General features: G+C 41.9%; 1 protein-coding gene across 10 annotated transcripts, besides 9 other annotated features; it reads right to left on the reverse strand.

Moving 5' to 3' along the window:
* Window positions 8850-9410: an enhancer, noted in NCBI's record as "NANOG hESC enhancer chr2:16676974-16677534 (GRCh37/hg19 assembly coordinates)". NCBI's record gives its function as "activates a minimal SCP1, AML or CMV promoter by ChIP-STARR-seq in naive H9 embryonic stem cells {active_cell/tissue: H9 hESC(naive)}" and the evidence as "EXISTENCE:reporter gene assay evidence [ECO:0000049][PMID:30033119]".
* Window positions 21385-21679: a silencer, noted in NCBI's record as "tiled region #232; HepG2 Repressive DNase unmatched - State 4:PromP, and K562 Repressive non-DNase unmatched - State 20:ReprD". NCBI's record gives its function as "represses a minimal TATA promoter and a strong SV40 promoter by Sharpr-MPRA in HepG2 and K562 cells {active_cell/tissue: HepG2 | K562}" and the evidence as "EXISTENCE:reporter gene assay evidence [ECO:0000049][PMID:27701403]".
* CYRIA (CYFIP related Rac1 interactor A) lies at window positions 62603-178978 on the reverse strand. Of its 10 annotated transcripts, none has more exons than XM_047445942.1 (13): window positions 178924-178978; window positions 137008-137160; window positions 136083-136281; window positions 101194-101273; window positions 78790-78911; window positions 77133-77238; window positions 75149-75285; window positions 74600-74677; window positions 74305-74421; window positions 74134-74213; window positions 72604-72730; window positions 68213-68283; window positions 62603-66143 (listed from the first exon to the last, which is right to left on the reverse strand). In XM_047445942.1, exons 4-13 carry the CDS (start codon window positions 101261-101263, stop codon window positions 66080-66082), a joined length of 972 nt encoding a protein of 323 aa, XP_047301898.1. In that variant the 5' UTR covers window positions 101264-101273; window positions 136083-136281; window positions 137008-137160; window positions 178924-178978; the 3' UTR covers window positions 62603-66079. The 10 variants fall into 10 exon arrangements, with proteins under 10 accessions (XP_047301898.1, XP_024308934.1, XP_047301899.1 ...); XM_024453166.2 differs by lacking the exon at window positions 136083-136281 and adding an exon at window positions 130133-130313 and having other exon boundaries at window positions 137008-137163; XM_047445943.1 differs by lacking the exon at window positions 136083-136281 and adding an exon at window positions 128908-130313 and having other exon boundaries at window positions 137008-137163.
* Window positions 121623-122124: an enhancer, noted in NCBI's record as "H3K27ac hESC enhancer chr2:16789747-16790248 (GRCh37/hg19 assembly coordinates)". NCBI's record gives its function as "activates a minimal SCP1, AML or CMV promoter by ChIP-STARR-seq in naive and primed H9 embryonic stem cells {active_cell/tissue: H9 hESC(naive and primed)}" and the evidence as "EXISTENCE:reporter gene assay evidence [ECO:0000049][PMID:30033119]".
* Window positions 122125-122624: an enhancer, noted in NCBI's record as "H3K27ac hESC enhancer chr2:16790249-16790748 (GRCh37/hg19 assembly coordinates)". NCBI's record gives its function as "activates a minimal SCP1, AML or CMV promoter by ChIP-STARR-seq in primed H9 embryonic stem cells {active_cell/tissue: H9 hESC(primed)}" and the evidence as "EXISTENCE:reporter gene assay evidence [ECO:0000049][PMID:30033119]".
* Window positions 122185-122604: a silencer, noted in NCBI's record as "fragment chr2:16790309-16790728 (GRCh37/hg19 assembly coordinates)". NCBI's record gives its function as "represses an EF-1alpha promoter that drives an FKBP-Casp9 reporter gene in an ReSE screen in HepG2 liver carcinoma cells {active_cell/tissue: HepG2}" and the evidence as "EXISTENCE:reporter gene assay evidence [ECO:0000049][PMID:32094911]".
* Window positions 163010-163059: an enhancer, noted in NCBI's record as "active region_15349". NCBI's record gives its function as "activates an Ori minimal core promoter by ATAC-STARR-seq in GM12878 lymphoblastoid cells {active_cell/tissue: GM12878}" and the evidence as "EXISTENCE:reporter gene assay evidence [ECO:0000049][PMID:35858748]".
* Window positions 163100-163249: an enhancer, noted in NCBI's record as "active region_15350". NCBI's record gives its function as "activates an Ori minimal core promoter by ATAC-STARR-seq in GM12878 lymphoblastoid cells {active_cell/tissue: GM12878}" and the evidence as "EXISTENCE:reporter gene assay evidence [ECO:0000049][PMID:35858748]".
* Window positions 178895-178944: a silencer, noted in NCBI's record as "silent region_11186". NCBI's record gives its function as "represses an Ori minimal core promoter by ATAC-STARR-seq in GM12878 lymphoblastoid cells {active_cell/tissue: GM12878}" and the evidence as "EXISTENCE:reporter gene assay evidence [ECO:0000049][PMID:35858748]".
* Window positions 179015-179184: a silencer, noted in NCBI's record as "silent region_11187". NCBI's record gives its function as "represses an Ori minimal core promoter by ATAC-STARR-seq in GM12878 lymphoblastoid cells {active_cell/tissue: GM12878}" and the evidence as "EXISTENCE:reporter gene assay evidence [ECO:0000049][PMID:35858748]".

Genomic DNA, 288358 nt, shown 5'->3' on the forward strand with positions numbered 1-288358 from the left:
TGAAATTAGCTTATTTGATGCTGTTATAAAACACCTCCAACATGTCTTCTTCTACACTTTCATTGAGAAATGCAGTGAGGGACCAATTGTTCTTTTGCTATTCTTATCTAAGTTTTTGGTGTAGAGAGCTTTAACCTACAAAATCTAATTAAATCCCCCTCTTTTTTTGGGTCAGATCTGAGCCTAAGAGAAGAGAGAAAAGAAGAAGGCCTTGAGACATTTGTACACAAATCCAAATGACAATTTTAGGAGGAAATACAATTGTCAGGGAGGCTGCATTCTCAGGGACTTCTGTATGTTGCCATACCTAGAGCAGGCAGCCCAGACCTCCTTAAGTCCTGGGACCTTTAGCACAATTGAAATTACATCTCTGAAGATTCTTTTTCTTTTCTTTTTTTCTTTTCTTTTCTTTTCTTTTTTCTTTTCTCTTCTCTTCTTTTCCTTTCCTTTCCTTTTCTTTCTTTCTTCTTTTTTTTGAGACAGAGTCTCACTCTGTCACCCAGGCTGGAGTGCAGTAGTGCAATCTCAGTTCACTGCAAACTTTGCCTCTTGGGTTCAAGCAATTCTTGTGCCTTAGCTTCTTGAGTAGCAGGAATTATAGATGCACGCCACCACGCCCAGCTAATTTTTGTATTTTTAGTATGGAGTTTTGCATGTTGGCCAGGCTGGTTTCGAACTCCTGACCTCAAGTGATCCACCCACCTCGGCCTCCCAAAGTGCTGGGATTACAGGTGTGAGCCACCATGCCCAGTCTATGATTTTCTATCTATGAGAGAAGATCACCAATTTGGTTCCTTTGTCAATTTGAGACCAGTTATTGCATTATTTTTATTTTGACCTCATGCAACTATGAAATCATTATTTTCTCGGAAGGACAGTCTTTCTTTCTGTTTGACTAAGAAGTTAAATGAACAGTTTGTATTACAATCCTTTCACCTAGGAGGGGATGCTCTGCTCTTGAATTAGAAGCTTGGTAACAAACAGCCTCTTACGTCCTCCTTCCAGATGCCAGGCATTGCACAACTACAAATTATTGGCTGACCGATGCCAAGGGAGACAATGCCCCCAACTGGCCACACAAAAAAAGCAAAATGAAAATAATAATGAAGAAATTAGAGTGAAATTACTGACTTTCCTTTGTAGATGAAGAAACAGGCTCAGAGAAGTGAAGTGGCCCGCCCAAAGTTCCAAAACTAGTAAGTCTAATTCTAAAGCATGTAATTTTCCATGTGTGTGTATATATAACAGATTACATTTAAGAAATACAAAGTCCTAGACATTTGTCTGTTCACATTCATTCATTTCACACACAAAAAAGAAAAGAAAATTGAGGTGACGCACAAAGTGCTCAAAGGCATATATCATATAGAAAGGTTTAGAACTTGAGTCTCTTTAGCTTCAGCACATTGGTTGGTGTGGAGGTCCGCACTGAGGAAGGCTTGCACAGCTGTGGAAAGGGCACATGGCGAGGCTGCCATCAAACCCTGGCTTTAGCACTATCAATTATTGAACAGTGTATCATCTAAATTGTATCAACGAGAAAAAGCAGGCTAAGATAATAATCACGTTGTATGCATTTCATGATGAGTAAGCCAAGATGATGTGTGTATTTCCAGCATATCAGAGGCTCAATAAATGTCATGTCCCTCCTTCCTTGAGCGGGGCCATTTCATATTTTAATATTATTATTATCATTTCAAAACTAACTCATGCACATGATAAAAATTTCAAAAAGATGCAAAGAGTTAACAAAAAAAAAGGTCATTCACTTCCTAATGCCCTTCCCCAGTGGTAATCATTTTTAACCTTTTCTGATTTCTGTTATTCTCATCGTTAGCTCCATAATTCTAAATATTATTATTGTGGTTTTATTCATTTATTTATTCACTTAGTTACTTTAAATAATATACTTCAACTTTTATTTTTTATTCTATCAAATTGTGGTAATTTCTTCTCTCATGTGATAGAATGAGAAAATTATCACCCACCGTCTTTTGTTCATGTAACACTTTCCACAGTCAAATATGGCAGCTCTACAATTACTTTTACCTTGTCCAGGTTCACAATGTAATTACATTTTATCACCTACTATAATGATTTTTTTTTTGTCTATAGGTTGATCTGTACATGGAAACTAATAAACAATTTTTAAAATATTTGAACATATCAATATTAGTAAGTGCTAGACCAAGTATGCTATCTGGACCAAGATGGAAAGAAAATAGAATTATTTGTCACTAATACTTTAATGTTAAAAGAGAATGATCCAAGCAATATATTCAGAGTGATTTTTTTCTTTGCTTTAATACTTTGAAGCATCACACATTTTAGTTTGCTTTATGTTTGACTCTTAAATTTACAATATAGTTTTATATTGATCTTAGTGTTTCTAGTTGCCTTTTTCCTGATTATCAAAGAAACATATCCCTTATTTACAATATCTATAATAATATCTATATTTTAAATTAATCATATTAATTATCTAGTGGTCCTATTTGGACTGATTGCTTTCCCAACTACTACATTGTTGTCTGATTGAGATTAAATAAAAATTAATCCTGGACTTCTTTCTTGAATCTCATGTCTTTCTTTTCAGTGTGTATGTGTTTATGATCTTGCTGCAATACCCTCAAGTATTTTATCACCAGAAAGAGTGGATAAAAAGTAACTTTCTGAGTTCTTATGTAAATGAAAATGTCTTTATTCCACAATGTTTTAGGATTTCTCTCGTTTCTCATGTTGTTGATGAGAAGTCGGTTGTGAAACTGATCACTTTTTGGCTTAATTTTTTCTTTTTGTTTAATTCTCTCTCTCTCTCTCTCTTTCTCAGCATCTAAGCTCGTCCTTTTTGTTCTTAACATGCTGAACTTTCACTAGGATGTGTACATGAGAATGTGGATCATGTTCCATTCATTCTGCTTGAGCTTCAGTGGTCCTTGCAACCTAAAGATAGCTAGTCTTAGGACAGGCGCAGTGTCTCATGCCTGTAATCCCGGCACTTTGGGAGGCCGAGGCGGAAGGTTCGCGAGGTCAGGAGATTGAGACCATCCTGGCGAACATGGTGAAACCCCGTCTCTACTAAAAATACAAAAAAAAAAAAATAGCCGGGCGTGGTGGCGGGCGCCTGTAGTCCCAACTACTCGGGAGGCTGAGGCAGGAGAATGGCGTGAACCCAGAAGGCGGAGCTTGCAGTGAGGGGAGATCACGCCACTGCACTCCAGCCTGGGCGACAGAAATTGCTGGTCTTTGACGCCGAAAATATTTGTTCTATTATTTATTTGATAAATTTCTCTTTTTTATTTTCTGTTCTTCTTTTCTGAAACATCTATTAGCCGTATTGTGGATACCCTGAATTGGTCTTATCTTTTAATTTTTCTCTTTCATTTACCTATTTTTGATGCTTGTTCTACTTTTTGTGAGAAATTCCTGATTTTTATCTTTCATATTTTTTATATTTTTTGGCCAATCATGATTTTAAAATAAATTTCAAATACATTTTTTCTTATTCTCCAAGTGTTCTTTTTTAGTGATTCTCATTTTGGCAAAAATTTTAATGTTATTTAAAATTTATCTAACAATAATTATACTTTTACATTCTCGTTTGCTCTCTGAATTAACTTTATTTCCTCTTCAAGAGATGAGTAATTTTCATTTCTTATCTTGCTTACCACCACCGTCCAGGTGTGGAGCAAATCTTAGGTGCCCATTCATATTTATGAATGAAGAATTCCTTGATTAATACAGATGGCTGCCATGGGTTTCCTTCAATGTTCTGCAGGTTTGTTTGCCCAGCAAGCCTTTCTCCTGAAGGGGGCAACTGATTGTGAACTATGTGTGAGTGTATGTGTGTGCATGTTGACTGGCAAGTATCAGATTGAACTTCGGGAGAAGACTGCCCTGCCTGCACCTTTCCACCTCCCACCAGCCTGTCAAATAAGAGTTTTACTCTGAGGACATCTCTAACACTTGGCCCTCAAGGCTACTCACGGCACCTGTTCCATTTCTATAGCATGTGGTAGGGAGTGCTCTCTGCCCAGAGGCAAGTCACACAGGTTTCTCTGTATAGGTTGAGTAGTTCAGATGGTCCACAAAGAGCCTTTTGATTAAATAATGTAGATAAGACTCCTTCATTCTTGGCTTTTCTTACCCACCAACTTCAAATTTTGAACCTGTTTAGGGATCTGTTAATTAAAGCAGCCCCTGCCTCCCACACATCCTTCTCCTCTCTGTTTTTGTTATCTACTTTCTTCAATATGGATTAGCCACTTACTTGAATTAATCTGTTTTTCAACTTTCAAAAGTTAGTTAAATTTCCCAGTATTTTGGTGTGCCTACTTTGTTTTTTGACATTATTATTTTATGCCCTGGTGTTTATTTTTCTGTATTCCAACAGAGATTGGGAAGAAATTGAAGGTCAATATGCATGTTCAGGTATCCATTATGAACCAGAAACACCCAATCATTTTTTTAAATATTGTAAACTTTTGAAGAGATTATATAAAATCTTTGATATTTTTTCATAGTTCTCTGTCTTAGTCTGCTTAGGCTGCCATAGCAAAATACTACAGGCTGGGTGCCTTAAACAACATAAATTTATTTCTCAAAGTGTGGAGGAAAGTCCAAGGTGCCGGGCAATTTGGTTCCTGGTGAAGACCTCTTCCTTTCCTGGCTTACAGAGGGCTGCCTTCTCAATGTGTACTCACATGAGAGGGGTGGGGGAGAAGCAGAGAGGGAGAGAGAAAGAGGAAGAGAAAGATACCTTCCTGTAACTCCAGAGCCCCGTCCTCAGGACCTAGTTAACCTTAATTACCTCCTAAAGACCCTATCTCCAGACATAGTGACTTTGGGGCCTAGGCTTTTAACATAAGAATTTTGAGGGGACATAATTCAGTCCATAGCAGCCTCTAATCATTTTATTATGAGGAAGGAACATTTTAAAATACAGGTTATAAAAACTATGAAAATCCTGGAAAACAACTTCCTGTTGACAATATCATCCTGGACATAGGAATGGGCAAAGATTTCATGACAAAGACACCAAAAGCAATCACAACAAAGGCAAAAATTGGCAGTGGGGTCTAATTAAACTTAACAGCTTCTGCACAATGAAAGAAACCATTAACAGAGCAAATAGACAACCTACAGAATGGGAGAAAATATTTGCAAACTATGCACCTGACAAAGGTCTAATATCCAGCATCCATAACAAACTTAAACAAATTTACAAGAGAAAAACAACCCCATCAGAGTGGGCAAAGGACATGAACAGACACTTCTCAAAAGAAGACATACATGTGGCCAACAAGCATATGATAAAAACCTCGATATCACTGATCATTAGAGAAATGCAAATCAAAACCACAGTGAGATACCATCTCACACCAGTCAGAATGACTATTTTTAAAAAATCAAAAAATAACAGATTCTGGTGAGGTTGCAGAGTAAAGGGAACACTTACACACTGTTGGTGGGAGTGTAAATTAGTTTAACCATGTAGAAAGCAGTATGGCAGTTCCTCAAAGATTAGAAATATGATTCAACCCTGCAATCCCATTACTGGGTATATACCCAGAGAAATATAAATTATTCTATCATAAAGACACATGGGCATGAGTGTTCATTGCAGCACCATTCACAGTAACAAAGACATGGAGTCAACCCAAATGCCCATCAATGACAGATTGAATAAAGAAAATGTGGTACATGTACACCATGGAATACTATGCAGGCATAAAAAACAAGTTCATGTCTTTTGTGGGAACATGCATGGAGCTGGGGGCCATTATCCTTAGGAAACTAATACAGGGACAGAAAACCAAATACCACATGTTCTCACCCATAAGTGGGAGCTAAATGATAAGAACTTATGAACACACAGAAGGAAACAACAGACACTGGGGTATATTTGAAGGAGGAGGGTGGGAGGAGGGAGAGGAGCAGAAGAGATAACTATTGGGTACTGGGCTTAGTACCTGGGTGATGAAATAATCTGTACAACAAATCCCTGTGGCACGTGTTTACATATGTAACAAACCTTCACATATGCCCCCAAACCTAAAATAAAAACTAAAAAAATACAGCTTATAGTATTTAATCCCAAAGAAATACAACACTTGGATAAGACCTAAACTGTAGTACCGAAATCATTTCTGAGTCCAAACTACTGAGATCAATTTCAACCTTGGATTTTTAAAAATAAAAAATTAAGACCTACAAGACAAAGAGTCCAGCATAGGTAAGTACAGATGGAAGTCAGTCACACACACGTACACACACATGCACACAGGAATTCACTAGTGTGTGCACACACTCACTCTCCTCTCTTCTGATAGATAACATGATCCTCTAAATCATTGCATGCAACTTCAAACCCATTTCTGGGGCTGCACATATTTTCAGTGAGACCTTTCTGGGCCTTATTGTCAAAGGCACATGGCAATTAAAATGGCATTGACAATCTTCTGATCTGTCCTTGCAAAATAGAAAATACAGATTAAGGGAAGATTATGCTAAGGGGGAGAAGATATTAGAGTGGGAAGGGCTGTTTGAAGACAGTTTGTTCAGCATGGTTAAAAGGCCTTTAAGCCTAACCCTGAAATAGCTTTGTGTCCTTCCTAGTCATGCACTCTAGCTGTGTCCTGTACAACATATAGCACAAGTCAAAACCACTGTCATAGGGAAGGGGAATTTGATTTTTTCATGTTTAAAAGGACAGGTAAGAAAGATATTTTTTTCATGTCAGACAGTTGTCACTTCCCTATCTAAAAATGCTTGCATTTCTCAAGCAGGTCTTTTACAAGATACAAGCTTGTTAAATGAAAGCTTTAAAAATAATTCCATTACCCACCTTACAAAGACAGAGTGACAGCTGATCATTAGAAAAAGAAAGTCTTCATGGATGATGCACAAGTTGCAAAAGATGTGGTTTCACCCATTATAAAAAGGGACGAACAGTGACATCCCACCAGGGGAAGTGCCTCCAGAATTTTAATAACTTCTGTTGATAGATGACATTCACTGCAAACGCACACCAAACTGTTAAAGAAAGTCTATGGTCGAAAGAGTTTAAGTGTCTTAAACTGTCACCTCTCTGGCTGCCTGTAAAGAGACTGCTGGAAGGTTCAGAACTGTGGACAGCCCATGCTGTCATTCCTGTTGCAAATGCACACCAAAGGCTGTGTGTCCATCTGAGTGTCCCCTGTCTATCCTAGGGGCATGTCAAAAATGCAGAAGCAAGGTCCCCAGATCATATAGGGCTGGGAGGTGCTTAGAGTCATCACCTCCAGTTCCTTTATCATATAGACAGGAAATTAGATGTCCAGTCAGTCATACAGGAAGTCAGTGACAGAGAAAATACTATAATCTGAGGCTTTGGTTTCCTGGTCCAGAGATGCTTTTCTCTATCCTTGACTCTCTTGTTACAACTTACGGTTCTTCATGACCTGGCCCCCACCTCCGTCTGACCCTCTCCTGGCATTCTCTCCTTGATCATTCTATCCCAGCTACATGGGCATCCTTGCTATTCTTGAGACACACCAAGCAAACTCCCACCTCAAGGCCTTTGCACTTCCCACCTGGCTGCCAGGCACACTCTTCCCTCAAGACCACAAGGACCAATTCTTCACCACATCCAAGTCTCTGTTTAGATGTCATCTCCTCAGGGAGGACTTCCCTGATCGTTTTATCTAAAATAGAACTTCCTATCATTTTCTGTCTTGTTTCCCTTACTCATTTGTCTTCTCAGCATTTACCAATGTGCGGACAATGTAGTGGAAATCAAAATATTTATGTATGTTATGTATGTATGCAAGTACCTCTGTTTCCAAGAAACGTCAGTTCCATGACGACAGGAGCCTTGTGAGTTCATCCACTATTCTATCCCCAGCATCTAATGGGTTCCAATAAATATTTCTAAAGCCATAATTAAACAACACCTTTGAAAGTGTTCACTGCTCTTTATAAGTTTAGATGGCAAAATGTACCACTCCACACCCAGGAGCTCAGAACCTCATCCCACTAAAGACAATATGGCTTCCTTGTCTTTCATTTCCTTTTCCAATACTCAGTTGAACTCAGATATACACTGAGCCTCTACTATCCTGCATTAGTAACTGTTCCAGACTCTGCCTGGCTTACAGATGGCTGCTGTCTCACTGTGTCCTCAAACGAGGGAGAGTGAGGTGGGGAAAGGGGAAGTTAGAATTTAAAGAGACCCATTCTTTGTCTTTTAGCTTAAAGTTCTTATATAAGAAAAGATAACCACAAGTCATTGTGTACGTTCAGAGGTGGAACACGAAAAGTGTATTATGGGATGCAAAAACACTGAGGGGAGAAGCCATGGTCTGGAAACTGACCCCTAGTGAATGAGAAAGGAGAGTCAGCCTAGAGAGATCATCCTAGGAGGGGGATAATGGCATTTGACAATGCCAGAAGCATCTGGAGAAACCAGGCTCAGAGGCGGAAGCAACTCAAAGATGACAGGGAAGGGTGACTGAATCATCAATGCAGACAGTTACCAGTGCCTAGAACACCAGGGGATGCCTTGCTGCTATAGGAGCTGTGGCCAAGCACGTTTCCTTCACACTGTATTGTCAGCAACTTGCAGATAAGGACCTCATCCTTCCATATCCAGCCCACCAGTGTTTGTTAAACTAAGTGATGAATACATTCAATCAAGTTTGTTAAATTGAGTAGTGAATATAGCCACTGATTTAAAAGGCATGTTTTCATAGGGGAATAAGCACAGAGGATTCAGCATCAGGAGATCTAGAATGCTGGTGCCTGGGCTTTGCCACCAGCTGTGTTAGTTCAGGCAAGGCCCATGCTTGATCTGCATCTTCAATTAACCACCAACTCATCAATAAAAAGGACAAAAGAAATCAGTTATAAAAGACCTTCCAACTCTGACATCCTAGAATCCCATAAAATATTATCTAGGCTTTTTTTTTTTGGCACTGGCTAATGTTAATTATTTTAGAAATACCATTGTATTTGCAGGTCTTAAGAAAATTACTCTTTACCACAGTGATGGCCAAGGTCCTTCCAAATAGCTAACATGCAAAAGCACAGTTAGAGGCCATTAATCCACAGGTCCGTTTCCCAGAAACCTGACTCATTCAGGACCTTTTGATCCTGAGCTCATCAAAAGAGTCCCCTGAGTGCCCACATTAGCTGTTGAAAGTTCTAGCATTAATGGCTATGTGCACTGTTGCTCGTGCCCTTTTGCAAAGCCTTATGAAATCTAGATTCTTGTTCTCCAACAATTACTCAAGAATGCTGTTTCTTCCGCTGGAAATTTTATTCCTGTTTGTTCTTCCAGGTGAACTCCTGCATATTCTCAGAGTTTATCTCAAATTTCCTTGCTCCCTGAGCTGCAACTACATCTTCCTACTGCCTACAGTTTGTGGCTCTGTCTTCTAGGTTGTACCTTCCATATGGCCTTTGCCATTCTGTATTGTGGCTATGCCTGTTGAGAGTTTAAGCTTGTTGATGCCTGTGTCATGCTTTATTTATACTATTCCCTGGCATCAAATTGGTGTGCAGGGAGTGTTTTCTGGAGACTTCTAGTGATTTGGTTTCCTGGACCTTAGTAAAAGAAACACAGTAATTAGGAAAAGAATGGTTGAAGAAGACATTCAGGAGAGACAGTTATGTGAGTCCTAAGAAAATCACAGTTGGCATTGCAAGATACCGAGGGAGGAGACAAAGGACCTAAAACCAGATACAGATCTGCATTACTGCTCAGGATGCTAATGGGTGTTTAGAATGACATCTCTGAGTGGTTTTGAAATTACGTAGTTATGTATGGCAGATGGGAATTCAGAATTTCTGGAAATGTCAAATACATTTCAGAAAGATGTCTATTAAAAAGAGCTTACTATACTTGTTTGGTGTTTGACAAGCTCAACTTCAGTTATCTGGAAAAGCCCAAGGTGCCAGATGAATGAGACATTACCTCAAATTATAAACTGACAAGATTTGATTAAATGCTATCATACGCCCAGCATTGTGCAACATGTACTGTGACAAATGAAAGGCTGGACTTTCAAGGAAGTGAAGAGGCAAAGCTGGCACAGCAAAAATGGTCAGAGTACAAGTTAGCACCCAATGGACTGGCACAGATCAGTGAGTGACTGTCCATTAGCAGAGGGAGGAGAGATCAAGCTAGGCTAAAAGAGACAGGGGAGGGAGGCTTTCTACAAGAGGTGGTACTTGGGTGAACTCTTGCAGACTGGGAAGATCGAGATTAGTAAAGGTAAGGGAAGAGAAGATTCTCCACCTGCTGGGGGCCACTCAAGCAAAAGCTTTGAGGTGAGACTGGCAAGAGTAAGTGAGATCAGCAGTTCAGCAGAGTAGCAAGTAGGATAACATATTGCATAATATGTTGGATTTGGGGACTATTGACAGTTAGGCAGAAGTACTTGGATCTAGATGTGGAAGTCAAGAGAGAGAAACAAATGAGCTGACAGGTAAGTAGGGCAATTATCTAGTCTAGTTTCCACTAGATGATCAAGTCACAAGTAGCCTGGTTGCATGGAATCCATCAACATCTCTTTGTCCCATCAACCAACCACAACCTGAGACTCAGGCAGCAGTGTGTACAGACTGCATTGCACAGATTAACAGGCTCTGGTCTTCCTCGGTAGGATCTTGCTTTGAATATTTCATCTCAGAAAGGTTCAACTAATTTATTTCACAGACTGAGAAACTATGTGTTAGAGAAGCAAAGTGATATAGCACTAGTGATGGAGCTGAGATAGAACCCAGATCTCAATACCCTGACTCCAAGTCCAGGATTATCATTATCTTGTACATGCCCTTTCTCCTCTGTATTTGCACATAATCTGTTCCATTAAATATTTTATTTATAGCTTGCTTTATACCAGCAGGCTTTAAAGGCAATAATCACATAAGTACAAGAAGAGTAAAGAGTTTCAGGAAGGAAAGATGGAGCATCCAAGGACCATCAAGATTGGAAAGTTGATACTATCTGTAGGCCTGAAAGCCTAAGAAGAGGAGTGGTTACCCCTGCAATCTGAGCACTGTGGTGATAGGAGAGGGCCCAGGCCAAGAGTAGAGGAACTCAGGCATTGTTAAACCTGCAGCCCAGAGGTGGTGGGGGTGGGGGTGGTGGGCGTGAAGCTGCTCATTAATATCCTGACAAACCCAACTGGAACCTGATGGCAAGGGGGTCAAATAGTGGAGTCCATCCAGATCACTACCCAGGGCACAGAGCAGGGACGAGAAGGGTAAAGAGCTGATCTGGAGGAGCAAATGGAGGTGATTCTTGGAAAGGTTCTGTGATGCTCTTGTCCACCACCTCGCCACCCTCACTCCTTGTTCCTGAGACCATCACAGTCTTTTCCTTACCTTTGTCTTCTGCCACTGCATAAGGGTAGACACAGGAGATGAAAGGCGGCCTTCAGAAAACTCATGAAGACTTGCTGACAAAGGGGAAAACCAGTGGGATACAAATTCAGAATGCATTAATTTCTTCTAGGTCCAAGGACACAGAAGCGGAGAAAGAATATACTAGACTTTCTTTTATTTAAGCTTTTACTTTAAGTTCAGGGATATATGTGCAGGTTTGTTATATAGGTAAATTTGTGTCATGGAGGTTTGTTGTACAGATTATTTCATTACCCAGGTATTAAGCCTAGTACCCATTAGTCATTTTCCCTGATCTCTCCCTCCTCCCACCGTCCACCCTCCAATAGGCCCCATTGTGTGTTGTTCCCTTCTATGTGTCCATGCGTTCTCATCATTTTTAACTGTCACTTATAAGCAAGAATAGGTGGTATTTGGTTTTCTGTTCTTGCATTAGTTTTCTAAGGATAATGGCCTCCAGTTCTGTCTATGTCCCTGCAAAGGACATGATCTTGTTCTTTTTCATGCATGCATAGTATTCCATGGTATATATTACCACATTTTCTTTATCCAGTTTGTTATTGATGAGCATTTAGGTTGATTCCATGTCTTAGCTATTGTGGTAGTGCTACAATGAACATATGTGTGCATGTGTCTTTATAATAGAATGATTTATATTCCTTTGGGTATATACCCAATCATGAGGTTGCTGGGTCAAATGATATTTCTGTCTTTAGGTCTTTGAGGAATCACCACATTGTCTTCCACAATGGTTGAACTAATTTACACTCCCAACAACAGTGTATAAGCATTCTTTTTTTCTCCACAACCTCGCCAGCATCAAGAATACACTAGACTTTCTGGATTAGGCCATGATGTGTTAAAATGCCAGAAAAGGCGTGAATAAGGAAGCTATCTTCCTAGGTGAATAAACAAATAAATAATGCAAAAACAGTGACTCATGAGGACCCAATCCCCCTAAGCAGAACTCCAGGGGCCACTGCACTGGGACAGAAGGTTGATGTCCTCTCATGTCTTCCCCACCTTCACAGTCCTCAGGACACCAAACTTCCCACTGCCTGTATTTCCAAAGTTGACCATGCCCACATTCAGCCCATACTCCGTGGATCAGTGTTTCCCTCCCCACTGGGTTGAAGGATCCTGGAGGAGTCCAGGATCTGCTCAGAAGACTAGGAGCTAAGTGAATGCTGATTAAATGACTCCCTTGACTGATGATGTAATCTAGTTTGTAAAATTTCTGGTAGCTGCCTTCAATAACATTGCAAAACAGAAATGGGTCATTAAATGAGAGTTTTCCCATCACTTCACCTAGTTTGAATACAACACAAATTCCTTGAGCTCACAGTTTTTTACTCCTTTCTAAAAACCTCCTGGTGGCCCAGAAACCTCCCTCTGACCTGCAGAGTGCAAGGTGGGGTTCTCCTCTCATACATTCTAGAAAGCCTCTCATTGGGTCTTTGGGAGACAGTCACTCAAGTGACCTGAGTTTGAAGCTGGCAAAAGCATCCCACAAACAGCATGTACCCATGTTTTTTTATACCAAAGACCATGGTCTGTTGATTGTTGTAGAGCCTTGAGTTCAAGTGTTGACCTCTTCTTTATGGCTAAGTCCTGTCTACCCACTGCTTCTCAGTAACAGTGTTAGTGACAGTCCCTCCTGCTTGTGTCAGCCGGCCCTAGGGAACTGGGTCTTTCATGCCCACACTGAGCCCTGTGCTTGGAGTACAACAGGGAGATGAGAAGCCCTTATTGAAGCAAACTAAAGGCCAAACAGTGGCACCATTGTCCATGCAAAGTGCTATACACCTGTCAGCATTTTCCATAGAAAACACACTCTCAGTGAATATATCTTCAATTATCAGCTTTCACACAAGTTGTGTCTCCAAATGCTGTGTTCTTTTAAGGCAATAATTTTGAGCTCTCTAATTTCAACCTTGGAATTCTACTTTTTTTCTTCTTCCTTTCTCTCCTACTATATTGGCAAATCTTGTCACTTGTATTTTTGAATCATGTATCCAAACCAATCATTCCTTACACCATCCTCCCCCACCATCCTGTACCCAACTCCATTTCTCACCTGAGATTTTACAACAGTCCCCAAATTGCTCACTTTGCTTTCACCCCTGTCCTGGCTCCATGTGGAGTCAGGTGGTCCTTTTGGAATCCCAGGCACACCCTGTTTCTCCTCCTTCTACTGGTTTCCCATCTAACTCAGAGCAAAATGTGTCCCTGTCAAGACCTACAGGATTCACTATGATCTGGCTTTGGTCTCCTTCCATTCTCCTCCCTGCTTAGACTCCAGGGCCTTTGTCCTTGCTTCTTCTTCACCTGGAATTCTTTTCTCCAAAATACCTACATAATTTGTTTCTGTTTTTCATTCTAATTGTGCTAAAATGTCACCTCATCAGACAGGGTTCCTCTAAGCATCCCATGCAAAATAAAACCTCCACAGAACTCTGAATGCCTCTCTTACTCATTCATTTTTTCTTCCTGACACTTATTACCAGCTAATACTTGATATATTTATTTACTTGTATGTCTGTTTGCTGTCCTTCCTTTATCCACCCTCACCAGCCTCTAAAATATTGGCTTTTAAGTGCTGAGTTTCTCATTTTATTGCCATATCCCCAGTGCTGAAAACAGTGACTGGCACATGAAGTAACTCAACAAATATTTTTCAAATGAATGAATGAATTGTGAAGCTATAGGAAGTTTCAGGAGGCCTATGAAATTATATCCTAAGTTGTGCCACATTTTTCCAAATGATTTCTAAAATGATCAGTAGTTTTTTCAAAGGGCCTTTGACTGAGAATTTTAACGAACTGAAGAGGGCCTGAGTAAACATCACGAGTTCTGTGATCACATCCTGGCTACGGAGCATCACCTACCTGAGGTTCAGTTTCTCTCATCCATAAAGTGGGCATGCAGTGCCTATTTCACCTCTATTACATTTGCAAGGGCCGAAGTTGTTGGGGCCTCCCCTATGCATATGATTGTGTCATGTAATGACCAAGATGCCCATCCTTCCAGTCTCAAGAAACTTACAGTTCAATTAAACAATGTAAGGGAGGGTGGTGATAAATTATACCAACTGTAAGATGCTAATGAGAGCCACTGTAGATATTCTTGCTCAAGGCCACACAACTACAAAGAGAGTTTCCATAAAGGAATCTTCTTGCCCATTTCTATCTCACCCCTCCATATTCTAGTGCACATTTTCAGAGTACCAAATAGTGATTAAGACTGCATTTGCCACTGCTGCCTGGCATTTAGCCGAACCTCTGTGAAGAGTGTTTACATGCCGAGAACACACATGACATCTTTCCTTCAACCTTATGGGGCTGTAATCATAATTAAATGAGATAAAGCCTGTACAGCGCTTATTATAGTACCAGAAATGCAATTATTATTGTTAGCACATACCTGCTAAACTTTTGCTAATGCTGAAGATAATGTTTAAGTGATAATAGAAAGAACTTGGAAGGATAGAAGAAAAATGAAAGAGGAGGAGAATTAAAAATACATATTTTGATTATTTCATCTATAAAGCTATATCTTCTTTGTGTATTGTATCAATCAAGTGTTTACTAAACATCTTTGGAAATGATGGAGATGATGTGTAAGACACAGACCCTGACCTTGAGCTCTGCTTTAGGAAGAGTAATTCAGATGTTCATGTAAGATAGATGAGAAACATGGCTTGGGCTAAAGGCAGAAACTTGGCATGCAATGTCTGTAGTAGTTGAGGTGAGAAATTGGGACTAAAGGAGGACAATCACTGGAAGAATGGTGAAGGAAAAAACACAGGGTTGTTTTGAAGAAAAACATTATAGGGGTTTGGTGGCAAATTTTCATTACTTAATAACTTCATTTATTCAGTTTCTTTTCCCGAGTGTTTTCCTCTAGGCTCTTCCACATCCACTGGAAATATAAGGATATGGGCACCATGAAAAGAAACATTGGTTTTGTGTCTCCCAGGAGCCAGTCAGAGTATTAGGAATTCTATATGTATCATTGTGTTTAATATTCAGAATACCCCTGTAATAAGTATTGTCATTCTCATCTCTAGTTATGGAGACTGGAGCTCAGAGGCGAAGGGTAAACAGCTTGCTCAAGCCACACAGCTAGGCTGAGCTGTGGCTAAAACTCCACGTTTGTGGATTCTAAGCCTTTTCTCTTTCTACTACATCAGGGATGACTGGGGCATGGTTTATATCACTGAGGGCATCGGAGTCTAGTGAGCTGCAAGTGGGGACAGACTTGATGGAAGGCTGTAACACTCAGAGCACACTCAGAGCTTCTGGAAATGGAAGGAAGAGGAGAAGGAGGAGGAAAATCTCAAGGTGTTTAAACAGTTGATTCTGAAGAATTTTCTTGCTACCAACACTGTGAAAAGGCATGGAGGCCATTTGGGAAGTGTTCTGAGGATCTGGGTTTTCTCATCTGCCAGGAGTATTAGACTAAGTGTTCCCCAAAGTCCTTTCCATCTCGAATCCAGAGGAAACACATGGGGAAAATGAATTCCAGTGGGCTGATTAACAATGAGAAGTAAATAGGGAGAGATTCAGCTCATTTTTTTGGTCTTTTTTCTTTTCCTCATTAGATGTTTCTTCCATTGCTTTCCTGTTCATTTCTAAAGTACAAGACACAGAATCAAAAGGTTGAGGTCCTAGAAGGATATCTGTGGGGAATCTCAGGGGGAAACCAGATGGGAAGTTGGGACAAGGCCTTCTTCTTTGGGTCCCATGACATCATTCACATTTCCTTAGAGCTTGAGGAATAGGATGCCCCATTATTGAGACAGAGAGAGGCATGGTTGTAGAAGACAGAATGCTCATGTGTATAAGTCTATTTGTGCTGCTATAACAAAATACCAGATACTGGGTAATTTACAAACAATAGACATTTGTTTCTCACAGCTCTGGATGCTGGGAAGTCCAAGGTCAAAGCTCCGGCAGGTGTCTGGAGAAGGTTCGTTTCTCATAGATGGTGCCGTCTAGGTGTCCTCACATGGTGGAAGGGATAGGAGAGCAAAAAGGGCCTAAGAAAGCTTCCTCCAGCCCTTTTCTAAGGCATTAATTTTATTCAAGAGGGTAGAGCTCTCATGGTTTAATTACCTCCCAAAGGACATACCTGTTAATGGTACTGCATTGAGGATTAGGCTTCAAGATAAATTTTGGAGGGGACACAAACATTCAGACCATGGCACCATGGACAAAGGCTGGCAGCCTGGCCCTCTGCTCTCACACTAGGAATGAGAATGAATGAGCCATGATATGGCACTGGGGATGGAGTTGGGTGTGAAGAAGCACGCTTTCTCACAGCTGACACTCTGTGCCTTTCAGCCAGCACTCAGTGTTGGTGAATGGGGAAGCTGAGCGCCGTGCCATAGCCAGAGGCTGAGCTGTTATACACGTCTGGGCAAAAGCAAAATTGGGACATAGAATGGACTTCTGTTGAGGCAGGATTTTCAAAGAGTTCAGTGCCTACACTGGTGGTTTCTGTTGGCACAGATGAGGTCTGCTCAGTTGAAACTGAACATCTCCATCAACTCCCTTTCCTCCTACCTGCTTTCTTGGTCTCTCTCTTTCCTTATACTTTATTGAACAATATCAAGAAATAGTACTTTTTTGACGCAATTTCCAGTGAAAATAACATTAGACTCTTGGCAGTGGTGTGCTAACAGCCAGTTCCCAAGTTGATTTTTAAACTTTTAGAAATTTTCTGAGCTGGTTGTTAAACACGGCCATTACGAAAAATTGAATTATATAACTTATAATGCAATAATAGTGAGATGAACAGTAATAAATATTCAAAATCACCACTTTCTAATTCAAAAGCACCACAGTTTGCTATTATCTAAACTGCAGATGAAATTGAAAAGATAAATGCACACCATGATATAGTATTTTCACCATCCAGATACAGTGATATAAGTAATCTCATGTTCAGTGAAATTACCTTGGTAGCTTTAAATGGTCATTGTTGGAAGTATTTACACCATGAAAATAAGCAAAGCTTACAAATCAGGGCTCAATTTATTGATTTGTTAGTTACTTATATGTAAAAGAGTGATGGATAAAATGTTAATAAAGGCAAATTAAACTTAAAAGTGTGTTATGTTTTTATTGGTTACATTGTGAATAACATAAAACATTTTTGAGAAAATATTGTTTCACTATTCCAAAATAATTCTCTGGGTCAGCAAAAGATTTGCTCATGTCATTGAGGAACACATGAGATTCAAACATACATCTTCATTATTTCACTTTCGTCTTAACTAAAATGAGAATACCAACTAATATTCATGTCTAAACTACATGCATTATCAATAGCCATCACAGATTGGCAACAAATATAAGAGTTTGGCAAAAATCAATGAAAGCAATTGACTTCTATTAGAATAAATTGGTTATATGGAATTTAGAATGAAGAAAATTAGTTTATTATTTTTAAATTATTGTATACATACTTTACTTTAGTAAATTCATATTCAATTTATCTATCTATCTATATGCAAGTTATAAAAATATATGCATATACATTTTTCCTGGAGAGCTGGTGGCATATATTTAGCATACCACCGGCTCTTGGGGTCATAATTTGCCTAATAGGAAATGTGACTTATAATGCAATAATAGTGAAATCCAAAGCAATAAATTATGTACATGGAGGCATGTACATAATGTCACTGTTGGTGACATTGGGCTCAGACAGCTTTGGGCGCAGGGTAGATGCTATAGTTAAGTGATTTAAAGACTGCGTGTCAAGATTCCATAATGTTATAAGGTTATTTTAAAGTACTCATTCTTTTCACCAATGCTGTTTTTTTTTTAAATCACTTCCTAACACAGCTTTCATTCCTTATCTCCAAACAAAAATTACTGACTACTGCCTTTGGCATTGAGGGCTCCTAGCAAGGCAGAAGCATGGCACAAGTTGGCAGTATTGTGCTTAAGCCATGGGGTAGAGCTCAGAAAGGAACAGGCAGGCTGACAGAAGTGCCCTCTATGTCAAGCTCTGACTTTCTCACTTGAAAGTTTGGGTGTCTGAGGCATGAGGCCCTAGGCTAGGACAAGCGGGTGGACATTTTGAAAGGCTAGGATCCTGGCAGCCCACTTACACCAACCTATTTTACTTCTAAGTGGTGCACATTAATCACTCCAGAAATGCAAAGGTGACAATGAGTCAAAGTTTAAGACTGATGGCGCAAAAGTTGCCACTAAGTATTAAGAGAGTGCTCTATGCCTAACACAGTGCTTGGGGCTTCATATACATTAATTTTCACCTTTAAAAAGTCCTCTGCAGCCATTATTGTTTCCTGACTTTATTTTACAGATAAGTAAACTGAGGGGCAAAGGTGTCAAGTGACTTTTGTTTTGTTTTGTTTTTTTGAGTCAGAGTCTTGCTCTGTCTTCTAGGCTGAAGTGCAGTGACCTCAGCTCACTGCAACCTCCACCTCCTGGGTTCAAGTGATTCTCTTGCCTCAGCCACCTGAGTACCTGGGATTTCTGGTGCCCACCACCATGCCCAGTTAATTTTTTGTATGTTTCGTAGAGATGGGGGTTTTACCATGTTGGCCAGGCTGGTCTCGAACGCCTGATCTCAAGTGATCCGCCCACCTCGGCCTCCCAAAGTGCTGGGATTATAGGCATGAGCCATCGCACTGGACCTTAAGTAACTTTTAATAACCAGCGTTTGTCAGATCCAACTGTTAGCTGTCCTTCTTTTAGTAACCTCTGTGATCCTGTCTTTTTGCTACTGTAGCACTGTGCGAGAGGTAGCACCTGAGAACTGGTACCCGAAGAGCGGAGGAGGCGCGTGTGCAACCATTGCCCGGGATCAGTATGTGCATTTAAAGGTGAAGACCAGAGTCAGCACAGCTAGAGGCTCTCCTCAAGCATCAGAATGACACAAAGAGCCTCCAGAAAGATACATTTTCCAGCAGGCCTCCCTGTCAGTACAGAAACAAAATGCATTAGCAAGAAGCTCACATGGCCTGAATTTGCTGAGATTGACAAGGCGGGTGTGCGGTGTTCTGAGGCTGCCCAAACAATGTTCTGCAGCACTGGCTGGAATTCTAGGTGGCTTCCCAGTTTATATATTCAGTGAATTCTTAAGGGACAAGAATAGCAGTAAAAATAATAATAGCAAATATTTATGTAGTGTCAACATGTGGCAGGCACTGTTCTAAGTACTTTACAAATATTAAACTAGTAATGTTATCCTCAAAATAACCCTCTGACATAGGTCACTGTGACAAAGGCTGCTGCCTGGTTTTTGTAGTCCATCGATGTCTTCTTCCTGGGCTCACAGCCAAGGCTCCATATCCCAGCCTACCCCTGGGTTGAGGGAGGGTGTCATGAGACTTGGTGCTGGCCAATGGAATGGGAGTGGAAAGTACAGGTGCCTCCCTGAAGTCACAGGCCTTAAAGCTCCCACGAGCTCCCCTCCATACTCCTCTCCCTCAGGGCCTCTTTAGAAATCAAGTGTTACAGCTGACAACAACTGCCAGCCTGAGTCCCCTGAATTACGGGAACAGAATCCTCTGCTCATCTGAAACTACCCTGGCCTATTTTATGAATAAGACATAAACTTCTTTTATGTTGAGATAATCATGCTTGAATTTTCTTGTAACTACCACCTCGCCCACTCGAGCCAAATTTTATACTATTACTGTTATCATCCTACAGATGAGCAAACTGAGGCACTGGTAACTTGCCCAAGGTCACACCTAGAACGTGATGCAGCTGGAATGTATGCAGGCTCTCCGGCCCCAGAGTACATGTCCTTCACCATTACACTATTTCCCCCTATGGGATGGAACAAAGTGGTCTTCCAGCCTGTCTGTAAGCACATAGGCTGTGGGAGTGGGCTGGAGGGGACACTGGCCTCCAGATGGCCTCATGCCCTTCATGCGTCTAGCTTGCATGGAGGGGTAACCCAATAGCTAAGGAGAAAAGGCTTCTCCCAGACCCTTCTACCAGGTAGTCACATGGGGTGGAAACAGGATCCATATTTCCTGATTCCCAAGTCTCTCTGCTGCATTACTTAGCAACTAAACATAATGTAGCAATACATATTACTACAAATCTCCCTGAAATCTAGCAATATACCTTTTTTTAATCTCCATTTTTACAGATGGGGGAATTCAGCCTTGGGGAAGTGAATTAACCTGCCCAGTGTCTCTCAGTTAGCAAGTGGGGTAGAGCTAAGGTTCGCATCTAGTTTGGCTCAGAGCTTTCTGTTAACCGGCATCCAATCCTGTTTCACCTGAGAGGAGCAATGTGGAGTGAGAGCTGGGAATACCCACCCTGTAGACTCAGTCTCAGAACAAGGGTGAAAAGGGCTTTAAAATCACTCGCCCTCACTTGGCGGAATAACAATGCTCACAGCAGCCGTGTGGTTCTCAGGGCATTTCCCCAAGCTTTCTTTATCCTCCCTGGAGTTTCTCCTCTCACCAGCCGCTCTATCTGGGCACGGGCCTCTGAAGCTCCTGTCTGTCTGGCCGGTCCACTGGGCCCCCTTCAGAGGAAAGGCTGCTCTCATTCCTCAGGGATGTCCCAGAGCCTGGCGCCGCTGCTGGGCATGAGCAGGAGGGCGGGAACGATTTGCTGAGTGAGGAAGTCAACAAGGCGGGGCGGGCATCATCATGCCCACTTTGCAGGTGGGGAGACTGACGCTCTGGGCGCTGGAGGGACCCCTCAGATCGCCACAGCTGCTTCTTCCCCCAGGCGCTGGGCTTGTCCCTTGCAGCACAGAATCTCTGGGTCAGTAATCATGCAAAGGGTGAAAGCCAGAGGAACCTGGGTTAGCAAGTGACACGAAGGGACTTTCCAGGATCCCCCCACCGCGAGGCCTGGCACGAAGGAGGGCTCACAGTCCGGCTCCCAGAGCCCTGCAAGTCGGGCGCGCTCAGCCCACCTGCTCCCTGCATTGGTGGTGGCGGGCGGCCCGCACTCCCCGCGCCCCAGGCCCGCCCGCTCCCGCCCGGCTCGGCGCTCCCTCGGCTGAGCAGCTAGGCTCTGCATTGCAGGGGTCCCACCGGGCCGCAGGGTAGCCTCGCCCCCGCCGCTCCTTCCTTTGTCCCTGCCCCGCCGCTGCGGCGTCTGCGGCTTCTGCGGCCGCCTGGGAGCGGGCATGGGTGGGCGGGGCCCGTGGCGGCGCTGCCCGGTGCACCAGCACCATCTAGGGGCGCTACGACAGCAGGAAGGGCGCTCCGCTGGCATCCGTGGGTCGCCGCCTGGCCCTGGGCAAATTTTCCCAAACTCCGGCCTCGGTTTCCCGGGTTACCGTGGAGGCGACAAGCGGGTCCACTCCTATCAGGTGTCCTCACTGGTACAGTCGTAATCCCTTAATGAAGGGGATTGATCGTCTCCACAGCCGCTAATAGGCAAGGAGGGAAACTGAGGCTCTGAGGGGTTAAGTAACTTGTCCCAGGGGATATAGTTCTGGGGACAGAACCAAGAATCAAAACCAGGTGCATTTGAGCTCCTAATCTGTGCGTGGAACCCCTTGGCTGTGCGGCGTGGAAGAGGGCAGTTTCTCCTGATATGCCACATGCAGTGGGACAGCTTGTCCTGCTCCTTGTCCTCTGCTAGCTACTTTCTGTATGATCAAGTCATGTGACCGCTTTGAAACTCAGCTGTGTCACTCACTTTACCTTAGGGATCATCCCAAGGCCTTCCTTCTTCCCGGCTCTCAGGGAGGCAGGTCTCAACCATGAAAAGGTTTCAGAGGATGGGAGCCACAGTGAGAATCAAGAGGGAAGGGCCTCTGAAGACAGAGCTAGCTCCATAAACCTGTCCAATTATCACCCTTACAAGCGCAGAGCTCCAGAACCCCCAGGCAGAGGCAAATTTCCCTTAGACCCCGGCTTTGAGGCTTGCAGCCCATGTTATTATCTCCATTTTACAGCTGAGAAAATTGAGGCACAAAGAGACTTGGGCACTTTCTCAGAGTTGCAGTCCTGGGTGAAATGTGCTCAGGGCTCCCTCTCCTGGGCTGGGGGGCTCCCTCAGGAGATCCCGGATGGTCTGAAGCACAAGGTTTACTGAGCCCCAGTGGAGGGTGCAGCCCTGAAGAAGAAAGTGGGAGGGTTTGGTCTGGAAAAGAGAAGACCTTGAGAAACTCAAAGGCTATCTCTAAATCACAGGGGCCTAACACATGAATGAGTAGGCAGAAGTACAGGGCAAAGAAGGGATATATGGGGAGAGGGTAGAGTGGTTGGGTTTTAGCAAAAGGAGCAACAGAAACAGACTGTTGAAGAAGCCCTGCTGCCACATGGCATGACAGATAACCTGCTCCCCAAAGCTACCCTGCGTCCATCGTCTTCTGAAGGCTGCCCGGCTGCTCCTGGCATCCCTGGCCTCCTTGTGTGCCTTCCTCTCAAAGATATCCTGATAGTCAACCTGTGGCTGCCAAGACCTGTGGGAATATTTTTGCATCCCTGCCTTGCAAAGCCAGATGATTTTGATGAGCCGTGTAACTCAGGCTTCCTTGGGAAATGCTGGGCCAGTCATGGGTACACCTTTCTGTGACTCTCATCAGCTCTGAATAATCCCCATCACTTCAGGTAAATAAAGGAAGTTCATCTCTTACAACCCAACAGTAATTAATAGAGTCCGCATCCATTTGCTCATCCTAGAACAACTTCCTAGGGATTAGACGTGTTCCTCAGGCACTATAAGCCTCTTGAGATCTCAGATAGTTCTGTCCACTGTCTGTGTTGCAAACCCTACTCCTACCCCAACATACTCCTATCTCAACAAAGAGAGAGTTTCCTAGAAATGCTTTTGAAGTGACAGCAGTGTTTCCATGGGGCATCAAGCCTTCCTTCCATCTATGTCACTTCAGGAGCTTAAGGCCACAAACATTGGCTGATGACATACTATGTGCCAGGTATTCTGCCAGACCCAGATGATACACTGACAAATTGTCTCAACACACCTGTATAGGCAGATTGAATGAATCCTATTATGCATCAGACTGGTAGGGACTATTTCACCTGCTTGGGAATATATGAAAAGGTGTCTAATTTTTCCAGTTAATCATCCAAAGTCCATTCGCCCACTTAGCGGGAAGTTTTTTCTTTCTCAAAATCAACCCCTGTCCCACCTCCAGTTGTCCAACAACCTCTCAAAAACCTTTAGGTCTTGCTCAGGACAAAGGGATTATTAGTTCTGCTTCCAAATGCCAGATGAAAGAGAGAGCTGGAGTCTGGTCAGCACTATAGTGGACTTCTATGGAAAACTGGCTCTGGAGAGACTGACGAGTCCACTGTGTGGTGCTCTTATTGGCCTGGCCCTGCAAGATCACAGTGCTCCCAAGCTTACAGCTTTTGCAGTTTCTACTGATACATTCAGTCATTGAGCTAAACGCTGTCTCCTGGGCCACCAAGGCTGAGTCTGCTGGGGCGCCATCCATCCATCCTCAGCCACAAGTGCTACAAGATCCCACCTTTCCCTCACAATGCACCTGGCCTTCTGCCTGGACCACCAAGATCCTCTGCCCTCCTGATAGTAAGGGCTGTCTCATATCCTCAAAGAGGATCCAGTAACAGTAAACCTTAGAATAGGAGTGAGGAGCCTTTCCTTTAAGAAGGCTGTCTTATCAGAATCCTTTGTGGAAAAGGCTCCTCACTCCTCTTCTGAGGTTTACTATTACTGGAGTTAGGAACTTTTCTTTCCAGAAGGTTGCTTGGCCCTTGTGAAAATGTGTCCACTATTTGTTCTTTTTTTAATTAATCAACTCTTCTCACCAAAGTGTCAGGAAGGGCCAGCTTTGATAGGCCAGAAAAAAAATCCCAAACTTCCTTCTTAGAGAGCAATCGATGACAACTTTCCTATCATTTTACCTAACCAAGGGAAGCCAGTTGGTCAACCTAGCAGAGAAGATCCCTGGGCCATCTAGATAGAGAAAACCTGCCATTCCTCTCACTAAAACAAATAAACAAAGAATGAACCTTGCTTTCCCAGATACTCTGTCACCATAGAGAGGGAAACTGCCAGAGGCCAGGCTAAGAGCCTTGCACAAGGTCACACAACCACCATAGGGTGAAAGAACCGGGATTCCAATCCAGCTCTGCCTCGCTCTAAGATCTGTTTGTCCCATTATTCTTCTTTCTGGTGGGGGTATTTCTCTGTTTCAAGTTTGAGCCGTACTTGCAACCTGTGGGAGATCTGGCATTTTTACTTCCAGTACTGCTTAAAGGACAGCTCCTTTCCCTGCCATATCCCCATCGCCCCTCTCCTCTTCCCCCAACCCCAAATGCCCAAACTCTGGTAAAAGTGTGTTAGAGCCAATGGGTCTGTTTTTGCTCCCTGATCCCCAAGCTAAGTCTGTGGTCTCCGGTGGGCATTACATCACACTATCTGGTTAGGTATACCCATATGGTGCCCTTTGTCAGACCTGGGCCAGTGCCATAGGTTCTCCAGTGAAGGCGATGAGACCCTGGTTTTCTCTGGACTGACAGATTCAATGGGAAAACTTGTCTCATCTCTTCTTCAGAGGACAACCACATCCCTGTGTGATGAATGGGCAAAGTGTGCTGGGCCTTGCCAAAAAGCCAGGACCCAGTAGAGGCCGAGGGCCATCAATTTTCAGAGCTAGATGAACTCCAAAAGGCATTTAGATCATCCTTTCCATTATACAGTTAAAGAGACAGGGCCAGGAAGGGAGGATGATTTTCCATGGCCAGCCAGAAATGTTGATGGAACTAGGACTAGAAAAAAGAGATTATATACATGACAGAGCCTCTTTGATTAAGTATTGCCTTCTCCAGATATTGTCTTTTAAACACGTTATCACCAAGAAGTAGGTAGACCACAAATTGACATCACAAATTTGTAAATAAGGAGACTGGGGCCCAGGTAGTTGAAATATCTTAGTCAGGGTCACTTGGTTGGGAGTGGAGCCAGCATTAGGATCCAGATCTCTTAACAGGGAGTTGTGTATTCCCAGTGATTTTTCTGGCCAGGAGTGAAGTGCTAAAATTTTCAACCTTGCAGGTGAGGCTGCTTTCCAATTCTTTCTTTCTGGGAAAAAAACCATGACATCTGGGTACTACTTCAAAGGAGCTTAGACCTCTGGGCACTGGCTCAGCAAGAACCCAACTTGCCCCACACCTCATACCCACTTGCCTTTTCATGATAAATTATGGCAAGGGAAAAAGGACTCAGGTTTGGTGTTATAAAGACTTCAATTAAAACACTAACTCCATATTTACCACTCACATTGTCTTAGCCATAATTCTTCAAACCACAGTGTTGTTTTCAGTTGACAGTAGGAAAACATGTAAGTCCAAACTTAAGATGGTTCTCAGCAATAAAGGCTGCCACCTTGTCCTGGCTGCAGCTGTTGCCATTGATCCCTGAGGCCCTCCAGACTGTGAGCAACCTGGATGCGATGCCTAAGTGGAGGGGAGAGTACCCACGGGATGCTCGTCTGTCACTCAGAAACACTTTTTTTTTTTAAAGAACAAATAAACGCATTTTTCACACCTTCATCAATACAAGGATTGAATCTGTTCATGAAGAGGAAAGACCTCAGAGAGCTGCTTCAACAGAGTTTTCAGGCTGGGCACAAGGTCAACAGAATTGCTTTCCTTTAGTCCCCAGGTTATTATTACCAATGCAATTGCTTTAAATACTTCCTACTATCTACATGTCATGGAAAAGATCCTCTCTATTCTTAATGCATCAGTTTGTTCACCTGCTATGCAGTTGAAACTGAGGATGTCAGACCTAAGTATAGCTTTAGGGTTCAAGTAGCAAAGCCTCCTCATCTGAGGAGATAATTCAGGAATAGAAAACCAAACATCATATGTTCTCACTCATAAGCGGGAGCTAAGCTACCAGGACGCAAAGGCATAAGTATGATACGATGGACTTTGGAGGCTTGGGGGAAAGGGTGGGAGGGGGTGAAGGATAAGACTACATATTAGGTATAGTGTAGACTGCTCAGGTGAGGAGTGCATCAAAATATCAGAAATCATCGCTAAAGAACTTACGCATGTAACAAAACACCACCTGTTTTCCCAAAACCTATTGAAATAAGAAATAAAAATGAATAAAAATTAAAAAAAGGTGAGCTCAGACCTTTATCTTAAACCATGCACAAAACTTAACTCTAAATGGATCATAGAATTAAAGGTAAGAGCTAAAGCAATAAAAACTTTTAGAAGAAAACATAAAAGAAAATATTTGAGACCTTGGGTTCCATACAGATTTCTTAGATACTACACCAAAAGCACAGTTCATAGAAGAAAAAAACCTGATAAATTAACGCAATCAAAGTTAAACACTTTTGCACTTCAAAAAAAATTCTAAGAAAATGAAAAATAAAAGCAACATACTGGGAGATGTTTGCAAAATATATATCAAATAAAAGACTTATCTAGAATTTACAAAGAACTTTAACAATTTAATAATATAAGACAAATAATATAACTTAAAAAGGGCAAAAGATATGAATAGACATGTCATCAAAGAGGATATGATGAATAGTAAATAAACACAGGAAAAGTACTCAGCATCATTCACCATTTGACGAATGCAGATTAAAACCGCAATGAGACACCACTACACACCCATGAGAATGGCTGCAATAAGTAACATAGGTGATGAGAAGGTGTAAGGCAGATTAGAAGGAAGAACCATACTACTTTAGCTTGGAGAAGAAAACTAGGATGAGGCAAACAAGTGATTGCAAACCAGTGATTAATAACAAAGGAACTACATTGTGCTTATTTTTTTAACCTTGCACTGTAAAGTATCTTCATAAATGAGAAGTTTTAAAAAGTGTTATGCCTAGCTAGTTAAAAATATTCCACTTTTTTGCAGGAAAGATTAGTGTAAATTCTTTTATTCTGATTTAATCTCAAATTAAAGCATGAGCCTTGCAGTTTATAAGGCATATAAGCCAATTAAGATTGGTGGCTGCTTCTCTGTATAGAGCTTGCAAAGATAAGTACCTAATTTAATTACAGAAATGATTTTAATTTATTAAATACCTGAAAGTATGATTTTTTAATAGGAATGGAAGGCAGACTGCACTATATATGAAATATACTAGGCAAGGTCTGCCCTATGCTGAGTTAAACTAATCAGAGAAGAATAATTAGCAAAGTCATTTGTTGAGACTTTATTTATGTTCCTTTGGGAAGGGTCATCCTTTCTTAATTCTACTAGAGCTTTTGATGTCCTGATCCTAGGTGTCAGTACAAGAAAGTCTTGGCTGAGCCTTGGTCCTGTTTGAGCAAGGCAGGATGTGTGAACTTCAAACACACATGTGTCCTGTCATCTTAGTCCCTTCATTGATTGTCCAGAAGTGAGTTTAATGAAGACAGAATGTCTCCTATAAACAAATCATTATCCCTGATCAAGGAAGTGTAAACAGAACCTGGCCTGGGAAACAGGCTCTTTGTCTCTCCCTACCACAGACATGTAAAATGCCTGAGCTCTGGGAATTTGCTAGAATCTGGAGTCAATAATGAAACTTCCTGGAGCATAGGGGGAAGACCCAAAAACCAGAGATGCTGGGAGCTCCAACAGTATCTTTGACATCAGATCTTATTCTAAAAATTGTAAAGATGGAATTAAAACAGCAATAGGCAAGCTTTATTTTCTTAATATGATATATAACTATATTATATATTACAAATTTTATAAGACATATAAGACATATGAGATAAAATTGAAGGTTTATCTTAATTACATAACAAAACATTTTCTACAACAATATTTTAAATAACAAGACCTAGAGATTGCAGAGTAGGATTCAATTTTCTTACCAAAAAAATTTAACATACTTTTCCTATTCCCTTAGACAAATCATCAGAACCACTTGATTCTTCATTTTAGATCTAGTCTCTACTGACTTTATAAGATTTATTTAGTTCCTTTTTTTGACAAAGGTAAAACTTCTTGGACGATTATTAAGGTGCCAGATAAATAGAAGGGGTTATATTTACACAATTGGCAATGTCTAGCATATAGTAGATCCCCAGTAGGAGGTTGCTTTTGTAACTGTTATTATAATGATCACGAACGCCATCATTCTCACCATTTAATTACTTGTGCGTAAAGTGAAGGATGTAAGTATGTTCTAACTAATAATGCAATAACGGATCCCTCTTATTGATTATAAACTATGTGCCAAGTCTCTTTTTAGGTGCTTTACATACAAATTAGCATGTTAGTTTTCCCAAGAACATGGAGAGAACATTATTACCATCATTTTACTGGGGCTCAGAAAAGTCAGGCATCTTGTACACAGTCCAGGGGATCTGTCTGGGAGAGCCTTCAAACCCAGGTCTGTCTGACTCTGTATACCCTGCTTTTTCTATTATCCCAAGCTGCCTGTTTTGGAGAGATGAACAACACATTTTAGAATGATTTCAAATTGTTTCCCCACTCCAAATGTATGTCAGTAACACCAATGGTAAAACCACCTGAAATATTGGACGAACCTTTTTGCTGAAAGATAATGTAAGCCCAGGGAAGCCTTTTGGGAAGCTCACAATCTTCCTTTCCATTTCATCACCCTCATTGTCCTGCTCACAGTCATTCTCACACATTGACTCCAGCAGTATTTCCCTAACACTGATGGGTCCCAGCCTCTCCTGAGCATTTTACATAGTAAACCTTCCTTCCCACCCTAGACCTGCCCATCAATCGCCTGAAAACAGCCTTGTGGATTCAGGCTCTCCCTGAAGTAGTAAATAGCCAGGACCAGGGGCGGGATCTTGCAGCCAAGCTTTCTGTGTGTCCTGCATTTCCCACCCAAACTCAGGGAGTGGCTGCATACAGTTCACATTCAGCAAATCGCCCTTTAGATACACATGAACATCCCCAATAATGAGAAGCTCCCTACCCCCTAAGAAAGCCCATTCCATGACTGAAAAGCTGTGGTGATGGGGAAGCTGGACATGAGCATTCCTATTTTTTAAAAAATTAAGGGAACACAAATTGGTGTACGATTTTTGGAGGACCATTTGTCAATTTGCATCAGGAACTTTAAAATTGTTCTTACGTTTCAATCAGCTAATTCTGCTAGTTCAATAAGCTAATTCTGTTCTTTGAAATTTATGCTACCAAGAGAATCCAAAACAGCGGGGGAAAATGTTATATTTTTGGATGTTAAAATTGCAATAGTATTTATAATAGCTTACATATTACTGAATACATGTATAATTAAATATTTTAGTTGTCCTAATTCTTGCATAGACAACATGTGTATAGACACTGAAAGAAGACTTTCTAAAGTACTGTTTTTTCACCTTAACTCTCCACTAGAATGCCCTGGATAAATTAAATGAAAAACTCAGGATAAAAGGGGTATCAGTATTTGTTCAAACTGCCCAGGTGATTCTGATGTGCAGCCAAGGTTAGGTGCTATTGTTCTAGAAGGAGTTTTACAGTCATCAAAATGGCTCATTTAAATGGATCTAGCTCATATTCTCCAAAAACGGAAGCAAGAGGACAAGCACTCCAGCTTCTTGATATGGGACTGTCTGGAGCAATGATTGTTAGGCACTGCTACTCCCATGGCTAAGAGACTCAGTGCTTGGACCTACCCATGACATGCTGCTCACCCCAGCCCATCCAAGTTCCCTCATACTGCTCACAGAGATGAGGTATGCTGGCCCTGCTGGGAAGCCCAGATAGTTTTGAAGAGAGGAGGTTCAAACGTGACTCACAGACTGGGTCTCTTTAACTTGCCAAGCAATTCTTCGTATGTCGCTTCCAAACTTGGGGCCTCTATTTTCTTTGTAAGATGAAGATATCTCCTGCCTCACCGGAGTGCTGCACGGTTTGGATCAGAATGTAGATGGAACCACTTGTGCCCTGCACACAATAAATTGCCTCTGCGCACTGGAAGTTGGCTGAGTGAGGAGACAGTGCTTGATGTTGCATCAGAGTGTGGGAAGCCGAGAGGACCACTCTGAGGAGCCCAGGATGTGCAAGCTCATCTGAGTGGTCTTTCTGAGACCAGACCCTTCATCCTACTTAACTGTGAGGACCTGAATCTGGTCATTTCCTCCCAATAGTGTTCCTCCCTCTGGTGGTTTCTGTCCCAATCAGCCAGCCTTCTTTGTCCCTCATTGTCACCTGCATTCCCTACAGGTATTGACTTCTCTGTTAAATTACATTCAGGGGATCAAAATTCCCAGTTTTATTCCCTCTGCTTATGTTTCTGGCACAAAGTGAGAAAAGCATCAGAAAATAAATTCAACCAGTTCTCTTTATATGTCTATATTTTTTTCTGGAAACAGCTCTTCTTGTCCCACATCACAGTTGGAGGCATAATTCACAGTTTCTGTTCCTTCAGCTTCTGGGCCTTCAAAGAGGCAGGGTAAAGCCAAAGTGAGATATCTGGGAGTGTGTCTCTGAGAACCAGCATCTAGATCATTCTGGATCTGGTGCATCTGTTTGTTTGTTCACTTATTGAAAATAAAAGCACATTGTTGGTGTACTGTGTGGTTTCTAGTATAGAGCAGCATTCTTGGATGGGCATTTGTCTGGAGGCAGAGCACAGACAATTGGGAAATAGAAGGCAAAATTCATCCAGAATTCAGCCATTCCTCACTACTCCTGCCATGATCTCCCCAGTCCAAGTTGCCATCATTTCTTACCTGGATGACTGTGGTAGCTTCCTAAGGGCTCTCCCCATTTTCCTTCTTTTCCCCTGCCCCACCTCACAGGCTAGTCTCAAATAAGTCAGCATGTTCTTTTGAAAAGGTAATTTATACTATGTCATTCCTCTGTTCAAAACTCTACAGTGACTTACCATTTCACTCAGGGAACTCAGAGTCCCAATCCAGTAAGGCACTGCTGGCTCTGCCATGGCCCAGACCCCACTCCTAGCTCTCCAGTTTCCTGCTCTCTGCCCATCTTATTCCAGCCACACAGCCTCCTTGTTCCAACACTACAGTTGGAGTACTCCTGCCGCAGGGCTTTGGAGGTACCTCTGCTCTCCCTCCACTTCACTTGTTGCTTGCAGTTCTAACCCAAGGCACTTTATTTTGCAGCCCATTTAAGAATGTTGAGTGAGCTGCAGCCTTAGTACAGGAGACAACAGGGAGGTCTGGAAGTTAGACATGTTAAGAAACACTAGTCTGTTCATTAAGGATTTCCTCGTCTGCTTCTACCTGAAGCCGAACATCTGGATGAAATACGCAAAAGCCAGCTTACATATTTGGGTGTTCTTCACATGGCAGTGTTTGCCAGAAGAATGCAGACCATCTGGTGACTGTTGCAGTTTTCACTTTTTATCCTTGGGTTAAGGTTCAGTTACTTTAAATTCAAGAAACATTTGTTTACACCAACATTTTACTAGAGCCTGTGTTGGTGGCAGGGGATACAGAGATTAATGATTCTCACCGTAGAAGAACTTGAAAGCTAGAGGAATGAGTTGCAAGGTCACAGGTAATTCTACCCAAGGCAAAAAGTGCCAGGTGAAGGCTCTAGATCCAGGGGTTGTCTCACAGAGGGGTTCCCAATAGCCAGTCATAGGCAGCTAGGGAGCTGGAGCTTGAGAAGTTGTAGTCTAGTAAGGCAATGGGACAGAATCTAAAGCTCAGTTGATTAGTCTCCAGGGTGGGGGCAAAAATCTTGGGCTATCCAAAGCTAGGGTGGACAGTAAAAAGAATTTGAGGTCCATGATATTGGGGCAATGCTATACTTATCCTCCAATGAGAATATGTGCATGTAAGTAAAAAAAAAATCAGCTTAACCTATGGGCTAATCAAATATAGGACTTTTACCTCTTCTGAAAATGCTTTCTCTACTGGGTAAACATTTGTTGTCCACTCAAGACACAGCTTAACATCTGCCATTGTCCTAGAGAAGCTTTCTCTGACTGTGAGTACATCGACCACTTTGATCCCTCTGCAGCGACCTCTCAGCAACCTGAGCTCTGCCATAGTTTGCATCACCCCATACTCTGATGGTCTATACGCAGGACCTCACACAGACCAGAAGGAAGGGAACACATGCTCCTTTCCCTCCCTGGCCATTTTAAAGCCCACCATCCTTCATACTCCCATCTGGAGCTTTCTTCTGATGCTCTCTAGGGAGCAAGTTCTGAAGGGACAATTGAGAAAAGGACACAAGGACCCTGGATGGTTGGGGTGTGAGTGAGGGGAGAAAGGGGCATTTCCTGGGGGACAAACAGTGCCAAGCCCTTTGGCTTTCTTTTAACAGGGGACATAAGGGACCCAAGAGAGACGTTTTCAGACATGCCACATTCTTCCACGGATATGTCATGAAGCTGGATTTCAGGATATCTAGAAGAGCCTTTTCTCTTGTTGTTCCCCTTCTATTAAACCCATGTTGTTCTCTGCTTTTCTTCTTTTGTCTCCACCTTCTTTATTCCTCATCACTTTAACCCTGCCTTTCTTTTTATCTTCCTTTCTACCTACTCATTTGAATTCCTATGTCTTAAGAAGGCCTAGGTATCGCTTCTCAGCCTTTTGGCTAAGATCAGGTGAAGAAGGCCTAGGCTCCAACAGCCAAAGAGTAATGGAGAAAGAAGAGGGAATAGCATGACTGAGCTTACTACCACTCAGCATCGTGCTAAACGGTTTCCATACATGGTCTGATTTAATGCTTACAACTGTTCAGTCAGGCAGATTTCTTGTTTATACTTTTCAAATGAGAACTCCAAGGCTGAAGAAATTAAAGGATGTTTCCAAAATCACACACCTAGTGCGGAACAGTCATGTCATTCTTTGAGTGTCAACTGCATACTAGGTCCTGTGTAAGCCCAGGGGTACAAAAATAAATATGACATTTACCATCAAGGCCCCCTAACCTAGCAGCAGTGGAGCCCCCTGTGATTCTGCTGAGACTCTACTGTACCTTGCTGCCTGACACAATCAATTCACAATTCAGGGAGAAACATAGCAAGTGAAAGTCTATGGAGAGTTATAGAGGAAGCAAGAATGGGCAAATACTGAAATTGAGTGATTGATACCTGGAGGTTCACCATATTACTTTCCTTACCTAATTAACATCTGGAAAACTTCACATCACAGGCTTGTAATTGTGTCTTTTCTGAAATAGAGACACCCAAGTTTAAAATGGAGCACATCTTCTCAGTAATCAAGACTCCTAAAAACAAAAAATTTCAAAACAGATATGTCCTTATTGGGACTTGTTCTTGCTCTCCGGTTTACATAGGGTTTTACAGGCAAACATGGCCACTCAGAAAGGAGAACATATGCAACGAGCAACCCACACTCCATCTGCCATTAGACACAGAAGACAGGAGAGCCACATGGAATGAGAGACCTCTGTCCAACCGGGACATAATAAGATACTCAATCCTGTTTTTCAAGACTTCTGTGCATATATCACCAAAGACACTAGAAACAACTTACAGTACTCCAAGACACGTAGTCTTATAGGAAACCATTCTCCCTGACATTGGAGTCTCCACTTCTGAGAAGGAAATAGAATAATCAATTTCCTACAAGCTTGCTTTGTGCAGGGAAAATAGCTTGATTGAAAACTCAAACAGATGTTTCTACTTCGCGTCTGCTCTGAGCAGGCTTTTCTTCCTGGTCCTTTGAAATCTTTGGCTATGATGGCTACTGGTAGAATGGATCCATCTCTGCATAGAAGATGGCAACAGGCAGAGTCCTTTGCCGATGCCAGATCCCTTCCCACTCAAAACATTGCCATGTGACAATCTCAGAAAGCAGCTCCTCTGGTTCTGCCTGCACTGAGAATGTGGTTTTAGCTGCTGGCTGACATGGTGCTTCTGCTGCTGCACAATCTGGATGTTGAGACTGGCCTAATCCAGCTATTTAGGTGGGTCATTTATATCAGGCCACAGGGAATGGGGTGATGGTGCCAATCTATCATTCAGTGTTTTTCCCTGAGCACATCCTACATGCTGAGGCTTGTGCTAGGAGACTTCAGGAATCAAAGAGGAGCATGATTTAGTCCATCCACATGGCAGCTGGGGCAACAGAAAATAACATAACTCAAGCTACATGTTCAAAAGCTTGATCTGCTCCTTTTGTCCACAGCTCACTCCTGTTTCAGTGTGTGACCCTCCACTCCACCCACTCATACCAGAGACCTGGGATTCATTCTGGATCTTTTCCTGACTTTTCTCCCCACATATAATCAGTCATTAAGTCCTCCAGAGCTTTCTTCTGCATTCTGTGGGGCTGCCCCCACTCAGCCATTTCCTTCTCCCGCTCCCCTCCCAGGATGTCCCGCGCCATCTTTTCTTCATCTGAGGCTGGAGGAAGGTTCACGGCACTTTCCTTTTCAATGTTTCTCAGTGACTCCCCATGATCCTTCTGATCAAGCCTGTCCAGTCACCTAAAACTCAGATGCCCTCCATGCTGCACTCTCATGAGGCATCTCCCATTTCACGCCCTACTTCTGTCCTTTGGGAGTCAAACCAGGCTCTTGACTCCTTGCAGTATTCAACTCACATTTTCCTGATACCTCCTCTCACTTCCTGACTTTTATTCTGTCTGGAATATATCTTGCTTTGTCCAAATACTACTGCCTGTTCTTCATACCTTGCTCAGATACCACTCCTGTATGAAGCCTTCCTTGACCTGCCAGTCTAAAGGTGTCTTGTTTTTCTTTAAATCCCTTTAAGACTTCTGTTTGTAAAAGCATTGAGGTTAGAGGAGAAGTTTTATATAAAACAGGTTTGGCCTTGAAATTTGATTAAGCCACTAAATAACCAGGTACTCTTGAGTTAACATCTCAAGCCTCAGTTTTTAATTCTGTGAAAGGGAGAATGATCATACCACCTACTTTGTTGTAAAGATCAGAGCTAACGTATGCAAAGCAGTTCCACCATACACACGGTAGGTGCTTGATAGAGTAGGAATTGCTGTTATTATTTATGCCAGTATCCTGTACTGTCTGTGAGTTTGTTGGGTGTTGGCTGAGGCTCCTGCTCTCATCCATTTTACAGGGTGGCTGCCCAGGGCCTGCCTCTGGTGGGTGCTGGGGACAGCTGCATTTCCTGTGCTGGGGGAGAGCAAGGATCTGATCTGGGGCTGCTGAGGGCACAGAGCGGTCACAGAGAACAGCAGGCCCAAAACCCATATTATCAAAGGCCCGAGGCCCTGCAAGGACTGGCATGTTTCGTTCAAACAAAAGGAAGGGTTTCCTTGAAAATCCCACTCTTGCCTCCCCCACATTTCCCTCTTGGCTGCTTCTGTGGCCACACATGTTTCCGATGAATCCACATTCAAATGAATTTCGGCCGACAAATAACTCGATACAGCTCTTTGGTGGGAGAGAATTCCATCAGGATGAGGTCATGGTTTGGCTACAGTAAAATTAAAAATAACCTAGAGCCCCCCACTGCCCAGCCTGGCATCAGCCCAGGACAGTGCATTTGGGAACCATTATCGGGTTTATCGGGGTAACGTATCACAGAAAACCTGCTTCTGTTTATAGACCATTTTATTATTCCGTTTTGACATTTCCCTTTTTTCTTCAACCCCTTTCCCCCTTAAGCAAATATCTATTAGACTGAGTTGAAATGTGATCCAACCAAACATACTCTTTTTCAACTTCAGGCTAAAGCAGGTCTGACTAGAAGCAGAAATGCTTAAGTGAAAAGTTATGATTTACTTTCTTTCTAAAGGGAAACAGTGTCAGAAGGAGAATTTTATATGACAAGAGAACTTATGGCACACAGAGCAGGGGCTGACAGCTGACACAGACCTTTCCTGGGAAAGTGCTAGTGCTTAGAGAGCTGGGCCTCGTCTCTTAGTGTCCCTGTGACAAACTAGGAAAAGCATATCACCACAACCAGAATTAGTTTGAAAATGATCATGTCTCCAGAGTGGATTGTAGGTGTTTGGATGGTTAGAATGGAAAGAGAATGTAGAGATCATGTCCATTCTCACTCCCATTGTCTTACTGTTGGGTAAACTAAGGCCCACACGGCTGCAGTGACTTGCCCAAGGACACTGCCGGGGCTTGAGTGTTGGAGGACTTGAGCCTTAGAGTGTTGAAGATGGGAGTTTGAGAACTAGCTCTGCCATGAGCTGTGACACAGTGGCCATTATCTTGTTGCGCCTTGAGTACATTATCCCTAAAATGGGATAATTGCTCTCCTGCCTGTATTATGTGATTATTGAAGAACTGAGTGAAGAAACAGCTATTCTAGCAAATATTTACTGAGCGCTTATTTTCCAAATGTTCTAATCCTTCACGCAACCCAAACGCTTCTCACAGCAGTCCTGCCGATTAGGTACAATAATGATTTCATTCTCAAGATGAGGGACATTCATGAGGGATATAATTTACAAGAGCAAACTGTGAGTCGGAAGATAATAGAGGCTTGATTTGAACCTAAGTGTTTGATTCTAGAGCCTGTGCTCTTAACCATGGCATGATTCTGTCTCTGTGACCAATTAAATCAGAACCCAGTTGCAAAGGTGAAAGGTGAGATCCAGGCTGAGCCAGAGCAGAGACCCTGTTCATCTCACTCCTGTTTCCAGGTCCTTCTCCAGGACCGTGAATTGCCCTGACTTCTACAAGGGAGGCCGTTGGCTGCTTTCCTGTGCTTTCTTTCTGGCCTGGGCAACAGATTAAACTATGAAAGAGAAAGACGGTTTGAATTCTCCTTGAATGCATCAAAGTCCAGACCTGAAAGGAATGTTGCTGGTGAGGGTTGGGGGCACAAGAGGCAGGCCCTCCTCTGAAGGTTGACACACGTAACGACATTTCACGCACCACTGGGAGGTTGTGAGGTCCCCGCTGCTGAATCAGGCTTCTGCTCTTGCACTTGCTCCCCTCCTGTCTTCCTCCTTTCCCTCCACTTTTGATTGTTCCCAGGCATGGCTACCTCCAGGCTGGTCCCTACACCGGACCCTGGGTTACCGCCCCACCTTCCTCATTATCTCCACATTCTTCTCCCTTTAGCTGCATACTCCAGCTCCACTGCTTTGTGGGTGTGTTTGTGCGTGTGTGTGTGTGTGTGTGTGTGTGTGTGATTGTTGTTGATGTTGTGTTCTGATTCCTTCTTGAATGCACCAAGCTCTTGCCTCCCTTGGGACTGTTGCTTCTGCCCAGAACTCCCCATCTTTGCCCAGCTAACAACTCACTCTTCAGGTCTTGGTTCTAATGTCCTTCCTTAGTCACAATTAATTACTCATTACTTCTCTCATAGAATTATTTCCTTTTGTTTGTGCCTTTCTTACATTCTGCGCTAGCATATGTATTTATTTCGTTATCTATCTCTTCGTCTAGACCGGCAATCAACAAACTATTAGTGCAATAAACTGCTTAGTCGAGACCAAATTGTCATTAGTTAAGAATAGTTTTTACATCTTAAATAGTTATATTTCAAATATCTATATAAGCATCTATGTCATATCCTCAGTTTTGCTTCTTTGCTTCATAAGCCCTAAAATACTAATATTCATGTTTATCTTTTTTTTTTTTTAAACAGAGTCTCACTCTGTTGCCCAGACTGGAGTGCAGTGGTGCAATCTCGGCTCACTGCAGCCTCCGCCTCCCAAGTTCAAGCGATTTTCCTGTTCAGCCTCCCCAGTAGCTGGGATTACAGATGAATGCCACCACACCTGGCTAATTTTTGTATTTTTTGTTAAAGACGGAGTTTCACCACGTCTCAAACTCCTGGCTTGTCTCAAACTCCTAACCTCAGGTGATCCGCCCGCCTATTTGACGATAAAGTTTGCTGATCCTGCCCTAGACTGTAAGCTCCAGGAGAGCAGAGACCGCGTCTCTTTCATCTACTCTGCATCTCAATACCTGACTTGGTGCCTGGCTTGAAGTGGGTGTTTAATATTTGTCTACGGAAAATCAATGTATTCTCTATTCCTTCTAGTCCCCCCAATGAAAGGCAGCGAGTTCAGTAGGAAAAATTCATGTTACATCCAAAAATCTCATTTGAACTCTAACTGTGTTTACCAGGTGTGGGACTCTGAATTAGTAAACACCTTTGACCCTCAATTTCCCCATCCTTTAAATGAAGTTAATAATTGGAGGAATTAAATAAGGTAATAAAAAATGTACAGGCGATATGACAAAACGTAGAACGTTCGTTACTATCATAATAATTAATGCTGTTGTGCAAATAGCAATTTACTGTTTTATAGTTTCGCATCCACCTTTCATTGCTTGCTCTGTGATAATGGAGAGGGACCCTGTAAACGTGTCCGCCTTGCCACTTTGTGCAATATTTAGCTCCTTCAGTAGAGGGCGCTGCAGGAACATGTCAGGAGGGGGCCTTCTCTTCCGGATTCTGGATTCTGGTATACACTTGGAGCGTGGCATTTGGGGGACAGCCACTGGTGCGCAGCCCCATCAAGTTTTGGTGGCATCCCTGTGGACCATATTCTATTAATCTTCAGTGGTACCCCTGTGGCAGATCCCCAGTGATTCTTATGGGCACTCAGGGCTAACTCCCCAGCCTTGCCTGCACTGTGACGGGTTTCCAGCTTACCAGTCATAGTGTGTGTAACTAACTGCCTGCCAGCTTTGGCCCACATGCACCCCAGAGGTGCATTTCTTGCTTTCCAGTTCGTTCTGTGAGTCTCTGGCCACCTGTGTCAGCCTACCTGTATCTGAGGCGGGTATTTTTTTTTTCTGCCGTGTTCAGCCATGGTTCCCTGATCATCAGCCTCAGTCCAGTATCTGTGGACTAGCTCCAACGTGGGGTGACTTAGGGAAATTCCTGGCCATCCAGCAGAGTGCAAACCCCACCTTCCCAATGAAGGGAGTCCAACCTTGGGGAAGAGACCCTTCCTTCCATGTTTGCTTCTTTTTTAAATGTTCTCCATCAATCTTAAGGAATCCTTTCAAGTATTTTTTACTCCTTTACAGGTTAACTGCAACTGTTATAGCTAAAAATCCCTTATGTGAAACTTTCTCTGTTCGAATAACTCTATGGTTTCTATTTCCTGACTGGACCCTGACTGATACAGAATTGCTGTTAGTAGTTGTCTAAGAAGATAGACACAAAGATGGGATTTGGCGATTGGTTTGTTTTATTTTTAACCTTGAGTGTAGTGCTATGCTTTTTATTTTTGCAATAGGAAGTGAGATGGTAATCCATGGCATGTAATGGTATCATGATTGATAGAGCTGTCACCTGTGGCTGAATGTGATGAAATGCCCACTGAGGACATGCCTTGGGAGCTCTAGTGGCTACTGCACTTGATTGCTGTGGCAGTCACAAGGACTCTAGAGACTGTGGTGTGGGATGGATTCTTCTAAATGAGTTCAAGCAACCACAGAAAGAAAATGACAAGTTCTGGTCCTTTGACTCTCAGCTCAAGTCACAGATTGGGAATCAAGGAGCTTTCAAGGTAGCCCTAAAATATGCTCTTACTTCTTGTAGCCAAAGGGCTGATATTGCTAAAATCTGACACAAAATTTGTTGTGCTAGTTGCTGAATTATAATGACAGTTGGATTCAGAGTCTTTACAAGTTTCTCATGTAAAAGGACACTTATTGGGAAAGGTTAGGATACTAAAACTTGAAATGAGAACATCTCGTTCTCGTTGGACCCCGATGAAACCAGTAACACTGAACTTCCAAATTTCTCTGAGTTTCCCTTGACATTGAGATTAGTTGGCCTTGGAGTGTCTTAGTAGACTAGCCTTCCTTTCCTTGATAAACCTTATTATAAACTTACCCAGTGTTGCTGGGTAATCAATCTCTTCAAAACCCACCACAACTACACTTTGTTGCCATTAGACTCATAGCTGGAGCCATATCTCTCTATGTCCATGTAGGAATAGCTTACACAAAAAAGGATTGAAATTGTGCAAATAAATGTTGGCAGAAACCAGAGGGAAAAGAAGTGGATTTTATGGGTGTTAGATTAAGGAGGATAGAATATAAGAATAGACAGGGTCAAGTTTTTTATTACTAGATATTCCAGATAACATGTTTGCTCATGCATCCAGAGGGGGCTTTAAAAGCTTACTTGGTTGGTTGACTGAAACTTGGTCTCAATAGTGGCCTATATTAGGGGTTGATAAACTTCAGTCTGTGGGCCAGCTCCCTGATTTCATAAATAAAGTTTTATTGAAACATGGACACAGAGATACTTCATCATTTGAGTATTGTCTATGGCTGTTTTCATGCTGCAACAAGAGTTGAGTAATTGTGACAGAGATCACGTGGCCTTTAAGCCTGAGAGATTTACTATGTGACTCTTCAGAAAAAGTTTGCTGACTCCTGGGCTACATTTAAGGGGATAAAATTACATAGTTTCCCTGTATTGTTGGGGAGATATTGTGACTGAACTTATTACGTGTAACCTGCACACCATTTCCCAACTATGTTCCATGAGGAGGCTGGGAGTATAATTCCTTCACTAAGACATTGACAAATGCATTACTAAGGGAAGCACATTTATCCTTGAAAAATGGTGGTTCCTGTCATTTACAGATCAGTCATGAACAGAGGGGATGCCACCATTACGATGTGTTTCTTTATTTGAATGAAGACGCAAGACTGTTGTAGAAAAAGAGGCCAAATGACTGCACTTACCTGCTAAGGACAAAGTGGGAGCCTCTATCATGAAGGGCACCAGGGAAGTATCAGGGCTTGGATTGATTTGGGCCACAGAGATCTTTCATATGACAAAGATCTAGTAGGACATGAACTATTGCTAAATGTGTAAGAGGAAATATCCTATTATGTCTGATTGAAAAGAGAGAGAGAGAGAAAACTTGACTTTCATCACCAAAGTGGGCATTCTAGGACTCTTTCCAGAGTTAAGTCAAATCATAGCCCCAGAAACTATGGATTGAAATGAGATCAGGTCTCCTTGAGAAAAGACTCTGAACCATTTCTTCGAGTACATACCATAAATATTCCTCCAAGTATTTCTGAAAGGGAATGTGGCCATTTACAGGAGTGAATGTGCATTTGTGAAGTAGAAATACTCAGACATTTTGCAATTATTAGGTGTTTGTTCTGAATTGATGTTAATTCCTGGGGACCCTAATAGACACTGTGTCCCACCAGTCAAAAAGGGCACTTATGATGGACAGGTGATAGGTAGGGTCTTAGCTTAACTCTAACTCTTAGTGGGCATAATTGGTCCAGGATCCACCCTGTGGTTATTTCCCTTTCTTGAATATACAGTTGGAATAGATATGTTTGGCAACTGGCAGAATCTTCACATTGACTCTCTAACCCAAGGAATGAGGATGATAATGGTAGAGAGGGCTAAGTAGAAGTCCCCGGAACTTCTCTTGCTACCAAGATAGTAAACTAGAAGCGCTACTGCATAATTGCAAAGATTAATGACAACATTAAAGACTTGAAAGAAGAAAAGTGGTGTCACCTACTACATATTCATTTAACTCAACAATTTGGCTTCTGTTGAAATCAAATAGGTCTTAGAGAATAACTGGATCATGTAAACTTAATCAGATGTTAACTGCAATTTTAGCTGCTATCCCAAATGTAGCATCATTATTAGAGCAAATCAATGCAGCTTTTGGCACTTGGTATAACGTTATTGATATGGATAATTCATTTATCTACATCTCAATTTGCAAGGACCATGACAGTAAATTGGTTTTTATCTAGCATGGCTAACAGTATGCCATCACAGTCTTGCCTTTACACTATGTTGATTATTCTGTCCAGAGTCATTTGACATTCCACGAAGTATCACACATGTCCCCTATACTGATGACTTTGTATTGATTAGGTCTTATGGGCGGAAACTGACAAGTATTTTTAGTGCCTTAGTAAGACATGTAAACTAGCGGATAGAGACAAACCCCATAAAAATTCATGGGCCCCCCATCTTAGACTCAGTAAAGTTTCTTTAACTGTTATGAAGCATCAGGAAATATCCCCTCCAGGGTAAAAAGAGAAGTCGATGGACCTCATACTACCTAGGATGACAAAAGAGGTGCAAAATTTAAAAGGGCATTTTGGATTTTGGAGGCAGCACATATCACATTTGAGTGTGCCATATTGACCTATTGTCAGAGTCACCTGTAAGACCACCACATTTGAGAGTAAGAAAACAGTAGAAAATTCATTGGCAAGTTCAGTCTGCAGTAAGAGTTACACTACCACTTGTTCTTTATGATTCAACAGATCCATGGATATTTGAAATGGCCTTGAAAAATATGGGAACTGTATGGAGCATCTGGAAAGCATCTGTGGAAGAATTACAGCAAAAACTTCTACAATTCAAGTACAAATCTTTACCTTCTTCTGCATGCAATTATTGTTCTTTCGAGAAATAGCTTCTGGCTTGCTACTGGGTTTCTTTCTACTTGGTAGAATCTGAATACCTAGCCATGACTATTAGGCAACTGTGAGACTTGAGCTTCCCATATTCAACTAAGTATTGTCTGACATATCACCTTTATCAGCGATAAAGGTGGTCTTGCACAACAGCAATCTAACAACAAATAGCAAACTGTATTTCATACAGAAAGCTTGTACAAGTCTAGAAGGTACAAGTAGGTTGCATGGCCAGGTGGCTCAGACTTTTTCAGAATAGACTCCTGTTGTATCACCTTCTGTCTTTCAATCCATGGCTATGGCCTCTGGGGTGTTTCTTGATCAGGTGACTCAGGAAGAGACAATTCAAGACTGGTTTACAGATGCCAGTACTACTCAGAAATGGATGGCTGAAGCACCACAGTCTTGCTCAGGGCAACCCTAAAGGACAGTGGTGAAGAAAATCCTCCCAGTGGGTAGAACGTAGAACAGTACGTGGTTTCCATGATGCCAGAAATGAGAACTACACTGATTCGTAAACAATTGCTAGTGCTTCGCTGGACAAAACAGGATTGAAAGCAACTGACAAGAAAGTCAGAGGAAAAGCTATGTGAATGGACTTATCAGCATCAGCATGGATTGTAAAGTTGTTTATCTCCAATATGAATGCCCATGTATCCAGTGCAGATGGGGCTTTTAATAATTGAGTATAAAGGAACACAATATTTCAGCAAAAGAAATTTGGTTCCTAGGCTTCAAAGACCCCATTGGCAACCCAGGAGAGTCAAGAGCACCATGGGAAGCCCTAGGAAGGGTAGGCCAGTGACAGATTCAATTCATTTTGCTTTCCTGTAGGCAAGGGGCTCCAGAGTTTCATGTCCCAATTGGTGCATCTGCATTTTTGAGCCCTGTCTTGTGCAGGGCCTCAGCCTGGAAACTGTGAGTTGGCAGGAGATGTGTGGGCTTGGCACAGTGAGGAGACACAGAGAATTATAAGCCTCATTATCCCCATATCCCTAGAAGACTATAACTGCTAGGGAGAAAGACACAGAGATCCATGTAAAAAGTGAATTAAAAAAAGATTCCTCAGGAAGGCAGTTGCCCTGGAACAGTGAGAAAGTAAGCAGCACAGACAGCCAGAACTGTGGCGCTCAGGGGAGAGAAACTCATAGGGGAGGGAGGGGTGAAAGTGTTCCTTGGAAGGGAAGGAAAGGGCTTTGGTTGGAGCTGAAGGGGTGCCAATGTTTGAGGAGGTCAAGACAATGGAGCGGGGGTGGGTGACAGAAGAGGCAGACATTAGATCAAGAGTGAAAGCCAGGCTAGAGATCAGGGTCATGAGATCAGTGGAGCTTGACACAAGCCCCACAGATGCCTAGGGCTGCTCCAGCTCCCGACAGGGCACTGACTATCAACGTGTAAAGCACAACCTGACAGTCTTCAGCCTGAGCCCAGGGCTGTGGTGCCTCCTTTCTGCTCCTAACATGTGATTAGTATCGTATTTGCATTCTACTCCCAGACACCCACCTTTGCCTGTATCAGTGTCTGGATTTAAGAAAACTAAGCCTCAGAAGACTAAGAGTGGCCATAGTTGGAACTGAACAGTTTTCTTGTGAATTCTAGTTTCTTGACAGAGGACCAGACCTCTTGTCTGAAGTGATTATAAATGGGAATGTCTGCCCCTTTCTTGAGAGATGCTACTCCTAATCTTAGGGATGTGGCCAACACTCACACCTATGGCTCAAACTCTCAGTGACAATATTTTGACCAAATACAGGAGTATTTTGACCAGGAATTCTGGCCAAGCCTGTGGCTCAGCCCTTGGACAATCATTTCCCCTTGGGGAGCATGCTGTCCTGCCTGCTGGTGAAAGGCTGGCACTGGACAACCTGCAAGTGTCCTTCCAGCTCCGAGAGTTTAGGACGCTAGTTCCCACATGCTTTAGAGCTCAGTGTGTACAAAGTGCCCTCTTGCAGGATCTGAAAAACAGCAGTCTAGGGAGAGTGGTGCCCAGCTTCCTCAGAAGAGGTTACCCAGGACAAATCAGCATGGGAAGAAAAACTGGGGGCTTTTTTCTTCTTTTCGGACTCTGACTTTCACAGCACCAGCCACATTTTAGGCTTCTGAGCATTGGTAGTAGTTGGTTGGTTACAAATGCCATAAAAAGAACTGCAGCCCTTGCAGGGCAATGTGCTTGGGAAGAGGCGGATTTATGTTGTGTCTGTATCCCAGTTGGGGTATATTCGAATCTGATGCAGTCTGACTCTGGGACCATCCTCTGGAAGCTAAGCTGCTATCCAGCTGGAGAGAGTCAAATTGGCATTATGGGAGAGGGACTCCTTGGGACAGATCAGGGATGAGGAAGCTAGTTGACCATCCACAAGGAGATTGTCCTTTCATTCTTGTCTCGGATGACCAGATTTATATTTTTGTTAATTGTAAAGGTATGTTGTTTTGGAGATAGCAGAAAACAGGCAGGGATCTGACCTTACATAGTAAGCAGGTCGTTGCCACATGCTAAAGGAAAAAGACCAGGATGGAGACAGAGCTGGACAACACGCCATGTGACGGACAACTGAAGACACAGGAAAGAAAAGAAATGTAGACGGGGCTTAGTCACTGTCCTCAGACCTCTGGGAACAGAGGGTGGCCTTGCTTTCTTTGGCCCAGTTTATATCCATTCCAGTGCTTGGAATGTAATGGAGAGTAAATGAATGTTTGAATGAACGAATGAATGGATCAGAGCAGCAGAGTCAGACAAGTATAAGGTAAGAACAAGATGTATTTTGGCTGAATATAAACTCATTAAAAATCAAAGTCACACAGTTAATTAACCAGTGTTCTTTTAGAGGTATAGACTGCCCAGCACTGAGAAGCACAGACATCAGCATAATGACCCTCTCCCAGGAATGTCATAAAAGAGCATTTCTGACCAGCATAGAACCCAGGGAACACATGCCAAGCTGTCACTTTCGAGGTTAATGCTGATTAAGTTGTGAGAGATATATGTGCGGTGGCCTCGTGGGGTGGCGTTAACCTACATATCAAAGCAGGGAAAAGACATTTCCTTTGTGGTTCCATCTCTGAATTTCACAGACATTACAGCTGTGTTCTATCAGTACCTCAAGGTTTTTCCCTAAGTAAAGCACAGACTTGTGAAAGGGAATAAGGGAAGACACAGAAAGCCGGGTGACCACCGCAAGGCTAAATTGGATATGTCATGAATTATAAAATAAAGATGAAATATTCCTTATTATTTGCAAATTCTAACTAAATCTATTAGAACTATTTAATTATAGCTATAAAAGTTGTCATCAAAATGGCCTACTCTAATATGAACATTAAGAGAAGACACATGAAATCTTCATTAGTTAATTAAAATTCTTAATTTAAGGAAGTAAATGTCATTCTGATAGATTAAGTAAATATGGTTTGCCCTGTAGTTTACAAATAAAATCCCCAAAAGAATAAAGGTTTAAAGAAATAACATTTTTTCTTTGTTTTGTTCATTCATTCATTCATTCATTCAGTGTCCTCATTATAGTTTAATATAACAGGCATGCTATTGAATGTCAGAGCTGGAAAGATCCAGGACAAGGGATGGAACTCAGTAAACATCACTACACACATTGATGATCATCTACTTCAATGCTCAGCCATGGCTCAACCCAGGGGAAGAAACACTCTGCCAAACACACTTGCGTTTTACTAAGGATAAAAGACCTCGTCTACAAGGACATTGCCACAATGGTGGCATTATAGACACTATCTGCCATATTTGGATGAGTTGCTCAGTGTAGCTGCCAGTAACTCTGTGTAAAGCTGGGGAGTAAGAATGAGAATGATTTGATGCCTATCTCCCCCGCTACTGTGTATTAATCATTCCTCACAGATTGCAAAGTAAATTTAGAAACATTAGTTCATGCTTGGGTGTGATGGCTCATATCTGTAGTCCCAGCACTTGGGGAGGCTGAGGCAGGAGGATTACTTGAGACTGGGAGTTTGAGACCGCCCCAGGCAACATAGTCTCTACAAAAAATTTTTTAGAAAAATTAGCTGGGAGTGGTGGCACATGCCTGTAGTCCAGCTACTCTGGAGGCTGAGGCTGGAGAATCTCTTGAGCATGGGAGGTTGAGGCTGCCTTGAGCCATGGTTGCACCACTGCACTCCAGCCTGGGTGACAGAAGGAGATCCTGTTTCAGAAAAAAAAAAGGAAAAGAAAAGAAACATTACTTCATGAACGAACAGATAACAGTCCAAGCTCAGGAGTTGCTGCATATGAATGCAATAACATTGGCTCCTGCAGGAAACTGAACCAACCTTAGTAATCCAGCAAGAGGTATTATTCTGATCTTGGGTGGCGTGTCCTGCTAACCTGCCAGGATATCCAGATGCACTTGGTAAAGGATTCTCTTTTCTCCTCTCATGCAAAACTGTACTTTGATTGAGGTGATAGTTTGATACCTCATCTCAGCTGAAATCTCACTTGGCTCCAATCTTCCAATATCAGAGACTGACTGAAGTCCCCATCTCTTAACCCTCTGTTCATATCTCCTCACCACTTCATGAAGCTTTCTCTTTCCCTTACTCTATGACATATCAATCCCTAGCTTGTGAGTGTCCCAAACTTTAAGATACAAGTTTGAGGTTAGTTAGGGCCAAAGCCTAGCACATTGAGAAAAACACCTGGATATGTGTGTTGAGAACCATGCAGAACTGGAGGCTCAGAGAGTGTCTGTCTAACCCAATCCCCCATGCCTCATCAACATCAGGGTGATTTGTCATGGGGCCTGGCTTACTAAGAATACATCTACCTTTAAACCTTTGTACATATTAGTTGTTTAAACACTCGTGTTCAAATTATGACCCCTTTTTCCAAGTCCAGTTTGTGGATTCTGGGCTCTAGAGAGATGGCTCTGATTACTCAAACTTCAGATCATCAATCTTCCCAATCTTTTGGGAATTAGAACCTCAGAGATGCTGGGAAGCCCCTATAAGTTCTGGACCAGTAGTTTTCCAAATGTGAAGTTTAATATCCTTGCGCTTTAGTTTTCAATGGGTATCTGGCAGTGAGTAGTTAGATCTACAGGGCTACCACCACACTACTTCAATCAGTTCCATTTTTTTTGTTGTTTTACCCTACTGTAATTCTAGGTAGGATTTTGTTTGAACAAAAGGGGTTTTAGACAAAAATTTTGAAAATCAAGATCTACACCACTGTTTCTTAAAATAAATTATATAGATGAATATTAAAAATTCAGATTTCTTGGCTTTCTGCAAAGAAATTTTGATCAGCAGGTCTGGAACAGGACTCAGAAATCCACTTTGTGGAAAGCTGTCTAGGGGGTTTTAGAACACACATGTCAAGGCCTGGCGAATATGCAATGTTCTTCAACAGAATTTTCTGCCCTAACAGAAATGTTCTGTTTGTATTGTCTACTATAGTAGCCATGGCATGTGGCTACTAAGCATTTGAAATGTGGCTAGTATGTCTGACTAATCAAATTTAAAATTTTATTTTATTTATCTAACTTAAATTTAAGTAGTCACATGTGCCTAGTGGCTACCATCCTGGATAGCACAAGACCAACATTTTCTCTGTGAAAGAGTCTGCCTGCACTGTAGCATCCTAAGAGGCAGACATGCTTCCTTTTCTTGCTCAAATGCCTTGTGGTCTGTGCTGCACCATTCACAGGTTGAGAAGCATTAATTAATGTGCTCATCTCACATTTAATTTGTATCTGGGAGTATACAGATAAAGAAATCAGGGTCCTTTTCTACAAAAAACTCAGAATCTAGTGAGGGAGTTTCCAATCAAAGAAATGGGCAAGTCCAGTCACCTCAAGAGAAATAGTAGAAAGATTTTGATCATGGCACACTTATTTTTATTCATTCTATATCCTTCAGTTTCTAGCCTCCGTGGTGGCTTTACATCAGGTAAAAGTTCTAGTTTCTGCTTCAGTAGTTAGAACCACTCTGCAATTACAGCAATTGCTTCTTCATGGGCAGCCTTGCACAGCAATTAAAAGCAGGTGCTCTGGAATGAGACAACATGAATCCAAATCCTCATTCTGGATTTGTTGTGAACTCTTGTTCACAAGCTATGTGCCTTTATGAAATGTAAACAATCTTTCTATGCCTTAATTTCTCGTCTGTAAAATTATCTACCTCAAGCCATTGGTGTGAGAAGTCATTGGGATAAAGTGTACTGAGTGCATCATATACTGTCTACACATGGTGGGCGCCCATAAAAATTCCGGTTCTTGGGGCTGGGTGTGGTGGCTTATGCTGTAATCCCAGCACTTTGGGAGACCAAGGCAGGTGGATCACGAGGTCAGGAGTTTGACACCAGCCTGGCCAACATGGTGAAACCCCGTCTCTACTAAAAATACAAAAAATTAGCCAGGAGTGGTAGCCCATGCCTGTAATCCCAGCTGCTTGGGAGGCTGAGGCAGGAGAATCGCTTGAACCCAGGAGGTGGAGGATGCAGTGAGCAGAGATCGTACCATTGCACTCCAGCCTGGGTGACAGGGCAAGACTTTGTCTCAAAAAAAAATAAAAAAGTTTCGGTTCTTACAGCACAATGATTGAGAGCACAAGCTCTGGAGCTCAGTTGCCTGCTTTAGAATCCCAGATCTGCTGCTTTACTTACCATCTTTGTGCTGCTAAAGAAGAATATCCAATGATGCTTGCTGAAGATGATAAGGCCAACTTTCTTCAATGGGTGGAGCAATTATGATAGGCATAAGAGAGATTGGGCTCAACTTCAAACTTGGCATGGACAAGTGGGAATTTATAGTCAAGGAGCAGGGTGGGTGTTGGAAGATAGAAAATTACTGAGAAGAAACATCAGGGTGAGAGGGGATTCTGGTTAAGCCAACCTAATAGAATGCTTGCTGAATGCAGGCCAGGGTGACATCGCCTTGAGGTGAAGGATGAGGAACCTGATTAGATATTGAGGGTGGGGGTCCTGGTTAAACTGACTTAGCAGGATTCTTGCTAAATTTGGGCAATGCAGAGACAAACACAAAAGTCCAAAGTCAGACCTAGCTGAACAGAAAGTTCAGAAGGAGCCCAAGTAGGGTTTGATCAAGGAGAGAATCTTGATCAGTACCTCAGTTTTTCTCCTCTCTAAAAATGGAAGACTGGAAGTTAAAACATACAAAGGGGGAAAGATGAGGCCGCCTGTTTCTGATAGAGGTAGCAGCATGTGCTAAGGCAGGAAGGCATGACCTCAGGGACTTTGCATGACTGAAACATATCATCTTTATTTTATTTTATTTTATTTTATTTTATTTTATTTTATTTTATTTTTCTGAGACAGGATAAATAATGGAAACCCAGTGAGAGGTGAGGCTGTACAATAAACTTACAATAAACTTACTCACTACCATCAGAATAGTATGAGGGACGCTGCCCCCGTGATTCAATTACCTCCCAGGGGGTCCCTCCCACCACATGTGGAGATTATGGGAAGTAAAATTCAAGATGAGATTTGGGTGGGGACACAGGCAAGCCATATCAGATAGTAGTGATCACATAAAGAGGTTAATATATGTAATTCACTCACTGGGCCTAACTCCTGGTAAATACTATGTGAGCATTCACACATATTCTCTTGTTACTAATAACTGGTTTCCTCTCTTCTATCTGTATTTTCCAAATCATCTTCCAACCTAGCAGCCAGAACAATCACTGGAAAGCATACATTTGACCAAATCAGTTTTCAGTTTAAAATCTTTTCATATCTTCCTATCACCCTTGTCTCCTTTTACTTTATTGTATAGCCTCACCTCTCACTGGGTTTCCATTATTTATCCTGTCTCAGAAAAAAAAAAAAAATGATATGTTTCAGTCATACAAAGTCCCTGAGGCCATGCCTTCCTGTCTTAGCACATGCTGCTACGTCTATCAGAAACAGGCGGCCTCATCTTTCCCCCTTTGTATGTTTTAACTTCCAGTCTTCAAAGCTTAGCTCAGCTGCCATATCCTGGGCAGATTTCTTGACTTTCCCCCAACCTGACCCAGGCTAGGTTAGATTTCCCATGTCATTCCTGTTCGATGACTTGTGTTTATCTCTATCATATTGAATCATACTTTTCCAGTTGAATCATACTTTTATGCCCCGCCCCCTGACAACTAGCATGTGAATTGTATGACTTTCATAAACCATATTCTTGGCAATTAACACCTTGTCTTACACTGAGTATAAGTAACTCAGTAACACCACAATGAATGCCTAAGTGCCCGAGTTCAGGAGAAGAAATGAAAGCTGTTTCTACTGAGAGCTTCCTCTCTATCCCGTGTCAATGATATTCATGTACAACAACAGGAATTCAGTGATGCTAAATTGACAACCCTCTGAAAAAAATGGTGCACAGAAAACTGTAATTCCACAGGTAGAGTCCTGCTATCTTGAGGCTGCAAAATGACTTAATAACAGGTAGTTGAAATCAACATGCCATTCACGGCTGCTTCTCAAACAACCCAACTCTGTCTAAGGCTAGAATGGGACATTTATTAAGAACACTAGCAAAGTCTGTCAATGTGAAACCTTTCATATCCATAATTCCTACCATCTGTAACATCTTATGTTACATAAGATTCCCTATTACCAGTAGCAGTGTTAATCCATCATCTGTCTTAAATATTTTTAGATGTTCTTCATATACTCTACTTTGCTCCCCTTCCTGTTCTTCTAAACATATGCTCTTTACTTGCCATAATTAATTTTATATGAACTTTATCATATTAAGGGAGTATCCAAAATTTTTTGGAATGACTTTTCAGTAGAATAGGATGTAATAACAATTTATATTGAAATCAAAGAAAAAATTACAAGTCTGATAATTAGGAGAGGCAATCAAGTTTTCCTCTCTAATAATATAATATTACAAATGTGATTTTCTTACAGGGTTATCATTTCTGTCTAGATAAGAAGTTTCTCTATCAGGTGAGTGTCATTATTTCTAATAACAGGAAAGAAGACAACACATTTTCAGGAAATTACTAATGCTAAGTATTTCAGAATGTATCTGTTCTATCTATTCTTAATTAATACCAAAGTGTTATTTACTCTTCAAGTTCCACTTTTACATAAATAAACTTAGTCAAATAAGTGAGAAAAATTATTCATCATTTGTTAAATAAGAAGACCCAGAATTATACTTCTATTTCTCATAACATGGTTATGCTATTATATGTACCAAAATATAATTGTCTTCCTTGTGATGTATTGAGCTTCCCCTCAGTGCAAGATTAGAAGCAAAGACTGGAAATTATGCCTCAAAAACATCCTTAAAAAACAAAACATTATTATTGGCACACTTCAAAAATGCAAGCAACTTTATGTATAACCTGTCATCTAGGTCTCCAGACTCCCTGAGGCAAACGTGATGTCAGCTGCAGCTGTGGTCGACAGTTCATGTGCATTGTCAGTGTCCTGCTGCTGCAGACAGAATGCGCATGTCCTGTCCAAAAATCTCTTTACTGAAATCCTAACCCTCAGTGTGATGGTGTTAGGAAGTGGAGCCTTTGGGAAGTGATTAGGCCATGAGGGCAGAGCCCTGAGAAATGGGATTAGTGCCCTTATAAAAAAGGACCAAGGGAGCTCTTTCACCTCTTCCCCTCCCAGCACATGATACTAGAGTAAGAAAGCATTGCCTATGAACCAGAAAGTGAGCCCCCGCCCAGACACCAAATCTGCTGATGCCCGGTACCTTGATCCCAGACTTACCAGCTTCCAGAACTGTGAGAAATAAATTTTTGTTGTTTGTGAACTCATCTATGACATACAGTTATAGCAACCTTAACAGCCTATGACACCTACCCAGACATTGAACTACCTGCCTCCGCTTTTCAGTTTCCCAGCTTTCTTTGAAGTTTCTTTGCATTTCCTGAAAGAGATTTCCCATAAACAGAGAAAAAAACATGAAATAGTCCACAAAATAAGTTATAAAAATAAGAAATAAGAAAGTTAATAAGAGTAGAAATGTTTAAGATGGTAGAAAATAAAGATAAAAATTACTACAATAGATACATTGATAATTATAACAAATAATTATTGATTGGTTACTATATACAAGACCCTTATTACATTTTTATAATTAACAGCCCAACAGTCCACATTAACAGTCCATTAAATTGAGGTACAAATAAAGTTGCCCAAGAGTGTACATTTAATAAGTCATGAAACTTAAATAAAAACCTAGGTTGTCTGCATTTAGAACCTCGCTTTCTCTCTCAAACCATTTACTATTGTCCAATAGCTACTTATTACAACACACACACATACAACCATGAGTGCACAAATGCATACACACAAATAGATAAATACTGTATTTGTCTAATCAAGGTAAATAAAACAAAAAACAAAAATTCAAAAAAAATTAGTTCCAAGGAACTGAATATAACTACAAGTAAAAAGAAAATAACTAAAAAGATTGAAAAAAGTGTAAAAGTTTTTACTAAATATTTTTAAACGTGGATAAAATGTATCATTTTCTATAAAAATACAAATAACTAAAAATCAAAAGAAATATGTAGACTACATGAACAAGGGTCACAAATGCAGAAGAAATTGAGAATATTGACTGAGAATTCCTCCCCTAAAAAAATGGGGTTGAGAGGGTTTCTTGTTTCAGATTTTTCAAACAACATATATTCTATAGTTTTTTTATTCTAGAGTGGATAGAAAATAAATCTCTGATTCTTTTAAACTCTGTAACAAAGATTGTGAACCTGCACATGTGCACACATATATAATGTGCTAGTATTAATATTAATACTGATAAAATTACTGAATAAAACTAAACCAAGGGGAACCCAGAAGTATACACCACTATACTATAAAACATTGTACAGTATGACTATATAGAATTAATTTCAGGACATATGAATTGTATATATTAAGAAACTAGAAACTAGTATAATTTTGTTCTTGATTACATTTTATTTCACAGGAAAAAATGATCTTCCCATTAAATACTTAAGAGTGTTTGGTCAAAAAATTATTAATTTACTTAACTATGAAATTTTCCAGCCTTACTATGGGCTGGGTATTATTAGACAATGGTGATTAGGCAGTGAGCAACGCAGAAAAGGACCCTGACTTCATGAAGTTTAAAGTCTGGCAGGGAAAATTAATAATAATAAAGCACTTATAGATGGCATGTGCATTAATGAAAGAAAAAATATAGTGGATCATGGTAACACATACCTAGGAAGGATGTAAAAAAATCTAAGAATTCCTGATGAGATGTCCCAAGAAAGTGATATTTAAGCTAATACAAAATGATTAAGAGTTCAAGTTTAAAAAGTTTGAAGAAGGGTGACTGTTACTCAAATCTTCCAGAAAATTGAAGAGGATGAAAAATTTTCTAACTCATTCTATGAGGCCAGTTCTACTCTGATACCAAAACCAGACCAACATTACAAGATAAGAAACTGCAGACCAATATTCCTTATAAACAGATGCAAAAATTATTAACAGATTTTAAGAAAATCAAATATTAAAATGTATAAAAAAGGTAATAAATTATAACTAAGTAGGGTTAACCTCAGTAATGCAAGTTTGGTTTAACATTCAAAAGTCAATTAATATAATTCACCATATTAATATTAAATAGATTTAAAAAGAAAAAAATAATATGGCCATTTTCATAGATTCATAAAAATATTTGACACAATCCAGGATGCATTCCTGATAAGTACTTAGCAAAATAAAAAGGAAATTTCTCAAGTTGATAAAGCGCATCTACATAAAACCTACAATTAACGTCATTCCTAAGATGAAAGACTGAATGAATCTCCCTAAGATCAGGAACTAGATAGGAATGTCCACTCTTGCAACATCTATTCGACATTGTGCTAAAGATTTTAGTTAGCATTATAAGTTAAAAAGTAAATAAATAAAAGGGATTCTAACTGATGAAGAAAAAGTATTCAAAGATTATCTATGCAGAGCATCTTACAAAATTAAAGACCTAAACAAATGGAGAGATTTACTACTATTTTTTTATGGATCAGAAAACACAATATGGTTTATATGTCTATTTTCCCCAAATTAATATATATATATTCTAAGGATCCTCAATAAAAGTCTCAACGGGATAATTTTTTGGTAGGAATTGACAAGGTAATTCTAAAATTCATAAAGGAATTGAGAGCATCCAGAACAGCCAAAATTAATTTGAAAATGAAAAAAATTGGAGGATTTCCATTATCTGAGTTCAAGATTTATTATCAAGCTACATTAATCAAGACAGTGTAGTATTTACGCTAAGTTATTAAGTTATACAGATCAATGGAACTAACTAGGATCTGGAATTAGATCCACACATATACAGTCAATTTATATTTGACAAAGATGCAAAGGCCATTCAGTGGAGAAAGGACAGTCTTCAGCAGTTACATAAGAACTACTGGAATCCTTATGCAAATAATGAAATTCAAACCATCCCTAACACCATAGACACAAATAGACAAACACTAACACAAATTGATTATGGACCTAAATGTAAAACCTGAAACGTTAAATCTTTTAGAAGAAAACTTAGGAGATTATGTTTGTGACATTGGGTTAGACAGAATTTTTTAGATACAACTCCAAAAGTGCAATAGAAGAGAAAAAGAGTTGATAAATTGGACTTCATCAGAATCAACAAGTACTGATTTTCTAAAGCTACTGTAAAGATAATGAAATGACAACCACAGACTATGAGAAAATATTTGAAAATCTTGTATCTGATAAAGGACTTGTATTCATTACACATAAATAAGTCTCAAAACCCAATAATAAGAAAACAATGAAGACAATAACAAAAGCAGAAGATACGAACAGACTCTTTACCAAACAAACAAACAAGACATATGAATAGCAAATAAAGTACATGAATATACTCTAAACACCATTAGTCTTCAGCGAAATGCAAATTAAAACCACAATAAGATATTACTCCTACTTATTAGAAAGGCTAAATTTAAAAAGGCTGGTTATACCAATTGTTGGTGAGGCTTTGTCGGCAACTGAAGCACTCATACACTGCTTGTGGGAATTTAAAATGATACAGTCATTTTGAAAAGCAATTTTATAGTTTTTCAAGAACTTTAAATATTTTTGCCATATGGTCCAGCCACAGTACTCCTAAGTAAATAGAGCATATGTCCATATAAAACTTACAAATGGATGTTTATAATATCTTAATTTGTGATAGCCAAATAATTTAAATGTATGAATGTGTAAAAAAACTGTGTTACAAGCATGCAATAGAATAACAGTCAACAATAAAAAGGAACAACCTATTGATACATGCAACAACATGGATAAATTTAAAAGCGTTCATATCCGGGTGCAGTGGCTCACGCCTGTAATCCCAGCACTTTGGAAGGCTGAGGCTGGCAGATCACTTGAGGTCAGGAGTTTGAGACCAGCCTGGCCAACATGGTGAAACACCATCTCTACTAAAAATACAAAAATTAGCCAGGCGTAGTGGCGTAGTGTCCCATGCCTGTAATCCCAGCTCAGGAGGCTGAGGCAGGAGAGTTTCTTGAACCCGGGAGGTGGAGGTTGCAATGAGCTGAGATCATGCCACTGCACTCCAGCCTGGGTGATGAGAGCAAAACTCTCAATCTCAAAAAACAAAACAAAACAAAACAAAAACAAACAAACAAACAAAAAAACAGCGTTTATGATGAGTGAACAAAATGAAACAGAAAAGCATAAGTATTATACTATTCTACTTACAACAATTCTAGGAAATAAAAATGTACTTATAATGACATCAAGCAGACCAGTGGTTGTTTGAGAATGGCAGGGGCTGGAATAGGAGAGGAAGATTAAGAAGGGCATAAGGAAACAGGATAATGAACACATTTATTGTAGTGTGTAGTGTGGTTATGGTTTCACATTAAGTGTGAGTGTGCATACATGTCAAAACTCACAAATGTATGCATTCAATAGGTTCAGTCTACTGTTTGTTAATTGAGCCTCAATAAATCTGTTTAAAAAGTAAGTGAAAATAAATTGGATTAATTATATAAAAAACAAATTTTATGTATAATTGTATATATATATGTGCTAATGTATACACCTGCCCCACTCTCATATGCATACACACACTGGCCTAGAAAGGTGTTCATTATATATTTTAAATTAAAAGTCAAGACACATAATTCACATAATTATATACAGTTTGAATCTATTTTCATAAAAATAAGAATTTTTTATTCCATGTAAACAATAATGATAATAAATAAAAGATGTCAAAATATTAAAAGTTTTAAAATAATGGCATATTATGGGAAACCATTATTTGTTTTAAAGATATTTTTCTACACTTCACTTATATCAAGCCTGAAGCTTTTTACTGTAGGCCAGTGGATGGGATCAATCCTGAAAGTGGTTTTAGTTATCACTCCCCTGGTCCAGTGGCTAATCCTCCATCATCTTACTCAGTGCCTAGGCATTCACGGTTGTTGACCCAGGAACTTTGAAGATAGCTGGTTTCACAACTCAGCAAGGAGAGCTATTCTCTAAATAAGTTCACTTTCTGTAGTGGAAGCCTATCATCTTATATACTAGTGTATTTACATTTCTCCACCTTATTGAGGACAATCTCTACCTTCTTAGGCCAACCAGCCCAAATGCTATGTCACCTGGTAATCAGGTCTCTGTCTCCATATTGTATGATTGCATTGGACTACAATTCTGTGATATATCAGGTTCTGTGGTGATGTATCCATTCTGGCACTACAAGAACTTTAGTGTGGCACAGGCAGCTTTCAGCATTAAAGGCAGTTCACCCTTGCCTCCATCTTTAAATTTGACAATTACCATAGAGATCAGTGATGAACATTTGTGATTAGGTTTTGTTATTCTCCCTTGCCCAAATGTGTCATTGAATAATAACCCATATCTGAGACCTGCTCTAGCATGAACATCTTGGGGAAATGTTCCTGTTGGAAAATCCTATCAGCATCTTATTCACAGATCCTGGGGAGATTTATTTAGGTGAGAGTAGCAGAGTACACTGGCAGTACCAAATACACTAACAGGAGTAACAGGGAACCAATAGTTTCTGGATGGCCTGGTGCATGGCTGTCATCATTCATGCATGCTTTGTGAGAACACAAAAAGAAGCTTCTTCTTCCAGGATAGCACAGTCCATGCCAGAATCATGGCTTGGAGAGTAGAGCAAGAGCCAGACTATATCCATTACCATGATATCTATTTTGAATCTTACATAGTGGTTCTGGACCAGTGTCCTTGGCAAAGTGAAGCTCCCACCAGAGGGAGATCAGCAGGCAGAACTGCATTTGTGCAAAAGCACACAAGTTCATCTTGAGTGGTGGGATGGCCTGGACTTCAGCTATAAGCGAGATGAGTGAATTCATTTGAACATGCCCTTAGCAGACATTGAATGCTATGCATTTCATTAGATTATGTGAATAGAGAGGTTAAGAGAGAAATTAGACATAGTCACTGCCTTTAAGGAATCCATTGTTCAGTGAAGAAAGCATAAGTAAACACATAAGTGAAAAATATTATGATGAACATCCATATATAACATGTTTTCATTTATGTTTGTCTCTTTATGTGTTTATTTCTATCTCACTCATCTTTAATATAATATTAAATACCATATTTTATATAGATTATATATAAAACTGCATATATATTAAAGTATATGTATTGTGTATGTGTGTATATAGGCAGATCAAGAGAAAGAGAGAGAGAAAGAGAGAGACAGAGAGAGAAAGAGAGGAGAGGGATGAGAACCACAGAAAAGAGTTCATAATTTTTTTGGGATAGGACACAGAAAGGTCCAAAGAGGGAGAAACATTTGAGCAGTGCCTTGAAGAATGAATATAATTTTATAAGGCAGATGAAAGGAAGTCGAATTTCAGGCAGAAGGGGAAGCATTATTAGCAACATATAACTATGAAAAAATTGATGATATGTTAGAAAACTGTAACCAGTTTTGTAGCATGGGAAAATGGGATGCGTGTTTGATAGAAGGTAAGTGAGATGGGAGAATTAAGCAGTTTATCTCATAGAAGGCCTTGTATCTCAAGCTATTGGGTTTGACTTAGTAATGTTTTTGCAGAATGCTAATGTCCATGAGAAATTATAGATGTTTTGTGAAATACACAAGAGTCTTTAGACAAATAAACTTGAGAATTGATATGTATCATACGGTATACCCTCCCATGGAGATTTGCAATATATAAAAAAAATCCGGTAGTAAAAACAATAATAAAATAATGTCTTTAATCTTGTTTCACAAATATTTGAAAATTGACATCTTCCTCTCACCCCACACATTGAAAACCAATTAACAACTCTGAAAATATATTTCAGGAAACTTTCTAAAGACATCAGCATGGTCAGATACATGTCAACAAAATGAGTGTTGGCTGTGTGGAGAAAAAATTGCAGCAGCAACAGAAAAGGCTGGGTGATCTAGGGAGATGATGATGGTTTGAGAAAATAAAGCAAAACAAACTAGGGAGAAGTTGCTATATTTTGAGAGCTGTTTTGAAAAAATATGTATGACTAAGAGGTGTGGGACTAAAGAAGAAGGAAGAGTCATGCCTGTAAGTTTGGCTTAAATCTGAAAACACCATAAATATGAACACTCAAGGTGATTCCTCGGCATTTCAAACTTCTTTCTGCCCATTTTGTGTGATATTCAGAAGTTCCACAAAGAAGAAGGTGGGTTTCTAGCTACCTGGTAACTTTATTTTTAGAAGGAGCATATTATCTTTGAAAACCGGAGTTCTAGAGACAAAGTTGAACCAACTAATAGGGCTTGTAGAATCCAGTGTAAAGACTATGCTGTTAGGGCACAACACCTAGGTTGCTCTCCAAGGTGCTGAATCAATTTGTCTGGTTATGTGAACTTCTCTGCTTCTGGTGCCTTTCTGCCTCTGAGTGTGTCAAACTCAGCTCTCTTATAAAGTAGCAGCCTTGTCCCAGACTGATGTCCCAAGACATAATTTAACTACTATGTTGGCTTCCTGCCCTTGCCAGGACTAGCTAACTGACTTTTGATCAAGACAACAGCCTGATTTCTCATCTGGACTCCTGGCAGAGCAGCCGCAAACTGTAGGCTGTGTCCACAGAAGTTGAAAACATCCTGACAGGTAGGTAAATATTTCCTCTTGAAATAAAATTGACCAGCCAAGGAAGGAGATAATTTGTTATTGTGGATGGTTGGTGAGCTGTAGAAATTAATTCTCAGGGTTTGATTTTAGTATATCAGGTCTCAGGACACTGAAGTTTCCCCTTGGCAGACAGCCTCTTGGCCACTGGCTTATATTGAGCTCAGCCTTCTAAGGGACACACTGAGGAAATCAAAATCTAGTAGAAAAAACAAATGCTAATTTCAAGTGCTATAAAGTGGCCTGTATTTAGTATCAAATAAATGCATTAGGGACCCAGAAAAGGAAAGTTAGCATGGGCTGGGATAATTAGGGAAAGCTTCACAAAGGAGGTGGAGAATGACCTGGGCTTTGATGTATACAAGTAGACTTCATATAGACCAAAAAAAGAGGGTGTGCATTAATGACAGCACCATAGGTGTGGAAATGCCCATGACACATCTGAGAGATAATAAACACTCACCTGGTTCAGAGTTCACCAGAGCTCCCTAACATTTCTATGCATAGTCTAGCTTATCCTCCCCACTCACATTCACATGGAACCCCACTGCTACTGTACCTTTCCCCACAGTGATTTTATTATTTGTCTCATATAAAAGGAATATTTTTTCAAATATATTGAAATTTGGAAGAAAACAATTTGATAGCCTCACCCAAGTGCTTTGGATATTTTCTAGAGGCATGTTCTTCAAGGTGTAGGGAGCCTCTTAAGACTTCCGTTCCTCAAATCACAGAACTGAAAACTTTACCTCTTGGGTGGCTTAAGAATGGTGAATAAAATATAGCTCCCATCTTGAAACAAAGCATGTCACTGTGCAAACAAGGAACATTTAAAAATACACAGAAAATGCAGGCTGATAAAATAAATAATCTGGCAGTGTGAAATTTGATGGGGGAAAGTAGAAGATGTCATAGAGAAAAGATTTTCTTTTGTTTTGTTTTTCTTTTTCTGTTTCCTTTTTTTTTTTTTTTTTTTTTTTTGAGATGGAGTTTCACTCTTGTCACCCAGATTGGAGTGCAGTGGCGCAATCTCGGCTCACTGCAATCTCTGTCCTCTGAATTCAAGCGATTCTCCTGCCTCAGCCTCCTGAGTAGCTGGGATTTCAGGTGCATGCCACCATGCCCAGCTAATTTTTGCATTTTTAGTAGAGGCGGGATTTCACCATGTTGGCCAGACTGGTCTCGAACTCCTGACCTCAGGTGATCCACCCACCTCAGCCTTCCAAAGTGCTGGGATTACAGGCATAAGCCACTGCGCCCTGCCAAGAAAAGATTTTCTTAAGTCAATTTTCAAAAAGAGTGTCTCCAAAGACACTCTTTTAAAATTAAATTCTGAGATTTACCTAAAATTCTATATAGCACAATTTCAAATGGCAATCTGATGGAGGTATTTTGCAGAACACATTTTCAGAACATCCATTTCCAACAGTTCCAGAATTTTCAGACTTTCATGTAAGAAAAATAGGCAAGGAAAGCACTAGAGCATCAAAGACATAGCCTCAGGAACCTGACGGGACCAGTGCAGGAAACCTCTCTTCTTTAGAGTTTGACTTCTGAGCAGAAGCAGACAGAATGGCCTAGAACTTTATTTATGACGTAAGAGGCACTATGAAGGTGAGGTCAGCATGGTATTAGGCCAGTCTGCACTAGGATTTAGGTATTGGATGGATTATTGTATTTAGTGAATATAAATAGCTTAAATAAACTGATCAATACAATTCAGTATTATTTAATCAGTCACTTAAGTTGTGATGGCCAAATATAATATAGACCTTTCAAGCAGAAAACACCTAGAAATTCTATCTACACATTGATAAGCCAAAAGGTGAAATCAGGTATGAAGAAAGACTGCAAATATTCACCAGGTTTCATGAATGTGGTCAGCTGAGCTCCTCATCCCCATCCTTTCAAGAGAACCCCGAATAACAGTCAACTTTCTGGCTGGTATAAAGACTATTCTGAATTGCACATCCATCAATTCCTCACTATCTGTATTTCTCTTGACAGTTACGCATATTCTCCCTTCCTTATTTTTTCATGTCTTTGACTCTCAACACTCATTTAATTAGGGGCACACACATGCACACTCTTCAAGGCCCCTTTTCCTTCTCTCTCTTTCTAGGTTTTATCTCTTTAAATTTGTCCATTTGTCAATTTACAGAAAAATTCCTTTTTCTATTTCTTTCCCTTTGTGTCACAAATAATCCTAATAATTGTGCTTTTGTCTTTTGCACAGGGCATCATGGAAGGTCTCTCTTGGGACTTCTGAGCCATTGATAGCACACACAATTAGGTCTCAGGTGATCAGCTTCAGAAGTGCAGGGATTAAAAGCAATGCTCTAGGAAAGCCTCAAAGTTGAATAGTTAGAAGAATTATTTCAGGGCTTACATTGTCTGAAAAATATACTTAACATAAAACCGGTTATTTGCTGATCTTGCCAAACCCAAAAAGTAGTACTGCACTCAAAAGAAAGAATAAAAGATCACTTATTAGTGTTTCTTAGCATCTCTCGACAAGTAGGGCTCAGGCATCTCTAGATATCAATCATGTCTCTGTTCATTTTCTGCCTTTTTTTTTTTTTTGGTAATTTCCTGCCTTTGGCTGTTATTCAGGGTTCTCTTGCAAAATGAACAAAAGACAGGTGGTACCACGAGTAGCACATTTTGTGTATGACTTTTTTTTTTTTTTTAAGAAATTCAGGTGTAGAGAGGTGAAGGGCTGCTGGTGTGATTTTCTCAGAGTACGTGTCTAGCAAGTATCTATGTAGACGAATCATCACGTGCTTATCACCCACTCAACCCTAAGCATCATATAAAATAGAGGTGCATTTTTAAATATATGTACCAAACTTTAATTTTCATTTCACACTCAAAACTCCTGTAGAAAAAAAGGCAAAGCAGGCAAAAAAAATTACAATGACTTCAGCAAACAACATATGAAAACTGCAAAACAGCCTTGGGTCTGTAATGGCCTTTATAGACGTAGTGAGAAAACTGGGTTCCAAGGTTTTGAACTCTTTAAGACAAAATTCCAATGTTTATTACTAACATTTAAAAAATATTTGTAGCTGCATAGGATACAAGATTGAATGAGAAGTCTCTGAATTCTACTGCACAATTGGATCCTAAGATTGGGAGGCTTAATTTTTCTTTGGGGAAAACATGAAATTATTTTTACTTAAATGTGATGATGCATCAGTAACCTCAGTTTACCATTAAGGTCTTAATTTAATGGTGATAACTAGGAGCAAATGTTGATCAAGCATGATGTTAACTAGTAGTTAAAAGGTAATATCCAAACTTTCTTTCTGGTTGTTAATACTCCACCCCTAATGTGAAGACATCCATTTCCAGTTGTTTTTTTTTTTTGTTATTGTTTTTTTTTTTCTACTACTAATTCCTAGTGGTGCACAACGAGTTTCTGAGAACACAGTAATAACGCCAAAGTAGCAGTGCATCTGAGAAACATAATTTTTACCTCGTTGCTTTCCCAAAAATAAATATCTCAGTCATGGAAAACACTGTTTATTTGAAAACAATGAGACCTCAAATATGAAATATAGTTAACAATGACATTGACACTGTTGCTAGCACTTTCCCCTAAACCACCCGTAAGTCTTGGACGCATGTGCATGCAGCACACACACACACACACAAAAACCAAAAACAAAGCCAAAAAAAAAAAAATCCCAAACACAACAATCCATGATTGTTCAATGACTCCTGATGCCGGGAGGACAGGCTGTTAAAAGAATTTGTCTCCCACAATATCTCTGGAGTGGGCACAAAGCCCATCACCTGTTAGTGATCACAGACATTCAGTTAACCTGTCCTTCCAGTAATCAGAGACAACAATTCAGACCCTGGACTTCTCAGAATCCATGTACTGCTGAGTCTTGGCTTTGAGACAAGACAAGTCTTGGCTAAATTGAGGCAGGACAGCAGCCCCTTCCATATGTTTGGTCCCATTTGATAGAAAGTCTAATTTAGAGTTATAAATGTGCTCATCTATTTACTCTGAGCTCAATCTAATTTGACAGGTAATTCCTCACATTTTCTCCATTAGCCAGCTGAGAGTCAGCTGTGGTAGAGACACACGACATGGGTTCAAGCCCCTCATGAGCCCTGTGGTGGCTGGCAAGTCCTTTCCTTTCTTTAAGCCTTAATCTCCTCACTTGATAGAGGGGGAGAAATTGACCCAATGATGATAAATATTGTGTGGTTCTATATTTCTAGCCTAGACAATTGTTGCTCAAGTGTAACATGTGACTGCCAAATAGGATATCTCTTAAGATGAATATCTCCTAACTTTCCTCACCTGGTATGATCACATATTCTGGCTTCCTCTAAGGTTTAGAATCTGTAGGTTCAAAAAGGTCTTGAAGACCACCTAGCATATTTCTATTCTGATGAGAGAAACTCCATCCAAGCAGCTGTACTTTTTCAACTTGAAAATCTCCAAGGAAAAGAGCCTTTTCCTTCTGTTGACTAATGTTTAGATGCAGACCAGGGAATCTTTCCTGTCACTTGGCTGAACTCCCTTGCTAAAACAACATAAGACAAGTATTTTTTCCCCTTTATTGGAGGATCCAAGGGAAGATCAGCTGGTCACTAAAGTCCAGAAAGCAATGGAGTCTTATAGCTCATTCCTGGGATGTTGCAAATAATGCCAAACTCTGATGTACTCAGACTCAACTTCTAGGATTATCATTCACTAAATGCCTGGGTGACTCCTTCTAGTGGAAACAGGCAAGTAACAATATAGACCAGACTGAGGATTTACTTAGAAGGGTTGAATCCCATCCCATAGTATGTATTCACAGCCACATGGTATAAAAGGAAGAGCATGGAGTCAAGAGTGAAGCATCCTGGGTTCTAGGCCCACATGGGAGCCATCCTGTATGACCACATCCTCTGGGTTTCATTTTTCCTTAGGAGGTCAGAATCAGAGATTTTCATGATTCCATTCGAACTAAGCTCTGATGTACAGAGAGAATGACTGCAGGCTTCATAATATTGTTCATCAACAAGACAAGGTGGGGCAAATGCTTGCTGGATACTACGTACTAAGGAAGAAGGGCGGAGTCAGTCATTTTATCGGCATTAACCTTACAGGGCTCTTGAAGATTGTTTTAATTGCCCATTTTAGAGACAAGGAGGTTAAGACTCAGAAAGCTTAAACACATTTCTCAAGATCACATTATGAATCATTAGTAAGGCCAGGAGTAAATTCAGGTGCACCAGGGCTTTTATATTGCAACAAGCTAGCAACGGGGTTGGGGAAGAGCTACTTTTTAAAAACCTGGGAAATAGAAAACATGGATTTTTTTTCCCTCTAAATTCCCCTAGTTTTCTGGTAACTAATGCAGTATCCTAGACCTTTGTTCTCATATGAATGGTCTTCAGAGAACAGGGCTCTTATGAGGGGTGGCTGTGCACCCAGAACTCTGCAGGTAACTGGAAGGTTGCTAAACTCACAAATAACTTCAAAGCCAGAGCTCCATTTCCCTAATCCCTGTAGGCAGAGGGCTGAAGCAGAGAGATGGCTGTCCTGTTGCCTGAGTGCACCTCTGAGGACCTGTCTCCCAGTTCCAAGACAGCCACCTTCATCAGTCCAGTGGCAACAGCACATCTATCTATTTCTGCTGCTCTCCCACTAACTGAAAAAAATACAGGAGATTTTTTTTTCATGTGAAATTAAAGGAGAACATTAGAGGGATATAAATCCAAACAGAAAAGGAGTATGCTGATTAATAAAACACGTGCAAACAGAAAAGTTGCACGTGTGGACTGCAGTCTGAGGACAGAGAGGGGGTGTGCTGAATTCGAAACACTTGGGTTTAATTCTCCACATGCATTTTTCTTGGATTCCTCTCTTCCTCTGTCAAGATAACAGTTGTGTTTCTTGTAGCTGAGCCGACACAGGAAATCAAATATTTTGTGTTTCTATAAACTATACTTCCCAGAGAGATAACACATCTAGAATTAAAATACTACCACAAACAATTAGGAATTTTTTATCGTTATAGATGTTGTTAAAGGACTCCAGTAGCAAAGATCAAAGTCTCCGAATTTTGCCTTTGGAGAAGGGGGTTTCATTTCAGACATCAAAGGTAAGGCTCTCAAGTCAATTTATGCTCTGCTGGGTTGAGTCAGTCAGGATACAAATTAAGGTCCATATATTTCAGTGACAAGAAGGAAACGGTTATGTAAATACACAAGTATTAACATCAATCTGTATTAAATTATGTAAACATATACATCTTCTGAGGTCAGCACATAGATCCTCTTCTTTGAGCAGAGCTCTACTGAAGCATTGCTCGAATCTGTTTGGAAGTTGATTCATCGTTCAAGTGCTTTGTAGTGAACCTGGATGGAGAGAGAATGGTAGAGGTTAGCGGCAAACAGTGCTCTGTGTAAGCTTCAGCCCATCTTTACCTTCGGAAACACAATTGATATTTGGGCTTATTTCTTTAGACAAAAATCCACACTTCAATGCTCACAGTCATCTCAGATTTAATATTTGATTCTTCCTTCCAAAGGAATTTTGTATTATGGTTATTAAACCAAGTAGATATTTTACATAATCAAATAATTACACAGAGGAGATATGAGCGGTCTCATTTTCTAGGGAGGTGGATTTCACAGGATTGAGTGCAGAATCCTGACCACTGAGGCTGCCCCTGCTAACTCACAAATTTCAGAATAGAGATTTGCATAGCAACATTGCCCAGAACTGGAATGTTTATGGTTCTCCACTTTCCTGGCAATGCTTAATTAACCTCATTGCCACCACAAGGGGGCACAAATGCTGGTAAGCAAACCCACAAAAATGGTGCAATCTGCAGCCTCCCAATAGCCGGGTGTAGAAATCATTTATGCAAAAGAAGGAAAAGAGAATTAACATGTAATAAAACTTTGGCCAGGTCATGGGCGCTCCATGTTAAGTTTCGTGTTACAATAACTTTGTAAAGGTGAGGTCATTGCCTTCATTTTATAGAAAAGAAAACTAAGATTCAGAGAGGTTAAATGATCTATTCCAGATCACAAGGTTACTGAATTGAGATTTGTGATTTCTGATTCAAACCTATATTTTGCTATCTGGAAAGCCTGTGCTCCTCTGACATCATCACAGTGCCTCCAGGAGGTACAAATTCTAACAAATCAGATGGGACTCAGGGCCTAGCACAGAGTTTTGCTTGATTGAATGATGCTGGAAAGCTCAACACACTCAGAAGTTAAAGCCTTATTCATGTGTATAGAAAGTCATCCTGGGTGTGAAATGGACACCAGGAGAAAACCTTAGTTTTTCCCACAGACTCTGGAAGGCTCTTACATTAATACTAAGTCTCTTCTAAAGGATGATGACTTAGCAACACAGCAAAACAGCATCAACCTCAGGGTCTATTTTGTTCATTTTGTGTGTGTCTCAGTTTCTTCATTTATTAAGTGGGGGTAACAGATCACCCTTACCTCTCTGACTTGTGATGATTAAATGAGACAATATGATTAGAAGTGGAGTATAAAACATGAGCATTGTACATAGGTAGAGCATTATTGATCCATCCCACTTAGACTTATTGAACACTTACTGCATGTACAACACTGAGTGGAACTCAGGGGACTCAAAGATGAATAAGACAACAGGGACCATAAACCTTCTGGACTGCAATCTAGTATCAGAATGATTTACATAGCAGTGTGATTCAACCAATTCTTGTAGATGTGTCAGAGCTAAAAAAAGCATCCCCTCTCTGAAATGGATTAAGCACATGCATCCCTGGGAAGAAAGCAGCTGCCTAGGCATCACTTGTTAGCAGTGAGAAGCTGAAACATGCCACAGCTGGCCAAATATTTAGGCATCTAGACAGTGGGTTCTCAATTCTGGTAGCTGCACATGTGAACCACCTGGGGAGCTTTAGAATAAACAAAGAAACACAAAATGGATACCTGAGACCCTAGCCCAGAGATTCCGATTCATTTGGTCTTGAGTCACATGCAGTCAGAATCACACAGAGTGTTTTCAAAAGGTACCCACATAATCCTCAAGTGCAGCCAGGTTTGGGAACCACTGGTAAAGTGGAAAGTGAGAGCCTGGAAGCCTCTTGTTCTGAGGAGTCTCTTTAAGCCCCAAAGCAGTGTGGCTGAGAATCAGGTCCATGACCCGTGGGGTCACCCACACCTGGGTTCAGGTCCTAGCTTGGCCATTTACTGTGTGACTTTTGGCAAGTTATTTGACTTCCTTAAATCTCATTTTTTTTCCATCTTTAAAAATGGGAATGATAAAAATGGTGCTGACCTCAAAAGATTGTTAGGAAGATTCAATGTGTTAAAATATGCAAGGGTTAAGTTTGGTGCTATCCACAACAGTATTTAAATTTGCAATGGCCCTGAAAGGCTGGCTGTTCCCTGTGAGCTGACACAGGGTTGAAGCTCACCTGAGGGCATTTAGCAGCCCCTCCACACTGTCTGGGGCCTGCTCCTTCAAAACTTTTATGCAGCCTTTCATCTAGGAGGAGAAAGCACAATGTTTGTTAATATCTTAGTAATACTGTCTATGCCAATATCTACCCATAATAACATGTGCCCATAATGTCACATTATATCTTCCCATAGAAATCCAACGCAGAAATGACCAACAGGTTTTCCTACCCCCTCAGGCTGGTGAGCTGTTCCTCTGGGCTTCTAGAGGATTCTGTATGACTGCAATCATTATCAATTTTCATACTATTTGCAATTGTACATTTCACTTGCCTGGCTTTAGGGACAAAGACTTGAGACTTTGATCTTGCCTTGTACTATGGAGCCAAATGCAGGGCCTTCCATCCACTCAGTGCTCAGTTTCCATGTCTATGTCTATGTTGGACATGTCTATGTCCAAGTCTATGTCTCAGTTGAGATTTACTGAATAAAATCTGAATAATTTTATGCCATTCTTCTGCCCTGAATGTTTTCTGTCCTTCACCTGTTTGACTGGCAAACCCTTAACACTTATTTTAGACCCAGCTGAAGATCATTACCTCCTGGAATCCTATTCTGACCTCACTACCTTCATTAGGTAGAAGCAACCAACACCTTTCTGTGCTCCCAATACGACTCTGTCATTTATCAGAGAAACTTGGAGAATTTAGTGCCCATATTAACTTCTTTCTTCACTAGACCAGGAGCTCCTGGAGGTCCAAGTCTATGTCTCAGCCATCTTTGAGAGGACTGATGAAGGGCCACTGTTCAGAATGTGAACTTCACAGATGCTAAATGCCTGAGTTTCCTTCATGCTTGTTTCTTTAGTATCTTCACAAACCTAGGCAAGTGTCTTAGCTTTTTGTGTCTGTATAATATAGTTGACCCGTAATTTGGGAAGTGCATGGAAACTGAATTTATATAGATCACATTACATTATGCATATCCTGGAGTGTTTTTTGGCAAAGCAAGAATCTTTCTGCAAAGCTATTCATATGCTGTTATATATTGGATTTGGTTATACTTAGGGCCCCTTTTGTAACAGCCCTTAGAAACATTTTCTGTCATTGTGCTTCTTGCATGTCAAAAGTTTTATCTTACGGCCTGATAGACCCTGATAGACTGATGGAGGCTGCCAGAAAACAGGGTTGGGAATCATGTGAGGATCACTACAGGTGCATCAAAAAAGAATGTCATGGCAAACGAGAGGTGTCTGTCATGCATACCGGATTGGGAGAAGCTACAAGCATGCCAGGTATATGCCACCCCAGACCTGGGATGGCATCAGGCCCAGGGATGCAGAGATTCTGTCCCTCTCCCATAGTTGATTATCACAGTGTGGAAGTGTTCTTATGAACCAGGCCTAAGAAGCAGTGACAATGCAGATGTGGAAGGGGTGGAAGAGCAGGGAATGCTGTTTGGGAATCCGGAGTTCCACTTAGGGTGATTTAAGCTGTAGGTATGAATAACAAGATGCTGTCAAGGATGCAGTTGGGGCCAGATGCAGTGTGAATTCGACAGCATGTTCAGGAGCTGGGGGCTTTACCTGTGGAAAACATCCTTGATAGGTGTTAAATAATCTAGTGATGTGGTTAATATGGAAAAGGACCAGAAGGAAGCAAGAACAGAGAGAGAAGGGGCAGTGAGAGCCCCTGAGGGTGTGAGGTGTGGGAGCAGCAGTGGGCATGGAGGAGCAAGTAGAGACAGGGACTAATCTGAGGTCAACTCCATAGGATTTGGTGACTGATGAGATATGGGGTGAAGAAGCCATTCCTCATTCTCAGGGACAATTTTAGCCTCTGGCTTAGACACTGGTTGGAGGACGATGAAATACCTGAGACGGGAACCCAGGAGAAGGAACAGGTTTGTGGGGGGAGGGGAATCTCTGTTTTGGGGATGGCCATATTTCAGGTGTCCATGGGAAATGGGGTCTGGAATTCTGGATAAAATCTGAGATGGAGACAGGGGTTAAGAGGTGATTACTTATTGGGTCATTTCAAAAGATTCTAAGGAAATCAATTGAAAACACCATCTCCCCAAACCCTCCTTTCCTGGCATTCACAATTAGCATTTCTTTAATAAATGGCTTGTGCCGCCTTGGTAGCCACTTGGATGATTCCCCCTGCCTGGAGGACTCTGCTTTCCCTCTGTCCTTTTGGGATAATCCTACATCTTCTTCAAGGTCCACCTCAAACATCACCCTCTGTCTCTGCTCTTCGGCAAAACGAGTTTCTCCCTCCCCCTAGGTTTCCAGAGCTCACTGCATGTCTATTCTGCACTCCAAAGCATGCCCTTTGTAAGTACACACACAGTGCCTGCCTCTCTCAGGCCCTCACGAAGAGATCCTGGGGTTTTCACAGTTGATGCTGATGCCCTAATGATTTACGAGCCCAGTGACTATAACTGCTGGCTTAGAAACAGACTAGTATCTGAATGGAGACCCTATATGTCGTAAAAAAAAAATGGCCCATCTCAAATGGTTTACCGTGCTTATTAAGCCTGAAACTTTCTTAGAGGTACACGCAAACATCCATATGAACAAACCTTACGTAGTGCTTTTGACCTCCACGGACAAAAGCAAACTTCATCAAGACTATGCGTGAAGACTTAACATGATATACTGTTTACAGCCTCAACTGAAAGACTCAGTAAATAACATATAAAGCCAAGCTTTTTAAAGATTAGGGCTACAAGGCATAATTTTACCCAGTGTATTTTTAATTGTTGACTCTGTGACAAGTTAACAAATGGCTATGGTAATGAGAATATCTTATGAGTCTCAGGTAATGAACTCAACCCATAGTCAAATAATATTTACAGAGTTATTTATACTCAATCTATAGTATGAAAATGTTAAAGCCTCACAAAGGATACAGTAAAAATATTTATTGGTATAAAAATGCCCATGATACACTTTTATGTAAATGAAATATGTTTCAAAATAGCACGTAAAGCAGGGTACTAATTTGTTAAGGACATCCACACACATGTCCACACAAGCATCTATACTAAAAGAAGGTACACATGCATGCTGCTGTATGAACGGTGATCCTCTGCCTATGGTGAGGTTATTACAGGATATATTTAATTTACTATGTCTTGATTTTCTAAGTGTCAAAATTTTTTTCACATAAATATTTATTTTCTTGGTACATAGAAATAATTACATTAAAAATAATAAAGAGTCTATGAAGAAACATGACTAACTATACTACGAACTCAGAACCTTAAAATAAGTAATCCAAGTTACATTTTTTATTGATACATTATCTTGCATTCTTCAGACCTATGGCCCTCCTGGGCATGTAGACTTTCTCTTGCATAGGGCCAGAGCATCAGGACACTGTTCTCTGCAGATGAGTGAACACAGTGTGTCACCCAGACTCGGCTATACTGGAGTAAGTAAGTTACTACCAAGAGATGCTATTCTGCACTTTAAAGGCTTTAAATGAGTACATGGAATACACTATTGGGTTGGTGCTAGAGGCAAGTGCTGGATGAAGAGGAGGTGTGCTTTATGCCACAATCAACAGCAAAGCAACTGTGCACCAAAATCATGTGTTTTCAATTATCTTCATTCATTCATTCATTCATCCATCAAAACACCTACAGCGTGTCTGTTGAGTTCCACCCACTATGTGCCAGGTACTGTGTGAGGCAATAGAGCAGACATGAGGTATATAGATTATGGTCCCTGTCCTTGTCAAGAAATTGTCTGTGAGGGAGTCAGAAAATACAGAACGGTGAGTGCTCTGGCGACCAGAGAAGCAAGAAGGCTTGTCCTATGCAGAAAATGTGTTCTTAGATGAGGCGATGTTTGAAACATGTCTGAAAGGAACCCACCCATCAGAGAGGAAGAGGAAGGGCTCTCTCGGCAAGAGAAAGGACTCACACATATCACGTATATCCAAATGATGAGGAAAGGCATGGGACATGAGTGGAGCAACAGGTAGTGGTGGGAGAGGAAGTGAAAGGTAATTTGGGATTTGACCATAGTGTCTTGTAATGTAGTATCTCCCAACTCTTCACAATAGGACACACATAGAATAGAAACCATCTATTTGTACAGCACACTGGGTAAATGAAGGGACTGCATGCAACTAAGTGACTGTTCATTTGCTCAGCTCCATTAGAGACTGAGGGGATCAGCATCATAACATTGCTGCTGTGCTTTTGAGGTTGAGTGTTTTTTCCTAAGCACAAGAAAAAGCCTGGACATCTTGCTGTGAGGACAGCTGCCAGGATGGGCTGTGCATCTTAGAAAGATCACTCTCAGTGGAGAGGTCCTGAGGTGCCTGAGGAAGAAAAACAAGGTCTGGCAACATTCATGGGCCCTTATTTGGAAAGCACATTTCACAACTATTCTTACATCGATCTTGGATGTCTTGCAGAAAGCTCCCACAGGGTGGACATGGTCATAGAGGATGATGACTCCCACCATCACCCTCATGCAGAACATCAGGGTCTCTTCACTCGTAAACCTACTTCTGTACTCCCTGCAAGAGAAGAAACAGCAGTGGCGTCACTTCCTTGTCAGAACATGTGCGTTCTTTGGCCCCACAACTGGATACTTTAGATGCCTCCAATCCTCTCTTGGGAACAATCCCAGACCTGCAACAACCAGTTAATATGCTTCTGAGGAAATCCATGATGATAATTCTCCTTGAATCTATTCAACCAGCAATTCAGTGTGAAAATGAAGTAAATTAAAGGGCAGTAAATTCCCTTCTCATCTGCCCTTCAGCGGGCTAGCTCATCATGTACCTCACTCCTCCACCTATCAATCTTGAATATTTTATAGCAGGTCCCTCTGGCTGTCCAAGATTATAGAGAGTAATGGCTTCATTACAGAGAAAAAGAATTAGGCTCATTTCTACGGAGCAGCTATCATGTCTCCAGTCGGAGTAACTTCCTTTGTTAAAACACAGGCTGCAGATTGTATTGGATTGGCAAAAATACCTTAAAAAACTATGTATCATTCATTGAGCATCCAAGAGTATTTGTAGAGTTTGAATTTTGTTCACTTACCTTGACAGGGTCACTGATGATTCAGATAATTCAGGCCAATTCTAGAGGCTTTTTTCCTAGAGGCTTTCTTAGCATCTATTTCATTATGAATTGGCTCTGCAATGAAGATGATTACTATTTCTGCCTTGGAATAAATCTTAACTTTGGTACAAGTGAAATATTTGAAATTAATGCCATCTTACATTTGAACAGGCTATCAGATTTTATAAGGTACTCTTGATGGCTTTGGTCTTCCTAAAGACTCTGCAAAGTAGATGGCCTTATGGGAACTTCATTAGATGAGGAACCCGAGGCTCAGGAAGTCAGGCCAGTTATTTACAGGCATAGTAGGGGCTACAGCCATAAATGGAACTCAGAATTTTGAGCACAGATTACCATGCTGCTTCATCCTCAATATTCTCAATCATTTTTAAATCTAACAAGTAGCAACTAGTTTAGGTACAAAAAGAGACAGAGAGAGAGAGAAAGAGAGAGACCTCCATTTTCACTCTTGAAACAGTCTTATCATGTCAACTCCTGGTTTTATATCTTCTCTACAATATATTTATCATGATGTCCCATCATTTAACACACCCTCCATTTGGTTCTTACAGATCTTCTACAGCATCTGTGATCTGAGCCTTGGTTCTGCCACCTGACAAGCTATGCAGTTGTTGGGAAGTCAGTCAACCACTTTGGGCCTCAGCTTCTTCAGCTATGCAGTAGTGATAGTGACACCTACCACTCAGAGTTCTTAGTGAAATTAAAGCAGATAATATACATGAAAACTTTAGGGTGTTGACCCAAATGTTACATATCATTAACATCATCATCTTAACAGACACTGGCTGGGTGAAGTCTCAACCACGAATACATCTCTGATTTAACTTACGGAGTTTCCAGCATGACTTTACAGACACTTGTCATTGTGCTGAGGCAGTCTGTGGTGTTCTCTATTGGCAGAGTTTTGTTCTAAATGGGAGACACAAATGTACATTAGTCCTGCTTGCAGCTCTTGTGTGGAATTAAGGAAAAAAGCACCTCGTTGCTCAACTTCACTTACTTCAGAGACAAAGTGCATTGTGGCATTGCTAAGGGTTTTCAGCATTGGCGTGGCTTCTGCATAGAAGAGGGACATTCGATTGGCCATCTCATTATTGACTTCATTCTCAATGTCTAGCTGATGAAAATAAGAAGAGAAGATGGATTTATAAAGAGAAAGTCCAAATCCTCCAAATACTTTTCTCTGGAACTGAATTACAGACAAGGACATTGTCTTCTGTCTGTGCTCTGCCTGATGCAGAAATCAAAAGAGTCATGGAGAAGGGTGCAAAGGTCAAGGCGACCCAGGGACTCACGTGCATGTTGTTGATGCGGTTGCGACTGATTGTTCTTCTGTAGTAGCTGAAGTCATTCTGAATAGCCGGGTTCCTCATCTGAAATTCAGAGGACAAGAGCGAAGGTCATCTCTCAGTATCAGATGGGGTATATGCATTAGGAGGAGCCCAGACACTAGATTTTATAAATACTCCAGGACTTCTCTTTGTTACATAAGAGTCAAAGCAACTTCTGGTTAGAAATAAGGACCCACAACTTCATTATTTTAAAATATGCCCTGTGGGCTAGATTTCAGGGAAAGTATATTTGGTCTCAATGTGGAACAGATACTTGAAAAGGTTTTCTCTGATTTCATTTGGCAGATTTAAAATTTCCATATACAAATCATCATCTTAAATTACTTTTACCACATGGAATGCAAATTCTCACCACATTATATGTCTCTCTAGGGAAGGAATTACATCTTACTCATTTCTCTACCCACCCACCCCACAGCACTAACAGAACAGCTGTAAACAGTAGGTACTCAGTACAAGTTTATTAAATTTTCACAGCACATTTGGCCTAACCTTCAGCTCATCGAATCGAAGGGTAAAATGTAAAATTTCGGCAAACTCCTTTGCCAGGGCCTGTTCCCTTTCCAGGTGTTGGGTTGGTGTGTAGGGTGGACAAGTCAGAGATTCCAATAAACTCTGAAGAGCTTTTTCTGAAAATCAAAGGGATAAATAGATATGTTGGAGGTGGCCCACAGAGGTCCTTCAAAGAACACAATTCCCAGCCTCAGTTGACAATCTCGGAGATCACCTGCTTGAGTCTCTCCCGATAACTACGTGAGGTGTGCTGCATGTGGACGAGGAAGAGAAGGAATCCCACATGGCTGGGCAGGCAGCCTCCCCTGAGGAAACCCCCCATGGCCACAGTGTTTTGTAAATTTCTTTCTAAGCTCAGCTGGACCTGGACATATTTAGTAATCTCAATTTCTGACACTGTTAGAAAACCACAGATATGTGTTTTTGGGTCATGTGCATGAGACAGCCATTCATGATTCAGGATGAGATGAGACGGTGCCCTAAACACATGGGTTAGATGACCGGCTTTGCAGGGAAAGACCTCTGCCCCTATTGGACTTTTCTCTGCATCTACATTCTAACCTAATCCCAAGAATATTTTTCTATGAACCCATTGCCCTATCTACCTCCATTATTTTTCTTGCAACAGTTTCACCACTCCCACTTGTCTGTTTCTCTAAACAGTCCCTTATAGCTTGTTCTTCAATATATTTCTAATAGCACAGAGTCATTTAACCAATCCTCTAAAGCAGGGATTGGCAAGGTATGACCCATCAGCCAAATCCGGTCCATTACTTGTGTTTTGTAAATAAACACAAGTTTTATTAAAACACAGACGTGCTCATTCTGTTATGTAATGACTAGGGCTGCCTTTACATGAGAGTGGCAGAGGCGAGTAGTTGCAAAAAAGACAGGACGGCCCACAACTCTAAAATATTTATGATTTGGCCCTTTACAGAAAAGTTTGCAGACATCTGCTCTATGTAGTTCTTACATAACTTTTATAGCATTTCTACCGGGATATCTCTGGCCTTTTTGAGATATTTCCATCTGTAAGAACACACTCTCTTTTGAGGCAGCCAGTTCTACCTTGGCCTGCTCTCGTAAGGAATTGTTTTCCTTCTGTTGAGCAAAAATTTGGCTCCTCAGAATTTCCATTCACTGGGTCAACCCTTTGAGGAAACATAGAAAGAAGTCTATGTTCTCTTTTACTCTCTTCTATCTGAGAGTCATCAGAAACCCTCTCTTCTTGGAAAACGGGTTTGGTTCATTCAAGTACTTCCCTTCGTCTCAGCTTCTAGTCCTCTTAACATCACGGTCATTACTCCCCCAAGGTATTTCAAGTTCTCTGTTTTCCTCTTAATCTGTGGCACTCATTTTATGGCAAAAGTAGAGTAGAACATGCCTTCTTCATTCAAGATATACTGTATTAACCAATGAAGCATCCTCCCTGGGGAGTGATTTTGTCATATTGCTGGTCACATTGATCCTATTTCCAACCAGATTTGGCATTACTCAACATCTACAAAGCCATCCTGTACTTGCACAGTTTTTTAAAGCTTAAGGAAATAATGTTACATTGTTTTTCTTGCATTTTACTCTATTAAATTTATCATATGACTCCAGACAAGCAAGTTATTTGTTGGGTGAGCAGGTAACCTGTTATCTTTTAACTTCTCTGTTATTCAGAAATGTGATCAGCCCACAGTAAAACTATTAAGAATTGGACACAGATGAGAACAGGACCAAGAAGATACTCACTAGTAGAGACACACTAAATGGGCCAATAACTTCAGGGGAAGAACTTTGTGGTGGATTGAAAGAAATGAAAATGACAAGAGTTGTTGCTCATAAATGGCCTCTCATTTGATACAGTGGATGGATGTGGGACATTTTCCAATATGCCACGCTGTTCCCACTACCTACTCAAACATCAAAACAGAACTCCGTATGTGGGCCATGAAAACTACAAATACATACTCACCTAGTCTAATGGAAAACTCGTAAAATCTCTTTAGCCTCACAACAAGAGGGCACACCGCATTCCAAGCTTTTTCTTGAAGCTGAATGTCATTGGGATTTTGAATTGCCTGCAAAAACACAGTAGAGCTGACTGTTTAAAAAGAAGTGGTAAGCTCCACATCAAAATGCCCTAAGATTTAGTTTAAAATACAATCCTTGCTATACTTTGCTGATGTATACTACTTAAATCAACACCGGTTCATCGGATGGTCCTCCAACATGCTCAATATGAATGGAAATTTTAACACTTGAACATACAGCAAATGGCTCTACAATTACATCCTGTGTCATCTTACTTGTTTCTATTATCTTGAATACAAAAAATTCACATCTAAATTGGAAGAAACTCAGCCCTCTCCATCACCATTAGACTCCTCTAAAGTGGAATTCTGCTCATTATAAAGTGCAAATTCTGTAGACATTTTGTTTATCTTTAATAGGTATTGCATTCCTGCCAGTTTGTCATGTTACCTAAATTGTATAAATTAAATGGTGACCCCTAAGTAGAAAAACCACCTCTTACTAGACTGTTACTTTTTTAGAAACTCCGCCTTGTCTGAGTTTCAGCAACTTGAGGATTATGACGGTGGTGGTGTTCTTTTCAGAAGGATGGGAGCAGTGGCAGTACTGTGTGCATGTGTGCGTATGTGTGTGTGTGTATGTGTGTATTGGCATGCGTATATGTATGTGTTGGTATTGCCACAAAACTAATGCTTTCACATAAAAAGAGTGTGAAGTTTCTTGCTTTTAAGGTATTGCGAAGTTGCAAAAGTCAAAGTGGTGATTTTCTTTTTTGTTTTTGTTGTTGTTTTGTTTTCTGTTAATTTTAGAAAATCTCATAAGACATTTGAGATGACAAACTGAAAGCAAGATGGTTTTGGCTGTTGTGTATCACACTGGTGGAACCTGCCTGAGTAATTACCAAATGCCAGAAAGTACATGTCCACCCAGACTTCATGGTTCATATTTCAACTGTTGTTCACAGACTTTACATTGTTTCCCTTAAATGAAATAACATATTGATACATTATTGTTTAAATGTGAGTCCTGCAATATCACTTGTGTGTTTGAGAAGAGAATGGGTAATATTAATCTATAGCACTGTGTGCTCAGATTAATGCACTAGAATAAAAGGGGCGATTCATGCTCTTTTTTTTTTTTTTTTTGAGACAGAGTTTCACTCTTGTTGCCCAGGCTGGAGTGCAATGGTGCGATGTGCAACCTCAGCTCACTGAAACCTCTGCTTCCCAGGTTCAAGTGATTCTCCTGCTTCAGCCTCCCAAAGTAGCAGGGATTAAAGGCACCTGCCACCATGCCCAGCTAATTTTTTTGTATTTTTAGTTGAGTCTGGGTTTCACCATGTTGGCCAGCCTGGTCTTGAACTCCTGACCTCAGGTGATCCACCTGCCTCAGCCTCCCAAAGTACTGGGATTATAGGCGTGAGCCACCGCAGCCGGCCCATGCATTTTGTTTTTAAGGACACATTACCCTCCTTGTTCTTCCTGGTACTCTAGGAAATACTGTAGCTATTACTTAATCTTGCTGTGTGTGTCTGTGTGCATGTGTGGTTTTCCTTCCCCTCCTCGGGTGTTGTCAGTTCAGCGTGATCATTGACATACATCTCGGATCTCTGGGCCTGCGCCTTTGTAAGCCTGCAGGTCTGCAAGGATGCTCTCAGAATCCTGAAGGACGGCGCTGATCTGGTTCCAGATTTCTCTCTCTCCTTCTGTAGGCTGAGCATCTAAGAAACAGGGAAACCGAGAGACAGAGTGCTGGTGTTTACAAATAGCTTGGGAGGAGGATGGATATTCAGTTTTACCTGCTTGACAATCCTATCATATTCCTGCTGCTCTGGTATTTACTCTTTAACCTAATAAGCTGCTAGGATGCTAGGAAGGGAAAACTGATGAAACTTCTGCCCATTACTCAGTTTAAAATAGTCAATGATCTTTTTATAGTCATAAAACAAGCACACAGGAGTCATCATAGGCACTTATTTATGTGGAACAATTTTTTTGCACACCTGCTACGTAAAACAGGGCACTGAGTGATAGAAAAAATAAGCATTGTCTTTTTGAGTCCACATGTTTTGGTCTTTTTATTATTTTATTACTTTTTCAATTACTATTTTTATTGTGGTTAAATACACATAACATAAAGTTCACCATCTTAGCCACTTTTAAGTGTACTGTTCATTGATATTAAACACATTCATAATGTTGTACAACCATCGCCACACTCCATCTCCATGACTCCTTTCATCTTGTAAAACTGAAATTCTGTATTGGGTCTGCTTTTTAAAGGAGAAGCAACTGAATATTTCTGCTTTGATTGAAAATCTGTGAATCTGAGTGTAGATGGGAAAAACAGTCTGCCTTGTATTTCTATATTTAAAAATATGCTTAAAAACTGGATAACTAAAATCCTTCAAACCACGACAGAGGCATATCATTCCTGAACACATGGGTATGTAGAGAGCACTTCTCATTGAACCTGATCTCATGTTCAGGAGGTTTGGCAAAGACGTGCAGGGAGTTCATGTTAAAGACAAATGTTCTGTTTATCTTTGGTCTTGACCATAACTGTTACCCACAAAAACAAGTGACACACTGAAGCTTCCATAATGAAAACAGTATTCTAACAGTCACAGAAGCACCCTTGAGCTCTTCAGTGAATTCTCACTTGATTACCTTCCCGGAGCTAGCATGTATTCTTGTTCCCGTGAGCATTTCATGGGAGCTGGTGGGTGGTGGTGGAGAGGTAGTAAAGATTGGGTTTTATTTATCTTGCAATTCCTATGCAATAGGTTATCTCCCTGGCCTAGTAGGGAAGTTCATCTCTCCATCTAAAACAAAGGCACTGCTCATGGAGAGGGGACAGATGTTATCTTATCAAACTCTGTTTTCAAATATCCAGATCCTGAGGCACAGCATGCTTGCAGCAGACCTCACTAACAGAGGGTGAAGGCCGAGTTTACACCTGGTCTAACCCTCACCAGATCAAATCTCAGTTTTAACTAATCTTCGTGGGAGTACAAGGGGCTGATCCTGCAAGAGGGTTGTTTACCAGTGTTTCTCTGGGGATAAAAAAAAGACAGGGCTGGGTGCAGTGGCTCACACTTGTAATCCCAGCATTTTGGGAGGCTGAGCCAGGCAGATCACTAGGTCAGGAGATCGAGGCCAACCTGGCCAACATGGTGAAACCCCGTCTCTACTAAAAATACAAAAATTAGCTGGGCATGGTGGTGCATGCCTGTAGTCTCAGCTACTTGGGAGGCTGAGGCAGGAGAATTGCTTGAATCCTGGAGGCAGAGGTTGCAATGAACTGAGATCATGTCACTGCACTCCAGCCTGGCAACAGGGTGAGACACCATCTCAAAAAACAACAACAACAACAACAATGAAACAAAACAAAAAAACAAAAGACAGAATTCACAAGATAAGTGACGGCGAAGTGGGGCACTGGCTATGCTGACTTGGTGTTCAGAAATGCTGAGATCGGTGAGGAACTGAGGCGGGGTGGCTGCTCCTGCTTCAGTTACCTAAACTCTCCATGACCGGAGCCCATGGAGATTTTTAGACTAGGTGACTCACCAGGTCCTGCTGCCTAAGACCTGAGAAACTGGTAGAGTTTCCTAAGAAATGAAGAGTGAAAATCATCAGTGCCATGGCAATTCTCTTTGAAGAAAAGATCATAGGTCCTCATAGGTTATCCAGAAACTTTGCAAACTATACATTCAAAGAATGAGACCATTTCAACTAGGAAGTAAGGAGGTACTGGAATGTCTGTACACAAGGACTCAGAGAAAGAGAAGATGAATGTGGTCTGGAAAGAGTGGAAACAGTTACATGTAAGGGATATAACTTGAGCTGGGGCAATGGAAGGTGAAATGGAGTATATTCATGAAGAGAGCACAGCTTGGACAAAGGCTTGGCAGCTGGAGAAAGCAAGGCTGGGGAAACAAACAAACAAACAAACCTGCTAGGTTAGAAAACAATCTACTGGAGACAGTAAGGGAAAAAGACATTTATTACAGGTTGAGCTTCCCATATCCAAAAATCTGAAATGCTCCAACATCTGAAATGTTTTTAAATGCCCACATGGTGCAACAAAGAAAATTCTCACTGGAGTATTTTGCATTTCAGCTTATTGGATTTGGGATGCTCAGCTGGTAAGTATAATGCAACTATTTCAAAATCAGAAAAAAAAAAAAAAAAAAAAAACCCAAATCTGAAACACTTCTGGTCCTAAGCGTTTTTGGATAAGGGGTATTCAACCTGAACTTTTTCAGGTTTTATGGCCTATCAGTGTTTCCCAAAAACATTTGGTAAGTTTTCTCAGATATGATGTTACTCACAATATTAATCACTTTGTATTTTACCTTTTTCTGCTTTCTCAAACTTTTCTCAAAGTGATGCAAGTGTCTTAAACACAAACCTAAAAATCCACAAGCTAGGAGGCCCGTAACTGGAGAAAGTGTTCTGGTAGAATAGAATTCCAGGGTAAGCCTGGCAGTTTCTGAGTAAGGAAAGTGTCAGGGAAGAAAACATAAGAAAAAATGCAAAGCAACGAGCCTAGAAAACAAATAAAAATAAAACACTGACTATTCAAATCCTGTCTCCTTTTGAAAAATCATAAGCTAAACAAAGACAGTTTCCTAGAGATGTATGTATTTGGAGAAGAAGAAAAGCAAGATAGTCAGTGACCAAGATTCTCAGGGCTAAGACTATTTGAGTATATTTATAAAATAGTATGGGAAAGAAGAAGGCACTCTGAGGCCAGAACAGAAAGCCTTCTAATCTCAGCGGTCACCTGGCTCCACCCTAGCAAATCACCGCTTGATAAGTTTTAGACAAAACAGAATTAAAACTAAGTGGGCCAGAGAGGAGAGCTGGAAATTTTTTTTAAAAAAATCCTGTTGATGATTACTTAAACAGAAAAAAAGAAAGATTTCAAGTCAGTCTTTAAAAATAGAGGCCTCTCTTAACTGTTTCAAAAATAAGACTGTTTCTGATAGGGTGGCCTGAAAAAGGTACTGGCACTAGAGACAAACAAGCTGCGCTCTCCATCCCAGGTGAAGGGACCTTTCAACAAATCAGCACTGACATTTATATGACCACAGAGTTGCATGAGTAACCAGGGGGCTGGTACCACTTCTCTCCCAGAGGAGGCGGACTTCAGGGGCTGTGGTAAACAAATACCTTCCATCCTACAGTAATTCTCTCCTGGCAGCTGGGGTGATCTATAAGACAGGACCCTCAGTCCTCAGCCTCCCTAAGAAACTGTTTCTTTTGGCAGATTTCCTGGTGTCCTATTAGAAATATTTCTCATGTGGTTTAGCAGTGGTGGGATGCGGTAGGAGAAAGCCACTCCATCATTTCCATCTTTCCTCCAGGCTTAGAAATATGTTGCCTCATTTTCATCCAAAATTTTGTTGGTTTTATTGGATGTCCAATTTCTTCCTTCTTTCCTGTCATGAAACTGAAGTCACCTCTTCCAGCTATAATTAGACGGGCAGCACAGTTCCTGCCTTCTGGGCCAGAGTGCCATAAGATTCTCAGGGGACTCAAATCACAAGTGGTGTCAGCTTTCAAGGAAGAGAGTGACAACTGGGAGAAGCTCTAGTCTGTCTGTCTGTCTCTCTTTTCAAATGGGAAAAGAACTGTGTGACCCACAGTGACATGTGACATTGGCCTAAATCCCTATGGAAGTCCATGATTCATTCTATTTTCATCCCCCAGCTAAATAATCATACAGTCAGAACTAATTAATGAAAATCTTATCCATTAGACTGTAGGACTCTGGTCATATCTGTTTCACTTGACATTATATTTCTAGGATCTGGCACAGGGCCTGGCACATAGTAGATGCTCAAGAAAAATTTGCTGAACAAACAGTTGAACAATTTAAATATACTACTCACACTGTTTTGTGATTTTTCTTCTGCTTGTCTTTGAATTCTGAGATCTTTTGAGAAGGCCATTGGAGACAGGCAATAAAAGTGTGATGAATCAATGAATACACGAAGAAATTGGTAAGATGGGATAGAATGCTGGGTACTTGAAAGCAGTGTAGTAAGTAAAGGTCCTATTACGTTTAGATCCTCTCCTCTGTCTCTACTCCCAAAATGACTTTATTTTATTTTTTTAAATGACAAGGTCTGGCTCTGTCACCCAGGCTGGAGTGCAGTGGTATCATCATAGCTCACTGCACTCAAATGGCTTTTGTATAGTTATATCTCTCCTGGTTACCATTAAGATGTAGGTATTTACCTACAGTCAAATTGGCCATCCACTCTTTCATTAACATCCATGTTCTCAAATCATCCATTATTGATCTACGGCCTGAATGTCTCACCAGTGTGGTTAACACACTAATAGGGTATTTGTTGAGTCTGACACAGTGAAAAACTGCACTTAGGTTTACGTTTCTAATCTGAAAGCTGTTATCATTTTGCCATCTGGAAAATCCCTTTGAGAGGCTTTGGAGTCTTACACTTGGCCTTCTCGATATTCAGATTCAAGTGGTGAACATGTTTTTGAAATTTATTGTGTTTTCAGATGTCGTGGAAAGACATCTTGAAAGGAACCCTGAAGAATTAGTGATTGAAAAGGTTACTAAATTTAAGCTATCAGCAACCCCTTAAAGCATCTGCTGAGTGAAGAGGAGCTGTGAACTGTGTGCTTGGCTTTTCTATTTTTAACACAAAGACTGAACTTTAGTCAAAGAAAGGTACAAACAGTCCCCACCACACACACACCAACAATGTTACTGGTGAAAATGGGTCCTTATTTCTAGTTGCAGCCAGTGTTTTCTTTGGTAATGTTCCTTCTAAGAACCATATTCTAAGCTTCTAACCATTGCCAATTATTTCACGGAAATTGAGGAGAATGGTTACATAAAGCTGGAGTTACTCCTGTCTAACAATAAAGCTATTAAAAATCTCTGTGATTTACATGGGCAGTTTCAGAAACCAATACTTCCAGGAGCCCTGGAACAAGTGTATCCAGGACATTATGTGGGGGGATGATTTAAAGTCCTGTTCTGGACTTGCTACTGTGGAAAGTTTGAAAATGTATCAAGTGCCCTGCGACCTTGCACACATATACATTTGTTGTCAAGAACTCACTAAATTCAAAGTGTCTAGAATTTGCAATAGCATAAGTACCTTATACATTAAGATAGTTAAACAGGATTAGTTTTGTTTGCAGGGGCTCAATTTGTTAATGCTGGTGAATATTAACTGTGAATACTTTGCTGTCACCTGAGGCAGGGTGGAAGATTTCATTGTGGAGAAGAGTGATATTTATTTAAACCAATGCACGGCACTCCTTGATGCTAATGGAGAAGAAGGTGGCTATGTGCTTTGTTTTTGGGGAAGGTCTTCGGTGAACCTGCCACAGGGCACGACAGCAGGGCTTGCACTGGAGAAGGGCTATCAAATCCATGTATTCTAATTTTTATAGATCGGCCAAGGACTTACACTGTCTTCAAATGCACCAGTAACATATACACATTTTCCTAACAACCCGTTTAGGACTGTATGGACAATTTGACAGAGAATCAAACTAAACTAAGATAATGTGAGTAGAAAACACCATTTACATAGAGATGTCTTTGGTTTTGAAAGATGCCCTGGCATTTCATCAATAGGATATATAGCTATCTCTGTGCCCCATGACTGTTGTATAAACACTGAAAAAAAGTACAGCAAAATGGATTCGCCAAAGCTGTAAATTAAATTCTGCCCTTCTTTCCCACCCACTTCCTCTCTCCTCCAATCTCTTTCCCCTTCAGGCTAAACTAAGAAGCATAAATAATTATCTATTATTAATATGTGGGGATGTAAAATGGAAGTGATTTATAGCACAATACTAACTGTTTATGAAAACAGAATAAAATGGAAAAGGTCTGCCAGCAAATATGTGTGACAGGGCCGGCATATTTACTCTTAGAGGACATTAGTCATCTTACACCAGGGCCCGAAGCCCTTTTCTATAGAACAATCACATTAGGACTGAAAAGAGTAGGAGGGTCAAAGTTCCTGCAGGCTGTCTATTTTCTTCACATGCAGTGGGACCCTGTGATGGGAGCAGTCCAAGGATGGCATTTTTGAGACCAGGTTTCACTGCCACTCAATATTAGACCTCAGGGCAAGCCAAGTAATCTCTCTGGGTCCAGATTCATTCTTGTTAAAAGAGAGGGAAGCTAAGAATAGCCTGTCTCCTCCCTACCTGCAGGGTCATAATGAAGATGATGGAATAGATTTAAAGCACTTAAAAAGCAAAAGTGCCAAAAAATGAATTTTTTTTTTTTTGTCACGGAATCTTTGTATTGCCATCAAAAAACTGCTTCCCAGGTATGTTCTGTTTTTGTTTGTTTGTTTTCTTTTGTAAAATGAGGATACTAGACAAAAAGACATCTGATACTTCCCCTCTTCTTCCAAGATTATCAAGCCTCCTCTGAACAGCTTAGCAGATGGGAGGGCAGCAGAGAAGAACAGATGAAAGAAGAAACCAATAGTGGCAGGGAGTGGTCTGAGTTAGCAACAACAGCAACGATCCCAGATGATAGGCTGATCTGACTCAACACCCTTGTTTTAAAGAGTAGGAGTCTATATTCTGAATAGGTCAACATAGTCAGAGTATTTTTAAGAGTACAATGATTTGAAGACTTTAGAATTTCTTTCTTTACACCCCAGCCCCCACCACATCCATTACTGATCTTGGCATTCCTATTATGTTAATTAATGTGAGTTTGTCTTGCAAGAAAACCATTTTTTTCAGCCACTGTCTTCAAGAAACATTTCTTTAGTCAAATCCAGAACTTGTACTTCTGGCTAGCATATCACTTACTCTCTGCTCTGTTACAGACTTCTTCCCTACTACCTGCACTACTGTCTCTTCCATGTGCTTACATCTTATCTCCTCAACAAAATTATAAGCTTCTTGAACAAGAGATCATGTTCTTCCAATGTCCCTATATTTATGTGCTATATTTCATCCCTCCAGGCCCCCTGACACACTAAGAACCCACACCCCACTACTGCCGTTTCTGCCCGAGGAATGCAAGAGATGTTCTGCATATAGTTTCTTCATTGGTGACTGTCAATCAAAGCCAGTGTTCCTCAGCTTACATTTCATGCCCAGCCCTAGGCTGGACACTGGATAAGACACAGAATAATATAAGCATAAGATGCCATCTAAATTCTCCCTTCAGGGATGTGTACAACAATGAGGAGACAAACATACATTTGCAGAAGAAAACTACCAAGGCTTGATCCCTGACAGTGTCTCAGACAGTTGGTGATTAACCACCGGACGACTGATTCTTGGCACTAACAGACTGACTTCTCCCTGCAGTTAATTCTAACACATTGATCAAATATTCTACATTTCCAAAGTAGTACCCAGCCAAGGTATGAGAGAAAGATAAAATCCAGAATTGAAGACAGAGAGTAGAATGTTATGAGATAATAGGAAAATCAATGAAGCACATTTATCAAGCACCTATGATATGGTTTGGCTGTGTCCCCACCCAAATCTCATTTTGATTTCCCACGTGTTGTGGGAGGGACCCAGTGGGAGATAATCGAATCATGGGAGCAAGTCTTTCCCATGCTATTCTTGTGATAATGAATAAGTCTCATGAGATCTGATGGTTTTATAAAGAGGAGTTCCCCTGCACAACTCTCTCTCTTTGTCTGCTGCCATCCACGTAAGAAGTGACTTGCTCCTCTTTGCCTTCTGCCATAATTGTGAGGCCTCTCTAGCCATGTGGAACTGTAAGTCCATTAAACCTCTTTCTTTTGTAAATTGCCCAGTCTCAGGTATGCCTTTATCAGTAGCTCGTGAAAATGAACTAATACGGTAAATTGGTACCAGTACAGTGCAGTGCAGATGAAAAGATAACTGAAAATGTGGAAGCAACTTTGGAACTTGATAACAGACAGAGGTTGGAACAGTTTGGAGGACTCAGAAGACAGGAAAATGTGGAAAAGTTTAGAACTCCCTAGAGACTTGCTGAATAGCTTTGACCAAAATGCTGATAATGATATGCACAATGAAATCCAGGCTGAGGTGGTCTCAGGTGGAGATGAAAAACTTGTTGGGAACTGGAGGAAAGGTGACTCTTGTTATGTTTTAGCAAAAAGGCTGGCAGCATTTTGCCCCTGCCCCAGAGATTTATGGAATTTTGAACTTGAGAGAGATGATTTAGGGTATCTGGTGGAAGAAATTTCTAAGCAGCAAAGCATTCAAGATGTGATTTGGGAGCTGCTAAAGACATTCAGTTTTAAATGGAAAACAGAGCATAAAAGTTTGGAAAATGTGCAGCCTGACAACGTGATAGAAAAGAAAATCCCATTGTCTGAGGAGAAATTCAAGAGGGCTGCAGAAATATGCATAAGTTACTAAGAGCCAAATGTTAATTGCCAAGACAACAATGGGGAAAATGTCTCCAGGGTATGTCAGAGAACTTTCCCATTACAGGCCTGGAAGCCTAGGAGGAAAAAATGGTTTTGCGGGCCAGGCCCATGGTCCCTCTGCTGTGTGCAGTCTAGGGACTTGGTTCCCTGCATCCCAGTTTCTCTAGCTGTGACTAAAAGGTACCAAGGTACAGTTCAGGCTGTGGCTTCAGAGGGTGCAAGTCCCAAGCCATGGTGGCTCACATGTGGTGCTGAGTCTGCAGGTACACAGAAATCAAAAACTGAGGTTTGGGAATCTCCAGATTTCAGAAGATGTATGAAAATGCCTGGATGTCCAGGCAGAAATCTGCTGCAGGGGTGGGGCACTCATGGAGAACCTCTGCTAGGGCAGTGCAGAAGTGAAATGTGGGACGGGTACCCCCACACAGAGTCCCCACTGGGGTGCTGCCTAGTGAAGCTGTGAGAAGAGGGCCACCATCCTCCAGACCCCAGAATGGTAGATCCACCAAGAGTTTACACTGTGTGCCTGGAAAACCACAGACACTCAACACCAGCCTGTGAAAGTAGCCAGGAAGGGTGCTATACCCTGCAAAGCTAAAGGCGCAGAGATGCCCAAGGCCTTGGGAGCCCACCTCTTGCATCAGTGTGACCTGGATGTGAGACATGGAGTCAAAAGAGATCATGTTGTAGCCCCTCTGTTTTGGCCAATTTCTCCCATTTGGAACTGTATTTACCCAATGCCTGTACCCCTGTTGTATCTAGGAAGTAACTAACTTGCTTTTGATTTTACAGGCTCATAGGTGGAAGGGACTTGCCTTATCCCAGATGAGACTTTGGTCTTTGGACTTTTGAGTTAATGCTGAAATGAGTTAAGACTTTGGGGGACTGTTGGTAAGGCATGACTGATTTTGAAATGTGAGGACATGAGATTTGGGAAGGGCCAGAGGCAGAATAATATGATTTGGCTGTGTCCCCACCCAAATCTCATCTTGAATTCCCACATGTTGTGGGAGGGACCTAGCGGGAGGTAACTAAATCATGGGGGTAAGTCTTTCCTAGGCTGTTCTTGTGATAGTGAAAAAGTCTCACAAGATCTGATGGTTTTATAAAGAGCAGTTCCCGGCCGGGCGCGGTGGCTCATGCTTGTAATCCCAGCACTTTGGGAGGCCGAGGCGGGCGGATCACGAGGTCAGGAGATTGAGACCATCCTGGCTAACACGGTGAAACCCCGTCTCTACTAAAAATACAAAAAAATTAGCCGGGCGTGATGGCGGGCGCCTGTAGTCCCAGCTACTCGGGAGGCTGACGCAGGAGAATGGCGTGAACCCAGGAGGCGGAGCTTGCAGTGAGCCGAGATTGCGCCACTGCACTCCCACCTGGGCCACAGAGCGAGACTCCATCTCAAAAAAATAAAAATAAATAAATAAAATAAATAAATAAATAAATAAATAAATAAAGAGCAGTTCCCCTGCACAAGCTCTCTCTCTTTGCCTGCTGCCATCCAGGTAAGAGACATGACTTGCTCCTCCTTGCCCTCTGTCATAATTGTGAGGCCTCCCTAGCCAAATGGAACTGTAAGTCCATTAAACTTTTTTCTTTTGTAAATTGCCCAATCTCGGGTATGTCTTTATAAGCAGCATGAAAGTAGACTAATACAGCCTATTAAGTGCCAATGATGCCAGACACTTTTGGGAGATATGGATTCAACGATATAGTTCCTGTCCTCAAGGACCTTAGGAGGGTGAGGACAGGATCATTAGATTCAGAAAGCATTTATTGGGTACTTGTTATATGCCTACCACAGTGACAGGTGATGCGGAGGATGAAGTAATTAATAAAATAAGACTGACATCCTAAAGTGAAAGTTACGAACTATCAGTAACAATTTAGTAAAACAGTATAATAAAAGTCATCATGCAGTGAGAGCTAAATGGCATTGAATATAGAGACTTTTTTCAGGAACAACGTAAGTGGAAGCTAAGAAAGTTTCTCAGAAAGGAAGATGTAAAATATGGCATCGTCGAAGCTATTATTTCACCCTGTCTTGGAAATCTTCCCAGGATTGTCCTCCTGCAACTGTCTCTTCTATCTTTTCTCAGATCAAATTAGTTATTCTCTCCTATGAATCCTGGAGCACAGGTCGTGTCCCTGCTACAGCATTTACCAATATTGCATTATTGATGTTGGTCATTATGTCTGCCTCCTCCAGTAGAGTGTAAACTTGCAGCTATTCACACCACGACTAGCAGAAGCTTAGCACGTAGAATACCCCTTTTATGATAATGTGAAAAATTGAACCAAAAGTATTGAGTTGTTTCCATTTAAAATAAACAGATAAAGGAAATGTAGACTATACATACAATGGAATATTATTCAGTCTTAAAAAAAGAAGGAAATCCTGCCATATGCAACAACGTGAATGAACCTTGAGGATATTATGCTAAGCAAAATAAACAAGTAACAGCAAAACACAAACTGCATGATTCCACTTACATGAGGTACTTCAAGGAGTCAAAGTCATAGAAACAGAGAGTGGAATGGTGGTTTCCTGGGCATGGGGAAGGGAAAATGAGTAGTTGCTAATCAATGGGTATAAAGTTTCCATTATGCAAGATAAATAAGTTCTAGAGATCTATGCTACAACAACTTGCCTACAGTTAAAAATACTGTATTATACACTTAAAATCTGATCAGAGGGTAGATCTCATGGTAAGTCTTCTTACCATAATAAAAAAGAAAAGAAACATAATCCAATATATTTTGTGAATTCATTTCAATTCTTATTAAGGTAAAAAAACCTATTAAATGCCATTTGAGAAAATCAGAGAAATATCTATACATACTATATATTAGATGATACAAAATAATGTTAATTTAGATATATATCTGTAACACATTTAGATATAAATATGTAACACATTTTCATATTTTTTAAAAAGAAGTAAAATTCACAAAGAATATTGCGCTCACCCTAACAAGAAAACAAGTTAGATACTCTACAAAATCCTTGTTATTTTTGACTATAAGAAAGTTGAGGTTGCAAAAGTCTTTAATGAATTATAATCCATAAGGTGACAAGACTTTCCTAGGAGATATGACACCACAGGTGATTTCAAGTTTGACAGAGAAATGGTAAAAGGAGAAAGCTGCCATAAATGCAGGTAACAAGAAAATAGCTGACATCTTCACACACTGTAAAAAGAAGAGTGTGAAGTGTCATGAAAGCTGAGAGGCCCTGGGAGCTCCAGGCAGAAGGACAGTCTATGTCAGCCTGCAAAGTCTCTTCCATGAACCTTCACCAAGTGCTAACAAAAGAAGTTGAGAACAAGAAAGGAAAAAAGATTTTAAGACAGAAACCCTCTGGGTCAGGGGAAGATACACAAGAGAAATGCTCCTACACTCTCAGTCTTATCTAAGGGTGAAGTGTGGCCATCTATGACTGCGGGAGGGGAGGAGCATTGGGAAGGTGCCCTCTAGGGCCCACCATGCCAGGCCTGCTGTGGTAGACAGAGCAGAAAAATGAAGAGAAAGCCACCAGCCACTCTCCAGTAAGTAAAGAACAACTGTCTGCCTGGTGAGGCCAAGGAGGTTGAGAAACGCCATCCTGAGAATCAGGTGTTCTGGAGGGCCTTCTGAAGCCTGAAGATGTGACAGGAAAACTGAGACAAACTCTTCAGATCCCCAGCTCTGGTAAAGGGCCTGCTTTGATCCTTCCCTCAAATCTGAAATTTACAGTGAACCACGTATAACAAGCAACAGTGTAGCCCAGATCCAGATTGGATGGACTCAACCCCACTAGTGGACTGACAGAAGAAAAGGCATGTGATTTTCTGAGTGCACGTATTATTCACATCAGTCATCACTGTTCTGCTGCCTGGCATTTGTTCAAAAAAAGCAAAGGAAAAAAATTAACAAACACAAAGCAAGAAAATATCACCAGAAAAGTAAAGATTAATAATAGAGTCTAGAGATAGTCCAGAGGTTGAAATGTACAGACGAGGATCCTAAAATAACTATAAAAATATGTTAAAGAATCTATAATGTTGAATAATGTATGGTAAAAATGGAAAATTTCAGAAAATCCTTTGAGACTATTTATTAGGTTGGTGCAAAAGTAATTGCTGTTTTTGCCATTGAAAAGGGAAATGCTAAAAATGAAAAATTCCACATTAGATGGTTTCTACTAATGATAAGCTCCTTGATACATTTATCATTAGTAGAAAGTATCAGTAAACTTGAAGACAGACCAATAAAAATTATACAAACTGTATACAAAGAAAAAAAGAATTTAAAAAATAGAACAGAGTATCTGAGATCTGTGAAGCAATGTCAAATCACCTTACTTATATAATTGGTGTCCCAGAAGAAGAAGAAGAAGAAGAAAACAGAAAAAGACATTTGAAAAGATAATAAGCAAGAATGTTCAAAATTAATGACAGGTATTAATTCATAGATCCAGGAAACTTAGAGAACCATAAACAGGATAATTACAAAGAAAACATACCCAGGCACATCATAGTGAAACTACTACAAAACAAAAATAAAGATAAATTATTGACAGCAGCCAGAGAAAAGCATATTACATCTAGGGGAGCAATGATAAAAATGGCTTCTCATCAGAAACAATGAAAGCCAGAAGACAATGGGATCACTTCTTTCAAGTGCTTTAAGAAAAACAAAGCAAACAATAACTGCAACTCCAAAATCCCCCAAACCTGTGGATCTAGAACTCTATGTAAGTATCCTTTAAAAATGAAAGTTAGATAGCAATATATTTAGACAGATAAAAGCTCAAAGAATTTGTTTCTAATAGACTTGAACTAAAAGAAACATTAAAATAAGTTTTTTAGACTTGGATAAAATGACACCAGAGAGACCTTGTTATGTGAGAAGGAATGAAGAACACCAGAACAAGTAAATACATATGCAAGTAAATATGAAGGCCTTATTAAAATCACATGCACATGCACACACACACACACACACACACACACTCGCTCTCTCTCTCTCTTAAATGATAATTGACAATTTAAAATAAAAAAACACATTTCATTGAGAAGCTTATGGCATATATAGAAGCAAAATACATAACAAAAGCACAAAGTGAAAAGGTGTTAATTTGCAGGTATACTGTGATAAGTTCTTAATTTCTTTACTATGTAAAGAATAGATTTTGAAGGCAGATCACAATCGTCTATATTATAATCTCTAAAGCAAGCAAAAAGTGACACAACTAAAAAGTCAACAGAAAAGACAAAATACAGTACCAAAATAGAGTATCCCAAACAGTTTGATTTATCAGAAAAACATGAAGAAAAAAAGAAGGCAAATATGACAAATAGACATAACACCAAGATAGACTCAAATATAAACATTGATTAATGCAATACAATAATTAATTGTATTGACTCAAATACTAAGCTCAAATACAAACATTAATTAAACATATATGTAAACATTAATTAAATGTAAATGGACTAAGTATTCAATTAAAAGGAAGTTTTTTTTTTTTTGAGACAGGGTCTCACTCTAGCATCCAGACTGAACTGCAGTGGTGTGATCTCAGATCACTGCAGCCTCCACCTCCTGGCCTCGAGCAATCCTCCTGCCTCAGCCTCCTGAGTAGCTGGGACTACAGGTGCATGCCACCATGCCTAATTAATTTTTGTATTTTTTGTAGAGATGAGGTCTCGCTTTGTTGCCCAGACTGGCCTTGAACTCCTGAGCTCAAGCAATCTGCCAGCCTCAGCCTCCCAAAGGTATGGTGGTATGAGCCACTGTGCTCAGCCTAAAAGGCAGATATTATCAGCCTGGATGAAAAAGCTAGGACCAGCTATATGTTGTTTACAAGAAACACACTATATTGATAAAGACATAAACGGATGAAAGCAAAAGAATGGGAAAATATATACCATGTTAAACACTAACCATAAAAAAGCTGGTATAATCAAAATATAAAATGCTTAGGGGTATATTTGACAAAAGATGGGCAGCACTTTTATATTAAAAACTGTAAACTATTAATGAGTAAAATTAAATGATATATAAATAAAAGGAAAGATGTGCTATATTCACAGATAGGAAAAATCAATATTACACACATGGCAATTCTCCCCTAATTGTTCCATAGATTTGATGCAATTATAATCAATATCCCAGTAGAATTTTTTATTGTAGAAACTAAGGACTAATTAGAAAATTTACTTAGAAAAGTAAAGGAGTTAGAATAGCCAAAACAGTCTTCCAAAAGAGTTAAAAGACTTACTCTTTCTTGACTCTAAGACCTATTGTTTGTTATATTTGGTATTAATTGGTGAGAAGGTAGATCAATAGAGTAATCAGAGAAAACAGAGAGTCCTGAAGTAGCCCATATCACACATATTACAATTAGCAAATTTACAAAATGGACATTAAAGCAATCCACCTGTGCTACTACAATATTATGGACTATGAAAAAATAATAAACCTAATACCTTTCTCACAACATATGCAAAAATTAGTTGAAGATCAGTCACTGATCTAAATGTAAAGCTTAAAACAATACAGCTTTCAGAAGAAAACAAAGCAAAATATCTTTGTGACCTTGGTATAGGTCATAATTTCTTAGAATACAGAAAGTGCTTAGCATAAAATTTAAAAATTATAAACTGTACTTCATCAAAATTTGAAACTTCCATTCATGAAAAGATATCAATAAGAAAATAAGTAGGTAAGCCTACTAGGTAAAAATATTTGCAAGATATAGCTTACAAAACACATGTATACAAAGTACAATAAAGAATTCCTACAATTTACCAATACAAAGACGAACAACCTAATTAAAACTAGGCAAAAGACATGACAAGATATTTTCTTAAATAGATAAGCAACTATACAATAAGCACATGAAAAAGAGCTCAACACTGTCAGTTATTATGGAAATGCAAATTAAAAACACCATGGGATGCTACCCCACCACTGCTAGAACAGCTAACAGGAAAATGACTGACAATACCAAATGTTGGAGAAGATGTGGAACACTTGGAGTTGCTTAGTTATTGGCAGGAATGTAAAATAGCACATCTCATTTGGAAAGCTGTTTCACAGTTTCTTTTTTTTTTGTATGTATAAGCATGTTTATTATTATTTTAATTTTTATTTTAGATCCAGTGGGTACATATGCTATGTATAAGTTTTTTACAAGGGTATATTGTGTTGCTTTGGTTTCTTGAAAAGTTACATAGAACTACTCTATCACCGAGGAATTCCACTCCTAGGTATTTACCCAAGGAATATAATGCCCACAAATATTCTACAAGAATGTTTATAGCACAATTACTAATTATAGCCCCAAACGGGAAATAGCCCATATGATCATCAACAGGAAAATGAAAACGAATTGTCATACAACAGAAGAGTATTCAATAACAAAAAGGAAATAAACTATTGATACATGTAATGACATGGCTGGATGTCAAAAACATTATATTGAGTGAAAAACATACAAAAAAGCATATTCTGTATGATTCTATTTATATGAACTTAAAAAACTTATAGATTAGCTAAATTAGACTTTTACAATGTAAGTCAGACCTGATCAGTAGCTGTTTTTGGGGTCTGGTAGGTAGACTGCCTGGGAAGGGGCTTGATGGAACTTTCTGGAGTGACATGAATATCCTGTGTCTTGATAGAGTGTGGCATTTGTCAAAACCAACTAAAATGTGAACTTAAGATCAGTGCATCTTAGTGCATGTAAATTATGTCCCAATGAAAATACAATTTAAAAAGTGGAGTTACCAGGAAAAGAAGAGAAATAATATATTCTGTGATGACGGAATAATGTCAGCATTAGGCAGAAGAAAAGAATTGGATCTTCCAAAAGAATCCTTTTTTAAAAACAAAAAAAATTTACAACTTTGTTGAGATTTAATTCACGTGCCATACGATTTGCCCATTTAAAGTGCATAATTAAACAGTTTAAAATATATTCTTAGTGTTGTGCAACCATCATTACAATCAGTTTTAGAACATTTTCATTAACACCCCAAAAAGACGTTGTGCCCATTAGCAGCCACTCCTCATTTCTCTCCAACCCTCTCCCCACCTCCGGGCCTAGACAATTAATCTTTCTGTCTCGACAAATTTGCCTATTCTAGACATTTCATATAGATGAAATCAACAGTGTGTGGTCTTTGTAACTAGCTTCTTTCACTTAGCACAATGATTTCAAGGTTCATCCATGTCATATCACCTATCAGTACTTCATTTTTTTAATTGATCAATAATATTGCATTGAATTGATATAACATTTCATTTGCCCATTCGTCAGCTGATGGGCATTTGGGTTGTTCCCACTTTTCAGCTATTATAAATAATGCTGCTATGAACATTAATGTACAAATTCTTGTGTGGACATATATTTTCACTTTTCTTGCATATACATCTAGGAGTGGAATAGCTGGATCATATGGTAGCTTTATGTTTAAACTTTTGAAGAATTTCCAGACTGTTTTCCAAAGCAGATGTACTATTTTACATTCCTACCAGTGGTGTATGATAATCCCATTTTTTTCACATCCTCACTAACACCTTATTATCTCTCTTTTTGATTAGAACAGTCCTAGTGGGTGTGAAATTCAATCTCACTGTCATTTTGATTTGCATTTCCTTCATGACTAATGATAGTGAACATCTTTTCATGTGCTTATTGGCCATTTGTTTATTTTCTTTGGAGAAATGTCCACTCAGATCCCAAAGAAATCTTTGATAGATCAAGTTATTTGCTGATTAAAATAAATAGTTTACTTGAAGTGAGAATGCAGAGATTTGAATCTACCTGAACCTCTACCTAACTTGGAGATCTTCCACTCCAAACTTTGGATCTTGGAGCTCAAAAAGTTGCATGGGTTAGCTTCCCTGTTGTAAACACTAACTATGTATCCTCACCTGGATGCATGAATTAAAGGTGGTTCACAAAGCAGCTTATCATCAGAAGCACCTGGAAATGTGGGAAAAATGGATTCTTGGGAATAAACAACTGAATCTGATTTTTTAGGTGAGTCTCAGGTAACCATATAAAAAGAAGGTTCACCAGATGTTTCTAATGATCATTTCAGCCTTGGAATTACTGAAACTACTTCATTGAAAGGTTAATGCCTACTGCCCAAGTTGGGTGCCATAATGGTGGGTCTGGTTGCACAATCTTGAGTAGAACTTCAGACATACTTCTTCCTGTAAACTGAAGCCATCACTCGTGAAAGATTAGTTTGCTACATTAATCTTTCATTTCTCCCTGTCTCCCAGACTTCAAAGAGGACATGGAGACATGGGAAGGAAGTAGAGAGGGAAGAAAAAGAAGTAGAGGGATGAAAAACAACAACAAAGATGTTAAGTGTTTGTAGAGAAATGTGAATACAAAGTATATAGAATGCACTGTAAAGGTCAGATGAGAATTTAAATCAGATCTATGCAACAGGAATACCTAAGGACAGATGTGTCTAATTTTGTATTGTTTTGACCCAGCTTAATTATATCTGTCTGACCCAGTTCAATTATATTCTACCACTAACTTCAAAAAGAATATTTAACACTCAAAGTAGAGGTGCCAAATTCATTAAAGTTGTTACAACATGCTGTTCAGCCTTCCTCCTTCCCACCATCTCTTCCTCCTTAACTCTTTACAATCCAGCCTCTATATTCAAAGCAACAAATTCGGAATCTGCTCCCCTAGGGGCCACTAGTGACTGGACAGCTCACTGCCTAATTCATCAGTCCCTTTTCAAGCTTCATTCTTCTTGACAGCTCTGCAGCACTGAATCCATTTACACTCCCTCCTTCTTGATCACATGTGCTCTTGTGACTGCCTGGATAGAGCCCGCTTCACTCTGTTCCCTCATGGGATCAGCATCTGTTACTGAGGTTCATTCATGGGTTAAGTGCTGAGTCACAAAACTGAGGGGGCCCAGACCCTGCCTCCAGGAATCTCAGTTTAGTAAGATGTCCTCCTTCTTCTACAGTCTGACCTCTCTCATGGATCCTTGGACTGCTCAAGCCCCCTTTAAACATAAGCATGCCTAATGTTCCCATCTGCTCAGCTCTCTGGTTTTCTCTCAGGGATGTCTGCTATTCTCTTTGGAGGTAAGCCCCAGTGCTGGACATCTAGCCCTAAGCTCCCAGGCTTGGCAGCCTTACTTTGCATGGTCTAACCCAAGCCAGCCTTCCATTTCATCCGCCGTTTCTCTCCAGCAAGCATTTGGTGTTTCATCTAAATCGGACCTCTTGCTGTTCTTCAAACATGCCCTTCCTATTCCAGTTTCCATGCCTTTAATCATACTGTTTCCATCTGCTAAAAAACTCTCCCTATCTGTGCCTGTAGAAAAACCACTCATTCTTTAAGGCCCATTCCAAATGCCACCTCTTGCAAGAAGACTTCTCCAATTCCTTCCATGGCCTTCTGTTTCCCAAAACTAGATGTATGCTCTTTTTCCTTCCTTACTGTCATGCCACACTGTGCTCTTGTAAGTCCTTTATTTATTTCATCTTAAACTGAGTGACTATTGTCCTTCACTCTAGCCTGAGACTTCATTGGGCAATGACTGCTCTTGTTTACTTCTGTGTCCCTAACACTGAGTGGCTTACAAGTACACTCACAACCATATTCAACATGCCCTTAGTGGACTGAATTGAAATCCAGAGACTCAAGGAGAAATCACGATAGCAGCCCACCTTCCCTACCCCTCCAGCCCATCATCATTTCTTGAAAATCATCTTTAGGAAATAGGATTTTCAGGATAAAAAAATTTTTTTTCCATGGAATGTCTTAGTTTGCAGACAACTAAGATGTCCCTCTCTGGTCAGGGACAGAACGATTGCTGTAGCTCTTCTAGGAAGCTACTGGTGGTGAGCACTTAGGGGAAGTAAAACCAGGGGAGGAGGAGAGCCACAGAGATCTTTGTTCCCATCTTGATTTCCTAGTCATTTCCTGTGTGACTTCACCCTAGTTATTTATCTTCTCAAAATTTCAGTGGAATAAAGTTAGTCTTATCCATAGGACTGATGAGAAAATAAGCAGGATTTTATATATGTTTACAAATTTATAGTTCTATATCTTCCTTAAATACTATAGCTCTAGCCCCAGTAATAAGCTACCAGATATGGGAATCCAGTCCACACTTCTTCCCCTTGAGGAAATTAAATTGACAAATGGAGTTTTAGTACTATAAACTATCATCAAAATTTGAGACTTCTAAATGCTCTGTTTAGCTACCATGACCTTTCTTTACATAAAACATTAAGAAAATATTCAAAGTACCAGACTGGGCAAAGCAGAGTACTCTGGTAGTAGTGGGTGGGGGCGCACAGAAGCACCTCTCAACGTCCCCCTATGTGCTATGGTGGGGGGATGGAATTTTCTAACATAGACTCAGAAATCTGATGCTCAGGAGAATACCAGTTGAAAACCAGTTTTAAATCCCTGCAAATTCTACTTGGATCAATAATACTGCATTTATTTTAAATCCCTGCAAATTCTACTTGGATCACTTTAAAGGCTTTTGAGATTAGACTTGACCAAGAACTCAACACTGGTCTTTCTGGAAGCATGGAAATCTGAGACTCCAAGAACAGCTAAACAGGCAAGTGAGGCCACTGAATTCTGGGAGGTACATATGAGCATGCACAGAAGCATACGGAATTTAGGGTTTCCAAAACAAACAAGCACGTTAGTCTCCTACTCCCAGGCCTTTATACACCCCCACAGTTGTGAATAAATGGGACACGTTACCACTATTTTGGCCTTTGTACACATTGAATGCAACAATGTAAAATGCATCTGATAAGAAATGGATGGGAACAATTAAACATGTAAATAGTAAAAGAAGGGTGGCAAGATATAGATAATTTGTTTTGCACATTTAAAAAAATTAATAAACCATTCTTTGAACAACATATATGTGTGTGTGTGGTTTTTTTTAGAGGAATATCAAAAGTTAAACCAGTAAAAAGGCCCATTTTATATATCAACTCGCTCTGCCTCTAGCTAAACCCCTTACCAAACCAAACCAAGCCAAACAATAACAACAACATAGCACGCTGATTTAAATCAGAAGCAAGGCATCTTTCATTGACTATAAACTAGATTAAATGTATTTTCAGAACATACAAGCTTTGGGGACACTTTTCCTTTTCAAGTAGCTATTTAAAACCTGCCAAAGACACCAAAAAAAAAAAAAATACACCTACGGAGCTTACACTTTTGGTTTAGTGCACCTTAGAAGGGTATTATAGCATTTCCTTAGCAAACTTCTTTTAGAAGGTTTAATCTATATGCAAGGAAGTTCCAATTATTATTTTTAATGGCGATAAAATATTTGAAAAATTAAAGTTTAAAGTACATTAGAGTGTGCAGCAGATGGTGATTAGTGGGAAAAAAGACAGTTAACTGTGCTTGCTATTGTGAAATTGGAATTTTGAAAAGGGGTGAACATGAGAGTTAAGGAAGAAACATGAGCTTAGTTTGAGCAAACATAAATGTTCCTCATTCATATACTCATTCTCATTTGTCAATATATTCAATCAAAAAATAAGAAAAAATCCCTGTCTTTTTTCAGTCATGATTCTTAAGCCATTTCACCTGAAGAAAACGTAGTTTTTGATAAGAGAAACATAACCTTTTGGGTAAAAGGGATATATGTCAAAATCCTGAAGTGGTTTGTATAATCAAATAATACATAAAGAATAAAGGAAATGACTAAAAATATTCTGTAAGCCTTATTTCTGGTATTGATCACAATTTTCTTTCACATTTAGCAATATTTGTTTTATATGAATCTTTGTAAATTACTGTCCTTAGTACTTTCTTTGGAATGTGATACAGTAATTCATAAACATTTTTAGGAAAAATACATGATGGTTTTCTTCACATCTTTTTTCCTTTGTATGTGCTCAATAAATGTGGGCTTACGACCTTCAAAAGGAAAGCAAAGACTAAAATGATCCTCTATTTATGCTAGGGCTACAAAAGTTGATCACTTCTAAAATCAAAGAAAACCATGGGTACATTAAACACATTTTCCATTGGATTTCTTAAAAATTAGGGAAAAAGGAAGGAAAATGACATTAGAAATGATTTCAGAAAAAAAAATGCATAGTGACTGATATGATTTGGCTGTGTCCCCACTCAAATCTCATCTTGAATTGTAGCTTCCATAATTCCCACTTGTTGTGGGAGGGACCAGATGGGAGGTAACTGAATCATGGGGACGGGTCTTCCCCATACTGTTCTCATGACAGTGAATAGGAGTTTCACGAGATCTGATGGTTTTATAAAGGGGAGTTCCCCTACACAAGCTCTCTCTTGCCTGCCACCATGTAAGACGTCCCTTACTGTTCCACTATGATTGTGAGGCCTCCTGAGCCATGTGGAACCGTGAGTCAAACCTCTTTCCTTTATAAATTACTCAGTCTCATGTATGTCTTTATTAGCAGCATGAGAACAGACTAATACAGTGACCTTTGGATTTGATTCAACTATGATATAAATATTTATGTTATAACTTCCTTATCAACAATCTATAAGGAATGTAAAAAAGTTTCCATTATTATAATTTTTGGAACTTACTTTCAAAATCCAGGAAAAAGTGTGGATAGTTTTCAATTTCCCTGGTAAGGACTTTGAGCAGGTTTCCCATCCCAGCAAACCTAGGAAAGGCAACACAAAACCAAATACCATTAGCAACATAAAAAAAATAGACTTGCGTGAATATCCCTGGGCCCCCCATAGCTACCTTTGAAGACCAGAAAGAGAGCATCTCCAACCCAGGGGTTGAGCAATAATGTAGCAACTCATTTCTAAATTGGTGACAGATAAATATCTCTGAGGTGCTGGGTCTCTAAAACTTGGGGACATGTGGCCTAAGCCATAAAAATTATGACAATGATAGAAGTGTTACAATCTCTCTCGAGAGAATACACCTGCAGTCCATATCTCGTTCACCATATAAAAAAAAAAAAACATAAAGAACAGCCTATGAAAAGAATCAGGTATTTTCATTATAGGAGACAAAGTTTAGGAATGTTCTCCGAAGTGCTTCCCTTCCACTTTTCCTAATCCCCTGGATCCTTACAGCAAATGTTTCGGCTTTGCTTTGTTTCCTTTAGATAGATGTGGAACATGTCACATCAGTGGAAAGACAACAAAGACGGCATTTTAAAAATACCTGTCCAAAAAAGTAAGTTCCTGAAAGCTCACGAGGAATAGAGTTTAGAAAACATATATTTACACTGCCAGGAACTCCTCTTAACATGTATAAGAGGCCAGATTTCTCAGAGGAGTGGCTCCCAGGCAAGTTAGAGGATCTTGTGATCTGACATTCCAATGGTAATGAGATTGGATACTTCTGGAAGCTTAACAATGAAAAGGCATAATGCCCAAAAAGTTACTCTCAGTAAAACTGCAGCCTAAGACATCTGCAAAGGTGAGTCAAATCAACAGAAAATTACAAACCTCTTACATATCAGCAGTCTCAACCTAATAAAAAGAATAGCTAAAATGTAGGGCTTTTTTTAATAAACAGAAAAATTTCTACTGCTCTCAGCTCTAGACATTAAACTATCTTTTTAGGGAAGTCATCAATCCACTCATTCATTCAACACATATTTACGGAGGAGCGATTAGATGCTGGGCACTGTGTTCTTGGAAAGACATTCCTCTAACTCTGCTGTAAGTGAACTCTTGTGCCTCAGATATTTCAGTTTGTGAAGGATCAGTTTGAAAAATTACTGAACTGGTGCAAGGAAACTGCTGGGCTTCAATTTTCTATGGCTATAGTTTCCAACAATATTTATGTTGATACAAGGAATTTTAAAAAACACACCATTCTAAGCAAGATGTGGCGAGAGAAGAATGCACTGAAAGGATGACTCTGCGCATGAGAATATGTAGCAAGTGGTGGGATCTGGTCTCCATAATCCTCCGCTGGGAAAACACACATTTGCAGACATACTCCCCGATATAAATCACTAACATGAAATCAGAAGACAGACTTTTTAAGTAGTCTATCTTTGTTAGATGGCCGGTGTCTAATTCCAGCTGTTTTCTACTACCTCTGTTATCCAGGGCAAGAGATTTCATCTCCATAAGCCTCAGTTTCCTCATCTGTAAAATTAACTTTTGAAAAGGATCTATTTCATCAAGTTGTGAGAATTAATCAGATAAAAGTATAAAATGCTTAGCACAGCACTTACAGGAAGTGCTCAAGAAAAATTACGTGCTTTTACTATTGATGATGATAGTCACCATCATCATCATCATCATGATTATGCTAACAGCCTTCAAATGCTTGTTTAGGATTAGCCTATGAAAGATGGATTATAATAGGCCGTATGCTGTGCTAGGAAAGAGAAGACTAACAGAGAAATGATGAGAAAAAATTTCTAAACATTATAGTTATCTGAATATTAAGTCACTTGCCTAGTGAAATAGTGAGTTTTCTCTCATTGGCGATATTTAAGTAGAAAAATGCTATAACAGCCCTCAACAGCGTTGGAAAAATGAATTATGTGTGGGGCAGAAGGCTGGGCTAGACGCATCCTAGACATCTCTCACCTTGAGGTGTAGGAATATATTTGGGCATGCATGCACACACACACACACACACACACACACAGGAAAGCAAACACCATATTTCTCTCTTCTCAAAGATTATTCTTTGTCTTTTCTGTCATTCTTCCATTCCTTCCCTGCCTTTATGCCCATTTCCTTTTAAGATATTTTTGAGCAAAATCCTGTGTGCGGTAGGTTCTGCCAAATTAAAGGTTGGGCTGGTAGAGTCCATCCCTGCCACTGGGCAGCATTCACTATTCACTAACCTCCTGGGTCTCTAGGAAATGATCTGTCTCCAGATTAAGGAACAATTTCAGATTAGGTCTGGAGTCACTTCTTGTAGGAAGATGATTTTACTGTTTGTAGGAGTACTGACTTTCATACAAAGTGCTTTGATGGAAGCTAAATATTCTTAGGTGTCTTAGTTTTGTGCTATGAATGTATCATAAGAGACTTGCATGGATTGGGCTTCCTCCTAAAATTCTGTCCTGTATGTGATTTTACTGTCAGAGTACCTAAGTAGAAGATATGCCAAGCCTTTGAAACTCATAACAGATAGAAACAAACACAAGTAAAAGTATGTCCAAATATTGGCTGTGGAATTCTGTCTCTTCAAAAGGTTATCTCAGTGGATTGGCTGATATCATCAGATATTTTTGAACATCATTCTAACATCAACCAAGGTTAATTACTTGAAACTCTCAGGATTCCAGAAGTGTCACCTCTCAAGCAAGGACCTCTAGAACAATGACTGTGGACACTGTGTAGAAAGTCTAGTCCCATGGAACCTAGAAAACAAGTGTTTCATCTCATTATGGCCAAATGATTTGATGCTTACTGCCCCACTCCAAGGTTGATAAGAATTCATGGGAGTGTCTTCTGGTTTAGGGGGATCTGCAAAGTGAATTGGTCCATCATCACACAGATGGTCACCTAGTAGACTCCACAGTTATTTTTAATTGGACCCAGAGTTTCACTTGGAAAGGCCTCTCATCCATATTCTGCATGACAGATTACTCTCCAATTTTTTCAAGCAGCTCATCAGTGAATACAAAATATACGTTGCTATTACCATAGTACTCATGAAATAGCTTAATTAATTCATATAGAGCTTATTTTTTTATTATTTTATCTCATTCAATAAAATAACTTTGGTTATTATGCACTATTAGAGAATGCAAATAAATAATGGAAGTAGGGAGAGTAGGAGAGTAAAAGTGAAGTAGTAAGATAAAGCTAGAGGCAAGAAATAGATGAATTATAAGCCATCCCATCCAGAACATTTGTTGGAGATGGCTTATCGTCTGCTCCTGGATAGCCAAAGCAAAGAAGTGTCCCCTTCAATATTTGGTGTTCAGAAAATACAAACAGGTTATACTAGAGAAGTACAGTTTTTTTAACTGAAAAAAGGAAAAAGAGACAAGACAATGAGAAATCTCCTCTGGTTTCTAAAAGAAGAGGCTGTTTCACAGAGGAAGTCATATTTGAGGATGAGCTGAGTCTCAGAGCTCCCATGGGCAGAGCTGTGGTTACACAGCCAAATGGGTGGCAGAGTAGCTTGGTTAGGGTGTACTCTGAAGGGCTGGGAACTCCGGTTTCTACATTCTATTTGGTGTTTCCATGGATACCCTCTTAATGTGACCTGCTGCTGGGTCTATCCCAAGGGACGTCAGTTTACCATTTTTCCCTATGGTGTGAGAGCTTATATCAGAGGGAATACGGCAATCCAGCAGGCACTCTGAGCTCCCTAGGAGGACTTTAATCTGAGTATCTGAGTTTATTACTTAAATATAGTATGTTGTGTATACTGTAAAGTTTAGGCTTACTTTAGACACACACACATATACACACATGTACATGCACACACTCACACACACACAATGACTCCCTTGGCATCTTCAGAAATCATTTCTAAGTTGAAGTCCTACTTATGTAGGACATAATGTAGCTACACTGGTGCACATAGAAGTTTTCAGATCTAAATTCATTCCTGTGGGGAGGGTCTGGTAGAGGTAGAACAAGGACAGAGAGTACAGGTTGAGTATTCCAATTTCAAAAACCTGAAATCTGAAACGCTCCAAAATCTAAAACTTTTTGAGCACTGACATGACACTCAAAGGAAATACTCACTGGACTCCAGATTTTTGTATCTGGAAGGTTCAACCAAGAGGTATGATATAAATATTCCAAAATTTAAAAATATCTGAAATTCAAAACACTTCTGACCCCAAGCATTTTGGATAAAGGATACTCAAACTGGTATAAGGTCTTGGCTACCAGAGGAAGAGACGGGAGAGGATATACCAGTTGTGTAAGCACTCATGAAGGGATGGGGTCCTGAAAATCAACATCCTTTATTTGGATGTTTCCTGCTTTGGAGAGTGGCATTGGAAGGTGGTCCTCCTTTCATCCATGTCCTCTCTGGGAGGCCTTTTACTCTTAGAGGCGCAAGTCTTCCCTGCCTAGATTTTCCAGGACTCTGCCCCTTCTCTGCTGAAGTGAAGGTGTCTGGGCATCTGGGTCACTGGTCCTTGGCATTGGCTGGGTCTATTTTCCCATGCATCGTAAGCTGGGACTAACTTGCAGGGATTAAGACACAGTCTTGAGAATCTGAAGCAGAGTAGGCCAAAGTAACAATATGATGTGTTGACTCAGCTCATTCTCAAATATGACTTCTACTGTGAAACAGACTCTTCTCTTAGAAAACAGAGGTTTCTCTTTGTCTTGACTCTCTCTTAGCTATGACTTTTTCCTTGTTTTTCAATCAAAAAAAAAGAAAAAAACAAAAAGCTGTACTTCTCTAGTTTAACCTGTTTGTATTTTCTGAACACCAAATCTTACCCAGAAAGGTGTGTACTGTAAGTAATACATGAATAGGATCATAGAAAAGAGTGCTTGAAAGAGCCTCAAGAATATAAAGCACCATCTAACTGCCTGTTACTCCAGAGCAAATCATTGTAGCTGTGAGCCTTGGGTTCTTCATTTGCACAACAGTACGATAATAGTATCTCCTGCATGGAACTCTTGTCAGGACTAAATGAACTGAGTGTGAAAGCACCATGTATACTGTAAAGGGCTGGGCAAATATTACCTATAATTGTTCAATATTACAACTCCTCTTATAGTGTAAGATATTCAGGGAATCCAATAAATGGATTAATGTCCCCAGCATCATATGATTCCATATGATTTCCATTTTTCTTTATTTTTCAAGATTGGTGTCCTAAGATTCATGGTCCTTTATGTATATCTTTTCCACATTAAACTATAACCAGGTAAATGCTTATAGGCATTAATAGCTGAAAGAGACTTTTCTACATGCAAGTCATGGTATTTTAAATACATTTTCTTGTTTCATATTCAAAATATACATGGGGCAGATATATATTATTAGAGATTGGAAAACTAAGAATTATTAAAATTCAGTGTAGAAGCTGATTAAAAAATATAAATTATTATGGAAGACAACTAAATTTTCAAAAGAACAATTTTTATGTAAGTTTGTGATAGAGGCCTCAGGTAATTCTACAAAAATTAAAACCCATTTTCAATGCAAAATTCCCGAACATAAACAAATGCTTTTAAAAATATGGATGGTGTGGTTACTCTTTTAGTAATACTTGGATTATCATCAAAGATTTAACTTTATTTTTTTGTGTGTGTGTGTTTTTTTTTGTGTGTGTGTGTTTTTTTTTTTTTTTTTTTTATTATACTCTAAGTTTTAGGGTACATGTGCACATTGTGCAGGTTAGTTACATATGTATACATGTGCCATGCTGGTGCGCTGCACCCACTAATGTGTCATCTAGCATTAGGTATATCTCCCAATGCTATCCCTCCCCCCGACCCCCGACCCCACCACAGTCCCCAGAGTGTGATATTCCCCTTCCTGTGTCCATGTGATCTCATTGTTCAATTCCCACCTATGAGTGAGAATATGCGGTGTTTGGTTTTTTGTTCTTGCGATAGTTTACTGAGAATGATGGTTTCCAATTTCATCCATGTCCCTACAAAGGATATGAACTCATCATTTTTTATGGCTGCATAGTATTCCATGGTGTATATGTGCCACATTTTCTTAATCCAGTCTATCATTGTTGGACATTTGGGTTGGTTCCAAGTCTTTGCTATTGTGAATAGTGCCGCAATAAACATACGTGTGCATGTGTCTTTATAGCAGCATGATTTATAGTCCTTTGGGTATATACCCAGTAATGGGATGGCTGGGTCAAATGGTATTTCTAGTTCTAGATCCCTGAGGAATCGCCACACTGACTTCCACAATGGTTGAACTAGTTTACAGTCCCACCAACAGTGTAAAAGTGTTCCTATTTCTCCACATCCTCTCCAGCACCTGTTGTTTCCTGACTTTTTAATGATTGCCATTCTAACTGGTGTGAGATGATATCTCATAGTGGTTTTGATTTGCATTTCTCTGATGGCCAGTGATGATGAGCATTTCTTCATGTGTTTTTTGGCTGCATAAATGTCTTCTTTTGAGAAGTGTCTGTTCATGTCCTTCACCCACTTTTTGATGGGGTTGTTTGTTTTTTTCTTGTAAATTTGTTTGAGTTCATTGTAGATTCTGGATATTAGCCCTTTGTCAGATGAGTAGGTTGCGAAAATTTTCTCCCATGTTGTAGGTTGCCTGTTCACTCTGATGGTAGTTTCTTTTGCTGTGCAGAAGCTCTTTAGTTTAATTAGATCCCATTTGTCAATTTTGGCTTTTGTTGCCATTGCTTTTGGTGTTTTGGACATGAAGTCCTTGCCCACGCCTATGTCCTGAATGGTAATGCCTAGGTTTTCTTCTAGGGTTTTTATGGTTTTAGGTTTAACGTTTAAATCTTTAATCCATCTTGAATTGATTTTTGTATAAGGTGTAAGGAAGGGATCCAGTTTCAGCTTTCTACATATGGCTAGCCAGTTTTCCCAGCACCATTTATTAAATAGGGAATCCTTTCCCCATTGCTTGTTTTTCTCAGGTTTGTCAAAGATCAGATAGTTGTAGATATGCGGCATTATTTCTGAGGGCTCTGTTCTGTTCCATTGATCTATATCTCTGTTTTGGTACCAGTACCATGCTGTTTTGGTTACTGTAGCCTTGTAGTATAGTTTGAAGTCAGGTAGTGTGATGCCTCCAGCTTTGTTCTTTTGGCTTAGGATTGACTTGGCGATGCGGGCTCTTTTTTGGTTCCATATGAACTTTAAAGTAGTTTTTTCCAATTCTGTGAAGAAAGTCATTGGTAGCTTGATGGGGATGGCATTGAATCTGTAAATTACCTTGGGCAGTATGGCCATTTTCACGATATTGATTCTTCCTACCCATGAGCATGGAATGTTCTTCCATTTGTTTGTGTCCTCTTTTATTTCCTTGAGCAGTGGTTTGTAGTTCTCCTTGAAGAGGTCCTTCACATCCCTTGTAAGTTGGATTCCTAGGTATTTTATTCTCTTTGAAGCAATTGTGAATGGGAGTTCACCCATGATTTGGCTCTCTGTTTGTCTGTTGTTGGTGTATAAGAATGCTTGTGATTTTTGTACATTGATTTTGTATCCTGAGACTTTGCTGAAGTTGCTTATCAGCTTAAGGAGATTTTGAGCTGAGACGATGGGGTTTTCTAGATAAACAATCATGTCGTCTGCAAACAGGGACAATTTGACTTCCTCTTTTCCTAATTGAATACCCTTTATTTCCTTCTCCTGCCTGATTGCCCTGGCCAGAACTTCCAACACTATGTTGAATAGGAGCGGTGAGAGAGGGCATCCCTGTCTTGTGCCAGTTTTCAAAGGGAATGCTTCCAGTTTTTGCCCATTCAGTATGATATTGGCTGTGGGTTTGTCATAGATAGCTCTTATTATTTTGAAATACGTCCCATCAATACCTAATTTATTGAGAGTTTTTAGCATGAAGGGTTGTTGAATTTTGTCAAAGGCTTTTTCTGCATCTATTGAGATAATCATGTGGTTTTTGTCTTTGGCTCTGTTTATATGCTGGATTACATTTATTGATTTGCGTATATTGAACCAGCCTTGCATCCCAGGGATGAAGCCCACTTGATCATGGTGGATAAGCTTTTTGATGTGCTGCTGGATTCGGTTTGCCAGTATTTTATTGAGGATTTTTGCATCAATGTTCATCAAGGATATTGGTCTAAAATTCTCTTTTTTGGTTGTGTCTCTGCCCGGCTTTGGTGTCAGAATGATGCTGGCCTCATAAAATGAGTTAGGGAGGATTCCCTCTTTTTCTATTGATTGGAATAGTTTCAGAAGGAATGGTACCAGTTCCTCCTTGTACCTCTGGTAGAATTCGGCTGTGAATCCATCTGGTCCTGGACTCTTTTTGGTTGGTAAACTATTGATTATTGCCACAATTTCAGAGCCTGTTATTGGTCTATTCAGAGATTCAACTTCTTCCTGGTTTAGTCTTGGGAGAGTGTATGTGTCGAGGAATGTATCCATTTCTTCTAGATTTTCTAGTTTATTTGCGTAGAGGTGTTTGTAGTATTCTCTGATGGTAGTTTGTATTTCTGTGGGATCGGTGGTGATATCCCCTTTATCATTTTTTATTGTGTCTATTTGATTCTTCTCTCTTTTTTTCTTTATTAGTCTTGCTAGCGGTCTATCAATTTTGTTGATCCTTTCAAAAAACCAGCTCCTGGATTCATTGATTTTTTGAAGGGTTTTTTGTGTCTCTATTTCCTTCAGTTCTGCTCTGATTTTAGTTATTTCTTGCCTTCTGCTAGCTTTTGAATGTGTTTGCTCTTGCTTTTCTAGTTCTTTTAATTGTGATGTTAGGGTGTCAATTTTGGATCTTTCCTGCTTTCTCTTGTAGGCATTTAGTGCTATAAATTTCCCTCTACACACTGCTTTGAATGCGTCCCAGAGATTCTGGTATGTGGTGTCTTTGTTCTCGTTGGTTTCAAAGAACATCTTTATTTCTGCCTTCATTTCGTTATGTACCCAGTAGTCATTCAGGAGCAGGTTGTTCAGTTTCCATGTAGTTGAGCGGCTTTGAGTGAGATTCTTAATCCTGAGTTCTAGTTTGATTGCACTGTGGTCTGAGAGATAGTTTGTTATAATTTCTGTTCTTTTACATTTGCTGAGGAGAGCTTTACTTCCAACTGTGTGGTCAATTTTGGAATAGGTGTGGTGTGGTGCTGAAAAAAATGTATATTCTGTTGATTTGGGGTTGAGAGTTCTGTAGATGTCTATTAGGTCTGCTTGGTGCAGAGCTGAGTTCAATTCCTGGGTATCCTTGTTGACTTTCTGTCTCGTTGATCTGTCTAATGTTGACAGTGGGGTGTTAAAGTCTCCCATTATTAATGTGTGGGAGTCTAAGTCTCTTTGTAGGTCACTGAGGACTTGCTTTATGAATCTGGGTGCTCCTGTATTGGGTGCATAAATATTTAGGATAGTTAGCTCCTCTTGTTGAATTGATCCCTTTACCATTATGTAATGGCCTTCTTTGTCTCTTTTGATCTTTGTTGGTTTAAAGTCTGTTTTATCAGAGACTAGGATTGCAACCCCTGCCTTTTTTTGTTTTCCATTTGCTTGGTAGATCTTCCTCCATCCTTTTATTTTGAGCCTATGTGTGTCTCTGCACGTGAGATGGGTTTCCTGAATACAGCACACTGATGGGTCTTGACTCTTTATCCAATTTGCCAGTCTGTGTCTTTTAATTGCAGAATTTAGTCCATTTATATTTAAAGTTAATATTGTTATGTGTGAATTTGATCCTGTCATTATGATGTTAGCTGGTGATTTTGCTCATTAGTTGATGCAGTTTCTTCCTAGTCTCGATGGTCTTTACATTTTGGCATGATTTTGCAGCGGCTGGTACCGGTTGTTCCTTTCCATGTTTAGCGCTTCCTTCAGGAGCTCTTTTAGGGCAGGCCTGGTGGTGACAAAATCTCTCAGCATTTGCTTGTCTATAAAGTATTTTATTTCTCCTTCACTTATGAAGCTTAGTTTGGCTGGATATGAAATTCTGGGTTGAAAATTCTTTTCTTTAAGAATGTTGAATATTGGCCCCCACTCTCTTCTGGCTTGTAGAGTTTCTGCCGAGAGATCCGCTGTTAGTCTGATGGGCTTTCCTTTGAGGGTAACCCGACCTTTCTCTCTGGCTGCCCTTAACATTTTTTCCTTCATTTCAACTTTGGTGAATCTGACAATTATGTGTCTTGGAGTTGCTCTTCTCGAGGAGTATCTTTGTGGCGTTCTCTGTATTTCCTGAATCTGGACGTTGGCCTGCCTTGCTAGATTGGGGAAGTTCTCCTGGATAATATCCTGCAGAGTGTTTTCCAACTTGGTTCCATTCTCCACATCACTTTCAGGTACACCAATCAGACGTAGATTTGGTCTTTTCATATAGTCCCATATTTCTTGGAGGCTTTGCTCATTTCTTTTTATTCTTTTTTCTCTAAACTTCCCTTCTCGCTTCATTTCATTCATTTCATCTTCCATTGCTGATACCCTTTCTTCCAGTTGATCGCATCGGCTCCTGAGGCTTCTGCATTCTTCACGTAGTTCTCGAGCCTTGGTTTTCAGCTCCATCAGCTCCTTTAAGCACTTCTCTGTATTGGTTATTCTAGTTATACATTCTTCTAAATTTTTTTCAAAGTTTTCAACTTCTTTGCCTTTGGTTTGAATGTCCTCCCGTAGCTCAGAGTAATTTGATTGTCTGAAGACTTCTTCTCTCAGCTCGTCAAAATCATTCTCCATCCAGCTTTGTTCTGTTGCTGGTGAGGAACTGCGTTCCTTTGGAGGAGGAGAGGTGCTCTGCGTTTTAGAGTTTCCAGTTTTTCTGTTCTGTTTTTTCCCCATCTTTGTGGTTATATCTACTTTTGGTCTTTGATGATGGTGATGTACAGATGGGTTTTCAGTGTAGATGTCCTTTCTGGTTGTTAGTTTTCCTTCTAACAGACAGGACCCTCAGCTGCAGGTCTGTTGGAATACCCTGCCGTGTGAGGTGTCAGTGTGCCCCTGCTGGGGGGTGCCTCCCAGTTAGGCTGCTCGGGGGTCAGGGGTCAGGGACCCACTTGAGGAGGCAGTCTGCCCGTTCTCAGATCTCCAGCTGCGTGCTGGGAGAACCACTGCTCTCTTCAAAGCTGTCAGACAGGGACACTTAAGTCTGCAGAGGTTACTGCTGTCTTTTTGTTTGTCTGTGCCCTGCCCCCAGAGGTGGAGCCTACAGAGGCAGGCAGGCCTCCTTGAGCTGTGGTGGGCTCCACCCAGTTCGAGCTTCCCGGCTGCTTTGTTTACCTAAGCAAGCCTGGGCAATGGCGGGCGCCCCTCCCCCAGCCTCGTTGCCGCCTTGCAGTTTGATCTCAGACTGCTGTGCTAGCAATCAGCGAGATTCCGTGGGCGTAGGACCCTCTGAGCCAGGTGTGGGATATAGTCTCGTGGTGCGCCGTTTCTTAAGCCGGTCTGAAAAGCGCAATATTCGGGTGGGAGTGACCCGGTTTTCCAGGTGCGTCCGTCACCCCTTTCTTTGACTCGGAAAGGGAACTCCCTGACCCCTTGCGCTTCCCAGGTGAGGCAATGCCTCGCCCTGCTTCGGCTCGCGCACGGTGCGCACACACACTGGCCTGCGCCCACTGTCTGGCACTCCCTAGTGAGATGAACCCGGTACCTCAGATGGAAATGCAGAAATCACCCGTCTTCTGCGTCACTCACGCTGGGAGCTGTAGACCGGAGCTGTTCCTATTCGGCCATCTTGGCTCCTCCTCCAACTTTATTTTTTTTTGAGACAGAGTCTCATTCTGTTGCCCAGGCTGGAGTGCAGTAGCGCAATCTCAGCTCACTGCAACCTCTGCCTCCCGTGTTCAATCAATTCTCCTGCCTTAGTTTCCCAAGAAGCTGGGATTACAGGCACCCGCCACCACACCCAGCTAATTTTTGTATTTTGAGTAGAGACGGGTTTCACCATGTTGGCCAGGATAGTCTCGAACTCCTGACCTCAGGTGATCCACCCGCCTCGGTCTCCCAAAGTGCTGGGATTACAGGCGTGAGCCATCGTGCCTGGCCAGATTTTACTTTTTAACCAAACAGTTGTGTCTATGTGTACCCCATGTCATATAGCACAAAGTCTAAGGAAAACAAATGTCTAATAAAGAAAACCCAACCAAAGTGGTTCATAAATACTTCTACTGAAAAGAAATGAAATGCCAAAGCATAAAAAGTTAACACGTAGATTTTCTAGCAATCTGAAGTCGGGGACTTGGGGTGGCTGCCCACTCCAGTCCTAGGAGATCTGCTTTATCTTCCTCAACACTGACTCTCTTGGTGACAGCAAAATAAAAGGAAAAAGCAATGCCTATCCCACGAAAAGGCAATCTGATAACAGTTTGGGTGGCAAGTTTCTTCTTCCTCCTTTGGTTTTCTAATGAAAATGCTACCTTTAACAATTACTCTGAGAGAATTACTCAATCCCCAGGGCACTTACAGGTGGGGTATGCACTGAGAGAAGACATGGCTTCCGCATTCAGGTGATGCACATTCTATTTAGGGAAACAGCACTAGTTAAATTAAACAATTTAATCTATCTAGAAGCACGTATCACATTCCTGATAAATCATAAGTACTCAAATATATTAATTGAATGTGAAAATAATAGTATGTCCCCGCTACATATTAAGTAACAGAGTAATTATAGTTATTACTACTATAATTTATGAGAGAAACTGGAACATCAGCATTTTATTGAGTGCCCACTGTGTGTGTGGCACTATACTTGAAGCTTTCACACACTTTATCTCATTCAAACCTTACAGCAAACATCAGGTAGCTATAATTATCATCACATTGATTGGGGGGATAAAAAGGAGGTTCGAATGGCTAAACAATTTTTCAAATACTACAAGAAAATAAAAGATAGAGTCACATTTGACATTGAAACTCTGTGAATCTGAAGACTATGCTCTTTTCTGCACAGTAGAAGTCCTGGGGCTCCACATCCCTAGGAGGCCCCTGCCTGGGGACTTCAGAGAGTGTGGTCAGCTGAAGGTATGTGTAGGGTGCTGTATTGTTGAATGAACACGCTCATTTTTTCTGGGGAGACAGCCCATAGCTTCCATTAGATTCCAAAGGGGTTGGCTCTACACTAGTGCTACTCAATAGCATGTACAGGAAGGGAGGTGTTTCTTTAGGAAATGAAGGAAAAGAGAAAATTATGTGGGGTGAAGTCTTCTGGAAGAGTTTGCTCGATAGAAGAAGCAAGCTGCCACCCAACGTGAAGAATACTGGGAATCCGGGTTGGCTGAGAGAAGCCCTCCAGCTGAGGGGGTTGGGGGGGATTCTGAGTGTGAAGGGAACACAGAATACACATTGGGTGACCCCTCAATCCTCCAAAAACAGAGAATTTCTTCCTCAAGATTCATTTACTGTGCTAGTATTTTGAAATAGGTTATTCAATTTTTTTCCCCCAAATAGTCTAGAATATGGGTGTTTCTCTAGTCATTTTAGGAGTGGTAGCAATGCCTCTAAAGCCTGCCTGCACGCCCTTGCCAAGGGAGGCACTCATCTTTAAGGGGTGACAATTTTGGATGTACTCATGGTATTTTCTATGACCGCTTTCTTGGCTCTCAGTTCAAAACCACTTCTATGAGAGTTGGCTTTAAGGCTATTCAGTGGAAAACCATGACTCTCTTTAAGAAATAATTCTCTAGTCACATTTCCAGTTTCAAAAAAAAAAAAAAAGAGAGAATTCATATATGCAGACACTGTTTTTCACTATTTGCAACTCTATTTTTGTTTAGAAGAAAAATAAGTTGATAGCATTAGCTGCACTCCCAGAGTATAAAACCAAATGAAATCAAGCAGGGTTTATTTTAAAAAGAAGTGACTGTGGTTTATGGAGAAATTCATTTGTTTTCTATAAATAAGACATATCAAAGGAAGCAGGCCCAGGGAACAGGGCAGTGTGAATGATGACCTCTGCCTGTGTATACCAAAATTTCAATGCTCAACCTTCATGAGTAGATCACAAGCTCCTAGGAGATTTCTTTCTTTGGTTATGACTATTTGAAAGGAGAATTCCTAAGCCAATGCTACTTTTTATCAATAATGAACAGAAGGTGAGAAAACAAATCAATACAACAGCAGCCCTACCAGGGTTTATTTTCTAACATTTTTTTAAAATCTAAGACAATAATACTCATCTCTAACAGATAAGAAGACCTCTATCAGAAGGGATAGATTTTCTTATCATTTTGAATGACCCAATACCTTCCAGAATCTATAATCTTTAGCCTCTCTGGTGCAAAGACTTGAAGAAATCGAAGACTCAGATTGCCTATAACAACATTTTGGGAATAAGGAAGTCCTGACTCATCCAATTTTTTTTTTGGCAACATAGCATTTAAACTACAGACTGACCATGAATACACCAATAACATATATTTATATAATTTCACATCTTTGTCAAAGATGTGTCTGATTGCATTTATCTTCAGTATGAACATATGTCAAAGGGAGAAAAGTTATCATTGGACCCATTTTACGGGTATAAGAACTCCATGACCAGGTATAGTAAGTGTCCTTCCCAAGGTCCTCCAGATGGGTCCTGGACTTCATAATATACAGGCCCCCTACATCCCCAAATTTAATCTGAATACACTCCATATTAGAACTGGGGTCATCTTTTTAAAGCTCTCATTTTACAAAAAAAGAATGGGTCCAAGAATCCACAGCACATTAGGGTCAAAGAAGGGACTAGAAGAGAGATGTTGTGGCTCTCAATCTCATGCTCTCTCCATTAATACAAAGAGTAAATGGGGCATCAAGTTCATTTTCTAAGACATGATGAACTCAGAATGCTCTTTGCTCCCTAATAAGGACACCCTCGCTGGTGGTCCAGAATAATTTTTTTTTTTGCACACTTTCCTTCCTTCTCAATTTGATTTTCCTGATTCATACCCTTGGCAGAGCTTGCCAGTATCCTGCAAATAGTCTCCAACTTGATCTTCCTGACACCAGTCTTGTCTCCCTTCTACTCATTTCCATGCTGCCGGCAGAGCCATTTTCCTAATCACAAATCTGAGATACTACTTCCTTGCTTAACATGCTTCTGTGGCTCCCCAGTGCCTGTCGGACAGAATGCATTCAAATGAATGCACTGGGCACAGAACGCCTGGACCCCGCCCCCTCCACTCCAGCCTTGCCCTGCACATCCCATCCCTAGAGTGGCTCTGCTCTTGACTGCCTCAGGGCCCTTGCACATGCTGCTCTGTCTGCTTAACATTCTTAATGATCTGCAGGCCAGAGTGAGGAGGGTGCTTTATGTATTGCCATATTTTAATTTTTACAACAACCATATGAAATAGTTACTGCTATTATCCCAGTTTCAGAGATAAATAATCTTAAAGACTTAGAAACTTACTGCATCTCACCAGTGACAGATCAGGGTCACTGGAATCCCCTTCTATCTGACATCTAAGCACCAGCTCTTGGCAATTGCTTCCCCCACACTTCCTTTGAAGTAGGAGGGTGAAGATCAGGACCCTTGGAAGGACCCCCTGAGCCCTCCCTCCCCCTCTATTCTACACCAGTAAAAACAAAAGCCACTCTTCTGAGTGAGCTCCTCGTCTCTGCTCACCTAACATGTCTTGTGGGCCATGCAACAGTGCCTATCGCAGCAAACCATAATTACATACGCTTTCTCCTGTATCTCCCTGTCTTCTAGGGCAGGGCTGCTTTTACACCACCTTGTATTCCCAGCACTTAAGGACAGGACTAGCATGTAGTAAGCACTGAAAAATAAATCCTTAGGATTGTTCTGACTAGTGGTTCCCAAGCCCTCCAAGGCAAAATGAGAAAAACAAAGCCTACGTCATGAGCCTTTCAGAAAGTTATTCAAACACTTCTATGTTACACGGTTTTTATTTATGTTGGAAAATGATGTTGTAATTATATCCTAAATATGCCAGGTTTATTTGGAAATGTTACTGGTTTTTGAAATCCTGAAGTCTAGGAACACGCACCTGGGCTATGCCTTGTGTGGGGCTGGGAGCAGAGCTACAAGCGTGACCTGGCCTCTCACGTCGTCAGGCCAGCGCCTTCATCTGCACCTGCTACCTCGCTTTGTTTTATCGTTAAGTCTGACCTTCTAGCTACTATGGGGCCCCAAGATTTCCCCAGCAGGGTAGAAGAAAACAGAGTAGAGGAAAACAGTCCAGTTTTGGCTTTAGGAATGTTTCTGGAGACTGGATGTGATTTTAGGAGGGCAATTAAGACAATCTACCTTTCAAGCTTATCAGCAAGGTTCAGAGTTGGAGAAATCCTGATGGGCAGCCAGGGCGGCCACTGTTGTCAGTGACATCAAAGGCTTGCAGATGTCCCACAGTGCTCTGCAAAGCCAGCAGCACTTCTGGCTCCTCCCAGCCATCGTCTGGCATCCAGTGGGTGTCCCAGGAGGAAGGGGCCCAGCCCTGACATGTCTAGTATTCAGATGACTCAGACACGCTTTCTCCTGGTCACCACAGAACCCCGTTTACAACATGTACACCATCTGACTGTTTTGAATTACAAGCAAAACAAACTACCCACTTCCATTTAATCATCAGCTTACAATATATCAATAGGTGGTGTTAAAAAATACTTCTCATCTAAAGGTACATTTCTTAAATGATATAAGCAGCTGTTTTTCTGGGGAAAAATATGCACCACTGGAATGAAGTAGCTCAGTTGATACATTCTGGGAGCCTGTATTTGCTAAGCCAGGTTAGCCATTTTAGATGGCGGGGCTGGGCTTGCACATCCCTGCTCCATCTGCCATTTTTTGCAATGAAGTCATGAGGTTTTCTGTTCCATTGTCAAATGTATTGCCAAGAATCCAACAGACGATTTCATTCCGAGATGAAGGAAGAAAACTGAAGTGGAGTGAGTCTATTAAGCACTTTCATCTGACAATAAAAATGAGTTAATGGCTAAAGTGTGTTTTCAAAACGTTTTAACACTACAAGTAATGGCACTCAAATGAGAAAATGCCTTGAATATTCTCATCGATCATTAATACCATGGTGTCCCTCAAAAGGGCTTGGCATTCCCCATGGAATACAAGCTGCTAGAGTCCAGTTGTAAGGCAATTCACGGGAATTCTAAAAAAAAAAAACCACGAAACCATTATGGAATTGAACAATTAAGTGCAGGTTTAAAATAGTTCTTTCAATATCTGAGTTCAGTTTTCTAAAATAGACTATTACCTCATCATAGCTAATTTTTCCATAAACATCAATAGTACAGCAGCAAAAAGTACCCAAGAAATGAGGGCAAAATTAGATTCTTTTTTAGGGAATGAAAGTCAATGTGTCCCCCACTTTCAAATGCTAGTGACATGGAAGCAATCAAACTGGGCTCAGCTCCGGCCCAGGCCACCGCTGGGAAGTCACTAGTGAATCTGTCCCCTTTCTCTTGGGAAATCAAGAACATGCTTATGAGGAAACTGCTTGAGACACCTGCTTCTTACCTAGGCAGGTGGACACTCTCAGCCTACCCAGGCCCGTTCTGCCTAATTTCAAATGGAAAGGTACCCCATGCAGGGCAAGGGGCCCCAGAGACCCAAGCACTCATCTTGGAGACACCATTCACTTAGTGTCATGTTGGGCAAGTTGCTCTTCCTCTCTTGGTTGGTTTCAACTCCAGTCTAGAAAGTAAAAGGGAACACCTAGAAGTTATCTCAAATTTGGGCTGTTCTGATAGTGAATTCGCTTAAACAGGCTGTCAGTTTTTTGGATTACAAACCTCCTTTCTTCAGAATTCATTCTCAAGTATTTAAATAAACAACAGCCAAGACCCTCTAACCCTCTGAGAGCAGAGCTGTAGGTGAAGGCTTGTCATGGGCACCGCTGAGCAACTTCTCCTTGCTGAGATACTTGGGACCCATCTCCTTCCTCATCTCTCACCTCTCTGGAAGTTCCTCCTCAAGTTTCTACTTTGTCCATCTGGCCTTTAAGTCTTGGTCTCCATGTTCTTTCTTCAGCCTTTTCTCATTCTCCCTGGTGTGACCCTTCTGACTCCAATTTCCACCCATAGGCAGATGACTCTCAACCTCTGGCTCTATATTAGACTTCTGTCCCCAGCTCCAGGCCCATCAATCCAAGTGAATGTCCCACAAGCATAGCCATTCGGGGAAGGCCATAGAAACCTCACTTTCCACTCTTTCCAAAATCTTCTCCTCTTCCCTCACCCAACAAAAAGCATTATTATCCTCCCAGTGTCATAACCAGAGCCCTGGGCACCACCTGAGATTTCTCTACCTGCTGTACCCCTTGATCCACTCTCCCACCAAACTCTCTCCATGTCTCCCTTAGATCCATTCCTCTTCCCGATGCCCTTCTCTTGGGTGTCCTCCTCCTTTCTCTCTCTCCAGTCTCTCTCTCTCCTCCTCCCACTCTTATATTGGATACTTGAGACCCCTGGGATCATTCACCAGTCTCTGAACATGTTACAGGGAATGTCACATATACAACTAATTCTGGGGAATTAAATCTCTTCCATTCCTGTTGTCTTACAATATAACTAAAAAAAAAAAAAAACAAAATGAAAAAGAGGCCTTCTCCTTTTCCCTGCCCAGCTTTCATTCCACAGGCAACTGTGTCACACATTTGTTCTTGAAGTTTATCTGCCTCCATAGTTCTCTGGCAGGTGGTAAAATACAACCTATCAGGTCAAGGGACCAGGAGGCGAGTCCTGATGAAAATGGTCCTTCTGGGAAGCAAAAGGCCCTGCAGAATTCGATGGCCCCAGGACCTTGGGATGACTCGACATCTAAGAAGGTTTTCAGATGTTGAGTTTTCTTAAACTGGAGCTCATCTGGGTACCAAAGGAGGCTTTGGATGTGACATGTCAAAGCAAAGGAGCAAAGGAAATTTGCTCCCAGGTCAAATTTATTTTGGGAAGTGCAGGGGGATATAAAAAATTATGTTGGTACCGAAACAAAAAAAAATCCAATAAAAGCCATCACATACAAAAAACCTGAAGAATATGAGGCCAAGAGAGATTAGCATGCTCCGTGAAATCTCAAGCATCAAGAATGTCCAAAGTGTTGAAACTTCACTTGAAATCTCAGAGACAGGTGCGGCTCTGCCTTTGTTTCCAGCTTCTGAAAGGAGCAATTGCCCTTGTTTCAACGTACTCATCATTGCAAACAAAACTAACATGTTAAAATAAAAGCCCTGGCTTGGTACCCGAGCAAGCTGTGCAGACGGTCAACCTAAGGCTGGGACAGGAAAGGTGGATGAGGTGAGAGTCTGCAGAGTGGTGGGAGGTGGGCCTGTCAGGCAGGGAGGGGCGGGTGGGGGGTGCTACTTCCTGAGACAGAATCCAGGGAGCAAATAGAATACAGAGTTAGCTGAGTCGACGAAGTTAGCCATGGTTAGCATAAACGCCTGCTAAGCTGGCTGTCAAATAAAGCTGGGTAAATTTTTTACTTGGTATGCAAGGCTATAAGCCTGGCTTAGAGCTCTCTTTCAAGATTCCGCCCCTCTGCTGAAGCTACTCTGATCACTCTGTACATAAGCCACACCAGAATATGACAGTGGAAGGGCTCCTGCCTCCTTGCTTCTGCCTTTTTTCTTTTTTTTAGATGGAGTCTGCTCTGTCATCTAGGCTGGAGTGCAATGGCACTATCTTGGCTCACTGCAACCTCTGCCTCCCAGGTTCCCGGGTTCAAGCGATTCTCCTGCCTTAGCCTCCCAAGCAGGTGGGATTACAGGTGTGTGCCACCACACCTGGCTAATTTTCGTATTTTTAGTAGAGACAGGGTTTCACCATCTTGGTCAGGCTGGTCTTGCACTCTTGGCCTCAAGTAATCCACCTGCCTAGGCCTCCCAAAGTGCTGGGATTACAGGTGTGAGCCAGAGTGCCCGGTCCTTGCCTCTGTTTTCTTGCTCATACTGTTCCTTTTGCCTTGAACGCCTAAAGACGGCCTATCGTTTCTCCCAGTAACCTCCTCCCCAAACCCCAGGCATAAGTAAGCACCTTTGCTGTTGTGGATTCTTGCAGGGGCTATCTCTGACTGGCTGTCAGTGTTTTAGCCATTTCAACCACTCCTCCTCACTCCTCCCCGCCCAACCACCAAGCAGGGTCCCACACATCGCATTATTCATTTATGGCCACTGAGATGGATGGGAAGGACTGGATAAGTAGTCACTACCCAGCAACAACAACAAAGACATCACCCACACAGACTGAGCAGAGAAAACAGTCATTGGTGAGAGAAACGGGTCTGAGAAAAATAAGCATTTCCCCAAATATAAACACTTTTGGGTGATTAGCCCTTTTGTTTTAGGACCAGAGACTACTTTGAAAATCTAATGAAAACTGGCTTTCTCAGAAAAATGCACACATGCAGACTGATACACTTTCAGGAGGTAAAATAAATACACGGAAGCCCAGAAACGAGGGAATCCCTCATCTATTTTAAGATCGCAAATTTCAGTTTATAGATGGCCAAGTGGAATGAGGACGGCGTTTTGTAGTGTGGACCACGGACTAAGCTACTCTAAAAAGGAAAGGGAATCATTTCATGGAAACAGCATGAGCTTTGGAGACGTTGGGAGAGTCATTGGACTCTTTTGAATCTGAGTTTCCCTTGTTAGTAAAATGCAAATCAAAATATTCCCTTTTTAGTATTGTTACTAAGTAAGTAAGATAATGCAGGTAGAAGTTCTTAGTGTAGCATCTGGCATGCAGTAGGTCCTAACAAATAAGTATCTGCGCCCCCTGCCTTGCATTTCAAAAATTGCAACCACAGCGCAAACAAGTCATTGCCCTTTTAGCAATAAATCCTGCACTGTTGCTTTGGAGCTGGAGAAGAAAGCCGACTCAGACCACCACGTCAGTGAAGAGGTGAAGCTGGGTCCTGAACTGCTGCTGCGATGGGATCATTCACATGGCTATTAATCATACAAGAGCCCATTTATGACAAACGCAGGTCACTCCCTTTGCATGACAAGGCACATGGGTCCACAGAGCCCCATTATCCAAAAAAAAACACAGAGCATTGTGGGCGATGCAGGCGAAGGCGAGTGCACACACACAAGCGGACATTGTAAGGCTGTTTGCACAACCCCGCCGTGCTCCTCGCGGATTTCCTGCCAAGGAGACATTTAGATCTCACAGAGGCGGCTGCAGACATTTGCTCATTCAACATGGCTTCAGGCAGTGGCTGCGGAAACCCGGTGCATGGTACCCTCTGCTGGTCATCTCTGGAACTGCGGGCCAGGGATACCGGGGATAAAGCACACAAGGGGGACCCCTGGGGCCCCAGGCTCTTCTCTCCCTCCCTTGTCTAAAGAGTACAGTACAATAGGCATGAGCTTTTTTGTCTGAAAAGTCTGACATTAAATATCAACATCTCAATTGTAACATGGATTAGCCAGAAGACCCTGGGCATGTCATCTCACCCCTCCTCAGACCTCAGCTTCTAGCTGGAGACCACATGTTTCTACCACGGGACCCTTGCACTTGCTAGTCCTTCTGCCTGGAATGTTTTTCCACAATCTGCATAGATTTTCTTTGTATATTCATTCGGGATTTATTTTTCAGTGGAGTTCAACCTAACAGTTTTGTCCAAAATACTATTTTACTCCCACTCCCCAGTAACTCTGCTTTTCTTTTAAGTATATATCATCATTTATTTATGTGCCCTCAACTCCTAGAATAGGGCCTGACACATAGAAGGAATGCCATACATATATGTGGAATAAATAAGGACATCTTCCATGACTCCCCTGTCACTTCTCCTCCTAAAACAAAACGTATGCTTCTTCCTCCATATTACAGGGGAAAAGAGGTTCTCAGATCAACCTGATATTTTATTCACACACTCTTACTGGTCAGAGAATCTACTACTGTGTAGTATCCAGAACGGTTTCCAGGCCTCTGAGTGTGGTCTGCCCAGAAGGACTGCATCTCGCTTCCATCTGGACACTAAACCTCTACTGAGGTAACCCAAGATGGTACTCAGGGATTTTGGCAGACAGAGCATATTGCCAATATGTACTGATTTACAGCCAACAAAAAATGCAATTGAGTACTTACTGCTTACTTAGTAAGATGAATAATAATAATAACTTCCACAGACTGTGCATATATTCTGTGCTAGGCATTGTGCTAAATACATATAGTGTCATCTTTAATGCCAAAAGCAAACTCAAGATTCTGTGCTACTACCATCTCCCTTTTAGAAACGAGAACACTGAAGCAAGTGAGTAACTTGCCTAGGGTAACTCAGTTAATCACCAGCAGAACTGGAATTTAAACACAGCCCATCATACCAGAAAACTCACAGTCTAAGCCACTATGTTATTTTGTCGAATACTCCTGCACTATTATTAGATGTTTTTGGGAAACAGAAAATGGCTTAAGACATGGCCTGTGGCCTCTGGTCAGGGCAAGAGGGCTGTGGAAACTCATAGCAAATTGTGTCTCATTTCTAATTAACTTATTAGCACATGGTTTGGCATTAGGTTGCCTGAATACATTTTTGTGAATTGTTGACATTCTCATTGTATAAAATCCTAGAATGCTGGAACAGGGAGAAGTGTCCCTGATCCAGCCCAGTGGCCCAGTCCTGTTCAGGTACAGATGATAAAGTTGAGACTCAAAAATCCCAAGGCTTCGGCAGCCTATGTGTACTGCCCCATGTAGTTGGAACACATGATAAACTTCTGTAAAGTTCCTAGAAATTACAAGCATAACCAAAATTTCTGTAGAGTTGGCAAAACTGTATAGGCTCTGCTTAGTTACCTAACTACCCACATTTCACTTCCCATTTTATTCAATTCTGCTGATCCTCCCTCTATCCATCACCCCTCATCATCCTTGGCACTTGCCTCAAAAATAGGATTGACTTCTTTTAGTCCCAACATATATATATATATATATATATATATATATATATATATATCCTGTATATCTTGCATATATTTCTATCAAAAATGTAATATTTACACCTATCTGTTGAACTTCTTGAGGACAGGTGTTAATCATCAATCCATCCCCTGTATCTAGCACAGTTCTTAATACAGCATTGAAATCTGGTGACTAGGCCGGGGGCCGTGGCTCACGCCTGTAATCCCAGCACTTTGGGAGGCTGAGGCGGGCAGATCACAAGGTTAAGAGATCAAGACCATCCTTCACAACATGGTGAAACCCTGTCTCTACTAAAAATACAAAAAAAAAAAAATAGCTGGGTGTGGTGGCATGTGCCTGTAGTCCCAGCTACTTGGGAGGCTGAGGCAGGAGAATTGCCTGAACCCAGGAGGTGGAGGTTGCAGTGAGCCGAGATTGCACCACTGCACTCCAGCCTGGTGACAGAGAGAGACGCCATCTCAAAAAATAAATAAATAAATCTGGTAACCAGTCAAAGAAATAAATACATGAGCATTGCTCTTTTTAGAGAATAGGGCTAAATAAAACATGGCTCTTGCAGTAAGGACCAGTAAGGATGAGAATCTGCATTCAAAGACAACTATAATGGGGAGGAAGACTCTAGTGAGGACTGTGATCTGGGTAAAGGCAAAGTGTTTGGGGAAAGGAGTCTAAAAGAGGAGGTGCCTCATCTGGACTAGAATAGTCTGGGAGGGTTTCCTGCAGAAAGGGGCTGTAGCTCGAGGTGGAGGAGAGGGAGAAACTCCCAGTGAACATCCCACTGCCAAGACGCCTGTGAGGTGTGAAGAAAGGAGCCCAACGTCCTTCACTTTGGGATCTGCTGAGATCACACGTACTGGGCGGAGGGGCGGAGGTGGGGGGGTGGTGGTGGAGGTTGGACATGAGGGGTCTCTGGAGTGGCAGCTGTCACAGGGTTGGCTTTAAGATCTGTGAAAGCCAAGCCATTGCCAGCTCCCAGTCTTCTGGTTATGTTGAAGTAGTGGGACCAGATTTCCTGGGTGGCTCTTAAGCCTGCTCTGAAAGTAGTTTCCTGCCAGGCCACGATGCCTGTCCCAGTCCTGCAGGGGGGACTCCTTGCCCTCTGCACCTTGTGCCACAGCCCCCTGTGTCCTCTCTCCCACCACATTTCCACATTCCTGGTCACTCCTGCTTACCTGCCTGTCTCTCCTCCTAGGAGGTGAAGACCCCCTGGATGGGAACTGGAACTTACTTGTGATTGAATCCACAGCAAGCCACCCAGGGAATGTGTGTGGCTGAATGCATGAAAGAATGAGTGAAGAATGATAGTGTGAAGGCCACAATCAGAATCCAAGTTCTTCCAGCCTGAGGTCCTTCCAGGCAACTACTTAGAAAGAAAGAGGGAAGGAAAGGAGGGCATGTGGATGGGAGGGGGGAAAAGGGTGAGAGGATAGGAAGAAGGAAGGAAGGAAGGAAATAAGGAAGAAAGAGAAAAGGAGGAAAAAAGAGGGTGGGATGAAGGGAGGGGAGGAATAAAAATGGTTCCACCATGGTGACACTCATTTTAATAAAGATATAGCTAAAGATCTCATGCTATGCTTGAAAGTTAAAAGAAAGATAATTTGAGTCAACAAGAAAAGTGAAATATGTCCTCAATGATGCACAAATTAACTTCTAAAAAAGACAGCAGGATTTGAGAAGAGCCTGCCACCCACTGCTAGGATGTGATGGCCAGAGACTTACTTTCATGATGACAAGCCTGCAGAACCATCTCTGCTCTGGCCTCTGAAGCAGCCAATCAGCTGCAGGAGGCTGAGCTGCGTGAGAAGTCCAACTTCAAGGATAGATGCTGCAAAATAGCAATGTCTCCCCACCAAGCGGAGGTGGATGCTCATTTTATGGAACTTCTTGATATGGTCTGACTCTGTCCCCACCCAAAATCTCATCTGGAATTGTAGGTCCCATAATCCCGACATGTCGTGGGAGGGACCTGGTGGGAGGTAATTGAATCATGGTGGCACTTCCCCCCCATACTGTTCTCATGGTAGTGAATGTGTCTCATGAGATCTGATGGTTTTATAAATGGGAGTTCCCCCGCACAAGCTTTCTTGCCTGCTACCGTGTAAGATGTGACTTTGCTCCTCATTCGTCTTCCTCCTTGACTGTGAGGCCTCCACAGCCATGTGGAACTGTGAGTCAATTAAACCTCTTTCCTTTGTAAATTACCCAGTCTTGGGTATGTCTTTCTAGCAGCGTGAGAATGAACTAGTACACTCCTTTAAGTCAAAATTCCAGCTGAAGGAATTTCGAAGAATGCTGAAGGCTGGGAGACTTCCATGCATTTTCAGGAGTGCATTTTCAGGTATTTACTGCCTCCACCTCTGGGCAGGAGAGCCAGCGGGTAGTGCTGTCCCAGGGGAGGACATGATTCTCTTCAGTCCCTTTTCATAATGCATACCTGAGCAGACACAGAGGACCCTGACACTGAAATCCCAAGGACACTCATTCCCCTGCTTTCAAAAGGCCTTCATCTAAATCAAATTCTCATGATCCGATAACTACACTAACAGCAGCCATTCGCTGAGTGTCAGCCCTGCACTCGATGCTATGCTAAGCGCTACATGCAAATGCCCTCATTTAATTCTCACAATTACCCTCCAGTAGGTTAGTTTGAAGAGTTACTATATTGTATATTTCTGCTAAATTGGAGAGCTTTTCTCTGGGCAAATGCAAGAGCTTGCAGTTAAGTACCTTATCCACTAAGGGGCATTATCATCTCACATTAAAAATACCAGACCTGGTCAGGTAGGTACCGAACACAAATGCAGAAATTTGTGAAAAAAGGACAAAGCAGAAGTATCAAGTTCAACATCCTGAATATTTTCTAAACGTGATTCCACTCATTTGTAAAAAGTGTTTAAACTCACAGTTGTAGTAGCCAACGCTTACTTAATGTAGTAACTCAATTGCTGCTTCAAGGTCATTTCAAAAGCATCTGTCTTGACCACTTTGCCAGAAAACGGGGCTATGACATTTGAGAAGGAAACGTGAATAGACTTAGCCATTTGGCTTAGTAATTATCCTCTCCAGCCCCTTCAACTAGTTTCTTAAGTCACGTTTTCCACTGAGGAAAACATCTGTGTTGTGGCTGAATCAACTTCACTCAAGTTAAGGGTAAAAAGAAAGGTTGGAATCCTACCACAAGCTTATCAGAATGAGTTTCTATAACTCATTTAAACAAAACCCCCACTTAAAATTATATTTTGAGTCAGAAAATACTCTGGAAATGGAAATGCACATAGTTGAAGACCCTCAATTCATGATCTGTACCCCCGAGCCTGCTTTTATGGACAGATGGGAGATGGACAAAGGTACAAGTTGCTCCCATGGAGGATGTCCCTGCAGGAAATCTGCAATCCACAAGAGAAGGCAGCAAAGTCCTCATGGAACTTCCCTGTTTAGATTGATAAGCCAAGACCACAATTAAACCAAACAAACAAACGCACAAAGTTTATCTCTGAATTTCTGTGTAAGCCCAGCCTGGCTCCTGATGACTCAGCGATGCTCTATCCTGATTTAAACTTTCCCCTGTCGTCGGGGTTCCCAGGCTGCTGTCTGTGGCCACACAGTCCTCTACATTCGAACGCTTTGCCTTTCACCCTCTGGAGAGCCTGCAAGCCTCCCAGACAGATCAAGCACTGTTTGGGCTATTTCTTCATTCCACTTGAAGACAGCAAATTGTGATTCCAACATGAGGTCTGAGTTGCTCCCCAGCTCATATCATCTGACAACCCAGCTCAGCTACACAAAATAATCTCAGGTCCTCTGGTACTCAGTGGAAGATGGAAAATACACTGAGACGGAGCGTAGAGACACCCGGTCACCTGCCACGTAGCAGCTGTATGGCCTTGGCAAGGTGCCACATCCCTCTCCACAGCTGCCTTTTCTTGAATGCCTACTGGATGCCAAGCTCTTTGCTGGCTCTTACTCATCTTCAAAATCTCTCTGCAGAGTAGTGCCTTTAGATAAGGAAACTGCGGCACAGCAAGATTCTGGAACTCATGAAGACCATTCCCTTCTGTGTGACTCCATTAGATGGACTGGATCAGGCTCCAAACAGGAGCCAGTAGTTCTTGTCCATAAAGGAGCTCTGGCAATGAATTCTGCATAAATTGCTTCTAACCATGAAATACAAAATGGCTTATTGTTTTTTCTTTGAGTTTTCTAGGCTCTTACTGCTCTGAGCATGGTCTGGAGACTGGCACCCACCTGGGAGCTTATTACAAATGCAGTCTCTCAAGCCCCACCTCAGAACTGCTGAACGCAAGTCTATGTTTTAATCGAATCCTCAGTGTCCTCAAGTTTGAGAACCACTGCACTTGACTAAAGATCTGAAGTCCCAGTGTCATATCCCCTTCTCTTCTGCCTCCCCCAAGTAACCAGTGGTCGTTTTAGGATTGGTCCCGAAATCCGGAGTTCCTCTCCTACTGGTTTAGTATGCATTTGGTTTTACAAGTGGGCCCCTTGATTAGTTCCACTTGCACAAATGAAAGTTTACATTGTAACCAGGGATAGGACCCACTGAGCCCCCACTGCAGGCTGGGCTTTGTACTAAGTGCTTCACATACAATATCTCAGTCCTTGAGCTGGACTAGATGGCTATGAAGTCTTCACTCTTTCTACAACCAACACTGCCTCCACTCTCCCAGCCTGTTTCTTCACCTGCAAATGAGATCACACAGAGGTAGACCCAATGATCCCTCAGATCCCTCCAAAAATAAGATTTATGAAATTTCCAAGGTTCAACTCTCCACAAAAATATCTGTTATAATAGAAAATCTAGATCGCTAAATGCAATGCAAAAGCAGAGAACAGTCAACCTACCTATTGCAGCTATTACTGAACGTTACTGTAACATTCGGTGGCTCAGTGACGAGGCAGCTGGCCTTTCTGAACCGATACCAGCAGCTCTACCACTGGGATATCCCTGGTGCAAACTGGGAGGTGCAGACAGGACACAGGGCAGGCGCCCTCCACAGGCCCAGGGTTGGCATGGCGACGCCTGGGACCATCTTCACTCCATTCTTCTCTTCTGTTTCGCTCGATTATCGCTGTGTGAGATCCTGCCCCAGAAGGACAGAGCAATCCTGAGGGTGAGGCCTGATGTCGGGGGAGAACAAGCCAGTCTTTGTCAGGTCCCTCAAGGGGACGAGGCCAGCCTGCCTCAGGCTGCACACAGAAGAGGCCTGTGCTCACTTGGCCGTAGAGTGGTGGCCTGCTCTGTCCTTCACGGTGGGAACCCGCCACTTGAACATTCTACATCTCCCTCCTCCTGACTCCAGGGCTGGGCAAAGTGGAGGGATCTGCTCCTGGGGCCTGCAGGCATTTGCACTGAAAAGGCTTCAAGTAGAACTTACTGCTCACACTAGCACCAAAAACTCTTTGTTGAACAATTCCTCTCTCCCCTTGGCTGGTTTCCCACTATCCCATTCACAATGACATCCTTCCCTACGTCACCCTTTGTCAACTCTCCAGCCTTCCCTGGCTCCCCCGGGCTCCTGCTTCCACACTGACTCCAGGCCTCTCACTCCCTCTGAGAGGACTCCTCGCTCAGAGGACCTTCCTGCCTCTGGAATCCTAAGACCTTTCCTTGGTTGTCTGAAGGGCACAGATGGTGTCACACACTAGGGATGTCTGCCGGGTGTTCATCCTGATATCCGTCAGGATGCTGGCCTCGGCTTTGCAACTCAATCATCCAGGAGATGCTTCATAAATGGTCAGCAAGTGTTTGAACCTACGTTGTATGGCAGACACTTGCTTCTAATAGAAAATTCAACCGAGGCTTTAAGTCAAAATAAAAATTGCTAACAATCACAGAGTCCTTACAGTGCCCCAGGCACTTTTCCAAATGCTTGCCTGTATTAACTCAGGTAGTGATCCCAGAACCCTTACAAGGTTGGTGCTATTAGTCTTCTCATTTTAGAGATGAGGAAACTGTCCTATGAAGAGGTTTGAAAACTTGCCCAAGAGCATCTGGCTCCAGAGCCTGGGCTCTTAACTGCAGCACTACAAAGGATTATATCAAGACCACAATTAAAGCAAATCTTACCTGAAGCCCACTCACATGTACAGTATTTGTTTTATGGGGGTCCTGAAACTAGCTACATGTGCCTCTGCAAATGTCATCAAGTTTCTAGGCTCCTTGTATTACACATTACAGCAACTGAAGACAGTTGATAGATGGCTGTTCCCCTTCTTCCTTGATTTGCAGCATAGTCAAGCCTTCGGGTCTGGAGACAGGAAAGAGCTGAGGTAAGAGAAATGAGGCCCTAAGAGGAGCACAGATGACCAAGTGGGGTCCTTAGAGGAAACACTGGCCAAGTTGGTTTCAGCAGTCACGATTCTTCATAACTCCTCTGCCAGTGTGCACCTGGCCCCAACCCCCGGACTCTGCCTACTACCGGGTCAGTGCAGTCTCCATCCTGGGGCCAGTGTGCTGCCAGCTTACAGCTCCAAACAGAGAAAGGTAGGCTTGCCATCAGGCCTAGGCCAAAACCCCCTGCCAAGCCGGTTCTCCTAGATTCCAACCCAAAGCAGGAACAAAGACAGGGTTGGAAGAAGGAGAGAGAACTGAAACCAAGGAACTGAACATTGTAGCTGTGCCAGAGCTCTCAGCACAGGGCTGGTAGCTGCCTCATTAAGGCCTGCAGCCAGGAGGGTAGGGTACACACTGAGCCCCTTTCACTCTGTGAGCCAGATCAGCTGTTGTCTGTTGAGGGCTGACAGAGGCCTTGCCTGCTACGAAGAGGTGAGAGGTAATTTATCTCCCTCCAGCGGGGCTTCCTGTTGGTGGTGATTTAAGTGCAAACTCCACACCAGGGTCCTGCCAGGCCATGTGGGATTCAACAGCCCTCAAGGACTCTTTTGGGAGTTGGGTATCTTAAAGACAAGTTCAGAGATGGAAGAAGCTGCATGATCAAGCCCAATTCCCTCATAGTTACGATGAAGGGAGGAGGGCTGACCAAGGTTAACTGGTGACTCAGTGGCAGTTTGGATTAGAATCCAAGTTAACCCCAGATATCATGGTCACTTTCTGGTTTTCTCCCTCTCTCCCTCTTTATTTATTTTTAAATCTGCATCCTTGTTGTACCAAGAAAGTGCCACAGAGGGGCAGCACTGTGGGGTTTTGAAGGAGAAAGGAACTCTTTCCAGCTGGGCTATCAAGTCAGGCTTCCTTGGCGAGGTAGTCTTTGGTGTGGATTCTGAGGACAAGGAGGACTACAGAGCCCAGGCCAGGATGAGAGTGTGCTCGAAACTGCCTCAGTGCAGGAGCAGGGGCAAGAGGATGCTGCCTCTAAAAAGAACATTGCCCCTTTCTCTCTTCACTCCCTCTTCCCAGCATCTTCTCTTTCTTTCTCTTTTTAAACAATCCTTTTGAATTTCTCCTGATATAAAAGGGAATGCTCACTCCCCCTGGGTGCAGCCAGGGTTTTGGAGAGAATGGGGTCAGAGAAAGCACTTGTTGAGGTCTACTTCTCCTTAGAGGAAGAAGAGAAGAACCCCAGGTCATATGTCTTGTCCCCAGCCCAGCCCATTAGGAAGAACAAATAGGGCCCCTAAGAACAAGAAACCAGACAGCCCTGGCTGTAAGGAGGGCAAGTGATTCTAAATGCATTTTGGTAAAGAGCATGTGACAGAGCTGCCCTTGTCTCCAAAAGACTCCATCAGAGCAAAGCACCCACCCCAAAGCCCCTCGCTGTTGAGATGTTTATGCCAACTAGAACTGAGGCATGGTTAGGTTTAGAGATGATTCTGTAAGGAGGGATGGCTGCCCAGTCTCTAGAAGTAGAACCAGCTTCCTTATAAGGTGGTGAGTTCACCATCCCTGAAAGCATGTGAGCGGACCCCCGAAGGGAAAGATGTAGCTTTCCGAGGGCTTCTAGACATATGCTGCTCTGACCTCACTGCTTGCCCGGTCCTGCATTTTGGAGTCCAGGTGAGATTCAAGTCCAAACACAATGCTTAGTTTCATAATTTCCTCCTTGGTCTGCCTGAAGCCCCATAGGCTTGTGGAGAGGGTGATACACAGCATGAACAGTGAAAGAGGGGACAATTAGACAAGAGTTTGGATCCTGATGTCCTCACAGCTGTGGGCTTTGGCCAAGCCATTTCCTCCCTGAGCTTCAGTCTCATCTTCTGTACCTGGTCCCAGGCTACCTCCTGGAGCTTGTGAACATCCAGTACCACGAAGTGCAGAGATCTTGGCACAACTGGGGAAGTGTGCAGGTGAAAGATTAAGTCTAGCCCATCCATTCATCTTGCAGCCAGCAGGGGTGATAGGAGGTCAACTGCACCATGCTCTGAGCTAGGTTCTAGAATAAATTCTACATAATGTACACATATATACATACACACATATATACCCATATATACACACACGTAGGTACATGCATATGTACATACACACGTACATAAAACCCTCTGTGTGTGTGTGCATATATAGATATATATATATATACACACACACATATACATATTCTACCCCAAGAGTTCCACCCCAAGAGTTCCAAAGGGAAGGTAGCAGGGGAAATACAGTTTTCACTTAGAAGAAGCAGACTCAGGTCTCTGTAAAGCTGCATTTTACCACCAGAGAGCTATGGTGTAATCCATGCTGTTAAATCAGCGTTTCTGGATGATGAAGATGAATTCCTCCTCCTTTCTACTTCTTTTCTTGGTCCCCTTACCCTATTCTGCTCACTAACACCTCCATAGGGTCAGAGAAAAGATCAATTCAAATTAGTCAATTTGCTTCTTTTTAGTCGCTGTTGGGAACAAAGTGGGAGGATGAGGAGGTGGCTACTAATGGATTTTTGAAAAGCAGAGTTGAGGCATTATCTGAGCATGATGAGCAGGCTGGCTATTTCCTCCTCACCCATGACAGAGAAATGAATGTTGGCCCTTATTTATAGAGTGCAGTTCTGTACCTGAGCATCTCTCTTCCAGCTCGCAACTCCTACTCATCCTTCAATGCCCAAATCATATGGCTCCTTTTGGAGCCTTCCCTGACTTTCCTGGGCAGAGAACACATTTCATCCTCTGCATCCACATCACTTTGTTCATGTCTGGGTTCTTGTCTGCCATCTGCTTCTCTGTTGGCTGCTTTTGTCTTTGTCACGTGATTAGAAACTCCTTGAGGTGCTGACCTTGTCTGATTTGTCCTGATGTTCACGGCCCAACACAGGGTGTGACCATTGGTAGATACTCAGATATTACCTGTTTAATGAGTGCGTAATTTCTAAAAGAACACTCTGACTTTAGTATTCAGTGGAGAGAGGGTTAAGGAATGGATATTACTCATTCATTTTCTGATGGGAAGAAAATGTAACAAGACCTAAATCCCATCATTTCTACTAGAATAGTTTAAGTTTTTGCCAGCCAGTTCTAAGAGAAACAAAACTTATGTTCTAACCATTTCACAGCTATCTGTGTACTAAGACTGGGCATGAAATGACAAGTTTAGCATTCACTGCAGCATCAATGGTGGGAAGGGACATTGTATGCATCTGCTACCCACAGCCATCTCATTCAGTTGATCTGTGTGAACTTATTTTACAGCCAAGGAAACTATAATCTTATAATAATATATGAAAGAGGTATAAAATAAGCATTTTAAGGAACCAGGGTTTCAAATAAAATTAGGCTCTTTGCCTCTTAAAACTCCAATCCTAATAACTCATCCATTTTTGCTTAAAAACTGTGAGCAGTTCTAAGCTGTCCTCAAAACAGACTCAAACCACTTAGCTTGGTCTGAAAAATCCCTGATTCATACCCTCACCTCCCTCTCTAAGTGAGTCCCTTGGTCTCTCAGACTCACCTCTCCACATTCCACAGTCTCAGGAGGGAGGTGAAGGTGCACAGGATTCCCCGAGGCACAGTCCTTGCCTATGTGTCTCCATCTCCCGGCCTGGAAATTCCTAACACCCTTCCCTGAAGCATCTTAACCTCCTTGCTTGGTTCCTGCCTGGCTACATCTCATCTCCAGGACTGAGTGCAGACAACCTGCTCCCAAGAAGCTTCCATGGTTCCACCCCTCAATCTGGGTCAGGGACTCCTCCTCTGAGCTCCCCAAGCACCCATTCCTAATGCAACACTGATCAAAGTGTGTTGTCTAGCCATTAGTGCGTCTCCTGGTAAAACCAGAAGCAACTCAACTGCAGGGGCTGACCTAGTCCTCATTTATACCCAGTGCCTGGTACAGCACTCACATAGAAGAGGCACTCATATATCTGCTGAATGAATGATCCTCCTTCTACCCTGAAGGCGAGAAAGACCAATAGTCTATCATGTAAGTAAATTCCAAGAGAACAGGTAAAAGTGACCTGTGGGAGGTTCCAGTGGAAAATTCCTACTCTAGCAAATTGACTCTATGATGATCAAATTAAGACAACTGTTTACATCAACCTACTTTATCGATGCAACTTCCCCAAGAAACCTTGATAGCACCAGGCCATGGAGTCCTAAGAATGGGGCCCAGACTCATTAATCTACAGAGTCCCAGTAGCTAGGGCCCAGTAAAGATTTTTGAATGAATGACTAACACTGCATTGGGAAAGAGCTCTGGGGAAGAGAAAGGAAGGGTAGAAGAATCTCCAGAAAAGCCAGCCAGAACATAAACACCCAAGTCCTTTCTGCCCTCGCTTCATTCCACAGGCTCCTCATTCCTTCTGCTCCAATCCTACTGGTCACTCGAGACTGGGTAAAGCCCAAGTGCATTCCCCGATCAGAGATTTAGTTCTGGCTCTTCCTTCTAGCCTTGCTCCCTCACTTTCTCCAGATGCTGCCCAAATAATGCCTTATCCAGAGGTGTTCCCTGGCACTGTATATAAAACAGTAATGTCCATTTCCCTCAACTCTCTAGCTCTCTGACTTAGCTTTATTTTTTTCTGCTTTATTTTTTTCATAGCACCTAATACTACCAGATGTAATACATACATGTTTGCTACTTGTTGATGATCCCTTGATCCTACTTGAATGCAAGCTCCTTGAGAACAGGAACTTGGTTTTGTTCTGTCCTGTATCCCTAGCACCAAGATAGTGCGAGCCACCCACTGCATGGTTCATGTTCCATGAACATCTACTGACTGAATGGATGACTGGGTGAATGACTGCCTTAGAAAAGCTAACAGGCAAGGAAGAAAGCCCTGAATGAGCATGTGCTTGGACCCTGACTGTCTTGCTGAGTGCCAGGCCAGGATACCGGCCCCAAATCAATTGACCCTTACTCTTGGTCTTGGATGTAGGCTAGTCTGAAGGGAAAAAGCCACCGGGAGGGAATTAGTTTTCAGCTAATACCTCATGGGACAAAGGGCTAGGAAAGTAGTAGTTCTAACTTTGGGTATGGCAGAGAAAACCTTCCAATGGCCAGGCTGGAGAGGCAATCTGGCTAAAGTCCGGGTGAGAAAAGGCTTCTATGGATGAAGAGCTCTGAAATAAAAAGGCTGTTAACAGTTTCTCTCCTTTTTAAATCGTTGGGGCTTAACAGTATTTGTGGACAAGGCCTGTCCTAGATTTTAGGCACAAGGCTCAAATGAAATCCAGATATGGGATCAAAGCTATATTCAAGTAGCTCTAAAAAAGGGTAGGTAGGGAAAGGAGCTGGTATTTGCTGAGGTCTCCTGTAACAAGAAACCATGCTCATGCGTGATCTCACTTAATCCTCAACACCAGCTTATAACATGGAGTGTACTATCCCTACCTTACAGGTGGGGAAACAGAAGCTTGGGGATTTAAAATGGTGATTTAAGCAAAATCACTGAGCCAACACAGAGCACAGCTGAGATCTGAAGTCATGTGTGTCTAAGTCGCAAAACTGTTCTCCTTCCTCTGAATTATGCTATAGCTCAGAAACCACTCTAGAGAAAGAAACCACAAGAGGAAGAAAGGAAGCAGGCATGAGATAAACATGTTCCCCAAAGAATAAGAGTCTGGCATAAGAAACAAGTCTGGGATAAGACAATCCTGGGAATGCAAAACAAGCTTTAGATATCACCTGGTCTTACCTTCTGTCCTGTGCTTAGCTTCGTGAAATGCTTCTGGTTTTAGTTTTTCAGAAAAGTCAAGGTATCTAGCTGAAAAAGAGCTTCAAGACAGGATAGCAGAAGATAACACCAAAAACTAGTGCAAGAGTGAAGATGTGTGGCCATCTCAGTGTGTTGGCATTTTTTTCATGACTCCTGACCATGATTCCTTACACTGGGCCTGCGTAAGAGAGATGTGTTAATATACCACAATCCAGGCAGCTGAACGCTTGACCAAACTTTAGTCATCTAGGAGGAATGTCAGCCTACATCAGGTGCAACTCCAATGAAGACATTCTAGTAGATGTGGCCACATTCCTTGCACATAAGAAGGAAAGGATCCATAAGTGACTGGGAGGAGGGGAGAGAGACGAGCAATAAGCAGACAGAGACATTGCGTTGGTGGTCAGGAAAGCGGGTGATGAGAATGGTTAGCTGCAGCCTGTCTGCTGTAAGCGCCCTTGGATGAAACTTCATGAACTGAATTTGTTTCTAAAGATGTTGTAGCAGGTGGGATGCAAGTCCGTTCTCTGACATGGGATCTAAATTCCATCTCAGATTGGCTACCAAAGGACCTCTCCTCCTACTGTCTAAATCTAGTTGGCTAGCATGGGCAGAAAGGAACACTAAATGATTCTGCAAGGAAAAAGGAACCTAGATCTACAGCTCGACTCTGTTCTTCCCCTGCATGTAATTCTCAGCTACCCTCTTTCATTCCTTAACCCTCAAAAGCCTCAAGATAGCACAGATCCCACTCAGAATACAGCTATAGAACCCAGAGCCTTGAACCTTTTCCTTAATAGTTTCATGTCTTTCATAACATAAGCATGCATACGACATACTTCCTGCAGTATAATGATGGTTATCAGTGTGCTACACGTTATAACGAAAGTCAATTGTTTCTTACCTGGAAATATCTCCTGTGATTCAGTTTCACCAATCCAGGCTGATGGGATGAACCAGCTTAGCTGCTGTCTGGCCAAAGTAAGTTGGACTTCCCAAATCAGGACGGTGGCCTCCTAGAGTCCTGTAGCTTTTCTGTCCTTAAGATGGTGGTACCCTGCTAAAAAGGGAATGCAAGTCATGTTACTGTGAGAAGCAATTTCCTATTCTCCACTAGTCACAATGTATTTTTTAAGGAGAGCAGAGAGTCACAAGATCACAGATTATCAGGCCTGAAGGACATCTAAGAGATAGTCTTGTCTAATTCTTTCATTTTATAATTAGGGGATTGAGGCTCACAGAAGAAAGCAGCCTCACTCAGGGACTCAGCAGTTTGGGAGTTGAATCCACATTGGAACATGTCTCTGACTCTCTGGCCTTTGACATATTTTTTAAATGCAGCCACATGGTCAGGCTGACTTCTCAAACAAGTGGTCATTGACCTTGAATGGGAAGTCTTTTTATTTTTTATTTTTTGTTTAACACATTTTGAAAAAGGGAGGTGGCACTTTTTCCAGATTGCTGTTTTTGTAGTTTCACCCCTGGGAGCTAAATTAGTAAAACAGCCCACCTCAGGCATGTGGTTGGGATGGTTCTCCCTGTTTCTCATTAGAAAAATATTGTTATAAAATACCATGACCCATGAACACAGTGACACAGTGGGGAGTGAGCACTGCTCTTCAGTGAGAAGCATATGTGGGCCCAGGTCTCTCTCTCTCTCTCTCTTTCTGTCCACGTTTCAGAGAAACACAGCAACAGACATGAACTCTTTTTCCATGAGTATCATTTATTGCAGGGTTTTTTTCCTGGCTCCTGTGCATTTGAATGGCCACTCCTTTGTGCAGAAAACCAAATCATAGAAAATAGAGGGGAGCTTTCACTTATTAAGCAAATATCTGTCAGGCATACCATGAGAATTGTATAAATATACTTTCTTATTAATTTGTCCTCAAAAAATCCCAGTGAGATACCATTAATTCCATTTTTCCAAAGAGGTAGGAAACCAATCTTTCAAGAGCTAGGATGATCTACAGAGTCAAAAAGAGATACAATGCAGAAGCAGAAATAAACTCATGTCTCCTAAATCTACTTTTTGCTATCTAAACTGAACTATATAGTTTGTTACTAGGGCAAACACTAGAGTTGTCTGTTTTTTCCAATGTTTCAGCTCAAATGCATGAGACAGTTCTTTAAAGCTGAAACTGTGGTAAGGGCATGAAAGATTATTTTTATTAGATTCTCTTTCTGATGGGGGTGGGGGATGGTGGTGGGCTTGTGGGGGAAGTAGGGGTCTAAAGTCCAAGACTTCCTGCCAGGCTCCCAGCTGGGGCTCCCAGGCCCCCAGAGGCTGGGCTGGTTCTGGCTCTCAGCAGCAGGGGCAGCAGCAAGAGGGCACCTCAGGAAGTCACAATTATCAACGCTCCCTGGCTCAAGGCTTTGTTCCTGTTCTCAGACAACAAGGGACATGCCAGGAGAGATGGGGTGGGGGTGGAGAAAGAGGAAGAAAAAACAGGAAGTGAAGTGGGGGAGGAGGGAAGGAAATGATAGAGAAAACACAGCAACTCTGAAATGTCCTTGGCTTGATGAGAAAGTGATTTCTGAGTGGACGTTAGTGGAGCTGGGCCCTGCATTTTAGGAAACCGGATTGTGATGGTAACAGGGCAGGGCAAAGACGTTTACTTCCTCCAAACTCAGGGTTGGGGTCCACAAATTCCACTTCCCACCACCAAGCACCGCCTGGCACAGGGATGTTTTCCACACCTCAGGTGTAGACATGGAAGGTGGTGAATTTCCAAAGAAGGATTCTGGGGTAAGGCCCTGTTCCTCACCTTTTGACTGTGGCTGAGGGGCCAGGCGTGTCACAAAAGGATCTGGAAACAAGAGAAAAGCTCTCAAAGTGATCAGGTATCAGGGAGAGCTATCCCATCCTCACTGCTTTTTTTTTTTTTCTCAAATGTCCTCAGAATTGAACCCATTTTCAGTGTGCATGACTGGGATGGATTCACTCAGCTGGGTTCAGCACAAATGCTGCTATTTTCCACCACAAAACCAAGAGGGTCAGTCAGGCGGAACACCGGGTTTCCTCCTGATCATCATTCTAAGACACCTCCTGCTTGTCTTCCTGTCCATTTTGTTGACTCCATTTACTTACTGAGGCTTACAGAAATTCCCCAACTCCAAATGCACATTGTAAAGAATGACAGTCACCTGGTAACTTGAACAACCACACACAGAGATGACCCTAATAATAACTTAATAACCGAATACCACTTCTACTAATGCTAATACTATTCATAGACCCCTGATGGGCACCAAGGGGTAGAGAATGCAGAGCCCGTAAGCCATCACATACTGGTTCCCCTACTCCAGCGGGCCCCCTGTACTGGCTACGCATCTAAGAAGCTCACAAAAAATACAGACCCAATCCAGAGCAGCGGTCAGGAAACTTGTACGGTTAAAAATCTTCTGAGAGGGTTTTAGTGCCACCAACTTGGCTCTGATCCATGGACTAGCATTCAGTTAACACGGACCCCCACTCAGCTCTCACCCTCACCCCACCTTCTCCCACCTTACAGATGCAACCACAAAGGCTCGCCAAGGGCAGGGGCTCACTCCAGGTCCCACAGCTAATGGCCTCCCAGGGATCTGCCCCACTACTCCAAACCAAACATAGAACAACAAAAAGTCAGCATATGTTTGAGAGGACTCCAAGCCTTCTGAAGCAATTGCTGATGGTTTACTGTGTGAGTCACCCCGGGGCCAAGTGTCCATTAGGGAGAACAGAGAGCAAGGGGGGAAAGAAACTGAAAACTCTCATCTCGCATCTCCACAGGCAGCACAACCTCACATATCACCAGCAACACCAGCATGCATTTGCTCCCATCCAAGCAGCCACAGGCGGCCCAGGCTACTTCCACAGTGCTATGCCCTGTGCCTGGCCTGGTGGGGCTTCACACCACACAACACAATCAGGAGTTTGCCCTTCTGTAGCACCTGGCAGCCAGTGAAATGCTTTTCCATATCTTTTCATCTTTGCTCATTTTGAGAGCGGTACAAAGCTGAGGGGTAATCACCCCAGTTTATAAATGGAGAAGCCGAAATCAGAGACAGGAGGTGCCTTATCCAGAGTCTCAAAACAGAACTAGGGCCCGAAATAGGCATCTCCTGTCTTCCAGTCTAGCGACCTTTCCCCATGTCCTGTCCCACCCCACCCCATTCAGGGGAGGGCTAGGGAAGAGCTTCAAACGGCTGCTGCCTTCCCCTTCTGAATGGCTCTGGAAATAGAAAAGCAAGGCACAACAACTGAAGGGAAGGCAATATCCACTACGGGAGGCCGAAAGGGCCCCAAAGACTGTGTCCCCACCCTCCGGGGTGGGCAATCAAGGGACCCAAAGCCCAGGGTGGGGCATGCTTGTGCCCACAGTTCACCAGCAGCAGAGCTTAGACTGAGTCCCTCAATGCCAGAAGCACAGAGCAACACTGAGAAACCAGAAGGGGCAGGTGTTTGGATAATAAAAATAGCTAACACTGATCAAGTACTTACTGTGTGTTGGGCTTTGTTTAGCACTGTACATGTAGTGACTCCCTGAAACCTCATGGCAACCAAACTAGGTAGGCATTATTATTGTCCCCTTTTACAGAAGAGGTAACTGAGGCACAAAATGATTAAGTCACTTGTCCATGGGATTTAGCTTTTGAGTGATAGAGTCAAGGTGTGAACTTAAGCAGTCTGGCTCAAATTCTGCAAAGCCAAATAGTGGAAAGAAAGAGAATAAAGCAAATACACTAGGAACAGATGACACCTTCCTTCAAAAGGAGAGAAGGAAGATAGGAGACTCTCCAGGCAGGAAAGACTGACAGCTGCTGTGCAGGCAGAATTAGGAATTTGGTACCTAGTGCCCTCTGGGTAGCAGCCGACCAATGTCAGGCAACACCAGTAAATGACATCCTGGTGTTGGTGTTTATACAGCATGGCTGGGCCAGGGAGGGGATGAAGGCAGGGCCTGAGATGGGTGGAGGGGATGATGCCTTGGAAAGCCAATTCCTATGTCCCAGAGAGATGGAGCAGCTGGGCGGGCAGGCAGGCGGTTCCCTTTCTGCATCCCCAGCACCAGCAGTGCACACATGCCCGGGACACCAGGCTTCGGGGATGCCACTGGGTTTCAGCCTCATGATGCCTGGGAAGCCAGGAAAGACAGGGGTCATCTCTCACCATTTCTACAATGAAGAGCTAAAGCCAAAAACAGTCACAGCCCTAGAATAATAACAACAACAACAGCCACCATTTGTTGGCAGGTTATGATTTGTCAGGAAATATTCTAGATGTGTATATAGATTATGTAAAAATGATACCAACTCTGAGAGGTCCATATGATTATTCTTAATTTGCAGTTGAGGAAAGCTAAGTAATTCTATAAAGGTCAAAGCTAGCAGGCTATGAGAAAGGATCTGAACCACCATTTATCGGACTGTGAGGCCCCTGATCTCACCTCAAAGCCGTGTGTGCTGTGAAATGGTTAAGTGACTTACCCACAACTGTGCAGCTGTGCTAACCCACAGCCAGCTTCTGGGCTGTCAGAGCACATGGGCACAGGCGTTTACTTCCACATACTCCCTACGCTACACATCCACACTAAGTGCTGCTAACCACTTTTATATACACAGTCATACAGTTGGGGTGATTTAATGGTTTATCATCCAAACGAGGATACCTCTGAGAGTGAAAGGGGGCCCTTTTAATAATATTGCTGGGACAACAGGCAGACACCAGGACTGTCCTAGGCATGTAAGAACATGCAGTCACCCGAATACAATCCACACTCCCACAGGCTGGTTATTTTTATGTCCAGTTGTGTTGGTAGAGGACCCTTCTGGGCAATGCCTTGCTTCCCAATCCACACAAATACTCTTTCCAAATAATCCACTCTCCCTGTGTTCACCTGCCTGTCTTCTGAATTCACGGAGCTTGTTGGCCTTATAGATAAACAGGCTGATGCCACTTGGTTATAAAGCAGTCATGTTATGGTTTGAGAAGGCAGGGTGTCACTAATTCAAACAGTGTATTTTAAAAGACTGGTGGGTTCCTTGTGCCCTGGAAGCCCCGGAACCCTAATACCCAGCTGTTCTGATAAGCAGCCTGTCCCTCAAGAGTGAGGACTCTGTGGCTGTCCCATTGAGGACAGCCTGAGACAAGCAGATGGGAAACCAGCACGGGAATACAGCTGCCACCACTACTGGACCTGCTGGAGAAACCGCAGTCTACTGGGAGGACACAGACCTGGGGTCCTCAGGGGACAGGCGCATCTCTAAGACAAGGCCTGGCCTTTTTCTGCTGCCAGCAGGCACCCATCATGCGTGGGAGTGAGCAGCTCTAACCTGGTGAGAGATCCTCCCTTTTCCCCTGACTGGGCCTAGTGGGGAAGGAGGTGGTGTTTAAAGCTCGTTTTTGTTTTACTCTTTCCCTAAGAATCTGCCTTCTTAGGAATCTCTGACAAGAGGAAGGAAGAATCTGCTGTTCTTTTGAAGCCAGGAAATCACTCTTAACAAACTCTCCCATCAATACAGGTAAAGTGCAGAGCTAATGAGAAAGCAGAGGGCATTTGTCTGTTCTCTGAAGAGACCGTTTCTGGCGTATGTTTAATCATGGAGCATCATAGGACCTCGAGGCCAGGGATTTTCAGAGGCCCCAGAGAAGCCTGCCAGCTCCTAGCAGCCCTAGAAACTGGCAGGGCTCTTGGAGGCACTGACGTGCAGGGCTCTGGGCCCTCATCCTGTGATAAAAGGAATAGAGATATTTTTTACCTGTTTTGTGTAGGGGCTTCTGCAAGTGATGATTTTTTGGTAAATAGACCTTTTTGCAAATTAGGCCATGTGCACAGGTTGTGGGAATTAGGGAATGCACTTATCTTCTTACGGGTTACCATTCAACACACAACAGCTGTGATTATGACTATATGTTATAATGTTATTCTGGGGGATGCTTAAGACCTAGAAAAGGAAAGGATTTGTCTGATGCCACCCAGCATGCAGCCTTCCCATGGTGGGAAGCCGAGCATGGAAGAAGCCCAGAGACCAGATAGTGACTAACTGGGAGTGGCCGTGGCTCAGGCAGTCCTAGACAGTCAGAGGCCAACACGCCGGTGATGATGGTGATGGGGCAGAAGATACCAACCCTTATTCACTGAGCATTGACTGTGTGCCAGGCATGGTCTAGACATCACCTGGATGTTCTACCAGCCCTCGCCCCACTCTTGCTGGAAATGGCAGTGCTCCTATTATCCACATCTTACAGATAAGGAGCTGGACAGTCACTCAGAGAGGCTGAGTGATGAGCTCTGGGTTAATGGCGAGTAGATAACGAAGTGCGCATTTGGACTCACATCTGAGGGACCCCCACCTGGGCCCTGACCACTGTACTCTACAGCAAAGGAGAGGACCCAGGCCACCCTCAGAGGTGGTGTTTATGAGTCATGGGGCAGAGAAGGCAATTGCAAGTGGCAAATGGTAGCAGAACCAGAACAAGAGCCCAGATCTCTACTCCTGGGCTCACATTAGTCCCATTTCCCAAGGCTGTAGTTTAACATCTCTCTGTGGTCTTTGTAACACCTGAATGGCCATTAAGGTGAGTGCACCCATGTTCAGGGCAGGAAAACACCTGCCAAACTGGCTGCAGCATTCAGGAAACTCCACCAAGCTTTTCGATGAGTTCACATTGCACTGCCTGAACACAACCGCTGGGGTGGGTTCCTTCTCCTTGAGACTGCATTTTAGAATGTCAGTTACACCAGGTCTCCTTTGAGTGAGGAAGTGGGAGACACATTAGAAACCCAAGGAGACCAGCTTCCTCTTCTCAGACAACCCCAAGCAACAGCACAATTGGATGTCAGACAAAGGGTCATTTTTACCTCCCCTCTTCCCATCCACGGCTCCAACTACAGGAGCATCACCATTAGGGAGGGGTAAGGGGCACACCTTAAGCAGGTTTGAGATGTCAGCGGCTGACAGCCTGCCTTGTCTCCATCAGGAAGGCAGCAATAAGACAAAAACCAACAATCTGGGCTGTGGAGTCTGAGCCTGACCACCCCCAGGTGATGCAAGCCAGGAGGTTGCCTTGACTTGGTCTTGACCCGGGTCTACCCCTAACTTGGCCTTGGCTGGGCTGTGTGACCTTTAGTCAGTCACTACTGTCAGATCCTCAGATACAACACCTGTTAAATGCAGATCATATGGAGATATATACCAGCAAGCCTCTTTGGACTACTTTGAAAACCAAATGAGCTATTATATTTGTGTTCGTGTTTTATCTCCACCATTGAGTGGAAAGTTACTTAATAGGAGAGGTCATGTCTCATTCATCTTTACAAATGATTGTAACTAGCCCAGAGCCCTGCACAAATGAGAAGAGGTGATGGTTGAATTGTAAACTTCAGCTTCTCTGAGGGCAGTGAATAGCCCAGCGTAGCTGGGGAGGAAGGAAAGAGGTGGCAGAGATACAGTGAGTAGATGAGTGGAAAAAGAGGCTGTTGTCAGGCTGTGGAGGACTTTACACATACTGATGCTTCTAAATTTCATCTGTAGCTGGATGGTAAGCTGATATCCCAAATGCTTTAGTAAGCATTAGTGGAGGATGGGGCTGTAGAAAGAGCCTGGGGACTCAAGCCCAACAATCATAAACCTCAGTCTCAGGTCTTTGGAGCTAAGCCTTAGTTGCCTTATCTGCAAAATGAGAATAACAACTTCATTCCAGGGTCATTAGGGATACCTAGCATTTAAAGTGACCAGTGCAGTATTTAGTATCTATTTGAATTTCAGCAAATACTACTGCCCTAAATGAGTGAGGCCAAGCTGACCTTGACTATCAGATGTAACGGTATGTTACAGAGGTTCTAGGCCAACGCTGCCTTGGAGTGAGAAACTAAGCAATGGTACCATGGCCACGCTGCAGTGAGGACAATCTAGAGTCAGTCTGGCTACAGTCATGTGTTGTCCAAGTTTCCAGCAATCCTGGTATGCTCTGGTATATCCTGTGAACACCTACAGCCCTCATGTACCCAAAGGCCACATGGTGTCACATGGCGAACACCCCCTGAGTCCCACAGACCACCTCAAAGCTTCCCAGTGCCCCAGCCTGCAGCACTATCTACAAGGGACACTGTCAGGTGGCTTCTGTTGGGTGTTCCGTAGAGACCACTTATGCCATAAGGCCGGCTAGGAGGCACAGCACTCTGGGCTGAGAAGCAGGAGATCTGGGTTCCAGTTCCACATGGCAAGTGACTTGCCCCATGCACAGTGGCTGAACAGTCTTGGGACTCTCAATGCCTGGAAGTGCCCTTCAGCGGAGTGTTTCTATAAGAGCTTAACCTAGGAGACACACTGACATTTGAGAAAGTCATGTTCTTATCAGGCAAACCTCTGCTAAAACTACCCTGACAATGAAGCCTCTTCTATAGAATGCTCCTGTTCAAACCCAACAGGAATATGCTGAAGTTCAGAGGGTGCCTGGTTTCTAGTTTCCACCTTACCAATTCCTGTCTGTGCCACCTCAGGGGAGTCATTACACACTCATGAGCCTCAATTTCCTCATGTGAGCCTCAGAGGCAATGATATATCGCTCATACTATTTTCTAGCAAACTGTTTCCTAACACTTCACAGAAAGTACAGATCTCATTTTATTTGGATACTCTGAGGTTGGTCATCCTTCATCTTTGTGGGAAGAGCCAGACACACTTTCACAAAGCAGGCACGGGGGAAAATGAAAAACTTCCATCATTCTTGGGAAGCGGGAGAGAGTCAGAGTCCATAGGATGAGGAATGATTGAGAATGCACCCATGACAGCTGGGAGCCGGCTTATCTATGATGCTGGCAAGGGTCATCCCTGGCCTCGGCAGACAAACACTGGCAATTGCGCTCCAGACAATAGCACAGCTGCTCTTGTTCCTAGGCTCCCTGCTGTGAGGCAAAGCAGGGGTCATATGATCAGTATTCAGCATTGCATTCGTCCCCAAGATGCAAAGGGATTCTGCCTTCCCCAATAGCACAGGGCTGCAGGAGGGGGGTGCACACCCTCCACCCCAATGAGGGGAGCAGCGGATAGAAGAATAGATAATGATAAGATTCCCCACAGAAACTGACTACAGGAAAATGCAGTTTCCATGTGAGAACCACCACTTCTAATAAAATCCATATTCCTAAGCTGAGGGTACAAGTTCTTCCATAAATGACTGCATACTAATTAGAGCCATCCTTTATGTTAACTCCCAGCTTAAGCCCAAATGTGATTTACTGCAGCTTTGTACCCTCTTGCCCTGCCTTGCAGCCTAGACTTTCACCCCCCACCCTGTCTACCATCCTTCAAGGCCAGCAGCAGAGTTTTACTTCCTCCCTGAAGTGTTCTCTGATACCCACCTAAGACCACAATCCATACTGACCTCTCCCTTTGCTGAACTCTCATAGAACTTTCTGTCTGTGCCACTCAGCATTTAGTGCCTATGAGTTGTCTCATGACTTTTATTTATTTATTTATTTATTTTTGAGACAGGGTCTCGTTCTGTCACCCAGGCTGGAGTTCAGTGGCGTGATCTTGGCTCACTGCAATGTCCACCTCGAATAGTTGGGATTACAAGTGCAGGTCACTATCCCTGGCTTTTTTTTTTTTTTTTTTTTTTTTTTTTTCTGTAGAGAAGGGGTTTCACCATGTTGCCAAGGGCTGGTCTCAAACTATCTGCCAGTCTCAGCCTCCCACGGTGCTGGGATTACAGGCATGAGCCACCGCACCCAGCTACCTCATCACTTTCTGACGGGACTGTTACATCAATCTCCTAACTGGTTTGATCCTGCTTGGGCTGTGGCCCTGTCCTCTGCAGAAAAAAGTTTTCAAAACACACATTTGATGATGTGTCATCCCTGCTTAAAACCCTTCAAGTATTTCCTACCACCTTCATGATAAAGTCCAAATGCCCTACCATGCTCCTACCCTTCCCCTGGGAGTATCCACATTCCAGTCACACCAAAGTGTTTCCCAAGGTTATATAATGAGGTGATATCAAAGGCAGGAGGAGAACCTGGATCGCTGAATAACTAGCTGAGGGTTCTTCCCTCAGTCCCAGGTGCTTCCCAGGCTAACGTTGGACCACAGACAGAATGACTAGGAGCACATGACACTGAGTCATGGTCGAGGTGAAAAAGTCAAGACCAACTAAGTATTTAGGCTTGATAAGCTTACACTGTTGACAGCCAGCCGATCCACTAAGCAACCAAGTGGGCAGCAGGCATCTGAGACTCAGGCAGAGGTTCATCTACTCTTTACACCAACACTAGGAAGGGGATCACTATTTCTCCTTTTGCAGGTGTGGAAAATGAGGCTCCCAGTGGTCACAGCTGCTATCTGGACTAAAACACCAGCCACACCCCTTCTCTTATATTCCAGAATGGTAAAATCCAACAGCCCCCCACTGTCACCACTTTGATGCCTCCCAAGCATCTTACAGTAGACACATCTGATGGTAAGTAACAGCATCTAGTCCCTGCCCAAGAGACCATTCTGTCCAGGACCCCCTTCTGGGGAACTTCATTTCTGCTCTAAGACCAGAGGTATCCCATGACTTTTCTAATTCCTTCAATGGAAAGACTGTGAAAAGAAACTTTCATTTAACAGAAGAGGGGGATAACTCCACTCTAACTGCTTTATGTTTATCCAGAGAAGTTATCAAAAACTCTTACCAGGTGACTGCTTTCCCCACAGCACATCACAGTGATAAGGGCATGTGTCTGGGGGGTGGCAGAACAAGGTCCAGAGGAGAGCAAGACTAATATGTGATCAGCAGCACACATGGACTTGGGGGCATTCTGAGCTGGCTGGCACCAGCTCACCAGATCCAACTGTACAGATCCCTTCCCAACTTCACATTCAGTGACGCCATGGAAGTAGCTTGAAACCAGCCATGGTGGAAGTATTTACACCATGGAAATTGTCCCACGCTCCCAGCAAGTTTGTTTGGCTTTCGTTTATCCCAGATAATTGGTTATTAAGCATTTAGGAGCAAACCACTGAATGGATCCATAAGATGGACACTGGGTTGGGAAGACAAGACTTAAATTGTAGCTAAAGCTCTACCGCCAACTCACTGTTTGACTTGAGCAAGTTTCTTCCTGGTCCTAAGTTTCCTTAACTGTAAAGGACATAAAGAGCACTTTGGTAAATGTAAAATAGGGAGGAGACATTTGACAATGTCTGCAGACATTTTTGGTTGTCACAACTGAGGTAGATGTGGTGCTACTGGACAGGGATGCTGCCAAGCATCCTATCACGCACAGGAAAGCCCCTCTTCCTCCCTTAACAGAGACCTACTTTTCCCAACATGTTCCTAGTGCCAAGGTTGAGAGATCCTGATGGGGAGATAGTCTCACAGTAGCCCACTGAAATACCTTGAACACATCAGCATGCACAAGGAAAATAAAAGGAGTCAGCTTGCAGGAACCCTGGGAGGGCAGTGGTGTAAAACATTGCCACGGATGCTACAGGTTTACAATGCAAGGATGAGGTAGATCTCTTGCCCTAACATGGTACCGGGCACACCATAGGTGCTCAGTAATCATTTGCGGGAAAAGTAAACGTGTCTAGTTGAAATAGCAATGCAGTCTCTCTTTAGCAAGCCTATACTCCAGTGTGTGTGCATCCCCCCACAGTGACACCAGGCAGAAGAATCTGACAAGTGTCTATTCACCTCCTCTCACCTCCTCTGGGAGGGTAGTGAAAAGACACGGTGTGAAGTTCTAGCCCTGGAGACTCAGATTAGACAAATAATCACTAGCCTGGCATCCAGAGCCGCGATGGTCAGAAGAGCAATTTTATTTAAGTCACTTTCTAATAGGAGTTGAAGCGTCTTGAAAAGTGAGGTTTTCAAAGGCTCCTCTGGGGAGGCAATTGTCAAAAACACACAGCAGGCAACCTTGCTTTCGACACATTCAAAGCCACTTTTTAAAGACAATCCTTTTCTTCTCTGTACCACTTGGGATTGAAAATGCATTTAGCACAAACCACCAGAAGCAGAAACAGCGTTGGATAAGAAACGCGACCGACATTGTGGCAAGCACGGGGAACTGCAACAGAATCTGATCAGGCTGGCACCACTCAGACATGCACAAGGAAAGAGGCAATGGCAGGCAGCATATCTACTGTCCCTCAGCCTCTGGGGTCTGGAGTCAGCGAAAGTAGGGGGTGAGGTGTAACCACAGCCGTTGCTGGAAGTCCCTTGCAAGACTCCGGATTCTGAGTTCTCACACTGAGAGTGGCAGCTGATTTCTAAACAAGCAGATGACAGAACACAGGACCTCCCTCTGTGTCTCCCTGAAGATCTGAATCTGACCATAAACCATCCGACTCACAAAGCCCTTTAATTAAAAGCCCAAGGGCCCAGAGCTAATTCGAGATGTGGCAAGACCCAGTGGCTTCTCAAGCACCAGAACTGTGAGCAGATTAATGGGGATAATTTCGCCCTTCCTGGTCTATAAATGACAACTCACTCAGATGCACTGAATGCCAGAGCTGGAAGCCACCTGGGCAACTCTCTGCCCAGCCCCTTGCTTTGTGAATGAGGAGCTCATGGTCCAGGATAGGAGGCCAACTGCCCCAGGCCCGGTCCCGAGTTTCTTACTGACTTTCAGCTAAATGCAGCTTTCTTGGTGTCCAGTGCTGAGTCACCTATCTATTCAGAGAAAATGTTTTTGTTGAGGTCTCTACACTCCCTCTGCAAGGCTTACTCAGAACTCCGGACAAGCTGGTTACAATCCATCTGGGACCTAGGGCCACAGGTTGGAAGTAGGACAACTTCAGGGAAAGAAATTACCCCTGCCTGGGCAACGTAGTAAGATCCTATCTCTCCCCCAACCCCTTGCCAAAAAAAAAAATAAGAAAGAAATACAAAACATTAGCTGGGCATGGTGGCATGCGCCTGTAGTTCCAGCTACTAGGAAGGCTGAGGTGGCAGAATCACCTGAGCCTGGGAAGTTGAGGCTGCAGTGAGCCATGATCATGCCTCTGTACTCCAGCCTGGGTGACAGAGCAAGACCCCATTTCAAACAACAAAAAATAGAAAAGAAATTTCCAAAACCCCCACACACCAGGAGCTGGCTATCTCCTGGGCTGAGTTTGGCCCCTTTCATCACTCCTCTGTCATTCATTCCTCACATCCACATCCCAGCACAGTGGATCTTGTGATGCCCAGGCTGAGTGAGATAAAGAAATCTGTTTGGCCAAACAGCTAATGGATTTCTTTGATTGCAGTGCTCATCAAACTCTTTTCTTTTTAACTTAAAAGTTGTAATATCTAAAGCAGCAACAAGATGACTTCTAGGGACTGAGTGTTTGTATCCCCCTAAATTCATAGGTTGGAGCCTAAATTCCCAATGTAATGGTATTTGGAGGTGAGGGAAGATTCTTTGGGAAGAATCAGGTCATGAGGATGGAGCTTTGTGAATAAGATTAGTGGCCTTCTCAAAAGAGACACAACAGAGATGATGTTTTTCTCTCTTCACCATATGAGGATGCAATGAGGAAACAGCCATCTGCAAGCCAGGAAGCCAGCCCTCACCAGACACCAGGTCTGCCCACATCTTGATCTTGGACTTCACAGCCTCCAGAACCGTGAGAAATGTATTTCTGTTATTTAAGTACTCCAGTCTATGTAATCTGTTACAGTATCCTGAACTGACTAAGCCAATGACTTCTTCAGTAATGACAAAATAATTTTGCCACATATTATTAATTAACAAACCCCTAATATATTGGATTGCAAACTTGAATTTTTTTATGCTAATAATGGCAAATACTTATGCATATGATTTATGTACCTTTCATTATACAAAATAATCTCTCATTAACAAAATAGCTTCAAGTAGCATCTACCACTCTCATTTTACTGATGCAGAGACAAAGGTCCAGAGTGCTCAGGTGAATTTTCTGACATCACACAGCCAGTCAATGGCAGAAGGGTGTCTGATCCTGAACTCTGTGTCCTTCACCAGGGACTGTGTCCACTTAGGGACCAATCAGATGCCACAGACCCTGGAAATCAGTATGTTTCATTAACATGTCTGCTAAGTGTGGTGCTGAGGGCCTGGGTAACGGGGGGTGATGGGTGGGGTGGCAGTTGTGACCTCATCTTGGGGTTTGGAAGGAGCCACACACCTGAATAGCACACAGTTACCGAAGCCTACCTGTTAGGTAAAGCCTTTGAGGTTCATTCAGACAGAGGAGCAGTAAGAAGGAGAAGGAATCTCACTGGAGCCCACCCTGCAGGCTGTTACTGGTTTCCTGAATTTCTTCCACCCCTGGGGATGAAGATTCAGAGAACAAGGTATGGTACCTCCATCTTGTTTGCTAACAGCCCGTAAGCTTCCAGGAAATATAAACACAGGAAATGACGATTAAGTACAGTGTGGCAGTTGCACAGGCTGGTGTGGAAGCATCCGTGGTGGGCACCGGACTCCACCTGTGTGATGGGATCTGGCCGGGAAAAGCTTCCTGGAGGGGCTGGGGCCTAATCAGAGTGTGAATTCCATGCACCACTAAGGGATGCTGTGAGGATGTGAAGTAGGAATAGGGTGTTCAGGCACAGAGCACGGGCCTTGAAAATGAACAAGTGACAAACCTCCTCATGTGAGGAACTCTGCATGAAGGGGTGTGGCTGGAGCATAAGAAATTGATGGGTTGGACTGGGAGGGAGGCTTGCACCGCACATGAGGCAGGGGCTGGGCGGACCACAGAGGGCCTAGCAAATACTTGTAAAGGAATCTGCATTTTGAACGTAGGGTTTTACCTTTTATTATTTTGCAGAGACAGGGTGCTATTGTCAGGTTTGTATTTTATATCGTGTGAGTGTGGAGTGTTGTGTGTGTAGATCTATATCTGTATCTATGTAATATCACTACTCTGGCAGTAGTGCCCTTACTCAAGTGACTTCACCAAGCCTTCAATTATTTTCTCTCTAAAATGGGAAAAACATGATGTGCCCTCCATATCTCAAAAGTGTTATAAGAATAAAGTGAGATAATTAATAAATAATTATTAAAGATTAAGAAAACGACAAACTTACATAAATAATTATATCTGGATTCTCTCAAGGCTGCATACAGAAAATCTCAGAACTTTAAAATATCCACTTCAAAAGAATAAATTGGGAGGGAGAGTATGAAGCATGGAGCGGAGAAAGCCACTTCCTGCAGCTGTCGCTGTTACTGTCTGGAAGGCCCTGCCCAGCAATGCACTCTGGTAATCGCTCGTCCTCGTCTCCCATGTTCTGGGCTAACTTTCTGATCCATCCAATAGCGGTAAGGAAGCAAAATACCAAGACCCTCAAACCCACCTTTCTTATTTCGCCAATGAATGTATGTTTCCAATTTTAGATAAAAGAATGACTTTCACAAAGCTCTTCCTGAATCTTAGAGAATAATAAATAGATAGGCAAAGAATATCTGATATTCAGATGAAATGGCAAGGTCTTTGTCTTACACGATGGGCACAGAAATGCCCAGTTGATTTCAGTTTCCCTCTTTCAATCTGCCCTCACCCTGGATGTATTTGACTCCAGCTAAAAGAAGGCAAGACCAGTGGAAGCAGCCTGCTGCCTAAGTACCTGCAGTGTGGGGCAGTCTGTGGAGGATAAAAGCCTCTTTCAGGAAGGAATGGTTTCCAACCACTGCACAATTACCTTTATTAGCATAACGTCCCATTGTGCATTTTGCAAAACACTTTCCCATTCCATCTCAGGAAGACTGCAGTGACAGAAATTGCTGCCACTGGGGGGAAGAGCGTGTCTGTAAAATTTAAACCATTGGGCATTTGTTCAAGACTCCTGGGAAATGATATCCCTTGATATATAATTCATAATAGCCTTAAAGCTTGCCCTACTTCTGACACATAGATGATATATTTTGGATAAGTCAGAGAGGGAGGAGGGAGAAAAATTACTTTCGAATGGCTCTGCTGTTCTTTGCCTTTTGAGTAAAGCCTGACAATATTTTGGACCACTCTTTTCCACCATAAGGGCTTCCCTTTAAGAGCTTTTTTATTTTATTTTTTATCTTTTAAATTGAAGAGGCAGCATATCATCCAGTTTCAGTTTTATCTTCTGTAACACCGGATAAAAGATGAGGCTGAATCCATCTGTTAGCACATACAGGCTGCAAACTGTGTGAATGCAGGCACACCCGCATGCATGCGCCTGCACGCACACACACACATCCTTGCAAAAAGGGGGAAAAATCCACACTTTTAAAAAATTTATCATCAGCAATCCTACCAATGCCGACTAGATAGCAGCACTTTTATCCTTTTATGGGCAGATTCAGGAGGAAGCCAGCCTCGCCCCCACAGAGGCTCTTCCCCCTGCACTGCCATAGGAATTGGGATGCTGGGACTGGCAGCAGGCCAGCCCCTCCCCCACAGCGCTAGGGTTCTAGCCTCCTGAAATCAGTGATGATACCATTGGGGGCCATAGCCTGCCATGCCCCAGCTGGCCCTGGCTGGGGACTGGGAGAACCACAAGGCATTGAGAGGGCTTCCATCTTCTGGCACAATTGGCCAAGCGACTAGGCTGGTTTTCTAGGGAAAATGGGCAGGCAGCCTGCCTAGATTTATGGAGGCAGAGTGGAGAGCCCCATCTGGTTGCTTGGCCTTTCCTCTGGTGCTGCTGGTTGGGTGGCACTGTGTATCGCCCTCTCTGGGCCTCCAGAGCTGCTTTTGCTCAAAATTACTGGTGATGCTGCAGGCACTGGATCAGATCAGGTGCAACAGAAGATCAGAGATTGGAGGCCAGAGATGACCTGGATGCGTCAGCTCTCACCTTTTTAGGTGGACACAGTGCAGGTAGAGAGTCCTGAAATGCACAGGGTTCTTTTGTTTCCTAAACACAGAAACTATGTTAATCACAGAGTTCCAAAAATAAGCAGCTTCATTTCATTAACGAGGTGAAGCTTGAGCACACATGGGCTTGGAAGAGGATGGGGTGGGGGTGGGGATGACAAGCACAAGGGACAGCCGAGGCCACTGACCTCAAAAGGCTGACGAGTTTCTCAGGGAGGGCCCAGGGACCCAGATCCACACCATGTGCCTATCCCTCTGGAGTGCTGAGCCCGTGAACTCTGATCCTACAGTGCCTCACATCCGCCCCCTCCTCTGCTCCCACTTCTGTTGCCCTAATTTAGGCCCTTATTATCTTTCTCCTGGACAGTTCTGCACACACAGCCAGATGACTCTTCCCAAAGCAGCACGGCTATTATTGCATCACTCTATGGCTCAAAAACCTTTAATGATTCCTCCACTGACTAAGAAATAAAGCCCAGCTTCTATTTTCTAAGGCCCTCTTCATTGAGTCCCTGGCCCAAATCCTAGCCTCATTCTCCGCTCTTCCTTCTCCTCCGTATGCCACGCCTTCAGCCCAGGGTCCCCTTTCCAGCCTTCCCACCTGCATGCCCTTACTCCTATATGCCCCTTTTTCTAAAATATTCTTCTTTCTCCTCCATTTGTTTAATTCTAAATCCTATCCAGCATTCAAGGCCGAATTTAAAGGCCACTTCAGCCATGGACTCAACCTTGACTCCCAGAGAAAATTTCTTTGTCCTCTGAACTCTCATAATTTTACTATCCCTCAATCCCTTTCTTTTGCTGTAACAGATTCTAGACACCTTGCTTTTCTCCTTAGGCTGTAAGACATCTGAGGGTAGAAAAATACCAAGTTTAACTTTGCATACTCATTCCATCTAGCACATGGGAGGTGCTCACCAATGTTGCATAAGCACACAAGTGAGCGTGCCTGCAGGATGGCAGACAGAAAAATGTTTTGCAGGAGATGCAGCAACATAAGCAGATCATGCCATGATGGCATGCAAAGGAGGCAGGCTGGGTGGGCTGGGGGTGAGAGCAGAGGACATGGTGATCTCCACGATGCTGAAGCCAATGGTCAACTCTCTCTTCATCTTTATTAAACCCATTAGCAATAATTGACACAATTGAGTTATCATCCCTTTTAGAAAGACTTTATTTACTTGATCTCTAGGAGGTCAGGGTCTCTTAATTTTCCTTCTAGTCAATGTGTGCTCCTTTTCAGTCTCTTTGGTTGCCTCTTTCTCTTTTTCTAAATTCTTAATATTGGCACTTCCCAGGACTTGGCCCTTCAGCCTCTCTACTTTATCAGGACTCACTCCTTTGGTGATCTTGCCTTAGTTTCACACCTTCAAATATCATCTCTATTTTGATAAATACCATATTTATATTTCCAGCTTTGACCTCTCCCTTGCCAGCAATAACCAGCAGTCTACTCAGAAGCTACACTCCAATGCCTAACTCAAACTCAGCGTGGCCCAAAACAGAACTCTTCCTCTTTCCTCCCAATCCTGCTCTACCCACATTATTTCTCATGTCAGCTAATGACAATTCCATCCTTCTAGTTGCTAGGACAAAAACAGTGAGTCATCTGAGCCTCCTCTTTATTTCACGCCCCAAATTCAATCTTTCAGAAAATTCTTTTGCCTTTACCTTGAAAATATATCCAGCGTCCCTGCATACCTTCCATACTAGTCCATCAAGAACACGCTGCCGCCAGGGTCCCCCAGTTCCACCCCTGACACCCTGTTGTTTTCTTGCCATAGAGTGGCCAGAGTGATGCCACTAAAATGTGAGTCCCACTGGGACCCTCCGCTAGAACACGCTCTCCAGCAGCACCCTTCATCAGACTCAGGGTGGACCCCCAGGACCTTGCCGACCTCATCCACAGCTACTCTTCTTCCTTTGTTCTATCAGGTCCATCACATTGGCCTCCTAGCTTGTCCTCAAATCTGTCAGTTCCACTGCCCTTTCTCTTTGCCTAGAATACATTTCTCCCAGATATATGTGTGCTCACTCCTTCACCTTTTAATAGTTTTTGCTCAAATGTCATTTTCTCAATGAGAACCATCCTGACCGCCCTTTTCAACTGCAATGGCCTTCCCTGCAACAGCCATAATCTCCTTGGTTCGGCTCCATTTTTCCCATTGACCTTTTGACCTTCTAATATACTAGAAGGCAATAAATATTCCTTTATTACCTTACCTTAAAGTTATTATTATTATTTATAATAGTATACTATATATAATAATATAATTATTACCTAAATAAGATAAATACATTACTTTAGTACTTTTTTCTTAATGTTATTACCATAATAAAATATTATTATTGTTACTTTAACATTATTAAAGTTATTATTTAGTATCTACATTTTTTCCTTAACTGATATGTCTTATCCTTACTGCCTAGAGCTATGCCTGGCATGAAGTAGGCATTCAATAAATATCTGTCAAATACAGGAATGAATCACTTTAGTCGTTCATCCTTGAACCGTAGCTTAAACAATGAATGGCATTGAGCCACAGAGAAAGGCAGCTGAAAGGCTCCTGTAGGCAGGGGGAGCTTGAGGAGCCAGGGCCTGGAGATACAGTCTTCTTCAATACTTCAAGATGGGACAGTGTTGCACAAGCCTGCCTAAATTAAAGGATGCCACTAGAGAAGCACTGCTGAGCCCAGACCTGCCATGGACAGTTTTGAGAGACTTCAATATGCAGCAATGCTTTTTACATAAACTTTTAAGACACACAGTCACGATGTAAATGAAACACACTAAAGTTGGTTAATAATTGTGTACACGTTCCCTCTTCAATTTTGTTTGCATTACACATATATTCACACCTTTAAAATGATTACAAAGATCATATCCCCAGTTCTATCTGTATTCGCCCACAATCAGACACTCTGCAGGCTTCCAGGGCCAGGCTCACATCAGTGTTGCCCACTGTTATGTTCCTAGAGCCCACCCAGACATAGTGTTTTAGAGCCTTTGTACAATGAATGAAGAGATGAATGAATGCCTTCTGAGCATCTCCTGCTAGGACAAGTTCCATGATCAAAGAATATATTTTGAGAAACAGCATTCCACTAGGCTTCACCTATGGGCAGAAAATGCATTAACCATCATTAGCCCCAGTGCCAAGCACAGTGCCTGCAGACATTCCGTAAGTATCTGATGACTGAAGATCAAGCTCATCTACCTGCAGGCCTCGGCATAATAAAGGCCACTCCTCAACTCTCTGTGCCAACATCTCAGGGCTCTCTACCCTGCTGCCAAGCCAGAGGTTCAGCTTCAACTCAGTCTGGAACTAGGTACCTCCCCTCTTTGAGCATCGGTTTCCTTATATAATAAAACGAAGCTGATATGCACCTTATATAGCTGCTGTGGAGTTTAAACGAGCTCCTGCAATGACACAGCTAGTGCAGTATTGGATATGTAACAGACATTTTAAAATGCAAAGTTAGAATTGAATGCCTGGTTTGACCCCAGGTAGAGAGCCGATGTGAGTGAATCACACATCCCAATTAGTTGCTGTGTCTGTCCCACCACACAGGGAGGTTAAGACTGAAACTCTTAAGATCAGTCCCTTTGGTGGATGGGCTGAGTCATGAAAACTTCAGTGCCTAGTCATACTGGAAGACTGCCCTTGTTGTGTTCCAGCCTCAGGTGACCATTTCTCCTCTGGACAGTCCTTGCCATGTCCACCCATGAGCAGGAGCCTATCACACTGTCCAGCTGGCATCTGTCACACTGTTGCTGGGGCTTAACTACTGTTGTCTGTCAAAGCTTCCTCTAAGCTTGTTTTCTTCCTAGATGTTTGCAAAGACACTTGTCATTACCAAATTCAGAAGCATGATTGGGGCTTCCGGGCTCTGATTAAGTCAGAAATTAACTGGGCTCTAGAAGTAACTTCCTTGGAGGCCACACTTAGATAACCACATGGAAGATGATTCCAGCATCACTGCGCATGCCTTCCTTCTTCTACCTTTGCGGGAGTCTTTAACATGCAAGGGGGTCAATTATTGCTAAGGGAAATAAGAAGAAAATAGAGCAGAAAAATAAAGACAGCCCTGCCCCACCAACCCCCCACACACGGAGCCACAACCACTCAGTCTCATAGCAGACGGCAGCTGATTGAATTTACCTCTTAAAGACAAGACTTATTAAGGAAACCGATTACCATTAAAATGAAAAAGTATAAACTTCTACTTTGATGTTGGTACAAATCAGGAAAGAAAGCCTTGGGACAGTGATAGCATTCTTTCATCTGAAAGTCATATTTCAATTGAACTTGCAGATGTTTCAGGGACAATCCATAGGCGAGCAGAAGTGATCCATGAGAATCAACGTTCTTTTCATTTTTTACAGTATAAAGGTATTTTCACAACAATTTCCAAAAGCCACAAATGACTTATGTTCAGCATTTGCTAGCCTTCAAATGAATTAACTCACCTATTCTTGGCTTGCATATTTATTCCACAAACATTTGCTAAGATAAGCAGGCAACGATCCTGGGCTAAAACAAAGGTATGGCATTTGGAACCAGAAGTTTGGCTTCAACTCAGTCTGGAACTAGGTACCTCCCCTCTTTGAGCATCAGCTTCCTTATATAATAAAAACGAAGCGGATATGCACCTTATATAGCCGCTGTGGAGTTTAAATGAGCTCCTGCAATGACACGGCTAGTGCAGTATCTGATATGTAATAGACATTTTAAAATGCGGAGTTAGAATTGAATGCCTGTGAAGTAAACACCACTGTATTACACGAGCCACATGTATTCTACCTTCAAGGTGATCACGTCATTGGAAAAGGAGATGGGATATTTCTACCTATGACTCTAATATAAGGTGGAAAGCAGTAAAAGCTCTACGATGTCACAAAGAAAATGCTTTGGAAGGTGAGACAAACCAGAGATCATTGACAGCTAGGTATCAGCAAATACTTTCTGGAAGAAAAGACATTTGAAGTAGGAGGATGCTACAGTTTATTTTAAAGGCTAATGATGGATGATTATTCATTTATACTTTAATACATAGAAAAGTATGACCTGATATGCCTGGTAATTTGGAGGGTATAAGAAAAGAAAGAGAACACGAAAAAGACCCTGTCCCCAGATGATTTATTATCTAATTGGGAAAAGATCATATGTGCTTATACACGCACACACCCACACAAGTCAGCTGTCCCTGACAGTTTGTGACAAATGCCCAATGAATAATTCAGAAATGAGGAGGCAGAAAAGGATCAGACAGGCAATGCAGTATGACCAGAACTGCACAGGCAGGTCCCAGGAGAAAAGGAGGTGGCTCTAGCTCTAGTCTTTCCCTCTCTGGGCCTCAGTATTCCCACCTATAAGATGGATGGCTTGATTTCAATCAGATTTTTCCAACCATGTAGCAAAGGTACACTTGTGGTCTAAGGAGACAGTTGGTAGAATCAAGATGTCTAGAGTTCATCCTCCCCCACCAGGCCACTACCCTGTGGCTACAAGCAGCTTCATCCATTTCTTCTGTGTGCTGTACAAATATGACCATTTTCCATGCAGCCATGACATAGCACATTTTGAAAATCCCTTATCAAGATTATCTTAAAGAATGCTGCCTGTTTAGTTGTCCTATGAGGCAGAGCTTTTGAAAATGGAGAGAACTTGTATAGGCAAAAGAAGTCTCAGGAATCTAGAGAAGCTGATCAGTGCAAGGAAAAATGGGGCTCTGGGGCAGGCAAGCTCAGGCCTCCCTGCAAGACCAGAGAAGCCACGTGCAGTGTGGGAGCCTCCTTGTTGCGACTTGACATTTTCTTTAATTGTACTTACATTCATAAAAAATGGTATTTGTGATGGTTAATTTTATGTATCAACTTGACTGGAGCATGGGGTACCCAGATATTTGGTTAAACATTATTCTGTTTGTTGCTGTGACGGTATCTGTGGAAGAAATTAACATTTAAATCAGTAGAAAGAGTAAAGTGGGTGGCACTCTTTAATATGGATGGGCCTCAACAGATCCCTTGAAGGCCTGAATAGAACAAAAGGTGAATTAAAGGGGGGGGATTTTCTCTCTTTGCTTCTGTGTCTTTAAGCTAGAAGATGAGTCCTCTCCTGCATTTGGATTCAGACTTGAACCAGACTTATACCATCAGCTCTCCTGGTTCTCAGCCCTTCTGACTTAGGCTGGAACTATATGATCAGCTCTCCTGGGTCTCCAGCTTGCCAGATGCAGATCTTGGGACATCTGAGCCCCTATAACCATGTTGGTTAATTACTTAAATAAATCTCTTTCTATCTGTAGCCATATCCGTATCCGTATCTATCTCCTATTGGTTCTATTTATCTGAAGAACCCAGATTAATGCATACCAGGTAACAGGGGATGTGTTAATTTGCTCAAGCAATGAAACCATATCTGGTACAATCTTCCTTCCAAAAAGATTTTTTACAGTCATTAATTGTGTTCATGCAAATTAGCGAGTTGAAATTTAGCTTTCCTGTATCATCTCAGTTGACTTGAAGCAAAGAAATAAACAAGTATATTCAAATACTAGATAATTAACAAATGTCTAAATTTGAAGCAGGTCTGGAGTATGCTCTGAAATCCAAAAGACCTTGTCTAAATTCTGGTTTTGCCATGTGTGAGCCACCTGATTGATTATACGCAAGAATGTAAGCTCCTCTTTCTCATCTGTACCAGCTGCTCTTGCAGAATTATTAAAAAGATTAGACCCAGCCCAGAGCTTAGCACACGATGTGTCCTCAGCAAGTGCCAGTTTCCTTTCTCCTTGATCAAAACCCATACTACAAGGCCCTGCAGGTCCAGTCTCCCTCTGAACCATATCACTGCTGTCTTCATTTACTCCTAGCCATACATACTGACCTCTTGCTTTTCTTTGAATTAGCAAAGCACACTCTCATCTTGGGCTCTCCCCACTTTCTTTCTCCTCTGCCTTGTACAGTCCACATTTTTCCTTCAGATTCTGGCATGGCTCACACAGCCCCCACAACCCCGCAGTTCAAACACTTCTTCCAGGTGTCTGCTAATCAGACTGCCTTCCCTGACCCACTCATATCAAGGTGAATGACAGTGTCCCTGTGAATGGCCTTTGTGCTTCCAATGAGCAATACTCTGAGAGGCTCCTGTTGGAGCCACCACTACAGTAGTTTGAGGCCCACGGCCCTGTCCAACCAGGATGCTCATCTCATCCCCCTGACCTCCCGGGCTGTAAACACTTTACATGTATCACCTCATTAAATCCTCACAGCACCCCTAAGAGAAAATGCTACTATTACTATCTTCATTCCATTAATCTGACTAATGAGACACAGAAAGGTTAAGTAATTTGCCTAAAGTCACACAGCTAGTGAGTGGAGAAGTGTCCCAGGTGGTTTTATCTATCTCAGAGAAACTCAGCCAGGGGGGTGGAGTCTCTGCCACACCCACTGCATAGCCTGGCCCTGCCCTCACATCTTGTTGCCTTGGTTCGGTTGTTTGTAAATTTAAGAGGCTACCATTGCTCCCAGGAAGACAGGGTAGGAACAACAATGACAACAGCAAAAAAAAAAAAAAAGAATGTAATGAATAGTAAGCATTTGGGACAGCCCCAAAGAAAGACACAACAATGGTCAAAAGCACTATGTCAATACTGTCCCTGTCAAGGCCACTGCCCATCAACAATGCTGGGGACCTTGAGTTAAGTCTGTGCCACTAGAGTTATTTGATGTGATGACACGAGTTTCATCAAAAGGGGAATTTCAGCAAAAGGCTTTGTGGATGTGATTACACTTGAATTTAAGAAATAAATTGATAAACCTGTTTATCTCTCTAGCATGCAGCTGAAAATTTGGCTTTGCTGTTTTCTAATCTTAAATAGACTTCAGAGACTTGGCTTATATTTTACTGTCTTGGGTTCCCAGATTATTGGAGCAGCTGTGATCTCATGAATTTACTCAGAACAACTAGTATGTACTGAATATCTACTATATATCAAGAAGAGGGTCTAGGCCTTGCTTTTAAAATGTAGGGGTGGGTGACACAAAATTTCCTCCATCATAGACCACTACATTCTAGTGTGATATTTCCCAATAAATATTGATACCAGACATAAGCTCCATTCTTAGTATCCAGTCAAATATTATTTTACTAAGAACATAATGTTCACACCGTGTTTAATAAGCTTACAATGTACTTGTTACACTGCATTATTTCCTCAATTGTAAAAGATTTTATAGTCAGCCTTTCATATTCACAGTTCCACATCCTTGGAATTCAACCGACCAGGTTGGAAAATACTCAGAAAAAAAAATAAAAAAATAACAACAATAAAGCATAATGAAAATTTAAAAAACAACATAGTATAACAACTATTCACTTAGCATTTACATTGTATTAGGTATTGTAATCTAGAGATTATTGAAAGTATATAGGAGGAGATACATAGGTTATATGCAAATACTATGTCATTTTATATAAGGGACTTGATCTTCTGCAGATTTTGATATCTTGGGAGAGGGATGGTCTCTCTCCCAGGGACGATTACAGTACAGAGGAAGGATGTACAGCACAGGGGATGGTTGCACAGTACAGGGGACGGTTGTACACTACAGGGGACAGTTGTACAGTACAGGGGATGGTTGTATAGTACAGGGCATGGTTATACAGTATGGGGGACAGTTGTACAGTACAGGGCATGGTTATACAGTATGGGGGACAGTTGTACAGTACAGGGCATGGCTGTACAGTACACAGGGCATGGCTGTACAGTACAGAGGACAGTTAGTTGTGTAATACAGGGCATGTTTATACAGTACAGTGGATGGTTGTACAGTACAGGGCATGGTTGTACAGTACAGGAGACAGTTGTACAGTACAGGGCATGATTGTACAGCACAGGGAACAGTTACAGTACAGGACACAGTTGTACAGTACAGGACACAGTTGTACAGTACAGGGGATGGCTATACAGCACAGGGCACGGTTGTACAGTACAGGGCATGGTTATACAGTACAGGGGACAGTTATACAGTACAGAGCACGGTTGTACAGTACCATCCTGCTGGTTGCCAGATGACTTGGATGTACCACTTCCCCTCCCTGGGAGGAGGTTACAATTGGTATAGGACTTGGACATTTGCCTTGTTTACCAAATGGAGTGAAAATAGAATAAAGAAAGCCACATCCCAGTAGAAGTTTCAACAAGAGTCTCAAGTTTCTGCCACCTTGCTCGATCGCTTCTGTCATGAGCATGACACATTCCAAGAAGCACACACCCCCTCAGCCCAGGTTCCAGAATGAGAAGAAATGTACACCAGTGCCACAGAAGCCAACCTGCAGCCCCTGACACGTGGCACAGCAAGACAGTCGTCGCCATCAGCCACTGAGATTTGGGGGTTATTTCTGACTGCAGCAAAAGTGACATACTCCACATTTTTCCAGATTAAATAATTTTATATTCACAGGTATTATGTTGGGGTCTGCTGAGACGAAATTATGTCAATTTTATGGATGACATCCCTAAGACGTAAGAGTGGTTAAGCAATGGCCCAGAAATCAACCAAAAAGAGGAGCAAAGCTATATACTCAGCTGAATGAGTATATAGTATAAAACAAGACTGACTCACTTCAATATAAAAATCTCTGCAAACTGCAGATCGATTAAAACACTAGCAAATCATAAAGGTTTCATTGGTCTCTGGGCCAGTTCCTGATATCAGGGATGATGCAACAACAGACCAAGAGGCCTACAATAGAACAAATGCAGAACCTTCTCCGTTAAGCTTCATGGGCTGGCAGCCCCAGCTCTCACACTCAGAGGCTCCACAAAGCAACCCTAAACATCTCAGAGAGACTGGATGCTCCTCTCTGGCCATGGAAAGGCCTTCTGAGCTCAACAGACAAGCTCTGTAGTGGCTCTGTGACAAGTATCTCAGAATGCCCATTACATGCCTGCAACCGGCACCGGGAATGGCAACAATCAGAGGGTGTGTTATTTCACCAGGAAATTCAAACAGAAAGACCGTGACCTTAAGGCAAGTCAAGGAGGAAGGTAGCAATTCAGGACAGAGGCTCACAGGCTTTGACATGAGTGACTAATTCAATTTTTTGCTCCTGTTGTTTTAAATTCAAACCTTATTGTTCTTTTTCTTTGCTTTATTATCTTCTTTCTCTCTTACTTTCACTTTAAAAAAACATTCCATTCAACGGGGGCGAGTGAGTCACCATAATCATTTATTTAGACGCATTTCAGGCTCGCTCTATGCTATCCGGCCCCACTTGCTGACATGTATGGAAGGCGTTCTGCAGCAGCTGATCTTTTTACCAGAAAGCCCAATTTTCAACAGCTATTTCTGGGGGGTCTGGGAGGGTTGGCACCTTGCATGTGGCTTTTCATGACAATTCACACCTTTGGTTTCCTACCCTGACCCAAGCTAGGCTGACTTCTAACACCTCCCACTCCTGTATACCCACAGATGCTGTTTTCAAGCCTCCTCGTACCTGGAGCAACAATCCTGGCCTTTGCCTTCTTATACTGTCATATCAACTACATTAAATTATCATCCTAGAAAAATTAGGTAAACATATACGTGTGCATGTTTGTAAAGCACCGCACTGCAGTGCAGAAGCCAAATACTAATATAAAATCAGGAAAAGTATTTCTGACAGCTGGAAAAAATCCCTAAACAGTTGCAGACAAACCTGGAGAAGTAAAGTTGATAAAAATTGATCTGTGAACAGACTCTATCCTTCATCCAAAACCTCTCACCAGGTAGCACCTTGTGAACATGGGTCCCGCACAGGCATGTGAGTCACGCCCTGCAATTTATACAGAGCTTTCAACTTGTTTTCAAAGCTTGTTGTCTTCAAAATATTCCTGAAAAGGAGGCAGGAAGGAAGATTAGCTCCACTGGAGGATGAGGAGATGAAGACCCAGGGAGGCTGTCCACTCACTTTGAGCAGGTCATTGGCAGACCAAGAATTAACTTTTTATTATTTTAATATCAGGTGCCGTGAATTTTTTTTTTAATTTCCCCATTTTAAAAACTTGTAATATGCAGTTGAATGCAGGAAATTCCAGTCATCTTATGTCAAGTACCTTCAGATAAGGTTCTTCAAGGAGGCTGCTTGGAATGGGTTCCATGAGGAAGGGGTTTATCTGTCAGAACAACCCCAGCACCTAAGCACAGTCAGTTCTCAAAAAACAGTTTTTGAATAAGGAAAAGGCAAGTCTTTGCTTTTTCCCTTTTTAATATTTTTAAGCAAACCTACTACCTGATCCAGCAGCTGAAAGCAATCTTCCCTCCCCAGCTCTCGTTAATGAACACTCCACAACTTTGTAACTATGGGGTCCATCCTTTGACACCCACACATACTTCTGGTTGGAAATCCATTTCTATCATTCCTTTGTGAAAATTCCCTAACATCTTCCCACAGCTTCAGGATGTCCTCTAGCTTCCGTCTTCAGTGAGCTCTTACCTACCCCCCTCACACTCTAACCCTATGAGCTACTTGTCCCACCTGCTCTAAGTTGCTACAAGTTGCTATAAGCCACTTTTTGTCCTGAGGAGCAGGATTCAGATGGGCAGAGGATACGAGGTGGGAGCTGGCAGCCTCCAGAGGTCCCTGAGCCTCACTGGGGCCAAATGCTTTTCTTAGCCATCCTCTCTCCCCTTGCCGTATACCCTATTATATTTGCTAGGATTTTTCCCTGCATTTGAAGAAATTCAAGCTCCTCTGAGATGAGCATTTTGCTCTGTAAAGGGAAAGGCCCTGCCAGGGGAGGTTCTTTTCCTTCTGGAAAGGTCTCCAGAGATGAAGTCTTCCGGGTCCCACAGACTCCCCCTGCTACCCCCTGCCACCCTCTGCGTCAGCAAAGTGGAGAGTGGAAAGTCTTGGCTGAAATCCTGACACACTTTGAGGGTTTCTCGAGAGCTTCCCTGTTCCAGCCTTCGGTCAGTTTTTATAAACACCAGTCCCCAGCAGGGATCGGATGAGCAGTTAATCCCCGGGGATTCTGAAGAAGCCCTCTTCCTCTGGACTCCAATTAACACTCTCCTCTCCACAGCTTTCACTTCCAGCTTTCTCCTGGCACCTTATCCTTTCCTTAGCAATCCTGCCCATGTGATGCTTGTCCAGCTGGTTAATGGGGATTTACAGCCAGCATTTCTTCAAAGTTCCAATGTTTATTTAAAAAAATCACAAATAATATTTAACTAGGACTCTTGGACTTAAAAAAATAAATAGGAGCAGAAGTCTTCATAAAAGCTGGGCTCTCTTTCTATCCCAGACCCTTTGCTATGTGCTGGGGATGTGAAGATTGAAGACAAGCCTGGGCCTGTCCTGCATGGTGCACAGGCCAGCATGAGAACAGGCCAGTGAACTGCAGACAGCAAAAACATCCTGGGTCAGAGGGAGTGCCAGGAGGGCCTTGAAATCACAGGCTGGCCTGTGATGTCTCCATGACCCCATGGCCTGCAACCGGTCACTTGTCCACTCAGCTCTGGCCCTGGCCTCCCTGCAGTTTCTTCATCTGGCCAGACACACTCCACTCTGGTTTGGCCCTCGCTGAGGCTCAGACTGGAACAGTTTCCCCCAATTATCCACAATGATTATTTTACGTCCTTCAGGCCTTCACTCAATCCTCACCTTCTCTGACAACCCTATTTAAAATAGCAACTCTTTCCCCAAACTTGCTGTCATCCACCCATCCTTCTGTATACCCATCTCTGCTTCATTTTCCTTCATGGAACTTACCACCATCTAACATGATATACATTTTACTTGTTTATATGTTTATGGTCCATCTTTCCCCAACAAAATATAAGCTCCATGGGTTAGGGAGTTTGTGTGTTTGGTTTACTGCTGAATCCCCAGAAACAGACCCAGAGAAGTGCACAACTCATTGTAGGTGCTCAATAAGTATCTGTTGAATAAGTAGATGGACAGATGGACGGATGAATTTGACGGGGACCTGGGGAAGGTTTATGGCGAATGTTACACCAGAAGCGAATCTCAAAGGGTCTGTCCAGGCAAAGAAAGGGCATTTTGAAAACAGGATGTAGCTCATGTGTGATCCTGCGTAAATCACATTACCATTTTCTCTTCTGTAATACGAAGCTAACGCATAGTATTTGCAAGTCTATGATGAGCCATGAAACTGAAAATGGACTTTGGGTGAGCTAAACTGAGCCAGTAGTGGGGCAGGCTGAAACAACATGGGAAGAGACAAGAGGAAGTTGCCTTTCTCCACAGCCAGCAGATTGAGTTATGACCAGCAGACAGATACTGGGGAAGCCCAGCCCTGTGAGGTGGGAGCTGGTGGGTCAGCTTGATCTCCTGGTTCAACAAGGAGTGTTTCTGTTCCAGGGCAAGGCAAAACCCCAAGCGCTCTATAAAACTGCAGCCTGTGAATCACTGATTCACCAAGCAAGCCAAAATGTTTGCATCTCTCCGAGTCTTGGTTTTGCTCTCTATAAAATAAAAAGCACAACTTCTTCTTCCATCGAATGACACATCTGGAAGTATCCAGAAAACTGTCTGGCACTTTGGGAATACATGGTCAAAGTTTGTTAAGTAGAAATACCATATACTATTTGCATGAAATTTACATTAAGGTAGGGCGTGCCATGGGACTCCATTCTGGAAAAAGGCAAAGAAATCAAGCTATGATCATATTTTCTGAGGCTTAAGAGACTCCAGTCATGGCAGGAAAAAGGATTTTATTTTCTTTAAAAAAAAATAAAATTGTGGCCTGGAAGCAGTGCGAGCTGTGTGGTATGGAAACGTGTAGAAGTTTTAGAGCCAGGCCGACTTCAACCAAATCCTGGTGCCCCATTTTCAGCCCTTTTCAGTCCTATGTCTTAAAGCAAATTTTAAAAAAAACCTTCTTAGCTTCATTGTCTTTATCTTTAAAAAAGAAATGAAAATATCACCTTAGAAGGTGTCTGTGGGATGAAAAAATGTATACAAAAATACTATCCAAATAGTTAGAATTAATAGGTGCTAAATGTATACTGAATAGCATAATTCACTGTTGTTAACATAATTAAAAATTTGGGAATACTATGAAAAATTAAGGGTCATGACTGGACTGGGCAAGCTATAAGTCACTGGTTAGAAAAAAATAACTCACATTCATATACCACAAATAGTGATCACACTGTAGCTATTTTAGTTTCTATGAGCTACTCAATCTATTTCCTGAATCTGAGGTTTAACAGATAAATTTACACAACCTATGACCTTACTAGCAGGTTGAGCATGTAGTGTGAAAGGGAGAAAGAGGGACGAGGCCTTGACACACAGATGTTTTAAAGGGAGAAAAAACAGGAGATATGCACTTAGCACTCCATCCACACCCGTACAAGCTCACTCGCTCGCCCCAAGTGATGAAAGAGGAAACCCCAATTCAGACCCATGGGGAAGAGGGCTCTTTGCTTCAGTAATTGCAGGCCAGAGCTGAACAATCTCCTCTTCCATCTTGAGAATGCCTCTGGGCTTGGGGTGTGGGGCCTAGTGTGTGGGCTTGCCTCACCAACCCAGGAATGGCTTTAGACTTCATCTAGTCAAACATACTTGTTAAAAATGGAGGAACTGAGGCTCAGGGAGGGGAGGAGGCTTACAACAAGTTAGGCAGAAGGTCAGTGGCAGAGCTAGGCTTATACCCAGGGGACTCCTTGGACAGTGCTCACTCCACTGCCCACATGGTCTTCCTGATCCTCCGCAGTTTGGTAAGCAAAACTGCAACAATATTTCACATTCTCTTCTGTTCGTTCTCCCTCACATCCAGTGTCTCAACTCTGCTAAGCCCTGCTTGGGCTTGACCCTAAAGAACTTGAACCTGAAGGAGTTGTAAATGTGCGGCAACTGGAGCACGGCCTGATCACGCAGGGGCTCAGACAGCTGCAGCACAGCTTCTCCTGCTCCCTCCCTTTCTTTTCTCTTTCATAATCTTTTTCCTACTTTCCCCAACTGACTATTACATAAAATTGAATGCATTCTTGGTCTTTTTTTTTTAAACCTGAATTGGGTTTTTCTTTCACTTATTTTTATTTCTAAAGTCGCATATGCAAATGATTTGGGTGTTTTAAAAATGTGTAGCATAAGATTTACAGGGTTCTATGTTTCTGAAGCAGCAGAATTGGATATTTCTCCCTAAGAAATGTAATTCAGTTGCTTTCTGCCAGTTAATGTCAGAATTGCCTTTCTTGGTGGTTACCGGTCCTTGAAAGACAAAAGGTCCCTTGGCTTGCAGGGGCATCTGAGTAGTCAGTTCCACCTGTGAGCTACACAAAGGCCAGGGCAGAGCCTTGTCCAGAGAGTGCCTGGCAGATTCCTGCCCTCTGCAGCTCTTCCTTGGAATGAAAAGGATTCCCCCAATGCACATGTACACGCTTACACATACACCTGTACACATCCACATATTCACCCCCACACACCCACTCACAAACTGCACACACACATACCCACACTCACACATACCTATACACACACAGCTATACACATCCACATATCCACACCCACACACCCACTCACAAGCCACACATAAACACACATATATTCCAACCACACACATCCATTCAAACCACACACATCATACTTATACACTCACAAGTCCAGGCCTCTCTAGTTTCTAAGGGCCAGCCATCCCCAGAGGCACCCTATTCTCCATGTGCGCTGATGTGAACCATATTTACAGCTCCCTAGTGGCTCCAATAGTCTATGCAAACCAAAGGCCTTCAGGATCCTGGAAGTTAAGGTCACTCCTCCGTGGTGGAAGCTACATGGCTATCACTGGTTGTGAGTGGGTGAGACCCTCCTCCAGAAGGACACAGTGGGTCCTCAGAGAGGAGGAGCTGCTGATTTTTAAACATCATCAGATTCTGAAAGAAATGTTAATCTTTTGATCTGGAAAATGTCAGAATTATGATGCATTAATAATAAACTCAAAAGACAAAGACATAAAGAAAGAGAAAACAGGAGAGAAATGCAGAGCAATTGCTGGAATGGCCGTTGCCATTAGGGCCACTGCCAATGGCCATGCTTGGTCAAGCAGCCAGTGAGACCTCGTGAGCGTCAGTGGCGTGAATGGCAGTCGAGTCACCAGGGCCAAAATACATCTGAGGCAACCAGCCAAAGGCACAGAAACACTAGAGCTGTGGAAGAAGTAAAGGAAGACCCGAGAGGGAACCCAGCAGAGAGCACAGGGAAACTTTCTACATCCCTCCAGAGGTCAGCCTGGGGCTGGCAGAAGTTACCAGTACAGCCAGACAGACAGCTCAGTGCTTCCCACTCTCCTCCTCTTTTGACGTCCTAGCCTCCATGTCTTAATTCTCAGAGAGACAAAGGAAGAAGTCATTTACTTAGAAACTCAGTTCCTAGGGGCCAAGGAAGAGAAGTGACAAGCTCAAGCTCACTTTACAACCAAAGAACAGACCCAAAATAAGAACCAAAATGTTCTCACGCTCGGCTGAGGCTTTTCACTTCCCCATGCTCACTCTTTCAGCCCTGGCTCTTCCTCACATGGGCAAAATGATGAGTAAGATTTAAAAATTCCCTCTGCCATCCCCCTCCAAGGCCAAAACCAAAACTTAATTATAAGCCACACTCAATAAAAAATTCCCAGCTTATTTTTACTTCTCAGGAAATTTTTTTTAAAATGACTTTGTCCCAGTGAAATTTGAGAGCCCATGTTTTTTGATGTTTTTTGTTGTTTTTTTTTTTTTGGCTGTTGTTTTGTTTTTGTGCCAAGCATGGTCATTTAATTCAGTTAATTGAGAAAATATAAAAATGGCCACTAATGCTTTTGATAAGCATGAGATGGGCCATGTCACCATACCCTCTAATATCCAAAGGTAGGATATTCACTTGTGTCATCTGGACTTTGCCGACACAGTCAGTTCTTTTAGGCTTTCTGCAAGATCCACAAAACCTTCTTTGAGACTCTTTGCTCAGATGTGCTTCCAAATTCAGAAATGTCTTTTAGAAAGGTAAAGAGTGCATAAGCCATGTATTACATACATGCCCAGCAGGGTCTGGGACACTTATCTTTCTGCTGAAAACCTCATTCATCTTGAGTGTAATACATAAAAGTTATAGAGTCTCTGGGCCAGCTTTTGCTTTCAAATGCATGATGAAATAAACTTCCCATTTTCAGAGCTTTTTGGATTTTGGACTTAAAAATAAGCGAATGTGTATGTGTCAAAAAATAGCTTATGACCCCATTTATTAATTCTGAAGGTATTCAAGGACCTGGATTTAAAACTGCAAGACTCCAGAAAAAAAATACATGTTTAAAAAATAAGAAAAAGACTTAGGATAAGGAGATTGATCATATAGTGCATGTACAGTGCTTGATGCTGATGAGAATCATTATCCTTGTTACAATCTAGGAAATAATGTGGCTAGGTTCACTTCAGGCATAAATTGAAAGCTCGAAAGCTAGAAACAGAAGTCTAGAGGGGTTGACTATGTGGGGCTTTTTCAGGGACAATTCAGGAATGTGTTGTCAGAGAAAGGACAAGTTTCACGTCATTTCCCACCCAGAGAAACAAATAAAGAGGAACCTAGAGGACGTAGCAAAAACTTTACAAACAAATTTTATTCAAAGGTCAGGCCAGAAGGAAGATGGATGTATATTTAATTCACATATTCCTCACAATATTCCTGAGACACAAACATTATTAACTTTAGTTCACAAACTGGAAAACTTAGCAAGCTTAAGGAATTTGCCCAAGGAAAGGGCCAAGATTCCATCCAACCCAGGTCTGTTTGCTTCCAAACACTTGCTCCAGAACTTCAAGGAGCAGATGTCACTTGTCTGGATTTCAGAGAGCTGTGGTAGCTGAGTTCTTGTCTCAGCCTTGGAAAAGCCACTGGTCTCAGTTTCTCTTTCTTCCTCTTTTCCTGTCTTTCCCTTTCTTTCCTTTCCTTTTTTTCTTTTCTTTTCCTTCCACCCTTCCTTTTCTCTTCCTTTTCTTTTCTCTTCATTCCATCCATCTACCTAGCTATCTAATCCCCCAGTTTCTGTGGAATAGAGGAGAAAGAGCAGGGGTGTTCATCAGCATGCATGCCTGTCACTCTGTAAGCTGAGAACATAGTTATCTTGTGTTCCTTCCCATGACTGCAAGCTGTACCAAGGAAGGGCCTGAGAAGTAAGTTGGATACCACCTGCCTCAACTGGGAGCGATCCACAGCTCAACAAGGCCATATACTGCACTCAGTGCAGGCTCAGCTCATTATTTCTGTGTGGCATCCTCCGTGGAGGTGGGCTGAGCAAAGGACACCCTGAAGGACGTCAGCCAAACACAGACACACCAGTCACAGGGAAGCACTTGAAACACAAGCTATATTTCATTCAGTTCTAAGGTATGGAGGCTCCTCTGGCTAGCAGAAACTCACCAGCTCTTTGAGATGAGTGTTCTACCCAAGACACATGCTAATTAACTCCATGCTCCTCACATATGCACAGCTCTTGTTTATAGTGTGGGTGATACAGAGAGATCAGGCTTTGAAGGCACACAGATGTGGTTTCAGATACCAGCTATGCCACTTTTCTAATGAGGTGACATTCTGCAAATTCCTTAACACCTCTGGACTTCCATTCGCCCATCCATAAAATGGGGATAATATCTGTTTCAAACGTTCTTCAGAAGATTGCTAAAAGTGGGTACAAAATGTTTATCATTGTCCTGCTGACAATACCCTACATGGCTCAGTAGGAACACAAGACTCAGGAGATCGACAGCTTGTCAAAGCCCAGGCTGCTTGTAAGTGGGCAGCGTGACTACAAGACCCCGGGTCTTCTTGGACTCTCCACTTGCTCTTGCCCCAACCACAGCATGAAGCTTCTCACATGAGGTGACTGGGAGCCAGCCTCATCACCGTGGCTGGAAAGGCCTGCATCTGGTTGCCAATGCGAATGAGAGAACTTGAAGAGTGTTGGGATAAGAGCTTGTCACTCATTGTTCCTCATGATCGAAAAATGATTGTGCATTTAATTTTGAAACTCAGGAATCATCAAACCAAATAATGATTTTTAAAAAGCAACATTAACTTAAAACAGAAGAGCACATTGCAGTAACCAAGGCATCTGTGAGGTCAACCTTCTTCTGCATTCACTGTGGTGAAGGCTCTGGAATATGGGAGTAAGCTGGTCCCTCTGTGCCACTCCTGTGTCTCTGCTTGTCTCTTCCCACTGTCATCAGCCTTTTATCAGGATGCTCAGCCAGAAAGTGGCTCCCTTTCTGGGAAGGAAAACAGGGCTTCTCGCCTCCTTGAGAGGATTCCTTGAAAACACACTTGGTTCTCTGCATCCCAGCTCTCTCTTGGCAACCCTGCTAACTAAAACGGCTAGGTTTTGCCTCTTCACCTGTCACTAGAGGAAATGAGTCCAAGAGCTTATTAGAATCATCAGGCTAGATGTGGAAAGGCACTTTCAAGTCATCAAATCCAGTCTTCCCATTTCACCAACAGTGAAACTGAAGCACAGAGATCTGCTCTTCCCTTACGAGGAAGTAAGGACTGCAGCTGACAGCTGAGCTTAGGTGGGCAGCCTTCCAGGACAAGCGTGTTTCTGTTTCGTGCTCCCTCTCTATGCAACATCAGGTGTAATTCAGGTGGTCCACAGAGAGCGCCCATGTGGAGGGAAATTGACTCTATTGAAGTAAGAGTCAAAACAATACTTCCCTCTTCCCTCAGCACACTGCACTTTGTAAAACACTGGCCAGGCTCCACTGGGCCATGTGTTTCCTCCCCTGATTCTCCCATGGAGGGAGAGCTACTTGAGGGCAGGGGTAATGTCATATTGATCACTGTATCCTAGCACAACACAGAGCAAGAACCCACCCCGTACATATTTGTCAAATGAATAATCTCATTTTTATGCTTGATCCATCGTAAAACTGCAATTAAACCCTTTGGGGCACTCCATTTCCCCAGTTTCATTTAAAAAATCTAATTATCTATGCCATACAGAATTTTTATTAGAAAGTGAAGTCATTAAATAAGCAGACACCAGACTCAGGCCCTGAGATAATTGCAAATAGAAACACATCTGTCTGCAGCGCTAAGCTGGACCTGGTAAACACACTGCTGGGAAACATGGCACCCATTCTCAGCACCTGGATTCGTGGGGGAAATGGGATTCTTAGGCCAGGGAAATTAGGCTTCCAAATTACCCAAGAAAGGCTAATGAGCAATTCTGTAACTGCTTTTCAATACCTCCAGCTTCCTAGGTGATAGCTGTACTGACAGACTGAATCCCAGCACTTTGGGAGGCCAAAGCGGAAGGACTGCTTGAGCCCAGGAGTTCAAGACCAGCCTGGGCAACATGGCGAAACCCCACCTCTACAAAAAGTGAAAAGATCTTGGTGGTGCACACCTGTGGTCCCAGCTACTCAGGAGGCTGGGGTGGGAGGATTACTTGAGCTGAGGAGGTTGAGGCTGCAGTGAGCCATGATGGCACCCCTGCACTGTAGCCTGGGTGACAGAGCAAGACCCTGTCTCAAAAAAAGAAAAAATAAATAAACTGAATCCAAGTCACCTTTGTATCTGAAGAGCCATCCATCCATATGTTCTGACCTTGTTTCTCCTGTCTCTGTATCCCTGGAAAGCAACTGTTATGCTTTCCATTCATAAGTTCAATCATAAAATCTTGGCCTGCTTAAAGGTTCAGTTTATTTCAGTGACAAATCAGCAATCCATTCTTGTGCAAAGGAAGCTACTTCTAGCATCATCAAACATTTTCCTTTAACTCAGATGTGTCAAACTCCTCTTCTATTCATCACTTATAGAAATAACATCCCAGCCAACTGCAGAAGCAATTCTTAAGGCTGTGGTGACAGCAAAATCCTAATAAACTCTCTAAATATTTACTAAGAGACTGAGTTACAACACTGACTGGTTCCACCCCTGTTAAAATCTGCCTGCATTCTCCAAACACAATTATTTTAGGTCACTGACACGCCAGCCAAGGAAACGACAATGCTGTGTACTACGGCACAAAGAGCAAGCAGAACCTAGCTTTAAATTCTGGTCCTGCCACTTCCTAGCTTCTAGACACGAGGCAAGGGACTTTACCTTTCCCCATTTTCTTAACTGTAAAATGGGGACAATAATACTAATGTCATAGAATTGTACTGATAATTGAGAAAAATGTATATTAATGTTTATAGTAACTTAAAAAAAAGAAGTTCAACATGCTCAGAATAAAAAATACGAGGCATTCATTTTAAAGTATTCTCACAGATAGAATATGTTTCTAAAACTCAGGGTGTTTGCTGCCACTTCAAATTTGTTCTCCTTTGAAAAAAAGAGTGTTGGTGATTCGTGCATTGTTGTGGTATTGTAGAACATAGCTTATCTAGTGAGCAATAATTTGAAAATTAACCAGCAGTGCTAGGAGCCTGAGCATGGGCAATTTTTAACCTTCTCAGATAATGAATGGATCTCCAAAGGCTAGAATTCATCCAAAGAGCTTTGTACCATGGTTTTAAGGGGACCCAGAGGTCCAGTAACTGAGAACGCTTTTCTAATCAATATAACTAAATAACAGCAAGTCTACTGTGAAGTGGGCACCATGCCAGACCCTTTAAATACATAAGATCATTTAAATCTTAGAAGGCAAGTATAATTACTGCAATTTCTCAGATGTAAGAATTGAGACCCAGAGAGGTTAGATGCACCTTCAACCACAGTTAAGACAAAGCAGTAGTGGAGTTTGAACTCATGCCTGACTCTTAAGACCACTTTCTTTCTAATCACCATGATGTCTTGTCAGGTAATTCATGCAGCTCCTGAGACAAGATTCTAACCATGATGAAGTTGGAACCGGAGACTTCTACGAGAGGATGAGTCAAAACTCAGTAAGAAAGGCAGTCCTGGCTCCCTGCCATGCTTCTCTCCCCTACCCTGCTCACAAGGGCTGATGTGTGGCTCTCCAACCATCACTCCATTGCTCCTCAAGTGGACAGTGGAAGGACAAATGTATTTCAGCCCCAAAGCACAAATCACCTGATTCAACCCTCATGGGTGACCTAGTCAAGTGGCCACCTCTGGGCCCTACATCAGCCTGCCCTTCCTTTTATCATACCACCTGTCTAACTGTATTATAAGGATCTTTTTCCATGACTAAATTTTTTTTTGAAAACAGAAATGCTGCTCATTTTTCGAACCCCTAGTTCCCAAAACTGTATTTGGTACAAAGCAGATACTCAATAAATGTAAGATACATAAATAAGTTAGAGGATTCAACATCAAGGCTGGGCAAAATGCCCCTGGAGGATGCCTCTAACCCTGAGATTTTATAGCTTAATTATGCCTAAATTAGTTTTCAATCTCTGGACAGTGGTCCAGGGCTGTCTTTAAGATTGAGATCTCCCAATAGAACTAGGACATTATGGGTCCTTCAGCCTTTCAAAGTGTTCAAAGCATTCCCGGTAGGCTATTCTATGCCATCCTAAAAGAACAAGAAAATGTGGCCAGTAGGATAGATGCTGTCAACCCCATTTTAAAGATGGAGAAACTGAGGCTATATGAGTGAACTGACTTTCTCAGGACCAACATTTGACACTGAGGCTGCTGATTCTCTGGTCTTTTTGTGCTACCATAATACGTGCTCAGCTTATTTTTAACAAACCTAGAGCATGGCAATGTGAAGGGACTGGCAGGGAATGGAAAAGAAGAGCGTGTACTGAAGAAAAAAACACCAGGGAAGGGAAGGAACAGCCTCACTGGAGAGGGTCACTGACAGCTGACAGTGGGTGCCCCTATGGCCCTGGGGAGCTATGAACTCCTTGCCCAGGGCTGGCTTGGGAGGGTCTACTTGACTCTGGGTCCCTGACTTATCTAGTTGCATCTAGGCCTGGGAGCAAATGCAAACTGAATTCTTCTTGGTGCTGAGTAAAAACAGGAAGTCACAAGTGGCTTTGCTCTGCTCTCAGCTGGGGTCCTCAACAGTTCAGGTCAAGGGTACACTTGGGACACTCCAGACAGCTTCCTGGCAGCTCCCTCCACAGTAGTCCAGCAGGGACAGGAAAAGTGGAGACACCTTCTAAAGAGCCTCCTATAGTGTGGGTTTAGGCAGCTGGACTAAGGAAGTCCCTGTGATCCCTCGGACAGGACCAGGGAGCCCAACAGAGATGCGTGTATGTCAGCTTCATCACTTTTCCATTCATTGAACCAAAACTGAGGGCTGACTGTGTGCTCAAATCAATGTGACCTTAGGGAAATAACTCACTTGCTCTGAGCTTAGTTTCCTCATCTGCAAAGTGGAAAGAGCCCCTGCCCCATGGGGCTATTGTGAAGATGAAAGGAAATAACACCAGTGAGGTCCTTTGCCACATTTGGTATCTATTTTTAGCACTGAGGCAGTATGCGCCCACTATGTGCCCAAGCCCGTGATGCTGCTGCTGCCCCCTTCCCAGAGCCAGAGCCCAGAGGCAGGAGGGAATGTGGGCAGGTCTGTTTCCACCTCGCTTTCCCACTCTCCCCTCACAGGAACCCAGGGCCAGCAGGAGGTGAAGTTCTGCCAGCCCCCAGCCTGGGCCCAGCGCCCATGTTTATGACTGTTTATTTCAGAGCAAGTAGAAAGGAGAAATTAGAGCCATGAAAGACAGGACAACGGACCAATAAAAACCAGCTCCCAGAAGAGTCAGAAGGAGGAAGACAGGCAAAACTGTCACCATAGCAACACAAGACAGTCAGAAGCACGCAGGAAAAACAGCCCCTGCTCTGCCTCCTGTCTCCACTGCAAAGCAAGCCCTCGAACCCCAACCAGAGATCAGTGAAAGCCGACAATGATCCACCCAAAGAACTCTGGTACCCAAGCCCAGACCTGGCTAGCAGCCACTCTCCTCCTGCTGCCCCAGCACAAGTCCCAGCCTTCCAGGGTCCCAGATCAGCATTCTGTGCCCTGGGGACTCGACACTGTGCAGATGGCCCAGGTCCCATCCAGAGGAGATAGTGACTGGTGACAGAGAGGAAAGTTTCTAACAGGGAGAAAAGGAGGGTCACAGAGCTTCAGGGGAGATCAGGGCCCTAAACTCCAGCCCCATGACCCTGTCTTGGGTTCCCTGGGGAGCAGGCGGGTAAACAAGGGTGTGGGAGAGGACATCAGGCCCTGGACACAGAAAGATTGCTCCATCAGTTCTGGACCTGGCACCCCCAAAACAGTGGCTGGGGGAATTCTGGGGATGCGTGGGGAAATAGCTTTGGAGGCCTTAAATGACAAAGATCTTGGCCCTGGTCTCTGGGGACACTGGCTAGCGAGTAGGAGCAGCTTGGAGGAGGACCCAGGGACGGGCTGGCCCATTTTGACAGAGAATGTCTCCTGGCAGACAAGACAGGTGTCTCCACCAAAAAGCATGGCTGGCCTGGGACCAGCATTTTGGGAAGTGGGTCAAATTGTTCCCAAAGCTCAGTATTGGAAAAGTGCCTTTTGCCAAACTGGGGTTCTGGGTTCTGGGGGAGGAGAGAGGGTGACGGCAAGGTGTGCTGGGTCCTAGGCACAGCAGCTTTCTGGCTGGCTAAGAACGTCTGTGGCAGGTGGCAACAGAAGGGTCCAGGTGTGCAGGGGCTGGGGAGGGGGCCATCCCTCCCTTTGGGGCTGTAGAGAGTACCCAGGACCCCGGGGCCTCGGGTGGTGGGAAGGGGAGTGTTAGGGGTCCCCTGCAAGAATGGAGCTTATGATACCTGGGGTGGGGGGTAAGTGAGTGAGGGACGAGGGAGGGTGGTCTGGGAAAGGAACACAATCAGGAGGCAGCCCTCTCAGAAAGAGGGCAACGGGGCACAAAGCCGGACCTCTGTCCGGCGATCGCTAGAGAAGGGCTCCCGGACGGTGTCCTCCGCTCTCCCTCCCTCCCAAAGGCTGCAGGGGCGTCCGGGAGGAGAAGGATGGCAGGGAGGCGCCCGCCCCGCCTCGCGGTGCCCCGCGGTGCCCCGTGCAGGCCGAGCCCCGCGCCCGCAGACCCCCGCCCGCGCCCCTGCCGCGCCCCCAGCCGCGCCGCGCTCACCGAGTCGCCGCCGCCCTGCTCTGCCGCCCGCTCCGCCGCCGCCGAGTACGCCTCTCCCGCGGCCGCCGCAGCCTGCGAGACGGCCTCGGAGCCCCGCCCCGCCCCTCCCCGTCCCTCCCCGCCCCGCCCCGCCCCCAGCCCGGCTCGCGGCAGCCGCCCCGCCCCGGCCCCGGGGGATCCCCACCCGCGCTGTCACCGGCCGCGTCCTCACCCTAGCCTGGACAACCCCATCTCTTTGCCCGGCTCTGCTCTCTGCTCCCAGGAGCTGGTGCGGACCCGCCCCAGCACGGTCGCCCCTGCCCCTTCTCAGCCTTGGCCACTTGGCCTTGCCTTCCCAGAGGAAGCCCGAACCAGACCTTTCTGTTTCTGCACACCAAATTCCTCCACACCCACGGTTGCCCTCCAAGAAAAAGAAATCCCCGCAATCTCTAGACGCATATTCACCTTCAAATTAATGCCCAGCCAAATCATCCCAATCCCTAGGCACACTCCAAATTACTTGAGATTCTGAACCCAGTCTCGCTCCCAGTCCCTTTCTGCCCACCCTATTAACAGATCTCCAGCCTTGGGGCCCGCAGTTATCCGATAGGACCACTGTAAAGTCTTCCCAAAGGCTCAATCCAAAACATGTAATTAACCTTAAAGAGTAAGTCTGCAAAAACACTTAAAAAATTCTATGATGCAAAAAGAAAGTAGTGGGTTACAGCGTCATTGACGTGATCATTGTTCTAAAACATCTGCCATGGAGGCTTTTTGCATTAGAGAGAGGGAGATTCAGGAAACCGGAGAGGACTCAGCAGTGCCAAACAGGTTGTGAGTCAGAGCTCCTGTTGAGGGGAGGGAGAGCTCCTGGGGACCCCGGCTTCGGGTGCTTCCTTTCCCAGTCCATCAGCCAGAACATCATGAAACATGTGTTAAATCCCCATAGTGTGCCAAGGTACGTGCCCGAAGCTGCATGGGTTGGGGCCCTGTGTGGGCTGGGATCAGAGGAGGCGGGAAGCATCAGGAGAAGGTGTTCAGGCCCCTCTCCTTTCTGAGATCCAGGGTGTTTCCCCTGGGAGGACTTGTTGCCCAAGCTTCCTTTGCACTCTGAAAGGCTCTCCTGAACTGCCCACAGAGGCTCTTGGTCTGTTTTTTGGCAAAAATTCACAGAGGGCAGGAAGGCACTGTCTAGTTAGAGTGAAATATTTTCCCACTTGGAAGGGGTCCTTAGGACCAGAAGAAACACTTTCCCGTTCTCTTTTTGAGTTTTCCCCATGCCCTAGACCAGCCTCTGTTGTCAATTCCTGCAAAGGTGTTTTTTTTGTTTTTGTTTTTTGAGACAGAGTCTCACTCTGTAGCTCAGGCTGGAGTGGAGTGGTGTGATCTCGGCTCACTGCAACCTCCATCCCCCGGGGTTCAAGCAATTCTCCTGCCTCAGCCTCCAGAGTAGCTGGGACTACAGGCGCCTGCCACCACATCCGGCTAATTTTTGTATTTTTAGTAGAGACGGGGTTTCACCATCTTGGTCAGGCTAGTCTTGAACTCTTGACCTCGTGATCCACCCACTTTGGCCTCCCAAAGTGCTGGGATTACAAGCGTGAACCACCGCAGCCGTCTGGCAAAGGTGTTTTATCTGTGAGTGGCTCTATGAGAAAAGCCTTCTTGCCATGAGGTAAACCATGTCTACTACACACACACACACACACACACACACACACACACACACATACACACACCCCTAAAATTTTCTGGCTTAATCTGTCCACCTTGAGTTTGGCCAGGTTTTGGGAAGAGTGAGGACTAATCAGCCACAAACACCATTCATCCCCATAAAACACTATCATTTCAGACCATGAGAGGACTTTTCACTTTACACCCATCTGTCTCTACTAATACAGCTCAAGTTTGTGAGTAGACTATTTGATGCATGAGATTTCACTTCCACACACTTAGAGATGGCTTCTGTTTCAATAATCGAGGGATACCTGCATGGTATTGCCCAGCCCATTATGAAATAATAGGGTTTTCTAATGATCAGTGTGGAATTTAATAATTGAATGTTTCCTAAGACAAAATTACCAGATGAAAGTCTTTTAACTTTATCAGTAATACTAATAACAAGTTTAAAGGTTATTATCATAAAGATTATAGTGAAATTAAACTGCCATTTAGGAGGCAGGTAAGTTGAGACTGAATTTCAGATGGTTGTCACTCACAATATGTGTGCTAAGATGAACCTTAATATCTTAATTAAAGTAAATGTATACTGAGCTGTGCTAGTTTCAAGGACATCTTTTTCATGTATTTCTTTTTTAAAAGAGATTGATGAAGCATGGACAAAGTGCCAGGCACTGTGCTAAGTAATGGAATAAGGACACAGTTCCCTGGTCTTGAGGAGGACACAGGCAGGCTGCCTGTGGAAAAAGACTAACAGAGATATTTGCTGTGTGGACCCAGGAAAAGAAAGAATTCTTTGTGATTGGGGGAAACTGAGAGCAGATTCTTGAAAAGCGCATTTTTAAGCTAAAATATGACGTGGGAAGTTAGACTTCAATAGGCAGGAAATGCGGACAAAGACACTCCAAGTAGAGAGACAAAGTGGAGGCCTGGGTGAAAAGTGGTCCGGGGTGGCCAGCGTACCAGGGGGATCCCACAACGTGGGACAGAGAGTGGAGAGCTAGAACAACAGCCTGAGAATCTGCACTTGATCCTGGGAGCTCCTGGGGACTGAGTGGCCTTAACCAGAGCCCCGAATAAGGAGCCTGACGATAGGTTAAGGTCCTTAGCAACAGTGAATGGAGAAAGAAGAGAAGGCAGCAGTGAAAATGGTAAGCCCCAGAAGGTTGATTCTATCCAGGGCTCCTCTCCACCCACTGAGACGTATCCAAGGGCATGTGAAACATTCTCTCTAAATCCCTCAGCAACTTCCCTTTACCACCTGACTCCCTTGTCTCTTCAAAGGATCCTTTCTGCTTCTGGACTTTTGCTGACATACCTACCTCTGCCATCTCAGCTACCAAAAATTATTTCTTCCGATGCTAGTGATGCGCCTTGGAGACAGTGTGATACTTTGGGCTCAAACTTCTGTCCTCTGAATATTTCTATAAAATTGACAGTCTGAGCCACTTACTCCTCTGACACATCACTTGTGACAGCTGTTTCTCAGGAGTGGCATGCAGGACTTTTCACATGCACAAGCTTCTCAAGGACAGGGACTTTTTTTTTTTTTTCCCGAGACACAGATGAAACCATAGATTTGAAGTCAAAGCCAAACATAAATCCTAATTCTGCCACTCACTGGATACTTTATCATTTGGTGTTTTTGTTTCCTCTTCCATAAAATTGGAGTAATAAAATCTACCTAAGAAGGGTGATGTGAAGGCTATTATAAACTGCTTTGTAGCTGTGAAAGAAAAAATATGTGAAGTGTTGTGTGTGTGTGTGTGTGTTTGTGGCCTCGTGGTGCCTTGAATTGGACTGAGCATGTAGGAAGTGCTCATTACAAACTGTGTTAAAGTGCTTATTAACCCACTGGCTAGTGGGTTAATTCATAGATAAGGACATGGCAGGGAGACGGAGGGATCCTGTGTCATGAGGCCCTGTAGTGCTCTCTGCTTACTGCTCTGCAAGGAATGAATCTTTATTTTTGCCCTCCAAGCCCACTAATCTCCAGCAGAAATTATATAATGTTTTCTCCCTGGCATTACTATAATGTCTTACAAAGGTGGTGGGTTTTCTTGCCAATTGCTGGCCGGGGCCCCTTTATGTAACTAGGGGTTTCTACGGAAACATGGACTAGGCTTCAGAGGGAGCATAATAGATTTGATTATGAACATTGAGCCAATTTTCACAGCTGACATGAAGCACACTTCCTTGTTGCAAAAATCACAGCCCAAACTGTGTAGAGAAACTTTGTAATGGCTGGAAACCCTTGCCTGTGGCTGAGTTGGAGCACACGACTTAAGCACTCTGACTTTACTTGCTTTTTAATCACTGAGCATGTCAGGCTCTTTCAGACCTTCCTTCCTCTGCACACGATTCGCCACTGTCTTGAATGACCTTTCCACTTGGTCCATTCTTTGAGTTTCTACTCATTATTTTGAAACCTGATTCAAAAGCAACCCCTCTATAATGACTCCTTCAACTCTCCAAGACCAAGTCGATTGATCTTTCCTGTGCGCTTCCAAAGAATAGCACTCACACGTCTACAGGAGCACTCACCAAGCTGTGATGATTGGATAAGTTTCTAAACAGTTGATTCTTTTTATGTGCAGTAGCTATATTCTATAAAGTCATCTTAAACACTGAATAAATGCTGAGCGATAGCTTCTTGGGGAAATGTAGGGTTAAGTTCCTGCAAGGCTTTGGTCACATATTTGTCAACTAATCAACACATAACCTTGCTTTATGTGTGTTTCTGTTTAAAGATACTTTATTTAATGTACAATATTGACTCATTAATATTGAACTCATGGTCAACAGCCCTATAACTCATGCCTGAACGAAGTTTATTTAACACATGTATTTTCTCTGTAAGGAACTTCACAGCCTTCTTGTGCTTAGAAACACTAGATGACACTTCAGCACTGTGCTCAGAGGTCTTTTTTTTTAAGATGGAGTCTCACTCTGTTGCCAGGCTGGAGTGCAGTGGTGTGATCTCGGCTCACTGCAATCTCTGCCTCCCAGGTTCAAGCGATTCTACTGCCTCAGGCTCCAGAGTAACTGGGACTACAGGTGTGCACCACCATGCCCAGCTAACTTTTTTCTATTTCTAGTAGAGACGCGGTTTCACCATGTTGGCCAGGATGGTCTCGATCTCTTGACGTTGTGATCCGCCCACCTCGGCGTCCCAAAGTGCTGGGATTACAGGCGTGCACCACCATGCCTTGCCCCCAGAGGTCATTTTAAATGGTGAAATCACTGTCAACAAGTACAAAAATGTGAAAGAAGTGTAGCACTAAATAGATCACAAAAAGGACACTGTATGAAAGCTGAAACAGGAAGGCAGAACACGGTCTTGTTGGACCTCAGCTTGGAACATGCATGTCTGGGTGCCTCAAGTGTTTCATGCTTGGTGCATGTCTAGAGATCACAAAATCAATAAGAGTATAGATTTTGGGGTTATGAATAAATTTTAACGAGTAGGCAATATCACAAATATAGAATCTTCTAAGAGTGAACAGCAACTCTATGTGCCTCCCAAATAGACTATGAGCTCTTTGAGGCCAGGATTTATGCTTTATTATTGGTCTTTGTATCTCTTCAACACCTGGAAGAGCACCTGATACATTAAAAAATTAATATTTAACAAATGCCAATTGACTGAGTGAATCATTTAATCTGGCCTTGCATTTCTTTAGGTTTTTACCAACAATTTATAAACTTACATTAATAAAGCAGAAAGAATGTTGTGGGTTCTTCCCCCATATGAATGTCAAAGACCTGACTTGGTTCCTGCCAGTTGTTTGACAAGAGCCCCCAATGCTGGATGTAAAGAGCATTCTATTTAGAGTAGATTTCTGATATGTATCAAATCTGGATAATACATATGTTGACTTCCAAGGTGGGGAAGAGTATAAACAGCACCATCCACCTTTCTCCCCCAAAAAGAGAAGTGGGGGATGAATTCTCAGGATCTGGAAAAACAGAGTCAAATGACAGCCAACAATGAAGAAAAATTACATAGCCCAGGAACTGTAAGGGTCGCTGGTGACACAGTGATAATAGGGAAGGAAAGTGGAGGCAGGGAAGTTAGAGGAACCATGTAGGAACTTGGCATTGTGGTCCAGATGTAAATCTGGGCCCCTCCTCACACCTAACAGCAGTTGACTTTGAGCAGGTTATTTAATTGCCCTCAGTCTTGTTTCTCACATTCATAAATAAAATGATTGTAACAGGACTTGCCACAAGGAGTTGTTTATGCAACTAATGTTTATTGAGGGCCTACTCTGTGCTAGATAGAAATATTACTAAGATCATGAATGTGCAGACAATTAATGAGTAGCTAGCCCAGTGCCTGATGTAACCCAGCGTATTAGTTGTTTTCACATTGCTACACAGAAATACCTGAGACTGGGTAATTTATAAAGAAAAGAGGTTTAACTGGCTCACAGTTCTGCAGGCTGTACAGGAAGCATGATGTTGGCCATCTGCCCAGCTTCTGGGGAGGCCTCAGCAAACTTACAACCATGGCTGAAGGTGAAAGGGAGGCAGGCATGTCTTACATGGACAGAGAAAAAGTAAGAGAGAAAGTGAAGGAGGTGTTACCCATTTTTAAAACATCCAGATCTCCTGAGAAGTTACTCACTCACTATCATGGGAGCAGCACAGAGGGGATGGGGCTAAACCATTCATGAGAGCCCTGCCCTCATGATCTAATCACCTCTCACCAGTCCCCACCTCCAACACTGGAGATTACAATTAGACATGAGATTTGGTGGGGACACAGATTCAAATCGTATTACCCAGCTACCAAGTTTAAAAAGTGATTATAGTTATTTTCACCCACAAATTTTTTTCTTTTCTTTCTGTCTCTTTTTTCTTTCTCTCTGATTTGCAGACTCTCAGCATGTTTCTTCTTTTTCTTATAAGTCCAAATCTTCTGATATTTTTTTGTAGGTCAGTTGATCTCATTCTTTGGCTGGCCAGGTAAACCCAAGAAATTGCTGACTGCATCTATTGTTGGCACCTTTGACAAAATGAGTCTGCCCCTTTAGGGGACTCAAACTCACCACTTTCAAAGCTCACAGTCTCCAAAATCACCGCCAATGAAGTAATGACACCTATATGGGAGCCTTTGAGCAGAGGCTTAGAGCATTTAACAGGCATATCCTAGTCATCTATTCAGCTACACAAACAGGTAAGTAGGGGTCACTTATGACTATACCCATTTATAGCCTGGAAATTAAGGCTTGATGTGACTTGTTCAAGTCATCAACTGAGTTACAGCCACAGCCAATAACTTAAAATACAGGTGTCATGACTCATAGTTTAGGACCAATTCTTGAATTATTTGGACAATCAATCTTCTTCTTTTCCTTTGCAAATACTTTCTTTGCTTTTCAGAAAATATTAGCAAGCAAGTGGGAAGGTTTGATTCAGACATAGGCCAGGTTTCTTTCGTATTATCCACTCTGTCTCTATCTCTCTTTCTTTCTCTCTTATTTGAAAAGTTTCAACAAGTGACTTCTGTTTCAAGTCCAGATCCACTGATACTTTTTCATAGGTCAGTTGATCCTAATCTTTGGCAGCTGAAAAATACAATTTCAGTAATAACACAGTGTTAAAATTATCATCAAACAGAATGGTTGACTCTGTAGAGTTTCTTCGTAAGTTATGCTAATATTATATTAATATTTTATGTTTAAATGCTCATTACTACATGCGACAGCCACATAAATGGCTATATTCATGGTTTGCAGCCTATTGTGTTTGCCTTTTAACCCTGTAACTACTTGAGAAATGCCTTAGAATAGTGATACTTGGAGGAAACTTGCTATCTTTAGAATTCATATTTATTATATCTTCTTTATTATCCCCCCTTCAGCCACTGCCCAGATCAACCCCTTATCAGTTTTCAGCACAGTTATTTCAACAGGTTTCTGGCTGATCTCCCTGCCTTCATATCTAGCCTATCTAATTCGCTGTCCATCCTGCAGCCCAAGTGACCTTTCCAAAAGACAACTATGATCACGGAATCCCTTTATTGAAACTCTTCAGTGGCTCCCCATTACACTAGACCAGAGTCTTACATTCTCTGCAGAACTCATATGGCCAAATTATAATCTGCTTTTACTTGTTCTTTCTGCTGCATTTCTCTCTGCTCTTTAACTTGAGATATTTTATCACTTCTATCTGCTTTTATACCTGCTATTTCCTCTTCCTAGAATGTATCTCACAGTGTTTTAATTCTGCCTATTACTTCCTGGGCTCCTGAAAATTATAAATTATATATACACGCAAAAACACACAATGTTTGTGTTCTCAATGTTTGACATCTAAATATCTAATATAAACTTAATTTAAACTTAATATTGACATCTAATCCAAACTTAATTCATATCCGCTGAGTTGATCTGAATTACACCGATCCTGAATCTTCAAGATCCAGAGATTAGAAAAATTGCCCTTTCAAATTATTTCTGGAAAAGTACAATCAAGCCCAGAAGGGCAATGTAATAACTTTTTCATAAATAGAGCTGTTTGGCTGCTTTTGTGTGTGTATGAATAAAGCAAAACTCCACACTGTTGTGTGATCTTAAAATAAAATCCACATTAGTGATTATTAATCAAATCCAACAAATAGTTCTTGGCTTCTGATGTTGAAACACTTCCTTTTCTCACATGCCAACACCTCTACATTTTCTTTGTTTTAATTATACTAAGCGTCCTTTTGTTCTTCCTGGGACATTTGCCTGGAGGCTGGGGCAAGCTCTAAATAATAGTCATCATCATTATAAAAAATAGTATTTACACAGTCTATTTTTAGAGCAGAAGACAAACCTACAGGCAAGCCCACTATGACCCTGCCAGAGCTGCAGTAGTTTCTTGAAGACAGTCTTGGGCTCTTGAATATTTCACCTGTCTCATTAGTGTCACTCATGTAGGATGGCAGCTGCTTCCTCTGATAAACTCCATCAAACTGCTTCCCATCTGTTAGTGGGAGAGAAAATGGAAAATTTTAGAAAATCTGGTGTTTTTTATGTTTATATATATAAATGCTGTTAATTTTCTGATTTCTATGTTTCATCTATACGGTGAATCCACTTAATGTGGGTTTTCTTCTAGAAAGGAAAAAGGAATATTAACTTTTACTATACATAGTTAATCATTTCCAGCTCTTAGAATCTCAGAGGAGAAGGGGCTTTAGACATAATCTAAACCTATTTATTCATTTGACAGACAGAGAAACTGAGGCCCAGAGAGGGAAGATGATTTCCCAAAGTCATAAGGCAAGTAAGTGGCAGAGCTGGGATTCAAAACCACAGCAATCATGTGCTGCATCCAGGCTGGTGTTTTTGGGTCTCCCTGATACTGAACATTCACCCCACCTTCTGATATGAACACCAAAGTTTGCAGTGTGTTGCCTATCTAGGATGCTCGTCTTCTGTTTGAAAATTATCAAGTTCCTCCACAATTTCTCATGGATTCCATTGGCTTCCATTAAGTCTTGTCTCCAAGAAGGATGAGTGTATATGGTGTAAGGCCCTGGCCAAATATGTGGACAAGAATCAGAAACTGCCCTTCTAAACAGGCAGAGTGATCTAATGGGAAGAGCTCGTAGTCTTCAGCCCTGGGTGGTGGGAACAGCTCTACTTTGAATTCCTTGTATGATTTTGAGTGGGTCAGCAAACTTCTCTTGTCTCAATATCTTTATTTGTTCACTCTGGATAATAAATGCCTGCCCCGTCAACCTCATAAGAATGTTGAAAAAATCATATAAAGTGACAGAAGTGAAAGGACTGCGAAAAGCAAAACAAAAAATCATTATTACACCTAGCAGAAGAAACACAGCAGAATATGTTGGTTTTGTTTATTGCCAAAGTGACACGCGTACTAATTTGATGCTCATTTCCTGCAGGTGGTCAAGGGTTTTTTTTTGTTTTGTTTTGTTTTGCTTTTATTTTTTTCCAACCAAGTGTCACTGATGTTTGGAATACATTTTATGTTTTTACATATTTAGGTTGAGTAGAATTGACCCAGAGGGAAAAAGGGAGAAAGTTAGAAATAACAACAAATGTACCCAGATGTGAGTTTACTCAGGACATTATGAATACTTCAGTTTGACTGAAGTAATGGGAGATTTAGAGAGTGGCCATTATAGATAAATTTTCTAACTTTCTAAGGAGATTCTACTAGTTATTGAAGGTGATGGGGGAGTGTGTCAGTAACTAAAGTGTGATTTCAGCATGCATCTATTTCTTTTTTATTTTTTGTCTTGATCCAAGCACTGATAATCTAATTCACACTAAGGAGTAATGACTGAGAGGTGCTTACCTCATTCTAAGGGATACATTGACAAACATTAATGTAACAAACATCTATGTTCTTGTCACCCAGAATATTAACATTTTGTTATTTGTGCTTCAATGTTTCCTCTTAGGTAATAAGATTAATGTTCAACTGAAAATTGAAAATCAGTGCCAAGTCATTTCGGGCTCTTCTCTTTTTAGGGGCATCGAGAGGACTACATTTCCCTGCCACCTTTGCAGGGTCATGTGATCAGTTCTGACCATTGGTTTGTGGGCAGTCGTAAGTCACTGTTGGGTTGGAAGCCTTAATTGGCAATGTGGGCAATGTGAGCAATGTGAGATGCTTCAACAACTTGTACCCCTCCTGTAGCATGTTGGAGTTGTTATAACCATACTTAACCCAACTGACACATCTTCCAGCCCCATTGCCATTCTTCTCCTTATGGACACAACAACTATCATAAATTTCTTGGGAATCTTTCCATTCACACTATCTGCACATTCCTTAAACAGCTATATACACTTAATATATTGCATGGTTTTAAAGTTGATGTAAATGCTATCATATAATATTATGGTTCTTTTGTTTCTTCAACTCAATAGTTTGGGTTTTTAGAATGTTCCTTCATGATTACTACATGATTCTGTAGACTATGTACATATTCAGTTTTACCAGATATTGACAAATTCCTCTTTAAAATGGTTCTACCATTTTATTGCTCACAGTAACAATGCATCAGCTTATTGATGTCTCCACGTATTTTCCAATATTTCTGTTGTCAAATTTTCTGGTATTTTTTATTTGTGAGATGTAATTTTATTGTTTTCATTGACATTTTCTTAATTACTAATGAAAGACTGAAAACTGAGCATCTTTTCATATGTTTACTGATTTTTCAGTTTTTCTTTTCTGAAAAATATTTAAACCTATCCTTTGTAATTATGGCTATTGTATCTTTTATAATTTATAATTGAATAGTTTATTATTGTTTATGAAAGTCAGATATTATTTTCTGAATATTAATTAATCACTTACTATATGTGTTGCTAATTTATCTAATCTGTGGCTTTCTTTTTCACTTTGTGGCATCTTTTATCATATAGAAGGGCTTAATTTTGTTAAAGCCAATTTAAATCATTTTATAATTTCGGGTTTTTTTGTTTGTTTCTTCTTTAAGGAAGCTTTTTCTCACCAAAAGTCAAAAACATATTTTTTCAATGTTTACATCTAATGTTAAAGTTTATTTTTCACTTTGATACGTATAAAATATATTTGGGAAAATAGTATAAGAAAGGGATCTAATTATTTTCTTTTAGAAAAAGCCATTTGTGCCAACACCATCTTTTCCATTTTGTTTTCTAATACCTCTTCTAATGTAAACCAAGTTCACATCTATCCCTGTTTGCATACTACGTTGTTCTGATTAATCTATTTTTATAATACATCTTCATCTCTGATATTTAATGTGTCAACTTTTTTTTCCTGATTTTTATACTTAATCTTAGCCAAAAGGCTGAGAAGCGATTTTTTCCTGATTTTTATACAAATTTATTGGCTTTCTTTGGCATTTTCTCTTTGATATGGACTTTGATGTATATATATATATATATATTCTAAAGTCTGAATATATAATATATATATATTCACATGCAGTCATACATATATATTAATGTGTGTGTATATATAGACACTTCACATGAATACATACTGGCTTTTTGATGAGAATGTTTTAGTATTTTTGCAATTAACATAGGGTGAACCAACCTAGTTATGATATCTTATAGTTCCTTCTATGAACATAGTATTAATATATATTCTCATTTATTGTTTTTCTTTTAAATAATAATTTTTAGTAATTTTGTTTGTAACAGTATTGCTTATAATCTTTAGATTTATTTTAGGTACTCTGTAATTTTTATTGCTATTGTGAATGGATCATTTTGATATTGTGAATAAGAGAGTTTTAATTAGTTATTGCCAACATGTAAGAAGTTATTGATTTATATATTGTGATTTTATTTGCAGCAATCCTGATGAAATCTTTTATTGATTTTCAATATTTGTCTTTTTATTCTGTATAAATCAGAAGTTTGCAAATTATGACATTTGGATCAAATGTAGCCCACAACCTGTTTTTATAAATAAAGTTATATTGGAGCATAGCTAAATTAATTCACTTGTGTATGATCTATGGCTGTTTTTATGCTTCAGTGGCAGAGCTGAGTAGTTGTGATAGAGAATGTATGTCCTAAAAAGTCAAACATATTTACTTCTGGTTTTTCACAGATACAGTTTTTCAACCCTTGATATAGACCGTCACATTAATTACAGTTAAGTGTAGCTGTTACTTTGTCTTTCAAATTCTTATTCCTCTTAATTTATTTTTCTTATCTTATTACACAGGCTTAGATCTTCAGTACAGTGTTGAACAATGGTGCATATATCAATCACCCTTGCCTCATTTCTGAGTTTACTCAGAATATCTTTAGAATTTTACCTTTAGTTGTGGTAGTTCAATAAGTTTTTGGTAGCCACTCTTTATAAAATTAAGAACATCTTCTTTTATTTTGCGTTTTCTAAGGGTCCTTATCACAGATGATGGCAAATTTTATCTAACATTTTCTCTATATTTCCTATGGCTTTTCTCCTTTAATTTGTTTAATGTGATAAAATATACTGGTAGCATTTCTGCTGCTGAATTATTCTTGAAATCCTAAGAGAAACCCTAATTGAAGCTACTGATTTGAATTACTTTTACTTTTATTTAAGTTTTTGCAATCTCCAGGATTATTTATTGTTTCTCTTAATTGTTCTTCTGTGTCATCCATTTTCTTATATGGTTTATAATTTTGGCTATGAGGATATTTTCTATTAGAAACCCATGTGATTTGCTTTGGGTGACAGTTTCTCATTTGCATCACTGATGCTTTATGAGCTTAAGTGTACTGGACTAATCTTTATGTTAATTTATTTCTTTGGTGTCCTGGAAAACTCAACTAGCTTAGATTTGGAACCCTTCCTGTGTTTTGATTTTTTGCAGGTGTGTTTATTTTTATTCCCTGACCTAGGTGGATAAGAAGCTTCATTACAGCTTTCTTGGGTTAGATGGACAGTGATTTTCTACTTCTTTCCATTTTTTTTTTCTTTTTGAGACAGAGTCTCACTCTGTCTGTCACCCAGGCTGGAGTACAGTGGCACAATCTTGACTCACTGCAACCTCTGTCTCCTCGGTTCAGGTAATTCTCCTGCCTCAGCCTTCCGAGTAGCTGTGATTACAGGCGCATACCACCATACTCAGCTATTTTTTTTTTTAATTAGAGACGAGGTTTCACCATGTTGGAAGTCTGGTCTCTAACTCCTGGCCTTGAGTGATCCACTCACCTCAGCCTCCCAAAGTGCTGGGATTACAGGTGTGAGTCACTGCGCCCAGCTGGTGGGCAGTGATTTTTTTACAAACAACAATACCAGTGGCTGCAGAATCAATTCAGATCACTCAGTTTCAGCTGCCCACACACATGGGGCTCCTGGCTGAATTCCCCTCTCTGGGTGGCATTAATCCTTAGTGCCAGCTGTTAAGGCCTGTACCAGGTTCCAATTTCCCTGTAACACTTTTCAGTTTTAAATCTCACTTACCATTTTGAGATCCCCTCTAATTTTTTTCTCAATGTGGAATTTTCCTTTCTTGGTCTCAAATTAGGCTATGGATTTACAATTCCTAGCTGATTACTTTTTCCATTTTTAAGACGGCATGTCTACAGTGTTTTGAGTAAGGGGAGTGTTTTCCACATCAGCTCAGTTTGAATTACTTTTCAGAGGACATAAGGACGTATATATTCTGAAAGGAACACACAAAACCTTAGTAGAAAGGAAGATTCTTCTGCAGGCAGGCCAGACACTTTGTAGGTAAGTGCACAGGAAACACGGGGGTGAAGCTGGCTTATTTTTGACTCTCAAATAATTCCACATATTTAGCAAAGTGCCAACCCTTCCTGGTTACACAACTAACCCTTCCACTGCATCTTCTCTCCTTTCACTTCTGAAGTCACTAAAGGCTGTGACAAACTCTCCAGGATCAGCCCAGCTAATGCCTGCTTTGAGTGGTGCCCAGTTTGATTCCTAGGTACTGCCTCAGCCGGTAGTGTGTGCTTTGTGAAGTTCTCTGTCCATCCCTACAGGAAAACAGGATGTCTCCTCTTTGAGCTGTGGCTACAATTATTGTCCCAAATGTTCATGTCTTTAGAATTGATGTCCTCTTTTTCTCAATCTAGGTCAGTGCTTGGGCTTAATGACTTTAGCTAGAATATGCGATTGAAGTTAAAGACAGCTAAAGCTGTAAAAGACTGTTTTTCTGTCTCAAAATTTATAAACTTGAAAAAAGTTATCACTCTACTTTGACAACTTCAGGCTTTTAAGGATTTGGATTCCTTAGTCCACATTTAAAAAATTCGTTTAAGAAAATTATTCATATCCTGAGGTTACTAAGTGATGAAAATAACACTATATGAGTTCATTAGTCTCTAATATGATTTTTCCTCTCGTTTTATTACCCAATAAAGGAAGTTTTTTCAAATGATGTATTTGGGAGGCAGAAGAGAAGGAGTTATGATTGGTTTCTTCATGGCTATTATCAACCATAAGAGAAAAATTCAGCTAGTTTGCAATTTTCAAAGAAGTAGAGAGATTACTTTGTTAATGTCTATTCAGTTCATTTTCTATTTGAGGAATTGAAAATTTGAGTGTGGTTGCAGAGAAATGACTGAAGAAAGCTTAAATTGCAATATAGTGGCATTGCTTCATCTGCAGAGTTTCTTTGAAGTTGCTTGTAGTGAACGTGGGAATGTGAGTAGGAACAGTAGCCTTGCTTCCTGCAGTTGCACACTTATCCTAAATGAAGGCTTTTGGTAAAAATCACTATTATCATCAAAAAAGCATTTATGGTCTGTACATAGTTCTTTACAAAGGCTTAAAAAAGGCTCAATTAGAGATTATGCATGAATTTGTTGATGTTATTTAAGATAGACAAGAGTGATCATGTTAATCAGAGGACATACAGACACCTGAATAGGCAAGTAATTCACGAAAGAATTGTTGTATTAAAATTCTATAGGCCAAGGGGACATATTTGGGAAAAAAATCAGCACTGGAATGGGAGTCAGGAGACCTGGGTTTCAGTCCTGCTTTGATAGCACTCAGCCGAAGGAACTTGGGACTCAGCAACCTCCATGGGCTTCACTTTCCTCATACGACGTTAGACACAATTAGGAAGTCAGAAGGCAGTCGCTGAAGAAAAATTCCAGTGTGGTTTCTTTACATATGGGCAATAAAACAAACATGAGTCCCTGCCTTCCAGAAGCTCTGTTTGAGAAAAACAAGCCCATGGAAATGGTAGAAAGACTTCTGGTCAACTTTGCTAAACTGCTGCAGAATTAAGCAGAAGTTGAAGACAGGTTATCAGATATGGCTTCCAAAGGGAGGTACAGAAAAATGTATCTAGAAAGAAAGGCTGAATATGAACCGTAGAAAAAGTAATCCAGGTTGGATGATGGCATGTATAAAAGCCTGGGAGGCACTGACCCTGAGGAAGAGAAGTTTCCAGAAACCCATGAGAGTAGTTGTGCAAAGTCCCCTGTGGCCCCAGAGGACAGCAATAAGACTAGAGGTGGACACTACGGGGGGCCAGAGCCCAGCTAGACCCAAGGGAGACTGCACATGGCGTGCTCTTTGACTGGAAGGCAGTGTAGCTTTTTAAACCCTGAACTTGCCCTGACATGTCTTTGTAGCTTTCTGGCCCTGTTTTATTCTTTTTTTTTTTTTTTTTAATTATTATTATACTTCAAGTTTTAGGGTACATGTGCACCATGTGCAGGTTTGTTACATATGTATACGTGTGCCATATTGGTGTGCTGCACCCATTAACTAGTCATTTAGCATTAGGTATATCTCCTAATGCAATCTCTCCCCCCTCCCCCCACCCCACAACAGCCCCCAGTGTGTGATGTTCCCCTTCCTGTGTCCATGTGTTCTCGTTATTCATTTCCCACCTATGACTGAGAACATGTGGTGTTTGATTTTTTGTCCTTGCGATAGTTTGCTGAGAATGATGGTTTCCAGCTTCATCCATGTCCCTACAAAGAACATGAACTCATCATTTTTTATGGCTGCATAGTATTCCATGGTGTATATGTGCCACATTTTCTTAATCCAGTCTATCATTGTTGGACATTTGGGTTGGTTCCAAGTCTTTGCTATTGTGAGTAGTACTGCAATAAACATACGTGTGCATGTGTCTTTATAGCAGCATGATTTATAATCCTTTGGGTATATACCCAGTAATGGGATGGCTGGGTCAAATGGTATTTCTAGTTCTAGATCCCTGAGGAATCACCACACTGACTTCCACAATGATTGAACTTGTTTACAGTCCCACAAACAGTGTGAAAGTGTTCCTATTTCTCCACATCCTCTCCAGCACCTGTTGTTTCCTGACTTTTTAATGATCGCTATTCTAACTGGTGTGAGATGGTATCTCATTGTGGTTTTGATTTGCATTTCTTTGATGGACTGGCCCTGTTTCATTCTTGCACCATGATAGATTTGTATTCCGAGAACTTTACAAGGCCCTTTTTGGTTTTCTCTGATTTTGAGGAAAACTTTCTGTTAGAGCTACACAAATTGCTACACAATAGAGCTACAAAATAGAGCTACACAAATTTTGTTAGTGCCACACACTAACTACACAAATAGTGTGGCAGGGTGTCTGCTGTCACTGGACACACTCAAGCAGGGTTTCTTGGCAGCCTTGCAATGCTGTAGAAGGAGATAATTTCTACGCTGGGTCAGCTCCTTTCATGTCAAGGTTCTGTGGTTTTTTTAGTAAGCGGCAGAAAGAGTGGGCAGGTTGAGGAGGGCTGGCACAGAAAGGATCATCTTGAATGCAGGTCTGGAAATACACTGTTGGCAGCAGCACAAGGATCCAAGAAGTCAAAGGTATTGGGGAGAAAGCTGCAGCTGCCTGAGCTAGTAAGGATGAGGGAAGGCGGATCCTGGTGAGTCTAGGGTGGAAGAGCAGAGCCAACTGGCTGAGAACTCACTTATACAGGGAAAAGGAGAGGATGACGGGGCCATTCTGGGAATGGGAGGAGAGATTCATGTGGGCGAACACAACACAAGGAAGATGAACACTTCTGTCTTTGCCAAGTTCACTGGGCGGCTGGATGGAACTTCTGGTTTATGATTCAATTTCACACATCTTTGCAGAAGCTGTAAAAGCTGTTCAGGGCATCACTGTGAGAGCAAAGACAAAACCCGCCCAGTCCTGACACACAGTGCTCAGTCTTAGAAGGGGAGATGGCCCATATACTCCGAGCCAGAACACAAGGCAGTCGGGGACCAGGCCCCAAGATCCCAAAGCAGTCACCCAGTCCAAGCCCGTACAGAAGGGAAAAGCAGGATATTTTGATGCGGCCAACTTGGTACAGTCCTTAGACCTGGAAGCCCCAAATTCAGCACCTTGATTCTGATGCCAACCCTCAAAGTTTCCCTACAGGCTCAGTTTGTTCTGCCACTACTTGGTAAGGAAAACAACTTAAATTTTAATGGTTTTCAAAATAGCTGTTGAAGCAACCAATTAATATTCTCCAAAATCTCAAGAATTGCTTTGTAATCCTCATGACAAAATACTACAGACCAGTAAAGAAATGAACATAGTTCTATGGGGGCACAGAAGAGAGACAGGATTGGGAGTGGAAGGGTTTAAGCAGAGTGAGCATGCACAGTATTAGCTCATGTAGACTTGTTTTGATAATAATTCAGAAGAAGTGTCATGGAAACAGAGCACTGAGCTAAGAGTCTGCAGTACCACCAGCAGCATCCGTGCTATTGCTGGTTGATCCTGATATGTGAATATAAATATATCCCACTCCACTGGGCACACTCATTGGCACAGGGGACTTCTGAAGAAACCCCCTTCTCCCTGATTCTCCTAGCACAGGGCCAGGCACTCAGCAGAAAACAACCAATGGGGGTTTCTTGAGTCATTTTAATAATGAAACTGGCTTTATTACGAGATTTCTTCTCCCCTTCACAGGCACCTGTTGCTGAGATCCCAGCCCATGCTGGCCTGAAGCTTGATACCTGGAAAGAGAGAAAGCTGAGAAGCAAACAAGACCAGAGGCCACTGCTAGGATTCGCAAAAATGGCCCAGCCAGGCTGCTTCCTCAACTCCTAGCAGTGCCTCTTCCACACAAAGGCCATTTTTGTGTCACTTGTAGAGAGCCCCTTCTCTTTGTATCTGCTCCCTAGTTCTTATCTGATCCCATGCCTTTGGCAGACGGGTGATCCAGTTTCTCTTCATCTCCACTTTCAGCTCTTATTCTTTGTGTCCACTGAGGCTCAGCCCTGGATACCCAGAGTCCATGAACTTAGAACAAAGAGAGGAAGAAAACGAGCTTCAGAGAAGCATTGAGACAGGTGGGAGCAGGAGGAGGCCCCTGCCACAAGCATGAGAACAATTTTCTAATTAGGAAGCTGTAGCTCATTTTCAGAGAGACTCTGAATTTGGAAGAAATGATCCTTGGAAAGGGATTGGGTAGATTAAAGGAATAAATGAAAAATAATATTTGAAGGTAGGTCAGGATAGATCATAGAGTCAGTTAGATATCAGGTTAAATCAATTCTTGGGATTGTATTCCAGTTTTCTTCTCTTCCTATTCATCTTTCTCCTCACTACAATGGATTGGAAGGCTACGCAGAGGAAGGCAAAAAGCCAACTCTCACAACAACTTGGATTTGCAGAGAAAATGGTAGTTGTTTTTAAAAATTTGTGTATAATCAAATGGCCTTCTCAAAAATCTCTCTATGCTGGTTAGCCAGAATGCAATAAAACATTCACTCACACACCAAACACACACACACACACACGCACACACACTCACATCAAATAAAACAAAAACTACTAAAATCTCAATTATTTCAGTCTGGTATAGAGTTTAGTCTCATATTAAAACTGAAGAACTCTCTCAAGGCATTATTCAGGCTCAGAATTGATACAAAGTGTTTCATTGGCTGCACACAGTGGCGCATGCCTGTAGTCCCAGCTACTCGGGATGCTGGGGTGGGAGGATTGCTTGAGTCCAGGAAGCTGAGCCTGCAGTGAGCCGTGTTCGTGCCACTGCACTCCCACCTGGGCAACAGAGCGAAATGCTGTCTCAAAAAAAATTGTTTCATTATTTAGGGGGCCCCTTCCCCCACAACCCCACTCCTTTGCCTAAGATAGAGTCTGAGTATATGGGAAGGGAAGTTAAAATGGCCTCCTGGCCTTGGAAAGGCAGAGGACCCTGTGATTCTTTGGATCCTCAGAATTGCACCAGGTTGCACATTTTGTTGTTTACATGGCTACCTGGCTGCAGGGAACTCTGGTGATCATCATGTTGCAGCTATTACTGATGGACTGTCCACATACCTTTGGCTTCAGCAATTCTCCCTAGGGGGAAAAAGTCACTCATCTCTGCAGATTTAGCCTCCCTCAGCTCTCACAGGTAGCAGACCCATGCATCTCCGCCTTCCTCTGTCAAGGCCCCATCCCGTTGCCCCTCTCACCAAGTTCTTTCTAAGATTTATTTTTTTCTATAATAAGTGCTGGAATCTGAAGCCATTTCCCCAGAATGGAGAACAGCCTGGAAAAGTTGCAATGGGTTGAACATTTCTTCTCCCTGTGTGTCAGAGGCTCCTTATTTCTGACTGCAGTAAATCTTAGGGGTAGAGAAGAATGTTTTCCTCTGCACTTTGGGAAAGATCTAAGAATATAGCTATCCAAATTTGGTTCTAAATATGCCAGTGTGAAAAAAAAAATGCACTCAGTAAATTTCTCTGAAAACAATAGTCTGGCTTGGGGATTATTGTCTTGCTACATAATTCCCTTCCTTCCTTCCTTCCTTCCTTCCTTCCTTCCTTCCTTCCTTCCTGCCTTTTCTTTCTTTCTTTCTTTCTTTCTTTCTTTCTTTCTTTCTTTCTTTCTTTCTTTCTTTCTTTCTTCTTTCTTTCTTTTCTTCTTTCTTTCTGTATGTCAAAACCCTGTTCTTCAACCTGGCCACACAAACACACACACCACACAAATCTCTGGAGCATATTAAAGATCTAGTGCTTGGAGAGGCCAAAGAAAAAGCACATTAGTAACATCCAAAATCTGACTTTTTCCAATTCCTTGTGCCTGGCACCATATTAAACTGGTCTCGAGTCTCATCGCATCCCTGTAATATGCAAGAAAGACGTTATGTCCATCTTGCTGGGCTGAAAGGGCTAGGGTAACACCAGAAGCACAGAGACAGTGGAGTTCAGTCATTCAGCCCATGTGCACAGACAGTCAGAGGACAAGCCTGGGGGACAAGAGGCCAGGGCGGAGCCTGCGGCAATAACTGAGGCCCCTCAGAACCCTCAGAGAGGTTCAGGCAGTCCTAGGTCTGGGAGAGGAGATGTTGCTGGGGTTGGGGGTGGGAAGGAAACTTAACCGAGGCGCAAGTACTGAACCTTCATGATTGGTGTCTCTCAGAGGACAGGGAGAAAAGAACGGAAGTAGGAGAGGGAAAGGAGGTGCTAAAGATGAACCCAAAGCCTTGAGTCTGTGTGACTGAGGGATTGTAGAAGGGATGGTTGAAGAGGGAACAGGTTGGGGAAGCAGATGAGTTTTGTTTCTGCATGAGTTCTGTTTAGGATGCAGGGAAAAAACATCATAGATCTTTGAGGAGACTACATACAAACAAGTGAGACTTTAACAACAATGCAACAAAGAGGTAGCATTCAGTGATGGTACAATAGGACACAAAGCAGTGTATCATTAATAATTAGGCAAGTGTTATTCACAAATGGGCAGTCATAAGAAGGGTGATAGGAACAATACTCATAGCAGCTTTTGGCATTTCTGCAGCACAAGCTGGTTTCTCTTTCTGGAATTCTTCCTCTCTTGGTCTTTACTACTTTATGACAATTCAGATTTGGAACTCATCTGTCCTTAGAATCTCTCCTATCTCCTCCTCCGATTCCCCTGGGCTATGTGAAGGATGTCTGCCCTGTGAAGTCAGCCCCCTGCTTGCCTCAACCTCTCTCATCATAAATTCCATGGGTTGGTCTCCAGTGTTAGACCACGAACTCTGAGAATAACAGTGCTGGCATTCCTCAGACTCCTAATTCCTGGGATATCATGGATGTACAGTAAATGATGCATCTGAAGCACATGAATAAATGAGTACAGTATATAGGAGTTTCCACATCCCTAGCACAAAATTCCTTATGTGCACTTCTCACTTTTGAGAAGTGGGCTTTTAACATTCCCATTTAACCAATGCAGGGAACTAGAGAGGCCTCAGTCAATGCACACGGCCTCCAGAGGCTTCATATGTAATGATATGCTTATTTTGAAAAGATGATACATTTTTGATGCAAAGTTACAGTACTTTTAAAATAACTCTTCTGTTATTTAAAATGGGATGTTTCCATTTTTAATAATATTCTAGGTGAAGGAATCCAGATCAAGAGAACAGCAAAGGGACAGTTGAGCTTGCCCCCCTTACTCAGGCACCCAGACACAGCCAGTAGCCACTCACTGCCTGGCTCTCCTGGTCACTGCCCCTGGCAGTCCAGACATCACACTCATTGAGAGAGCTTCATGGTCCAGACCAGCCACCAGCCTGCCAAGGAGGGGCAAAGTACCATGTGCACAGTGCACAGCCGATAACAAGCAAAGTACTTATGAACATAAGAGGAGGAGACTGTTTAAGTCACCTTGAAATGCATTGAGAGCACTGCTTTAGCTTGAGTTCAGTATCACATAAGACAATGGATGGTATTTGATGCTTGCAGGCTATTTAGGAGGTGAAATGTATCACAGAGCAATATGTAATGCATATTTTCTTCCCATTCAATTGCTCATTTACTCAATAATCCATCATTGGTTACAGAATTAATTTATTTATTCACTTATTTATTTATTTAATAATATTCTTTAAACAACTACTTTATTTGTCGGACTATTTATTAATACTAAATTCTAGAGATACAGAGTAGACCTCCGTCCTCACTGAGACCCTGCCTCAGGGACTTAGGAAGAGCCTCCTAAAAGTGGAACTTAAGCTACTTTGGGGATGAATGATTGCCTGTCACCAGGCAAATAGACAAGTAGAAGAAAGATATTAGAGGAAAAGGGTGTAGGAATCCTGAGGCAGAAAGGAATGGCAGTGTATAAGGTGTCCCAGGACATTCATAGAAGGAAATAGTTCTGGAAAGGTGGGTAGAGGCAAGATCGCAGCAGGCATTGTATGGCAGATACAACTAGTTTGGATAAAATTGGGTGATGTGCTGCCTCACGTCACGGGGAAGTGAAAATGACCACAGTCAAGTGTTTCTTAACTGGGGTGCTATTGGCATTTAGGGCAAGACAGTTTTTCATTGTGTGAACTGACCCATGAATTGTAGGAACAGTACACTTCAATGGTTGAGCACCCCTCAGTTACTGTGACAACTAAAAAAAGACATGCGTATATTTTCAAATGTCTTCTCCTCCTACTTCAGAAGGGAATGGAGTATGGTCTTAGAATAAGAGGCAAATGTCTAGATGGAGGAGCTGGCTCCTTGAGGAGAAAGTAAAGGAGATGGATGGATGTAATATTTAGCTTTAGGGCCACTGGTGGGCCTGGGGGCGATTCCCGTAGGCTTCCATATTGGTGTTTAAGAGGCAGTGGGAGTCAGCTGTGAAGTTCAATCTAAGCAGGACTAGATGGAGATCTTAAGTGAAGGAGCTGGTAGGATCCAGGCAGGGTCAGGTCCCCGTCTAGGAGTCTAGGGCTCAGAAAAGAGCTGTCCCAACCTTTGAACTGGAGTGTTAGGTATGAATGAACTAATGCTCAGAGTTTGGGAAAAGAGACAAGTTTTGTTTTAAACCCCAGCCCGACTGTGACTATGTGGCTCAGAGCAAGTCACTTCATCTTATGAGCTATGATTTCCTAATTTTAAACAAGAGAAGTAATATCCACCTAAGAAGGATATGTCTTTGACCTAGTTTGAATCAATATAAGGAAATTGATCACTTTCTCCAACTTAAAAGGGCCTGGCCAGGCGCAGTGGCTCACGCCTGTAATCCCAGCAATTTGGGAGGCCGAGGTGGACAGAGCACGAGGTCAGGAGATTGAGACCATCCTGGATAACACGGTGAAACCCCATCTCTACTAAAAATACAAAAAATTAGCCGGGCACAGTGGCAGGTGCCTGTAGTCCCAGCTACTCGGGAGGCTGAGGCAGGAGAATGGCATGAACCCTAGAGGCGAAGCTTGCAGTGAGCCGAGATAGTGCCACTGCATTCCAGCCTGGGTGACAGAGCAAGACTCTGTTTCAAAAAAAAAGAAAGGGTTTGCAAGGGCCTTGACTGTATGACATTAGTTACAAAATGTGCAATTTTCTCTTCTGAGATCTTCCATTTATTATACTGTCACCATTTACTTAGCTTTCCTACCCAAATATTTCCCATCCTCAAAGCCCAAGAGTAAGAAGCAGGGATTTATTTCCCACTTGAAAAAGGTTTCCACTGCTGCACAACAATTATCACAAGTTTAACAGCTTACAGCAGCACCTATTTATTATCTCGCAGTTCTATGGATTAGAAGTCTGGGTAGGCATGACTGGGTTCTCTTCTTAGGACCTTACAGTAGAGGCAAAATTAAAGTGTTGACTGGTTGGGTTCTTATCAGGAGGCTCTGGGAAAAATCCACTTCCAACGACTTTCAGGTTTTTGACAAAATCCAGTTTCTTGGAGTTATAGGTCTAAGGTAGCAATTTTTTCCCTCACTGTTGGCCTGGATTGCCTTCAGCTCCTCTAGGCTCTCATATCCCTTATTCCGTATTCTCTGAATATGGCCTCCTCCGTTTCAAAGCAGTAATGATATATTGAGTCTTCTATGTTTCCAGTGTTTCTAAGTTCCCCTTCTGCTTGAGAGAAAGCACACTGCTGTCAAGAATTCATGAGACTGGGCCAGGCCCAGTTAGATAATTTCCACATCTTAAGGTCAACTGTACCATATAATGTAACAAAATCATGGCAGGAATGCCTCAACATACTCACAGGTTCTGGGAATTAGTATGGGATATCTATGAAGGGCCATTCTGCCTACCACACCTTCTAAGTCTCAGCTTCCTACCCAGCAACCTGCCCTCTCCATAGGTAACTAACAGCAGGAATACCTATTTTTTGAGGACAGATTACAGCTTACTCTTCAGAAGAAAGTAAGTGGTTTGAGATAGAGTTCTCAAACCTAAAGACCCAAAAAGTGCTACTTGGGATTAATTTTAATTGTTAAATAAACCAACATTTACATCTAGATATGTGCTAATAAAAGTGCAGAATAAAATAGAGAAATTCTTCTAAGTTTGCAGAAAAAGAAAAGAAGAAATTAGTAAAGATTAGATTATCACCTAAATTCTTTTTGGCAATGTTGGATGCTAAGAATAATGGAGGAAGTTTTTTCAGAGGTATGAGATAAAATCATTTTGAAAGAAGAGTTCTAGAATTGACACACAAACTACCACTCAGATGAGAGGAAAATATAAAGATGTTCTTGGTAATGCAAGGGCTCTTAAACTCACAACTCAGAGAATCTTCCAAAAGACTTGTTTGAGCATAGATTGTATCAAAATAAATAATAAATTCAAGACAGGGAAGATATATGCTTTGTTTTGTTTTTTTAAATAGCCTTGCAAAAAACTTAAAACAAAACCGTAACAAAGAAAGCCACATCACCAAACCCCAGCAACCGATAGAGCTTATAGTTGAAATAATTATTTTTGCATAATTAAAAAATATTTTAACATCAATCTGTACCTTAATATACAAGGAGGCTAGGGTTAGAGAGATGGGGGAAATGAAATTTTCGTAAAGCTTTTATCTTGTTGAAATAAAAGATATAGATACTGGCTGGCTCTAGAGATTCATATGTGATCCAATGATTTAAGAGTTTTCACCAGCAAAATTTATATAGGATGTATAAACATGAAAATACTAGAGGAATAACATGAACAAAGAAAACTCAATTACTTAAAACAAAAACAGGACAGAGAAATAGAAATAAACGCTGAAAAAGCCCATCAAGTCGAAAATATCAGTGCAAAAATAAGTCCAAAGGAAATAATGAAAATGAATATGAAGGAAAGAGATCCTCAGGTTGGGTAATGGCTCTGTACTGTTTACAAGTGGCACACCTAAAACAGAATGAAACGTAAAAGGCAAAATGTATGTTTCATTCTGTTTTAGGTGTACCATTTGTAAGTAACGTAAATTGACTCTTTCATTTGTCCCAGGTACACTGTTATAGTACAAACCCCAAAATAGCAATATTAATTTTAGGCAAGAGTGAATTTAAAGTGAGGATTTCTAAGTAAGACAATGGAGAGATAAAATATTGATAAATAATATAATCCTTAAAAATCATGGAATCCATATGAATCATAGATTTTTAGATCTCTAACAATGTTAATCCAAAATTTGTAAAGAAAAAACTAACAAAGTAAAAGGGAAACAGACAAATCCACATTCATGTAGCTCATTTTAATGCACAGTTTTCTGAAATCAGCAGATTAAGTAAACAATAACAAAGGCTTGAGAGCCGAGCTTCCCAGCCCTTCCCACAGCGATGCGCCGCAGATGGGTCGCTGAAGTGCTGAGATCTTGATCCACGTGGCCATGGAGTGGCCTGGTGGGACCTGAGGCAGCCACAGCCTAAAACCAATTACCTCAGGCTTCAAGCAGCTTTGTTCATTTTCTGAGTGTGCCATACAAATAAATTTCTTTGTGAGCTGTGCTCTGACCCGAACAAATTTTAGAACAACTAAGGATAATTAAATATCATTAGATACATTATATGATGAAAATGTGTGAATGATATCATTATATGTATTTATATGTCTATTTTCTATGAAACTTAGTACCAACAAACAGAAATAATATAGTTTTTATAAAACATGAGTATTCAAAAAAGACACTGTATTAGATCTTAAAGAAAATCTTAATAAAACACAAAAAAAACCATTGAATTATTGCTGTAATGTAATAAAATCAGAAAATACATCAAAGGATGACTTACACCAAAAATTATTTATTTCATACTAAAAAATTTTTGAAACACACAATCCTGTTACTGCTTGTGCACTTTTCTGTATGTATGTTAGACTTTAATAAAAATGGCCATATAAAAGATTTTAAATAAATTTTGAATTAAAGAGAAAATTAAAATGTCTATTTAGAAATAAACTGCAATGAATGCACTTCATTTTGGAAGCTGTAAACTGTTGGCTTAGCAGTCCTTAGATAGTCTTACTTTCATATAAAAGAAAAAAGGAAAATTGAGGATAAAATAAGTAAGCATACAATTAAAGTAAGAAAATAAATCAAAATAAATCCCCTCAGAAAAGAAGACTGCTTTGACAAAGATAAAAGCAAAAAATATGGAAATTTTTAAAGGTTATAAAAAATCCTGAATAATAAAATGAAGAAAGGGGGTTTATTTTGGAAAAAAATTGATAAGATAGGAAATCCATAACAAATTAACCCAAATTTAAAAAACAGAAAAATGAAAAAGAAAAAACATGGAGATTAGAAAATGATAATTAAAAATTATTTAAAATGATAGAGGAATAAAACATTCATTATCAGGGCAAAAATTGAAAAACTAAAAAATGTGAGTGATTTTTCTGGTAACATATAATTTAGTAAAATCACATCAATAAAAGGTAGCACACTGATCTAATAACATGGAAAAACTTTTAAAAGTAGTCAAGATCTAGCCCTATAAAAACATCCCTGTTCAGTTTGCTTTTCAAAAATAAGGTAATTCCCGTGTTGTACTGACTGACCTGGAGCACAGAAAAATAACACTTCACAGCCAATTTAATGCTATTTTGATACTAAACCCTAAAAAAGGCTAACATACATGTGCACGTACACACACACACACACACACACACACACACCACACACATAATTTTGGCCAACCTCACAAACATATATGCAAAACTCAGACATAGGACACTTATAAAATAATATTTTGCATTGAATTGAAAACATAATGCACTATGAATATCTAAGGTTTCTCCCTTCCTATTATAGTTATTGCCATATAATAACAGTTCCTCATCAGGAAAACAATTAATGAAATTCACTATTAACATATCAAAGGATAAGAGCCATGGGATCACCTTAACTGATATCAGAAGATACTCCTGACTGGCCACATGTACACATACACATACACTCCTCAGTCAGCTGATATAACAAAATAGCCTCACTCTGATAATGTGAATTGATGTAGTTGCATAAAATCCATGAAATTCATTAAATAAAATTAAAAGAAGCATAAATATTAGTAAAGAAAAAATGATATTTGCAGGCCATTTAATTATTTAGACAATAAAAACAACAAATAAGCATAAAGAACTTTGTTAGGTTGTTGGACTAAAGACCCACAAAAGTGTACAATAAATTCCAATATATAGTGATGATTACATGGAAATTGTAGGACAAAAAGTGGAAATTATAAGGGAAATTATAATGGAAAAGCACTTCTTATTGCTATACAAATGAATTAAAACTACTTAGGGACAATCTTAACAAAAATATGCATAGCCTATGTGAAGTAAATTAGAAAACTGGCAGAGGATATAAAAAGAACACTCTAGTGGAAAACACCTAGCATTATAAAAATGTAACTTTACCACAGATCAATGTATAAATTAAATGCAGTTCTACTCAGAATCTTAACAGGATTTTTTTTTTAGTTACTTGACAAGCTGATTCAAATGTTCATATGGGACTGAAAGTAAATGTAACCAGTACAATTAGCTACGCAAGACTGACAACATAATAAAAACTCCAATCCTTTTCAATGTCTTAGTGGAGGTAATTTTCCTTTGGTCTTGGATGAAAACTCCAGCAGACACATAGTTTTTCTCCTTACTCTTAGATAACAGTCTAAAATTTAAGTTTCAAACAATCTCAATCCAAAAATTGGAATATGAAGTCCAAGATATTAAGGAGAACTCCAAAGTTGATTTAGGATTAAGTCTTCTCCCCTCCCAGAATGAATATGTCTCAGGCAAGAAGACTTCCACGGCCACTGTTTTTTATTTCTCCACCAATGCTATCCCTTCTCCTGCACTCCTGCTTGGTAAGCAGTTTCTAACCCATCAAGTTTGGAGATTGGGAGTGAGGAGTGTTAAAGAGATAAGAAAGCTCTTCCTTAAACTGGTCCCTTGCCAGCTGGCTTCACACTCTGGTGCTGGGAGATATTCACTGCACATCCCTTGAATGCTATCTTGCAGGAGATGCTCATGGTCTAAGGACCTCACCTGCGGTTCCCAAGTCAATGACATGTAGGAGAGCATTCTAACTCTAATCTGAAAAGATGTTTCGTTTTATTTAGAAATTGATATTAATTTTACCAAATGCCTGCTTGCTGTCTATAGAGGTTATCTCACAGTTTTTCCGTCATTTTGTGAATATATTAAGTTACCTTGAGTTCCCAAAGGTGAATTACTTTTGAATAACGAAAATGAGTCTTACTTTTTCTATTTGCTGAGATTGTTCACTGACATCCATTCTGCCTTGAGTAACCTTATGGAGAATTCTCATTTTTAAATCTTGAAATACAGGGTCTGATTTGCTATTATTTATCTATCTAATATACACATATTTCCAATATATGTTTTTATTCCTGAGTATCATTGTAACATTTTGATATCAGCATTAAGCTATAAAAATAACTGAATTTTTTTTATCTCTTTGTGTGTTCTAAAAACATTTAAATAGCATAGGAATCCCAGAGGTCTATTTTATAAAATATTTTGCACTGGTGCCATTTTATGGGACTAGTTTTAGTGACAGAGTTTTAAGTGTTTTTCAAAGTTATTGGTTCATTCAGATTTTGTTTTTCTTCATAAGCCAGTTTTGGCAATTTACATTTTCATTAAAATGTCAGAGATTTTCAAATGTATTAGCAGTCAATTATACGCAAAATTATCTTATAATTTGTAAATCCCCTTTGAAAATGTACTTTTGGTTCCTTTTGAATTCTATTTTATCTCTTCTTTCCCTGCTATAATTTACTAGAGAATTGTCATTGTTCTTTTTTTTAAATCAATTCTCCTTTTAAAAAAATTTTAAAAAATGATTGTTGTTTTATTTTTTTCTTATTTCAATAGCTTTTGGGGTACAAGTTTTTTTTTGGTTTCGTGGATGAATTATACAGTGATAAAATCTGAGATTTTAGTGCTTTCATCATCTGAGTAGTGTACATTGTACCCAACAAGTAGTTCTTTTAATCCCTCATCCCCCTTCCACCCTTTCACTTATGAGTCTCCAAGGTTCATTATACCACTCTGTATGCCTTTGTATACCCATGGCTTAGCTCCCACTTGTAAGTGAGAACATAGGGTATTTGGTGTCTTCTTCCTGAGCTACTTCACTTAGAATAATGGCCTCTAGTTCTATGCCAGTTGTGGCAAAATACATTATTTTGTTCTTTATGGCTGAGTAGTATTCTATGGTGTATATATACCACATTTTCTATTTATCCACTCATCGGTTTATTTGCACTTAGGTTGGTTCCACATCTTTGCAATTGTGAATGGTGCTGTGATAAACATACACATGTAGAATTTTTTTTTATATAATGACTTCTTTTCCTTTGGGTAGATAGCCAGTAGTGGGATTGCTGGATGAAATGGTAGATCTACTTTCAGTTCTTTGAGAAATCCCCATTTGTTTTCCAAAGAGGTTATACTAATTTACATTCCCACCAGCAGTGTATAAGCATTCACTTTCACCACATCCATGCCAATATCTATTGTTTTCTGATTTTTTAATAATTGCCATTGTGGCTGGGGTAAGGTGGTACTTCAGTGTGGTTTTAATTTGCATTTCCCTGATGATTAATGACGTTGAATATTTTTTCATATGCTTGTTGGCCATCTGTATATCTTCTTTTGAGAAGTGCCAGCTCATGTCATTTGCTCACTTTTTGATGGGTTTATTTGTTCTTTCTTATACTGTTTTGGGCTCCCTGTAGATTCTGGATATTAGTCCTTTGTCAGATGCATAGTTTGCAAACATTTTCTCCCATTCTGTGAGTTGTCCGATTACTCTGATGATTATTTCTTTTGCATTGCAGAAGATTTTTAGTTTAATTAGGTTCCATTTATTTATTTTTGTTTTTGTTTTTGTTGCTTTTGCTTTTAGGTTCTGATATGGTTTGGCTGTGTCCCCACCAAAATCTCAACTTGAATTGTATCTCCCAGAATTCCTATGTGTTGCAGGAGGGACTCAGGGGGAGGAAACTGAATTATGGGGGCTAGTCTTTCCCATACTATTCTCGTGATAGTGAATAAGCCTCAATAGATCTGATGGCCTTATCAGTCGTTTCCACTTTTGCTTCTTTCTTATTATGTCTTGCCACTGCCATGTAAGAAGTGCCTTTCACCTCCCACCATGATTATGAGGCCTCCCCAGCCATATGGAACTGCAAGTTCAATTAAACCTCTTTTTCTTCCCAGTCTCGAGTATGTCTTTATCAGCAGCGTGAAAACAGACTAATATAGGGTCTTAGTTATAAATTATTTGCTCTTCCAGTGTCGAGAAGAGTTTTTCCTAGGTTTTCTTCTAGAATTTTTGTGGTTTCAGTTCTTAGATTTAAGTCTTTAATCCATCTTGAGTTGATTTTTGTACGTTGTGAAAAATAGAGATCTAGTTTCATTGTTCTACATGTGGCTATTCAGTTTTCCCAACACCATTTATTGAATAAATGGTATCCTTTACCCCAATTTATGTTTTTGTATGCTTTGTCAAAGATCAGTTGGTTGGGCTTTATTTTTAGAATCTCTATTTCTAGATTAGAATACATTATTTCTAGATGCGTTATTTCTAGATTCTATATTCTGTTCCATTGATCCATGTATCTACTTTTATCCCAGTACTGATATGGTTTGGCTGTGTCCCCACCTAAATCCCACCTTGAATTGTAGTAATCCCCAGATGTCAAGGGCAGGGGCAAGTGGAGATAATTGAATCATGGATGTTGTTCCCCCATACTGTTCTCTTGGTAGTGAATAAGTCTCACGAGGTCTGATGGTTTTATAAATGGGAGTTCCCCTGTGCTAGCTCTCTTGCCTGCCACCATGTAAGATGTGACTTTGCTCTTCCTTCACCTTCTGCCAATGATTGCGAGGACTCCCCAGCCATATGGAACTGTGAGTTCATTAAATCTCTTTCCTTTATAAATTACTCAGTCTTGGGTATGTATTTGTTAGCATCATGAAAACAGACTAATACAAGTACCATGCTGTTTTGGTTACTATAGTCTTGTAGTATAATTTGAAGTCAAGTAATGTCATGCCTCTAGATTTAACCTTTTCACTTAGGATTGCTTTGGCTATTTGGACTCTTTTTTGGTTCAATATGAATTTTAGACATTTTTTTCTGTGTGAAAAATGATGTTGGTATTTTGATAGGAATTACTTTGAATCTATAGATTGCTTTGGGGAATATGGTCATTTTCGCAATATCGATTCTTCAAATTCATGAGTATGGGATGTATTTCCACTTGTTTGTGTCATCTATGATGTCTTTCAGCAGTGTTTTGTAGTTCTTGTAGAGATCTTTCACCTCCTTCATCAAGTATATTCTGAGGATTTTTTTTTTTGCAGCTATTGTAAAAGGGACCGACTTTTTGTTTTGATTCTGAGCTTGAGCACTGTTGGTGTATAGCAGTGCTACTGATTTGTGTACATTGACTTTGTAACCTGAGACTTTATTAAATTCATGTATCAATTTAATAGTGTTTTGGAGTCTTTAGGGTTTTCTAGGTATGCAATCATATCATCAGCAAACAGATAGTTTGACATTCTGTTTTCCAGTGTGTATGCCCTTTATTTCTTTCTCTTTCCTGATTGTTCTGGCTAGCACTTCCAGTACTATGTTGAATACAAGTGACAAAAGTAGGCATCCTTGCCTTGTTCCAGTTCTTAGGAGGAATGCTTTCAACTTTTCCCCATTCACTGTGATGATGTTGGCTGTGGGTTTGTCATATATGGCTTTTATCATTTTGAGGTATGTTCCTTCTATGCCTAGCCTGTTGAGGGTTTTTAACATAAAGGGATTTTACTGAATGCTTCTTCTGTGTCTACTGAGATGATCATATGGTTTTTGTTTTTAATTCTGTTTATGTGGTGAATCACATTTATTGACTTGTATATGTTGAAACATCCTTGCATTCCTGGGGTGAAACTTGCCTGATAATGATGAATTATCTTTTTGATGTGCTGCTGGATTTGCTTTGCTTTCTAATTCACAATATATGATGGTTTTACCTTTATGGATCTATTATAAGTTTTTGTTTTCCTTCAGTTAACTTATTGAGCTTAATTATTATTTAATTTATTATCAGTCTTTCTTATTTAGTAATGAAAAACCTTTAAGATTATGGAGTTCTCAAACAAATGAACAAGAAAAAAACAAATAATCCCATCAAAAAGTAGGGAAAAGACATAAACAGACATTTCTCAAAAGAAGATATGCAAATGGCAAAATAACAGATGAAAAAATGCTCAATATCACTAATCATCGGGGGAATGCAAATAAAAACCACAATGAGATATCACCTTAGTCCTGCAAGAATTGCCATTATTCAAAAGTTAAAAAACAATAGATGTTGGCATGGATACAGGGAGAAGGGAACACCTATACTATACACTGCTGTTAGGAATGTAAACTAGTACAACCTCTATGGAAAACAGTATGGGGATTCTTTAAAGAGCTAAAAGTAGTTCTGCCATTCGATACAGCAATTTCACTACTGGGTATCTACCCAAAGAAAAAGAAGTCATTATATGAAAAGGACATTGCACATTTATGTTTGTAGCAGCACAATTCGCAATTGCAAAGATATGGAACCAACCTAAGTGTCCATCAAATAATGAGTAAAGAAAATGTGATATATATATATATATATATATATATATATATATATATATATATCAATTTTACATATATCAATTACATGTATCAATTATATAATTTTGTTATATATATATATATAATGGAATACTACTCAGCCACATAAAAGGAATAAAATAATGTCTTTTGTAGCAACTTGGATAAAGCCGGAGGCCATTATTCTAAGTAAAGTAACGTAGGAGTGGAAAATCAAAAACTGCATATTTGCACTTATAAGTGAGAACTAAGCTATGAATATGCAAAGGGATTCAGGGTGGTATAATAAACTTTAAAGACTCAGAAGTGGGAGGGTAGGAGGAGGGCTAGGGATAAAAAAAAACCTACCAATTGAGCACAATGTACATTACTTGGGTGATGAGTGCACCAAAATCTCAGACTTCACCACCATGTAATTCATCCATGTAACAAAAAACCACTTGTACCCCAAAAGCTATTGAAATAAAAATGTTTAAAAAACATTATGGAGTTCCTTTAGATATGTAAATAACATCTTTTTTAATGTTGTGCTTTTGAGTTAATTCATTGATAATGCGTGATGTTAATTTTAATTTTCTCATTTAACAGAGCAATGTTTTAATTTTTTTAAGTTTGTTAACTTTTTGCTAGTAATTTCCTGTTTTATTACAGTGTGATCAGCACAGAAACAGTACAAGGGACCTGAGGAGATATGGGGGGAGCACCAGCAGTGTCTGCTGTAAGGAAAACTGTTTTGATTTTATCTTCTTAAATCCTTGCTTCACTGGGTGTCATTTGTTCTTTCAATGTGTCCAATTGACAACTTTGAGGCATTATTTTCCTTTTCTTTTTTTTTGATACGAAGTCTTGCACTGTCACCCAGGCTGGAGTGCAACGGCTTGATCTCGGCTCACTGCAACCTCCGCCTCCCGGGTTCACGCGATTCTGCTGCCTCAGCCTCCCGAATAGCTGGGATTACAGGCGCACACCACCACACCCGGCTAATTTTTTTGTATTTTTAGAGATGGGGTTTCACTATGTTGGTCAGACTGGTCTGGAACTCCTGACCTCGTGATCCGCCCGCCTTGCCCTCCCAAAGTGCTGGGATTACAGGCGTGAGCCACCGCCCCCAGCCTCCCTTTTCTATAAACAGAGACAAAAGCGTTCATTTCAGCAACTACCCACATTTCTGTTACTGGTGGATGCTGGGTCAAGTACAGCAAAGGCTCACATGTGAGTTTTTTCTTCTGGAAAATCTCCTGGAATCTCCTGATGGCCACCTGCCATCGTCAGTAAATCATGGAGATTTCTATACTAGCTGGTAATCAGACTCGTGTACAGAGTAGTCCCAGGCCTGGAACTTTATTTCATCAGCATCTTCCTGTCTCTTCTCTTCTGGGGCCTTTGGATATTCTTGCCTGAATTAGGACATGGAATTGGAAATTGGGTGATTTAATCTGTTAAAATAAACAAAAGCAAAGTGTGTGGTCTTTAAAATATATCATGTAATGTAATTAAGAAAATAGCTAATAATTTTTATTCATTTTTACTCAATTCCACCGATTGTAATAGAATCTCTATTATATGTCAGGCACAGTGTTAGGCAAAGGGAGTAAAATAGTTGAAAAGGTCCATCCATTTCACTTGTGAGAGAGAATTTGGTGGGGCAGGGCTGGGAAAGGTTTGTGTAGAAGCGGGTGGAAACTGAATGCTCTGTGGATGGCGGTGCTTTCCCATCCTGGCACAACTGATGATCTGGGGTGATTAATGGGGAGAGGAGACAGGGAGATGTAAGAACAAATCATGGAAGTCTTTATGAGCCATGATTAGAAAATTGAATTTAAAGCGTTACAAAGTCATTAACATTTTAAATGAGGAAGTATCATGACCAATGTGTATTAATGTGCTTGGGCTGCCACAACTAAATACTACAGATTGGGTGACTTAACAGCAGAAATGTATTTTCTCATCCTTCCGAAAGGAGGAAGTCCAATATCAGAGTGCCACCACTGTCGGTTCCTGGTGAAGACTCTCTTCCTGGCTTGCAGATGGCGAAGTTTTCTCTGCACCCTCACACGGTGGAGAGAAAGCGAGCTCTCTGGTGTCTGTTACGAGGACACCGATCCTATCAGATCAGGGACCCACTCTTCTGACCTCATGTAACCTAATTACATCCAAAAAGCCTTGTTCCAATATAGAGTCATATTGGTGGTTAGGGTTTCAACATACGAATTTTAAGGGGACAAAATTCAGTGGACAGCAAACTGTGGACTTAGTTGTAAATTGTTAACGGCATTGTGGACAATAAATATTTAAAAAGCAGCAGTTGACAGGAAGATTAATGATTATTGCAGCAATCTGGGTGGAAATGACAGATAACTTTACAATAGTGGCAGCAGGAATGGAAACAGAAAAAGGACAGAACTAATAGAATTTTGAAAAATAGACTAAAAAATTCAAGGCCAATGTGGGCTGGTGTAAAACGGGGGAAAGCTGGAGAGGTGGAAGATTGATTATTCCCAAGTTTCTGATTTGATTGATTCAATGTATGAATTTTTAAAGCAAGATTTCCCATACATTTTAATTATGGAAAGTCATTATTTTATGACAAGCACAATTCAAAATAACCTTTCCCAAAATATAATGATACAAATTTATAAAAGTAGCTATTAAAAGAAAATTAAATAAAATAAGAATTCAAATAAAGATATTAGAAAAAGAAGAGGACAGATTTACATAAAGAAAATAAAATAGTAAACACAAAACAGGATACTGAGAATTGAAGAACAAAACCAAGAAGATTTGATGAATAAAACCAAGAGATAATTTTTAAAAATCAGTAAAATAGATAAATAGATGATGATCCAATTAAAGAGAGAACACAAGCAAAAATACAACTATAAATGAGGGTGCAATAATAGATATAGATGAGATTAAAAATTATAATAAAATAATTTTTTACTTTCTTATGATATATCAATGTTATTTTTCTTAAAAATATAAATATACAAAATTGAATCAAGAAACAGAAAATCTATATAGAACAATAAACATGATAGATATTAAAGATTTATTACATATATCTTTAATAAAAGCTCTAGGACAAATTGGTTTTACAAGTGATTTATTTCAAACTTTAAAAACACTCAATTGATAAACTGCTCTGAAGCATAGATGAATATGGAAAGTCTCTAAATTAATTTATAAAACTATTATAATCCTGATTTTAAGGAAAAGAAAATTGTTAGAGATAATACCCAAACAATAAATCATAGATGTCTCTCACTTTTAAGTTACAGATATAAAATTCTCAGATATAATACCAGCAAACCAAAATTAATAGTGCATTTAAAAATGCACAATGGCCTTGACCGTATTCTTAGTGAGTTTGTTTTTATCACATATGTTTCTAAAAGGTTTTCTATTTTATTTAAGTTCAAACTTACTGGTACATAGTTATTCCTATTCTCTTACAGTATCTACAGCACATTCTAGTTTTTGGTAATATGTTCAGCATTTAATTTTTTATTCCTGGTGAGTTTTTTTATATTTTATTAGGCTTTGGAAAGAATAACTGTTACTAATACTTGGGTTCTTGCTTTATATTACTGTTTTGTTTGTTTATTGAAAATTATTGTTTACTTTGACTTTCCTGAGTTGTTATTTCACTTTTCTTCATTAGTAGCTCATTTGTTGTCAGTTTTTTAAAATTTTTTACCTTATGCATTTGGCCTTGTATTTTAAAATACTATTTTAATTACATCTCACAATTTTAAGCTGTAGTGATATATTCTGTTCATTTAAAAATATTCTTTCCATTTTTATTTTCTCTTTAACATATGAGTTATTAAAATGAGTTAATATCAAATCTCATATACTTTTAACATTTATGTTTTAATATTTATACTCAATAAAATTTAGTCTTTATGAAAATATTTTATCTTCTTAACTCACTGTTGCTTTTATTCTGACAGTCATTTAGCTGAATAACATCCTTTAGTATATGTATTATTGAATGTATGTTATCATTTAGGAACTGTGTTGTTTTAACTTTCAAGTTGAGTTAAGCAATTTAACTGAAATTAATGTTTGTACGTGATGTACATAATGTGAAGTAGGTGTCAATATTCACATTTTCTAACATAAAATTCCATTTGACCTAGAACCATTTATTGAAAAGGCTGCCTTTTCCCTATGGCTATGCAGAGCCACTTTATTATAAATAAATTCTCATATATATGAGAGTCTATTTCTGAATCTCAATTGGCTCCACTAGGTTCTTTGTCTATCCTAAAGCCAGTGCTGCAGCACTGTAGCTACATACTGTAGCTTTCTAATAATTCTTTCTGTCTGGTTATACCATTTCTCCAATTTTGTTTATTCTTCAAAATTACCATAACTTTTTCTCTTTTGCAGTTCCATTTTAATGTTAATATTAGCTTGTCAATTTTCTCTGAAGAACAATACAAAATAAAGAATCAAAAATAATCTCTCCTATCATGATTTTGATTGCAATGAATCTTTCAATGGATATGGGGAGAATTGATATCTTTATAATGTTGGGCCTTCCAATCAATGATATGGTATATCCCCTTATTTATATATCTTCTTTTGTTTATCTCTATAATGTTTCACAGCTTTCTGTATATAATCCTTATATACCTCTTATATACTTATGTGTTTGATATTTTTCATGCTATTCTAATGGAATACATTTTTAAATTTCATTAACAAATTTTTATTGTTCATATATGAAAATACAGTTTTTGTATATTGATCTACTCAGAGACCTCACTAAAATCATTTACTACTTCTATAGCTTATTGGTAGAGCCTGAGTTTTTTCATCTACAAAAATCATGTAAATTGCAAATAATAAAAAATTTATTTTTATTAAAACTTTTATCAGTTATTTATTTATTTTTTTTGTCTAAATGTATTGCCTAGGACCTCCAATACAATATTAAATAAATAGTGACAGTAGGCATCTCGATCTCATTTTCACTCTCTTGGGAAATTGTTCTGTTTTTTACATTGAATGTGACACTTACTGACATATTTTAGTAGAATACCTTTAACAGGTTAAGGTTATCTATTTCAGATTCTAGATTACTAAGATTTTTTAAAAATATAAATGAGTATTTGATTTTATCAAATGTACATTCAAAAATGAGTTAGTCAGTTTAATGCCAATGACTGAACTGTATACATTTTAAAGCAAATTATAAACATGAAAATTGACTCAAGAAGAAATAAAAATCCTCAAATGTTACCATCGAATAACTTTATAGTTAAAATGTTCAGTCACCAACAACCCCACTCCACACATTCCCCAGGCCTATTTTACCTCCTACCAAGGAACAATAACTATTAAATAATAGAAAATATTACAGAGACTAGGAAAAGAGGGAAACTGACCGGCACTTTTGATAAGACTATTACAGTCTTGAAACCAAAGCTGGTCACAGCTCATTCAAGTTAGGAAACACAAGGCAAGTCCCTTTGAACACCTATCTGATTGTGTTGGAATTTATGTCTTAAGCCTCATATCTCTTGGATTCTATTTTCCATTTTGCACAGCTCTCCTGCATTCTGGATGGTTCTTTTGATTTTTGTATTGGTTAATCAATTGTTAAGCCAAGATGCTGAATTCCCTGCCCCTCAGTTTTAGCCCCTTTATTTTTATTTTTAGATTTGCCTATTATGTTTTTATTCTATTATATTCTTACATTGTACCTTTCCTTTCTTAATTTGCTTTTTGAAACACTTTAAATATTCCTAATTAAAGTATCTTCTTTGGGTACAAATTCCCATGTCTTTTGCCATTGCTGATGATACCACATGGCAGTTTTTTTCTGTGGTTTCTAATATCCAGTGGAGTTCGTTTTTGTGGGAATCCTGAGTGTAGAATGATTTGTAGAAGCAGTCATCTGGAGATCCATGAGATTAATCAGGACCAGGTCCTTTCTGACAATAGTTTCCCAATCAGGAATTTTTACATCTTCTGAAAAGTATTCATAAGAGCTACATGGTAGTGTTCTTTACAGTTTTAGAGGTTTAATCTCTGCCTCTGTCTCCTCCTTGGTTAAGCCATCCTGCTCCTTGTCCAACAGGTGGAACATTTCTAGCCTCAGTACACAGGTAGCGTAGCTTCTGTTATGCTGGGCTTTGTGCAGTGAGGCCACTTCAGACTGCCTCGGAATACGTGGCCATATTTTTTTCATTTCTCCCACAGATATTTAAACCTCAGCTCCTGAACCATGTATTCGATATAAGTACTCACAGGAATTTTTCTTGGCTTAAACTTTCACTCACAGCTGTAAAAATTTGAGTTCACTTGTCTTTTTTTTCTCTTATTGGGAGAAGTGTGGAAGCGAGATGGAGCTAATTCTCAGCCTATCATCTTGCCTGATGTCTGGAGTATGAATTAATAAATACAATTTAAAAACAATATGCTTCTCTCATTTGTAAAACGTCCTTTGTTTATTTTGCAAATAGGTGAATTAACTAATGGATATCTGTGTCCCTGAACAAGATAATGAAATTGTTCACGATTCAGTTTACAGTTTATTAGGTACTTAGTGCATTTAGCACGTCAGATGCACCACATTAAAAGAAATAACAGCAAATTCACAACCACAAATGCCTTCCTAATCCACTTGTCCCACTAGAGCTCATAGAAAAGGCCTTTGAAGTAAAAATTAATGGTGACTTTGTTTAGTTGTGGATGTCTAAAATCAATGCCCCAAGAAAAGTTTCCTAAGTTGAAGGAATGAAAGGAGCTTTTCTTCACTTAGCTTCTCCTTCTGAAATGCATTTTGCACCTGCTCTGGTTAGAATATCCTGGGCCCCAAATCTTTGTTCTCTATGGAATACTCACATGCTTCCTCCATTATTTAGGGGTGGGGGCCTGTCTTCCTGATAATTGGTGGGTCTGATCAGCATCTGGGGAGCTATCCAGACGGCCTACAACCCAGAAAGAGTTGTCTGGAGTATAAAGTATTGGCTTTTAATGTGGATAAACCAAAATCAATAAGTAAACCAGTCTTTTTTCTTTCTTGTGTGTGTATGTGTGTATGCATTCATGTACTCATGCACGGCAGTCCTGCAGTATTAAAGGAATTGGCATCTGTAATAAAGTTAGAGCTTTCCGATCTAACTGGGACTTCTGTCTCACTATACTCAAGGCTAAGCCTGTCTCTAAATGCTTCAGTTGGTCATCACGGGCTCTGCAAATTGGATAAGACCTTAGAGATCAACTCATTTATCAATCTCTCTGTATAGACGGAGAAACTGAGGACCAGTGAGGGGAAAGTTCTACAGGTCCCAGAGGATCAAAGTTTAAATGTGGTTGTTCTGAAAGGAAAGAAAGGAGCGTGCCTTCTTGAGCATTTAGATCACACATTGGATGCGTGACTAGGAAAACAGCTACTGGGAAGATGCTTTGTTGACTTCTTTCTTTGTGTGTCAGTCAGTTACCTCTTCTTTTCACCAGAGAAAGAAAAGCAAATCCTAATTATGACTCCTTTGCCTTGCAATGAGACCAGATTAATAATAACAGCCACCTTAGTGTATTGGTTTTTTCTCACACTGCTGCAAGAACTACCTGAGACTGCGTAATTTATGAAGAAAAGAGATTTAATTGACTCATATTTCTGCAAGTTGTACAGGAAGCATAGCTGGGAGGCCTCAGGAAACTTACAGTCATGGAGGGAAGGTGAAGGGGAAGAAAGTGCCACACACTTTTAAACCATCAGATCTTGTGAGAACTCTATTAGGAGATAGCACTAGGGAGATGGTTCTAAATCATTAGAAATCACTTCCATGATCCAATCACCTCCCATTAGGTCCCTCCCCCAACACTGGGGATTTCAATTCAACATGGGATTTGGGTGGGGACACAGAACCAAACCGTATCACTTGAGCTGGCATTGATTGTGCTCTAGGGATGTGGATTCAGGGTTTTCCAGGTCACCTGCAAATGCTACTTAAGGTCTCAATATTTTATTCCCATAGGACAAAATATTCCATATTCCTAGGAAAGTCCAGCAAGTTCAAAGAGTAAATGCTGACTTCTAGGTGACAGATGAGACAATTTTCAGAAAGCTGGTTTAGATCAAGGGCAAAGGGAGAGAGTCTTCGAGCTCTGAGTGCCAATCAGTGTGCTCCATGGCAGAGTGGATCAACATAGACTGACCCTCACACCTAGCTCTAATTGTCCGGTACCTGTTCCTTACACCAGCCAGTGTCTTAAACATCTTGATATTTATTTGTTTTCCTGACCAGCTATTGAAAACTATACTCTTGATTTGTTTTAATCAGATAACGATAAGGCATGTAGGCACATAAATGACTGTCATGAGGGGTTTTCTCACAATTCTCTAGAAACAGGAGGCCTGGGCCACATGGGGAAGAACCAGGGCGGGGGGCGGGAGTCTCAGGCAGAGAAAGTCAAGGAAAGCAGAGTTCAGAGCCTTTGTTGTGGTTTCTGTGGGAAAGGCAAGGCATGCAGATTTAGAATGGGCTAGTTTGAATAATTTCAGTGGGCTCTGGGGCATAGGAGCTGACCCTAATTGTCCAGTACCTGTTTCTGGGATAAGTAGGGCAGAAGAATACCACCTCCTGGAGTGTAAGAGCCAGATAGAGAAGGTGGTTGTGAGTACGGGCTCTGGATTGGTTGGTATACAGATGAAAGGTGCTCTCCTCAGCGAGTCTTCTGCTATCTCTAAGAATTAGCAAGCCCTGGGTGGGGCAGCCTCTTTCCAGTCAGTGAAACTCCAGATACCAGATTATCACTCATATAGAAAATAAAAAAATATAATTAATACCTCAACACTGCTACTTCTGACCTTGTTCAGCCATCACTCATCCCTTACTCCCCTGCTCTCCCAGCCCTCATACCTCGTTCTAGCTTCTTCCCATCTTGGTTTTAAGCAAACTGTTCTATTTCTGGCATTTGCTTCAGCTAACTTGTTTTCTGAGAGTGAGCACCCCTGGATCTCCCACTATGCATACCTCTTGGCCCTTCTCTCTCTGATAAAAGTGCCTAGAGAGTGGGGCCCCTGAGTATATTGAGAGGAAGGAAGGACTCAGGATTGCCTGGGGCCGCAAAGCCATGCCTCACTTCAACAGTTGCACATGGCAGAAAGAGGGTAGCATGATAAGAGACAAAAGGCATGAGGTAGAAGATATTAATTAGTATCAGGTAAGATGGTGGGGGGTGTAGTGTACATCTTACTTTTTCCCAAGAGAATAGCCTGCTTTGTTAAAAGATCTCAGAATTACTCCAATTAAGCCAACTTTCTTAGCCTTAGTTTCCCTTTTGTAAAATTAGGACAATAATATCAAATTTGCACAGTTTTATGAACATTCAATGGATGCAATGGACTGTTTATGTACATTTTGTAGCATACATCCTGGCTCATAGTTTGTAGTTGGTAATTTTTTTTCAAATTTAGAGAATTAAATTTTTAAGACAATCTGTCTCTATTCCTTGTCTTGGGAGGCATCCAAAATGGAAACAACTATTCTAGCCACTGCAGCAACCTTATACCCCATATTCCCAGGCAGAAGTATGGACGCTTCCAAACCTAACAATCTGGGCTCTGGTAATTCAGTCCACTAATGAAATTTCCATCAAATTCTGCTGTCCCAGCATTTTCATCCAAGCTGAGGCATTCAAGACCTAATCTGTGCTTCCCACAGAGCTGAAGGGTGTTAGAGGCTGCTGGATCAGAGAATCTTCTGCGGCAGTCTTGGTCTACAACAAGCTGGACCTGGAAAAACAGGAAATTGGTATTATAATGGGTTAATTAAGATATGATGAGTTAATTAAGGAATCAACTTTATTTTTGCATTACTAATACAGGAATGCATAGCCAGTGTAAAAATGTCAACAATTTAGAAGTATACAGAGTTCAAAGTAAAAGACCAACACACTCATAGCTGTATGGAACCCACTCTATTCCCCAGAGTAAACACAATGAAATATTTGGTGTTATACTTCTAGAACTACCACTGTGCATTTATATACAATACATACACAGATATAGATATGCTGATATTGAAAACATGTATATGTCATTATGCTATAAGTAATGTTTTGTAACCTTTTTTTTTTGTTTCTTATTTATTTATTTATTTTGAGATGGAGTCTTTCTCTCTCACCCAGGCTGGAGTGCAATGGCCCCATCTTGGCTCACTGCAAACTCCACTTCCCAGGTTCAAGTGATTCTCCTGCCTCAGCCTCCTGAGTAGCTGGGATTACAGGCACACACCACCGTGCCTGGCTAATTTTTGTATTTTTAGTAGAGACGGGGTTTCACTATGTTGGTCAGGCTGGCCTCGAACCCCTAACCACACTTAATCTACCTGCCTCCACCTCCCAAACTGCTGGGATTACAGGTGGGAGCCACTGTGCCCCGCCGTTCTTTAAAATTTAATAAGTTGCATTTTTTATATTAGTATAAACAGATACATGGTACCTAAATATTTTTAAATGTTAACCTTTTATTTTGTGATAGAGATGTATCATTCACAGTTTAATTCTCTTTTGAGGAAAAATTAGTTCTGCTTTCATATGTCTCCTATGCAAAACAAATGCTCCAAAGAACATATACATTTCTTTGGGCAATTGTGTTTTTTTATTTTTTATTTTTTTACCTAGGATACTGCTTGCACTATTTTCTAGGGCTGCCATGATAAAATACCACAGACTTGCTGGCTTAACCGAAAATTTATTTTCTCACAGTTCTGGAGCCAAGAAGTCCAAGATCAAGGTTACGGCAGGGTTGGTTTTTGATAAGGATTCTCTCCTTGGCTTGCAGACAACCACCTTCTAGTCATATATGTATCTTTATATGGGCTTTCCTTTATGTGTGTCTGTGTCCCAGTCTCCTCTTCTTATGAGGACGTAGTCATATTGGGTTATAACCTACCCTAAAGACCTCATTTTAACTTAATTACCTCTTTGAAGACCCTATCTCCAAATATAACACATTGTGAGGCACTGGGGATTAGGATTTCAATTTCAACATATGAAGATTTTGGAGGTGGGCACAATTCAGCCCATCACAATATTCTAGTTCCATTGTTGATTAATGAATTACCACAAAAATCAATAGCTTAAAACATTTATTTACTTCAGCTCACTGATTGCTGAGTGCATGTCCCTTTTCTATGAGGTCTGGGGCTGGAGGCTGAAATCAGTTGAAAACTCCGATTGTAGTCATTTCCCATGTGGTCTTCTAGAAGAAACACAACCTGTTTCATCACCTCACGAAGCTGGCCAGGATTTTGTGACTTCCTCTACAGAACAGAATATGGCCAAAGTGATATTGTGTAACTTTTGATGATAGCTCAGAAAAGGCAGTATGATGTCTCCCTTTCTCTCCCTTTCTTGTTCTCTCTCAGGACACTCATCCTTAGAACTCAGTTAATACTCACCTTGTAGTAACTGCACTAGGAAGTGCAAGGTAGCCCAAATTGAGGGGAACTGAGGCCCCCAACCAACAGCCAGTATCAGCCTCCAGACACTTGAGTGAACAAGCTTCAGATCACTCCAGTCCCAGGTCTGCTGGGCCATGTCTGCATTCATGACCCATAAAATCTATGATCATAGTAAATGGTTGTTTTATACCATTAATTTTTGGAGTACTTTGTTACAAATTGAGAGTATTTGGCTTGAGACCTGAAAGATAAAAAATAGTCATCCATGTGAAAATTAGGGTGAGGGGTCTTGCAAACAAAAGGCCCAGCAAGTAAAAATACCTTGGAGTGTTGCAGGAAGAGACAAAGGTGTGTGTGGCTGGAGACTGATGGGTGACATAGGAAGTGATATAGAATTAGACTAGAGGAAAACAAGGGAGAAATCCTGAGATAGAGGGAAGAGTTTGAATTTTATTCTAAATTCAGCTGGAAACCACTGGAGTTTTAAAAAGAATGAAATGACCTCGTTTGATTTACATTGTAGGAAAATCACTATGTTTGCTCTGAAGAGCAAGAGTAGAAAGAAGAATGATGGGTCTTTGAAGTTATTTGGGCAACTCATTGTCATGGCTTGGGCCCAGGTGGTAGTAGCATCAGTGGGGAAAAGTGGAGAGATTCAAGATGTGTTTCAGGGGATGAACCATAGGACTAGCTGAGAGACTGGATTTGGGGACTAAGAAGAAGAATGGAATCCAGGGTCATGTGTAGGTTTTGCCATTGAATGGATGCAGGATCCTGTTTGGGGAGGACTGTGATGGAATGACAGGGGGTTTTGAGGAAGATAAGAATCATAGGGCTCATTTATTTGTTACGTTTTAAACATTTATTAGAGATTTAAGTGAAGATGTTGAATAAATAGTTAGATAAGGGAGTCCTAGGGTCAGATTTAGCAATATAAATTTGTGAACCAACATTTAGATATTAAATACACAGAGCACTGAGACTAGAAGAGATTAACCAGGGAGAAAATGTGACTAGAGAAGGAAATATGCCCCATAGAGAGCACGGGGCACATTAATATTTGGAAAACAGAGAGAAGGTAGGAGACCAGGAAAATATATGCCAAGGTAGTAAGAGGAGGACTTTCCTGTGTGACAACACAGGGAGAAAATGTTTTCAGAAGGAAGTTAAATAACTGTAGAAATTCTTTCCCACAGCTAAACTTAAATCTCACTCCATATTACTTCTACATACTGGTATCAGGTCTTAATTCTAGAAAACATACAAAAAGAAATTTTATAAAAATGTTTCCTAGTACTAATGGAAAGATAATACATTTTGTAGGTGTTGTGCTCTTGATTTGAATCCTGGGGCTACCGCTTCTTATCTGTGTGACTTTGGACAAATGACTTGGCCTCTGTGAACTTCACTTTCTTCATTACTGGGACAAGATGGTGATAACTTGCTTTGCAGGGTTATTGAGAAGCTTAGTAAAAATACACGTTACACATCTGGCCAATAATATGTGCTCAATAAATTGAAATAATGATTAAGTTGATCTTCTATCCCCTACAATAGCCCTAGGAAGGGTTGACAATTACTGCCATATTTCTTTTTGAAATCAAGATTTTCTACATTACCATCTTTCTCCCATTCTCCTCTTTTCTTCTTCCTTTTGCTTCCTCTTCCTACACCTGGCCAATTTATTTCGATCTCAAAGAACTCTAAAGTAAACAAAGGATATTACCCATCTAGGTAATACCTTTCCATACTACAATGGCATAGGCTGTTTTGTGAAGTAGGGAGCTACTTTAAGAAAGTGGCATGCTGTGGTCAAGAGCTTAGGTTCTTGGGTAATACTATATGGGATTTAATTCCATTTCTACCACTTAGAAGCTATGTGGACTTGAACAATTTACTTAAACTTTCTATGTGTATTTTTCTTCATTTGTGAAATAGGGGTGATGGTACCTATGTCATTGGGTTATTACAAGGATCACACAAATTAAAATGGGTAAAGTGCTTAGATGGGTGCCTCGTACTCAATATTGAGTTAGCACTCAACAAATGTGAGCTACTGTTTACATACAGGCTTTCAAGCAGATGGCTGATGGCCTTCCTTCCAGGATGTGGTACCAGGGATTTTGTGTCTCCAGGAGGTGGGTGGGGTAATTTCTGAGGCCCCTTCTGACTCTGACATTTTAGGATTTTATAACTAGTGGGACTTAATGATTTTGGGGGTTGTTATCTCCAGAGGTGAAGGGGAAACAGAAGTACTTGTTCTTGATTCACAGGAAGCTGAGGCATGTTTAGGAAAATAAATAAAATTGGGTTAAAAAGTAAAAAACACTTCAATTTTGAATAATCTCTTTTTTTAAACACCAAAACTTCTGATTTTCTGGCTCAGGTTTCCTATTCAGATTTTAATTTTTTAGAGAATTCATCTTTGGTTATACAAGCAGCATGATATAGAAAAAAGAGCACGTTTTCAGAGTTAATTCTAAATTTAACCTTCTACCTTTCTATTACCACAGAGTGGCTGAATGTCTCTAAGCCTCAGTTTCCTCAATTTAAAGAGAGAAATAATAATTCTACCTTGCGGTGTTATGTGAGAATTAAGTAAAATAATCTACATAAAAGTCTCAGCCAGGTGAAAGGATGTTATCCTTCTGTACCTGTCCTGCTGAACTGCAATTGCTAGCTCTGCTTGCTCCCATTTCCTCCCAGATTCCAAAAATATCAATGCAGATGGCTCTTTTTGAACCTGGGGAAAGTATATTATATATTTGCAGTAGTAGGTCCTGCTATTAGATGATATTTATAACTCTGCTGAAACCAGACTTATTACTTGAATTAACAAAAAAAAGTACAGTAGTTTCTACAGGTTCTAAAAATATTACTCAGAAATAATGCTCTTTCCAGACCCCTAATGCTGAGTAAGGTAAACCTAACCTCTCAGTTTAATAGGCTGCTGATAATCCCTCTATGCCAATGGGAAAATTAGCTAGTGCCAGGGTATTTTTAACTGGTCTGAACAAACACATCTTCATTTGCATCTAGCAAGATGTAACCTTAGCAACAGTGTGTATTTTTGGACTGCTTTTCATTTAATGCAAATGAAGCACCACCGATACACCCGGAATCTGATGACAGAATTCAACGTGACCAATTCATGTGTCTGAGGGCTCCAAGTGCCTTGCCGGCCCCATCAAATTCTGATTTCCTGTCACCGGTATGAATCAGTATGGCCCAAACTAAAATTATTTTAGAGTATCGATTTTTCATGTTTACTTTCTTTCATGTTTTACTGTCACTCGTATTATAAATGACCTGGAGTGTGGGAGAAGCTGTTTATTGTGTAGTGGGCTTAAGTTTCACATTGTGACAGATTATTAAAAATGTGGTTATCTCCTTCTGAACTGTTACCTGAGGGCAGTTACCTGCCATGTCTGAACCACAATGCCTTCTCTTAATACAAAACAGAGGCGATCATTAATTTGACAGTTTTCCTCCCTTGTAACATTGCATTAAATACCATATTTGAAACTGATTTTTTGAGTTTATCATTATTACTTTTTAATTGTATGTATTATGTACTTATTGGAGATGATGTGATACTGTGATATATGTTTATATTATGAAATGATTACCTCAAGCTGATTAACAAAGCCATTATCTCACATACTCATTATTTTCTTTGAAAGTGAAAACATTTAAATTCTACTCTTTTAGTATTGCTAAAGAAGCAGGAGGGACATTAGTTTAAGGGCATGCTTCATCTTGCCTGCCATGATGACTGTTAGATAAAATCACTGGTACTTTGAACCGAACCAGTTTCTTTTGTAGGGCTGGAAATGGAGATGAAGAAAATTGGTCTTCCTGAAGACTGCTCTCTGCAGCCCTTTGTAGTTGACAGTTGGTTTGTACTCCTATGTTTGAGCAATTTAAAGATGGACATACAATAATTCTCATTTCCACCTAAAGGAGAGGAACAAAACAACCTGAGTAACAGAGGGCTTTGGCAGTCCTGTTGGAAAAATGGAAGCTTCCCTAGCACTGGTTTCTCAGTCTTTTGCCTACCACTGCCATAGCCAGCTCTTCTTCAATCTTGTTTAACTACTGTATGTTAGAATAAGTGAATACACGAATGTATGATAAGCAATTTGTCATCATGACTCCCTAGTCAAAGAATCACACTTGGTTATACTGTCCCACCAACCATGAATTGGAACAGAGGGCTCAGGAGTAAAAATTTGAGAATGTGTAAGTATCTGTGTGTGTGTATGCACGTGTGTGTGTGGCTCTTATGTATGTGCTTGTGTGTCTAGGTTCATGAGTCTGTGCATGTGACCCTGTGACCTAGGGCTGGTAGGCATGTATGGGACTCTGTGAGTTTATATCTGTATATGAGTGTGCCAATAAATTTAGGTATATGTAGCTTTTACTTGTTTGTTGTTATATAGGAGGAAGGGAGTAGCTGAGGATTGAGAAGTTCATTTATTCATTCACTCAGGAAATATTCACTTAGAGGATAAGAGGGTCAGACTGAGTGGGTGAGGTCATTGGTGCAGCCAATGGAGGAATCATGCCAAATAGTGATGGAGAAATGCTGGTCTCTCTTGTGTGCTTTGAATAGCACTTTGCAAACGCCTCTATAGAGGCTCAGGTGACAGCTGTGGGAATCAACGAAGCCCTTTAATGATCTTCAAGGCCATACATATTAAGCTGTAAAAAACAGAGAGCTCTGTCTTTTTCTTCCTGTCTTCTACTCTATTCCCCTTCCTTGCATACCCAAGCCCCTTCTGGTACATCCTACTTCACCCTAAGGAGACAGACACTAACCTGATGTACTCCTTCTAATGCAGCTCAAGAGGACAAGTTCCTGTCCAACTGGTGAAGTTTCTGTTGCTCACAGTGAAGGCCCTAGGACATCGTCAGGGGCTTAGGATGCAGTCTAACTCATTTCACATTGTGTTATTAAAGTCAGGAAAGTCAGTTAGGGAGATTGGTATTATCCCAATTGTCACCAGAGGAGCATTTTTGAGTGTTCTAGAGAGCAAAAAGAAAGTTCATCATTTTTACTTGCATCAGGAACGATGGCAGGAATTATGTGTCAGTTGTGTTTCTGGAAAGGAGAAATGAGGGCAGCACTTCCCAGAAAGAAGACATGCCCTGCTCAAGGCCTGGCCAGGGTGAGCTGTGATGGGAACCCGAAGCTCCCAGTTCAAGATCTTCTAAAACCCCTATTCCCGTGTGAATGCTGTCTAATTTCTCTTTTCCCAAAAGATTTCTAGCAGAATAAATGTCTCCGGACCTGCCTCTGTGTTTAACTATTGTGTGCCAGAATAAGTCCTCCTGGAGCATTTCAGGCTCTGCTCCACAGCACATCCTGCAGGCATTTACAGCCCATAGGCACTTGGACCAGTGTCTACTCTTTTATGTGATTTTCTCATGTCCCAGGTGAGGCAGGTGATTACAACTATTCTAAAGGTAGAGAAACTGAGGCTCTGAGGGGTAGATAGTAAGATGCAAAACCAGAACTGAAGGCTCAAACCCAGGTTTTTACTGACTGGAGCACAGTTATTTTTTTACACACCCGCCTCCCCCACACACTAGGGGTTCCTGAAGAGTAGAAGCTCCATCTTGCTCCTTGGTGCACCTTTGCCCTTGAGCTTGGGGCCTGGCTTGGTGTGTAGGGTTAATTTCCCCAAGAGCCAGACTCTGGAACTGGAAGAGGAAGCTCATTGGAGAATCTCCTTAGGATCAGTCAATGCCTGTGGAGGAAAGAAAGCAGCAGGACTGGGCAGAGGGAAAACGACAAGAAAGGTATCAGCCGATCCCACGGGCAGTGCTGGAGCTGGGATGGCCCTTCAGAGTTGTGTTCAATACAGGGGAGGGCTCTAGGCCTTTCTAGCCTGTTATTGACCAGTCACTGGATGCGAGCTGCCTCCAGGAAAGGGTGTGACATTGGGCGAGGTGATTCTCTTTAAGGAATTCAGGGACTCAGGGAGAGGAACTCAATTAAGTTCAGAGGAACTCAGAGTCGCCTGCTGCCAACACTCCCAGCAGCTGGGGAATGAGTGACTCAGCCCCATGGGGGTATCTGGGTGGTACACTACAGAACAAGTGGGAAAGGGCTGTGACATCACCTCTTCTCCACAACTTGCTTCCCCGTTCTCTTACCACCATGCAATCCTGGTGTATGGTTCGTTTTTCCTGCATGAGGCAACCCAGCTCTTTGGATATTGCTGTCTTCCATGCTCCACTTCTTACTGTGACTGTGTTCTGAACACTGCTTCTGCATGTGCACGTGTGTGTGTGTGCGTGTATGTGTTCATGAGTGTGGGGGCTGTGTGTGGAGGGGGTGTATGTGCGCATGTGTGTGTGCAGACATGGCTGTATGAACATGTGTTTGTTTCTCACCAGCATCAAGGCTCATTTTTATATGTCTTTCAGGCAGGGACCTCAGTTTTCCCAGCCACCCTGCCTTCCAGGTACAGCTCCGGGGGTGAGAAGAGCATCAGAGCCCTGACTCTGCTTTGCTTCTGTGCTCAGGGTATCTTTGGACCCCAAACTCATGACGCTGGGAACCTACCCAACACTTATGAGAACAAAGACTACACCCAGTGGGAGAATGACTCCAGGTTCAGCAGGGCTGAGGTCCCTGGCATCCATCTGGGAACTCTTGGACTCCTTGCCAGGGAGGGGCCCCACTGTAGGGGTCAGTGGAGACAGCTTTGGCAGCAAGGGGTTCAGAGGACAGATGCTGAGGCTGAGGCTTGTTCTGGAACAGAGGCTCCATTCTCCATGGAGGGGTCATCGGTCAAGCTGTGGCAAGCTCTCCGACCCCCCTGAATGCAGACTCTGTGAGATGTGATAAACCAGGCCACGGGACATGATGCCCCTCCCTGAATAGTTCTGTGACTGGACAGATTTCTCCCACATTCCAGAGGCCACACCAGGGGCCTGGTGTGAAAAGTCTTCCCCACAGGGGGTCATCCTTGACCACTGCCCACACTTCACATTTTCTAATCAGAGAGCTGGGTTCCACCATCCAGCTGGTCCACAGCCTGTGGAATTCCGTCACTCTCCAGGCTGCCTTCCAGGCTGATGGGCCACAGGGTGGAGGAGGTTGCTACATATTTGGGCAATTTCAGGGAGTCCAGAAAGAACTTCTGGCTCCCCCAAGTCCTGTTTCTTGGCTTTTGCCATGAGATTCCTGCTGCTTGATACCAGAATTCCCTTTTAGCAGACGACAACATTTTTTGAAGATAGCTCAGACATGGAGAGCACCTTTGAGGGTAGGTAGGAGTGGGGCACAGTGTTAGAGATAGGCCCCTTCCTGGGAGCTGGATATTTTGGTGAAGAGTGAGGAGAGGAACGAGACCCTGAAATGGGGAAGGCTATGGAATGCAATGGAACCCAGAGGCTGGAAATGGCATCAAGACTAAGGCTACCGAATTTGCCAAGTTGTCAACACTGTCTCAATCTGCCTGGCAGGGGACCTTGATAAGGTCAGAGAGAGTATTGACATAATTTCACAGACAGGCTCAAGCGTGGGCTCACAGTGCTGTGTGTTACATCATGCTGTGAAGTGGGTGTGTCCCCAAGGTTCCTCATGAGGAAGCTGGCTCAGAAACACAAATTGGGTGCTCATTTGTAAAATAGATCACTTCTCTTGGAGTCAAGCAAAGTTTTCCAGAGGAGGCAACATCTGAGATGGGGCTTAAGAAGCAGGTTAGGAGTTCTACAAACAGGCCTTTGTCCCAGGCTCGCTTTGCACTGAGGGAGTTCTCAGAAGGAGAGGGCACTGCCTGTAATTTTAGGGTCCCCTGGAGACGTAGCTGAAAGCCATAGTCCTCATCACTGGATAGATCGATAACTGGTAGGAACTTACAGAAGCAAGAGCAGTCAGAGAAACAAAGATGCTTTGAAAGTTACAAAAGAGAAGAGAATGACTAAGGCAGAGAGAGAATTTATACAAAAGTTGAACATGAAGTTACCATGTTCTTTGAAAATAAAAGATGATTTTGTCTCATAGACTTCATTTTTTTTTTCTGTCTGGAATCAGAAGCCTCATAGGAAGAGATTAAGGGAGAAGGCAGCCTGGAGTGGTTGCATATCTGCAACAGAAGTACTTATGTGTCTTTAACAAAGAAAACTGAGAGGTGACTATAGCTCACTGGAAAGGGCCCTGGGCGAGGCTGCTGGTTCCTGCCCCTCCCAGATGCTCTGTGAGCTCTCCGTGTGTCCTTGGGCAAGCCCCTTGCCTTCTCTGGCTCTCCCATGGCAAAATCATTAACTGAAAGGTGCCTTTAAATTCTCACCCTCTATGGATCTATTTTTAACCAAAAAAAAAAAAAAAAAAAAAAAATCACACTTACTCCCACACTGTGAGCTTGCCATAACAACATTTGTAGCTACACAAACTTCCCAGAATCAGAAAGAAATAGCATTTGTGAAGTGTCAGCTCATCAAAAATTACTGGCAACCAGAGGGTTCCAAGCCCATCCCCAAAACCTGCTCCATGATGTGAACATAGGCCAGGCAGGCGCCTTCCCCGCACGATGCCTCTCGGGCCATGTTCTTGCTGACTACGCCACATGTTCTCACAACAGAAATAGAATCCGTCTGTCACACAGCAAGTGCACTCCTGGGAGAGTGAAGTGTGTGAGTATGTGTGTGCGTGTATGTATTTTTTTATTTAATTTTTTTTCTAGATAATTCTCTGTCAAAGAAAGTTATTTCGGAAGCAGGGGGCATGAGGCCCTGGAAAGCTGTTAGCTCCCTGCTAGACAAGTCACTTATCACAGCATCTTGGCATCCTCAACTAGAGACAGTGCCAAGAATGCTCAGCACATGCCCTGCAGGGGTGTCATGCGGCCCATGTTGGGGACTCATAGACTTTTTGGGTGTGAAACTCCACTGCAAAGCAAAGTATCCCCAGATGATTGGGACACATTAGTTGCCTTCTCCTAATCCTAGATTCAGGACTCCCATGAGCTAAACTAAGCTGGTAGCTCTGAGCTCATGCCATCCTTAGATCAGAGACCAGCTCCTCTGAGATCACTCTTTCCACTATCCACTTGGTACAGCCTCTCTGACAAGGGGCATCCAGCTGCCTAATCATCCATCTGAGGTCTACACAGTGGCCAGTGGGGTTTCTTTTATCCTAATATGATCTCACTGTTGAAACTATCAGCAACTCGAGAAACTCTTCATAGGAGGAAGAATCTGGAGATTGGGCTCAAGCCCAAACACCCCCCACCAATAAGTTGCATAACCTTAGGCAGACTTTTTAGATCTCTCTGTGCATCAGTGTCATCTGTAAATTGGGGATCATGAAAGCATTTGTCTTACCATCTTGTGGGTTCTCGTAAATATGACCTATGCCACTGGGCATCAGATAATGTTAAGCACAGTCTGAGCTGGGCAAGGGCCCCTGGGTGCTGTGTACATGGTACACTGCCAGACACCTGCAGCTAAGAAGGTGGGATAAAAATAGCGCCCAGATGACAACTGCCAGGCAGAAAGCTAGAATTTAGAGTGCAGGACCTCTGGAATGTGAGAGATCAGAGGAGGTAAAGTCATCGGCAAGTTTTTGTTTTTTTTTTTCTTTTCAACTTTTATTTTAGAATCAGGGTCCATGTGCAGGTTTGTACAAAGGCATATTGCCCGATGCTGAGGTTTGGGGTATGATCGAAACTGTCACCCAGGTAGTGAGTATAGTATCCAATAGGTAGTTTTTCAGTCCCTCCTCTGCACCCTCTAGTATTCCCCAGTGTCTATTGTTCTCATCTTTATGTCCGTGTGTACCCAGTGTTTTGCTTCCTGTTAGAAGTGAGAGCATTCTGTATTTGATTTTCTGTTTCTACATTAGTTAGCTTAGGATAATGGTCTCCAGCTGCATTCATGTTGCTGCAAAGAGCATGATTTCATTATTTTACATGACTGCGTAGTATTTAATGGTATATAAGTATCGTATGTTCTTTATTCAATCCACCCTTGAAAGGCACCTGAGTTAATTCTATGGTTTTGCAATTGTGAAGAGCACTGTGACAAACCTACGCATGCATTTGTCCTTTTGATAGAATGATTTATTTTCCTGTGGGTATATACCCAGCAACGGGATGGCTAGGTCGAATGGCAGTTCAACTCTTGGTTCTTTGAGAAATCTCTAAACTGCTTTCCACACTGGCTGGACTAATTTACATTCCCATCGACAATGTATAAGCGTTCCCTTTTTCTCTGCAGCCTCGTTAACATCTGTTATTTTTTGATTTTCTAACAGAAATCATTCTGACTGGTGTGAGATGGTATCTCATTGTCTTTCTTTGATGATTAGCGATGATAAGCATTTTTTCATATGTTTGTTGGCTGCTTGTATGTTTTCTTTTGAGAAGTGTCTGTTCCTGTCCTTTGTCCACTTTTTAACGGGGTTATTTGTTTTTTGCTTGTTGATTTGTTTAAGCTTCTTATAGGTTATGGAAATTAGATCTCGTTTCTTGAAGGAGACCCACATCTAGGCAGTTCTCCCTGCCCGTGCCAGAATGTGTCTGTATCAGTCCATTCTCACACTGCTAAAAAGAACTACCTGAGACTGGGTAATTTATGAAGAAAAAAGGTTTAATTGACTCACAGTTCTGCAGGCTTAACAGGAAGCATTACTGGGAAGCCTCAGGAAACTTACAATCATTGCCCAAGGTGAAGGGGAAGCAAGGACCTTCTTCACATGGTGGCAGAAGACAGTGAAGAGGGAAGTGCCACACACTTTCAAACTACCAGATCTCACGAGAACTCACTCACTATCATGAGAACAGCAAGGGGGAAATCTGTCCCCATGATCCAGTCACCTCCCACCAGACCCCTCCTCCAATTTGACATGAGATTTGGGCAGGAACACAAATCCAAACCATATCAATTTTCCTTCGGACACCCCCTCAGCCCAAGGGATCATTGGTCTCCCCACGTATGTGAGCCTTGCCCGCCAGCTTTGTGACAGGTCCCTGAGAGAGAATAGAGATACTGGTTTCCTGTTGTTCCCCAGACCTGTCTAGCTGGGTAGGCTCATTCTAGGTGCTCAGGGTCCCTTTTAGGGCCATTCCTTAGCCTGTCACCCCACTGGGCACAGCTTGGCTATTCTCCTGGGCTGCTCTACTCAGCCAGTTCTCAGCACACAGATGTCTCCCTGCACTGTCCTCTCCCTGTGACCCTCTAGTGGGGCCAAGCCTCTGCCTGTTGCCAGACTCACTCATTCATTCATTCATGTCTGTCATCTTTTCCTCATTTAACAATAGTCTGTACATTTTAGACTCCAGGTGGACACTGGAGATGAAGAGATGAGTGGGCATGGTCCCTGCTCATGTGGATTTTGGAAAGTTCCTTAATGAATGACTCCCCTACCAGCCCTAAGGAGTCCTGACTAGCTTGTGGCTGAGCTGAGGAATGGACAGCTATATTTAAATTGGGCCCATCAGCAATGAGCATGCAGAACAACTAGTTATTTCCTTTCATCCACACAGCAGCCTCTGTGAGAATTTTTATACCCATTTTCCTGATAAGGCAACTGAGGCTAGGAGGAGACTAGTAAGAGGTAGAGCCAGGATTAGAAATAAAGCCTTCTGGCCAGGCACGGTGGTTTATGCCTGTAATCCCAGCACTGTGGGAGGCTGAGGTGGGCAGATCACGAGGTCAAGAGATCGAGACCATCCTGGCCAACATGGTGAAATCCTGTCTCTACTAAAAATACAAAAATTAGCTGGTCGTGGTGGTGTGCACCTGTAGTCCCAGCTACTCAGGAGGCTGAGGCAGGAGAATTGGTTGAACCCGTCAGGCGGAGGTTGCAGTGAGCTGAGATTGTGTCACTGCACTCCAGCCTGGCGACAGAGCGAGACTCCATCTAAAAAAAAAAAAAAAGAGAGAAATAAAGTCTTCTGGCCCCCGGTAATGTATGTTCATAATAAACCAAGATGCTTGGGTTCCTTAAGAGGCCCAAGATAAATTTGGGGATGAAAATGGTGGAAAGAGTGCTAAAATGGTCCTTCTGCCTGGGATAAATAAACATGAGTCAGTGGGGAGGCAGCATTTTCTCCTTGGAAAACATGTGTGTAATTCTGCAATTAGAAGTGCCAGTAAAAGTGGGTGGGCAGTTCTCTGGGATATAAATCACTACCAATAGTCAAAGATGAACAGCTGTGGCTACAACGGGCTGGGGCCAGGGAAGTTCAGGCACTCCATGCTTTATGTCATGACCACCTTGGAACCTTCCCCTGACTTTGGCTATGGATCTCTGAGATTCCTTTTTCTCTGTTGCCTCTCAATCCTTCCTCATCTTAGTCATCTTGGTGATATTTATTTTAAAAATGTGTATATTGTATATGTGTGTGCCGGTAACCAGGTCACTTCCCTAATTAAAACCCTTCATTGGTTTTCTAGATCCACAGGTAGAATTTAAACTCTTGAGTATGGCTTATGGAGATGTCTCAGTTGGAGTTATCCCCAAGGCAAAGAATTAGGTGCAAGAATTGCCCACTGAGCAGTACAACGGCAGAGGCATTTATCCACCAATGCTTGTTTCTCTTTGGTGAAGGCTTGTTTCGGGGGATATTAACTTCCCACCATGTCTGTTCTGCTCCTCACAGAGCCAGCTCACTCCTGGGAGTAACAAGGGCTTTCAGATGGAGATGTGCAGGCGCTCAAGGTAGAAGTCATTTGCCTGTCGGGGAACTGTCCACCCACGCTGCTGGCGCCCTCCTAAGGTGAGCCAAAAGGATGCGGGGGTCAGTGTGCTGTCTACTGCAAGGACTCTGAAAGGGATTTCTTCTTGGCCTCATCGTCTGCTCCTGAACCCGCTCCAAGAGTTCACAGAGATGTCACTCCATGAGTAAGAAAAACATGTAGATCATGTACACAGTTATGGCACATTTGTAAGAATCTGTTTATCTGAAGAAGCAGGCAATTAATCTTTTTTTAGTCAATTGACCAGGCTGTGAGCTTTTCACTGTTTTCTTTTTAGTATAAGGTCTCATATCCTTACTAACAGGCAGGAGAAGGAATCAAATGGCAATATAAACAACTCGTAGCTATCAAAAAACACAAATCCCTGTGTGATAGGCATGAGGTAAGGCTATGTTCAACTCTCTTCCTGAGCCTGGACAGAAATACCCTGTAAAACTCCTTAAGCAATGGAGGATTCTATAATAAAAAGGAACAATTTAGTTGCATTCTTTAGACTCTCCTTAGTAAGGCAAAACAAAGAATATGACCAGGTATGTGGAGATTTAACTCGAGTTTCTGATTAAATAAGGTTTGAAATCTGTTCCTGAATAGACAATTTTCCCCAGTCTCCCATATTTTGCCCATGCTGTTCCCTCTGCTGAGACTTCCCTTCCCATGTTTGTCCATCACTGCTTCTGTGAAATCTCCGACCAGTGCATACATCCTTGTCGCTACAGAATACCTGAAAATACTTTATCATGCCCATTGAAACTATTAACCCCTTTCTAAAATTAATTTTATTTATCTGTCAAAGTGCCCACAATAATGAACTTTGAGGCCAAACATTTTTGAATATAATATAATCTTTATTATTTTAATAGCATACGCACCTAATTTGTAGAGCACTATGTATGTTTTTCTTTGTCTTAAAAACATCTATTTCAGATTGGCTATAAAAAGAAATTCCTTGATTTGAAGGCAATTGCTAAATATTTTCTGTGGGCCAGTCTTAGTGGGACACACCTATAATTTATTATCCCTATCCTATCCTAAGGAAATTTATTATCCTGCTAAGAAGCTGATGTATAAATCCAGGAAATAGCTAAGAATTAATTCCAGCCACTTGGCAAACCAGAAGGAATTCATGCCATGGAGAAATCCAGTGCAAGTTGGGGCAACATTTTAAGGTTATGAGGCTCCAATTGAGCTTTGGAGGAAGGATGGGATATGGCGCTTCTGACGATAGAAGGACATCCTGAAACAGTACAGTCCAGGTGGCACAGAACCTCAGTGGGAATAAGCAGGATGTGTTGTTGAAGGAGAGTAGGACCATGATGGATTTTCCTGAAATAGCCTCTTTGTGCTGGTTGGAAGGGTGTATTCATTGAAAGGTGTAACTGGAAGAGCGCAGACTGGGGAGAACCAGGATGCCAGCCAATGGGATTTAACATTCAGCCAACATATAACCAGTAATCTTTTTAAGAAAAAGGTGGGCACTAAGATGCTCGTGCTTGAGGAAAGTCAATGTGGCCACTGTATGAAAGATGGATTGAGTGAAGATGAGAAGCAGGCTGAGATGGGACAAAGGGAGGATGGCAAGTCAGGAGATTGTCCTACTGAGACCTTCAGGAGAACAATGCTTGAGGTGAGGAAAGGAGAATAGATGCATGTTTGGTGGGACATTTGTCTGCAAGGCAAGAAAGAAGGATGTAATAATAACAACTGCAATGTTTGGCTCTTGTCCAGGAGAATAGAATAGTGTTGATGGGGGTGGATGGGTAGGAGAAATTCACCCAAAGAGGTAAGACTTGTTGAAGCCACACTAATGGAGTGCATTTGTGTGTGTATGTGTGTGTATGTGTATGTGTGTGTTTAGGGGGCACAGAGAGAGTTTTGCTGTGAGAAGAGGAGCAGAAGTGGGAAGAAAATAGAGGCAGTCAGAGGTAGGATTAATTGGGTTAAAGCCAGTTAGGATTGAATAGGGCTAAAGACCATCTTTGAATATAGCTTAGTTTCAGTCATACCCGTTACTTGAGCCATTCTTTGGAGCACACAGGGGCTCTGCCTTCCCTGAGCATCAATAATGCAGCAGGGAAATTGCAGGTCTGTTCCTGAATAATGACACAGATTAGGAACATAAGCCATTTGAAAAGCTCTTCCTTTATCACTGTAATTACAAACATAGCTCATGTTTGGGACCTGGTATGGAATTTGATGCTTGACTTTTCAATATGTGTCCATGCAGTTTCCATACAGTTTCTTTTTGGCTGATGACACTACTGAAGTTTGTATGTAGATACAAATGCAGCCATTCATAGCCTATACAAAAACACATCCACAGATGTTTTGCACAAGAATCACGCTCAGTGACTCTCAAAATACCTTCACCACCTCCACACTCCTAAGGGGTATAACACACTCAGATCAATAACAGAGAGTTAATTTGTATGTCTTCCATTTCAGTGGGAGAATTGGAAGGCATACATCCCTGAGAGCTTGAGTCAGAATCTAGGGTAGGGAGAGTGGGAAGCCCTTCAGGAAGCAGGTCCCTCCCAGGGGACTCACTGTTTTCTAGTTCAAGAGCAGCCTGGACTTATGTTTCTGCCAAAGCTGTGTTTTCTGCCCTGCCTTCTGCCCTTCAAATCCTAAACGTATCCTCAACCCTTAAACACTCTTCAAGAGCCAGTTGTAGTTTTCTCTTCAGCCGAGAGATAACCCCTGACTCACATAGCCGAGGCCATCTCTTCAATATGCCATCCTGGCCCTTGCATTTCGCATTTGATTATCTCTTTGAGTGTCTGTCTCCTCCTCTAGACTGTGAACTCGTTGAGAGTAGGTGTCATGTCCCAGTCATCTCTGAAGCTCTGCATCTAGCATAGTGCTTGGCAGAGGGAAGACAGTGAAAGCTTACAGATGGAACGAATGAACGAGGTGGTTGATGATTCAGTGACACACGAGTCGTTGCATGCTATGTTAGTTTTTCTATAACCCCTCATGTGTTTGCAGCCTTTCAGAATACCTGACCTTTGCATTCTTTAACTTATCGTTACCATAGTGCTTCCCTAGAAGGCTAACAGTGACAGTATAATTATTCTCCTGTTATACACAAAAAACTCAAGTACTTGAGAGTAAAGTGGCATGACTGAGGTTGACATCAGCAGATGGAGGAGTTAGGACCAGTACCTAGGTAGTTTGACTCCAGAATGGGTTTTTTCCACTTCATCACATTTTATCTTTTCCAGCCAGTATGCATTCCCTTTCTGCCTTTGGGGATTGGTTCAATATTTCTTCTGTTGGAGCTGGGTGGGGGACACTCCAACAAATACCTAGCCCTTGCCTCTTCTGATTCTTCTGGAAGGAGTCCACTTTCCATGAGTGGAAAATCCAAAAGAAACTATTATTCTGGAGAGGCCCAGTGCCTGATCTCTCATGCTCTACATTTCCCAACTCTCTTCCGGAAGTTACACTCACCCCAGATGACTTCAGAGACTCTTTCCGAGGCTTAGAGCAATAGTAATTGGCAAGCACTGTAATTGCCAACAGTCATTGGCAAGATACTGTTTGGTATCCACCTTCTTAAAATGGAATATGAGAACATATATTATTCTATTTTTTTAAAGTCTTTTTCCTCTTCTCTTCCTCCTCCTTCTCATTCTCCTCTTCCTCCTTTTCCTCCTCTTCACCTTTCTACTCCGTCTTTATTCCTGTCTATTCCTTGCAGCATTTTAAAGCTCTTCACACACATATGGGCAATTCAATTTTTTTCGCTAAGTCACTTTTGCTTCATTATCATTAAAACTAATGTGTATTTTTTTCTGCAAAACTTTGCTAAAGTCCCTAGCTAGGATACAAAAAACCTGGGTTCTAGTCATTTTTTCTTAGTCACTGGCCTTGTGACTTCAGAAGAGTCACATAATCTTTCAGTTCTCTTATTAATCATGTTTCGTTTTCAATTATTTATTTTCACGATTGCCTTCCCTACTGGACAGTGAACAAGTAGAAGGTAAGGCCAATATTCTGTTCAAATATGTATTCTTAAGGCCTAACACAGTTTCCAGCAGATATTGGTTGAACTCAATGGCGCATTGAATGTCAGAGAGAGGATAGGAGGCAATTAACTGCAGAAAAGGTACACTGAGAAGCCCTTCTCACCTGTTGGGTGCTTTCCTTGATATTTGAGGAGGAAAGTAACAGGGTCAAAGGGGTGGGAGGTGTGGAGATGATGACAATGATGATGATGACAATGTGTGTGTGTGTGTGTGCAAGCACTCTCCTGTGCACACATATGTGATGTTTGTTCAGAATGGAGGACATAGAGTTGCTGGCAGCAAGGGAAGGAAGGGAGCCACGAGTGACAAAAACCCAGATAGTGGATCACTGAATATCGGGATTTGATGTAACCAGAGAAAATGGAGTCAAAATTCCCTGGCCCAATACCCAACAGAAACCTAGTCAAATACCCATGATCTTAGCACCACTGTGTGGCAAGAGCTGGGAGTCAAGAGTTCTTCTAACTCATTGGGTGACACAGGGAAAGCTGCCTCTACTTTAAGGTGACCTTTCAATTTCCAAGACAGCAGAAGACAATGAAGGTTGTCAGCTGAACTTTCGAGGATGCAAAAACACCCACGAGTTGTTGAGTGTGCCATGCTATTTTCTGGGAAAACAGAGGCTTACTAGGATTTGCTTGTTTTGGAATTGCTTCATATCAACATTGCCAAGGAAAAGGCCACACGCTGCCAGAAAGCCGAACTATGATTAGGATTGTTGGGCTAGGGATAAGAATTGCCCAGAAGATAGGATTTTTTTTTTCCAAAAGAAAGACTGTGAAATATATATGAAGGTGAAAATAGAGTGACCACATATGATTAGTGTGATTGGGACCAAGACATTATGGAGAAAGCAATTCTGCTTAAATATCTAAAAGCACAAGAGATACCACAAATAAATCCTAGGAGAGAACACAAGTCAGGAGATTGACATGGGTATGAGGAATATAGGAAAGTATTTTTACCAACATAAAGAGGAGTGTGGAATATATTTCCTAAGAATGCTTCATACATCCTATCCTCCTGATATGGTTTGGCTCTGTGTCTAAATCTCATCTCAAACTGCAATTCCCACATGTCAAGGGAGGGACCTGGTGGGAGGTGATTGAATTATGGGGGTGGTTTCTCTCATGCTGTTCTCGTGATAGTGAGTGAGTTCTCATGAGATCTGGTTGTTTGATAAGTGTCTGGTGCTTCTCCCCCTCACTTACTCTCCTGCCGCCTTGTGAAGAAGGTGCCTGCTTTCTCTTCTGCCATAACTGTAAGTTTCCTGAGGCCTCCCCAGCCATGCAGAACTGTGAGTCAATTAAACCTCCTTTGTTTATACATTACCCAGTCCCAGGTAGTATTTTTACAGAAGTGTGAAAATGGACTAACACACCTTCTTAGGAATAATTTTAACATTAAATTAATGTTCAAGATAATACAAATAGTAGTGTTTATATAAGAAAATATTTTGTGTAAAAAGACCCAGAATCTCAGCTTTGTGTATTCTGTAGCTGTCCCAATAACAATTTTCTTGTAATTAAGCAGCCAGCTGTTCACTGACTCTCAAATGCTTTTCCCATTACAATGGCCAGCATGAGAGGCTGAGACATACATCTCCATCCTTATGTAAGAATTTGGGGGCATTTCAACAACTCAGCTGACTGTGTTTCATCTTCTCAAAGTACTTCTGTTTTGATCATTTTTTCTTATGAAATAGGGAAAATAAAACAAGAAAAACCAAAACCACAATTCCTATGAGTTTCATACCTTGTAAGTGTGTAATAACACTGCCAATACTCTCTGTGAGCATCAAGGTAACTTTTCCATAAAACATCAGGTTTTGTTTGTTTTTCTTAAACTTAAGAAAACAGGTTAAGAAGCATGTTTTCTCCTGTCATGATTTTGCAACGTTAAAGGCAACAGAGGGGTCTGTTTCCTGCATGTTTACTTACTGCAGAGCACGGGATTGTTCTGCACGTAGTACTCCGCCAGTTGTCTGGGCATCATTTCATCCTTCTTGACTATGTCTCATCAGGTTTCTCTCTGAGTTGATGATCTATTTTAAGAGTCACTGTTTCACTCTGCTACATCTGAGGAAACACTGTAGAACAATGCAAAACTAAATACTGGTTCTACATTATTGCAGGGGAGAGACTTTTGGCATATGTAGCCACCTTTCTCATAACATAAAAGAGCTATAAACATCAAAGCCCAAATAGATCTGAGACCACCTGTAGCCCAAACTAAGGAGAGAAATTTAGCCCAGAGCATCTTTAGTTTGAACACAAGTGAATATGATTCCTGGGCAGAATGTCTAGAAGAAAAATAAATGGGCACTGCATCTTTCTTTGTCTATAGAATGAGGTAATAAGATGTCAGATGAGAAGTGATCATGGTTTGGGACAACTGGTAAATTGGAGAAATTTGCTTTCAAAGGCACTAGCCTGCATATTCCCTGCACAGTGTCTCAGGCTCTCTGAAAGGCAGTTGATGACTTAGACGCTTGAAGAAATTAGTGTTAGTCATTTTCCACTAGAAAGACTATGTCATGGCGTGCTCTCTCCTCATCTTCCTTTCTCATTGGACCCATTTCTTCTTCCTTCTTGAAGTCATCATATGACGTGGACTCCATATCTGACAAGCACCAGTGATCACAGAATGAAAGTTCTGCCTCTCTGCCTGCAACTTCACAGTGCAGAGAGGGTCAACCCGAATGTTTGTACTCAACAGTTCTTGACTTTCATTTTCTAAGTTCATCATCACTTTTTAAGCTTTCGGGAGTCCTGGGTTTTAACTGTTTGCAGGAATTCTGGTTTCTAATTACTGTGAATGATACCTGACAATTTCCTTGGCCACAATTTCTCTGTCTGAATTTTAAACATCAAAAAATATACTGCACTTAATAGCCAAAAACACATTTTAAGTAAAAAAGTTTAATATACTCATGATGATGATAATTTTCCAACCATAGAGAAAATGGTTTCATACACTTGTTTTTGCTGAAATGCTGGCAGTGTGTGTCTATTGAGGCATTCATCTCCTTCCTACCCAAGAGACTCTTCCCATTGCCTCTAGGTTGAGGCTCACATCCCATCCTCCAGCAAGAGAGTGCTGCAAGGCCGTTCAGAATAGAGATTTATGTGTGCTTCACTTAAAATGAATCTCATCCCTGTCACCCACATAAAATATGATATCTCAGGCCATCACCGAGAGGAAATTCCAAGTCAGCTAAATGCCTTCCTGATCGTGACATGAGCATGAACAAGGCTCTAAACCAGCTCCGGCGCCTGCCTCACTTTCTAGCCTTGCCTCTGCCAGGCCCCCAGTGTACCCCACGCCTCAGACAGACACAGTCACTTGTGCTTTTCCACTGTCCATGCTCTGAATTGCCTCTGAGCAGGCATCCCCTTGATCTAGAGATCTTCCATTCATTCTTCAAAAAAAAGGCATCTTGTCCTCTGGGAAACTGAAACACTACTTTGCTGCTGTAAGGATGAGATTACCATCATTTTTTTTTTTTTTTGGCACTACTGGCATTCATTTTTCTCCTATTCTCTCTATTATTTTTTAGAAGCATTTAAAAACTTACAAATGAGTGTGCGTAATATAGCCATATACTTTAATGAATAATAATAAAATGAACACCCAGATACCTACCACCTGGCTTGATTGTCAACTTTTTGAAAACATTGTGTGCCTTTCTCTGACCCATTCCCTTCCCCTCCCTAGGGAAAAAATTCAGATCACCACGTTCCTGAATTTTTGAATTATCTTTTTTATTTCTGTAGAATTTGACCACATTTGCAATCATATGTAAACAACACATTACAGTTTTACCTATATTTAAACTTTCTGTACATTGAATCAAATGACTTACAATTCGTATTCTTCTGATTTGCTTTTTTCACTCAACGTTATATCTTCGAGATCCATCCATGATGATGCGTAAGACCAATGTCCATGAGTTCCTTCGTTGTTATATAGGGTTCCACTGTATAAATCATCACAATTTATGTATCCATTCTCCTGATGATAGAGTATTATTTTTTGTTCTTGTAAGAAATTCTCATAAACATTTTTGAACATTTCTCTTAGTGTAGATTGCAAGTTAAAAATATAGTTTTTAAACTATATACTTAGAAATGACAGTGTTGTGTCAAAAATGCAAATTTCATTCCTTTAGGCAATGCAAAATTGTTTTCAAAAGCCATTATACCAATTTATCCTTCCTTTACTACCATTTGTAGTTTCCAAGTTTTTTGTCTTTCCTTTATTCTTTCATTCTTCTTCTTTTCTTTTTTTTTTAGATGGAGTCTCTCTCTGTCACCTAGGCTGGAGTACAGTGGCATGACCTCAGCTCACTGCAACCTGCACCTCCCCAGTTCAAGTGATTCTCCTGCCTCAGCCTCCTGAGTAGCTGGGATTACAGGTGCCCACCACCATGCCCAGCTAATTTTTGTATTTTTAGTAGAGACAGGGTTTTGCCACGTTGGCCATGCTGGTCTCGAACTCCTGGCCTCAAGCAATCCACCCTCCTTGGCATTCCAAAGTGTTGGGATTACAGGTGTGAGCCACCACGCCCTATCTTTTTTCTTTCTTGACTTCTTTTGGATTGATTTATATCTCTCTTTCATACTTTAATTTTCTTCAACTATTGTGGAAGTTACATACACACACACACACACACACACACACACACACACACGCACAAGTTAAATTCTGAACTTGGTCAGTATCTTTAACTTCTTCTAAACAGTATGAAAATTTTATGACACATTAACTCTGATCATCTCAATTCTAAATAATTTGCTAATGTTGTCCTGAATTTTGGCTCTTTCTTGTTTATTTAGGTGTATGAATTTACTAAACATATTATAATAGTTTAATGCAATAGATATTTTTACATTTACTCACATTTTTAACATTTTCTTTGTTTACTATTCCATTTGTAGTCTTCAACTTTCCTTCTGAAATTATTGTACCTCTTCCTTTTTTCTTAAAGCAGTGATTTGACTTCAGTCTTTCTTCTTTCTCCTCTGGTGATTCTAATTAGACATATTAATACCTTCTCAGTTTATTGTTCATGTCTCTTTACTTGTGTCTTTCTATTTTTTGGTGGGGGGGTACATTCTGGATAATTTTTTTCAGATGAATCCTCCAGGTCATAAATTTTATCTCCAATAAAATTGGTAATTAAATGTAGCCATTTTTAAAACACATATACACTTTTACTTTAGCTCTGGAATTTATATTTGTTTATTTTTTCTATTTTACATCTGTCAGATCAATTTTAGCATCTTATTTCTTCATTATACTTTTGATTCCATTTTATATTTCTAGAAACATTATAGATATTTGCTTCATATTCTCTTCCTTATAATTGAAATACCTGCAGCCTTTTCCCTTGTAATCCTATATGATTTACACCACCTCTGCTAGGGACATTTCTCCTTTTCTGTTGAGTGAGTTTTAATTGTGAGCTCATGCTCTTTAGTTCTTTATCTGTGGGAATTCTTTGAAGCCTTGGTTTAAAATACATTTCTGCTGAGAGGATTTGCCCTTGGTGTCTTTGGAGCAGTAGCAATCTAGGCCTATTAAGAACTAAAGCCTAGAGGGTATTTTTGGTTTTGGATTTTTTTTCTTTTTTGCTACATAGGTAAGTTTAATTTTGATCACAGACCTACAGGAGTATACACACAAGTTTAAAAATTATGAAAGAATTTGGTTTTTATTTCTTTCTTGTTTAATTAAAACATAGCCTCACTGTGTGCTTTTGTAGGGTAGGTTTTATCCCCTTGTTTCAGGAGCAACATTCGAATGTTGCTCCTCAAAGCGGCCTGGCTTTTGTGGGTATCCTTGATTCAGTCAATCCTGCTAAAGGCCAAGGTTTTTCTTTGGTCTTATTTGATACTCATTAAGACCCAGGTTCTAAGCACCCAGATATCAGCATACAGCCTCAAAGTACCTGGCTCCTGTACTAGTTTCACCTGCGGATTAGTGCTTGTAACTTCCTTGTCATTTCTGGCTTCTGAGGAATTTCCTTTCCACCTACCTTAGCTATGGGTCAAACATATATATTTTTAATTTAGCTAGCATTTAAACTGTGCTTAAGTGATTTTCCTGTGTATCTAATCTATCATGTTGTCATAAATAGAATCCCTATCCTGAAAATTATTCAGTCTTAACACTTATCACAATTGCCACAAATATCTGGTTTACTTATCTGACTCTCCCCAAGAGCTTCTTAGAAGCAAGAACTGTGATTTCTTCATCTTTTAATTCCAGTGCCTGATACAAAGTAGGGACTCAATCAAAGTTGCATGAACAAAATAGCACATTTTGAAAACCAATAATCCAGCAACTGGAGATTTCCTCTGTACCAAACAGAACCAATTTATTAAAGTTGGTTACCCTCACATTCCAGGTTGATTACTATAAATTGGATATTTGAATAAATGAAGGTCTTCTTTCAAAAATTCTGAATTTGCTGGAGGATTTATAGGATTGGAAAACCGTGCTGAGAGTTAATTGGCTTGGATATTGCATACCCTGAGGGACTACAGAGAATGTGTGGGAAGGGGTGAGTCCAACAGGCAGCAAGGTGAAGAGGCAGGATCCGATAAGCAGGTGCTTTTAATCTTCTGGGGTAGCACTAAAGGGGTCCAGGAGCCTCCCGTGAGACCGCATGCACATCTGAGCCTGGAGTGAAGGGGGAGCCCTGGCTGGATCCTGCCTACCCTGCTGGTGTTATCTCAAGGTGAGGGATGTAACTGCTTCTGGTCCTAGCCTTTTCTTCTCCACAGTCCCATCAGAGGACTCTAGGCTAGCCTACTGATCTGCAGACTGTAGAGCAGGCCTGGCTGAGACTCTCCTGGCTGCATTAATTCACGAACTATTGGACATAAAGTGACCCCAGTGAAGCTGTGAGCCCGTTCATTTGATCTCACATTGTAATAATCAGAAAGAGCTCTCTATGCTCCCACAGCTACCTCTTGCCCACAACCAAAGAATTCTAAGTAGCTCTGAACTTCAAAAGGAAAACGAACATTTGCATGATCCCTTCTCTTATTCCAGTGGAATGGTGTTGCAGCATGGCAAGGTGATGTTAGCACTGGAACTCAGGAATTGAGGCCACACTCACTCTCGGCTTTGTCACTGCTGGGTACCTTGCTTAGTAACCTTGGGCCAGTTGCTCCCCATTGGAGACCTCAGTTTCCTCATCTATTCAGTGAGGTAGGGCACAGAATGTTCTCTAAGGTGTTTGCTAGTTTAACAAGTCTAGGATTCTGTGACTGACAATGTTTTACTTCCCGATTGTACTATAGGCTGTGATTTATCTTCTTTGGAAACTGACAAAATAATTTCCAGTAAGGCGTTCCATCGTCCTCTAAAAATAATGTACATGCATCTTTTGAATCTGTTACTAAGTAGTTTGCCTATAGACATTAGGTGAGTATTATTTCAGGAGCCATACATTTAAAAATCACACCAAAATAAAAATATATCACCCATTACTCATTTTTCCTGTGGATGTAGAGGCTCACCTACTTTTTTCAGTCTGCTAGAATTGTCTCGAGAATCATGCATTTTCAAATGATTATTTTTGAAGACTTGGCCAGAACTAATTCTTCCATATAATTACAATGTAGAACCATTCAATTGACTCTGATATCTTGGAACAGACTAGGTCTGGATGGCTGCTTTATGTAGACTTCCTTCGATATTTCAAATTGTCCTCAGCTCCCTTCCCTCAGCTCTTACAAATAGAGCTTTAGGGTTATAGTCATTGATTTCCTAGGACTTCATGCCCTGTTCCCTTGTGGAGACACTGACAGCAGCCTTCCCTTCTTTCTCTACCCAAGATGATCCACTTCCTTCAACACACCTCTAGTGAGCACACGCCCAGGTGCTGAGCTGGGCACTGGGAGAAAGGGAGCTACCAGAGAAGGGTCCCAAAGACCTCATGAGCTGGTTTAGTGGGGGAGACAAGACAGGGCTACTTTATGAATTCCAAGGGCTTAGGCACTCTTGCCTTCATGGGCTCCTTCTGCTGTTAAAATAAAAAATTTAAAAATTGAAAATCATCATATATTTTATGACTACATTGGCATAAAGATGAACACAATCTGGGCATGAGTCATTATTACATGTTCGTTAATGTTACTATGTTCAGTTTGTCTTTTGATCTTAAAGGAGATTAAAACATTTTTATTAGTTTCTAAAAGTATCATGGGTCCCAGGCACTGTACCTAATGGAAAAGTCAGCCCTGGGCAGGTGGAGAGGGGTTATACCTATGGAAACCGGCAAGTGAGCCTTCAAAGGAGCTCTGTGGGAGCACAGTGCTCTCTGGGACCCCAGAGCAGGGATTCTCAACTCAATGAGGCATGCAGTGAGAAGTGCTACCCTGCCCAGGGAAGAGACTTCATGGTGAAGCTTAAGCCAAGTGTTGAAGCTGAGTAGGTATGGAACAGGCAAAGAGAGGTAGGCCCCTGTGGAAGAGAAAACAACTTGAGAAATGAAGAAGCAAGAAATGAAAGCCTGTGTGCAGAAAACCAGAAGCTGCTGGATGTGGGTGCAAAAAGTACCGAGCAGGAATGGTCCGAGATAGAGCTGGAGAGGTGGATGGGTCCAGACAGTGACGAGTCTCATGAGTCACTTGACTGGCATGGACTTTGTCCTGGATGGACAGTAGGGATCTATGGACTTTAAAATGAGAAGAGGATGATCAGATTTCAGATTAGGAAGACTGGAAAATACATGTATTCATCAAATCAGGCAAGGAGTAAGAGTGAGTGAGTGTGTGTGTGTGTGCTTGTGTGCACACAAGTATATTCTGGGCATGTTTTGCTCCATCAGGGCCTCTTTGGAAGCCAGTGAACTTTCTTCCATGGATGTGCCATGGGACTGCAAGGCACAGCCTCTGACAAAGTCAGCTTTAGGAGCAGAGGCTGCACAGTACGGTCTCTCAAAACTCCTGTGAAAATAAACACTTGAAAAACTTTTGTCCTGTGATATCATATGTGGCAATGTTTGGTACTGTTCTCAAGAAAGCAGAGAGAGAACAATCTCTTAGAGAAGTCCCATTTTCCCCATCCTACTAAATATCACAGTTCCCCAAAGTGACTTTGCTGTCTTCTGTCCCCCCAGTGCCTTCCTGCATGCTGTTCCCTTTGCCCGGAATACATTTCCTTTCTTGTCTTGTGTGTTGAACACCTGCGTGTGTTGTAAGATGCAACCCAAGTGGCTCCAATGAATGTTTGCTTGATTATTCTCTCTGGCCATTACTCACTCCCTCCTTGGATCACAGCTGTGGCAAGGCATGGTTCTCTCTATTAGAGCCCCTTCACTGGGGCCCCCACTGTGAGAACGACTGAGACCCTATGGAAGAGCAGGTCCTTGAGGGCACAGACTCTGTTTAAGTGTATCCTCAGGATCCAGGCCACTACCAGCACGTGGGATCCAGGATAACCTTGAATCAATAAATGAGTTACTCCTGAGCTCATTTCACTTCAACAGGATGGACTCATCACTCCTGGTTTTAAGCAAAGCGCCTCACATCTAAAAAACACCAATGAAGCGGGGTTTTTGAACTTTAAACTGTATTTCAATGTTTTTCACAAAACTGTGTATGCTTTAATATCTCATTTTCCCAGCATTATCTCACTTCTTCAGAGGTTGTATAAATCTCATATTACAGGGGCCAAAGTCGTCAGCACAGTGTGGGTTTTTTTTTTCTTTGCGTGTGAAAGAGTTTCAGGCACACAATTCATGTCAATACATTCTACTCCAGAGTCTTTTCTAATAGAATAAAATGAGACCATGCATGTGTTTAATTAGAGTTCAGTTTTCCGGCTTGATTTGTCTGCCTTACACAGAGGAGGGCATTTAGGAATGAGCTGAATGCTTGTGATTCACATGGTGAATCTGGGTGATGTATGTCCAGGGCCCTCAGAGGAAGTAGAGATGATGGAATACACTCTAGGCCTCTCAAGATCAAGGCCCTTCTGTTTGCTAAGGATGGAAGAAGAGTGAAAAGCCTTGAAAATTCTTAATTATGTGCCTGAGTCTGCACACAGGCAGGTGCCCAGAGGCTCAGTGCTCTTCTCTGGTTAGCTATGTCCTCTGGCCCCTGAGCAGAAATATACAGGCTGGGATCAATGGAACAGGCTAGAAGAGGCCACTCAGAATAACTGCTACTATTTACTGAGTAAGCCAGGCACCGTGCGGGGACTCTACGGACGCAATCTTATTCAATACTCACAGTTCATCCATTCAAGAAATACTCACTAAACAGCTTCCAGTCACCATTGTGGGCAATGAGATCCAGAGATTGTTAAAATACTTAAAACACAAAGCCCTAGTTTCCCACAGAGTCTACTTTATGTTTTGGAAGGTACACAGACAATAATGAAGCACGTAAACAACAAACAGATAACTGTTGAGTGTTGATAAATACGACAAAGAAAGTAAACAGGGCAAGAAGATAGAGTGAGATAATGGAGTGTATGCTATTTTATATAAAATGATAAAGAGAGGCCTCACTGATCCGATGACATTTTGGCCAAGACGCTACTGAGATAAGACAGTGAGCTACACAGATAAATGGAGGAACCTTGTGTTCAGCAGGGGTGACAGCAACTGCCAAGGTCTTGAGGCAGGACTGCAAGGAGTATGTTTGAAAATAGTAATCATCCTGCAAAGTAATTGCTATTATCCTCATTTTACAGATAAAAAATCGGAGGCACTGTACAGCAAAGCAACTCATCTAAGGTCACAGGACTGGTGAATGTACAGCTGTAATTTCAGCCTGAGTCTCTCTGACTCCAAAGCCTTTGTTCTTTCCTTCACATTGCCATGTTCAAAGGCAGTGCTGGTGGTATGAAAAGAGAGAGTGGAATGCCCCCTGAATTTATCATCCCACCTCACTCTTCCAGGGAAGTTTCCTGGATCCTTCCTCCATCTATACATCAAGCAGTTTATCTTGACTGAGCAACCACTATGTGCCCACTTGTGTTGGGCACCAAGGGAAAGCCAGTGTTCATGACCACCTGATGATCTCACACAGGAGAGAGCTCACAGAGGGGTCAAAGTCCACCTGGAGTAGGTCAGAGAATGAGAGCTGGACTGGGAATGCTTGTTGGGGGAGATAGAATATGAGCTGGGTATGAAAGAATGAGGAGTAGATAAGCTTCTGGCTTGGTGACTACTCGGCTTCCCCATCACCCCCACCTGTAGTAGGTAGTATTATTTGTTGACCCATATTTCTTTCTCTACTTCTATTGCCAAGTCCTCCCTGTGGGTAGAATGTTGTCTGTTTCATTGACTTTGGCTTTGGCCATATGATGTGCATGGGTTAATGCAATGTGGGTGAGAGTGACAGTTACTGCTTTGATCTGAAACTTGGAGAGTCATGGCAAAGCTCTGCTGGTCTTTTACTCTTCACTTTACCACAAGAATAAAGCATCCCAGGTAGTTGCTGGTCCAGAATGAGTAGATATACGGGGTGGAACTAAATCCAGCCCATTTTCTAAAGTCAAGCTCAGCCAACCCAGCAGGTGCCAATAGTATCACTGTTGGCCTGTCCACCTGTAAATGTGACATAAACATTTGTTTTAATAAGCCAGTGAGATTTTTGTGATTGTGTATTACCTGGCACTCTTACAGCAGTATTTAAATAATAAATAATACACCTTTGCTTTCAGTCATAGGTAAACTCAGGTAAGCACCTTAACTGTTCTGGCGGATGGGGCACATTATGAAAACAAGCCAGAAAATGTATTAGTCACTCAGGTTCATGAACTCTGCAGCTCAAGATTCTGTCTCTGACTTTATAGATATCCCAATAATTGTGTTTTTGTTCCCACCCTCCTCACCCTTATCATCTAGCCTACAGATTGTCCATAGCACAGAGTATGAAAAATTCTTTAAAAGTTGGTTCCTGTATTAGTCCACTTTGCATCACTGTAAAGGAATACCTGAGATGGGGCAATTTACAAAGCAAAGGGGTTTGTTTGTCTCATGGTTCTGTAGGCTGTACAAGAAGCATAGCAGCAGCATCTGCTTGTGGTGAGGCCTCAGGATACCTTTACTCATGGCAGAAGGCAAGGGAAGCTGGTACGTCACACAGTGGGAAAGGAATCAAGAGAAGAGGGGAGGGAGGTGCCAGACTCTTTAACAACCGGATCTTGCACAAACTAATGAAGTGAAGACTTACTCATTACTTGGGGAGGACACTAAGTCATTCACGAGGGATCCACTCCCCTGACCCAAACATCTCCCACCAGATCCCACCTCCAACACTGGGGTCACATTTCAACGTGAGATTCAGAGGGAACAAATATTCAAACTCTATCAGCTCCTGTGTCCCAATAATTTCTAGTTATTTACAGTAGAGAATATTAACTTTGCTCCATGAAATCTTGGAGCACTAGAGGGACTACTGAAGGGCCAGCCATGGTAAGAGAAGGACAACAAGACCAGGGATTCCAGACTCCCATCTGGGCTGCAACTCAAAAATTTCTACTTTTATTTGTTGTATACAATCAGATTCCTTATAAAACTTTGTCTGAAGCTGAAATCCACTACTGAAGAATGTTTGGAATCACTAGTGTACATGGAAAGCCCCACTTCCACACCCTGATATCTCAGGGCTTCCATAACCTTTCCCCACTTTTTAGTCTAATGGTCCCGTTTCTCCCTTGGCTCTAGTCCCCTTTCCCAATAGTCTGTGCACTCCAGTTACTGTTCCCATGCATGCTCAGATTTCTTTTGCCTCCCTTCTCTCTGTTTGCAAAGCCCTTCCCACTTCTATCTGCCAAAGCCACCATTTGTCTCCCAGGACCTAGCATCAGAGACAGAGAAAGTTCCCCAGAGAATGTTTAGTCCAACCCCTCTACTTTGTAATGTTGTAATGTTGATTTGTAAATTCCAACATCTATTGAGTATTTATTAAAGACAGGCACTGATAAGCATTTTACGTAAATCAGTTCAGTGAATCCTTCAATACTTTGAACTGTGTACTATTATTCTTTCCATTTTATGCAGGAAGAAACTGAAGCCCAGAGAGGTTAAGTAACTTGCTCAAGGTCACACAGCAGTTTAGTACATAGTCAGTGTCTGAATTTACACAGGCTCCAGAGTCTGCATTTTAACCCTTTCAAAATATTGCCTTCCTCATTTTATAGATGAAGAAACTGTGCCATTCAGTTGAAAGAGATTTGCTTAAGGTTACACAGCTGGTTTATGACCAATCAGGTCAGTGCCCAGGCCTCTCGGTGCCAGTCTGGGCTTCATTCAACCTTGGTTGTGCCCACGCTGGAGGTGCCCAGCTGGTGACACAGCCAGGAGGAATCCTTGCAGTGGTGCCTCCTGCCAACTGGCCATACCTGTGTGCAGTCCACGCTGGGCATGTTCTCATTTGCTTGCAGAGCTGGAAGGGACCTTGGAGCATGTCCAGGTCATTGACTTTTACCTGACTACCCATTAAACTTACCTGGGAAAGTTTTAAAAATACTGCTAAGCTGCACTCTCAGGGTGTCTGATTTAATGGTACAGGGGGTGTGCCAGGACATTGGTATTTTGGACACACTCCCAGGTGGTTCTGAAGTGCAGCCAAGGTTGAGATACTCTGTTGTAATCCAACATACTGCTGTGCCACCCCATTTCATAGAACAAGAAATGACCTGTGTCAGTCCCCAAGTAGTCAGAAGCAAAGCCTAGCCTAGAGGAGACTCCCTGATGATATTAAACCCCATACTCGATTCTACTAAACAGGAGTTCCCCGCTGATCATATCAGGCATCTACACCTTCCTGTGGCACATGAGCCCAGAGCAAAGCAAATAAAATCCCATCTGGTTGGAGAAAAATAAAATGAAGACTACTGGGCACCGTCACCATAAGCATGGGTTGCTATCACAAAGTATTATAGACCAGGGAGCTTATAAACAGCAAATTTATTTCTCACAGTTCTGGAGGCTGGAAGTCTGAGATCCAGGTGCCAGCATGGTTGGGTTCTGGTGAGGACCCTCTTCTGGTTGCAGAGAGCTGACTTCTCACCACATTCTCACATGGTGAAAAGAGAGTGACTTTGCTGTCTGGCCTATTCTTATAAAGGCACTAACCCCACTCACGAGAGCACCACTCTCATCACCTAATCACCTCCCAAAGGCCCCCCCTGCTAACAAGATCACATCAATCCCGATGCCACGCTGTTAGGAGGTGGGGCCTTTGGGAGGCGATTGGGATTAACTAAATGTTTGTGGGGAACACAAACATTCAGTCTGTTGCAGCCACAGGACCTGGGATGTCATTGAGGCGATTTGTGATGGCACAACCCAATGGTTGGGGATCAGGAAATGTAAGCTTCGAAGGCTTATTCCATTGTCCTTTGTATGAAATTCAGTAACTCCTGTATTAATTTCAGTAACCCTGGACTGTCATGGGTCTGCCCCCTTTCGTGGGGTATGGGCTGAGATCTGGCCACCACCTTCCTACCTTCCACACCGTTAACCCCAGTACTTCATATGGAACACACCCTAAATTTGATTTTTTTAAAAAAATAGTCATAACCAAACACCTCATATTTTATCTTTTTTTCTGAAAAAGAATTTTAAAATCTGACATGCCACTTAAAAAAAAAAAGAAATCGCATGAGTATAGGCATGCCAGTTTAACTGGGGGTTAAAAAATCCTCACTTTCACAGCCTCTTGCTATGTAGTTGTCCCTGGTTACTGTTCTGCCTCTGTCTCCACAGAGACCACTCTGGGCCAGTAACCATGGCGATAGGAGAAGACGTGAGCAGATGGGAGCACTATGTGCAGAACTTAAACATCCTTGTGTTGGGGGGAGGTAAGTGGGGAATGAGGGAAGGAGAGGAAAGAAACCTAAGAGAGACAGAAAGAAGTTACAAAATCCTTAACCTAGGAATAGATTGCAATGTTGGGGACAAACCACAAGGCATGTTTTTTTATTTTTCTTTTTTGCTGCTGAGCCAAGCTCTTCTTTTTGATTTCAATAATGATTTATCCCTAGGGAAATGGAGACAAAAGCTTTCAACATACAGAGCTGGAGGCATTTTTTAACCATAAATGTATTGCATTAATATATGTTTAACGCATTATTCAACTTGGGAAAGCAAGAGTCTGAAACCCTGTCAATTTAGGTACAATGTAATTGTGGCATATTGGGAAGACCATAGCCTGTGCAGGAGGAATGACATTGGGACACAGACCCTGCCTCAACCAGTCTCCTCCTGGGAGCCACAGGCCAGGCCCTGCTTCCAGAGACTTGGCTTATAAGATTCTCTGAAAGGGAGCCAACAGATAGTTGGCTTTGAAATTATGCAAAAAGAAAATCTTAAAGGATGCTAAACTGAGATTTTCTGTATTAGTTTTTGCTGAGGTTCCGAAGAATGACACCAAAAAACTAGGTGGCAAGCAACCATGCATGGCATATGAAGAAATTGCAAATTCAGTTTTTCAGTTCTTAGCCTAAAAGTAATAGGGAAGTGGCCAGGGGCAATTTCTTTGCAGAGATATTTGGCTGAATATCACTCCCAGCTCATGGGAGAGAGAAAGGGGCCATTTTCCCACCACTTACCTAAAACCAAGGAAGGAATTATCAAGAAACCCACTAGGAGCTTGATCCATGACCCTCTGGAATTTGAGGGAACCATACGAACTTGCACCTGACTCAGAATAGAGATCATGGCTGATACTGCAGCCTGTAGGGTGGGTGGATGGGGCAGGGGCTGAGGGAGAGGCTGGGAGGAGAAAGAACATAGAGAGGAGGGGAAAAGCTGTAAATTCCACAAAGAGTCCATGAGCTTTTGTTTTAGACTTAAATAAGCTTTTATTTGGTTTATTTATTGAAGAACACTGGAAAAGTTGAAGCTAGCCTGAGACTTTATGCAGGGTGGTGATAGGAGGAGAAATGCACAGATGCTGAAAGCTGCGTCTCCTAGTCTTAAAGAGAAATGATGAGAAAGGATGAAGTGGCTTTCTGTTTGTACCGTACAGGTGCCAGCCCATTCAATAAACTGGTTACAGGGTGTTAGGGAATGAATTGTGTCCTGTCAAAATTTAGATATTAAAGTTCTAACCCCCAGTGCCTCAGAGTATGACTGTGTTTGGAGATACAGTATTTAAATAGACAATTAAGGTAAAATGAGGCCATGTGGGTGAGTCTTAATTCAGTATGATTTGTATCCTTATAAGAAAAGAGAATTAGGGGCTGGGCACGGTGGCTCACACCTGTAATCCCAGCACTTTAGGAGGCTGAGGCAGGCAGATCACAAGGTCAGGAGATCAAGACCATCCTAGCCAACATGATGAACCCACATCTCTACTAAAAATGAAAAAAAAAATAATAACTGGGTGTGGTGACACATGCCTGTAGTCCCAGCTACTCAAGAGACTGAGGCAGGAGAATCGCTTGAACCCAGGAGGCAGAGATTGCAGTGAGCCAAGATTGCGCCACTGCATTCCAGCCTGGAGACAGAGTGAGACTCTGTCTCAATAAAACAAAACAAACAAACAAACAAAACAAGGGGGTTAGGACACTGACACACACAGAGGGAAGACTATGTAGCTTTGGTCCTCAGTGCCTCAATGGACTTCACAAAACCTGCTCAGAGACAAGACTGGACTGGAAGATACTGTGAAGTCCAGGAGGACCAAAACTGTGAAGATACCAAAAGATGACCATCTATAAGCCAAGAAGAAAGACCTCAGGAGAAATCAATCCTGCTGACACCTTGGTCTTGGACTTGTAGCCTTCAGAATTGTAATAAAATTTCTGTTAAGTCACCCAGTCTGCAGTACTTTGTCATGGCAGCCCTAGCAAACTAATATATGGCTATGACTATTTTGGGACTCTAGCTGCCTGTATCTTTGGCCTGAAGAGAGGTGGAGTCTCTCCAAGGATCTCTGCAAAATAACATTTCTAGGGTCTTTTAAGAGACTTGAGGTTTTGCTGCTTCTCTATATCCTCCACAACTCACTCCTTGTCATCCATTCTTGAGTGAAAGCCATTTACAGTCATCACTCATTTATCTGCATTGAGGCTATTGGATCCTGGTTGCTCTGGTACTTTGGGTTCAGATACATAGAAATTTATGCCATTTCCCCTGGATCTCAGGACTGGAAGTCAATGCCCAGGCAGGTCATGGTGGCAGGTGAAGTAGGGGGCTGCCTGTGGTGTGGTAGTTTAGGACAGATGGACAAGCCTACAGCCACCAAGTCACCAACTCAAACCAAACTGAACCTAAAACAAAGTCCTTACCCACTTGCTCGCTGATTCTGATAATGCTTTCCCTGGAGTTTCTTCACTCCTTTCCACAATGTCCAGAGCTAGAAGGAGCCACAGAGCCTACTCCATCCATCACAATGACACCTGATACACAATCTCCATTCATTCATCTACTCACTTACCTAACAAATGCAAATAAACCAATAAAACAGGGATGAGATATGCAAACAAACAGAATTTGTATTTTTCCATGAGTTCTTCCAAACAATTTCTTTCTAGGCCCAAAGAGTGCTTCTAAGGGGAAAGAAGTTTCCAGAAAAAATAATCTGCATTTCCAAGTGGCTGACGAGGAGGCTTGGTCTGGTTGATTTCAAGGGTGTCTCACAAGCTTGTTCTGCTCAGAGACCAGGCTGAACTGGAGCCAGTACTGTGAAGTCCAGTGAGGACCAAAGCCACAGCCACACATGCAGCAGAAGAGCAAAATTCTGTCCTCTACTGGTGCCTCCAGCCATGATGCCAGGATGCAAAGGCATCCAGCTTTCCAGGATCCCTTCAGGGTTGCAGTCATGAGCAGGCACATTGCCTAAGCACCTGGTATTGCTAGGACCTATGCCAGGAAGATTTTCTTGTTGCCCTTAATTCAATGCAAGAGCCCTGGAAGGTTGGTAGCAGTATCCCTCACCATATAAATGAGGAACATGGTATCCAGAGAGGGTAAAGAATTTATTCAAAGCCACCTCATTAGTTTTAAATAGCACAAGCCAAGCCAATGTACCCTACTGTTTTGAGGCCAAGAACAGTGCCCGTTCTTTAACCCAACACTGAGGGATCCTGGAGCTGTGGATGATTTAGGAATCGCTCGCTCACAAATTTTAGTGACAGGTTCATATGCTGAGAAAAGAAAAAGTATAACAAACCTCTAAACACCTGTGCCTCTTCACATGCCTGGCTGGGCTCCACGGGCATGACTCTCACTGGGTTGGCACATCTAATGGCACTTTTGTCATTTGGTGCACTGTGGGCTCCTCAGGATGACTTCTTGCCACCTCTGGTTGCCTGACTAGAACACAAATCTTCAGCTGTCTAAATTGACCCCAAGAAGATAGACCTTGCTCAAGCTCAGCCAGAGAGAGGGGTTGGAAAGTTGGCAGGTGGAGTTGGAGCCACAGTTTTCTTTCTGTGGCCTGAGACATCTGTGACTCCCTCCAGAGGACCTGCCTCCAGGCATTAGGTGGGTGTTGGCTGGTGGGGATGTTGGGGGTGTGGAGTGTTAGGCTCGGCAGTCGTTCCTAGGAATGAAATATCATGGGCAGCAGTCCTGGAACCAATCCATTGATTCATTTTCCTGCTCGCCAGGATGACAGCCCCCTCTGAGCATGGTCCCTCAAGAGCAGACCGACGTCTTCACAGCACAGAGGTGCAGTCCTCTTCTGCTACCAGGCCTGGCTGGGGAAAATTCAGCTAGACGCCTGGCACCATGCAAACCACAGGCTCTTCTTATGCAAGCTCAGAGCCTCTGAGTCACCTGTCCTCTCTCAAATGTCTCTGCTATTTCGTGGTTCTCTTACCAGAATAAGACACCTTCTCAACACCTCACTGCTTCCTCTCCTACTGAACCATGACTCTCTCCCCTCTGTATTTGCTGACCTGTGGGAAACAATTTCCCAGACCCATTGGATTCTTTATGGAATATTCTATCTCCTGAAGTGGTCAAGCCTGATTATCCCTGAAGACACAACTTCCAGCTGCTTCTTTTGTGGCATCTGCTGACTCTCCCTGAACCCACCTGTGTCAGATTAGGGGTGGGTTGCATCTGTGGTAGATGCTGGTGGTGTCTTCCTTAGATCCGTTTTCCACACTGGGTGACAATCCCAAAGTGCTGTAAGTGTGGGCCAGCAACTACTCACAGCTGGCCCTTTTTCTCCAGAACTTCCCTTGACCACACAGGGCCAGCTTGTGGCAGTGACTGACAGAGGGCTGACGTGGGGCTGCAAAAGGCTTGTCCCTGCCTCAGAGCCAACTGTGCCCATTTCATAGCACAATTTGGGCTCCGGAACTGAAGTTTGGGTCCAGGCAAAGCCCCATCCTGCTTGATTCACTACCCTGAGAGCACTCCCTCAATAATCACTTTCCTAGGAGTCCTGGTCTCAGGCTGTGCTTCTAGGGAAACCAACTAAGACAGCATCCTCCTTGCCCCTCAGGGTCACAGTTAGTCTCACTTGGATATTGCCATCAATTGGAGCTTCTGTCCTTCAAGTTCTCAATTCGAACACACAACTCTTAGCCCATAGCCTTCTGCATTTCACACATCTCATTTCTTCCTTCACCCCTCATCGTTGGGTGCAGCAAAACTGTGCCTTGACCCTGCTACCCTTATGAAACCCATTCTGCCATCCTTCCCTCCCTCCTGCCCTGCCCCTCCCCTCCCTCCCTCCCTTTCTTCCTTCCTTCCTTCCTTCTTTTTTTCTTTCCTTCCCTTTTCCCTCCCTCCCTCCCTCCGTCCCGTCTTCCCTCCCCACCTCCCTCCCTCCTTCTTTCCTTCTTTCTTCCTTTTTCAACCTGGGCTTTAGGGTCCATCCATTCAAGCATCTCTGTCATGTCCTTAAGTTTTTCTCTTGCTAATTTTTTTGTTGCATTTTCCTCAGCCTGAACTCTGCATTGATGCAACTGTCTCTGAGATTCACTAGGACCTCTGGAGAAATTCATACCACTATGCGGATTGCTGCCTGAGAACATTCATGGTCTCAACTTGAAGCTGTCGAGCAATCTTTCTGTTTCTGGAGTCAACTTTCTTACCCATAGTAGCTATTTAAAACCTTCCTGACAATTCTCAAAGTTCCCACCCACCACTTCCCACTCCTTCCCTGCAGATAACCTTATCTTCTACTTACAGAGAAAATAAGTAGCAGCAGATATCATCTTTCTCTACTTCCTGCCTTCATACCTATGAGCTTCTGATATCCATTCCGATCCTTTGAAAATTCCCTCCCTACAGCCAAAAAAAAAAAAAAAACAAACAAACAAAAACAAAAACAAAAACAATAAAAACCTTTTTCTCCCTGTGCTGTCAGTCTAAAACCTCTGCCTAAGATTCCATTCCATCTCTCTTGCACTTTCTCGAAGCCTCGCCCATTGATCCTGCTCCCTTTGGCTTGCCTTTGAATCTTTCCTTTTCCTGGAGCATCCCCTTTAGCTCAAGTCAATTCCATTCTTTATCTACTCTGAGTACAGCCCCATCTCTCTTTCTCCTATGTCTATGCCATCTGGGTTTCACCCACAACTAACCTGAAACTGCGTTCACTAGGCCCCAAACATCTCAATGAAGCTAAACCCTGCAGCCACTGCTCAGGACCTGCTGGCTGCACTGTGGCTTTCATCACTGCATGCAATCCCTTCGTCCTTGACCCCTCTCTTCTTTTGCGTTACTCCCCAGATTAGTCTCAAGACACTTTGGCCCTTTCTTTTGAGGCTTTTTTTTTAGGAACTCATTTTTTGTACCTAAATTTTGTGTCCCTGATCTTCTTCACTTTGTCCCAAGATGTGTTTGGGGGCATGTCCTCCACCCCATGAGGCACTTCCTCCACCCCCTTATGGAAGATTTTAGATTTCCCAGCATTGATGGCTCACACACGGCTTTAGATTACTACATTAATCACCTACTGGATATTTCTACTCAGAAATCTCACAAACACATCAATCACAGCATACTAAAAATGGAACTCATTGTGGTTTACCTAGGACATCTTTCTCCTTCTGTGTTCTCAACCTTGGTGGGTGTAGTGAATTGAATGGTGTATTAGTCAGGGTTCTCTAGAGGGACAGAACTAATACATTCATATATATAAAGGAGAGTTTATTAAGTATTAAGTCACACGATCACAAGGTCCCATAATAGGCTATCTGCAGGCTAAAGAGCAAGAAGAGTCAGTCCAAATTCCAAAACTGAAGAACTTGGAGTCCGATGTTCAAGGGCAGGAAGCATCCAGCACTGGAGAAATATGTAGGCTGGGAGGCTAGGCCAGTCTCTCTCTTCGCATTTTTCTGCCAGCTTATATTCCAGCCATGCTGGCAACTGATTAGATTGTGCCCAACCAGATGAAGGTTGGGTCTGCCTTTCCCAGCCCACTGACTCAAATGTTAATCTCCTTTGGTAACACCCTCACAGACACACCCAAGATCAATACTTTGTATCCTTCAATCCAAGTAAGTTGACAGTATTAACCATCAGAAGTCCACCCCTTGTCAACTTGAACTCATACACATCTCTTGAGATCATACATAATCTTCAAGTAAAGACAGTAATGGGGTCATAATTATGCCTAACATAAGACAACTATCCTTTGTACAACTGGAAATGCACCAATTCCCAACCCAAATACCACTACATAAAGTTAACAATACTTCAATGCTGTTGTGAAGTCAATAAATCTTATATCACATAATAAAGGAGAAAGAAAATAAAATGAAGATATTTTCTTAGTACAAGTGTATACATTCACAAACATGTTTTTAACAAAAAAGGAGGAAATACTCATGACTTTCTGCAGCTAGTCACGTGGTCATAGCTGGTACTGATGACCATCTTCTTCTACTACCCATTCTGTATTCCCTTTGCACTCAGCAAGCACCACTGCAAGTCATGGTTTTTTTCCTGGTGGACTGACCCAAACCTTCATTCCTGAAGGGTCTGGGTCATTTGTAGTCCTGCCTGGATTGGGCTGTTGTAGTTTCCCACTGACCTTAATCAAAGGGCATGGTAATACTAAGAGATGCCCTAATAGATCTCCTGTATTCCACACATACTCTTCCTTACCTCCTTTGTGGTGTAGTAGACTGATTTCATCTTGATAGTTCAGGTTAATCACCCCAGCCAACACTGTAACTCCCTTCTTAGCCTGTTGACTTAAAGATTGGAGGAGCCCAAAGTGTCCAGGTGGCAATCTTAACTTCCAGTTTAATGGAATTGTTGTTGTGTCTCCTGGTGGCAGTGTTCCTCCCTCTGGAACTAATACCTCTAGGCCAGCAGAATGCAATGTCACAGGAACAGGAAGGAAAAATTTTGCTAGTGGATTGCTAGGGGTGAGGGTGAGGGGTGCTACTTCCACTTCCACTTCTTGATTCCTGGAAATCCTGGCTATGGGAGAAACAGTACCATATATTGGATGCTCATTCAGAGCGTACATAGCCTTCTGGAGAACTTTGCCTCAGCCCTGCAAAGTATTGTCACCTAGTTGGCATTGAAATTGTGACTTCAAAAGGCCATTCCACCGTTCTATCAATCCAGCTGCTTCAGGATGATGGGGAACATGGTAAGACCAGTGAATTCCACGAGTAAAAACCCACTTCCACACTTCTTTAGCTGTAAAGTGAGCTCCTTGGTCACAGGCAATGGTGTATGTAATACCATGACGGTGGATAAGGCATCCCTGAGTCCATGGATGGTAGTCTTGGCAGAAGCATTGCATGCAGGATAGGTAAGCCCATATCTGGAGTAAGTGTCTATTCCAGTGAGGACAAACCTCTGCCCTTTCCATGATGGAAGAGGTCCAATATAACCAACCTGCCACCAGGTGCCATATCCAGGACTCAATATTGGTGTCTGCTGCTGGCAACTTGGACACTCAGCAGTGGCCGTAGCCAGGTCAGCCTTAATGAGTGGAAGTCAATGTGGCTGAGCCCATGCATAACCTTCATTCCTGCCAGCATGGCCACTTTGTTCATGGGCCCATTGGGTGATGACAGGGGTGGCTGGAGAAAGTGGCTGAGTGGTGTCCACAGAAAAGGTCATCCTATCCACTTGATTAGAAAAGTCTTCCTCTCCTGAGGTCACTCACTGGTGAGCACTCACATGGGATACAAATATGTTCAGTTTTCAATCACTCACAGAGGTTCATTCACATACCTCTTTCCCAAATTTCTTTGTCACCAATTTTTCAATCATGCTTCTTTCAAGACCCTGACCATCCAGACAAACCACTGGCTACAGCCCGTGAATCAGTACGTAATCGCACCTCTGGCCATTTCTCCTTCCATGCAAAGTGCACAACCAGGTGCACTGCTTGAAGTTCTGCCCATGTGGAAGAGTTCCCTTCACGACTGTCCTTCAGGGATGTCCTAGAAAAGGGTTGTAGTGCTGCAGCTGTCCTCTTTTGGGTGGTGCCTCCACATCGTGCAGAACCATCTGTGAACCACACCCTAATCTTCTCTTCTTTTGTCAACTGATCATAGGGAACACCCCATGAGGCCATAGGTGCAGGCTGGGGGAGATAAGGCAGGGTGGCAGGAGCGGAGACCATGGGCATTTGAGCCACTTCCTCATGTAACTTACTTGAGCCTTCAGGACCTGCTCGAGCCCAATCACCTATATATCACTTCCATTTGATGATGGAATGCTGCTGTGCATGACCCACTTTATGGCTCAATGGGTCAGAAAGCACCCAGTTCATAATAGGCAGTTCAGGCCACATGGTGACTTGATGACCCATAGTCCAACATTCAGTTTCCACCAAAGCCCAGTAACAGGCCAAGAGCTGTCTCTCAAAAGGAGAGTAGTATCTGCAGAAGATGGCAGGGTCTTGCTTCAAAATCCTGGAGGCTTCTGCTGTGATTCACCTATGAGGGCCTGCCAAAAGCTCCAAACAGCATCCTTATCTGACACTGACACCTCAAGCACCATTTAATCTGTTGGGTCATATGGCCCAAGTGGCAGAGCAGTTTGCACAGCAGCCTGGACTGTTACAGAGCCATCTCCTGTTTTGTACCTTACTCAAAACTAACAGCCATTCATGTCACTTGTTAAATGGGCCAGAGTAACACACCCAAATGAGGAATGTGTTGCCTCAAAAATCCAAATAGGCTGACTAGGCATTGTGCCTCTTTCTTGATTATAGGAGGGGCCAAATGCAGCAACTTATCCTTCACCTTAGAAGGAATATCGACAGGCTCCACACCATTGGGCCCCTGGAAGTTTTACTGAGGTAGAAGGTCCTTGAATTGTAGTCAGATTTATTTCACATCCTCTGGCATAAACCATTAAGTCCAGTGTGTTTGCTACTTCTTGCTCACTGGATCCAATCAGCGTAATGTCATCAGTGTAATGGACCAGCGTGATATCTTGTGGAAGTGAAAAGAGATCAAGGTCTCTCCGAATAAGATTATGACAAAAAGCCAGAGAGTTGATATACCCCTGAGGTAGGACAGTAAAGGTCTATTTCTGGCTTTGCCAACTGAAGGCAAATTGCTTCTGGTGGGCCTTATGGACAGAAATGGAGAAAAACATATTTTCCAAGTCAATGGCTGCATACCAGGTACTAGGAGGTGTGTTAATTTGCTCAAGCAATGAAATCACATCTGGTACAGGAGCTGCAACTGGAGTCACCACTTGGTTAAGCTTATGATAATCCACTGTAATTGTCCAAGATCCATCTTTCTTCTGCACAGGCCAAATGGGAGAGTTGAATGGGGATGTGGTGGGAATCACTACCCCTGTGTCTTTCAAGTCCTTGACAGTGGGACTAATCTCCACAATCCCTCCAGGGATGAGATATTGTTTTTGATTTACCATTTTTCTAGATAGGGGCAGCTCTAATGGCTTCCATTTGGCCTTTCCCGCTGTAACAGCCCTCACCTCACCAGTCAGGGAGCCAATGTCGGGGTTCTGCCAGTTTCTAAGTGTGTCCATGCCAATTATGCATGCTGGCACTAAGGAAATGACCACAGGATGACTCCGGGGACGCGCTGGACCCACTATAAGTCAGATATGAGCTAAAACTCCATTAAGTACATGACCTCCATAAGGCCCTACTTTTACTGGAGGACTGCAAGGGCATTTTGGGTCCCTGGGAATCAACGTCAGCTTAGAGCCAGTGTCCAGTAGTTCCCAAAATGTCTGATTATTTCCCTTTACCCATTGCACGGTTACCCTGGTAAAAGGCTGGAGGTCTTCTTGGGAAAGGATGGGAGAAAGATTTACTGCATAAATTGTCAGTAATGTAGTGGGGTCTTTCCTCAAGGGGGCCCAGCCTCCCCTGCATTCAAGGGGTTCTGGGTCTGTAAACTTGCTCAAGTCTGGCAATTGATTAAGAGGCCATGATTCTCTGTTTTTATAATTCAAATTATTCTTTGTCCATTTGACCTAGAAGTGTTCTGCTAGTAAAAATTAAATGGGAATGCAGTAGGCATCTTCTCAATTTCACTTCTAGGAGCAGCACCCTGATTAATTAGCCAATGCCAGAGTTCTACACAAGTTGGACTATTCTGATTGTCACTTTGCCTCTGGTGATCATTACAGTACTTATGCCCACCTTTGCCTTTGATGGTTGAGTGCTGCCACTTGGCCCTTGCAATCTCAGGATCCAATTATTCTCACTGTATTTAATTTTTTTAGTTGAGTGACTGAGGTTCCCACCGTTAGATCTGACATATACAGAAGAGCAATTACAGGGCTCTTCAAAGATGCAGGTGCTGCCCTCACAAATTATATTTCACAAGGCATTGGTCAAGGGTATATCTTCTGGACCCCCCCAGCTGGGATGAGTAGCTCTAAAGTGACTAATCCACTCCACCATCTCAATTTTCCTCAGCCTTTGGATCCCTTCCTCTACATTAAACCAAGGGAGATCAGAGATTTCCATCTCACTCACAGTGGGCCATCTTTTAATCCATATTTCAATTAATCAAGCACATAAACTATCAGAACCTTTTTTAACTCCCTGAGATGTAACATTAAATGCAGAGTCCCTTCTTAATGGGCCCAAATTAATAAATTCAGCCTGATCCAACTCTATATTCCTTCCACCATTATCCCACACCCTTAATATCCATTCCCATGTCTGTTCTCCTGATTTCTACTTATATAAATTAGAAAACTCAAGCAATTCTTTTCAAGTGTAGTGCACTTCCTCATGGGTCACACTCTCAACCTCACCTCAAAGGGCCTACCAGGACTTTAGTCTAGCTATAGATCTAGAAGCAAACAGGGGTGGTGGGGGTGGCTCCTGAGGAGAGTCAACATTATCTTACCTGGCAACTGCCTCAGGGGAGGCCATCACTGTTGCCTCAGGCAGCACAGGCTTTATCTCCTCAGACAAAGGTGGAAAGATTGATGGGTAGGGGAGGGGATGTTGCCACTACTGGGGATGGGGAAGCTGTTCCTTCCGGCAAAAAGGGTTCATCAGAGTTTACAAACTCAGTGTCCCCAGCTTCATCAGGGTCCTCCCACACATCCCCATTCCAACTTTCAGGGTCCTATTATTTTCCAGTCAATGCCCTCACTTTAACAGTAGACACCTGGGGAGGTGGAACATGCACCTTTTGTTGCAGGTCAGCCACTCACATGATTAGAGCTTGTGTCTGTTTTCCCACAATTTCAGCTTTTTCTCTATAGGAGATAAGACTCTCAGTCAGAGCAATCTTTGCAGATTTGAGGCTCAGTATTTGCTTCTGAAGCCGGGAGACAGAATCCCTGAGTTCCTCATTTTCTTTCATCACTTTGTCCGCTGAACTTAGGAGCAACCAACCAGCTTCATTTTGTTCCTTGGTTCTCCACATATGGTCAAATGTATTATGTACAGAGTCACTAAACTCCTTGTCTCTCATGAGCGATGAATCAGGAGTGTCAAATGCATTTATTTTGCATAACTCTCTAAACAGTTCAAGCCAAGGACTATCAGTGTTCTCCATACTATTAGAAGTAGAGTCCTTACCATTTTGGGATCTAATCATATTAAGTAGCCAACTCCAGAAACCCCAAAACCAATGAAAGAACTCTATCCTTAATATTCTGTTCCTCTAGAACTACTCCTGGTACAAAATCTGTATTAGTCAGGGTTCTCTAGAGGGATAGGACTAATCTAATGGAATATATATATATAAGTTGATTAAGTATTAACTCACACGATCACAAGGTCCCACAAAAGGCCATCATCTGCAGGTTGAAGAGCAAGGAGAGCCAGTATGAGTTCCAAAACTGAAGAACTTGGAGTCTGATGTTCAAGGGCAGGAAACAGCCAGCACAAGAGAAAGATGTAGGCTGGGAAGCTAGGTCAGTCTCTCTTTTCATATATTTCTGCCTTCTCGTATTCCATCCATGCTGGCAGTTGATTAGATTGTGCCCACCCAGATTAAGGGTGGGTCTGCCTTTCCCAGCCCACTGACTCAAATGTTAATATCCTTTGGCAACACCCTCACAGATACACCCAGGACCAATACTTTGTGTCCTTCAATCCAATCAAGTTGACACTCAGTATTAACCACTGCAAATGGTGCTCCCCATAAAAGATGTACATCTGAACCTGCACATGAGACTTTATTTAGAAAAAAGGTCATTGCCATTGTGATTATGTTAAAGATCTCAAGATGAGATCATCCTGGATTAGGGTGGGCCCTAAATCCAGTGCCAAGTGTTCTTACAAACAAGAGGAGAGAAGGCCATACGCAGATGGAGGCAGAGCTCCTTTCTGGTAAGACTGAGTGTTGGTGCTAAACTTGTTAGTATGACAGTGAAGGTCCTCCAGGATCCTGACTCTGCCTAAAATTTCAGGTGTGATTGCCACCTCACCTCCTCTTTCATCCTCATGCCCTGAGTGAAGAATCCCACAGTTTTCAGACAGTAGACTCTTCCCCATGTCCCTGTCATTGCACCTACTGTTTCCTCTGACTGCTGTGTCTTGCCTGGAGTCCCCCCTCATCCTTCAAAGTGGGGCCTGCAGGGCATCGCTTCTGTGGTGCACCTGCTGTCTGTCTGCACACTTTCCCTCCTGGGCTGTGGATGCTTTGAGGGCAGGGGCTGATTGTTTTCTAGTTTGAATCTTCTGTCCTCACCCCAACAACCTTACTGAACCTACTGGTAAAAATACTCTCAATGGAATCAGAGAATCCTACTGTAGCTGGAAGGAACTTCAAGACCATCCTGTTAACCCCCTTCATTTATAGTGGTGGAGAGTGGGAATAAAAGTCCTGAGGCTAAGATAATTTAAGTCACTGGTTGTCATTTGCATCGCTGGTTGGCAATATTTTTGGGACTATCAGCCAATAGTCTTCACTTCCAGGTCATCACAGGGATCCTCACAGGGTTCAAACTAGCTCCTTAATCAGGCCTTTCAAAGAATATAATCTCCTGTTCCTGTCATGTCATTTTGGGGAAATTTTCTCAGTAGCATTTTGTCCACAGACACCCCTGGGATCCTACATCCTACCAAGAACAGAGCCCTGTGTTCAGGGCCAGGCTCAGCCCTTTGTCCCTTCCTGAGCTGTGGACATGGCCACACGTGATGGAGCTGCAGAGAGAGGTGGGCATTGCAATCCTGTTCTTAGATAGGAACTGCCTTCTCTCCCGGGAGAACTCTGCTAGTTGGAGGAGCCGCTGTGGCCTATGCAATGGTCTTGTAAAGAGTTCAGGGCCCAGATGGATCCAGCAGATGCAGAGTGATGGGACTTGGAAGGAGCCCTTCTTAAGTGTCCAGCGGCTGGCTTGTCTCCCTGAGTCCGAGCTGTGTCTTTGGTTAGAGTGAGTGTGGGTGGGGAGAGGGGGCGATCTACACCGCTTGGAGAATTGATGCAAACAGTAAGTAAAAACAACTGTGAAGGGAAACTGGTCCCACGACCCACACTGCTTCATAATCACATTTTTTTCGGCCTTTTGATTCTGGCTTCATCTCATCTGTTTGTTTTGGATGCTTCGTTGAAGCCAGCTACTCCTGAGAAATAGGAAATGACACTATGCAAACAGCTGAAGATGGGACAATCCCGAGTCATATTAAACATGGGATTTTCAAACAATTTCAACAGAAAAAAATCAGTGAACAAAGAAATAGGAAGACAAGATCTTCAAATATCCTCCACTGTTAGCCAGTGAAAATACAAACTGATTTACACATAAATTACATCTTGAGGATGTCTCTCCTGTGGATTTACGAAAAAAATAATTGTCACCACCAATGGGGCTTATTTTTCCTCTGTTGATATTGTTGCCAGGCGGTGATCCTCATTTGCTGCCTCCTTTCTATCCTGTGGCCACGGCCCTAAGTCAGGCTGCATCGACTTCCGGCAAAGCTCCTACCTGTGAGTCTGGCTCTGGTCTGATCCCATGCAGCCTCCCAACCCATCTCTGCATCAGGGTGCAGCCATGCCACTCTCCTAAGCTGTTTGATCCCTTCCTTCTCCAGCTGAAAGCCCCATGATGACCAGATAACTATCATTGCTCTGGGATAATGCAGAGCTACGGACCACTCCATACACCGGGTCTATGTGCTTCCTACCTCCCCGGCTCCTCCCTGCCTCTGTGGTATCTAACTCTTCTTTTAAAATCTAAGTCCCAGCTACCCCAATACATGTTCAGCCCTCCAAACCCCGACTCTCTCATGGCCATGCCTTTTTCCCACTGCCCTCCTACATGGATAGAGCCCTCATCCTCCTAGTGTCCTCCTGCAATGCTTGGCTCACGTGTCAGTTGTTATATGAGTCTTCCTGACCGGCCCGAGTCTCTGTGGGAATTAGGTTGAGCCACTCCAGCCTCGGTGGACCCTCCTTAGACTGTCCTGTCACCTGTAGAGCCCTGTCACCCCTTTTTATGGACCTGTCTACCTGCTGGTCAGAGAATTCCAGAAGGCGGCATCAGCTCTGCCTGAGGCACAGGACACCTGGCACAGATGAAGGGTTAAGTGGATATTTGTTGAATTTGTCAGAGAGCGAGAACAAATCTCAAGTGCGATGGTCCCTGCTCATTCCTCTCTCCAGCCCCTGCCTGCATGTGCCTCTTGTAGAGACAGCTGCAGGGCCCGCAGGCCAGAGCCCCTGGGTCAGAGCAACAACTGCCTTGTGTTTTCTCCAAAAATGAAGATTGCAAAATCCTCGTGGCCTCGAGTTCACAGCTGTGGAAAGAAACTTCACGAGGTGACGGTGGGGTCAAGGGGCCCGGGTGGGGACGTGGGGACCACAGGGCAGGAATGAGCACCCACGGAGAAATGCAGTCCCGACCCCTTCCACCCCTTCAGGTCTGGCTGTATAAACTCGGAGAGGAGGCTGCTCTTCTCAGCTTTTCCCACGTTTCAGTTTTCTCTACATCTGGTTATGTAGCAATGCCTTCTCATCCCCTGAGAGCTAGCACCCCAACATATTTACTGAACATCGGTCTGGGTTATTTGCGTGTCATCAAGCTCCAAGGGCATTCAAATGACCTTCTGGAGGATGCACAGTGCCTTGGGGAACGGCGCCACCTGGTGGTCACTCGGAGTTAATAACCACATTCTAGGGCGAGGAAGCCTAGAGCATACTGGAGGGACCAGGTGGAGGCTCAGATTAAACAATTCCTGCTGCCGCTGACACATCTGTTCCATGGTGACAGAGCTGAGTGTGTGTCCCTGGCTAGAGGCAGTGATTGGACAAGGATGGTCAAAATGTATCCTTCTGGAATCTGAGCGCTGAAGGGTGGTTTAGAGACCAATACAATCCCAACCATTCATTTCTCAGATGGGCAAACTGCAGTCCAGAGGGGACAGAGGTTACCTAAGGTCTTTCAATAAATTAGTTGAAGAGATGGGGCAATAACACAGGTTTCTGGGCTCCTTGTCTGATACTCCTCCATTCTAGCACTTCAGAGCACCTCACGGTGATGTCCGTCCTTTATTTTATTTTATTTTTTAATTTGAATTGCTGCTTTAGACGAAAAAGAAGGCCAACCCCCCGCTGCCATAAACATCTTCTTTCTCTTTCCTAAATTCATATCACTTGGTCCCGACACCAGTCTTCCTTCCTCCAGGAAGTTTTCCCTGAGCAGTTGGAAATCCTCCTTCGGAAGCTCCCAGGCAATCTACCCGATACTGATAGAGGGACCGAAGTTGACTCTGGGATATGGTGTGCACAGACACAGCCTTGCCCCCAGCAGCTTACAGTCTAGTGGGGAGAGACAAGTGACAAACACACAGACAGACAGATAGATGCAGAAATGATGGATGGATAATTTCAGGTACTAACGAGGGCTTTGAAGATGATAAATAGGGCACTGTGATAAAGAATGGCTTGGAACGGAGCTATGTCAGCTAGAGGGAACGGGAGGCTGGTCTGAAGAGGGCTTAGCTGTGGAGGACAGGCAGAAGGTGGTTATTATGAGGGGAGAGCACTCCAAACAAGAAGAACAGTAAGTGCAAAGGACCCAAGACTGGAATGAGGTTGGCAGGTCCAAGACACAGAGAAGGCTGGAGAGATAGCCGGCTAGCGGACAAGACAGAAGTCGAAGATGATGGGATCAGAAAAGACAGGGAAGGCTGGATCTGGAAGGACTAGTTGGGTTTGTATGCTGCTTGCAATGGGAGGTCATCAGTAGGCGTAGGCGGAGAGTGGCATGATCTTATGTATACCTTAAGTGGTTCGCATGTGCACTAATGCTTAGGAACTCCTGATGTAATCCCTCGGCTCCTGCAGAAAGTCTTTTCTCACCCACCAAGTTAAGGAAGGTGTCCTTCATCCGACTCCTTGAGTTAACATCTTCATGCCTCCATCGCTGGGCCTACCACCTTGCTTTCGAATCAACTGTTTATATGTCTTTTTACTTCACTGGAAAGTAAGTCCAATATTCAGAGACACAGCAGTACAAAGTCAAGATCCAGAACAGACTGTTGAGATGCAAAAACTCGCTCTACCACTTCGTAGCAGTGTGGCTTTGGACAACTTATTCATTCAGCGTGTCTTTGCTTCACTTTCTTTATCCGAAAAATGGGGCTAACAGTATCTCCTGCATTGGACCGTTATTACAGTTAAATAATATATGAAAAAAATCTCATAAAAATGGCAGGCACTATGTAATTATAAATAATAGATATCATTTCTGGGTGTTTTCTCAGGCCTCCCATTAATAAGGTTGGTCCCAGAGTCTGTCAGGGCCTCTGGCTGTGGTGTGCATTGCTCATTGAATGGGGATATGGGACTACACAGGGAAGATTATTCCGGGATACAGTTTCTGGCCTTGGAAGAAAGAGTTGGCCTGCCAACAAATGTAAGAGGCAGGGATTGTTCTTAGCTTCATTTTATAGGCAAGCTCAGAAAGGGTAGTTTGCAAAGTGACCCAGGTATTAAGTATTAAATCCAGGATGCAAATATAGGTCTGTTTCACTCAACATCCAAGGTTGTTCTTTCTAGTTTTGTTTGTTTTAATTTGATTTTAACCCCACAGCACCATGCATGGGTAACAGCTGGCCTTAGAGCAAATGTATTGCCCTAAACGATCATACTGGTGTCCGAAATCCTGCCATCAGCCATCTGCCTTGTCCATATGAGGCCCAGCTTTCTGGTAGGGGACTAGGCTCTTGGGTGCAAAGGTGTGAGTTTTAAGCTCTAGGTGACAACACGATAAATATGGAACTACAATGTCTTTCTCAGACCCTGACCCCAAAATGGAGGTAACGATCCCCATTACCTTCCAAAGGGCTAAGCCCACAGAAGCTATTAATGGTGTTCAAGCAGATTCTGGTGGCTACTCTCAGATCAGAAGAGGACCTGGGTACGCTAGCCTTTAAATTTTGAATGTGATGAGGATAAACAGCAATAAAATGAAAGTGGCATTTGAAAAAGAAATATTTTCAGAAACAGATTGAAGACTGAAATTTGCATTGTAGTTGTGTCTATCAAGCTTTCCCTTATCGTGTTTAAATTAGAACTTGCTTATACTTTTTGAATTTATAATTTGCCCTCTTTCAAAATTGCAAGGATACAAACATAGGCAGGCTTGTGCTGGGAAGTAGCAGGGCCTGGTGGTCAAGAAGAGCACAGGACCCGGAGCTTAGAGGACTGGCTTTGATCCCCAGACTTCCATTCATAGATCTGGGACCTATATGAGTTCTTCAACTCTCTTTGCCCAATTCCTCTTTGTAAGATGAGAGTGACAGTGGTACCTGCCTCCTGGTGACTGGCACTGCTTAGAAGAACACTTGGCCCATAATTTTGTTAGCGGTTATTGTTACTGTTGCTATTATTGCTCTAAAAAGTAATTTGAAGGCTGGGCGTGGTGGCTCATGCCTGTAATCCCAGGACTTTGGGAGGCCTAGGTGGGCGGATCACGAGGTCAGGAGTTCGAGACCAGCCTGGCCAACATAGTGAAACTCCGTCTCTACTAAAAACACAAAAACTAGCAGGGCGTGGTGGCGCGCACCTGTAATCCCAGCTACTGTGGAGGCTGAGGCAGGAGAATCGCTTGAAACCAGGAGGCAGAGATTGCTATGAGCCCAGATCACGCAACTGCACTCCAGCCTGGGTGACACAGCGAGACTTTGTCTCAAAAAGACAAACAAACAAACAAACAAAACAAACAACAAACAAAAACGTGATTTGAAATCTTACTAAGAAAGAAAAGAACATTACACCAGGGCTAGTGACAAAAGAATTCTTGAAATAAAGTTCCACATTTGGTTTTATGTAAAAACAGAACCCACATGTAAAACCAAGCAAAGCAAAGGAGAAGTACAGTACTTTACAAGGTTGTTATGATAAAGCACAATCTAGTTCGCTGGAAGAGTTGACTGCTGTCACAACAAAGTGACCTTGAAATTCCAGAAGTAAAGCGTCTGCCTTCAGCTGTCCTTGCCCATGTTGCTTCTGATTTTTCATTATTTGGGTTGGTGTCTTTCCCTTCAAAATCCAGCACAAGGCTGCCCCATCTCCCTGCCTCCAGTGCCATGGTCCCGCCACTGTCCCCCCTCCCCGGGATTGCTTCCCTGAGCCTCAGTCTCCTAGGTGGTCTCCCTGTTTCCACACTTGCCCCTCCGCAGTTTCTTCTCCACCCAGGAGATGAGTAAACGCCCAGGTCCTTCCAGGTCGCTAGAGCCCTGTGAGATGTGACTCTGGGCACTTCTCTGATTTCTCACATCTCCTTCCTCACTGCATTCCCACCATCCTGTGCCCTCAGTAAGGCTTATGAACCTCTGCAAACAAGTGGGTCCAAGGGCTTCCTGGGAGCTGTAATAATTTGCTCCTTCCCTTTCCCTTTCCTAACATTTCCTCTTGTTTTCTTCTCTTCTCTCTCTGTGGTTTTTATTCCTCAGTTACTAAATTACTGATTGTGTTTCTCAACCAAAGTGGAGTTCGGTTCTCTTGGTATAGCAAATGGACACACCCATTCCCCTCTGAATTAAAAGCACATTTCATAGACACGATTCAGAGGGACCCTTACAGAAAGGTTAAAGCTTGTTAAAAATAGTTTCTAAACAAGTCAGTTATGAGCTTTATATTTTTATTTCAATGAATTTGCTGCAAGAGTAGAAAATTCTTAGTCCTACAAAAGTTTATTAGAAAATTACTCAACAATTTTGTCAGAAATTCTAATTTCTTCCAAGAAGAAAGATACAAATAACTTTATATAAAAACATTCTTTCCCAGAAAGTAAATCAGTATATCAAAGGAATACCTGCACTCCCATATTTACTGTAGCACTGTTCACAATAGCAAAGATATGGAATCAACCTACACATCCATCAACAGATGGTAGATAAAGAAAAATGTGATATATATATGTATATGTGTGTATATACATATATAATCACATCTTCACAGTGTATATGTGTGTGTGTGTGTATATATATATATATGTATACATACACACACACGCACACACACACACACTGGAATATTTTCTGGCCATAAAGAAGAATGAAATGTCATTTGCAGCAACATGGATAGAACCATAGGGTATTATGTTAAGTAAAAGAAGCCAGGCACAGAAAGACAAATATCACCCGTTCTCACTCAGATATGAGAACTAAAAAATTGGGCCTCACAGAGGTAAAGAATAGAATAATAGGTACCAGAGGCTGGGAAGGAAGTTTGGGTTGGGGAAGGAGATGAAGAAAGGCTGGTTAGTGGGTACAGACGTAGTTAGATGGAAGGAATTAGTTCGAACGATAGATAGCACAGTAGGGTGATGATCGTTAACATGATATTGTATATTTCAAAGTAGCTAGAAGAGAGGACTGGAAAAGTTTCCAACACATAGAAATGATAAACACTCAAGATGATGCCCCAACTTAATCATCACACATTCTATGCATGTAACAAAATATCATATATGCCCCATCAATACATGCAAATATTATGTAACAATAAAAAAAGTTCCTTCCCAGACCAGGTTTGGTATAATTTTTCCTACTCAATGGTTTGGCAAGCACAGTTTAGATGGAATTTTACCAAAGCCCTGCTTTTCACCATGTGACCAAGTTCCCAGACTGAAAGGGTCGGCACTGAATGAGATGTTACTTTATTCATGATTTGTGCCTAGGGCAGCCATGCAGGACCCAAAGGGATTTAGATAGATGCCCCAAAGCTAGATAAGATAGATAGATTCACCAAAGCTCTGGCAGGGCAGAGAGGAGCAGACATCTGCCTCCAGGCCCAGTGAGAGAGGGTACCATCGTGTTACACATAATCGTTTCGGAGTGAAGTTCATCTTGGGTGACTGACTCTGCCCTAAAGATTCTGATTTGTCCCTTGAGTTATAATAGTAGACTGGGATCCATTTCAGGCCATGGATATTTTGTAACCTGGATTTTCTAGTTATAAGAAAATAAAATTAAATAAAATTTAGAAATTTCTATACGTAAAAACATGAGAAAATAAACTATCTACATTACGAAACCTATCTCCACAAAATAGTGGGTTAAAAAATCATAACCTGAACATTGTAGATCATTTCTTTCTAGTATTTTATGTATTTGTTTTTACCTAGCAAATAGTTGTATGTATATTAAAATTTTTTTACATTTACTTTTTCAAAATTTTTCTGTTTTAAAATAAAGTTTAAAAAGTACAGTTGTATCCAAAGCATTTTCCCTTGTTAAATAAAGTTTATTCTTTATGAAACTAATTTTTCTTTGTTTTATTGAAAGATAAATGGATTTTAAAAAAAATCTAATAGCACATAATACAGTGTAAAGTATATTTCACTCTCAGTCTAGACCCCCAGTCTTCCTTGAAAGTTATTGTGAATAAGGTACTAATGGTGAATAGGATGCTAAAATAGGGGTTTTGTCCATTTTAGCACAGGCCCTAAGCTGAGAGCAGTACCATAGTAGCAGAGTGCCTCCCGCCTAAAGCCAGGTGTGAACTCTCCCGTGCAGGGCATGCAAATAGATTGTGAAACTGATTCTGCCAAGACAGACCAACCCCAACCTCCAGCCTGGAAGAGTTGAGTTGGGCAAGCTGGGAGTTGAAGAGAGGGGTCAGAATGTTGTCAATATCAACCTCCCTGCTTGTCCCAACAAGAGGCAAAGAAGTGATTGTCTCTCACCTTAAGTGAGAGGCTTTGGCTTCAGGGCTACTTGAAAAGCTTTATTTGCATTCCCTGAAGTTTGAAGGACAGAGGGGACTATGGTCTGAAACATTCCTGAGAAACGTAAGAGCAAAGGTTACAGTCTGTGCCTGAAGCAGGAGGAGCGAGAAAGCCAGGGCTGTCCAGGGAGCAAACTGCTCTCCCACCTGCTGGGGCACAGATGAGAGACCTTTCCAAGGACCAGTGGACTCATGGGATGGAGAAGCTGGAGTCCCTTGGAAGAGCTATGTGCAGGGAGACTGTCTGGTGGAGGAGGTAGGGGTGGTGGTGTTACCAGTAGAAGGTGTCCACATTCTTGGCATTTTGAACAAGGAATTGCACAATACACACAAACAAAGCAAGGGAAGAATGAAGTAACAAAAGCAGAACTTTATAGAAAACGAAAGCACACTCCACAGGATAGGAGCTGGCCCGAGCACAGGGGCTCAAGAGCCCCTTTACAGAATTTTGGGGGTTTAAATATGCTATAGAGGTTTCCCATTGGTTACTTGGTATACATCCTATGTAAATGAAGTAGTGGCCCACAATCAGTCTGATTGATTGCTTTCTGCAACGGGTCAGTTGTGGAAATAGTTGGTTGTGGAAAGTAACTAATCAGAGGCTGAAATTACAAAGTTACCCTCCAATGCAAATGTTTGATTGGTTGCAGACAGCAACCCCCTTTTTCCAATCAGAAAAAGGGGGCAGGGGGGTGCAAAGGGAGTAGCCTCCAGTTCTTTTGTTACTTAGGTATGGAAAGTTGGGGTTTTCGTTTTGATTGAGTTACAGGAAGTCAGCGTGCCCTTAGGTTCCCGGCCTCCACACCCTATTCTGCCTCAGTGGGATCCAGCACAGTGGCGGGTTGTGCAATGTCTAGGGAATAGAGGCCTCTGTCATGTCAAGAGAGATACGGGTAGAGGTCCTCAGTAAAAGACTCTCTGAGAAACCCACAAAACATCCACCAAAGAGGGAGAGATGTTTGCCAAGGCTAGAGGGCTCAGTGCCAGGTCACAGCCTGGTAAGACTTTTCCTGCCTCCTCGCTCCTTTCCAGGGCTTCCAACCCTAGTGGGGCCTGAAATAGCAGCCTGTGAGAGGCGGAAGTCTGGAAAAGTAAATAAAACTAAACAAAAATCCACATACATGCATCTATATCTGTATCTGTGTATCTCCACATACATCTGTTATGGTCCTTTATGCATACAAACATATACACATGCACATAAATGTATGTGTATGTAAGTGTGTGTGTGTGTGTGTGCGCGTACCCCTATCATAGCCCTTACTCACTCAATCAAGGCTTCTAAGTCTGGGTGAGGCCTGCACAGAGACACAAGGACATATTGAACGTGGTTAAGAATTTGAGGTTTTCATTAATACTTTAGGTGACCTTTTTAATAATCAAAATGAGATTGCTTTCATGTGCAAAAGTGAGCTGAGGACACTTCTTTCTGTGAGTGTGACCAGAAAAGCTTTTGTAACATTGGAGAGAAAAAAATAACTCTCCATCCACCTATTTCAGTGAGTCCTGCCCATTCAGTAATGCCAGTTTCTTTTTTATTCTTCCAGAATTGTTGATTGCAAACACAAGTGCATGTGAGTGTAGAGGGACAGGCCTGCTCTCTGTATCCCTCTCCTGGCCCTCCCTGTGCTTTTGCTTTGGTCAGCAGGCTAAAGGAGGAGGTAAGGGGCATTTGCAGTCTTCTCCTGTTTGTTAGAGGAGCCAAGGCAGCTGGTGGGTAGATGTGGAATTGGGGTGGGGGTGGAGTTGGGGGTTGGCTTGCAGGTTCACTTGTTTCAGGGCTGGCTTGTGTAGCTCCCTTGGCATCTAGGATTCCCTGGAGAGATTGGTGTGAATTGTCAGTATGCTTCCCACCTGGTTACACAGTGTCAGCATTCCCCTGACCTCACAAAGTGGTCCCCCACACCTACCTACTCTTTCTGCCTTCTATGCAGGCTCCAGAACCCTAAAGCAACCATCTCCCACACTGCTTGGGCACCACTGGGATCTTGATGATTCATTGTTGTCCATTCCTACCTAGAAGGCTACATCTTTCTCCTGTGAGCCTTTTCTTAACACTTAATGGCCCACTGTGCGTCAGCAGACGGCGTGTCTCACAAAAAAATCTAGGCATCAACGACACGCCCCCTTCCCTTTGTGTGTGCAGAAACACCCACATTCCATGGGTGACTTTTGCCTGTTCTGTTCCGTTTGCATCCTCCAGCATAGCCTCCCTTCAAAAAGGGATAATAAATATGCTTTTTAACTTTTCGTTTTAGATAAATTATCTCTCCTTTGTAAGTTTTGTTAATAAACCTAGCAGGTCCTTTTGTAGTCATGAAATAATATAGAAGTAAAATATATTTTTATTTTCTTGAATAAGAAACTAAGTTGCTCACGTGACATTGTGATCCCCTGTCCCAGGTCCCTCCTTCCACCTACAGCTGGGGCAAAGCATTGCATAAGGGGATTGTTGTTTTTCCTTCAGTCTTCCTTCAGGAATCTGGGTGAGCTGGGAAGGAAACACGGTCTCAACTTGCCATCACACATTAGATGCATGCCCTCACCCTACTCTATGTGAATGTGTGTGATATTATCATACACTCAATGTGGTTATACTACTCAAAATACATAACTTTGCCCCAATATTTTCCCCAATTAGAGATTTATACTCCACAGAAAACTTACAAGGATGTTTGTAAAAGCTGAAGACTGGGAATGACAGAAATATTTCATTATTTAAGTGTTGGGTTAAGTCATTACATAACATCTATACATTCCAATTATTGATTTGACTGTATAGATATTACATAGTGACTTAACCCAACACTTAAGTATGAAATTATTCAGTCAAAATTAACAGTTGGACTGTATACATATTACATAATTACTTAACCCAACACTGTTAACAACAGTCAAATTAACATTTGACTGTATAGATATTAACAACACTGAGGTATTTAATAAGACTGAGGAAGGCTTGTATGTTCTGCTGTGTAATCTTCTCTAAGATATATCATCAAGTGAATAAAGTTCATTTTCAATTACGATTTAACATCCCCAAATTAATACACTGTTTTACTTACTTACTACCTTAGCAGAAGTCAGCTATGTGGCTTCCTTTTCTTAATTTCTCCAAATCAGGCCCTAATGAAGATCTCCGTCCTTAAATTTTTACTGTGCATGTCTGACTCTTTCGTTAAGATAATCCTGGTGTTAGAATATTTGGATGATAAAATACTCACATTTGCTATTTGGACACATATTGTCAAGTAGCTTTCCAAAAGAGTTGTATGCACTTATAATTTTATCAGCATAATGTGAGGAGATTCATCTCACTAGGGTCGTTTTTGTGTTTGACACATCCTCAGACAGCCCCCAAACATACTCATGGTACTCATGCTTGTTGGTATTTGTGAGGGTTACATATACTCATTACTCTTCATGTGACTCCTTTCCCTTGAGTGTAAGCTGAACCTAGTGATTTGCTTCTAAGAAGCAGAATAAGGCAAATGTAATGGGATGCAAATTCCATGATTATGTTACAAATCACCTTGACCTTGTCTTTCTAGGACTCTGTATCTTGCTGAGCCTTCTTAGCTTGGATTCTTTGATGAAACACCACCATATTGGAGCATTCCACCTGCCAAAGAACTGAAGGCAAGCTTCAGCCAACAGCCAGCAAGGAACTAAGATCTTCAGCCCAAAGCCACAGGGAACTGAGTCCTGCCAACTGCCACATCAGTGAGCATAGATGGGATCCTCCACAGTTGAACTTTCAGATAAGACCAGAGCCACACCTGACAATTTGATTGCAGCCTTGCAGACAACCCTGAAGCAGAGGACCCAGTTCAATCATGCTGGGATTCCTGACCCACAGAATCCATGAGAAAATAAATGTGTGTGTTTAAGCCTCTACATTTTGAGGCAATTTGTTATACAGCAAGAGATAATGAATACTTTTGTTATTTTTCATTTTAGGTAAATTATTTCTACTTTGCAAGTTTGCGTAATAAGTCTAGTAAATCCTTCTGTAGTCATGAAATAATACAGAAGTAAGAAAAAAAATCCCATTTTCTTGAATGAGAAAGCAAGGTGCTGACATAACATTGTGATCCTCTGTCCTAGGTCTCTCCTTCCATCCATGGCTGGGGCAAAGCATTTCGTAAGGGGATCTTTGCCTGCACTACTCCTCCCAGGTGGACATCTCTTCTCTGTGATTTTCACTGAGAGCATTTATTCAACATGGATTTGAGTTCCTAGTATGAGCTTGAAATCATGGAGGAATAAGACATATGGAGATTTGATGTGCATATCTCACGTCCTGCCTCCATGCCATTTCTCATATTGTAACTCCTCTTGGGAGCCTCTTCCTTCTTCATTTTGACTTTCAAAATTTTGTGCCGATTACAAAGCCCCACATTCTCTATGATGTTTTCTTTCCAACCCTCTGGTGCCCATCCACCTGTAAATGTCTATGACAACAGAACCACATAGCAAAGGCTGATGTCATCAATTCTCTCTGAGTTAACCTCCGACTTGGTAAGATGTGTGAGCCTTTATCAGTTATGAACAGGGAATGAGTCAAACCAAGTTATAGTTCCTAAAATAGTTACATGACCCCTAAGCAGCCTTGTTATAAAATGCTCTAAGATGAAATTAAAAGGTCACACAATTATTGTTTTTACTTCCAAGGTTCAGAAATATACTTAACACATTTTAGCTCTTAATTATTTTTAGTTCTATAATACTAAGTCTTCTAATGAATATTAACTTAAAGCTGGGCATTAAACATTCAACTGTGAACTAAATGTAAACTCTCTGACCCTAGGCAAACAGAATTTAATTTTTTAAAAATGTGGAAATCTAATTAGCTATCACACTTAGGCCCCATGAGGCCACTCGTAATGTGTAACTGATACTTCCAGGTGTCCTGCTGGTGGCTTGAATCAATTAGTGATCTTTATTGAAGCTGAATATAATTAATTACACAACTTTGAGATGTTCAAGTCTAATTTCACTAAAATTACATCATAAAGCTGGGGCATTTCAGGGCTTCTGACAGAAAAAAAAACAAGCATGAATAATTACTCAGTTAAATTCATGGCACATAAATTCATACCACAAAATTGAACTCCTTTAGCTTACCGTTGTCAGAGATAAAAATGCCCTGGGGTCACACACATAGGATTGTTGAACAGGTGCTCACTACTGAAGAAACATGTGTGTTACTTATCTAAACTATAAGCCTATCGGGGGACTATGTGCACAGATATTTTTCTGAAACATGTAAGTTAATTGCTTATTCACTAGGATGACACCACCAAGACCTATTTCTGACATGAGGTGTGTTCCCTGTCATCCTAGCTGCAATAAAGGCCTGAGCAATAGGAACTATTACAGAAAACCAGATCCAACACATACAAAAACTTAGGATCATAAAATACTTGAGAATCGAAGCTAATCTTGCCTCTTCCTCTAGTCTCCCTAAAATGTGATTGTAGGTTACATCTGAGACAAAATATCAAAGAAATTCGAGATAGTTTCTCAGCATCTATGTCAGTTATCTATTACCACATTAATACTGTGTAACAAAGCGCCCTAAAGGTAAAGTCTTAAAAGAAGACACATTTACTATTGCTCATGAGTCTACAGGTCAACAGAGTGGTTTTGTTCTGCTGATCTTGGTGAGTTTGTTTGGCAAGCTGTGGTTTGAACCAAGGCTTACTAACTTGTCCGGTGGTAGGCAAGCTTTTGGCTGATTGAGGATGCCTCTGTTCCATGGGCATGTTTTTATGAAGATCTCAGGGGTGAGAAAGGAAGAGAGAGAGAGAGAGCTGCAAGGCTTCATGAAGCCTGGCCTCAGAAATGGCACCACATCACTTTTCCAACATTCTGTCCCCAAAGCAAGACACAGACCAGTGCAGATTCAAGGAGTGGGGAAATAGACTCTACCTCTTAGAGGAAGAACTTGTAAAGTCACAAAGTAAAGAAAGGGGGGAAAATTCGGTCTATTTCCCAATCAATCTACTACAGCATCCAGAAATGGATGGACTTATTCACGTTTGCACTCAGAAATATGTAGTTCATTTTCATTATTCTTGATAGTCATATTCTATAAAGATACCGTGAACATGCATTTGTGGGTACTGAATTATTGCTTCAAGGGGAAATTTGCTTTATATAGGTTTATTTGTCAACATTATTCTTGTGAAACAAGCCAGTCTCATCAGTGCTGAAAATTGTGCTCTTCCACTTAGCCCTTTTCCTGTATAATACTTAGCAGGTGTTTTTAAAATTCTTCCATAGTCTCCTGATCTGCAGAAATGCATCTCCTCTGCAAGCTGAGCATTTTTCACACTGCATTGCCTTTTGAATCATGTGAGCCAGCCAGCACCAGCCAAGAAGAGTTTAACATTTTCCTGACCGTGGGTTATCTGACCATAAATTTGTTTGGCTTTCAGTCTCACAACAATGCTGTCCCCTTTTCAATTATTTTTAAATTAGTTGTCGTCTCATGAATCCATCCATTTAGCCACTTCCCCGTCTTTTCCATAGCTTCATCATGCACTATGGACTACATGCTACTTCAACACCTTCTGGAGCAGCCTCGCATGTGGATCTGCAAATTTCCTCTTCCTTTTTCTGGATGTATCTTGTTGTTGATTCATTCGTATGGGACTCAGTCAACAGCACTGTAACTCATGCCTGCACGAAGCTTAGTTAACATGTATTCCCTCCAAAAGGTATATCACAGTCTCCGTGCGCTGAGGAACACTAAACGACACTTTAGCACCATGCTTGGAGTTCATTTTAAACAGCAAAATTATGAACAAAAAGCACGAAAAATACAAAAAAAAAGGCACTAAATAGACCGCACACACAAAAGACACTTGTTTATAGTTTGAAAGCTGAAATAAGAAGGGGAGGGTGTCTTGTTCAACCTCAGCTGGGAACAGGCGCATTGAATGGGGTACATTTTTTTTCAACTCTCTTCTAGTCCATGAATGAACACAACATCACTGTAAGGGTGGATTTGGGGGGTTACAAGTAAATTTGTGCAAGTAGACAAATTTGCAAATATGCAATCTGTCAATAATGAAGATGGTCTGCATATGGAAAACCTGCTCTGTGAAGTCACTGAGTCAAGCCTGGGGAAGAGGCTGCTCAGGGACCAGCCCTGCCCTTGAAGGTGTATCTGTCAGAGGCAGCAAAAGGAATGACAGCACAGGCTCCTAAGGGGTTACATTCTGGAAGGAAAAAATGTTTGGGGAACACAGAGGTGGCTTCCAGTAAGAATTTTCATTCTAGTTGTGGTTCAGGGTCACTGTTTCAGTCTTTACTTACAGTCTCTACTGAGGGATGATTGAGTTTTGGATCCAAAGGTATCCTGGGCATAGGCTGAAAAAAGCCCAACTCTAAAGTTGGTGGTGGTGGTGTTTGGATTCAACCAGATGCTTATTTCTGGTTGAATAAGCAGTTGGTGGAGCTCTGAAAGCAGGTGGAGCTCAAATCGCCACCGCTCTGACGGCCTGCTGTATACCAAGCATGCTAGGTGTTGTGGATGTGCAGTATTGGGACCAAGGCAACTCCTTCTCCAGGGAGTCTCCCCTGGGGGTGACAGGGGAGGCACAGGCATACCCCGCATTGCTATCATAACTGGATGAGAGAGAGAGGTCTGGGGCTCCGGAAGGAGAGAGGTTGTTTCTAGATGGGGATATCTGGGAAGGTTTCAGGCCACAGGTCGTGTTTGATCTGGGCCTTTAATATAAGAAATGTTTTCATACATTGCAGTGAGTGAAGGAATGTTTCAATCACAGGAGACATAGGTTACATAGTTCATTGTTTCTCATCCTTTCAAAAAGCATGACCCTATAATTCTAACTGACTCTTTTTTCTTTTTAATTATGAAAAACTGTCGAGCTTAGTTTTCTATATTTTGTTTTATGAAAACAGTAATTGCACTGTTAGCTTCATGTTTCCTCTCCCCAGCACCTCTTCTCCCCATGACAATGATACTGTCTCATCCCCATCTCCAAGACCAGTCACAGGAGACAGTGTGCTCCTAGATGGCAGGGGAGGATGTCAGCTTCAGCTCTGTGCTCCCTGAACGTAGCACAGGACCTGGCCCACAGCAAATGCTTAGGAAGTGTTTGCTGGTAGAAAAGATAAATGGGAAGAAGGAAGGAAGGAGAGGAGGAGGGAAGGAAGACAAGAAGGGAATAAAGAAGAATTAAAAAGAAAAGAAAAAATGATAGGCAACCACGTGGCCTCTAAATGCACTACTTGAATCAAAATCACCTTGAATCTTTGTCTAATCAGTAAGTGCAGAGTATCTGCTATGCCTGATGGAGATTCTGCTGCAAAGCTGTCAGGGATGGGTCAGGAAGTCTGTATTTTAAATAGCACAGATCCTCCAGAATCCACAGGGGATTCTGATGGACAGCCAGGTTTGGGGACCACTTATGCAGATACAGGATGTGAGATCATTAATAGTATCATTGCATCAGTGTTACAAGTTGTCAAGAATGGGCTTCCCCCACCTGCCTTCATATACCTGCCAGTATCACAGGTGTTGCAGGAAGAATGAGCGCTGCTATAGATGCAAAAGTGTGCCTGCAGCTCTGTGGGCCCCTTTCTGCTCTCTGCAGCTGATCACCTCTGGGGACAGGGGAATTGGATGACCTTAGAGAAAGCTCCCTTGTACTCTTGTGCTTTGAACATTTTTTTCCCATGTATGTCCTCAAGTTGCCTACGCATCTTGTAAAGTGCAGGTCTTTGGGGTCCATTCTAAAGCTGAAATTTCCAAAATGGAGCCTTCCCTATGATAAGGTATGAGAGGTTATTGACACAGGCGCTCACTATTTGATACGCAGGTGTTTAATATTTGATCGAAGGCAATACTTCCCAATGCCTGGATGTTTGATCTCCAGTGCAGCCTGCTCTCATGATCCATTAGGGTGCAAACAAACATTAGAACTTGTAATTATATTTTTTATCTCATCCACTATGTAAAAAAAAAAAATGAAATGGGTGTGGCATCAGCAATGGCACAAGCATCCCCTTGCTCTGAGCCCCTCCCATTTCTCACCTGGATAAAGGCAGTAGCTCCTGACTGGGCTCTGCTTCTGCCCTTGCCCCCTGCCCCACAGTATTCATCTTCTCTCACAGGCACAAAGGATACATTTAAAACATCAGTAGGGTTAAGCCACACCTTTCTCAAAGTCTTCTGATGACTTTATTTCACCCAGTTAAAGTCAAAGTCCTTAAGGCCCAATGCGATCTGTCCCTCTGTGTCCTCTCTGACTTCCTCTCTTCCCTCAGGGGTGGCTTACTCCACTGCAGCCACAGAGGTCTCCTCTGCTCCACAAACATGGCAGGCACACCCTGCTCAGAGCCTTTGCGCTGGCTGTGTCCTGTAACCGGGGGCCTGAACTGTAAACACCCACGTGCCTGACTCTGTCACCTCCTCAGGTCATATTTAAACATTATCTTCTCAACCTGCCCCAGTTACCCTCAACCCCCCTTACATAATGCATGGCACATGCCAGGAACTCAATCAATTCACTACATAATATTTATTGAAGAATTGATTGAATTAATAGCTATATTTTACATTCAGTGAATAATATACTGAAGTTATAATGCATGCAACTTAGCGATAAATCACACATATTTAGTTAGATGGTCAGTTTCTTTTCTTCTTTTTTTTTTTCCTCTTGGAGAGAGTCATTGAGTCATTTAATGAACATTGGCTCAGGTGTCTGGGAAATGATTCTCTGATAATCTTCGACGTGTTTCTAACTGTGTCCAGGAGATGGTGCTCATTCCCAACAAGACACGCCGTAGCAGGCACAGGGCTGAGCCTCTCAGTCTTGGTGCTTTTTCGTCTTGCTACTTTTGTCATATGAGGAATGATAGATGGCTCTGGTACCATTGTGTGACTTAGCCATGCTGGTAATTGAATAATTGTACCCCCAAAATTCCTACCTCTGGAGAAGGACTTGAGATCATTGTTTTGCGGATGTCAGCTGCCCGTGCCAGGACTGAGTGTATATTGGGGGGGACTCCCTGTGCCCCAGTGGCTCTGCAGCCCCTTTTGTTAGAGTGCTCTTCCCAGTGTAATGCCACAGACCTTCTCAGGGATCCTTGTGCAAGCAAGACCTATTGCCCTTGTAATGGCTGTTGCTTGCTAAGTACTGGTTACCAGCCAGGCACTGGGAGAAGCCCTTTATGTGCAGAGTCTGATCCTCTCAACCTCCTGGAAGAAAGAGATTTAGAGCTTCATTTTACAGAGAAGGTAACTAAGGCCTCAAAAGATTAATAGCAAATGACATGGAGGGGTTTCTTTCCCAGTAAAGCAAACACAGAAAGTCCCTGTGCTGCTCTTTCCCCTGTGCACAGAAGTCCAAGAAACTAAGAACTCAGAGGAAGGCAAGTTCAGGTTCCATATCCTCCAGGAGTTCTGTATCTGGTGAGAGGGAGAGAGACAGCCACACAGAGAAAGTCTATTTTCAGGCAGCTTGGAATATGTGTTGAGACAAAAATATGGATAACTTGCCAAGGGGGAACTTCATTCAGTACCTACAAGTTTCCATGGAATTTTTTGTTGTCTTATTTTTGCTTTTGCTATTAGAAAAAAACACTGGTTCCCAACTCCTCACGTGAAATTTTCCAGATTAGTGATTTTTACTTGGGATCAAGCTGAATGCAGAGTCTGCTTCAGTGGGTTGGGAATGGAACCTGGGACTCTGAATTTCTAATCACCTGTCATGTGATGCGGATGCTGTGGGTTCAGGGACCCCAATTTGAATAGGAAGAGGTGAGAGAAGTGAATGGCCCAAGGTCTGGCTCATGACTCATGAGCTAAGAATGTTTTTTTGTGTGTGTGTGTGGTTGTTTTCAAACTATTTTTAAAGGGCTGTGGGGGAAAAGAAGAAAGACTATGCAACACATGATATGTGGCCCACAAAACTTAAAATATTTACTATCTGATCCTTTACAGAAAAAGTTTGCAGACCCCTGGGCTAAAGTAAAACTGTTGACCTCTTAATAAACTCCTTTGGAAGAGCAAGTTCTTTTTAATGGTGAGTTTGGAAGAAAGCAAGGCATGCTCAACTCCACCCTTTCTCTGGGATTTCCTGCCTGCAGGGAGCACAGATTCTGGGAGCCTCTTGGTAAGAGTCTCTGTGGAGCCAGGAAGGGGCCTGCGGTCTCCAGTGTTACACTGATGGCATCAGTCTGTCTAGTGATGTATTCAGGAGCCCACATTTCCGTAGACTTAGGTCAAACTCTTCAAACCACCTTATCAATAAAAAGGTTTCTATCTGCTTGATTCTTATTTCTGTATCTTAGTGATTCAGAGATTGAGTTGGAAGGGGAGGAGGAGTGCTCCTTTAGAGCCTCCCAAGCCCCAGTCTTTCCTATTGCCTTCAGGCATTTGTTCTTTGTGTCTGTGTCCTTGTTGGACCCTAGGGCAAGGCTTGCATTCTGGGTCTGACTGACAGATACGTCTTCATGCGTGGCTGCAGACCCACCATCGCATGCTACCAAATAACTCCTGTGTCAGACCATGCCAGTGGCTGACTGTCATATCAGAGGGCTCATTGCCAGTCAGAGTTAGATCTCTGAGCTAGGAAGCTGATGTGCATCCTGGGCGCAGGCAGGCCTTCCCCAGTCTGCAGTCTTCCACATGCTATCTCTGTATGCTCCTCTGGGGAGCAGCCGTCAGCTGCTTTGCAACAGCGGGGCCAGAATCAAGGGAAAGTGGG

The sequence above is a fragment of the Homo sapiens genome, chromosome 2 (genome assembly GCF_000001405.40).
Source record: "Homo sapiens chromosome 2, GRCh38.p14 Primary Assembly".
Lineage (NCBI taxonomy): Eukaryota > Metazoa > Chordata > Mammalia > Primates > Hominidae > Homo > Homo sapiens.

What these genes read in the sequence shown, in the direction of transcription:
- CYRIA (XM_024453163.2), bottom strand. Translation starts at nt 101,263, where the DNA reads ATGGGAAACCTGCTCAAAGTCCTTACCAGGGAAATTGAAAACTATCCA. An exon ending in CAATGCACTTTGTCTCTGAA is followed by an intron (nt 74,214 to 74,304) that starts GTAAGTGAAGTT and finishes TCTCCCATTTAG; the next exon opens with AACAAAACTCTGCCAATAGA. An exon ending in GCAAGACATCCAAGATCGAT is followed by an intron (nt 68,284 to 72,603) that starts GTAAGAATAGTT and finishes TTCTCCTCCTAG; the next exon opens with ATGAAAGGCTGCATAAAAGT.